This window comes from Amblyraja radiata, chromosome 9 (assembly GCF_010909765.2).
Source record: "Amblyraja radiata isolate CabotCenter1 chromosome 9, sAmbRad1.1.pri, whole genome shotgun sequence".
NCBI classification, from domain to species: domain Eukaryota; kingdom Metazoa; phylum Chordata; class Chondrichthyes; order Rajiformes; family Rajidae; genus Amblyraja; species Amblyraja radiata.
Window position 1 is genome coordinate 33,884,176 of NC_045964.1, and position 271,421 is coordinate 34,155,596.

The 271,421-nt window shown below is 41.6% G+C and overlaps 6 protein-coding genes across 25 annotated transcripts; 3 read left to right on the top strand and 3 right to left on the bottom strand.

Moving 5' to 3' along the window:
• Positions 1–3,000: 3,000 nt before the first annotated feature.
• Positions 3,001–56,229, top strand: ppp1r13b (protein phosphatase 1 regulatory subunit 13B). 2 transcript variants are annotated; one of them, XM_033027052.1, is made up of 17 exons: positions 3,001–3,547; positions 15,477–15,624; positions 21,134–21,253; positions 24,990–25,063; positions 36,617–36,718; positions 40,709–40,883; positions 43,837–44,033; positions 45,145–45,309; positions 46,660–46,861; positions 47,615–47,790; positions 48,137–48,659; positions 48,756–49,483; positions 49,898–50,035; positions 50,146–50,279; positions 52,772–52,938; positions 53,778–53,977; positions 55,261–56,229. In XM_033027052.1, the coding sequence occupies exons 1-17, from the start codon at positions 3,539–3,541 to the stop codon at positions 55,300–55,302; spliced, it is 3,300 nt and encodes a 1,099-aa protein (XP_032882943.1). In that variant the 5' UTR covers positions 3,001–3,538; the 3' UTR covers positions 55,303–56,229. The 2 variants fall into 2 exon arrangements, with proteins under 2 accessions (XP_032882943.1, XP_032882944.1); XM_033027053.1 differs by having other exon boundaries at positions 3,002–3,547; positions 46,663–46,861.
• Positions 45,356–78,874, bottom strand: zfyve21 (zinc finger FYVE-type containing 21). Of its 6 annotated transcripts, none has more exons than XM_033027060.1 (8): positions 78,443–78,841; positions 74,332–74,382; positions 71,630–71,798; positions 68,240–68,315; positions 65,162–65,253; positions 64,555–64,608; positions 61,408–61,550; positions 45,421–45,586 (listed from the first exon to the last, which is right to left on the bottom strand). In XM_033027060.1, exons 2-8 carry the CDS (start codon positions 74,368–74,370, stop codon positions 45,527–45,529), a joined length of 633 nt encoding a protein of 210 aa, XP_032882951.1. In that variant the 5' UTR covers positions 74,371–74,382; positions 78,443–78,841; the 3' UTR covers positions 45,421–45,526. The 6 variants fall into 6 exon arrangements, with proteins under 6 accessions (XP_032882947.1, XP_032882951.1, XP_032882945.1 ...); XM_033027054.1 differs by having other exon boundaries at positions 45,454–45,586; positions 78,709–78,874; XM_033027055.1 differs by lacking the exon at positions 45,421–45,586 and adding an exon at positions 56,233–58,162 and having other exon boundaries at positions 78,709–78,874.
• A 364-nt stretch (positions 78,875–79,238) lies between these two features.
• On the top strand, positions 79,239–107,885 carry xrcc3 (X-ray repair cross complementing 3). Of its 3 annotated transcripts, XM_033027067.1 has the most exons (8): positions 79,242–79,995; positions 88,052–88,189; positions 90,695–90,907; positions 93,099–93,253; positions 95,775–95,987; positions 98,482–98,528; positions 99,803–100,044; positions 107,202–107,885. In XM_033027067.1, the coding sequence occupies exons 1-8, from the start codon at positions 79,941–79,943 to the stop codon at positions 107,270–107,272; spliced, it is 1,134 nt and encodes a 377-aa protein (XP_032882958.1). In that variant the 5' UTR covers positions 79,242–79,940; the 3' UTR covers positions 107,273–107,885. The 3 variants fall into 3 exon arrangements, with proteins under 3 accessions (XP_032882961.1, XP_032882958.1, XP_032882959.1); XM_033027070.1 differs by lacking the exon at positions 90,695–90,907 and having other exon boundaries at positions 79,239–79,995; XM_033027068.1 differs by lacking the exons at positions 79,242–79,995; positions 88,052–88,189 and adding an exon at positions 90,106–90,165.
• klc1 (kinesin light chain 1) lies at positions 104,469–174,577 on the bottom strand. 6 transcript variants are annotated; one of them, XM_033027063.1, is made up of 16 exons: positions 174,197–174,577; positions 167,265–167,526; positions 161,645–161,875; positions 157,107–157,185; positions 155,979–156,204; positions 154,701–154,788; positions 154,142–154,243; positions 152,344–152,517; positions 148,007–148,106; positions 147,555–147,607; positions 138,887–138,954; positions 134,822–134,930; positions 132,540–132,674; positions 123,413–123,543; positions 114,125–114,191; positions 104,469–106,561 (listed from the first exon to the last, which is right to left on the bottom strand). In XM_033027063.1, exons 2-16 carry the CDS (start codon positions 167,523–167,525, stop codon positions 106,472–106,474), a joined length of 1,914 nt encoding a protein of 637 aa, XP_032882954.1. In that variant the 5' UTR covers position 167,526; positions 174,197–174,577; the 3' UTR covers positions 104,469–106,471. The 6 variants fall into 6 exon arrangements, with proteins under 6 accessions (XP_032882954.1, XP_032882952.1, XP_032882953.1 ...); XM_033027061.1 differs by having other exon boundaries at positions 132,513–132,674; XM_033027062.1 differs by having other exon boundaries at positions 132,513–132,674; positions 174,249–174,562.
• A 14,335-nt stretch (positions 174,578–188,912) lies between these two features.
• LOC116976952 (cytochrome c oxidase assembly factor 8) lies at positions 188,913–205,340 on the bottom strand. Of its 4 annotated transcripts, XR_004413078.1 has the most exons (7): positions 205,089–205,340; positions 202,555–202,752; positions 200,554–200,617; positions 196,432–196,522; positions 194,388–194,515; positions 194,237–194,300; positions 188,913–188,924 (listed from the first exon to the last, which is right to left on the bottom strand). XR_004413078.1 is itself a non-coding variant. In XM_033027076.1 (6 exons), the coding sequence occupies exons 1-5, from the start codon at positions 205,230–205,232 to the stop codon at positions 194,413–194,415; spliced, it is 600 nt and encodes a 199-aa protein (XP_032882967.1). In that variant the 5' UTR covers positions 205,233–205,340; the 3' UTR covers positions 194,164–194,300; positions 194,388–194,412. The 4 variants fall into 4 exon arrangements, 2 of the variants coding, with proteins under 2 accessions (XP_032882967.1, XP_032882966.1); XR_004413077.1 differs by having other exon boundaries at positions 194,237–194,515; XM_033027076.1 differs by lacking the exon at positions 188,913–188,924 and having other exon boundaries at positions 194,164–194,300.
• A 23-nt stretch (positions 205,341–205,363) lies between these two features.
• Positions 205,364–214,667, top strand: bag5 (BAG cochaperone 5). Of its 4 annotated transcripts, XM_033027071.1 has the most exons (3): positions 205,384–205,430; positions 211,085–211,208; positions 212,085–214,027. In XM_033027071.1, exons 2-3 carry the CDS (start codon positions 211,203–211,205, stop codon positions 213,462–213,464), a joined length of 1,386 nt encoding a protein of 461 aa, XP_032882962.1. In that variant the 5' UTR covers positions 205,384–205,430; positions 211,085–211,202; the 3' UTR covers positions 213,465–214,027. The 4 variants fall into 4 exon arrangements, with proteins under 4 accessions (XP_032882965.1, XP_032882962.1, XP_032882964.1 ...); XM_033027074.1 differs by lacking the exon at positions 211,085–211,208 and having other exon boundaries at positions 205,364–205,430; XM_033027073.1 differs by lacking the exon at positions 211,085–211,208 and having other exon boundaries at positions 205,389–205,421; positions 212,085–214,667.
• The last annotated feature ends 56,754 nt before the right edge of the window (positions 214,668–271,421 follow it).

The following is a 271,421-nucleotide window of genomic DNA, read 5'->3' on the forward strand; positions in this document are numbered from 1 at the left end:
CCCGCGTCAGGGCAATCGAAGCTCCTGCAGCTTGAAGTACCCCAAAATCGGGACCGGGAGCTCCACGATGTTAAAGTCCACAGGCACCCACGGTTGGAGCTCCGAGGTCGATCCCTGGCAATAGCGAGCTCCGTAGTGGTAAGTCCACAGGCTCCCGCAGTGGAGCTCCCGGTCGAACTCCAGTAAAGGCCGCCATCTCCTCGATATTAGGCCGCAATGTGGACGGAGATAAGATATGGAAATAAATTGCATCTATGTCGAGGTAAAAGATTAGTAAAAGATTCCCCCAACTTCCCCCACATAAAACAAGCTTAGGAACACTAAAAACATACATTTAACACATACTATTTAAACACAAAGAATACTTGTACGTTTCAGTAAGAGCTTTCCAATTCATGACAATTTTATCTTTGATTCTTAAAACAATTGTGTTAAATTTGTAATTTCAGATTACTTACAATCTGTTTTAATTACTGAAGGTGTCCCATCTTTATTCATTGTGAGATAAAGTGTAGTTGCATAGAATTGAGCAAAGAATTATGCCTTGGTTGCAAAGGCAACTGAAATCCATTTTCTTTACATTTATAATTTGTAATTGGGACAAGTGGAGTTTGTGTTTGTTCTGCATTTTAATGAACAAGAAAGAGCAAGATCACCAGCTACTGAAGAATTCTACAATCTTATTTTTATTGTCATTGGGTGCTATCCAGCCAAATCATACATAAATGAGTGCCATCGAGTTCAAGTTACATTTATTGTCACATGCACCAATTGGTACAGTGAGATTTGAGTTACCATACAGCCATATGAATAAAAAAGTACAAAATACACGAAAGTTTAACATAAACATCCCCCCACGGCGGAATCAATGTTCCCACTGAGGAAAGGCAATAAAGTTCAGTCAACTTCCTCTTTATTCACCTATGGTCGGGGTCTTTGAGCCCTCTGCAGTCGCCACTACAGGCGGCCCGATCTTCAGGCCCTCTCGCCGGGATGATCAGAGCACCGGCATCGGAACAGAAGAATACTCAGCGGCTTGGAGTTTCCGAATCAGCCACTTCTTACCGGAGACCGCAGCTCCCAAAGTCTGTGGGGGGGGGGGGGGCGCGGCGAAGATGCGACTCTGAGAAGACGCATCCTCGACCACGTAATGACTGCGAAACGGGTTTCCCTCTCCCCCTCCCCCACCCACATAAAAAAGAAACCTCCAAAAACATACTTTAAGACAGACTAAAAGTAACAAAAAGGGTGAAAGGACGGACAAGCTGCTGGCGAGGCTGCCACGCACGGGCGGCGCCACCCGATGATGTAGTATGAGTATTGTATGAGTACAACAGAAAAATACCAGAGTGCAGAATATAGTGTTACAGTATGAGAAAATGCAGATAAAAAGAATGCAAGGACTGCAATGAGTTAATATGTAGGAAGGAACTGCAGATGCTAGTTTATATCGAAGATAAGATACAAAATGTTGGAGTAACTTATTGGGCCAAGCAGCATCTCTGTAGAAAAAGAATAGGTGACGCATTCTGTGTCTATCTGCAATTAGTTAAGTTAGGTAGATCGGAATAACATCCTTGGGGTGCGAGAGGACTATTCAGTATTTTGATAATAGCAGGAAATAAACTTCCAGAATTTGGTGGGAGATGCTTTCAAGCTTTTATATCTCCTGCCTGATAGGAAAGGGGTGAAGAGGGAATGACTGGGGTGCAGGTAGTCCTTGATTATATTGGCTGCATTCCCAAGGTAGCATGGAGTGGGCTGGGGATGGTGTGGATTGTTTGATGGGCTAAGCTATATCCACAATTATGAGCAGTTCTTTAATTAGAAATACAGTGTGGAAACAATCCTTTCGGCTTATTGAGTCTGTGCCGACCAGTATTCGTCCTGCACATTAGCACTATCCTACATATTGGGGATAATTTACACAAGCCAATTAATCTTCAAACATGTAGGTAGTTGGAGTGGAAACCAGGGCACCCGGGGAAAACCCACGTGGTCACAGGGGGAATGTGCAAACACCGTACAAAGAGCACCCGTAATCAGGATCGAAAATGGGTCTCTGGTGATGTAAGGCAGTAACTCTACCGCTGCACCACTGTGCCGCACAAACCAAAGCTGTTGCCAAACCGAACCTAAAATTCCTCGAACATAAATAACATTCCAATAAAAGTGGTGTGAATGTTAACAAAACGTCACCTATGTCCTGGCCCAGAAACAGGCACTTCAGTCCAACTTGCCGCTGCCAAACAAGATGCCTCATCTACACGAATCCCCCAGGGCCGTGTTTGGCCCATATTCCCCGAAACCTTTTCTTGTACGTGTCCAAATGTATTTTAAATGTCGTTATAGTGCCTGCCTCAACGTCCTCCTCGTTCCATATCCACTACCCTTACCCTCCGTAGATGCTGTCTGACCCACTGAGTTACTCCATCTCATTGTGCTCGACATGAATAGGGTAGATTTAGAGGAGTATGGGCCAAACTGGGACGCGTGTCGATCGGGACATCTTGGTCAGCATGGGCAAGATGAGCTGAATAGCCTTTTGCGTGCTGTATGACCTAATAGGATCCTTGTGGCTCCAGACGGCAGATGGCGAGCTGCGTGTCAAGGAGTCGGCGACGACGAGATGCTGCATTGCAATTGTCCCTCAACATTGCACAGCCCTCCAAACCAAAGATACTAGCTCCTCTATAATCTTTGCTCCAAACCCTCAGGGAGACAATTGCTTCACATTCCAGACACACGGGTGCGCAACTCGTGGCGGCGTCTGGTCTTTAAAAAAAAAACCGAAACCATCGCCAGCAGGATCTTTGATCACCAGCGCACAGCAATTGGTTTCAGCGAAGAAGACGGGGTGCGGCAATTATCAGATTCCGAGCAAAGAGTCTGAAGAAGGGTCTCGATCCGAAATGGCATTTCTTTCTTTTCTCACGGGATGCTGCCTGACCCACTGAGTTACTCCAGCATTTTGTGTATAAATATCTTCGGTATCAACCAAGTACCTGCTGTTCCTTCCTACATTGAGCCGATAGCGCTTTGTGCTGGCTGGGTGACGGTGTGAAATCGGAGCGGCGAGCATCGCTCCCTCTCCCACTTGCACCCCGCCCACCCGCCCAATTAGCGATGACGCGACGAGCCGGGGAGGTCAGCTGACCGGGCTCGGGCCTGGCGCCGCCGAGTGTTGAGGGGCATCGCTCGCGAGTGTGGGCGCCTGCGCGCAACCCGGTGGCCGTCGACCGAGGGCGTGAAATCGGAGCCTGTGACTGAGAGGCGCTTCCCCTCGTCCGAACGACGGCTGCTAACCCACTTTCGTCGATTGGAGCACGTACCTTTCATTTTCCTTCTTTAAATCGCCGCCCCCTTCCCCTCCACTTGGAGTGAAGCCAGCAGCGGCCTGGAGTTGGACTCGTGTCCCAGGCAGATCAACCCCTCAACACCCAGCTACCTACCTGCTGGCGGCCGCTGAGGTCGACCAGGGAACACAACAAATTGTTTTTTTTATTTGTATCGTGGGATTTCACTGAGACCTCCAAAAATGATGCCGGTGAGTATTTGACGGCTTGGATTTACCAACGTGAGCAGACATGATTGCAGCTTCACAATCCTTTTCCAAAATATTCTCTCACCCACGGAGGTGAGATCAAAGACACGGTGTCTAACAAAAATACTAAGAGAAATAGTATAGATAACTAATTTTCACCCGATTGTTGTATGTTATTTGGATATCGTTAAATGACTGCCTACATTTTAATTTCAAAAACATTTAAAAGAAATTCACAATCGCCTGCCCTCAGTGAAACCATGATTAATGTACTTGTAATTTATTTTCTAAAATGTTTCTGCGTAACTTTGATTAATATTGAAGATTTTAAACGTTGGACAAAATACTGAGCAACTCAAATAAGAACTGTGAAATTGATATAAGGTTATTACAGATAGTTAAAACTTTAGGAGTGGAAAAGTAGAAATTATTGATTGCAAGGATTGTAAATTCGATTTATTCTGGATTTACAAAACATTTTGTGTTATGATGTTCTTGATATGCGAGCAAATAAAACTAAAATGACTGGTTCTGATTAAAAGTAGAATGGGAGGATTGTCAGCATTATATCATAATTTATCACCTGGTGAGACCGCACCTGGAGTATTGTTTGCAATTTTGGTCCTCTAATTTGAGGAAGGACATTATTACCATTGAGGGAGTGTAGCGTAGGTTCACCAGGTACTATTTCTATGGTACATTATATTACTATCAGAAATGTGGAAATACATGAACAGTATTGTAAGATTCATTAGTTATAATTCTCTTTGATGAGGCAAGTTGTATAAAATTGCATAATATATTTGTAGCCTATATTCATTAACGTTGTGAAATTCAGTAATTTCATTCCTGCATAGGGTCTTAAACCTGAAACGTTAACTCACTCTTTTCCCAGAAGCTGCCTCAGCTGCTAAGTGTTTTTTTAGCATTATCTGTTTTTATTTATACCTCCCTTCATCTATACTTTAAAAAAAATCATGGACTGTTTGTGGAGCAGATAGTAACTGATTATTTGGTAGTAACTGATTATATAGAGAGTAGCTTTTTATATACAGTTATTTTAATTTGTGCTTTTAGTAAGTGGCGCAAAAACAAGTAAACAAAATGCCTTTTTTGACGACCCTGTTTATTTAATTTCTTTCTCTTTTCTTCAATCTATTTAAAACTGCTATACCATCACTTCAACAGAAAATGTAGGCAGAGGACAAGCTGAACTATTCCATTATATTTGGGAAAAGTAGTGAAGAGATTCTATTATTTGTGTACTTTAATGTTGCTTCATTGTGTCCCTTTTTCTCATTGATTTTCTGTTTGTAGAAATATGTGGTTTATTGATACTATTATTTGGGACTGATAAGATACATAGTTTGCGTATTGCTGACGTTTTCTGTTCCTGAGAGCAAAAGATATATAAACTGTTAGTACAGACTTGATACAATGTTGTCATCTCAAAGATTGACTTCCATTGATGCTTGCCTCTCCTGCTGAGTTTCTCTAGAAGATTTTTTTTTAAATTACAGCACCTTGTCTGTGATCCAATCTGTCTTTCAAAGGTATCTATAAACAAAAATAGTTTGTCCAATTCTTCCAGAAATCTATAGTTTATGTGAAAAAAATGATAACCTATGAAAGCGCATTACAGATGTATCCTAGAAAGCAGGTTTATGTGGTTGCATCGTAGCTTGGTTTTTGGAACAGCTCTGACCAAGACTGAGAAATTGCATAGAGTTGTAGATGTAGCCCACCCAATCACACAGACCGGACTTCCCACCTTTGACTCCGCCTACGCCACTCTGCCTCGGAAAAGCAGCCACCTGGCAGAAACTTGTACACCACTAGACTTGGGAACAGCTTCTTCCCCTCTTGTATCCGGCTTCTGAACAGTCCTTCCATAAGCTAGGGTACAGTCCAATTTACCTCTACCACATTGTTGACATTGGACTTTGTCTATAGAGCTGATGTGCTACAATGCTGAGAATTATTTGGTGCTTTATATATTGTACCTGAGCTTGAATTGATTGTATTTTTGTTTAGTATATCTGATCTGTTTGGGTAGCAGGCTAAACAAAGCTTTTCACTGTATTTCAGTACATGCGACTACAATAAACCTATACCTAAAGTGAAGGGGATGGATAAGAGATGTGTAGTCTGAGAAAGATGGACGGTCTTTTATTTGTGATGGGGATTTTGTTGGCAGCTAGAATATTAGTAATACCCAATGTTCACTCGTGTTCTGACCAATTCTACAGACTAAATTATTTCTCCTCGCTGGTCAGTGATGAGGAATTTCTTGCCTATTTTTGTGAGTGATGTGGATATCAAAACAACAGGGTATACGTTCAAGGTGAGAGAAAAGAGGTTTAAAGGGGATTTGAGAAGATAAATTTTTACAGGCAGTGGTGGAGTCAGATCCTATCACTGCATATAACAGACATTTAGACAGACAATTTAATGGGCAGGGCGTCGAAGTGTAACATGCGCTACAATGCTAAGAAGTATATTCCAGACTTTCCCTTTGCTCCACCTATCCTACTTCAGTTTGACTTGATTGTATTTATGTATGGTATGTCTGATTTCTTTGGATAACATACAAAACAAAGCTTTCCTATGTATCCCAGTACACGTGACAAGTTTTCTAAGGTTTAAAATGTGGATCTCCTTCAACTCCAATTGAGCCATCGTCAAATGTATATATAAATCTAAGCCAAATTACTTGGTTATGAATATAATGCGTTTCTATTTCTGATATAGAGGTGATATAGATATAAAACCGGGAAAATTGTTTTGATATTTATTACTAGTTTTGAAGGACATGGTTTAATAATTGCATCAAGTTATGTCTTGCATGATTTAGCAAAGACGGATCAATGAGTGTGCTAAAAAATTATCTAATTCTTTGGGATGGAAGTTATAGGAAATGGGGGAAATTTGCCGGCTTTTACTCGCAAATCAGGAAGCTTGGGACTCTGGAACAGTGCAGAAATCCTATATAAGTAGTCTTGAGTTCCACTGGCAATTTTGCTGGCTATGCACCAACACATAGGAGTCCAGCGGCCTAGCATGGACTTGCATCGAGTTTTTTCTTCAGTTACACTGGGGAGCTTGTCCACTATACCATGCCAGATCTAACCTTAGTCTGCTGTGCGTCACTGGTTAAATATTTGGAATGCTATTAAGGAAGTAAGAGTTTTAGAAACTAGTAATACAATTTAAGCAAAGTTGCTTGTTTTTTTGGAAAAGGTTTGACCAATTTATTAGACCTTGGAAATGGATCTAGCCGGGTAGTCAAAGAAGAACCAGTGAGTGAACCGTATTTACATTTCTACAATTCATTCATTTGAGGTGCCATAAAAGGATATAGGTCGCCTCAAGGTTATGAACAAACTTATGTACATGTGAACAGGTGTTTTGGTGGGCTGGTGGAATGCCTGCGACTGCAAGGCTATGGGAATCCTCTGCCACGTGGAACTCTGCTTGCAGCTATCTTACTGACTTGCAAACTGTCCGGAATACGAAGAGGTCACGGGACAGAACCCTGCCATACCCTGGGGAAGATTTGGACTATAAACGATAGGGACTCATTCTAGTAAGGTAAAGTTATCTGTTACCTAACAGAAAAATAGCTATTACTGGGAAATGAAATATAAATCTGATCAAACAGAATCGTTGGAGAGAGAAATAATTAATGTTTCAGGTGGATGACCTTCCCTCAGACCTAACTCATTCAGCTACTAATTTGTCTCAGAAATTGTTTACAGATTTCAAAAATTTAATATTACATTATTGTGCCAAGGTAGAAAAATAAGATGCCGTTTCTCAAGTTTATGTTGATCTTTCATTGTAATGTCATAGGAAGCCAATGACAGTCAGCATGAATGTATGAAGGGAGAGGAAGGTTCACTTTGAAAATGGAATTAATAGAATTTTCAATTGAATGGATATAAATTAGCTAAGAGGGTAGAATAAATGGAACGAGTAAAGGCAGTAAAGTTATCAGGGTGGATAACCTGATTGTGGATATTGAGAAGAAGGAAGTGGCTAATGTTTAGTTGGTGGCGAGAACATGTTGGAGGAAAGGAGGTCAGTGGCCTGATGTTCAGTGGTGAGCCAATAGTCCAGAGAGATGTATGAGGTAGTGTCAGAGTTAATCAGTCTTTGCAAGATAGAAATCAGTTTAAGAACAACAACTATACTGTCTTTATCTGGCCACGTTGAGGCTGGTTTTCTGTGATGTTTGAGGGGGATAAGGTAAAGGTGAGTGATTAACTTGAGAATTGTCTATATCTTGCAGTAAACAATGAATGGTTGCAGAGAGAGTAAGAGACTAGAGGGAGGCATCAGGAAAATTGAGAATTTGGGGGATGGGAGAATGTTTCCACAGTCTGAAGTCAAAACTCCTGGCTAAGGAAGAAAAGGTGCCATTGTGTGGAGCTCAGAACTAATTGACATGAGGATTTGGGGAATGAAGCTCTGAGGACTGGTCATTTGGAATTGAAAGGACAATGACAACATAGCACAAGGCATTGTAACAAACAATCAGATGGAGGAACTCGTCTGAAGAATTCCTCAGTCTGAAGAAGGGTCTCGACCCGAAACTTCACCCATTCCTTCTCTCCAGAGATGCTGCCTGTCCTGCTGAGTTACTCCAGCATTTTGTGTCCAGATGGAGGAAATTAGCAGGACAAGCAGCATCGGTGGGGGAAGGAATTGTTGACATTTTTGGTTGAAATCCTGCTGTAGGGAGGACGATGAGACGGGGCAATAAATGAAGGATAATGTCAGATAGGGAGAGGTGTGTAGTTGAGAGAAACTGGCAAGTGGATGATAAATCGAGGCAAAAAAGAGCCGATGATGTTGGTGGAGATAGCGTGGAGGGGTGGGGTGGGGTGTAGTGGAAGTGATGAGCAGGACAACAAAGGCTATTGGTGCTGGAATCTGATAAGCAAGGAATGTGATAACATTAACTCCTCGGGGAGAGGTGAATGACGGGTGGAAGCAGAACCACATGGGAAAGGGGAGGGAGCCAGTGAGTAAAATGGAACATTTGTGCCTACATTTAAAAAAATAAGTCTGTTCACCATGCAATTCCATGTATTGGAATCTCAAGAGTGTTTTATTGTCATATGTACCAGATAGGACAATGAAATTCTTACTTGCTGCAGCACAAGAGAATATGTAAACGTAGTACATAACGGGGGAAAAAAAGTTCAGTGTGTATATATGCACACATACTCAATAAATAAAATATAGTATAATAATAGTCTGTTGTAGTTCAGAGCTTATTTGTTGTCGTGTTTAATAGCCTGATGGCTGTAGGGAAGAAGCTGTTCCTGAACCTGGACGTTACAGTTTTCAGGCTCCTGTACCTTCTTCCTGATGGCAACGGTGAAATTAGTGTGTGGCCAGGATGGTGTGGATCTTTGATGTTAGCTGCCTTCGATAGATCCCTTCGATGGTGGGGAGGTCAGAGCCTGTGATGGACTGGGCAGTGGTCACAATTTTTTGTAGACTTTTTCGCTCCTGGACGTTCAAGTTGCCGAACCAGGTCACGATGCAACCAGTTAGAATGCTCTCTACCGTGCACCTGGAGAAGTTTAGGAGAATCCTCTTCGACATGCCGATTTTTTTGCAATCTTTTCCGCTCCTGGATGTTCCTTTTTGTAGCATCTATCGGGAATCATTGTGAAAATCTTTACACCACAACCATTGGTTCTACTTTACGTACTCTTATAGACAAATCTTCAAAGGACTCTAATAAATTTAGGAAACTAAATTTCTACCCTGGATCATTTTATTAATCTTCTCAACATATATTTTACTTTGGAAGATTCCATGATGTTATCGACTTCTGATCCCAGGCTAACTGGTCAGTAGCTCTCTGTTTTTCTCTTCCTCTCAAATAGTGGGATTATATTTTCTACCCTCCAATCTGCAAATATGGTTAGAGAATCCATAGAATTTTGGAGGAAGAAAACCAAAGTATATAATATTTCTGTAGGTGCCTCTCAAAACAGATGTAGATCATCCAGTCTTTGGGATTCATCCCTTTTGAGGCTCATTACCCAGTTTATTTTGAGCCAATAATTTATTTTACTTCCTTTCTTTTATTAGATCATTTGTCCTTCTGAGAGATTTTTAGAAGACATCAAAAACTTTTCTTCAATTTCCTTATTCCCTATTGGGGGGTTGCATGTAAGGTCACTGGGTCATAGGGCTTAAAGCACAGAGCCGCTCAATCCATCTGGAGGACATCGCAGCTTCCGGTATATGTTGTTAATACACAAAACGCGCCCTTTCCTACCTGTTAAAACCCGCCAAAATGGTGAATCGCCCATGGTTCTGAAGTGGGTTTTTCCCAGCAAAAAGAAAACGCTTCTGAAACTAAATTTATCAGTAAAAAAATCTCCAGACTTACGAGTGGTGCGTGGAAAAGTAAGTCTTCCATCATTATGCTATTGAGATGTATAATTTGGCAAATAATTAAATGTCCTGACAGCTTAAACACCCACACCCTTTCAATAGGATATTGTAAATTTGCTGAGGTTGATTATGTCCAATTAACAGCTAACAATTATGCCATTCCTTGGCTTGCATCTGAGTAAAATGTAATTCAAAACCGACGTATAGTTTGCGTTTTTTATTTATTTTAATATTTTTAATGAAATATTTTGCTTCGGAGGCATTTTCTTTTTGTATGTAAAAACCCACTTGAGAACCATGGGCGATTTAAAAATTTTACAGCCAGATTTATCACTTCTGAAACTTTTTAGATGCCAAAGGAATCAAGAAAAAAACCGCAAATAATGCCTTAGTTGATGAAATGCAGTGAGCAAACGGCCAATGTTCACCAAGCACTTTGGCTGTTGTTGTCCCTTCAACTCTCGCTTCTACCATCATTTCTCCTCACTTTTGGAATTCTGAAGTAGGATAAATGTCTTTCACGCTTATCCCGATTTCCATAATTATTTACAGCACAAATTGACCATTTTGGCAGGTTTTAACGGGCCCGCTACGCTGGAAACAATGATCAGTGCTTACCTGCGGTTCATCGCGTGTACTCCAGTTGGCGTAGCGTAGCAGCAGTACGGGTTATGGGTCGTGACCCGACTGCCGTGCAACCTCCCTATAATAAATTATCTGTTGCTGTAAAGGACCACATTTTCCCCTGCTAGTCATTTCCTTTTACACCAGCTTTTAATAGCATTTATTTTTCTTATTAGTTTGCTCTCATTCTCTCATTGGATGGGAAGAGATTTGCATTTTAGAAATCCACACTTTCTGCAGGAAAAATAAGTCAAGCTTGTATTAAAATAATTCTCCACTACATTGACCCGACATGTCAGTTAAATTAGGAAAATAGGAAATTACTGTTGAAGTGCTCCTACTTCTCAAAGCCAAATGCAAAATGTATTGGGGGAAAGTAGGTTTCCTACAAGGCGAAATCAGAAGGCAGCTCAAATGTCAGCGAAGCATCACTCCCTGACGAGCTCAATGTGTTTTACGCACGCTTTGACAGGGAGAACACTGATGTGCCTTGTCGAGCCCCCATTCGCCGTGATGGTATTTCGGTCACAGTCACATCAGAAAATCCTTCATAGGTGTGAACCCGCGGAAAGCGCCTGGACCTGATGGTATACCCGGTCGTGTTATTAAAAACCTGTGTGGACCAACTGGCTGGAGTTTTTATGGACATTTTCAACCTCTCACTTCTGAGGTCTGAGGTTCCCACCTGCTTTAAAAGGGCATCAATAATACCGATGCCCCAAGAAGAGCAAGGTGATGTGCCTCAACGACTATCGACCAGTGGCACTAACGTCTGTGGTGATGAAGTGCTTTGAAAGGCTGATCATGGCGCAAATCAACTCGTATCTCGACAAAAACTTGGACCCACTGCAGTTCGCTTACCGCCACAACAGATCAACGGTGGATGCGATCTCGCTGGCTCTCCACTCCACTCTGGACCACTTGGCAACAAAAACGCATATGTCAGGCTGTAATTCATTGACTACAGCTCGGCATTTAATATAATCATCCCCTCCAAGCTGGTTACCAAACTCGCAGAACTGGGTCTCCGCGCATCCCTCTGCAATTGGATCCTCGACTTCCTCATTCACAGACCACAGTCTGTTCGTATTGGTGGAAATGTGTCAGCCTCGATAACAATCAGTACGGGAGCACCTCGAAGCTGCGTGCTCAGCCCCCTGCTGTACTCGCTCTATACTCATGACTGCGTAGCTGGTCATAGTGCGAACTCCATTATCAAGTTCGCCGACGACACCACTGTTGTGGGACATACCACTGATGGAGACGAGTCAGAATATAGAAGTGAGATCGACCGATTGACCAAATGGTGCCAGCACAATAACCTGGCTCTCAACATCAGCAAAACCAAGGAACTGATTGTGAACTTTGGAAGGGGTAGGATGGGGACCACAGTCCCGTTTATATCAACGGGTCAATGGTGGAAAGGGTCAAGAGCTTCAAATTCCTGGGCATGCATATCTCTGAAGATCTTTCCTGGTCCCAGAACACTGATGCAATTATAAAGAAAACACATCAGCGCCTCTACTTCCTGAGAAGATTACGGAGTCAGTATGTCAAGGAGGACTCTCTCGAACTTCTACAGGTCCACAGCAGAGAACATGCTGACCGGGTGCACTTTTTCTGCGCGTGTGTGTGCGTGAGCGCGTGTGTCTGTCTGTGTGTGTCTGTCTGTCTGTGTTCAATGGTATATGGACACACTGATCTGTTCTGTATTTATGCCTACAATATTCTGTTGTGCTGAAGCAAAGCAAGAATTTCATTTTTCCTATCTAGGACACATGACAATAAACTCTCTTGAATCTTCTCGTTTGTGCTGTAACTTGTATGTAATTTGTGTGCTGAGTTGAACAATAAACGGAGTCTTGCCAGTTGAACAATAAACTGCATTCATTTGAAGTTACTGATTACTACTGGCTGCAATATAGGATTCCAGCTTATGGAAATATTCCTTTTGTGAATAAGTCAAGGCAGATTTTACTTAAAGAATTTTATTTCATTACGTATACCTAGTGTATAAACAGATGATAATTTTTGCAACTGTTGTAATGCCACCAGAACACCACACATGGGGTGGGGGAGAAGCATTTTGCAAATAGTGCCTTTTTACCTGTCACGAACATGATGGTTTTGGAACGTTTTTAAAGTGTACAAAATTTCAAAAAAGGCAGTGTAACATTCCACATTCATGACTAGCCTCCCATCTTCAGCACTCTAATTTAAACATATCCCAATTCTGCCCATGTCCTATTCACTGTGCTTGCTACCTCTGTGTCTGCCAACATGAGTAACAGCTTGTTCTTGGTTATTGACCTGTTCATAGCTATAATTTCTTGAGGCTTACCAGGATATCTGGTCAGTTGTATTCATCGTATTTTAGTCGTACAACATGGCAAGCTGAGTCTGCGCTGACTATCAACCACTCATTTTTATTCTTTTTTTGCACGTCCGGCGTTAATCCAATTTTTTACATTTTCCTCTCATCACCAACAGCTCAAATGCCACAGTCAGCATTAGAGGTTGGGATTGAGCCAGAGGCTCTGGCTCATAGGCTGGCTGTACTAACGTGCTGCCCAGATTTTGTTAGTTATCAAATTAATTAATCTCGACAACAGAACACAATATTTTCTAAAACTCCTTTTCCCTTTAGCTCTTTAAAACCATTTTCTTTGACCAAATTTTATCATCTGCCCATATGCACCCTCATTTTATTTGATAGTATAATTTAGAAATGTTTTGGGATATTTAACTGCCTTCGGTGTTCTATAAATGCAGTTGACAAGCAAAACATTGCATTTTTTTTTCAACATGAAAGCCAAAGTAAAACTTCTATGGTAGGTCAAAATGCATCTCTTTTTTTAAATTTGTGTTTGGAATTCCCAGTCCTAATGTAAATTGTAGAATTGGAGCTTGGCACTCAATGTGGGACATGTTTATTTTCTTGGTATTTTGATTATATACCTCTGGGTTGGGAATGTAGGATCAACATCCGGCATTAGGTGTTCTGGAGTGCATGTTGCCAAACTAACAGTTTTTGGCTCGGCTATATTTTTTTCCCCACTTTCCAAAACGGCATTTTTGTTAAACCCCAACATGAGAGAACTTGCTACGAGTCAAAATGTGGGACTTTCTCTTTATATAAAAATAAAATTCCAAAATGGATGTCAGAATAGGGTGAACTTGATAAGCCTTTAGATTCAGGTCATCTTATCGGTACTGAATGCAAAAGCATGCTTGTTGATTCTTGTATGGCAAATATTTGATTGGCTGTTAAACTGATTAAATCTGAGTTTGGTAAAGAGGTATGAGCTTTATCCTTGGAACACGCCTCCAATCCACTTCTATCATTCCCCCCCTTTATAGTTTTTCCTTTTGAGTTGTTACTGCAAACCACATGACTTGTTTTGTTGCAATAGTTGAATTAAATAAGTTGAGATAGAAATTTTGGCTGAACAAGAAAATTGGACATAAATTCTTTCGAGAGTAAGGGAAATTTTAGCCATGGCAAGATAAAGTGTAAGTATTGAGTAATTCTTTGAGCAACTATAATTTTACCTAGAAGTTTATGAATGCTTGCTTTGTCTCGTTGAAATGCCTTCAAACAGAAGTTTACATTTTTTTTTAATCGCCATTGTCAACTATTGGCAGTCTTAGTGGTTTGGCATAGCACAGTTTTAAACAGTGTGTGGTCCTGTTATTGTTTGTCTAGTGAATCCTTCATTTTGTGAAGTCTTTGAAGTGTGTGGTGCATTTTAATAATGTCAGTACAATTTGGTTGAGTTTTCCCCTGATTAGTATGCCGTCTTAAGTTATGCTGGTATGTGCAGTACTTTTGTCCCCTCACACTTGAAAGCCAAAGTGTCGTAAATAATATATTTTTGTAAACATCAATTTTCAACATTACACCAGAAGTGGCAAAAGCATTTTTTTTCCAACTTTCTATTCCCCTACATTAGAGTTTGAAGGTTGCCAGCTTGCCACATAGGGGTAAAACTGACTTTAGGCTTCAGCTACCCATTATAGAAACAGTCCAACTTTAGTGTTAATTTCTATTGGCTTCTATTAACTCCTTTTTAATTTGGTTTATTACAAAGAGAAGGGGGAGAGGTGGAATTACAGTATAAGCATTTATTGAATCAAATTCATTCAAACTGATTTTTTTAACGTAGTTTGTATAAATTGAAAATTAAGATAATCCAAACTTACTGATACTGCTCTCTAATGTTACTGGGATCAGATGTTTGGATTTTAAGAAATATATTTTACAAACTACTCGACTAGAACCAGCCTATGCCAGTATTTTTATTTAAATTGATTTTTTGTTGATTGGTGTGTATAATAGAGAAGAGCATTGTTCTTGTAAGTCGCTGCTAATATTAACATTCCAGAGCACATAAAATAATGTGTAATTGTTAACGTTTTAGTTGCTTTGCTGATGTACGGAATCCTTTGGTGGACCTCGTTATATCCGTATAAACATTTTGTAAGCATTTATGGCAATTGCTGGTCTTGCTGAGCTGGCTATCCTACAGATTTTAATACCTATATATATTGGGAGACATTCCCATTATTCTGAAATGTCTTTTGCCGTACACTTTTAACATTATTCTTCCAGGTGCATCCAGTTGAAATTAGCACAGCTCTATTTGAGGGAATGCATTGTGTCAATATAAACTGGTTTGTCAACTTTTTTGACATGTATATGGGTGCACACTGAATGTATTTCTCTACATTTGATAGCGGTACGCCCTATTTATGTGATCAAATATATACATGTGTTTTGATATGTTCTGACTTTTTCAATGTGTGGTAGCTTGGTATTTTTCAGAAACGTTACCAGAAAAGGTAAATACTGATCTTATATTTAAAATTATCCTTTTTTGTTTTGCAGATGCTATTAACTGTTTACTTGAGCAACAATGAGCAGGGTTTCACGGAAGTTCCAATAACTCCGGAAACAACATGCCGTGATGTTGTTGAATTTTGCAAAGAACCAGGCGAGATTGGTTGCCACTTGGCTGAAGTGTGGCGAGGGAATGGTATGTTTTGCACTTGTATGCCATTATATCATCTGTATAACAATACCTTTTTATTGTATGTTTGCCCCTCTTCCTTCCCCATCCCCTCCTTTTCATTGGCGATTCACTGTAGATAAGTAAATTATCTTACAACTTGTAAAAAAACGTTAAAAAAAAAAAAAGCGCACAATCCTCCGACATTTTCGCCACCTCCAACGGATCCCACCACTAGCTACATCTTCCCATCCCCACCCCTTTCTGCTTTCCACAGTGACCGATCCCTCCGCAACTCCCTGGTCAACTTTCCCCAGCAACCGCAGGAGATGCAACACCTGTTCCTATACCTCCCCCATCGACTCAGTCCAAGGACCCCAACAGTCTTTTCAGGTGAGGCAGAGGTTCACTTGCACCTCCTCCAACCTCATCTACTGTATCCGCTGTTCTGAGTGTGGACTCCTGTATATCGGCGAGACCAAGCGCAGGCTCGGCAATCGTTTTGCTGAACACCACTGCTCAGTCCGCCTAAACTTACCTGATCTCCCAGTTGCTCAACACTTTACGCCCCCCTCCCTCCCATTTCCACACTGACCTTTCAGTCCTGGGCCTCCATTGTCAGAGCGAGGCCCGCGCAAATTGGAGGAACGGCACCTCATATTTCGCTTGGGTAGCTTACATCCCGGCGGTATGAACATTGACTTCTCTAACTTCAAGTAGCCCTTGCTTTCCCCCTCTCTCGCTCTCTCTCTCTCTCTCTCTCTCTCTCTCTCTGTCCCCTCCCCCTTCCTAGTTCTCCTACCAGTTTTACTGTCTCCTACTACATTTTATCTCTGTACTCCCCACTCCCCTGACATCAGTCTGAAGAAGGGTCTCGACCCGAAACTTCACCCATTCCTTCTCTCCAGAGATGCTGCCTGTCCCGCTGACTTACTCCAGCATTTTGCGTCTATCGTAAATTATCAGACCTCTGTCACCAACTGACAGACAGAGGCTTTAATCAATTCACATGTTCAATCCTTTTAGAACTGGAGTGATCAATAAGCTCCAGAGTGTCTTAAATCTTTGCACTGTAAACTTTCTGGAGCAGGAGACCAAAAGTTAACATGGAAAATAGTAGAACTCGGTGAACCATGTAATTACTGGCTGTTGGGTGGTACATTTGGGTAGCAATTAACCCTTGAAAGGAATATTTGCAATTATGGAAAGTTTTGGTTCGGTTGACGGATGATGTTTCTAGGTGGATGTTCCAAAGCTACGGTTGATTTTGGGGAATACCTTGGGTACATATTTACTCTGAGTTGTTAGAATGTGGATCTTGTTATTAGATGAATTAATTGGTCATTTATCCCACTTCCCATTAAATATTATTTGGCGAAAGAAGAACTAAGTGGTATCATACAGTTAGGCTTGGTTATTATTTAGCAAATGGTATTGTTCCTCCTTTCCCAAAAGACAGTCTGGATTGTCATGGAAATGGTACCATCTGACTGGATGAGTTAAATGAAAATGAATAATGCATTAGCCATGTGGCAATATGTACCAAAAAATTACTTTTATTCAGACAAGAGATGGAAAATATTAGTTTTAATAGGACTTATTTGCAGAATTCAGTAGGCGTACTAATTTATCATGAGTGGAAGTCGGCTTAAACTACATAATACTTTGTAAAAAAAATTCTGCTAATAATGGTAGCAACGTGTAGCGCTGACTGGGAACCAGCTGCTTCCTCAAAAGTAAGTCGTCATTATTCAGCAGGATCCAGACAGTGAAAAAATAGCACTTTACCCAGTTTGATTTTCCCCTCCATCACATCCAGGCTGGAAAAAGAACAGACTCTTGGAGCAGGCTGACTGTCTGAAATCTCTACATGCCCATCATGCTTCAAGTTCTCTGGCCACTAATTTGGGATTGTATGCGTTGCTTCACTCTGTATGTTAAACTTGTACAGCTTCCGTTCTCCTGCTCTGTTGTACTAAGACAACCATCTGATAAGAAGAGATACTTGGTCTGTGAAGCACTAAACAAGGTGGTATTCAACACTAATGGCCCAAACCATTAGTGGAGTAACATTTTTATATTGCAGTCTTCAAAAATGAACTTTTAAATGGGCTATAAAAAATATTAATAGTCCTATGTGATGTAAAAATCTATTGCAGTGCATTTGATGCAAGTATATTGAAGGGATAGAAACATAGAAATTAGGTGCAGGAGTAGGCCATTTGGCCCTTCGAGCCTGCACCGCCATTCAATATGATCATGGCTGATCATCCAACTCAGTATCCCGTACCTGCCTTCTCTCCATACCCTCTGATCCCCTTAGCCACAAGGGCCACATCTAACTCCCTCTTAAATATAGCCAATGAACTGGCCTCGACTACCCTCTGTGGCAGGGAGTTCCAGAGATTCACCACTCTCTGTGTGAAAAAAGTTCTTCTCATCTCGGTTTTAAAGGATTTCCCCCTTATCCTTAAGCTGTGACCCCTTGTCCTGGACTTCCCCAACATCGGGAGCAATCTTCCTGCACCTAGCCTGTCCAACCCCTTAAGAATTTTGTAAGTTTCTATAAGATCCCCTCTCAATCTCCTAAATTCTAGAGAGTATAAACCAAGTCTATCCAGTCTTTCTTCATAAGACAGTCCTGACATCCCAGGAATCAGTCTGGTGAACCTTCTCTGCACTTCCTCTATGGCAATAATGTCCTTCCTCAGATTTGGAGACCAAAACTGTACGCAATACTCCAGGTGTGGTCTCACCAAGACCCTGTACAACTGCAGTAGAACCTCCCTGCTCCTATACTCAAAATGTTGACTTTTGTTTATAAAATGCTAGTGTGCCTAAACACAACAGTTCCATTCCTAAGAATAATTGTCAGTGGGGGGAAAAGAGAATTAAGTACAAGAGAGCTTCAGGCTCGTAATAACAAAATCATTTTTCCCTGCAGGATTTTCAAAGTTGACGTTTTTTTTAATAGCTAATTTATTTGTTACTGCAACTTTAATGTAAATACATATCATTTAATAGAGTACCACTACACAAGATACAATAGAAACAATGGCGTGACAATTTCAGATAGCCTCGGGTGAAAGTAGCGACTGTGTTCTGAAGGGACAAGTGTCTGATCACTGCAGGGAAATCATGTGGAAACTCCTCCCCCCCCCCCCCCCCACCCACAACCACTGAATTTTATTTTATTGCTTGATGATTTCCTAAGTAACTTTGGTGGTTTTCTAGTTCCCAGTCAAAGCCGCCACGGCCAGATATAAAAACAGCTTATTTTCCACAAGCAGTAGCTCTACTCAACAACCAAAAGTCTGTAGCCTCCTTTTGCTCTGGTATTTTATTTCATTCTTCACATATTTAAATTATTATGTTTTATTCTTAATTGTTTACTGTATATTGTGTTATTACTTGCACCAAGGCAAATTCCTTGTATGTATACATACTTGGCTAATAAAATGTATTCAGTTCAATTCAATCACATTATAACTAGTTAGTCCTGTGTGATCCAAATGGTGTTCCTAATTCATCAATTGTGTTTCATCCTATTTGTATTATGGAAACTCGTTATAGGAGAACTACCTGTATCTGCTAGAATATCTAGAAACATAGAAACATAGAAATTAGGTGCAGGAGTAGGCCATTCGGCCCTTCGAGCCTGCACCGCCATTCAATATGATCATGGCTGATCATCCAACTCAGTATCCCGTACCTGCCTCATATATTTAAAACACTGCTTGAAAATGTAAGGGCTTAAAGGTTTGAGTGAGCAAGAGATTGTTTAAACTAGTTAGCTTCAAAATGACCTGTATGTTGCAGCATTTGTAATGATAATGAACCATGCTTGGGATATGATTCAGTGTGATTGGAGAGAGGTAATCATCCAGTACTTTAATCTGATTTGCCATTCTAATGAATAGCTTGCATTGGACAATCCAGTCCTTTTGCTTGGAGTTGTGTTAATTCTTCTTCTTCTTCGCGTCCGTTGCAATCTCAGATGTCGTTCTGCCAGTATCTGACGCAGGTCACAGCTGGTCGGGTCGGTTCAGCCAGGTCCTGGGGGCTGCACTGGGGGGCGTCGTCACACTCCAGTAGGTGGGACATTGTCTGTACTGCTCCACAGCTGCATGTGTCTTCTGCCTGGTAGTTCCATGCTTTCATAAGTGCTTTGCACCTCCCCTGCTCCACTCGTAATCTGTTGAGGGTCTTCCAGGTTGGCCATGGATGGTCGTGCCCGCTGGCGAGGCATTCAGTCGGAGTGATTCCTCTCTCCATCCAGTCGTGGGCTCGTGTGTTGAGCTGGTTCCATTCATCTTTCCAGATGTTGGTCCTTGCTGTTTCTTTGGTTGCCTGGAGAGGTGGGACTGTCTGCAAGAAACTGGCTCTGGATTTCAGTTGGGGTGGAGGTACTGTGTGTCCGTGCAGGGGGTGCCTGGTATCGATCTCCTGTGCTCTCCGCTCGTCTTGGGCGACGATGGATCGTCTGATATGGGGGGGGGGGGGGGGGCAATACCAGCTAGGGCATAGAGCCACGGGACTGGCGTTGTCTTTATGCATCCCGTGATAATGCGGCAGGTGTCGTTGAGGGCTGTGTCAACCAGTTTGGTGTGGTGGGAGCGGCTCCAGCTTGAGCACGCGTATTCAGCTGTGGAGAAGCACAGGGCTAGGGCAGTTGCACGGATGGTTGGTGGATCAGCGCCCCACTTTGAGTTTACCAGTTTGCGCAGGATGTTGCGAGTGTTGACCTTGGCTTTGGTGTTCTGAAGGTGGGTTTTGAAAGAGAGTGTCCTGTCGAGTGTGACTCTGAGGTACACGGGGTGGAAGTGGTTGGAGAGTTTGTGGCCATCCCATGAGACGCTCAGTTGTTTTCCTGCATCTCGATTTTTAAGATTGTTAATTGATTCCATACCAAAAGACATTTTGGTGGATCTCCTCATTGTTGCTGTTAAAATACTTTTCAGAACTAACTCTTTGGTGCTGGATGCTTTGAATAAATAGATTCTTGGTAGAAGTCTATTTGCATGTATCTACAGTATAATTTGAATTTAGAATACCTATAGTGAAAAGCTATTTTCCATAGCAGCACTAGCATCTGCAATATTTTGTTTACCAAGTTCAAAAACTAAATTGCCCGAATCTTGTTTTTTTTTTCCCATTGCATCCTTTCTTCTTCATTGAAGTGAAAAGGCTTGCTCTTCATGTGCCAGGTCTGTTCCAATATGTTCCCCAGCAAAATAAAAGTTAAACTTCAGCACGGGAGGAGTCCAGCAAACAAATAGTTGTGATGTTTGGCCAGCAAATTTTCAAATTCCTGCTTTGCAGATGCATCCCAAACTTCTGTTTGCAGGTTAAATGGTGGTGGTTCAGAAAATTTCAGGCAATTGATGCCATCAGAACCACTTGAATTATTGGGCTGTAATTTACTTCTCTTGTATTGTACCAGGGAAAGGGTAAGGATGCATTCTGTGGCCAAATACAATTCTCAAGTTTGTTTTTGCAGTACTTTGGGACTAATGCTCTCTTTTTCCTGTGACAGAGCGTGCTATTCCTTCTGATTATCTGATGTATGAACATCTGCAGAAATGGGGGCCTCGCAGAGAGGAAGTGAAATTCTTTCTACGACATGAGGATTCACCCAATGAGAGTAGTGAACAAAGTAAGTGAAAACTGAACACTTTTAAAACTGTGAATATGAGGTGAACAATGGGAGCTGAACCTTTTAAGTTTCAAGGCTCTGTTACAGAGAAGTTTAAAGATGCAAGTCACCTGTGAGAAGGTTTTGCTTTTATAGAAGCAGGCAAGAGATCATTTGGTCTATTGTGGAAGGGTCCTGACATGAAACATTACCGATCCTTGTTCTCCATAGATGCTACCTCACCTGCTGAGTTACCCCACAGCCTTCTGTCCTTTCATTTGGTCTATTGCTTACTCTGGTTTTTAATCTAAATCTCCAGCATTTTGTGTCTACATTCAGTTCATCTCCCTGGCTTTTCACAATAGTGTTTTAATCTGACTTTGGTTACTTTTTAGGATGTACATTTTGAATGAAGTGCCTGAGTATCATGGGATTTTGGTGATTGCAGCAAGAGAAACACTTTCTATTACAAGATCATTTGACCCATTGGTGTAAAATAGATCAAATATTAATGTGAAATGCCATGCCCGTTCATATTTTTCTTGAAGATGATTGAAGCGAAAACCTGATGGGATATAGAACAGACCTCAAATGCCTATTCCTTTTCTCCAGAAATGCTGCCTGACATCTATGTCATCCCATTGCTGTATCAGATATCAGAATAAAACAAAGTTGAAGGAAATAACTTAGACCTTTTACAGCCATTCTGAAAGCTTCATTTCCACTTTTGTTGGGATTTTTGCGTCTTTGTGTTTCTAACAATATCCAGATTGTTACCTCTTTATTTGGATGATCATAGTAATATAGCACAGAAATAGGCCCTTTGGCTAACTTGGTGATGCCCGCCAAGATTCCTATCTGAGCTCATCTCATTTGCCCCTACCCCTTTAAATCTTTTCTAAACTTTTATCTGTATAATTGTTTCAATTATTGATCATTTTGAGTTGGTACACTTGTATATTGCATCTCCTACATTCTGTAAACATAGATACAAAATGCGTTTCTGATCTGGAAGGGTTCTGACCCAAAACTATTTCTTTTTCTGCAGAGCTGCTGTCTGACCTGCTGAGTTACTCTAGCATTTTGCGTATCTTCACAGAATATAGGAGATGGAATATACTATTTTGGGTTTCATATTTGAACTTGTCTCATCACACTGCGACTTCAATTTAAATAAAACATAGATTTTTCATTTATTTTTTTATTTTTCCCAACTCATACTATTATGCAGTCACTTAATTATAGATCTGAAGAACTGGACCAGAGGATTGTTCCTCCAGCAATTTTGTTGGTGCTCCATTCCGCACTAAGGTGTTAACTCGGGTGGAGCCAACGCTGATACATATGTCTCGTGCTCAAGCCTACTTAAGGCAAAAGAGTAGATATATAGACCAAGAGTCACGATAGTAGAATGGGTGCTACAAGGATCGTTGCTTGGGGCTCCGGTATGTGGATTGATAAAGGAACCAATCATATTGAGTAGTTAATTCTGACAAAGATGAGGCATGGGGTGGGTGAAAGACTGAGGACAGTCTGTTAATAGTTAAGTGAGTGGATGGAAATTTCACAGATGGAGTATAAAGTTGGTTATGAAAATAGATATTTGAATGGATGGAGGCTCTTGAATGTTGCATTGCAAAAGCACTTGGGTATCCTCATTTGTGAATCACAAAGTTAGTATGGTGATTTTGCAAGACTAAAGCGACAATGGTATTACAAAAGTGATGAAGCATAAAAGTGAATTGCATTTCTGGCAAGATTCACTTTGGATCTCTGCTAGGATTGTCTTGACAGTGAAGATTGGGCCTATGTTTACCAGGAGCTTAGAATGAGGCAATCTCATCGGTATAGCAAAGATTCTGAGGAAATGTTCCCCTTTTGGAGAGAACATCTAGAACTATGGGCATGTTTCAGAATAATGGGTTGTCAATTTAAGAGCAGACAAGGTAGACCTTTTTTCCCCCCGTATGGTTTTTTAGCATTGAGCTATGGAGATCGCTTTATTGAATACTAGACCAAGTGCAGACCCGTTGGGTCTGTTTCCCCAACGGCGTTTGCGGGGGGGGTGGGGGGTTGAGGGGAGGGAGGGGAGAGGAGGAGGAGGAAACGGGATAGATTTGGGAGGGAAAGGAGAGCGGGGTAGGGGGTGAGAGATGGGGAGAGAGATTTCGGGGAGGGGGGATGGGGAAGATGGGGAGGAGGGAGAGGGGTGGGGGAGAGAGGGGAAAGAGTGGGGAGGGAGAGTGGAGGGGAAGGGGGAGAGAAGTGGAAGAGTGGGGAGGGAGGGAGCGGTAGGGGGAGTGATGTACCTGCCTTCTCTCCATAACCCCTGATCCGTTTAGCCAACGCAGCCGTTCCCTACCCGTAGCCCCCACTGGGGGGGGGTGGGGGGCGGCATCACACACACTAACCACCCCCACACACAGAGTTGGAAAAGTGTATAAAGACCGTTCCCTACCTGTAGCCCCCAGCGGAGACGTGGTCGTCGAAGTCGGGTTCCGGCCGTCTTAAAATAACGTATCTTGAAGTCGTCGAAGTCGGGTCCGTCTCGGCAACGCGGGGGGGGGGGGGGGGGGGGGGGGGTGGCGGGGCGGCATCACACACACGAAGCATCCCCACACACAGAGCCTTAAAAGTGTAATGCCCCAACGCAGCCGTTGCCTACCCGCAGCCCTCACGGGAGACGTGGTCTTCGAAGTAGAGCCGTTTCCGAAAGGCCGTTTTTAAATGGCGTTGCGTGAGGTTGTGCTGCGGGTGCCAGCAGCCGTTATGGTCGCTGGCCAGCAGGAGGCGACAAAATGAGTGAGGGGGGGGGGGGGAGGAGAAGGTTTTAATGAAAAAAATGGACATAAACATAACGAAATGTAATGAGGAGTGGATAGCTGGAAGGGAAAGTGAAATGTCTACCGAAATGGCTGCTTGTATGGGTGAGAAGCCAGTTTTTATTTGAAAAACTGGGGGGGGGGGAGGAGGCATTACACTTTTGCGTTGGGGCATTACACTTTTAAGTGGTGAAAGTTCTGACATAACAGGAATCAGCCTGGTGAACCTTCTCTGTAATCCCTCTCTATGGCAACGATGTCTTTGAGCATTGGGCATTGTGACATCACACGATGGAACGTTCACCATTGGCTGGGGCTCCTGCATAGGCATATGTAAATGCATCCATTCCGATTGGACTTATGTGAAGATTGGGCATTGTGACATCACACGATGGAACGTTCAGCAGGGGCTGGGGCTGAAGCTGAATCTATGAGTGAGAAGCCAGTTTATTTTTGAAATATTGGGGGGGGGGGTTAGGATTTGATTTAAAACGTACACTTAAACACGACGGAATGGAATGAGGAGCGGATACTTAGAAAGAAAAGTGAAATCTCTACCGAAATGGAAAAGATGTCGGCGATTCTGCGTCCGGTTTCGGAGTTGCAGGGAATCAATGGAAGAAATGTGGCCGGAAGCCAGGCCGGAAGCCGTACATGTAAATGGATCCGTTCCGATTGGACGTCGGCGAGCCTCGTGCATCGCGATTGGACGTCTGCGAGCATCGGGCATTGTGACATCGCACGGCGGGAACGAATCGAAAGGCAGGCAGGCAGCCAGACGGAGTTCCGTTTCGGAATCTGGGGCGAGAGTTTTATATAATAATAGATATTTAAGGTTGATTGGACAGCATTGAGATTTTTGGGGAGCAGGACACTTTGGTTTAGCATGTATATTCAAGTCGGCTTATTTTAAAGTTTATCTTTTGTCTTTGTAGGTGAGCGTCAATCTCAAGATCAGTTAAACCGATGGAATGGAATAAACCTATCTGCAGAGCGGTTAGAAAATGGGGTATGTAGTTCCTAGCCCTCGTCTTTTTGTTCAAAGATCTGTCAACAGGTCCTGAAACCCGAGGTAATGATGAGCAGCTTGAAAGCTGAACTTGGAGAGCAGGAGCCAGGATTTGGTTCTGGCCTCCACGATGGGTCGGCAGTAATAACTGTTTGATGGCAAAACAATCTATTAAGATTTTTTATTTACCCAATACAGATAATTTAGAAGCAGTAATTTATGGAATTGATTCCATGCCTATTTTAGTCAAGTGCAAGTGCAAAATATTAATTTTTGGATGGTGCCCATTGAGCTGCTGACTTCCGAACTGAGTATTGTCCAACATCAGTTGCTGTGTGGTGACTTGCTTTATTGGCTCTTCCAAATGTACACATGATGTGAATTTAGGGTTGGAAGCATATTGGTCTATTTCTGTTCTCCCCTAATCCCCAAGACCTGTTAAATATTGTTGACGAAATGTGTTTCTTTTTTCTGATCTCCAGCATTATTTTGTGTAACTTAATTGCCCAGGAAACAGGAAAAGTTCTGCTTTAAAACTCTAGTGCATGATTTAATTGTAGTGTAATAGCTTGATCATAATGTGGAGATGCTTATAGTCCATTTTAGTTTTGGAAATTTATAGTGGTAAATTTGTGTGGATGTTATCTTGTAATGATCTCTGAAGGCAGCCAATCTGTTTTTGGATCCTCTGTTCCCAGGGGAACATTCCCATTGGTACCAATCCTTTTCATTGTTTCAACATGCCCTAGTAACTTTTTCTCTCCTGCACATTTTATGTCCCCTTTTATTATTCCTGCCATTAATGTACCCAATAGTGTAATTTATAGTAGACAATTAACCCTACCAGTCAGCACAACATGAGAGTGTGGGAAGGAAACAGAGTTTGTGGAGGCAACCTACTACCACTGTCAGTACATGTCACGGTGCACAGACTGCACCTGAGGGACTGAATTCTGGTCCTTGTAGGTGTGAGGTAAAACCTTAATCGCCATTCCACTGCAGATATTCTCAAAGCTTTATTTCCAAAATCAAACTACATGATTTTACTTTGGCTCATTTGACAACATTCTTGCCTTTTTGAGTAAAGCAGGTGGTGTCTTGCCAGGCTCTCTTTGTACCATACATGAGGATTGTTGCATAATTGAATGCCCAAGCATAATATGCTGGACTTTACGTGGTGCAAATGGGGAATTAGTTTTCTATGATATCCTGAGATTTTCTCTGAAATTTAAATTGAATTTTCATGACAGAACCTTTTTCTCCTTCAAGTATTTAAAGGAGGCTTTTAAAAAGTACATCTTGGTTATGTGCAGAATCTGTCATGGTGGTACGGTATTCCTCAGTTGTTTGAGTAAAGGCACTTCTTGCAAATGAATTCTTCATTGAATTAATTGTGTGCCTTGACCCCTAGCTGTCAACTATCCCACGACTGTCTTACAAGTGGGAACAATATCTTCTATTTTGTATCCATTCCCATTGGTAACCTGTCAGCCTTGTCTGTTCTAGGAAAATGTCCCAGTCTGTTCTTTCTTGATGGTTCTGATAACATCTTTCTAAATCCGTTATGTGCTCAAGCAGTACTTCCATAATCCTAAAATGCATTCACATGGTGTATGGCTCGGATTCATTATTGTTCTCCTCCCCTCGCATAGCAGCATGGGTGAGCATTCTATCTGCTACCTATAAAGTTCCAGTTTTGCATAATCAGAATCTGTAAGCCTCAGCTTGTCTTGTATCTACATGATTTTAGCATTCCATTTACTGTCAGTCCATCAGTCGAAAATTTTTGCTCAATAAATTTTTGCAGGAATATTTCAATTTGAAGAACAACTGGTCTCACAGCAGGGGGACTAAGCTGTGCAGTTAAAACGTTGGTGTATGAGTTGATCAGATATAATTCTTGAATATTCTTGGTGCTCGGGTGACATTTGATGGCTTGCTTTTTTTGATTTTTTTCCTTTTGAACAATCATATCTAATTGATATATTTTTGGAACAGAATAAGGTAACTTATTTATTTGTAGATGAATGATTTAACAAAGCTTTGTTAATATGTAAACTATTATTTGCTGGGGGAGATATATAGAAGTCAAAGAAGGCTGTATGTTTGATGTAACCTGCATCACATTACATACAGCACGGGTTTTGACAAAGTAGTCAAAACTAAAATGCTATGGGATCAACGGGACAGTGGGAAATTGGATTCAATTGAAGGCAAGAAAAAAATACTTTTTTTGTAACTGGAATTCTGTTTCCACATGACTTGGTTCCTACACTCCTGTAATGTAATTTGATCGGTCATACTCACAGTGCCCTCCATAATGTTTGGGACAAAGACCCACCATTTATTTATTTGCCTCTGTACTCCACAATTTGAGATTTGTAATATGAAAAAATCGCATGTGGTTCAAGTACACACTGTCAGATTTTAATAAAGGCTATTTTTATACATTTTGGTTTCACCATGTAGAAATTACAGCAGTGTTTATACATAGTCCCTCCATTTCAGGGCACCATAATGTTTGGGACACAGCAATGTCATGTAAATGAAATGTCATGTTTAGTTTTTTGTTGCATATCCTTTGCATGCAATGACTGCTTGAAGTCTGTGATTCATGGACATCACCAGTTGCTGGGTGTCTTCTCTGGTTATGCTCTGCCAGGCCTGTATTGCAGCCATCTTTAGCTTATGCTTGTTTTGGGGGCTAGTCCCCTTCAGTTTTCTCGTCAGCATATAAAAGGCATGCTCAATTGGGTTCAGATCGGGTGATTGACTTGGCCACTCAAGAATTTACCCTTTTTTAGCTTTGAAAAACTCATTTGTTACTTTAGCAGTATGCTTGGGATCATTGTCTTGCTGTAGAATGAACCGCCGGCCAATGAGTTTTGAGGCATTTGTTTGAACTTGAGCAGATAGGATGTGTCTATACACTTCAGAATTCATTATGCTACTACCATCAACAGTTGTATCATCAATGAAGATAAGTGAGCCAGTATCTTTAGCAGCCATCCATGCCCAGGACATAACACCCCCTCCACCGTGTTTCACAGATGAGGTGGTATGCTTTGGATCTTGGGCAGTTCCTTCTCTCCTCCATACTTTGCTCTTGCCATCACTCTGATATGTTATTCTTCATCTCGTCTGTCCACAAGACTTTTTTTCCAGAACTGTGGTTGCTCTTTTAAGTATTTCTTGGCAAACTGTATCCTGGCAATCCTATTTTTGTGGCTAACTAGTGGATTGCATCTTGCAATGTAACCACTGTATTTCTGTTCATGAAGTTTTCTGCGGACAGTGGTCATTGACAAATCCACACCTGACTCCTGAAGAGTGTATTTGGTCTGTCGGACAGGTGTTTGGGGATTTTTCTTTATTATAGAGAGAATTCATCTGTCATCAGCTGTGGAGGTCTTCCTTGGCCTGCCAGTCCCTTTGCGATTCGAAAGCTGACCGGTATTCTCTTTCTTCTTAATGATGTTCCAAACAGTTGATTTTGGTAAGCCTAAGGTTTGGCTGATGTCTCTAACAGTTTTATTTTTGTTTCTCAGTCTCATAATGGCTTCTTTGATTTTCATTGGCACATCTTTGGTCCTTGTGTTGATGAACAGCAATAAATGTTTCCAAAGGTGATGGAAAAACTGGAAGAAAGACTTGGTGCTGAGAGCTCTCTTATACTTACATGAAGGAGGCCATTAAACACACCCAAGTAATTACAAACACCTGTGAAGCCATGTGTCCCAAACATTATGGGGGGACTATGTATAAACACAGCTGTAATTTCTACATGGTAAAACCAAAATGTATAAAAATCCCCTATAATAAAATCTGACAATGTGCTATTTAACCACATGTGATTTAAAAATAAAATAAAATTTCTATTACAAATCTCAAATTGTGGAGCACAGAGGTAAATAAATAAATAAACAGTCCTTGTCCCAAACATTATGGAGGGCACTGTAAATGTGGGGTGGTGGTTATGCAGTTGAAACAAATATTGGCCAATGGAAGTTGAAGCAATGCTTTAGACTATGGGAGATGTAGACGGTTTTGCCTGTTGCTCAGAAAATTGAATTTAATCCAAAAGGGATGCATTTGGGGAAAGATCCAATGAATGGGGAAAAAAATAAATGACGTGTATGCCCACATATGATTAAAGGTAACAGAGCAGGTCAATTAGAGAGTTAAAAATAAACATGGAATGTTTTCCTTGAATAGTGGAGGCATTGCAAATAAGCACAGGGGGGTATCCTAACAATAATCAGGATCACAGTCCGTGTACTGCAAGTGCAAACAACTCCATGCTTCAAGAAATATACAGAAACATCCATTTTTTAAACAAAGCCTTTAATTTATCGGTTAAGTAATTGACCAGATTCGTTATGATCAGAGTTTACATAAAAATAAACAAAATATCGGCATTCATTTAGGCTTTTTAAAACAAATGACTATTAAACACTTGCCAGTGTTCCTTACACATAAATGTTAGACTCCAAGGCATGAATCTTCAAGCCAAATCATTACTTACATGACTAAGTTATTTGAGTGCTGGTTGATAAATAATGGAAACCTTTTTAAAGAGATAGCATTAGGCTGGCGACGGAGGCAGCTCGGCACTGAAATACAACAATGCCTTGAATTTGCCGAATTTTCACACATAAATTAACATTAAACTTGGGTGACAGCTCAAAATTGTGTAATGAAATGTATGGGCAAATAAGATGTTAAAAAAAATCTAATTATTATCTAAATAGGAAGTTGAAAAATATTTAAGATTCTGTAAAACAATGTAGAACAGATAACACAGCTAAAATATTTAAATTATTTTACCAAATACCTGAGTATCTAACTCTTATGCTGTGGATGTATCATCTTCCATGTTCCAATTATATCACTGTTTTAAGTGTGGTAAGCTTTGCAAGTAAGAGCCACAAGACTAGTTCCTCGTGTTAGGGTACTGGGCTGTGAGGAAATTCCAGAGACTAGATAGAGGAATCTAAGAGATGCCACTCTGCATTAAAGCGACAAATAGCATTTACCTTCTGAATTGCATGTCATGTCTGCATATTAATATTGTTCAATGTACAAGGGTACACAAATTCCCCAGGCTGCTGGCATTTAATAATTGCTCAGAAGAATGTATTTTTAGTCAGTCATACAGTTATATAGCACCGACATTGGCCCTCAGCCCAACTCCTCCATGATGACCAAGTTGCCTAATCGAGCTTGTCCATCTTGTCTGGTTCATGGTCCTCCAAACATTTCCTATCCCTGAAGCAGTCCAAGTGTCTTTTAAATGTTGTAATTAACCCGGTTCTACCACTTCCTTTGGCAACTGGATCCGCCATCTGTCTGGGAAAAGTTGCCCCTAATTTCCCTTTCAAATCTTTCTCCTCGTGTCCCCACCATTCACATCCAAATCAGTAATATATATGACAAACAACAGTCAATCCAGCACCAATCCCTGTGGCATCCCACTTGTTACAGGTCTCTAATCTGGAGGTAAAATAACAATAATTTTGCCACCATTTTTTCTCCTACCTTCAAGCCAATTCTGTATCTAATTGACTAGTTTTCCCTGGATCCCATACAACCTACCATTCCACACCAGCCTACCATGTGGCAGCTTGCCAAAGGCTTTGCTGAAGTGCATGTTTTCAACGTCTCCTGCACTGCCCTCGTCGATCTTCAGAACATTAAATCAAACTCGTGAGACACTTTTTCCCATGCACAAAGCCATACTGACTATCCATAATCTGTCCTCGTCCTGCCAGCCTAGCTGATTGTCCCTAATTGGTCCTTGCTTTTCCATTGTTTTTATTATTCTCTACTGAAACACACATTTTTATTTCTAATTATTTCTGCTCTAATCTTTTTTTCCTGTCTTTCTTTTAGAATCGTATATACAATCTATGTATCATTTGTTTTTGTGTGTTCATCTGAGCCCATGTACCTACTACGCTGTTGCTTTTAAAAAAACAAGTTTCTATCAATTATCTTACCACTGTGGACTTTTTAACCCAGCGTCAGACAGTTTCATGTTTTCCACCTCCCTCCGTTATTGAATGTTCAGATGAGTGACAATTGCTGCATTGGCCATATGTCTGTCTTGCTCTCAGGAATGTAGCATCACTTCTTCCACATCTGCAATTCTGCCAGTGACCTTTGTTGCCATGTGGTCAGTTCAGTGTGAGATATTGCATTCAACAATCATATCCTTTAGGTCTGCTTAAGTCATCTTCTAAAATATCTGCTGACATGACCGCTCAGGAAACTGGGCTAATTGACTTCACAGCTGTCATAGGAAAGTTGTTAGCTATTATTAAAGACATTGTAGCAAGACACTTAAAGCTAAAAGTGATTAGCGAAGCTAACGGTTTTGGCATTCAGTTTATTGAGCTTGTCCACTGTACGTTACTTAATTGCGTGAAAATAAAAGTTCATAATGTAGGAGGCAACACATTGTATGGATAAAATGTTGGCTGGGTAACAAAATACATTAGACAAAAAAGGGTGTTTTTCTTGTTAAAAATGTAACGAGTAGATGGCTATGGGATTGATGCCTGCACTTTTTTTTTTACAATAAATAGGTACGGTTGCTAAATTTCCTGTTATCAAACATTTAGGAAAGTTGTGAAGGGGATATAAAGAGGCTAAAAAATAAACCATGAACTGGTTTTGTAAACCAGACAAATGCTGGTTTACGAAAAAAGACACAAAGTGCTCTAGTAACTCAGCAAGTCAGGCAGAATCTCTGCAGAACATGAATAGACTGATGGTAATAGGGGGAGGGGCAGTGAAAGCTGGAAGAGATGTGTTGACCAGTTACTAACCATTTTCACTCCCCTTTTCATACTGACTGTTTGCTAACTATTTTTATTAACCTTCCCATACCAACCTTTCTGTCATGGGGCCCAGTTGTTAATGCCCCTGTCCCACTTAGGAAACCTGAACGGAAACCTCTGGAGACCTTGCGCCCCACCCAAGGTTTCCGTGAGGGTCCCAGAGGTTTTTGTCACTCTCCCTAATGGTCGAAAGTGGTTTCCGCGTAGTCGAGGTTCTTCTATGTTCTGGCGATTATTTCAAAAAATTCAAAACCGGTCCGACTAAAAATAGCTTGCCGTTTGAAAAATCGGTAATTTTTTAGTCGAAGCCGGTTCCGATGCTAGTTGAAGGTGGTTACCGGAGGTCGCAGGTAGTGGAAGGTAACGCCTTTTTTTCACCCAGTTTTATTCCACCAGGGAGGTCTTAACTAGAATCGCAACAGGCTTTGACTAAAAAAATTACTGATTTTTAAAACACGACCTATTTTTATTCGAGGGCGGTTTTGAATTTTTTTTAAATAATCGCCGGAACATAGAAAAAGCTCGACTTTTGACCATTAGGGAGAGTGACAAAAACCTCCGGGAACCTCACGGAAACCTTGGGTGTAGCGCAAGGTCTCCAGAGCTTTCCGTCCAGTTTCCTAAATGGGACAAGGGCTTAACCATTTTCATTCGACTTTCCATTTGGATACTGATGATTTTTCTGTCCTTGGACTGGTTGCTAACCATTCCAACTTCCCCTTCCTATTTCCATACTGACCATTATGCTCTGGGCCTCCTCCATTACCATAGTGTGACCACATGCAAACTGGAGGAACAACACGTCATATTCCACTTGGGTAGAAACATAGAAAATAGGTGCAGGAGTAGGCCATTCGGCCCTTCGAGCCTGCACCACCATTCAATATGATCATGGCTGATCATCCCACTCAATATCCTGTACCTGCCTTCTCTCCATACCCCCTGATCCCTTTAGCCACAAGGGCCACATCTAACTCCCTCTTAAATATAGCTAATGAACTGGCCTCAACTACCTTCCGTGGCAGAGAATTCCAGAGATTCACCACTCTCTGTGTGAAAAAATGTTTTCCTCATCTCGGTCCTAAAAGATTTCCCCCTTAAACTGTGACCCCTTGTTCTGGACTTCCCCAACATCGGGAACAATCTTCCTGCATCTAGCCTGTCCAACCCCTTAAGAATTTTGTAAGTTTCTATAAGATCCCCCCTCAATCTTCTAAATTCTAGCGAGTACAAGCCGAGTCTATCCAGTCTTTCTTCATATGAAAGTCCTGACATCCCAGAAATCAGTCTGGTGAACCTTCTCTGTACTCTCTGTACTTGGAGAATTAGGATTGTAGTTGCTGTTTTCCACCAGGAGGCTCTTTTTGCAGTGTGTGCCCAAGGGGCTTTCTGGATTTCTGCTCCCTGGCCACTTTGCACAACGATGGCTAGGAAAATGGGTGTAAAAACTGATTTGCCTTGTCCAGTGTTACAAGAGAGCTATTAATATTTATAACAGAAATTAGATTTTAATTGTGTAGGAAGGAACTGCAGATGCTGGTTCACACTGAAGATAGACACAAAATGCTGGAGTAACTCAGCGGGTCAGGCAGCATCTCTGGAGAAGATGAATGGGTGATGTTTCGGGTCAAAGAGGGTCTTAACCCGAAATGTAACTTTTTTTCAGGGATGCTGCCTGACCTGCTGAGTTTATCCCACATTTTGTGTCCTATCTTAGATTTTAATTGTCGGGCTACTGAACAGCACAGAAATGTACTGTTAACTGGCTGACATTCGCTATCCATTTACAGGATGATAACACTGTGAGCCACGTCCTGGAATAACGTCATTGAATTTTGTTATTGCTAACTTTTGAATAGCTTGAAAGTAAATGTAGAACTATTTCCCTTGGACACTTTGTGTTATCAGCTGGTACATTCCTGGTGCTTTATCTCCTTCTATAGAATGTGAACAATGCTTGTTAAACTGGCATTGTGATTCCAGAACGTTCTGTCCTGACAAAACGTGAATCTCAAAAATGTTAAACAGTAATCCCTTCAATACTACATCATTTCAAGGACACCTTCAAACACTGGCAGCTGTATTTAATTGTACATTGTTTTTGGAATGACATACCATATTAAAATTCCCTTCTGATACACTTTTTTTTTTTTTTTAAAGCATTTTTTGTACAATTGAGTTCAATCTTATTTTTTTATAACTTCATGTCAGTCAATAACACTTGTCATTTATACTTTGATTTAGTTTCACTAAACCACCTCTCGTGTTTTCAAAGTCAAAGTCAAAGTATCCTTTATTGTCATTCAGACCTTTCGGTCTGAACGAAACTTTGTTGCCTTGCAGCCATACATATAATAAAATAACAAATCACACGATAAACACAAATTTAACATCCACCACAGTGAGTTCACCAGGCACCTCCTCACTGTGATGGAAGGCAAAAGTCTTAAAGTCTTTGTCTCTTCCCACCTTGTTCTCCCTCTGCGCTGAGGCGATCCAGGCCTCCAATGTTGTGACCCCACCGGGTGATGGTAAGTCGGGTCGCCGCCACCGGAGCACCGCCTCAGCTCCAAGTCGGGCCGCCGCCTCAGCTCCAAGTTGGAACGCCGCCTCAGCCCCGAGTCGGGCCGCCGCCGGAACAGCCCCGAAGTCGGCCAGCCTCGCGCTGGTAAGTCCTGGCTGGCTCTGCCTCCGGATCCTCGAGGTCGGTCCCAGTTGGAGGCCGCCAGCTCCGCCATTTGGCCTCAGCACAGACGGAAACGGGGGATACGACAAGAAGAGTCGCATCCCCCCGAAGGAAGAGACTAAAACAAGTTTCTCCCACCCCCCCCCCCCCCCCCCCCCCCCCCCCCCCTCCCACACACATACTTTTCTGACCTTTTTGTGTTGGTTCTGTTATAAATGTAAACTTAAGGGGTAAAGACAGCAACATAAAAGATTACTATTAATCTCTGGGACCTGTGCCTGCATAGAAATAGGAACGTTGAGTTAAAAAAAAAAAAAAGTGCAAGCACACGGACACTTCGGGAATATTCTAAGATGATTGAAATTTTTGCCAAAGAACCCCATTTTAATTTCTCCAAGAATTCCTCCCTTAATCAGTCCTTTACTCAAATATTTTTCTGCCGTAAGATAAAAACAGAGCTGGAGCAACTCAACAGGTCAGGCAGCATTTGTGGTAGGTAGGAAAGGATGGACAGTCAAAACGTTTTCTTCACGGTGTAAATGTCCAACGCTGGGGGGCATAACTATTGGTGAGAGGGTGAAAGTTTAATGGAGATGTGTGAGGAATTATTTTTTCCCACGGGATGGTGGGCCTGACACGCATTGCCAGGGGTGGTGGTGGTGGAGGCAGATACAATAGTGGCATTCATGAGGCTTTTGGATAGGCACATGGAAGTGCAGGAAATAGAGGAATGTGAATCATGTGCAGGCAGATGGAATCGGTTCAACCTACTAGGCATCACGTTTGGCATGAAAATCATGGGCTGAAGGGCCCATTCATATACTGTACTGTCCAATGTTCCATGAAATGGGCAGACGCCGTTTTGGTTTTCCAGGCTGATGTCCCTTTCCCTCGACCGAGTTCCTTCAGCAGTATGTTTTGCGCTCGGGATTCCTGCATCCGCGGTCTCTTGTGCCTCTATTCTAAGGCAGTGGTTAATTTTAACAGGTTCTATCATTTAACATCATACCTCTAACTATTACATTATGAATGTGAAAGTAAAGTTACCTGTGAAGAACAACATTCTTGATGCCAAACTTGTATTTGCATGACAATCATGTGCGCACACATCAGTAGACGTCATCTTTGCCATTTATAGATGCAGTGATGCTGGTCGATCCTTTTCTCTGTGCTTTTCTAAACAAGTATCTGATTATGGGATCACTCCCGTTTCTTCTTTTGAAACCAGACAATTCAACAAGACAAGTTAACGGCCCAAAGTTATCAATATGGGGAACTTTCCTTTAGATATACAATGCACAAAATTAGGTCATTAGTTAAGAGTTCAAAATTAACGAGTATCATCTTGCAGTAATGTTAATCTGAATAGCTTTTAATTAAGGTGCATATTTTTAGAGTTTAAAAAAAAAATTTGTTCTATCAGAGTCCAAGTATGGATTATTTAATTTTCTCTCATGTTGACAAATGGGAAGCCACATCAGAACAACTCACTGAAAGCTGAAAAGTTTCAACCTTTTGATGAACATATAATATTTGGAATTAAATATTGGGTAATTGAGTCGCAGTAAGTCATAATGCAAGGGCACAGGGTGGCAGAGTGATGCGGCTGGTGGAGCCGCTGCCTCACAGCACCAGAGACCCGGGTTCAATCCTGACCTCTGATACTGTCTGTGGAGTTTGCACATTCTCTGTAATCATGTGTGTTTCTTCCAGAGACTCTGGTTTCCTCCCACATCCCATAGACATGCGGGTTTATAGCTTAATCATCCCTATAAAATTGCCTCTAATGTGGAGGATGAGAAAGTGAAATAATATAGAACTAGAGTGAACAGGTAATCAATGGTTGGCGTGATCTCGGTGGGTTGACCTGTTTCCATGCTGTATCTCTGAAACCTAAAAAAAATCGAGCTGATCTTATACTACGGTCATACTTAAAATTATCTTTCGTAACCAGAGATAAATAACGCTATAGTTTTAAATTTCAGAATACCTGTAAGAGCTAACAATTTCCTTTTAACGCCCTAGAGTGGTAATCCACGGGTAGAGATGACCCTTTCAGAGCTGCAAGAAATGGCTTCAAGACAACAGCATCAGATTGAGGCGCAGCAGCAGATGTTGGTCGCCAAGGTAGAAATTCAAATCTAACTGAATATATCTCAAAGAAATAATCTTAATAGAAAATATTTGGAATTTATCGTAAATTATTCCGTTGATATTAAGTTATAAAATTATTTTCTCTGTGACATTTTAACAAAGAAACTGCATAAGATTATGAAAATATTATTTTATCATCTAAAAGTTCAAGTTTTACAAGAGTTAACTTTTCCCAAAGTTCCTTGGTGACAATCCAATTAGATTTGATGCCATAAATTATGATATTAAAATGGGGTGTACCCATTCTTGTGCTTCAGGTGCTGTTATAACTCCTTCAGTTCAATACTTTTTGACAATTCAGCAATTTGGTCGAAACATATTAGCCATTGTAGTCTTCGAATGGAGGATAGCTAATGTTATATCTTTAAGAAGGTCAGCAGGGATAAGACTGGTATCTCGAGGCTGGTGAGTTTTACATCAGTGGTAGAGAGATTATTGGAGAATATCCTAAGGGATAGGATTTATGTACATTTGGAAAGCCAGAGTCTGATCAGGGCTAGCCAGCCACAAACTTGCCTCTTAACTTCACATCCAAGTTACTAATATATCACCATAGTTGTCCCAGTTTTTATATCCCATACCCTCCCTGTAGTTGAACAAGCTTCTGTTGTCTCCTTCCCAGTTCAGAAAAAGGGTCTTTGACTTGAAACAATGGCTCTATTTCTCTTCTCGCGTTGGGCTTGACCCGCTGAGTATTTCCAGCATTTTCTGTTTTTATTGTAGGAATATGTGGCTGCAGAGAAGTTTCACCAGGATCTTGTTACAACATGAACTTGTTACACATGATCTTGGAGTTATGGGAAAAGATTAGACAGGCTGGGTTTCTCTTTCCCGGAATAAAGAAGGCTGAAGGTTGACCAGAGAGAGAGATATAAAATTATAAGAGGCACAAGGTACATAATCAGCATCTTTTTCCTCTGGGAGGAGTAATAAAAACAAGAGGACGTAAGTTTAAGATGAGAGGAAGGAGTTTTAAAGAGACTTTCAGAGGAAACTTCTTCAACACCGAGTAATTGATATCTGGAACTCGCTGTGGAGTCGGATGCAGTTGTTATGTTTAAGAGACGTTTTGACGAAATATAGGATGCTGACCTAATGTGGGCAAATGGGCCTGTACTCGCTGGAGTTTAGAAGAATGAGGTGGAACCTCATTTAAACGTACTGAATTGTGAAAGGCTTGGATAGAGTGGAGGTGGAGAGGATGTTTCCACTAGTGGGAGAGTATAGGACTAGAAGTCATAGCTTCAGAATTAAAGCACATTCTTTTAGGAAGGAGATGAGAAATTTCTTTAGTCGGAGGGCGGTGAATCTGGAATTCTTTGCCACAGATGGCTGTTGTGGCCAAATCAGTGGATATTTTTAAGGCAGAGATAGATTCTTTCTTAGTACAGGAGTCAGTGGTTATGGGGAGAAGGCAGGAGAATAGGGTTAGGAGGGAGAGAGAGATCAGCCAGGATTGAATGGCAGAGTAGACTTGATGGGCTGAATGGCCTAATTTTACTCCTGTTCCTTATGACCTTGCGGTATTACTGTAAATGGTTGGTTGAGATGGATGAGATTTTTGAGCAGTACAACTCTGGCACTGAGTTTAATTCACACTGTGCTGCTTTTAAGGAATTGCTAACTGGTGACCAGGTTGTTTCTCGTGAAAAGAATGTGGAAATCAGAGTTAATCCATGTCGAACTCCTTTCAGTGTCTAGTTTCATTAATTTTAACAATAATCAAGCAGCAGATTGCCTTTCTTCCAAGCTTTTATGTGGATGCCAAAGGAGTTTCTTATTGTACTAAAGTCAAATATGCCTAAATTATGTACATCCTCAATAATGATGAGAACAAAATGCTGGAGTAAATCAGTGGGACAGGCAGCATCTCTGGAGAGAAGGAATGGGTGACGTTTCGGGTCGAGACCCTTCTTCAGACCTGAAACGTTATCCATTCCGTCTCTCCAGAGATGCTGCCTGTCCCCTTTAGTTACTCCAGCTTTTTGTGTTTATCTTCGGTTTAAACCAGCGTCTGCAGTTCCTTCTCGCCCAAATGATGAGAACAAATCGGGTAATAGAATTGAATATTAGAATTCTGTGAACAGAATGTAACCTCCCGAAACTCAAGGTAGAGACATGCTAGACTGATACACCTCACCTCCTCCCCTTACCACAAAAAGGTCCAATTTGATGTTTGACCTGGTACTCATTCAGCTAAAATGTCATGAAGATTGATCTCTGCTAAATAGAAGGAAACTATGACTTGAAAATTCACACTTAAAAGAACAGCATTTTGATTTTCTTAAGCTTTGCAACAGACTACGGTGACTTTAAATTTTGGCCTTTCTTTGATGAGATAGTATTTAAAATGTTTAAGCAAATATTGAATAATTGAACATTATAATTTTTTTTAAACAGAGCCTTGGATAGCAGTTAATGTTCTGCATCATAAGCATATACACTATTAAATCTGTATTCCATGTTGGTTTAAAAGAAAAGTTCTCTTGTTGAGGAAAAAAAATTAGGGAAGTTGATAGTTTTTGGTATAGAATGCTGGTATAGAAATTCTTATCTGCAAAGCACAGATTTCCATACAGGATATGTGTATTGTGGGAAACTGATACATCTACGAGGAGACGTTTTAAAATGGTTTGGATATTCCAGGGGGGTTGCTGGTGAATTGAAAAATTATGTTAAAACTGTCTAAGGGCAATTGAATGTAAAATATAAATACAGGTATCTATTACCTGCAGTTAGTCATATTTTATGCAAATAGAAAAGGAAATTAATTTGGCCAAATTTAAATGAAACAACTTGTCATAAGATGATTGTAATTTAGATCCAATTGAATGCAATGATTAATGAAGTTGATTATCCATATCCTTTTTAAGTTACTAAATAAATGATAACAATGCTGTTTCTCTTGGTAACATTCAAGTTATTTCATTATTACCCTTTTTAAAATAATGTTTAACTGATATATTTTCCAATGCCCTTTGCTAAAACAATGCAATGACCTATTTGTGATTGTTTTACCCATAAGCATACCTAATCTAGACAAGCTGCTTATAATGGCTTAATGCATAAATGTTTAAACATTTAACTGACAAATGTCTCCGTCATATGAAGTTCACGATGACTGTAGATCGCAATTTGCTTTTCCTTTTTCCTTTTATCTCTCCCTCCCTCCTACCCTATTCTCCATCCCTTCCTCTAATCCCTTCCCACACACCACCACCATCCAAATTGCTATATACAGATTGGTCTACCTTTGATTCGCAGGGGCTTTGGGCATTGGGGACATGTGCTTTATGGTTTGGAGAATTAAGGAGCGCCAAAAGGAAAAAAACAATGAGATGAGAGGCATTTTGGTGATCGAAAAATGAAGTCTGAGATGGAGAGCTTTCTTCTTGATTGCCAATGATACATTGTCATAATCTGATGTATGGCACGATATAGTGGCTTATTTCGGGAATATATGACATGTGCCTTGTGGTTTGAATAATTATTTGTAATGTCAAATAAAACTAGACAACTGGAATTTTAGTTACCAGGGCAGCAAAGTGGCGCAGCGGTAGAGCTGCTACCTTACAACGCCAGAGACCCGGGTTCAATCATGTCCACAGGTGCTGTCGCGACAGAGTTTGTACATTCTGCCTGTGACCACGTGGGTTTTTCCTCTGGGTTCTCAGGTTTTCACCTACACTCCCAAGACTTACAGACTTAATTGGCTTTGATAAAATTGTAATTTTAGATGGTGTTAGTGTACAGGGTGATCGTTAGTCGGCGCGGGCTCAGTGGGCCGAAGGGCCTGTTTCTGCGCTGTATCTGTAAAGTCCTAAGAGTAAAGTTTGAACTTTCAACGTTCCATTTTGGATGCAAGTTCTCTGATGTTAAGCAACCAATTGATGTGATATCATAATTGTTACCTGGGTACTTTGAACAAAAATGAGTAATGATTTTATTACCTTCCCTCAACAGGAGCAACGCTTACGTTATCTCAAACAACAAGAACGGCGCCAGCAGCAGTCCATTTCAGAAAGTGACAAATTACAAAAGTTAAAAGAACGAATGGAGAGCCAGGAAGCAAAGCTGAAGAAAATACGAGCCATGCGAGGACAGGTGGACTACAGTAAAATTATAAACGGAAATCTTTGTGCGTATTAAAATTTTCAATTTTTTCCCCCAATAATGAATTAATTAGTGCATTAGTAGAAAGTGGCAATTTGTAATAGTTCAGGATCAGGATCCTGGGCTGATCTCGTTGGTGTCACATCAATCTAAAGTAGCTCCATATCCAAGTCCGTTCTCTACCCTCTTCAAATGACTTTTGTTTATGTTTTAATTTTTCCATATCCACATTTGCTTCTACATTGGGCCTTGTGCACCTTTTGTGGATGCCCACATTCACACTTGCCTTTTGCAGTCATGAACCTCCAAATGTAATGCTGGCATCGCTGCTGGCTCACAAGGTAGAGTGGTCCACAACCAATGACTAGGCCGTTAGCAGTAGACTGTCACTGATTAGAGACATTTTGAATCTCTTTGAAAACATGTTATTAATTTCCTTACGTTATTTAAAATAAAATTAAAATCTTATTCAACTTCTGTAAATTAAATTTAAATTTTTTTAAAGCTTCCTTATTTTATTCAAAGTTGGTGACTCCATTAGAGTAATTGAGGCCCTGTTCTGGATATGTTCATTGTGGTTAGACTACAAGACATAGAAGCAGAATTTGGCCCATCAAGTCCACTCTGCCATTTAATTATGGCTGATCTATTTTTCCCTCTCAACCCAATTCCCCTGCCTTTTCATTCCACGGCCTAGTCATTGGTTGTGGACGGTTTGGTGGGCGGCGCGACTCACGTCGCAGTGGCCTCTGCAGTCCGTCTGTCTTTTTGTTATTTTTTGTCCCGTTTTAATGTAGTTTTTTTTTTTTTTTTTGATGGGGTATGTGTGGGGGGGGACTTTTAAAATCTTTCCCCTGCACGGAGAACCCGACCTTTTCCCTGTCGGGTCTCCGTTGTCATTGGGGCTGCAACGTGGAGCGGCCTCCAGCAGGAACGACCTGGGGCTCCAGTCGCGGAGCCTGCGGACCTACTCACCATCATGGAGCTGGCCGAGTTCGGAGCGGGTGGAGCGGTGGTGGCGCGCTGCTGCGACCCGACCCCGGGGATTCGGAGGCTTACCGCAGGTCCGGTGGACAGTGACACCGGGAGCCCGCGGGTCCCTGCTGGGAGACCGCTTTTTGGGGCTTCCGCAACGGCGACTTCACCCGCCCGAGTCGCGGGGTCGAGGAGTGCCTGGAGCGGGGCCTTACATCACCGCCCGGCGCGGCTTCAACGGCTGCGGGACTTTGCTAGCGCCCGCCGGGGGCTCCAACAACAAGACCCGGAGCAGGGCCTTGCATCACCCGGCGCGGCGTTAATGGCCGCGGGACAATTGCCATCGCCCGCCGGGGGCTTTGACTCTGACATCAGGAGGGGAATGGGGAGTGCAGGGGAGAGATAAGTTTTTTTGCCTTCCATCACAGCGAGGAGGAGATGCGCTGTGATGGATGTCTGTAAATTGTGTTGTGTCTTGGGTCTTTTTTTCTTGTGTGTATGACTGCAGAAACAACATTTCATTTGAGCCTCTATGAGGTTCAAGTGACAAATAAATTGTATTGTGTGTATTGTATTGTTCTCCTCGTGAGTGTCAATCTATGCGGCTAGAAACGTTTGGGTGGAAGAATCACGAGAATTGGGAATTAATATTCATCTTTGAAGTTGATAGGATAATTTAATACCAATTAAAACTGTACTAGGCATATTTAATTTGTAAATGGAAATGATGAAAGCAAAGGTCAACTGAGTAATCCTTAACTTTCTGCCAATCTATTTGTTCTGGGCTGAAATATTTTGTGAATTTCTGGATAGGGTTTAAAGCTTTGGAGAAGGCACAAGTGGCTGAGGCTCTGTAAGGTGCTGGTCAGGCTGCATTTGAAGTATTGTGAGCAATTTTGGGCACCATATCTGAGGAAAGATGTGCTGGCCCTGGTGAGGGTCCAGAGGAGGTTTACAAGAATGATCCCAGGAATGAGCGGGTTAACTTATGATGAGCGTTTGACGGCACTGGGCCTGTACTCACTGGAGTTTACACGAATGAGGAGGGACCTCATTGAAACTTACCGAATAGTGAAATGCTTGGGTAGAGTGGATGTGGAGAGGATATTTCCACTAGCGGGAGAGTCTAGGACTGGAGGTCATAGCCTCAGAATTAAAGGACGTTCCTTTAGGAAGGAGATGAGAAGGAATATCTTTAGTCAGAGGATGGTGAATCTGTGGAGGTCAAGTCAATGGATATTTTTTAACGCAGATCGATTCTTGATTAGTACAGGTGTCGGGGGGGGGGGGGGGTTATGGGGAGAAGGCAGGAGAATGGGGTCAGGAGGGAGAGATAGATCAGCCTTGATTGAATGGTGGAGTAGACTTGATGGGCCGAATGGCCTAATTCTGCTCCTGTCCCTTATGACCTGGTTATGTGAATTGGATATCTGAGGTTGCTATTCAAAAGGAGACATTTAAGGGAATTTAGCAGTTTAAAACAAAAAAACATGTTCATAAATTAAGACAGATGGAACATGTCGAAAAATTGTTTCCTCCAGAAAGGGAGCCTGTAATCAGAGGGCAGGTATTAAATAATTGTCGAAGCAAGCTGAGAATTCATTCCATGCAGATGATTAACAGCATATCGATAACAGATTCCACTGAAACAAGAGAGGCTGTTTTACATTCGAATGAAGAGAACTAATTTACAGGATTATGGAAACGGCCTAAATGTAGGTCTAAATTAAACAGCTCTTTCAGAGAACTAACAAAAGCATGTTGGCAATGATGACCACCTATATTGTCGGATTCAGTTATGATTAGTCATCTGGTATCGCTTTCAATGCAAGGACACTTAAAATAACACAATCCACTGTCTACTTTCTTTCGCCTCTGCCTTGTATTAAAATATGTTACTTCCCGTACTGATAACTGTTGAAGTGAAATCAAAATAATTGCAGTAGATTTTAACAGCTGGCATATTCACACAGCTCAAGTATTTTTTTAAACTTTATTTTCAGCATCTGAGATTGAGCACATTAACACGATGTTTCATGAGAAGCAACGGGAGTTACAGTCGGCCGTGTTGAAAGTTGATCAACTGACAGAGCAACTCGATGACCTGAGGAAAGGGAAAACAAATGGGTTGCATTCTTACAATGGACAAGTGCCAGGTCCTGCTGCGTTTGAATTAAAGAAGCTATATCAGGAGCTGCAGGTGAATCAATATAGCTTCTTTATGATGCATAAAATGAACTAAAACTTCTAATGCTATATTTACAGTCAAAGCAAAAACTGTAATCTGTCTGCAAGAAAGTCAAGATTCTTAATTGAAATTGTTGGCAGTTACTCAGCAAGCAGGACAGCATCTGTGGCGAGAAACAGTTGGTGTTCATGTCATTAGACCCCCATCAGATTAAGGGTCATTGATCTGCAACATTAACTCTGTTTCTCTCTTCATGTGCTGAATGGCCTGCAGAGTACCCTGATATTTAAAGTTTCCAGCATTTGCAGCACTTTGTTTCAATCCATGAATCTTAGTTTTGATTTACCATCATGGCAAGGCTGTCTTAACTGGAAAAAAAACATCGATCTTGTCTCGAACTAAGATAAACACCTTCAGTCGGGCAGCACGAGGGGGGCGGAGGTAGAGTTACTGCCTTACAGCGCCAGAGACCCGGGTTCAATCCTGACTACATGTGCTGTCTATACTGAGTTTGTACGTACTCCCTGTGACCACGTCTGTTTTCTCTGGGTGCTTCGGTTTCCTCCCACACTCCAAAGACATACAGGTTTGTAGGTTTTTTGACTTTGGAAAAATTGTAAATTGTCCCGTGTGTGTTGGATAGTGCTAATGTACAGGGATTGCTGGTTGGCGTGGACTCTGTGGGCCGAAGGGCCTGTTTCTGTTCTGTATCACTAAACTAAACATGACAGGAGCTTCTTTATAGGAGTTTATTTTAGAATTTCTTAATGCTTCATATTACTTTTGTATATTTATGTTAGTGATTAAGAAGCCAGGCAAGAGAAATCGGACAACCAAACAACTGACTCACGAAAACCAGCCAATTTGAAAAATACGTTTTTTTAAATGTCAACCTGGCATCCTGCCTTACCAATCTGGCACCTACAGTTTGGAGTTGGTGCTGACTACACAAAAGAATCGTTGCTGGGTGCTTGCACTATTAGCTCATGTCTTGCATAACCGAAAAGCAGTAACTGAGAAGTTTTCTCTGTGCAACAAAACAAGGTCGAGTTGAAGTAAAGGTTTTTTAAAAGATTATGAACCCAGACATTTTAACATTTTATGGATTTGCTGGCCTCTCTAGATTCGTAATAAACTTAATCAAGAACAAAATACAAAACTTCACCATCAAAAGGAGCTGCTTAACAAACGCAACATGGAAGTGACGATGATGGACAAAAGGATTAATGAACTTCGTGAACGCTTGTGGAAGAAGAAGAGCGAAGCCCGTCAAAAGGAAAACATCCCTGTATGGCGTTAATTTTTATTTTACCTTTTTGATATTCTGAACAATGCAGTCTTTTCCTTGTTTGAAATTAAGCAAAACGTACTGTGCAATGATGAAAGTACATCAGTTTTAAAATGCAGTGTGATTTGTCACCAGAACCCTTTCCTAGCAGTTTTTTGCTAACATTTTTCAGAATATTAATTTTCAAAGCGGTGATTGTTTAACTAATTTTACTCCTTTACCACGTAAATGATAATACCATGCCAAGTTGTTGTACTTTAAATTTCTCCAAGATACTCTGCAAAAAAAAATGTGGCATTGGAACAAGTTTTCTGTGCTGAAAGGATTTGCATTTAACCAAACAACATCTAAGTCCATCCAAGGTTATTTTTACTCGCTATGTGAATAGGAAAAGTTATCAATCGACAACTGCTAATAATAATTTATTCACAATTATTCTTTAATTAAGTTGATCGACATTAAGCAATCAAACTAGCACCAAGAGAGCTGTATTAATATGCATAATCATAGTCATACAGTGTGGAAATAAGTCCAACTGGCCCACACTGACCGAAATGCCCCATCTACATTAGTCCCACCTGCCTGCGTTTGGCCCAGTTCCCTCTCAACCTATCCTATCCATGTCCTTAAATGTTTCTTAAATGTTGTGATAGTACCCACATTTAAAAAAATAATTGCAATCCTAAACAGATGGTTAAGATACAAATAGATGGGAGAAATTCCCATTTTAGTAGCGCAGACCATCCAAGTGCTAGTTTCTTGCATTTGTTGCCATTCTCGTCTAACTGCTCGAGCGTTTACCAGTCTTAAACTGCTTTTTGATCCAAGCCCTGTGATTTTTTTTTTGATTTTTTTAAAATTTCTAGTTTAACCAGATGTCCAACTTTTTCTGCTCTTTCCTTCCTTCAGCTTAGTTTATTGTCACGTACAGTGAAAAGCTTTTTTTACGTGCTAACCAGTCAGCGGAAAGTCAATACATGATTACAATCGAGCCATCCACAGTGTACAGATACATGATAAAGGGAATAATGTTTAGTGCAAGGTAAAGTCTGATTAAAGATAGTCCGAGGGTTTCCAATCAGGTAGATAGTAGCTCGGGACAGCACTCTAGTTATTGATGGGATGATTCAGTTGCCTGATGACAGCTGGGAAGAAACTGTTCCATCCCATCCCTCTACACTAGCACGGTGTCATCCATTGTAATCAGAGGATGAAAAACTGGCTATTGTAATAACCTTAATCAACAAAGTTGTCAATATAAGACCTATAATAATGTAAAGTTACTGTGTTAGAACAGTTGACCAGGATATTTAGCATTACTTGCCTAACAGATGTTTGTTTTCCTTCCAGCAGATGAGTCAGATTAATGGCACACAGTCATCCCAGACCCACTCTAATACCTCTGGGCGTGTCGCAGCTGTGGGACCCTACATCCAAATATCCACTGGAACTAGACCAGAATCTAATCAGTCATCGCCTGCAGAGATGTTGAAACCTCAGACTTTGACTGTAACTAGCAATGCTGGTCATACTCTGCCTAGAGGAAAATCTGGTAAGCTGTGAAATGACTACTTTAAAATAATTGTGCAAATTTTAAAGAATAACATGATTGAGCTGAAGTTTGAGGCAGGACTTAATCCATGTTTCAAATTGATGCATTAAATCAATCACTTAAGCAATTAAAAAATATATAAACATTTGTATTCCTGGACAAAATAATGTTGATGCCCAGTCAATACGAATTCATGGCAGCATTTATGCCAAATAACCCCACTCATCTCAGTTCTGTCATCCTATCATTTATTCTGGAATGTATCATAAAGATGATTTGTAGACAAGAAGTGTATTCCAAGGCTTCTGAATTCTGCCTTTGAACAGCAACTAGTGTAATATATAATATTTATTATCTTTCTACTGTTCTCCATTTTCAACTTTGTCTTGCCTTACTCCCTTCAAACAATGCTGAACCATCATAAAATGGTTGCTGTTTGATAAATGCTCATGGCTAATTGTTCTTTATTAAATTTAAACTAGCTGGGCCTGTGGTTGACTCAGTATTGTTTAGTAGTGACATTCTCAACTGCCTTCATGTGACACGTATGTGAGTGACATTGGGGAACTTTTTTGATGATCCCAAAATGGCTTCAGGTGATTGAACAATACTTGGTACATTTCCTTCCACTGACTATGGTAGAATGGGAAGGCTAGAGTATTTGCTAAAATGGGTTTGTAAATTAAATTAAATTAAAGTAACTTAAAATCATCTTTTAAATTAATGTATTGCAATTTTTCGTATCCTAATCAGCTAATGATGGAAACTGGCCAACACTCCCTGCGGGATCTGTTACCACAGGGAAACTACCTCCAACAGCAAAAAATGACTGGAAGGAATCCAACATGGATACAGTTTTGAAGCCAGGAACCGTGCAAAATCAGCCCTTGTCCACCACTATAGCAGTCCCAAGCAGTGATAAAATGATGGTAGGTTTTGCATGAACTTCACTGTCTTCTGATCCATTTACTTTTTTAACATTGACCTATATGCAAAAAAATCATTTCAAGTTTAACTATGGGTTGTAATATCCTGTTACTTCTCCAGGGCACAAAACTAAACTTGTTTCCTTTAAGAGTTCAGAGTTTTATTTGAACATTCGGCAGTGCCCATGTTGCTTGAATCATATGATCACACTAGTTATTTTTATGCTTTCGATTGACCACATATTTTCACGAATAGCCATTAATTATAAATTGGTTAAATTATGCATAGGTTTGTTTTGATTGTATAAGATGGTTACAAATAGTTTTAACCATATCTTCTTTAACTTAGGGTATTGAAACAGGAAGAGTACCTGCAACAGCACCGAATGCAATAAAGCAACTGCCTCAATCTTATGGACCTCACACAAAATCTTTCTTGGCTATTGGCTCTACAAATTCACTGGAAAGAATGAAAGAAAGCAGTCTGCCTCGGCCCAGTATGGGTTCTATTTCTAACACAACTGCAGAAACCTGGCAAAGACCTACCCAGCCCCCAACACCCGCAAACACATTTCAGGCTGGTGCCTCGCAACAAATTCAGCAGAGAATTACTGTACCTCCGAGTCCAACATACCAGCCTGTCGGTTCACCAATGTTCCCTTCTGGAGACAACAGATCTGATCAACCACTAGCAGTGGCTGTGAGACCATTCTTGGCTGATAGAGGCTCTAGACCTCAGTCCCCAAGAAAAGGGCCTCAAACTGTGAATTCTAGTTCAATTTATTCAATGTACCTTCAACAAGCTGCACCGCCAAAGAACTATCAGCAGGCTGCATATAATACTCTAAACAAATCACATACCATTAAAGCAAGTAAGTAATTAATTCGTTGTTTTGATCAAAACTATTAGCTATGATGCAGCTGCGAATTATAAGTGCATTTGGTTAACAATTTTTTTTTCTCTCTAGTGTATGGGAAGCCAGTATTGCCATCTGGTACTGGTTCTGCTTCACCATCTCCATTACCTTTCGCTCATCCCCAGCCTTTCCATGGTTCCCTTCATCAGGCCACTGATGAGATCCAAACAAATGGGAAAGAACCAGAACATGAGAGCTCGCCAAGTACCAACTCGAATGTTGAGAACATCCCACGTCCACTCAGCCCTACAAAGTTACTGCCCATTGTGCACTCACCACTACGTTATCAGAGCGATGCTGATCTGGAAGTCCTGAGGAAAAAACTGGCTCATGCGCCAAGACCTCTAAAGAAACGCAGTTCTATAACTGAGCCAGAAGGCCCCAGTGGACCAAATATTCAGAAGCTGTTGTATCAACGCTTTAATACACTAGCAGGGGGAATGGACAACACACCATTTTACCTCCCAAGTAACTCTCAAGACTTTGGAGGTGCTTTAGCAGATGTTGATAATGGTAACACCAGCCTAGCGGAGTCTTGTTCTGTCCAACCCGAACCAATTACTCAGCTTGAAAACCAACCATCATCAGATGCCAATGATAATCAGCTGCCTTCTCCACTACATTCAGAACTAATTCAGACAGATAACGACATCCCCTCTACAGTGGAGGACAACAACAATAATCCTGCTGTTGTTCAGACAGAGCAACTTCCAAGCCCTGAACCAGAGACCTTGTCACCAGATGTTCCTCCACCATCCCCCGTCCCACCACCCTCTCCTGTAAGTTTTGCTACACTATCAGTCTGAACATGTGGGTAATGTTTTTCAGGCTGCAATTCTGAGTGATTTCACAAATTAGAATATAGTCGTTTGAGCCTGCAAAATGAGGGATAGTGTCAGAACTGATGATGTAGGACAATGGAAGAAGTTCGGCTGAAAGCATACGGGATGCTAGGATCTACATTTAAAAAATAGAACCACAAATTTAGTAAACTGGATTACTATCCAAGTAGTTTCCAAATTGGCACAGCAGAAATAAGTTAGGAGAATTAAAAGCATGCTTGGAAGATTTTGGGGGGGGGGGATAGTTTTCAATTTGTAAGGCCTTGGAAGGAAGGTTTGCAGGCAGATGGTTATTAGAAATCGAGTTACCAACATCTTTCATGAATTGAATTTTCTTCTATCTTTCCTTAGATTAAACGTACAAATTTAAAAAAGCCTGAGTCTGAGAGAACAGGATGTGGAATGAGGGTAAAATTTGATCCCCTTGCTCTACTACTGGATGCTTCTCTCGAAGGAGAATTTGATCTTGTGCAACGCATCATTTATGAGGTAGTCTATCTCCATTCATTGCATTGTTAGTTGCATTTGGTGCGTGAATTTTCTACTTTAGAATGTAATGTCATTTGATATGATTAGCATTCAAACTTTCTTTTGGCAAGGTTAATGATCCCAGCAGACCCAATGATGAAGGGATTACACCATTACATAACGCAGTCTGTGCTGGGCACCATCACATTGTCAAATTCCTTGTTGATTTTGGTGTGAATACAAACGCAGCAGACAGTGATGGATGGTAAGATGCATGGAAATTGAAGTTTATTGTTTATTCTTTAGAGATTGTGTCATATTGGTTGAATACTTCTGTAATTTTGTGTTTCATTCACCAAGCTGATTGGCATTGTCCCAAAATTTGATTTTATAGCTATTCTTGTAATCTTTTTGGAAGACCCCCCCCCCCCCCCCCCCCCTGTTTGGAACATAAATAATGAGGTTGTCTTAATTATAATTTTATAAACCTTATCTTTCTGTGAATTTTCTGTTTCTAACCTGTTCCTTGTTTTGGGTGGATGACATCTTACACTGTTTCTTATTTCTTTCTCTATCACTGCCTTTCTCTCCTCCCTCCCTCTCATATGCATACTTCAAATAATCTCAGCCAAGTGTTGAAAAGTAACTGGCATCATTTTCGTCCATTTGTTTTTACCACTAATAAAGATATTTTCCTTTTGTAAAGACTTGAAGCATTTTGCTGTACGTCATCAAATGTTTCAATTTTATTTTGTAATCAATTACGAATGGGGTAAGATGATGTTCAACCATGCACATTTTGTTCTGAGCACATACAGAAGATATTTGGGGGATATATCTTGAGTTATTTTTTAAATATTGGAATTGATTGCAACAAGTTACACTTCTTATTGTAACTAAAATGTAGTTGTACTGGGAAACAGATGCTTAAAAAAAAAACAGGAGGCAGACAAATGCAGGAGATACTCAGCGGGTGAGGCAGCAACTATGGCGCGAAGGAAATGGGCAACGTTTCGGGTCGAAACCCTTCTTCAGACTTAAAAAAACCAGTCTGTGCGCCATATTTTGGGAGCAAACTTCTGAAATTGTGGTTGGCTGAGTCACTGAGCACTGTAAAGCAAATGAATGTTGAAATATGATTTTTAATAGATAATTTGCTGAAGTACACAAGCAGAATAATGATTAATGAAATAATGATCACACTCTACTTTTAGTCTGGCCAAAAACATCAGAGATTCAATTGCCAAAGTCAAAGAAGAAATGTGTGTCTATATCCAAAATGACACAAATGTAAATCTCTAGTGCCAAGCTTTCTAAACCATTACCTCCTGTTATACTGACAGATAGGGGCAAACTGGCATAATCAAGCACAGATTTTGTCAACTGTTAAGATGTATCTTGTATTTTGCCTCAGTTATTCTTCGGGCAAGGGATTTCTGATTTTTGGTCCTCCTGGTAGAGTTGTTCTCATCTTTAATTAAAAGGAGAAGGGCTTTAGAGATACAGCATAGAAACAGGCCCTTCGTTCCACCGAGTCCGCCCCGACCAGCGATCCCCAGCTAGCACTATCCTACAAACCAGGGACAATTTACCATTTTTACTGCTCAATTAACCCTCAAACCTGTTTCTTTGGATTGTGGGAGGAATGCAGAGTACCTGAAGAAAACCCACGCATTCACAGGGAGAATATGCAAACTCCTTACAGACAGCACCCGTACTTAGTCTCTGGCGCTGAAAGGCAACAACTATGTCACCCTGGGATTTGAAAATGATCAACATCAAGTCTGAATAAATATATACATACTGTAATAAGTGAATAAAAATTACAGTACTGCTCCTGAAATAAAGTTTTTTGTTGTTGTTTTTTTACCCCTTAAGTGATATTTCTGTATATCTATTTGCTAACAAATCAATTATGATAACAACTGAATTGATCCCTTGCGTCATTAACACAGAACATGTTGGGAAATCGTTTGTGGTGTCATTTCAACAATAGGGAAAGCTCTTGTGATTAAACAGTTATGGCTTCTGCATTAAAAAAAACATGATTTACACTATTCTAGGATAGTTTGTAAACTACAGGGGTGCCGAACGATTGGCAGCCCCGCCAACAGTCTGTTTTATCGTCTTTTTATTTTTAGTGTGTGTTAAAAGTCTGTGTACATGTTCTCCACTGTTTTATGTGGCGGTTGGGGGCAACTTTTTTCAGTTTCTTACCTTGCTGGAGATGCAATTATTTTCCGGGTCGCATCTCCGGCCGATTTGCGGCCTACCATTGATGGAGCTGGAGGCCTCCTCGGACGGGCCCCACATCGGACATAACATCGGAGCCGATCCTTTGTTTGGAATCGCTCCTACCGCGGCCTCGCAGTCTCGGGAGAGGCTAGTCGGGAGGCTCCAACGACGAAGAGGCTCGACCAGCCCCGACGCGGGGTCCGATTGCCAGCGCAGGGGAGCTGACATCCCCCCCCGATGCAGGAGCGGATTGCCCTGATGCGGAGGGCCCGCCATCAGCTATGGGAGTCAAGATCGTCCTGTCAACGGTCAATGTGGAGTCACTGTGGTGGATGTTTATGTTAATGTATTTTGTGTGTTCCGTTGCTTTTTTATTGTATGACTGACTTGGCAAATGAAATTCCTCGTATGTTGCATAATTACTTTGGCTAATAATGTATTATTGTGATTGATTAACTAGTTTGGATTACGAGTGGCGCCTATTTTGTAGATTTACTTCAAAACGGGATGCTTTCTTTCTAGGACACCACTGCACTGTGCTGCCTCTTGCAACAGTGTCCAACTCTGCAAACTGCTTGTGGAATCCGGTGCTGCTATTTTTGCCACTACAATCAGTGATGTTGAAACAGCAGCAGATAAATGTGAGGAAATGGAAGAAGGTTTTGTACAGTGTTCGCAGTTCCTTTATGGTAAGTGTCTGCTGTTGTCTCCCAAATGTGCATCACAGTCAACCTCTTTTTAAACTTTGACTAAATAATCTGTTGTATTTAATATTGCAATAGATTTCTCCCCCATTTGACTAATCTTCTTGCTCCACTGTGCACTGAGTCAAGGCAATCTCTTTAGATACAGAAAATGTTGGAAATGCTCAGCAGGTCAGGCAGTATTTATTTATGCATTGGTTACAATGACCGGTCAGACCTGTAAACGCATCTCCTTGACACCGATGCTGATTGCCCTTGGATATTTACAGTATTTTATACTACTGCTGTGCCTTGATAGATTCAATGATACTTTACTATTACATCATGTTCAGTCTCTGCTTTGATGATTCATGTTTGTGTTCAGAATTCATCATTTGGAATACAGCAGCTTCAGAGATTTTGTTCCAGGAACTAGTACTCCCAAGATATCTCTGCCATTTATTATTATTTTATATATGTATCGTTTGTGATAATGTAACTGAATTACTAAAGTAAATTGGTGTCATTTTTGGGGTGAAGGTCTCTTTTGATGCCACTATTGTTGCTTGAAATGACACTAATAAGTAATTCCTTTTTCTTGTATTCAAAGGATTGCCATTGGTCTTGGGCTACTATTTGGAAAGAAGCAGACTTGTTTCCATGCATTTCCTTTCTAGAGTAGCATATGCCCAGGGTTTTAAAAACATATATGTTTCTGAAAAAGGTGGGGGAGGGGAAATGTGCTTTGCTTCTAGGCAAATCCATATAACAGATGTTCTCTCCAATGACATGTGCAAGTTTGATAATATCTGGAATCATTGAGAATTATTTTCAACCCACACTAGGAGTGCAAGAAAAAATGGGTGTGATGAACAAAGGTGGTGTTTATACTTTGTGGGATTATGAAGCCAAGAACAATGATGAATTATCATTCCAAGAAGGAGAACCTCTGACAATTGTGAGGCACAAGGATGAAGTTGAAACAGACTGGTGGTGGGCTCGATTGAATGATAAAGAAGGCTATGTTCCTCGTAATCTGCTTGGGGTAAATATGAACTAACTTGTGACTTTAATTTTGTTTATGCTTTTTCAATAATGTATTGCCATTGTAACAAAAACTAACCAAATATTGCTCATTCATAAAACAGGTTGGTGCACCATTAAAATACAAAAATCCAACTATTTTCCCAGTGCACACGGTGTGTGCTAATTTCTTAGATGCTCTGTTCATAGGTTCTTTGAGCACATTACTTGGATTTTAGTAGTGTGAGGTTTAGTACAGAGTACAAATTCTATCTCTCTTTTGAAAATGATCAATGACCAAGCTTCCGAGGGAAAAGAACGTTAGATTCACCATCTTTTCATGTAGAAATGTTTCATCAGTTGTCCTAAATGGCCTATCCCTTGATTTAGGAGCCCTTGTTTTAGATTCTGTAGCTCGGGGAAAGAGTGCAGGGCTCTCTAAAAGTTGTTTTTTTTTTTTTTTTTAACTGTAAAGAGGCCTTGTCAATGTAATCAATTGATATGTTAAAATGTGGATGATGGTTGAATCAGAGGGTCCATCTGATGAAATTAGCATTTGTAATTTTCTGTATTTTAAACCAACAATTTTAATCATTTGTTTTTAGAATTAATTTGATGGACATAACAGAAATAGAAAAGATTCCTTATTATGTTGCAGTGAACTTTTCGATTTAGGAACCGTAAGATCAATTAGTTATTTATTATAACAATGAACAAATAGATCATCAACACCATTTAAGCACTAACTTTAGGATTATCCTATATCAAATTTAATTGAGGTCATCTTTCATATGCTGCAGGCCTAATCTGATGATTTAATATTTTTGACTGAGCAGATGAGGATGGAAGAAAATTAATTGGAAAATGTTTCTTCACCCATTCCATTGCTTTCCTGTTGGATTTGCATTTTCTGTCCTTCACAACTGTAGCATTCAAGACTTGTGCTTAGATTCTTAACCAAATCATGTCCGGCCCACACATTATGCTCTGTTATTCGATCTACAGTGGTGATCCGGCACCCCAATTTTAAAATTCTCATCCTTGTTTGAATTGATTTTAGTCTCACTCCACATGTGACACTCAATACTGCCCTAAATCGCTTTAAGAATACAATTCATTCAACTCCAGACATGATATTTCTCCTGATTACTGACTAACTGTCCATATCAAATTATTTCTAACTTTTCTTACTGTGGATTTTTTATCGTGCCATAATAATCTGATCCAGAGCAGCATCAGTATACACAAAGCAGCTTGAAGTGGTAAATGAAATAAGTAGTAAAAACATTTATTTTTGTTTTACAGTTGTATCCAAGAATAAAGCCTCGACAGAGAACTCTGGCTTAAGATTAGTATTAGCCCTACTCATCAAAATCTGGAGCCAACACAATACTCTTCACAATGGAAGTATCCTCCACCCAGAAGAGAAAGTAGATATTTATGTGCTGTGATTTGGATATGCAGTAGTTTCCTTTATGGTGCTTTTTCTTTGAACTAAGTCACATTGCTACTTCCAAAAAACCCACCTACATATACATGCTGGCGTGTGCATGTTTGCACCATACACAAGCTGGCATGTGCTTGCCCATGGTCCATGTGCTGACACTCATGGCCCCGCAGTGGTGAGGTGATCTCAGATGGAAAGAAATGGCGTCAAGGGAATTATTTCATACAAGTTTGGTTTCTGAGAAGTTAATTTATAGAATGGCTGTGGTTAGACTCAAATTTAATTTGTTTTTTTGGTGATAAGCAAGGAGTTTGGAATGTATGTATGAACATGAAGGAAAAATTAGTTAATACTACAATTGAGATGAGATACACTGCCAGAATTGTTGAGATAAAGGAAGTGTATGTGATTAATGGAACGATGGATGTGAGAAAAGCACGTGAATGTTGAAATCCTTTAACCTGAGTCGTCAATGGAAATGATGCAATAACTTTCCCGACATTTTGTTGCAGAACACTACAGCACTTCCTTGTAATAAGTATTCAAATATTTCTATATTAAAGAGCCTTATTTTTTCCCCAAATAATATTTCTTTTTTGAATTTTAGTTGCAATAAGCTTAACAATCTTTGGTTCACCAAGTTTCACATTTCATCATTTAAATTCTGTTAACTGAGCACTAGTATTGAATGTAAATATTGTGTTGTGTAAGATTTTAATTAAGTGGGCTCTAATGTATGTGACTAATTTTTTTCATAGTTGATAGTAATGCACTGCTTAACAAGTTATGTAAACTTGCACAATAAAATACAATCGCATGAAAGGTAATTATTCATTATAAGTTTTATTTGTAATCAGCTTGCTCTGACTATTTTAGATTTAACAATTGGCCAAAAATCAGGAATTAAAAGTATTTGAAATTGTGCGCTCTCCCGTCTACCGCAAAACTAATTAAACAGCTCTAATTCCTCTATCAGAAAAGCATACCATGCCAAATCTAGTTAAAATCATGAGAAATGCTCATTACCCATCACAGTACTTGGTAAATTGGATGGAACGGTTTTTATTTGTTCTGCGCTGAAAACAAATGACCAGGGCCTTAACTTTAATACAATCACTGATCAGGAATTTAGCCTGAGGACTTTTGTTTCACCATAATTATCTGCTTTCCTTGCAAATCATCAGATCTGTTTTGAAGGAAACCTTACAATGCAATCTTCTTTAGTCTGAAGAAGCGTCACGACCCAAAATGTCACCTATTCCTTCTCCCCATCGATGCTGCCTCACCTGCTGAGTTTCTCCAGCATTTTTGTCTACCTAATGCAACCTTGGATGTAGGTGTATAATCCTTGGGGGGTGGCATATGGCACTGCTGGTAGAGCTGCTGCTTCATAGTGCCAGTGCCCAGGTTTGAACCTGTGTTTGCACGATCACATGGTACTCTGGTTTCCTCCCACATTCCAAAGACATGCAGGTTTGTAGGTTAATTGGCCTCTGTAAATTGTCTCTGGTGTGTAGGGAATAGATGCAAAAGTGGGATAACATTAAACTAGTATGAATGGATGATCCATAGTCAGTGTGGACTCGATGGGACAAAGTGTGTTTCCATGCTCTCTCTAAACGAAACCCTTGAACCACACAATTGATCCTCACAGAAATTTGCAATCGCATTTTATTTCTTTTATACAGAAGGTGCTTGCAATTGATCCAAGATGTATATATCTAGTATGAATACATAAACTAAAAAATGCACTTTCACGATCAGTCCTCCATATAACCATAACTTCAGTAATATTCATTTGGTCCAGAAAACTGAGAAGTTGGTATGCATTTCCCTCTTCCTCCCCTTCCCCCACCCTGTGTGCATCAAATACATATTTCTAAATTCAAAGAGATTATTCTGGAATTTATAATTCAAAATAAAGTTGGGTTGATACACCAAGGGTCAGTTTTCAGACCATTTCTCTCAACAAGCTAGCATCTTAATAGCCCATCTGTATTAATCTCTGTACATGATCCACAGTTGTGTTTTATCATCCAGTTGGTTTCATGCACAGGCGCTGCAGACTTTTACACAACCACATATTTAACTGATTAAAACAGTTGTAATAGTTCCCCAATAACTTTCTTAGACTCTGTACATAATTGCAGGAAGAGGCAGGGTTCTGCAAAGCATCCACTATGGGAGTATTTCCTTTGGTTTAATCAGAATGAAATTTCTAGGGGGGGGAAACATCAATTTAAAATCCAAGCAAATTGATGGCACTTTGGACTAACATTTCCTGCTATTAAAAATTAAATGTAAACATTTTTAATTCAATCATTTAGGTCAAAAAACACATGAATGCACAACAGAAGTCTTAACAGACTATTTTCCACTTTTGCTATACAATTAGAACTTTTATACTTCAACAGTAAAATAAAAGCTGCAAAATTTTGCAGTGCAGTTTCCAGTTAGTAATTAAAAAATAGATTAATATTTAGCAAAAGTTTAATTTAAATGTGAAAGATTACATTTAAAACATTGTAAATTTTATATTGCACTATACTTAATATTTAAATGCACCAAAAAGTCCTGATATTTGTTGCATTTAAGTGTTTTCAGAAAATTCACTAATACAAAAGTACTAAAAACTGACTATATATCAGAGCAGAAAAACAAATGTTATTTCTTCCATTCCTCTTCCGGCTGACAACTGCATACGTTTCAGGAACTCTGAAATGGTTATTGGTCTCTTGATTCATATAAAAGCTTGGCTGCCTGTGGATTGGGATAGAGGGGATTGTGTTTGGTGGGATGGGGGGGAAAAGAATGGAAATGGGATAACAATTAGTACAATTTAATTCTCGCTCATGCAGTAGATAGTACACCAGCAATCTTCAGCAATGAAGATATAAAAATAAACTTTGTTCCATACCTTTGGTACTAGTACTGTACCTAAATCCAGTCAAAGCTGGTGCAATAGGTCTCATTCTGCCATGTAGAATATACTATGAAATAACTGGACAATGTCCATACATAAGCCGAGGCTGTCAACAAGTATTAACAATCAATTTCATACAACCTTGTCCATGTGTAACTTGAGTGAGATTATGGTGGTAATATTGACTGTTACAATACAAGTTCAACTGAATATCTGAAAAGGTATGTATGTAGGAAACAGGACCTTCAAGCTGTACTGATCTCATACACTAGTAACCCGACAATCATCTGGGAAAGTGGGCATGGAATGGCAGGTGGAAGTTAAACCCAGGACATAGTGAATGACTTGGCCCTGGGAAGTGTTGCACAACAGATAACTAGGGCTACAAGTACAACGTTTCCTGAAAGGAGATATTAAGTAGAAAAGGTGGTGAGGGAGGGTATCATACAAAGGGTAGGCAAGGTAGGTGATACCTACCCTGACTAAAATTATAAAAAGGTAACTTAAATATAAATAGTAAAAATTTACAATTAATTTACTAAATTCAGCATTTATTATTAATAATCGACCTTGGTACGCGTAACTGTTCAACTCGCGTGCCGTGGACGCTGCTTCAAGCTTTCACTTACAAAGGGCAATAAAGACAGCTGAAATCCTGCCTTTGCACCGTGGACTGCACGCAGGGTGCTGTGCATGCCCACAGGAGAGGAGACCAATCTGCGCATGCGCGTTTTAAAGATTCGACTGACTGCCTACATGACCGATCTGCGCATGCGCGTTTTTTTAATGATTTTAAGGTCGACTGACTGCCCAGTGCCTACCCTGAGTAATTACAGCACATACCTGGTGTCATAACACATTTGCCTTTACAAGACAGGGCACCGAGTACACACACGCATTAGAACGTCATGTTCCAGCTGTACAAGACTTTGAGACCACACCTGGAATAGTGTGCACAGTTCTGGTCACCACAGGAAGGATAATATTAAACAAGAGAAGGTGCAGAAAAGATTGAAATATGTTACTGTGACTGTTTTCCCTGCAGCAAAGCTGGTTCGGGGGTGACCCTATGGGTCTATACAGTATGTTAGTGTCAGTCTTTTTTCCTCTGGATAGAGGGAGTCTAAACTCGATAAGCAAGATGGCACCAAGCGACATTGCGTGCTGGTCCCAGAAGTGAATCTGCAATCACTCATTACAATCGCTCCACTCTTAAACCTCTACTCCAATAGCAGCATTTCTTACTCTATGCTATCATGTATCTGTACACTGTGGATGGTTTGATTGTAATCATATATAGTCTTTATGTTGACTGAATTGCATGCAACAAAAAGCTTTTCACTGTCCCTCAGTTCTGTGCTGCATCACTCTATAATAGCAGAAGCATTGCTGATTCAGACCAGATGTGTATCCCCAACAATTGAAATTTAAAATGTCAGCTTTTTCATTCTGACATACTATCAGATGAAAACCTCCCTCCAAATAAATATAGGAAAAACCAAAGCCAGTCTTCAGTCCTTGCACAAACCACAAGACAAATGTTCAAGACTAAATCTGACCCATTACAACTGTTGTTTCATATTTGACCCAAAGGGAACTTCCTGTCTACCCTTTTTGATGGCTGTAGTATGCATTTCTGACCTCTTGAACCATGCTAATGCTGTGCTGTCAGCCAAGATTCCAACTTCTGGTATCCCAAATATACTAAAAGGCTACTTCTGGCCAGGCTAAAGATTCCGTTCTGCTATTATGTGGCTTGTTTGCCAAGTCTTCGGTAGCTCTTTCCGACACTTAACCATGTCAAAATAATTAAATGTTCGTTTATCATTTTCACCCATTACCATTCTAAAATTGGCTAATCACACCTTTACTTTTCCACCTGCTATTCTGTTTTCTTCTCCAAGAATGTTAACTTCTTTTTTTTTAATTAAATATTTTTATTGTAAGAAAGATACAAAACAGCTGATGTAATGCATTACATTTCCCTCCATTTTGTTTTTTATATATAACAACAAAGTTACCCTCCCTGAACACCCCTTGGCAGCTGATGTGTTCACAATACAACATATCACAAATACAAATAAGCATACCTTTACTTTTCCACCTGCTATTCTGTTTTCATCTCCAAGAATGTTAAACTTTCTGATAACCATTGGACATTTTCACTCCAAAACTTTATTCCCCTTGCCTTATTAACTTTTCCCAATTCTTGAAACAAAGTTCTCAATCCTGTCATTACAATTGTAACATTATCTTAAGGTGCAGCATTTTGGGAAGTCTAACATGGGCAGGACCTACAGGGAAGCGTTGTAGAGCAAGGGATCTAGGAGTGCATGTGCATGGTTCATTGAAAGTCGAGTCGCAGGTAGATAAGGTGGTCAAAGGCTTTTGGTACATTGGCCTTCATCAGTCAGAGTATTGAATATAGAAGTTGGGAGGCCATGTTGCAGTTGTATCAGACACTGGAGAGACTGCATTTAGAGTATTGTGTTCAGTTCTGGACACCATATTATAGGAAAGATGTTGTCAAGCTGGAATGGGTAGAGAAGATTTACGAGGATGTTGGCAGGACTAGAGGGTCTGAGTTACAGGGAGAGGTTGAGTAGGCTGGGACTCTATTCCCTGGAGCACAGGAGGATGAGGGGTGATCTTGTAGAGGTGTATAAAATCATGAGAGGAATAGATCGGGTAGATGCACAGTCTCTTACCCAGAGCAGGTGAATCAAGGACCAGAGAACATAGGTTTAAGGTGAAGGGGAAAAGATTTAATAGGAATCTGAGGGGTAACATTTTCCACACAAAGGGTGGTGGGTGTTTGGAACAAGCTGCCAGAGGAGGTAGTTGAGGCAGGGACTATCCCAACGTTTAAGAAACTGTTAGACAGGTAAATGGATCGGGCAGGTTTGGAGGGATAGGGACAAAACGCAGGCAAGTGGGACATGTTGGACGGTGTGGGCAAGTTGGGCCGAAGTGCCTGTTTCCACACTGTATCACTATTATTCAACAAAACAAATCATTTGCTCCAAATTGAAGAGACTTTCAAATAGTAATAAAGAAAGTGAAAAACATTATTAGACTTCACCTTATGCATGGCAGCCAGCCAACCAACAGACATCTTCTTGTTACTGTTGAAGTCATCTGATACACTTAGCTTTAGCTGTTTTGGCTCCTGGGACCCCAACATTTTGTATTGGACCAGCATCCCTGTGGCACGTGTGTTGCCGCCTGAAATGTACAGAGGAGTTTGCATTAAAGTTCTGTTGAAAGCTGCTAAATAAGCTCGCTCAATCATGTTATGCAACATTCCAACTTCTCCAAAATACTCATTTCACTTGAGAACATTCCAACACCACTAAAACTTTCTTTGGTTGCATTAAAAAACAAAAAACTTGCATGAACATTTGCTTTGCTTGTTGTAGTAACCGCCCTGGTCAACATCCCCCAGAATACAATGACACAAAGACGAGAGGGGGAGAAACAACAATCGCAGACAGGAAACCCACACAACTGTTTCCTCAACATTGCGTCGAATGCTTCCTGTGATACAATTCGTATCCGTTTTACATACCCCTGCAAAAGTGATCCAATATGTTTTCAGAGACAAATCAGAAATTTGAATTTAATCCAACATAATCTAGCATAAAATGTGATTTAACTAGCAAATTAATACAAATAATTTGCTCAGATTAACTAAAACCATCTGTATCCAATCAATAAACTCTAATTTTACAGGATTAGGTACCAAAGAACAAGGTTGCAAAAATAGCCATTTCCACAGTTTTTGAGTAATTTTTCCAAATTAATAATGTTCAATATAAATAGCCACCTTTTAAAATTCAAAGAGGTGGGCAGTTGTGGAAATTAAGTAAATGGTCTTTGTGCTTCAACCTCTCATCTTGCCATCAGTGAAAGTTGGGAAGAAATTCACTGGTTGTAGGAACTGTGGCTTTTCCCACACCCCACCAAGTAATCTTTAATCCTCACCAGAAATTTGGCTGGTGTGGAGCTAGGCCAAAAAAGATCGTCAAGTCAAGGGAGTTTATTGTCATGTGACCCAGATAGGACAATGAAATTCTTGCTTGCTGCAGCACAACAGAATATTGTAGGCATAAATACAGAACAGTTCAGTTTGTCTATACACCGTCATATATGTACACACAATTAAACAGATAAAGTGCAATAGGCTGTTATAGTTCAGAGTTATTTTGAAGTTGAGGTTAATAGTCTGATGGCTGCGGGGAAGAAACTGTTCCTGAACCTGGATGTTGCAGATTTCAGGCTCCTGTACCTTCTACCTCATGGCAGCGGAGAGATGAGTGTGTGGCCAGGATGGTGTGGGTCCTCGATGATGTTGGCAGCCTTTTTGAGGCAGCGACTGCGATAGATCCCCTCGATGGTAGGGAGGTCAGAACCGGTGATGGCCTGGGCAGTGTTTACAACTTTTTGCAGCCGTTTCCGCTCCTGGATGCTCAAGTTGCTGAACCAAGCCACGATGCAACCGGTGGTCAGCATGCTCTCTACTGTGCACCTGTAGAGGTTCGAGAGAGTCCTCCTTGACAAACCGACTCTCTGTAATCTTCTCAGGAAGTAGAGGCGCTGATGTGCTTTCATTATAATTGCATCAGTGTGCTGGGACCAGGAGAGATCTTCGGAAATATGCACGCCCAGGAATTTGAAGTTCTTGACCCTTTCCACCATCGACCCGTTGATATAAACGGGATTGTGGGTCCCTATCCTACCCCTTCCAAAGTCCACAATCAGTTTCTTGGTTTTGCTGGTGTTGAGAGCCAGATTATTGTGCTGGCACCATTTGGTCAATTGGTCGATCTCACTTCTATATTCTGACTCGTCTCCATCAGTGATACATCCCACAACAGTGGTGTCGTCGGCGAACTTGATGATGGAGTTCGCACTATGTCCAGCTATGCAATCATGAGTATAGAGTGAGTAAAGCAGGGGGCTGAGCACGCAGCCTTGAGGTGCTCCCGTACTGATTGTTATCGAGGATGACACATTTCCACCAATATGAACAGACTGTGGTCTGTGGATGAGGAAGTCCAATTGCAGACGGATGCGCAGACCCAGATCTGAGAGCTTGGTGACCAGCTTGGAGGGGATGATTGTATTAAATGCCGAGCTGTAGTCAATGAATAACAGCCTGACATGAGTTTTTGTTGTCCAAGTGGTCCAGAGCGGAGTGGAGAGCCAGTGAGATCGCATCCACCGTTGATCTGTTGTGGCGGTAAGCGAACTGCAGTGGGTCCAGCTTCTTGTCGAGGTAGGAGTTGATATGCGTCATGATCAACCTCTCAAAGTACTTCATCACCACAGACGTTAGTGCCACTGATCGATAGTCATTGAGGCGCGTCACCTTGCTCTTCTTGGGCACCGGTATTATTGATGCTCTTTTAAAGCAGGTGGGAACCTCAGACCTCAGAAGTGAGAGGTTGAAAATGTCCGTAAAGACTCCAGCCAGTTGGTCCACACAGGTTTTTAAAAACAAGACCGGGTATACCATCAGTTCCAGATGCTTTCTGAGGGTTCACCTCTCTGAAGAAACTTCTGACGTCGGCCTCTGTGACTGTGACCGAAATACCATCACAGCGAATGGGGGCTCAGGAAGGCACATCAGTGTTCTCCCTATCAAAGCGTGCGTAAAACGCATTGAGCTCGTCAGGGAGTGATGCTTCGCTGACATTTGAGCTGCCTCCTGATTTTGCCTCGTAGGAGGTGATTGCATATATTTGAGCCTACACAATTTCAGCACCGCACTAACATGTGTGAAGCTAACATGAGGTATAAATCCAGAATCATTTCAGGTAGATAGGCCAAAATAACTGCAAAAATATCCATGTAATTGGCAACACTACTAAGGAATGATGAATGAGGTGGGAATGCATTTGATGAATACAAGTCACTAGCATAGTATTCTTGGAAACACAATGCTACTATTTCTGACTGCAACAAAGAGCTCATGCAAACTAAAAGCAAGCAAGGAGGGAAAAGGCACAATGCTTAGTTTGGGAGGAGTTTGCCTTGTAATTTACAAAGCATCACTAACTTCAGCACCAACAACTGATTTAGTTCAACTGAAGCTACATAGGTTATTCTTCACAGGAGAAGCATCACTCACAAAGCAACTAGCAAAAAATAAATTTAAGGTCAAGCTGTGGGAGACAGTTAGAAAAATGAGCACACTGTTGGTTAATTTGACAATCATACTTCTAACCTTCAGTAATGTACGGATTCTCCAGTAGGCTGGTGTAAGTGTGAATATCTTTCTCTTTTTCAAGACGATAGGCAGCAGCAGCAGGCATTGAAAAGAAGGATTAGTTTCAGGCCATTCTAAATCAGGTAAATATGTCCTCCATCTAATTCAATGCACAAAACCACTAACTACATGATCATTATTTTACAGCATCAAACCAAATTTAATTTTAAAAACTTCCAATTCCACTTGCACGTTTTAGAAAACAAAGCTAAGTTCCAAAGTTGTTAATATAATCTACAATTGACACATTGACAGCATATCAACTATTCTTTTGATATTTCAACTGGTCTTTATACCAAAACTCTGACCTATACATCTTAACAATGGAACTTGATCCAACAACAATTTCCATGGTGGACAGCACTCTGTTATTTATATGTAAGAATCAACCTGGCACTTAGTTTTCCTCATCAAGTCTGGACGAATCCCATTCTGTTCCAGCAGAGAAATCTATTAAACTTTATGAATCAATAACTTTAAAGCAGTAATTTTTCCGAAATTAGTTGTAAGGATGGTTAATGCCGAACTATGGTTACTTGTATAATTAGTAAGTACTTCAAATTACCTCCAGGAGTAAAGCCTTCAGTCAGCACCTGAACATTTATAATTCGAGCAACTTCAATTTCAAAGTGATTTTCTCCATCCAGATATAGATACCTAACAAAAATTAGAAATTAATATTTTAATGAAAAATATAAATTAACCATTTCTGAAGACTGCTGCTATAATTGATTCCATTGTATGAAGCATCTTAGACATTCAAAATGCATCCTGGTGAATATATGCATGCTGATCTTAAATAGTGCATGATACAAGCCAATATTTTCTTCAGATTTAAAGAAGTATTGATACCAACTTTAGCAGCCTAACCACTTGGCAGGTCAAAATGCTTGTTGGTAGTTAGGGCTCAAGAAGAAAAAGGGAAATAGAGAAAAAATATTTCACACTTCAAACCACAAATGAGATACCTGGGAAAACCAGTCAGTTTACACGCACCATATGATGTTACTGCTCATCTAATTGTTATGATTTTTCCTAGCAGTAACAACTAGAAAACTTAATAGACGAGAAAAAAAGCCGTCTGAATTATTAAAGCAGAAGCAAACACGGCTACTCATGGGTTTCTAAAAATTAGGTCTTCAGGTCTATATTGAATTTGTGGTTCCTGCTGAATTTCAAAGCTCACAATTGTATTTCAGCTAGTTTGTACCATCAGAAAATTGATCATATTCGCATTTACATTTGAACCAATAAGTTTTCAGTGGTTTGCTTTCTTCTAAAAAATAAAATGCAAAAAATGTTTGCAGCCAACCCTCACGAAAAGGTCCATATCGCCATTTTCCATAATGCAAACCTGTATTATTGCACACGAGTCGGGAAACACGAGTTGGAAAAAAAGAACAATTTGTTTTGATTTATTTGCTTTCTCTCCCCACATGCTCAGATTCAGTGGGTAGATTTTATTCCATATCACAAATAATTGTGAATTCTGTAAAGGGGAATCTCCGTAACTTGGTATTCACAGTTGAGAAGCAGCAATTCTGCCTCTATTTGGTGTATACTGGACCCCAAAATGCCAAAGGCACATATTAGTGAGGATACACACAATTTCAGTAAATATAATCCATGGCTGCTGTCAACATTGATACAGGTTTACCAACAAAATAACAGACTCATGCTTTTTCCAAAGTAAGGGTCTCGCCTCCCCATTCCCAAATTATTTTTCATTTCTGACAAACCTCATGAATGACAAAGGGACCATTTGCAATCTCAGTCCGAGTAACAGATGGTGTTGAAACGGACCTTTCAGCCTACAAAGTGTGTGCCGATCATAGAAACATAGAAAATAGGTGCAGGAGGAGGCCATTTGGCCCTTCGAGCCAGCACCGCCATTCATTGTGATCATGGCTGATCGTGCATTTCAAGCACCCATTTAACCAATCTTACACTAATCTTTTTCACATTCTCCTCACATTCCACCAACTTTCCCATTCATAGTGGCCAATTAAAAAAAAAAAAACAGGGCACCTGGAGAAAACCCAGTCACAGAAAGACATTTTAACTCTATATGTTGCCCAAGATTTCAACTGAATCGGCCTCTGTAGCCATCAGATAACAATTCTACTTGCATCATTGTGCCACCAAAGGATAAAATATGGACTCTGTGGCAGATGAGATAATAACAGTAGATTTTAAGGAGGGTTTTAAAATAAGAGGAAATATGCAGGAACAGGCATTTACAGTAACGGCAGAAATCTATGCACAGTTAAAACCTTCTTGGAAGAGCTCAAAGCATGGGAGGTATGGTCCTAATATAGGAAAATAGGATTAGCAGGGTTTGAAATTAACGGTTGCCCGGGTACCAATGGCCTGCCTGGCAACCTAAAAGTCGTGTAATTTTGCCCGGCTTGGCAAGCATCCTGGAAACCTGCCGTTCAACTCCGGGCGGGTCCCCTCTCTATCTCTCTCTCTCTCTCTCTCTCTCTCTCTCTGTCACTCTCCGTCTCCGCCCGCCATCCGTGTCCGGGCCGCCGGTTCTCCGCTCCTCATCCGCCGGCACCAGCACATCCTCCTCCTGCACATGCGCACAACCACGGCCAGCACATCATCGGCCGCCCTGCACATGCGCACTGCCACGGCAAATGGTCGGAGCCGGGCACTTTCTCTCTCACTTTGCATTGTAGGAGATTGCATTGCTGTCTGGTCGCCGCCTCGCCACGACCGCTGAAAACCAACGCAGAATCATTCCGTGGAGCTGGAGTAACTCTTGCTTCTTGGTTTCCTGGTCCTCCAAAAATATTCTAAATGGAATTTAAACTGGAGGTGGTGGAGAGTCCATCACCAAACTCTGAACAATAACAGTCTATTGCACTTTATCTGTTACATATTTTGTTGTGCTGCAGCAAGCAAGAATTTCATTGTCCTATCTGGGACACATGATAATAAAACTCTCTTGATAATAAAACTTAAGCAAAAACGGGTTCTTGGGGAAAAAAGAGCTACCTTATATTTAGTTGTGACTGGTTGGGTAACGATGGTAGGGTGAAGACTATTCCATGCTTTAATTGTGCGGGGGAACTCCATGGAGCAGCTAGCAACTCTGGATAGAAGAAATTGGGTGACATTTCGGTAAGACTCTTCTTTAGACTCCTCTGGTTTTAGTGTTTTTAGTTTAATTTAAAGGTACAGCGTGGAAACAGGCCCTTCGGCCCACCGAGTCCACGCCAACCACCAGTACACTAGTTCTACCCCACACATTAGTGATGTGGGTCAAGAGTGTTTTATTCTCTCACGTACCAGTTAGAACAATGAAATCCTTACTTGCAACAGCACAACAGAATATGTAAACGTAGTATTCTGTAAACAATGTTATAAACGAGAAAACAAAACGGTGTATATTTGTGTGTGTGTGTGTGTGTGTGTGTGTGTGTGAAGATAGACTGGTGCTGGAGTAATTCAGCGGGTCAGGCAGCATTTCTGGAGGAAAAGGATAGGTGACGTTTCAGGTCAGGACTCTTCTTCAGACTGAGAGTAAGGGATGGTGAGGGGAGGGGGGGGGGGCAATGAGCCTTCTAACATGCATGGTGCAAACCATTTTAATACATGATAACTTATTGCAGCATTCAAAATCAATTGTACTTACCTGTGGTTGTTTGACAGCCGGCTACTCACAGTCTCACCTTTTTCTGAGGAACTTGAAGTTACAAGGAATACAGCCCCTTGGCAACAAATAGTAAAGTGTGTCAATTGGGGTACATTACCAGAGACACCCAATAACCAGTCCTACAAATGTCAGAATGTGTAGGAAGGAACTGCAGATGCTGGTTTACATAGACACAAAAAGCTGGAGTAACTCAGTGGGTTGTTTGGCAGCATCTCTGGAGAAACGGAATAGGTGATGTTTTGGGTCAAGACCCTCCCTGGAGAAAAGGAATAGGAACGTTCCGAATAGGTCTCGATCCGAATAGGTTACTCCAGCTTTTTGTGCCTATCTCAAAAAGTCAGAGCTGATTTTTGACAGCATGATTGCTACCAAAGCAAGCTCTCCAAAAACTGAAAATTGAAGGTTTATTTTAGAAGCCCAAAGTCCCATTCCTTCAAATTCATTTTTTTAAATGTAGTTGGAAGATTTTTACAATTTGTTTCCCCCCAGAACGATCTGTTGGAATTGTTCAAAAGGGAACTGCAGATGCTGGAATATCGAAGGTACACAAAATTGCTGGGGAAACTCAGCGGGTGCAGCAGCATCTATGGAGCGAAGGAAATAGGCGACGTTTCGGGCCGAAACCCTTCTTCTGTTGGAATTGTTGCCTCAAGAAGGCAGCTAATATCACCAAAGACCCACATACTGGCCACACTTTCATCTCGCTGCTACCAACAACATGTTATAAATACATAAGGGGGAAATGGGTAACTAAAGAGAGAGTGGGACCTCTCAGGAATCCAAGCAGTCACCTCTGTGTGGAGCCACAGGAGATGGGCAAGGTCCTAAATGAGTATTTCTCCTCTGTATTTACCGAGGATAAAGACAGTAGGATGGAAGAAATTGGAACAGACACTGGAAGTGTCATGAGAGCAGTCAGGATTACCGTCGAAGAAGTACTGAAGGTACAGTCGTGTTTGAAGGTAGAGAAAACTCCAGGGCCTGATCAGATATATCCGAGGACAATGCGGGAAACTAGAGAGGAAATTGCGGGAGCCTGGTGGCAAATGTTGTGCCTCTTTTCAAAAAGGGCTGTAGGGAAAATATTGGGAACTATAGGCCAGTGAGCTGAACATCTGTAGTTGGTAAGTTACTGGAGAGTATTCTGAGGGATAGGTTGTACAGGCATTTGGATGGGCAAGGGCTGATTAAGGATATTCAGCATGGTTTTGTACGTGGGGTCGTGTCTCACAAATCCGATTGATTTTTTTGAAGACGTGACCAAAAAGGTTGACGAGGGCAGAGCTGAAGATGTTGTGTACATGGACTTCAGAAAGGCATTCGACAAGGTTCCACATTGTAGGCAGCTCTAGAAGGTTAGATCGCATGGGATCCAAGGACAGATAGCAGAATGGATAATAAATTGGCTCCAAGGAAGGAAGCAGAGGGTGATGATGGAAGGTTGCTTTTCGGACTGGAGGCCTGTGACTAGTGGTGTGCCTCAGGGTTCGGTGCTAGACCCGTTACAAATAATCTACATCAATTATTTGGATGAGAACATTCAGGGCAAGATTAGCAACTTTCCTGATGATACAAAAGTTAATGGTTTTGCAGAAAGTGGAGATGGTTGTGAAAGATTGCAGCAGGATCTGGATCGATTGGCCAGGTGGGCAGAGGAATGGTTGATGGAATTTAATACAGAAAAGTGTGAGGTGTTGGATTTTGGGATGTCAAACAAGGGCAGGACCTACACAGTAAATGGTAGGCCTCTGGGTAGGGTTGTAGAACAGAGGGAACTAGGAGTACAAGTGCATGGTTAGGTTTGAAGGTCGAGTCGCAGGTAAATAAGTTGGTCAAAAAGGCTTTTGGCACTTTGGTCTTCATCAGTCAGAGTATTGAGTATAGAAGTTGGGAGGTCATGTTGCAGTTGTATAAGACGTTGGTGAGAATATTGTGTTCAGTTCTGGGCACCATGTTGTAGGAAAGATATTGTCAAGCTTGAAAGGGTTCAGAAACAAGAATGTTGCCATATGACTTGGTATGACAAGGGTGTGAGCTATAGGGAGAGGTTGAGTAGGCTGGGTCTCTATTCCATGGAGTGCAGGAGGATGGGGGGAGATCTTATAGAGGTATACAAAATCATGAGAGGAATTGATCAGGTAGATGCACAGAGTCTTTTGCCCAGAATCGAGGACCAAAGGGCATAGGTTCAAGGTAAAGGGGAAACGATTTAATAGAAATCCGAGGGGTAACCTTTTCACACAATAGGTGGTGGGCTGGGACTATCCCATCGTTTAAGAAACAGTTAGACAGGTACATGGGGATAGGACAGGTTTGGAGGGATATGGACCAAGCTCCGGCAAGTGGCACTAGTGTAGCTGGGACATTGTTGGCTGGTGTGAGCTAGTTGGGCCGAAGGGCCCATTTTCCACACTGTATCACTCTATGACTAAATCTGAGGTTAAGGAACAGCTTCTTCATAAACAACCAGCATCTTGAACCACCCCTTGCACAATCCTAATCACGACACACCACAATAGACTACGAAGATTGCACTACATATTTTGGCTTGTACCATCATGATCTGACTTACCCAGAATATCTAATAGTTTGTTGTATGTTATAGGATGTGTTTAATGTGACTGTAAAGCTGAAGCAAGTTGAGTATTTCATTGTCCCATTACCAAGTCATATGACAATATTCTTGAATCTTAATTGGTGATAAATATTGAACACACCACAAAAATATTAATAGCATCCTTTTAGATACATTATTCAGGAATAGTTGCACCACTCATCGAGTCAATAGGTAAGCTTAACGCAGCTGCGGTAAAAAGTGCTCTTGTAATCCTGGGTTAAAAGTGAAACATTCCTTTCACTTCTGACGTCTATCAGTGACTTTTATACGCACATTGTGATATCAGGTTAGGGTATGTTGCACCTCAATAGTCCGAATTTCAGAGTAACAAAATGTCTCCATGGGGTACACAGAGACTGATTAGTGCTAGCCTAAAACATTACATGAAATACTCAAGAGGGAGCTGTCAAATTATTTGAAATATTTGAAAGCCGGGTCAAGTTTATTGTCACAAGCACGAGTACAGGTACAATGAAAACCTTGCTTGCTGCAGAATCACTGGCAGACTCAGGAAATACTAAGCAATTTTTTTTTCATTTAAAAATAAATTACACATTCTGCAAGACAGTAAAAAGAAAGAAAACAAAGGCAACAGATCATTAGGAAAAAAAGTTCATGGCAAAATCCAAAGGTCAGAGCTTATGAAGTCATATTAGTTCCATATATAAATGACAGAAGTACATAGAAAACATTTTAGTCACATTTTAGGTCATAAATAGTCTTCTAAACATATTTGAGGTAGCTGTACTTACCATTTACAAGCACCTTAATCTGTTTGTCAAAGAACTCCGATTCCTTCTGTGAGGTCAAAGCACATTCAGCACATTGCCTCACCGGGTCTATGAAGTACATCCGTGGAAGAGGTACTTTTTTACTGCAACATTTGTCACAAAAGCATTTGCCACATCTCCTGCAGTGATGCTGCCAATTTCAAGATAGGCCCACAAAAAAAAAAATCAAAGATGTTGTTAGAACTCACAAACACTGGCGATTTTAAAATAGAAATACATTCCTGCACACGATACACCAGTTTAAAGCAATACTTTTTAAACTCGAATTGGAATTGTCAGTGCTTTTATTCAACAGAATACAATAAGGGTTGCTGACTGAGTATTACAGTACTCAACACAATATCAGGGCCCGATGCATCCCAGGGTACTCAAGGAGGTGGCTCTAGAAATCGTGGACGCATTGGTGATCATTTTCCAATGTTCTATAGATTCAGGATCAGTTGCTGTGGATTCCTGTAGCTAATGTTATTCCACTTTTCAAGAAAGGAACGAGAGAGAAAACAGGGAATTATAGAGCAGTTAGCCTGACATCAGTGGTGGAGAAAATGCAATTATTAAAGAAGTAATAATGGTACATTAGGATAGCAGTAAAAGGATTGGTCCAAGTCAGCATGGATTTATGATGGGGAAATCCTACTTGACTAATTTGGAATTTTTTGAGGATGTGACAAGTAAAATGGATGAAGGAGAGCCAGTAGTTGTAGTGTATCTGGACTTTCAGAAAGCCTTTGATAAGGTCCCACACAGGAGATTGGTGGGCAAAATTAGAGCCCATGGTATTGGGGGTAGGGTATTAACATAGATAGAGAATTGGTTGGCAGACAGGAAACAAAGAGTAGGAATAAATGGGAACCGGTCAGAATGGCAGGCAGTGGCGAGTGGAGTGCCGCAAGGCTCGGTGCTGGGGCCGCAACTATTTACAATACATCTTAATGATTTAGATGGAATTAAAAGTAACACTAGCAAATTTGCAGATGACACAAAGCTGATTGGCAGTGTGAACTGGGAAGAGGATGCTAGGAGGTTGCAGGGTGACTTGGACAGGTAGAGTGAGTGGGCAGATGTATGGCAGATGCAATATAATGTAGATAAATGTGAGGTTATCCACTTTGGCGGCAAGAACAAGGAGGCAGATTATTATCTCAATGGTGTCAGATTCGGAAAAAGGGAAGTGCAACGAGACCTGGGGATCCTTGTACACCAGTCACTGTAAGTAAACTGGCAGGTACAACAGGCAGTGAAGAAATGAGAGGATTTGAGTATTGGAGTAACGAGGTCCTTCTGCTGTTGTACAGGGCCCTGGTGAGACCGCAACTGGAGTATTGTGTGCAGTTTGGTTTTATTACAGGAAGGACATCCTTGCTATTGAGGCAGTGCAGCATAGGTTCACAAGGTTAATCCCCAGGGTGGCGGGACTGTCATACGAGGAAAGATGGGAGAGACCGTCTAAGAATAAAGGCCATTTAAAACTGAGATGAGTAAAAACTTTTTCACCCAGAGAGTTGTTAATTTGTGGAATTCTCTGCCACAGAAGGCAGTAGAGGCCAATTCATTGGATGAATTTAAAAGAGTTGGATAGAGCTCTAGGGGCTAGCAGAATCAAGGGATATGGGGAGGTCATGCACGGGTTACTGATTGTGGATGATCAGCCATGATCACAATGAATGGCGGTGCTGGCACGAAGGGCCAAATGGCCTCCTCCCGCACCTATTTTCTATGTTTCTATGTTTCAATTAAAAATAGAAACACCAAGCTCGGTGTAAAAATACCATTAAAAAGATGATCTCTAGTCAGAATTCCACAGGATAATATCAGAATTTAAAGTACAGGTATGAATAGATTAATATTTGAATATGCTATTTTATCTTCCTGATATATTTTTTAACGGTCATCTATAGACATTGCCAAGTTTCAAACAATATTTAGGCGTTTATTTACAAATATGGAATCCTGTCAACATGCAAAAAATTAAGCCAGAAATTTGAGATTCATTTTGTAATTTCTTAATCTAAGATAATGTGGATTGTGAATATTGTGATTGGAGACCACACATTCTATTCCCTCCTTCTTAATTGTCCCCGTTATCTGGTTTCCTAACACCAGGTATGGCTGCGAGAACTAGATGGGCAAATAACATGTAGCAATTGTGATATTAATGAAGAAACAACGAGCAAAGTTGATACCAAAAATAGACACAAAGTAACTCAGTAAGTTAGGCAGCATCTTGGGAGAAAGAGGATGGGTGCCTCTTTGGGTCTAAGGTAGGGGCCTGACCCGAAACATCACCCATCATTTTTCTCCAGAGATGCTATCTGACCCACTGAGTTACTCCAGCACTTTGTGAAATTAATTAAGTCAGGTACAATTGAATAGACCAGTAATGATCATTTCATCCTTTATGTACCCCAAACAAATTGCTGGGTGTTGATTTTATATGTCCATTTGCATACCAGAATGCTGGCATGATACAAACATGTGGAAATGGTGTAAAAATATCACATTGCCAAGTACTAGAACCATATAAAACATATTGTGCCAACTGAATATTTATCCCATTGAAGCAAATTTACAGTTTTCTTAGATTCTTTCATTTTTTTTGCCAGTGGAAACCACAAAATAAGACCAAAAAAGGCAATAAACTGATAATAAATAAAATCTCTTACTTTCCTGGTAAGAAAGTCAAATTTTGCATCGCACTGCATACATCTGGGACACTATGAATAGAAATACAGATTATGTCAGAAACAAGACTTATGTCAATATTTTATTGCTTCAATCTCTTCTGCTCGATGGCAACAAATCCAGCCTTATCTAGTCCCTCCTTACAAGGTGACACACTCCAACCTGCTAATCCAGGCTAATTTCTGTGGCACCTCCCTACAATCATATTCTTCCTATACTCCAACAACCGAACTGTACACAGAACTTTAACCTTAACCTAATTAGAGTACCAAAATGTCTGCACCTATGTGCTATGCTATAGCCAATGAAGGCAAGAATCCCATATGCCTTCTTCATCACCTTATTTCCTGGTGCAGCCACCTTCAGGGGGGATGTGCACAGAGGTCCCCCGTCCCTGTTCTTTAATACTCAAAATGCCACCTTTCATTTTGTGCATCATTCACGCTCATCAAGATTAAACTCCATCTGCCCTTCCTCTGTTCATTTTACCAACTGATTCAAGTTTCTATCCCCCAACTCTCTTGCTATCTAGTAATCTATCATTCCGTTTTAAACAATCTCATGTCTCCTTTCTGAGGTAGAGAATTTCAAGAATTCAGCAACTTTTGAAGAGATTTCTAATTTCAGTCCCAAATCCTTATGTATCCCTAATCCAGACATTGTGGCCCCTCTCTAAACCAGGGGTGAGATCTACCATCTCTGGAACTCAGAGTTTCCATGAGATAACTTATTCTTTAAAACTCCGGTGTGGAGGTATAGTCAACTCAATCGCTCCCCAAATTAGAAATCTATAAATTCATAAGACATAGCAGAGTTGGGCCATTTGGCCCACGAAGTCTGCTCTGCCATTCCATCATAGCTGATCTATTTTTCCTTCTCAGCCCCATTCTCCTGCCTTCTCCCCATAACCTTTGACACCCTTACTAATCAAGAAAGTTATTAATCCAATATTACTGGAACAGTCTCAGAAAATCTTTTTACTGCATTCCCTTTATAACAAGTATAGCCTTTTTAATTAAAGAAAGGCATGAGGATCAAGCTATATGTAATTTTTTAGAAGTTCCATGGTTGCTGTTAGAAACTTTATTTCTGATCACAATCCATTTCACAAAAAGCCATCAACCATTTGCCCTCTCAACTGCTTATTTCATCCAAATGTCGATTTCTACCATTTGTGCACATGTACCTGTACCAAATTTTTCTTTCAATGTGAACGTTTTCCAATCTGTCACCATTCAAAAGATAGGTCTTTCACACAGCAATAAATAATTCTATTATTTTGGAAATTTGTTTTAATTAAAGGAATCCAACTCAGCAACATTCTCAGAAAGAACAAACACCATTACAATTTACCTATTTAAATCAACATACAAATCGCCACGCGTTTCAAATATCACTTTGCTAAAAACTAAAGTGCAGTAAAAGGCAAACAAGAAAATAGAACCGCTTAATTACTTACATGGGGTTAAAAAAAGTTTTTTTTAATTGCCAGTAACATTTTGGGGCACATTTGCGGCAGTTTTTTGTTATCAAGTGAGCCAAAAGACATGGTCTAATGCAAGAAAGTGGTACGGAGGCAAGAGGTTAACCATGATCTTATTAAATGACAGAGCAGACAAGTAACCAAATTAGCTTACTGTTGCTTCCGTTTCTGATATCCCATAGACAATTTGCCATCAAAATTGAAAACTGAGTTGCAGCATTGCAACTCAGCAGTGAATGGAAATGCATCCAAATAATCGTACCAAGTAATAATATGTATTTAATAGAAAAATAAGTCAGTTTTATTTTTTGTTTGGGATGGGTGTGTAAGGGGGTAGGGAAAAAGAGAGTTTACTGCAACACGTGAAGTGGGTTGTTTCTTGTATACTGTTATCACTCTCGCAATATTTTGGTATACTCTTCATTAGATTCCAACTGCATTCACCAGTTTAAAAAAAAAGGAAAGCCAAGTCTGGTATTTCCCTCTAGAACTCGAGTCAGCACCTCAAAATCATTGGACTGCTATGAAGACTCAGAAAAGACTTTGGAATTTGCCTCAAAGAAAATCTTTTGGATTTTCTGCCCAAGGAGCTCAATCAGGGAGCAAGCACAGGATAATCAATATATTTTGGGGTACTGAGAAAATTAATGGTAATTTTGAGAAAGTGTACCAATAAATAGGTGAGATGGCATGATGAGCTGAATGGCCTATTCTTGTTTCTATTCCATTTTTGTAAAACAAATTATTACGGGGGGGGGGGGGGGGAATAAACATGTTCCCGATGTTGGGGAGTCAAGAACCAGGGGCCACAGTTTTAGAATAAGGGGGTAAGCCATTTAGAACGGAGATGAGAAAACACTTTTTTACACAGAGTTGTAAGTCTATGGAATTCTCCCCCTCAGAGGGCGGTGGAGGCAGGTTCTCTGGATACTTTCAAGAGAGAGCTAGATAGGGCTCTTAAAGATAGTGGAGTCAGGAGACATGAGAAGAAGGCAGGAACGGGGTAATGATTGGGGATGATCTGCCATGATCACATTGAATGCCGGTAATGGCTTGAAGGGCTGAATGGCATTATACAGGAAAGTGTTTAAGAAGGAAATGCAGATACTGGAAAATCGAAGGTAGACAAAAATGCTGGAGAAACTCAGCGGGTGAGGCAGCATCTATGGAGCAAAGGAAATAGGCAACGTTTCGGGTCGAAACCCTTCTTCAGACTGATGTGAGGGTGGGGGCGGAAGGAAGAAAGGAAGAAGTGGAGCCAGTGGGTTGAGGGAGAGCTGAGAAGGGGAGGAGAAATGGAGGAGGCCCAGGACAGAAAAGTCAGATTCGGAATGGGAGGGGAAGTTGAAGACTCTTTCCAGGTGCGGCAGAGGATCACCTGCACCTCCTCCAACCTCATCTATTGCATCCGTTGCTCTAGATGTCAGTTGCTCTACATCGGTGAGACCAAGCGTAGGCTTGCCGATCGCTTCGCCGAACACCTCTGGTCGGTCCGCAATAACCAACCTGATCTACGTGTGGCCCAGCACTTCAACTCTCCCTCCCATTCTGAATCCGACCTTTCTGTCCTGGGCCTCCTCCATGGCCAGAGTGAGGACCACCGTAAATTGGAGGAGCAGCACCTCATATTTCGCTTGGGCAGTTTGCACCCCAGTGGTATGAACATTGACTTCTCTAATTTCGGGTAGTCCTTACTTTCTCCTCCCCTTCTCAGCTCTCCCTCAGCCCTCTGGCTCCACCTCTTCCTTTCTCCTTCCTCCCCCCCCCCCCCCCACCACCACCACATCAGTCTGAAGAAGGGTTTCGACCCGAAACGTTGCCCATTTCCTTCACTCCATAGATGGTGCCTAACCCGCTGAGTTTCTCCAGCATTTTTGTCTACATTATATAGTAAAGTATGTTTTTGTCATTTGTATTTCAACTCAAATTCAAAGCAAAGGGATGGAATGGAACTTCTATTCTGCAATTACACTAGGAACTGTTTGAATTATAGTTAAGGTTTTTAACCGATAAAACTGTAAAACAAATACATATATATTGACACTAAATTGGCATGACTCATCCAGAAGGATAGATAGAATGATATAGGAGGGGTGTTAATCTCGGATGAACGGGGCTAGGGCAACCTTCATGTGGTCCGCCCTGTTTCAACGAATGCAATGAACCTGGCGTGCACAATCAAATAGAACAAGTTGTCCTACAACTTCAGCCTGTACATGCCATACGCAAGAAGAAGGGGCACATTTTGAACTGTGAAAATCAATTGTAGTTTTCTGTACAACATCCAGTGTAAACACAAGTGTTTATTCGCCAGATCACAGTGCATTGGAATTTAAACAGAAAACATTGTAAACTAACCAGACCTAAGGTGCTTCCATTTATAAAAAAATCACCAGCTTCGACATCACAGTAAACGTTAACAGATCTCATTACATCTGTCGTTTTAACCCCCGGGGATTTACTTGCCATCCTGTATGATGAACACCGCACCCACCCGATTTCGGTTCGGTTAACAAACCCCCTAATATTTTTAGCTGTGTCAACACGACAGAATCGATGCAAAAACACAGTCAATCGTAAAAAAGACTGAAAATGCTCGAAGTACTCACGCCACGTCAAATCTTTTGCGACAGCAACAACGTTGACATCTCAGGTCGATGCCCTTTTACTGAGAACCCTATCACAAATTATGTTCCGTGGTGTTTCTGCATTCCACACATTCCACCTCAGTTCTCCTCACATCAATAAAACGTCGATTTGATGCGAGAGTCCAGGGTACTCCGAGTACTCAGCCGCTGCCCTGCCCCAGCAACAATAACCACTAATTAAAACATCCGTTCAGTCTCCAGCCCAAACACTCAGAAGCACAGTTTACCTCTTTGTCAGGAACCCACTGAGGCTCATCAAGTGAGAAAGGGCTGCAAAAAGCACCATTTTCTGGTACCATGCGAAGCCCACTGGGACTACGCACCAGTTTCTTCCCTTCGTTTGTAGCCGCCATGTTGTCTGAGTGAACCTCGCACGCTGGCCAGTGGCCAATCACCGGCCACCATTATTCCACTGCAGCCAATCAACTACCAGCATTCTGACAAGTGTTCGCCTCAGCCTATCAAATAACGATGCACAATATTAGCCTATCAGACGCGACCCACTTCCACAGCATGGTTTTATATCAGCCAATCATTTGCGAGAACTCGATATTAACCAATCACATATCAATATTCCTGCCTCTCGTAGCCAACGACGGGCAGGGAGAGCAGAGACTCAGACCAATCCCGTTTCACGTTACGTTTCACGGATATACTACTTCTGCCCAAAGTTCCGCTATAGGATCTTTGATTCTGCCATCCTTGTGTTATGAAACACTTCCTGCCACCACCCTTGTTTGCAGGCTGGCAAATAAACAATAAAGGGAAGGTGCGGAAGAAGGAAAGTGCTGGAGGAACTCACCGATTTGGGGCAGCAAATGTGGAGGGAAATTGACATTCTGAAAACACTGATATTTAGGCTGAATAGAATGCTTAAGGACACAAAGTGCCTGGGGAACTATGCGGTTCAGGCAACAAATGTAGTTTCAAAACAATAATATTTAGAATGCTTAAGACACAACGTGCTAAAGGCACTCAGTGGTTTAGGCAGCACATGTGGATGGAAATGGTGGACAATGTCTAAACAATTATATTTTGGATGGCTGTAATGCTTAAAGACACACTGTGCTGGAGGAGCTCGGCGGTTGAGGCAGAAAATGTGGAGGGAAACGAACAGTCCAAACATTGGTGTTTTAGGATGGCTGTAATGCTTACGAACCATGGAATGCAACCACACAAGTTTCGACCAGAGTATGCGGCTCTGCTATCAACACAATATCCTGTGATTTTAGACACAATGAAGTGCAGATGCTGGTTTGCAAGGAGAAAGATAGAGCGCGGCAGCAATCCCGTGGGTCGGGCAGCATCTGAGGGGAGGCGACCTTTCGGCCCGAGAGCCGGGACCCTTTGCTCGGCCCGGCCGCCACCCGCGGATTGGCGGAGAGCTCGCACGTGACTCGGCACGTGAGCCGGTGCGCGCTGCGGCCGTTAGCGACCTGCGCGGGAGGTCGGGCCCGGGATGGACTGGTGGCGGCTTGACCTCAACCCCAAAGTAGTGGCTGCTGTTAGAAAAGGTCAGTGCTGCTCTCTTTTGTATAAAAGATTGCTGGAAATCTGAGGAGAAAAGTAGACCGAGATAGTGGAGGTTGAATGGAGTGGAAATAGTTACAAGGCAGCAGCTAAAATGCTTAAGAAGGAACTGCAGATGCTGGAAAATCGAAGGTAGACAAACCATGGCTATCTGGACTACACACTTCTTCCCACCCTGCTCCCAATTCCTCTGTCTACACCGCATCTGCACCCAGGATGAGGTGTTCCACACCAGGGCATCGGAGATGTCCTCATTCTTCAGGGAACGGGGGTTCCCCATCTTCTACCATAGATGAGGCTCTCACCAGGGTCTCTTATACCACGTGACTCTGCTCTCACTCCCCGTCTCCCCCCACCCCCCCCCCCCAACTTGTAACAAGGGCAGAGTCCCCCTTGTCCTCACCTTCCACCCTACCAGCCGTCACGTACAACAAATAATCCTCCGACATTTTCGCCACCTCCAACGTGATCTCACCACATACCACATCTTCCCATCTCCTCCCCTGTCTTTCCGCAGAGACCGCTCCCTCCGTAACTCCCTGGTCAATTCTTCCCTTCCCACCCGAACCACCCCCTCCCCAGGCACTTTCCCTTGCAACCGCAAGGAATGCTACACTTGTCGCTTTACCTCCCCCGTTGACTCCATTCAAGGACCCAAGCAGTCCTTCCAGGTGCGGCAGAGGTTCACCTGCACCTCCCCCAACCTCATCTATTGCACCCGCTGCTCTGGATGTCAGTTGCTCTAGATCGGTGATACCAAGCGTAGGCTTGGCGATCGCTTCGCCGAACACCTACGCTTGGTTCGCAATAACCAACCTTATCTCCTGGTGGCTCAGCACTTAAACTCCCCCTCCCATTCCGAATCTGATCTTTCTGTCCTGAGCCTCCTCCATGGCCAGAGTGAGGACCACCGTAAATTGGATGAGCAGCACCTCATATTTCGCTTGGGCAGTTTGCACCCCAGCGGTATGAACGTTGACTTCTCTAATTTCAGGTAGTCCTTACTTTTTCCTTCCCTTCTTAGCTCTCCGTCAGCCCTCTGGCTCCACTTCTTCCTTTCTTCCTCCCGCCCCCACCCTCACATCATTCTGAAGAGGGTTTCGACCCGAAACATTGCCTATTTCCTTCACTCCATAGATGCTGCCTCACCCGCTGAGTTTCTCCAGCATTTTTGTCTAACATCTAAAATGCATCAGGTTTAGGTTTATTGGTGTCACACGTACCGAGTACTGTACCGTGTAGGAAGGAACTGCAGATGGATTTACACCGAAAATGGGCACAAAATGCTGGAGTAACTCAGCAGGACAGGCTGGATCTCTGGATATCTTCTTCAAGGGTCTTGACCCGAAACGTCACCCATTCCTTCTTATTCCACCCTCTGCCACCTCCATTGGAATATTTTGAAGAACTAAGAACCAAGAAGCAGAGATGCTGTCTGCCCCGCTGAGTTACTCCAGCCTTTTGTGTCTATCTTCGTACCTTGTATTGTCACAGGCTTTGGTTTATTATTGTCACTTGTAATTGTACCAAGTATTGTAGTGACACCAAACGTTGTGAATAAATGGTTTCTTTTTCAGGCGTTATAGGTCAGGTATACAAGCACGTTTGGTACTAACACAAAAGTCATTGTTGCTGCTGCGAGGCACGTCTGTTGACTCATGGGCTCAAGCTGAGCTTCTGCTGATGTGGCAGGACACTCATGCGAATGAAGGAAGGTTAACCCAGGGTTATATATACTAGGACACGCCCATCTTCCCGCTTCCACACCCCTGTATCTCTAAAACTATACCTCGTGACAACTCCTTCCCGCCATTACCCGGTCGCGTGACCCTATCCACGACTGCCGAGGGTTTTCGTATAGTAAGTGGCCTAACCACCGGGTAGCGTCACAGTATTGTACTTTGTATTATCAGAGGTTTACGTTTATTATTGTCATATGTACTGAATACTGGACCATGCATTGTCACAGGTTTAGGTTTTATTGTCTACAACCATCAGGCTGTTATACACTACAGCAGGGGTTGGCAACCTTGTTCTGCATAGGGGCTGGGACGCATGTCTGTGAGCAGATGGCGGGCCACATCTATCATGTGTACACGGGTCCCGCCCCAGATGACAGGCATTAAATCACGTGTTCACAGAAGGTAAACAAAAATGCTGAGGAAACTCAGCGGGTGAGACGGCCTCATGCAATCCTTTCATGTCTCACCCGCTGTGTTTCCCCAGTAGGTTGCCTACCCCTGCACTACAGCCTCCAAATAAGCTCCAAACTACATAGACTTGGGGACATTGTTTTTGTCTTTGCTCCATTTCGGGACACATGATAATAAAACACTCTTGCCTCTCGATTGTCCCTTGTACTGAGCATTGTACCTTGTATTGTCACTTGTGCCTAGTATTGCACCATGTATTTTCACAGGTTTAGAGTTATTATTGTCTTACTGAGGTACCGTGAAAGCATTGTATTGCATGCTATCCAAACCAAACAGATATGTCATATATAGACACAATCAGCTCAAACTCAAGAACAATAGATAGAACAAAAGGGTAGATACAGAGTGTAGAATATAGTTCTCAGTATTGTAGTGCATCAGTTTCATAGACAAAAGTCCAATGTTTACAATGAGGTCGTTCTGAATTGGACAGTACACTAACTTATGGAAGGACCATTCAGAAGCCTGATAACAGGGGAAGAAGCTGTTCCTGAGTCTGGTGGTGTGCACTTTCAGGTTTCTGCAGATGCTGGTTTCTGCACCTTCTGCTGAAGCTTAAATGGAGCAAATTAAAGTGCAAACCCAAACTAGCACTGATGTAGACCGTGTCTAATACCGAACGGTGTTTCAATCTGTAACATTGAGTAGATTGATATGATAAGGACGCACAATTAAACATTTTGTAAATCAAAGAAGATGCAGGAAATCTGAAATAAAAACAGAAAATATTGACAACACTCAATAGGTGCCATTGATAAGAGAAACAGGGTTAATGTTTTGAATTGAAGATTCTTCAAAGACTGAAGGATCTTCAATTTGAAACACTGTTTTGGATTTCACAGTTTTGCCTGACCCGCTGAGTATTTGAAGTTGGTATATATTAAGATTTTTGAAAGAAGGAAGATTGAAGGAGAAGTTTAGACAAGATATATAATGTTATGACGTCCATATGAATAGAACAGAAAAAAAGCATATTGCTGAGTAAATTAGGGTACAAGAATTTGAGGTAAAAAGAAAGGGAGAGGGCCTGGGCATCGGGCCACCCAGGGCGGCGACTGCGGGTGCTCGGAAGGCCCCGACCACGGATGAACATCTGGGAAGAACGGAGGGGAGGCTGGCTGGACTATGGTGCCTTCCTCACCTTGGTGCCATTTATGTTATGTTGTGTCGTGGACTTTCTGTGTTTGTGCTTTTTTTAAATTCAATTTTATTTTTAATATGTTTTATTATTTATTATTTATTTATTTTTATGATACTGCCTGTAAGGGAAATTCATTTTGTTGTCTCTAATTGAGACAATGACAATAAATTGAATACAATACAATACAATACAAAAAGAGTTGGGTTTTTTTCCCTTAATAAAATCTGGAATTTGCCCCACGAAAAGCACAATAAGAGGCATACACCACCATGGTACTTCGCTGTACATTAATCTCTAAGTGCAAATAACAGACCATTTGGCTCACCACATCGGTGCTGACCCACTTTGTCCATCCACACTAACCCTATTTGCTGACATTAAATCTATATTATTTCGGGTCTTAACCCAAAATGTCACCTATCCACCATCTCCAGAGATGCTGTCTGACCCACTGAGTTACTCCAGCACTTTGTGTCCTATTGTTTATTAACCAGTATCTGAAATTCTTTGTGTAGGAAGGAACTACAGATGCTGGTTTAAACCTAAGAAAGACACAAAAAGCTGGAGTAACTCAGCGGGTTAGACGGCATCTCTGGAGAAAAGGAATAGGGAAGATTGTTCCCGATGTTGGTGTAGTCCAGAACAAGGGGTCACAGTTCAAGGATAATGGGGAAGTCTTTTAGGACCGAGATGAGAAAAACATTTTTCACACAGAGAGTGGTGAATCTGTGGAATTCTCTGCCACAGAAGGTAGTTGAGGCCAGTTCATTGGCTATATTTAAGAGGGAGTTAGATGTGGCCCTTGTGGCTAAAGGGATCAGGGGGTATGGAGAGAAGGCAGGTACAGGATACTGAGTTGGATGATCAGCCATGATCATATTGAATGGCGGTGCAGGCTCGAAGGGCCGAATGGCCTACTCCTGCACCTATTTTCTATGTTTCTAATATGTGACGTTTCGGGTCGAGACCTTTCTTCAGACTGCTAGAAGGAACTGCAGGAAGTCTGATGAAGGATCTCGATGCGAAACGTCACCTATTCCTTTTCTCCAGAGATACTGTTTGACCCACTGAGTTACTCCAGATGTTTATGTCTATCTTCTGCAATTCTTTGTTTCTATATTCTTATGTGCCTGTATCTGCCGCCACCTCCTCTATTCAGATATCAACCACTCTGTCTATTTTTTGTTAAAGTTTTTTTTCCCCCAACTACTCAGCCTCTTTTGAACCAGTCTATCCAATCTCTCTCCAGAACTAAAGGCCTCCAATGCAGGCAACAGCCAGGCAAATCTCTTCTGCACCCACTCTCTAGCGCAACCGCCTCATTCCCAATGTTTACAGAACTGCACACAACTGTTTCAAGTGTGGTCTGTAAAGTTGCAACATAATTTCCAACTTTTGTGTTCTTTGCCGTGACCTATGAAGGCAAGCATGCCAAATGCCTTCACCATACTATCATCAATGTTGCCATCTTTACCGAATTATGGATTAAAACCTACACTCTCTTCATCAACGTTACTTATCACTCTACCATTAATGTAAATTATCAACCATGTATATGATCCATATCCTACTGTAGCCTTGTACAAACTTCCTCACCATCCACAACACGGACATCTTTTTTGTCATGAGAAACGTTCCATTAATAATTCTTGCATTCAAAGTTCATAACAATCATCACAAACACAAGGGATCCAGCACCATGTTCTGCAGTACACCACAGATCATAAACCTCCATCACAAAAACACTACCCTCAGCCTCCTATCACCAACCTGATTTTGGACCCTGTTACCCAGCTTGCATTGGATCCCATGTGCCTTTACTTTCTAGGCTAGCCAACATTTAGGATCTTGTCAAATGCCTAACTAAAGTCCATATAGATAATGTTTGCCACATTTTATCATTCTTTATTGTTACCTCCACAAAAAGAGTCATTCAAATTAGTAAGATAGGATTTCTTCAGTACAAAGCCATGCTAATTATCCCTTTACAAATATACACAAATCTTATCCTTCGGGATTTTCTCCAGTAATTTCCCTACCCCTGACAAGAGTCATTGGCCTGTAAATTACCTGTCTTATCTCTGCTGTTCTTCTCAAATAAAGAAACAACGTATGTTTTTTTTCTCCAGTCTCCTGTATCTCACCTGTGACTAAAGAAGATGAAAAGTCTCTGTCAGGGCCAAACTATTTCATCCTTGACAAATCAACACGTCATATGCTAAAACCCAGGGGCTACAGATCAGGAGCTGGGGAAATGATTAGTCTAAATAGTTATTTTATATCGCTGGGATTGGAAATGGCCTGCACTTACCTATTTGTTTAATGATGTGCCCAAAATTATCTTTAATATTAGGGTGCTGAATAATGCTCTTCAAAAGAACAGGCCATGTGCTGGATTCATGGATAAGAATTCATTTAGAAATTCAACATGCCTTTAAAGTTTTGAATTTATGAAAAGCACATCATCTCAGAATATACATTTTCAACAAACATGCATTTTTTAATATATAAGTGTATTTCCTTTGTAGCCTATTTGATTAATGATGTTATGCCCCTGTCCCACTTAGGAAACCTGAACGGAAACCTCTGGAGACTTTGCGCCCCACCCAAGGTTTCCGTGCGGTTCCCGGAGGTTGCAGGTGGTTGCCGGAGGTTGCAGGTAGTGGAAGCAAGTAGGGAGACTGACAAAAACCTCCGGGAAACCTACGGAATGAAAACTCCCTCTTGTGGAATTATAACCATATAACCATATAACAATTACAGCACGGAAACGGGCCATCTCGGCCCTTCTAGTCCGTGCCGAACACTTACTCTCACCTAGTCCCATCTACCTGCACTCAGACCATAACCCTCCATTCCTTTCCCGTCCATATACCTATCCAATCTATTTTTAAATGATAAAATCGAACCTGCCTCCACCACTTTTACTGGAAGCTCATTCCACACAGCTACCACTCTCTGAGTAAAGAAGTTCCCCCTCATGTTACCCCTAAACTTTTGTCCCTTAATTCTCAAATCATGTCCTCTTGTTTGAATCTTCCCTACTCTCAATGGAAAAAGCTTATCCATGTCAACTCTGTCTATCCCTCTCATAATATTAAAGACCTCTATCATGTCCCCCCTTAACCTTCTGCGCTCCAAAGAATAAAGACCTATCTTGTTCAACCTTTCTCTGTAACTTAGGTGCTGAAACCCAGGCAACATTCTAGTAAATCTCCTCTGTACTCTCTCTATTTTGTTGACATCTTTCCTATAATTTGGCGACCAAAATTGTACACCATACTCCAGAATTGGCCTCACCAATGCCTTGTACAATTTTAACATTAAATCCCAACTTCTATACTCAATGCTCTGATGATTTATAAAGGCCAGCACACCAAAAGCTTTCTTTACCACCCTATCTACATGAGATTCCACCTTCAGGGAACTATGCACAGTTATTCCTAGATCACTCTGTTCAACTGCATTTCTCAATTCACTACCATTTACCATGTACGTCCTATTTTGATTTGTCCTGCCAAGATGTAGCACCTCACACTTATCAGCATTAAACTCCATCTGCCATCTTTCAGCCCACTCTTAAAAATTGCCTAAATCTCTCTGTAGACTTTGAAAATCTACTTAATTATCCACAACACCACCTATCTTAGTATCATCTGCATATTTACTAATCCAATTTACCACACCATCATCCAGATCATTGATGTATATGACAAACAACAGTGGATCCAACACAGATCCCTGAGGCACCCCACTAGTCACCGGCCTCCAACCTGACAAACAGTTATCCACCATTACTCTCTGGTATCTCCCATTCAGCCACTGTTGAATCCATCTTGCTACTCCACTATTAATACCCAACAATTGAACCTTCTTAACCAAACTTCCATGTGGAACCTTGTCAAAGGCCTTACTGAAGTCCATGTAGACAACATCCACCGCTTTACCCTCATCAATTTCCCTAGTAACCTCTTCAAAAAATTCAAGACGATTAGTCAAACATGACCTTCCAGGCACAAATCCACGTTGACTGTTCCTAATCAGACCCTGTTTATCCAGATGATTACATATATTATCTCTAAGTATCCTTTCCATTAATTTGCCCACCACTGACGTCAAACCAACAGGTCTATAATTGCTAGGTTTACTCTTAGAACCCTTTTTAAACAATGGAACAACATGCGCAGTACGCCAATCCTCCGGCACCATTCCTGTTTCTAATGAAATTTGAAATATTTCTGTCATAGCCCCTGCTATTTCTACACTAATTTCCCTCAATGTCCTAGGGAATATCCTGTCAGGACCTGGAGACTTATCCACTTTTATATTTTTCAAAAGTGTCAGTACTTCCTCTTCTTTGATCCTCTTAGTTCTCATAGCTACCCTACTTGTTTCCCTTACCTCACATAATTCAATATCCTTCTCCTTGGTGAATACCGAAGAAAATAAATTGTTCAATATCTCCCCCATCTCTTTTGGCTGTAATGTAAAAGAAAGTAATTAAATAAACCAAACTACATAAGAAATTGTTATCAAGGGTTGGCATTACAGAAAATTATGGTAGGGATGACAAGGAACATGCCCCCTTCATGTGATGTACTGTAGATTACCTTTGCTTTTAAACCAGATAATTATAGTCATGTGACTTGCAATGCTTTTTGTAAAGACCTATCTTTTTTCCTACAGCAAACATCCAATCAATGAAAGAGATCTTGAGCTTATCGGGACCGGATCTGCAGCGACTTACTAAACTGTCCAATCGTGATGTGCAGTATTTGCATAAAACTGTTGCTGTGGCAACAAAGAGTGATCCAGTGGTGACAGGTGGGTGACAAAATAAATAGTAATACATCTTTGTAGGACTGAGATCAAATATCACTGACATTTTCAAGATGAACATATGATATGCATTTAAAATATCAACATTTTCAGTCATTATTTTTTTATCTTGAACCATGTAGCTTGTTTAAAACTGCTAAACAGCACTTTGTTTTAAAGTTCAGATAGCATTTCATAAATGTTCCCTTATACAAGGAATGGCAAGAGCTATTCTAGAGCTTGGTGTGAGGTGTTTATCTTTCTGTAATTTAAGGAGATTTAAGACTAAAGGTACTAGGTTTCAAAGGGCTTTTCACATGTACCAATTCAGGTACATTTATATGCAAATTACCATACAGCCATACGAAAAAAAAGCAACAACACGCAACTACATAAAAATTAACATAAACATCCAACACAGCACTCGCTGGTAAAAAAGTCCAAGCTTCTTCCTCTTTATTCTTCCGCGGTCGGGGCAGTCGAACCATCTGTCGGGGGCGATTGAAGCTCCCGCAGCTGGCGGTCGAAGCTCCCGCGTCAGGGCGATCGAAACTCCCTCTTCGTTGCGATCAAAACTTCCGCGGCTTGGAGTTCCCAAAGTCGGTCTCTGACCAGAGACCGCGGGCTCCGTGATGTTAAGTCTGCAAGCACCCATGGTTGGAGTTCCGAGGTCGATCCCTAGCAAAGGGATTGCGGGCTACGCGATGTTAAAGTCCTGTAGGCACCTGTGGTGGAGCTCTCAAAATCGGTCTCCAGTAAAGGCCGCCAGTTCCTCAATGTTAGGACGCAGTGCGGACGGAGATATGATACGGAAAAAATTTCATCTCCGTCGTGGTAAGAGATTAGAAAAAGTTTCCCCCAACCCCCACCTCCCCCACATAAAACAAGCTAAAGAACACTAAAAACATACATTGAACACATACTACTATTAAACACAAAGAAGGAAAGGACAGACAGACTGTTGGCGAGGCAGCCATTGCTGGCGCCACCCGGTGGTCACGAGACTTCAATAGTATTTGTAAATAGAAATAGATTGTTAAATGAAAAGTAAACAAGAAATGAGGGAAGGCTTGTCTCCAAAATACACTATTTAGGGTGTTATTCAACCGTATATAAAGTTTGAATCCAGTCTGCTAAGTAAGTCAGTAAGCAGTTGCATAAATTGAGAGCTATAAGGAATCCTGGTGCCCAAGCAAAATGTGATTTCATCAACTACTGTTTTATTTTGATTGTCTTCTATGAACCACCACATGGCTGTCAAGAAATAATTGGTTGGGCTCAACAATGTCTTCTCTTGTAATTTAGTAGACCTCTGCAATGTTCACTGGGAAATTATATTAATTTTAGATTTAACTGCATTCAGCCCATCCAGTTAATGCCAGCTCACAAAGCACCCTGCAGCCTATTCTACACACACCCCTCCCCGATTCTGCGGCCAATATAAACTAGAGTCAATTTACAGGGGCCAATAATCTACTGATTTATGTCTATAAAATGGAGAAGTAAATCAGGGAATTTGAAAACTCAACCATTTGCAAGGAAAACATGCAAATTACAATACATTGGAAGTTTCCACTTTCAAGGCTGAGATAGGAAAATGGAAAGAAATGATGGATGGAACAACCATGTTGAATAAAACATTAACATTTGTTTTGTAACAGTAGTAAATTTGTGAAAGATTCCCTGGATAAGGTACATTCAGTAACTTTTTCCAGTATTGAGGGTTAGCAAAGTAACAATAAATGTAAACTGGAATAATTAAGTACTCCATGATAGACCTTCTTAAACATTTTGTCTACTCCACTGCGAAATCTCCTCAAGGTATGCCTACTTTGAAGAACTCCTCCTCTCCTATTTCCTTTGCTCCATAGATGCTGCCTCACCCGCTGAGTTTCTCCAGCATTTTTGACTACCTCCGATTTTCCAGCATCTGTAGTTCTTTCTTAAACATTTTGTCTACTCCACTGCAAAATCTCCTCAAGGTATGCCTACTTTGAAGAAGTTCTCCTCCTCGCCTGTTTCCTTTGCTTCATAGATGCTGCCTCACCCGCTGAGTTTCTCCAGCATTTTTGTCTACCTTCGATTTTCCAGCATCTGCAGTTCCTTCTTAAACATTAACCATGATAGACTTTGGTAAGTGTCTCTGGACTAGGGAGAAGAACTTAACCCGTACTCCAGAAGTAGCAAACTGATGGAGGTATGCAATAGGTTCAGTAACCTGGATTACTTATCTAATACCAAAAGTTCATTGCATATTGAAACATTCATGCATGCGGTTTAGATGTGGATCTTCCACAAGCATTTATTTCTCTTGAGTTTGTTCATTCTTCTGTAAGTGGGGAATTGGCAGGCAGAAGGGAAGAAATCTTACCTAATGAGTTGATTCAGTCTTCCAAACTTAACCAATACACGGATTATTTGCTTTTCTGGATATTCTCATGGCTAGAAACTAAATGAAGGGAAATATAAATAACAAGGAAGTATGTAATAATACAGCTGTTCATTCTTCAGCCCTCCAGATGTACAATGGACAATGTCCTTTTCCAACCCAGAATCAAAGACTTAGCATGGGTTGCCCAATATTGGACTTGCTACTGGGAGGTGGAATTCCATTAATGGGAATTACAGAAATTGTTGGAGAGAGTTCAGCAGGGAAGACTCAAATCTGCATGCAGCTCTGTCTGTCTGTACAGTTCCCATGCAGATATGGTGGACAGGAATCAGGTAAACTTTATATCACATTCTGAAACAACGAGTTAAATATAGCAAAAGGAGATACATTTATTTTCACTGGAATGTAAAAGATTGAAAAGGAAAACGTGTGTCAGGATACAAGAAATTTGTTCCATATAATTGTTACAAAAGGAGTTTGAACTGAATGTTTCCAGGATTTAAAAAAAAAGTTGCTTAATACATCTGTTAATAATAGTGTAGATTTAATTCAAAGGCATTGTTGTAAAGAAAATGCATTATTATCGATGAGGGAAGATTTTGTGACCAGCAACAAATATTGTCTTCGCATTAAGAGTATCACATGAAAAAATAATGTTTTATATTTGTTTGCTAAATCAGGCCCCTAAACTTGCCAGAACAGTCAAGGCAAAAACACTTTTCAAAAACGTATTTAAAGTTGCAACACAAACATCAAACTTAATCATAAATACCTAAAATGTTTCCAGATACATTAAAAGGAAAAACGTAAATTAACAAGCTAATTAAAAACAAATCATGTCTTCCATGCAAAGTGAGGAAGAGATGGTCTTTCCAGCTCCTTGAACTTGGTGCAGAATTTTTCAATGAATGCACTCAAAGTAAAGTGTAAGACACCTTGGATTCATAGAATTAACGCGTATGGAAACAGAATCTTCCACCCAACTCAATCAAGCAAACCAACATGTCTACCTGAGCTAGTCAATTTTCCTTCATTTTGCCCTTATCCCTCTAGACCTTTTCTATCATCCTGTCCAAATGTCTTTTAAACCACTATGCTGTATTTCCGCTCTCGCTCCCCTTCCTCCGGCCAAAACAAGGCTAGAGTTCCCCTGACCCGCACCTTTCACCCCATTAGCCTCCGCATCCAGCGCATCTACTCCTAACATATCTGCCACGTTCAATGTGATCCCACCACCAGTCACATCTGTTCCTCACCCTTTTCCACTTTCCAGAGAGACCATTCCCAACGGAAATCCTTGGTTTGCTCATCCTTTCCCACTCAACCCACACCCTCCCTAGGCACTTTCCTCTGCAACCACAGGAGACGCAACACCTGTCCCTACATCTCTCTCACTTCCATCACTGTGTGAAAAAGTTGCCCCTCAGATCCCCTTAAGTCTTTTTTCTCTCGCCTTAAATCTATGTCCTCTAGTTCTAGACCCTCAAGCCCCAGATAGACTGTGACTATCCACCTTATCTACACCCCTCGTGATTTTATAAACTTCTATGTCATCCCTCAGCCTCCAATGTTGAATGGAAAAAAATGTACACCCTATCCAGCTTCTCACCCTCCACTACTGGTAACATCCTCGTGAATCTTTTTTGCATGCATTCCTGCTTAATGACAATCTTTCTGTAGCTGGGTGATCAAAACTGGTAATGCCTGTGTGGTCACATGAACGACAGTTGTAAAATGATATCCTAACTCCAATACTCAATGACTGATGAAGGGAAGCATGCCAAATGCTTTCTTTACCACACTGTCTACGTGCGTCACCACTTTCTGGGAACTATTGCCAGTAACTCCCTGGCTTGTAACCCTTCTTAAATAAAGGCTCAAAAAAGCTACTTTCTTGACTTTCTGGTACATCATCTGTGAAGCAAATATCTCTTCCAGTTCCACTGCAAATTTTTCCCTAGCCTCCCGTGGATTGACTTTATCAAGCCCTTGGAATTTAACACTGCCAACATGGGCCATCTCTTTTGTGATGTAGATATGTTCCAATACATTATTGTTCATTTCCCTTATTTCCCTTAGTTGCTTAATTCCTATGAACTTCTCTACGGTAAATTTCTGTTAAGAAATATTAATGTTACAATCTTACCCATTTCCTGTAGCTCCGCATATACAGTAGATGACTACAACAAGCCTTAAGGGGACTTATTCTTTCCCTATTAGTTACCCTCTTGACATAACTCTCATGACATACTTATGGAATCTTGTAGAACTCTGAAGGGTTCAGCATTAGAGTGCAGAATACATTTAAACAATTACAAGTACAAAGGTTTTGAGAGCGTTATAGAGTTCAGGTATGCAAAATGAATGTGTTACTGCACTTTTTTAAATCGATTGATATCATTAAACATTATATATTCTGCATTCCCATGTCTAAATATAAAGCTAAATGTTTGTTTTGTCAGTATTTGCATTTCATTACATTTCCCCACAAACACTTGTGAATTTTTGAATCTCTTATCCTAGGAGCTGTGTATATTTGTACAGAGGATGCTTTTCCAAATAAACGTTTGCAGCAATTGATTGCCTTTCAGCCCATGTTAAGAGCTGATGTACCTGCTGACGTTGTAAACAATATTAAGTTTGGTAACAACATCTTTATTGAACATGTTGCTGATGTGGTAAGTCTGAAGAAGGGCCTCGACCCGAAACGTCGCCCATTCCTTCTCTCCAGAGATGCTGCCTCACCCTCTGAGTTACTCCAGCATTTTGTTTCCACCGATTTAAACGAGTATCTGCAGTTCTTTCTTACACAATAGATTTTACTGTTATATTTTCCATACAAAAATAATTTTCCATACATAGAGATAACATGATACAAATAAAGATTTGAAGATACCTAATTTTATAGCAATATATGGACAAGTATAAATGTGCCAGTACTTGGTACTAAAGAAATTAAAAGGTGTCTGATTAACATTTTGTACTGGGAAAGAGTACATACATTGAAAAATTACGTCATAAAATAAATATTTAGACTTTTAATTTGTGTGAGAAAGTAAGTCCACAATAATTGATACATGTTGACTTTTAAAGTGAATTTGTGTGAGAAAGATAAAAAGCAAGTTCACAAAGGTTTATTCACTATAAACTTTAAGAAACTTTCACTTAATTTAAACCCACCTATATTGGTCTTCAAGATGATTCAACTGAAATATTTGAGCTGTTCTTCTGCTAATTCTTGTAGAGAGATGTGATTCAATGTTGCTTAACCATAACTCTTGGTGTGTATAGGCATGTGAATAATCCAGCTCCTGCTACAATCCTGGGTTTTCCCTTAACAAGTGCTATCACTGCTAGAACGAGTACATATGCTTTATCTAGTGTGATTGCGGATTTACCTAGTAGATTATTTTAAGTATGTGTGTCTATTAAAATCAATGATATTAAATTGCTTGCCAGAAGTGCTGGTAAGTCTGCATAAATACAGTAACAGCAAGTTCAGGATATCTGTACATTCATGAAGTCCTGAACCCCTTGGCATCCACATTCTGATATATCTGACTATGCTGGGTGCTTCATTAGAGGTTTGACAACTTTGACAGGGATGAACCAGGTTATGTGGCTTGTTTTTTTTACTCTCATTACCCAAGGACGGTCTTATTCTCAACAAAAACTCATATGTCAGGCTGTTATTCATTGATTACAGCTCGGCATTTAATACTATCATCCCCTCCAAGCTGGTTACCAAACTCGCAGAACTGGGTCTCTGCGCATCCCTCTGCAATTGGATCCTCGACTTCCTCATCCACAGACCACAGTCTGTTCGTATTGGTGGAAATGTGTCAAACTCGATAACAATCAGCACGGGAGCACCTCAAGGCTGCGTGCTCAGCCCCCTGCTGTACTCCCTCTATACTCATGACTGCGTAGCCGGTCATAGTGCGAACTCCATCATCAAGTTCGCTGACGACACCACTGTCGTGGGACGTATCACTGATGGGGATGAGTCCGAGTATAAAAGAGAGATTGAGCAACTGTCCATATGGTGCCAGCACAATAACCTGGCCCTCAACACCAGCAAAACCAAGGAACTGATTGTGGACTTTGGAAGGAGTAGGATGGGGACCCACAGTCCCGTTTATATCAACGGGTCAATGGTTGAAAGGGTCAAGAGCTTCAAATTCCTGGGCGTGCACATCTCTGGAGATCTTTCCTGGTCCGAGAACACTGTTGCAATGATCAAGAAAGCACATCAGCGCCTCTACTTCCTGAGAAGATTACGGAGAGTCGGTTTGTCAAGGAGGACTCTCTCTAACTTCTACAGGTGCACAGTAGAGAGCATGCTGACCGGTTGCATCGTGGCTTGGTTCGGCAACTTGAGTGCCCTGGAGAGGAATAGACTACAAAAAGTAGTAAACACTGCCCAGTCCATCATTGGTTCTGACCTTCCTTCCATCGAGGGGATTTATCGAAGTCGCTGCCTCAAAAAGGCTGGCAGTATCATCAAAGACCCACACCATCCTGGCTACACACTCATCTCCCTGCTACCTTCAGGTAGAAGGTACAGGAGCCTGAAGACTGCAACGACCAGGTTCAGGAATAGCTACTTCCCCACAGCCATCAGGCTATTAAACCTGGCTCGGACAAAACTCTGAACATTAATAACCCATTATCTGTCATTTTGCACTTTATCAGTTTATTTATTCATGTGTTTTGTAGTCAATGCCTATTATGTTCTGTGTGCTGAAGCAAAGCAAGAGTTTCATTGTCCTATCAGGGACACATGACAATAAACTTGAACTTGAACTATTCTTATATGTATTACATAGAATGGTTGTATGTTGTGGGAGACCCTATCTTTACTCAGCTTGTAAGTTAGAGATAAACGCAGGGTGTTGACCACTGGCTAGAACAGTTTGGCCCTTAGATTATAACTGAAGTCTCGGAATCTTTTTTTATCATTAGATAACATTTATTTATCAAAATGTTGATTAGTTTGTATTAGAGCAGTCAAGGTTGATGGTAGTGAAGAGTGTAAAGAACTGGTACCTTGTAGGGAGTCTCTTGATTAAAAATAAGTACTATTTTATCTGCTAAAAGATTACATTTTTATGTACATTAAATATTAATACTCTCATTTAAACATTGATTTGGAAATAATTAAATGACTGCATCTGTTTTGTCAATTTGATTTGATAGGAATCCTTCAATCACTGTCTTAGTAAAAGAATACCAATATTACTATCACGTGGCTTGATACGTCTGGTAGTGATAGATTCGATTGCAGCTTTAGTCAGATGCGAATTTGGGGCCGCTGATTCTATTGTGAAAGCCAAATGTCTTCAGAAGTTTGGAACTATGCTCCACCACCTCAGCCATAGGTTTTGTAGCCCCATCATCTGTGTCAATCAGGTATGGCTTTCCAATTAACAGTGTATTGTTCTTATTTAGCATTTAGCAATACATGATCATTTTTACTTGCATCTTAAGTCTTCAACCGAGGACAAAAGCAATGTATACCTGGGTTTACCATCGCTTCTACATTCTCGTCCAAAGCATACACTATTCTGACTTGTTTATTGCTGTTTGAAAATGTCACCTCTCATCTTAAACCTATGCCCTCAAGTTCTTGATTTCCTTTACTCTGGAAGAAAAAATATTTCCTATTCACCCTGTCTAATTCCCCTCATAATTTTATGCACCTCTACAAGATCACCCATATTAATTAAACTACACTTGCCAACTGACCACAATCCCACTGTAATTCTTAATGACCATTTTCACTATCTATATCTATTTTAATGCCTACCTCTGATTGGACTAAATGGCCTGCTTCTCTGCTGGTTCCCTTATGTAACTTTATTTTGTTGTTTATTCTGTTGGGAATTGAATACAAAAGTAGGTAGTTTTGTTTCATTTATTGCACTGGTGAGACCATTTCTGGAGCATTTTGATAATCACCTTATTAAGGTAAGATATTAATGAAATGAAAGCAGCTCAGAGAAGGCCTGCTAGACTAATACATGGAATAGCGACACAATATTGAGTACTTCTGCATCTCAGTTCCAGAGACCTGCATGCAATCCTGACCTACGATAGGATCTGGGCAGAGATTGTACGTTCTGTTCTGGACCATGTGGGTTTCTTTCCATAGATTTAGGATTATTATTGTCACATGTACCAAGGTACAGTGAAAAGCTTTGTTTTGTAAGCTATCCAACCAGATCAGATACTACCATACATAAATACAATCAAATCAAACTCAAGTGCAATAGATGGGACTGAGGGGAAGGATACAGAGTGCAGATTATAGTTAATATCAAAACATTTAGAAATTGTGCTATACTTGCAGGTAGAAAAGAGATTTAAAAGAAGTAGAATAGTTGTATTGGATGATAACACTATCTCTGGGAAGAGCATGCCAGAGTCACCACACTCTGGCACCATCATCTAGCTCATCCCACAGATGTGCAGATAACTTAAATGCCTATCGTAAATTATTCCTTGATGTCAGTTAATGGCAAAATAAATCTAAGGGGAGTCACTGAATACATGTAAGAGTCTAATTTGTAGAAATGTGAGGAAATAGAAAGAAAATGTTCCTCTGGAGTGATGTGGATCCTATGGGCCAAATAGTGGCCTTCTGAATCGTGATAAATCTTATGAGGAAAGGTTGGACAGCCAAAACGTGTATCTGATGGAGTTGAAGGGTGTATGACGATTGAAACATGCAGGATTCCGAAGGGTCTCGACTAAGTTGAGGGAGTGTGTGGGAGGGGATTGTGGAAAGACTATTTCTTCGAGGAGAACCTAAAACCTGAATTCATTGTTCTAAAATAACACTAGACTAAGTGTTACATGGGAATGCTGGTCCCCCAACACAATATTCCACCTCTCCACCAATTCCAAGATTGCTGGCCATTGTGGGGGGCTTTCTGGAGTGCTAGCATGGGTGTTGTGGGCCGAAGGGACAGCTTTCCAGAGGGCTAGTATGGACATTGTGGGCCGAATTGATTCTTGGGCTGGCAGCTCAGCCACTCAGGCCTGGCAGTTCAGCAACTCAAGCCTGGCAGGCTGGCAGCTTGGAAACTGCCAGAAATTCTGCTAAAAACAGGTGAGAGACTATGGGGAGAGGGTGGACAATCAATTTTAGACATTTTCATCTTTTTTCACGGTTGCAAAATGCACACGGTTGCAAAAGGCACACATTTTAATAGCCACAGTTGCAAAAGGCAGTTTAAAAAGACATAAAGGGCACTCACAGGTCAATATTCTCAGTGTTCTGTAGATTTCCAGCTCAGACTGAGAATCGTGACCCTCACCCTCCCCCATCTTGCAGAGACTAAGCCCCCCCACACTTCCGGGTTTTATAGCTCCTCCCCTCCCACCAGGCGTGATTGACAGGAGAGAGAATCTCAACATTTTAAAAAACATTAATAAGTCTTTTAGTTTTCATCGATGGGAAAAATCCTCTTGTCCTGTGCAGCGGAGGGGGACTCTGAGTCAAAGATGGCCAAAAATCACAGCCGTAAGTGGTAGCATTTTTTCTAAAATCAATATGCAGTGCAAACAGGAAGTGGTCAAGATGAGACTTTTATTTATATAGATGTTATCCATTTAAGATGGAAGTGATTTTGTTTTCCTGAGTGAGGGAGCAGAGTCTTTAAATATTTGTAAAGCAGAGGTGAATGGATATTTGATTAGCAAGGTGCTGAAAAGGTGAAACCATAGATAGACAGTAGTGCAAAAGTTACAATTAGGTCAGCTATTAAATAGTGGAGCAGGATTGAAGAGTCAAGTGGTCTCTCACTTCTCATTTCTATGTTCAAACCTCTAATATACAGAACATCAATATATAAACCAAAGTATTAGTTTTTTGAGAAAGTGTTTTTCTGCTCTTTTGCAGGTAACAGGTGCAGTCAGTGATTCTCATTTGGCTCATAGTGAACTTGGGCAAGTAGAATTTGTTTTGCCTACTCCTTTGTATATTAAATAATGAATTATTTTGTGCCATAAAAAACTAAACTGTAAAGGTTCAAATCGAGTAGAAATGAAAAGTAAGTACAGATTTACAAATAATTGAAAAGTACCAGTACAAAGTAACAAAATAGTGGAATAACAACAGAAAATGCTGGAAACCTTCTGAAGGGCAGGCAGCATCTGTGGAAAGTAAACAGACATTTAAATGAGACACTTCATCACATTCCATTTCAAATCAAATTCAAAATGGGAGAACGGGTTAAATTTCCATAAAGTCAGTTATACTAAGGTTATGATGAATCATAGAATCATCGTGTTGTACAGGACGTCACAGGCCCTTTGGCCTGCCTTGTCTATGCCAACCAAGTTGGCATACTGGGCAGTCCCCATTTGCCTCTATTGGCCCATCACCCTCTAAACCCTTTCTACCCTTGTCTGTCTAAAAGTCCTACAAAATGATAAGCATTGGATAAAGTGCAAATTATATGTTTACAATTATATGAGAAGGAATAGGAAACAACTGTTAAGTAGGTCAAACATAGAAGTTTCTTTGAAAGAAAAGTCCCAATGGTGATCCAACAGTTTTATAAATTTGATAAAATGGAAAAAACTAATTGTAGAGCAGAGGGAATACAAAACCAAAGATCATAGGTCTGTGTTGCTAATAAATCCATTATGCAAACATCCAAACAGTAATAAGAATGTGGAACTTATTGTCATATGGAGATGATTAAATTATTGACATGTATTTAGAGGCAAATTTTAAAAAGTGTAAGAGGAAGGATTAGGGAACATGTAGGCAATGGGATGAGGTTAGCTGTAATTAACTATAATTCTTTACAAAGGACATCAAATTGCATTCATTTGGCAACCTGACTAAACATTGTAGTGTGCCACATGAAAGTACCATGAAACAAAATTAATCTTCGAGATGCTAGGTCAGATGGCCAGATGCTTACTCAGCTACATTTTATACAACATATTAAAGGAGAATAGAGCTATAGAGAGGCTTGGGGAGGAAATTCAGAGCTGAAAGCCAGTGATGCAATGATGAAATTAGCAGTGTGTTGGAGGACAGAACTAGAGGAGAACAAAGATTTTGGCATGTGTTATCACTGCTAGCATAAAAAAACATGCAATTGTTACATCAAATTGTTTGAATGAGCAATGTTTTTAATGTGCTGGTATTTCATTTTTGTGGTCTCAGATGTTCCACAGTTATCTAACATTCTGTTGTTGTTTTCCAGCTTGTTGGACAGAAGAGTATTGCCAGCCCTAGGATTAACCTGGTCAAATCAACTCTTGATGAGGCTGATGGTTTGTCGGACACATATATGCATAGAAGGAAAGTTTCCTGAAGGCGAAGTGTGTGCCTCAACTACTGGGACAGTTATACGAAGAATGGAAATTATTTTTGCCCCTCATCTTCCCCAATCATTCTGCAACTATATAATCAACAAACAAGGTGTAAGGGGAATGAAAGAAACAGGTATAAATAGGGCTGAAACTACTCTTTTTTCTCCCTGTGATAACGTCCTCTAATTAAATTCCCGATAGAGTTAACTCTAACCCCCAACCCCATTCCAAATCATTGGTTGAATATTCCATAATTTTGTGATCATTTGTAGTGACCTATAATGCTTTCTTACCCACAGAGTACCTTTTTATTTTTCAAAATCAGTGTTCAGAATACTGGCTGGACCAGCTTTCCCCCAAAAAATCACTTATCTGGCTGGCTGTGCACAGAGTAATTAACAGCTTTGAACAATTTAAATTAATTTGGCAGCCAATGGCAGTCAGAACTTATAACTTTCGTACATCAGTTTTATCTTACTGCAATTGAATCTTTTACAACAAGCAAAATAATGAGCACATTTTAAAGGATTTTTGAATGTTTATCAAAATATCAAAAAAATTATTGGGTTTACAAAGTTTCTATGCATCAATGATCTCTACTTTATTGTTCAGATTAAGTGATCCTAATACTTAAAATTGTAACTGTTTTGTAATTTACAAGTCTCTGATTCACTCAAAACAAATTTCTACTGTGTAGATTGTGACTTTATAATAAAATATGTCTTACAAATAATTTTGATAGGCAGATGATAATTTTAAGTTGTTCTTGGATGACGGAGAATGTTTGATTAACAAATACAATTAAGTGAAAGAGGAATGATCAAGGAACAGTGAAGTGGCTATTATACCATATTAAGAACCCCCAGAATTCCAAAGAGAATCAAAAGAACAAGTATGTGTGCAAGTTTAAGGCAGGACAACAGTAGGTTGGTGGGTGGTACAAGGAACTGTAGATACTGGTTCACCATAAAATAGATTATGCTGAGGTAACTCAGTGGCAGGCAGATTCTCTGGAGAACATGGACAGGTAACGTTTGGGTCGGAGCCCTTCAGATTGTGGTGGTGGTGGGGGGGGGAGAAAGCTGAAAGAGAGGAGGGGCAGGACAAAGCCTGGCATGTGATAGGTGGTCCCAGATGATGGGGTTTTTTAGATAGGCAGATGATTTGACACAGGATGTAGGAGACGTGATTCTTGAAAAAAGAACATCTCTTTTACCCTGGTGCCCTAACACACACCCTTTTTCCCACCTTAACCCAAGCCCCCATCCTCTTTTGTTTATTTTCCCTTCTTTCCCACACTTTTCCTCCCACTAGAACACCCCCGCTCCCCCAATACCCATTCCTCCCTTCCCTGTTTTTCCCCCATCTTCCACCACCACTCATTCAGTTCATATTTTTACCTTCCTTTCATCAGATTTCTGAATCTACCTGATCCCAGCCTCCGTTGCCATCTCCACCCTTCCTTTGCCCACTGTATGGTTATCTGCCAATCAATCCTGCCTCGCCTCTCTCTCCCCCCACCTCTTTATTCTGACTACTTCCCTTTAATCTTTTAGTTGAGATGAAGGGTCTCAAACCAAAACCTCAACTGCCGATTTCCCTCCACAGATGTTGGCTGATTTGCTGAGTTCTTCCAGCTGTTCTTTATTTTTGTTACATATTCTAGTATCTGGAGGCTCTTGCCTTCTTTTATGCTAGGTTTGATTCTAACTACTACCAGTGGAGTTTTCTTCATTTCCCATTATCCAATTTCACTGAGATTCCTTCTAGCCACGTGATCAAATACTGCCATGCTATCAAAGATGGTCACTTTTACTCTTACCTGTGGAGTTTGGATCCATTGTTCTTGCTGGTCCAAGGCCATTGGAGATTTGAAAATATATACTAAGGCAGAAAACAATACCTTGTTCACCGATTTTTGCTAAATGCTACTTGATGCTAATGTTAAAACACCTTCCTTCACTTTGCTAATGATTGAGACTAAAATGGCAGCAATTGGCTGGATTTAATGTTGTATTTTCTGTGGGCTGGTCATACTTGGGCACTTTTCCAATATATCAGATGGATGAACATGCTGTGGGCAAATTGGATCCGTTGTGTGCTTCTGCACCCAAGTCTTAAGTAACACCTGAAAGTTGCCAGGAACCATAGCCTTTGCTGGATCCAGTTTGAAGACACTTCTTGGTACCATGTATGGTACTCGGACGTGGCGTCGAAGGACGAGAAGCCGAAGCGAAGAAGTAGAAGCCAAATAATTGAACGGAAATGATGCCGAAAAGCCAAATAACCGGGGTGGGGCACACACAAATTCTCTGGCTGGGCCAATGACAAGTGTGCATGACAACGAACAATGTTATCTCCTCCAGTATCAAGAAGCACATTTTTTAATTGTTTAAACACAGTCTGGTTTCCTGTGTAACGCACACAACAAGCACCCACGCACAAAACACCAGATAATCTGTATTTTTTGTTTATTTGCAGTTCATTTGTTTTTTAACTTTGCGCATTTAACAGTGCCATTTTCGCAGCGGTGTCGAGTAAATCGTACTTCTTTTCCCCTCCGCAGACAATCCATTACTGTCAAATCACATACCTTACCTCTATTATCCCTCTACATAAAAACAAAATGTCAATGCCTCTTCAAGGTCTACTATTCCACCCATAGCTTCAGTTGCAGGTACAGCTGAAGGGATTTGGCGCTCGGAACAATGACCGCATTAGATCATCTGAGCATCTTGAAATCAATTTCATGAGCACGAGTGAAAGATAGCCGAGCGACGCAGTATCGATCAGCCAGAGTGGAAAAGAATGAAATGGAAATTGCAAATTATTCAACTGCAACTTTCCCCCTTCCCCGACACAAAGGCAGCAATAACATATTTGCCACATATTTGCCTTCAGACTCAGTCTTCAGGTCTGAAGAATGGTCTCGACCCGAAACCATCGGGGTCCGGGGGTCGGGTGAATCACCCTGGTGTGGGGGTCGGGATACGGTGGCGGTGCATCGCGGTCAGTGACTGGGTGGGCGGAGGGACCAGACTGTCCCCAACTCTGCTCCACCCGGCCTCGTGTGTGTGTGTGTGCTGCCGACCCACAGCCCGTCAGTGCGGCCGCATGGGAGAGACGAGGCGGAGGGCAGCCGTGGCCGGACAGCGCTGACCCCAGGGGGGGGGGGGAAAGAGTGGGGGCTGTCCCGAGGGATGCGTTCCTTCGGCCACTTACACCTTGGTGCTCGGGTTCAGAGCGCCCAGTCACCCTCCAGCCCCGGGCGGTCTTGTGTGGGGAAAATGACCCCCACCCTCCCGTCTCCCCCGGCCAGTGATGTGATGGACGCGGGGGGGGGGTCTGGACCAATCGCTGACAAGTCCCGCCCCCTGGCGACGTCATGTCTGCTATTTGGCTCTTCAGCGTCGCGTTCGTTCGGTGAGTTGGCTTTTCGGCATTGCGCCCTTTCAGTTAGTTGGCTTTTAGGCATCCCGCCCTTTCGGTTATTTGGCCTTTCGGCATTGCGTCCGTTCGGTTATTTGGCTTTTCGGCATTGTTTCCGTTCAGTTATCTGGCTTCCACTTCTTCGCTTCGGCTTCTCGTCCCTCGACGACACATCCGCACACGATCACGTGTATTGATTTAACCTAGCTGGCCTCTAGATTTCAAGAGGCTAAAATGGATTATGCATATAGCAGTTTCTGCTGAACACGATTGCAAATACATGAGCTTTCCACCATATCCGTGGTGGGCTCTATCAATGAATATAGGAAAATTCACAGATCAGCATCTTGGTTGTTATGGTCCACCAGCATTCATTAACTGAGGCAGCATTATACAGCTGAGTTCTGCCAAAACATGCATGTGTGCATTCTGGAATTGTAGCTTCATCCAGTTGGTGCCCCATGCTGCTCCTTATATGCCCTTTTATACCCTCATTCAACAAAGCTTGGTACCCCTCCCCTCCTTTCCCTCCCGTCTTCCTCCTCCCCTTTCCCTTCCCACCCACCCCCCTTCCCTCCACCGACCCCTTTCCCTCCCCACCCACCCCTTCCCCCATCCCCACCCACCCCTTTCCCTCCCATCTCTCCGCTCCCCAAAACCCTATTTCCCCTCTAACCCCCCCAGACCCCACGCTCTCTCCCCCACATCCCTTTCTCTCTCCCCACCATCTTTCTCTATCCCCCCAACTCTTTCTCTCTATCCCTCCCACCCAACATTATCCCTCCCCAACCCACACCTCCTTTCTCTCCCTCCCCCTCCCCACTTCCCTCACCCCTCCACCCACCCCTTTCCCTTCCCCTCCACCCACCCCTTTCCCTCCACCCACCCCTTTCCCTTCCCCTCCACCCACCACTCTTTCCCTCTCCCCCCATCTCCCTTTCTCTCTCCACCCCCCCCCCCCCCCCACCCAGCCTTCTTTCTCTCCTCTCCTCCCCCACCCCTCTTTCCCTTAGTTATATGGAAAGTTATAACACCTCTCACCTAATTTTTCTTTACATTTTATAACATTTGGCACAATGGAAAATTCAAATAAACTGCTATCAACTTAAAACTGCTTTCTTACAGTGGTAATTTGTACTTGCATTTTATTTAAAGGACTCTTTAAAATTGAATTCATTTATTTCTCACCAAGAATATTTCATATTTTGATCATAAATATTGTAACATATTCAACATATCAATGTACATATCTCAAAAGCCATGACACCAACACAGTATATTCTTAACTGAATAATCTCACCCACTGATATGTAGCACATTAAACTACTACAATTGCAGGTGAAATGTATTAAAACATTAAATGCAACATCATGGCAACACAGACTTGCCCCAATGAAAGTGCAATATACAACTAAAAATCTCTATTGTATGCAAACTCTTCAACAAAGCTTGTTCAAAATTACCCTTATACTAAATCTTACTACACAGTATCACAGCATTTTTGCATGGATAACAAATGTATTACGTACATCACTTTCTTCAATTAAAGACTAAAAGTTGGAATACAAGGGTAAATGGTATTTTCATGCAGCTACAGCCAGTTGTAATTTTAGTAGCCTTGTTCAATGTTTCTTCCATTTTTTCTGCTATAATGCTCAGAATATGGTAACCAAAACAGTGAGGATTTTATAGCGATGTTTTTAATAGCTGATGCAGTCAGTCAATCATTGTAATATGAAAAAACTCAAGTGCTTGTAGAACCACATGTAAACCTTTTGATGGAATTAAGAATCTACATACCTTTTGACCATTCTATTTGTTTGTAAACTAACATTTCAATTCTCACTTGTAATTCTATTTTGTCATTTTTTGAATGTGCAAACAATTTCTTTTAATGTACAAATATAAAATACAAGAATGATAATAACACTATAAAAGCAAACAAGAAGTACTCCAGGTACTGCCTAAATATAACAAAATCATTTACAAAGGAATTGTGGTAAATATACGTACAAGTGCAAGATAATGACTCAATGAAAGATGGTTAACCATAAAGGGCCTAATTTCAAAATATATATTCATAAAATCTTAACAGCTCTTGCGGTTTCACTGGTCACTAATTTTTTTGCATACCCAGTATCTGTAGTTTCAAATATATATCATGTTTTTTCTTTTAATAGAACATTTAAAATGAAGAGTACACAGAACAAGTTCTGTACTATTTACTTTTAATTTAATCAATGTAGCATTCAGAGCTAATTTGCAATTCAAATTTCACTTCACAGCCAGGCACAAAAGGGTAGAAATTAGTCCTCCATGCACTGAAAAAAATATAGTTTGCACATGTACTTCGTTTTGAGATCTAATTTAAATGGGACCAATTTAAGAAACATAGTACAGCCAAACTCCTTACTGTATCACGTACTCATTTAAGGCAACGGATAGATTTTTATGCCACCATTTGGTATATTTTGTTATTTATTTTGTAAAGTTCCCATGTCAAATTGCTGAGAGGTATTATAAAAACTTTATAATGAAAGTGACCTCCGCACACATTAGCAGCATCTTTTTTTCCCAATTTGAAAGAAATATAGTGCAAGTTAGTAGTATAGTCAGAGTACTGAGGATTGTACAAGTACCTCAACATATTTATATTGTCAATATTTATGGTTTATTATTGATCTGTCAATCATTAGTCAGCCTGATACACCAGGTTATTCACTAAATGAAGATAAATATTAGGCATCAGGCATGAATAAGCCACATCTAATGTTAAAATTTATTGGGGTGGTCTTTACCAGAAGTTGCTAGTAAAAGTGGTTTACAGGCGATCCTACTTAGAAAGATAAATTTAACTGTACAAATCTAACAAAAGTAATTTCTACCCACATTATCCAAAACCAGCTCAGTTGTGGCATTTATTTCGTTCTTTAAAACAAATTCTCTTTGATATTATCGGCATTGTAATAATTCACATATTGTATCAAATATTGAAAACCCATTGTTGTAACATACACTTTATGCTTGGAAACAATATCTGAAGTATTTATACAGCATAATAAACCAAGGTTTTAATATCAAAAAGCTATAATTGTAGAAATAGTGATTTCTTGTTCTTTTACCCGAAGAGTCTAGTTTGTGCCAATTTGTGATTCACAATGTAACAGGTCATCATGGCTGACACTCAAAGTTCTGGATTCTGTTAGACGATAATTTCGCTGCTGCAGTTTAAAAGCAAGAAAAAAAAGTCACCAATTTGTAGATATAGACCATAATAATATCAATAAATGTAATGCCCAGTAATTTCTTGATTATGTCAATATTCTTAAAGGATTAGTGCTTGGAACATAAAAAGATATTTGCATTAGTGATTTTATCATGAAAAGCATCAATGCTAAAAGCATCAAGGATTTTCTTAAATATTATTCAAACCTGCATATATCAAATGATTGTAAATCACATGGAATTTCTTAGCATTTCAACTTTGACTGCAAAAAATTGTTCAAGCGTGAAAATATTACTTATATATAGAATTGTCAATGATTAATATCAATTGTAACCATAATTTTGAATATTGTTTATGCAGAATATAGTGAAAATGATTCTCTGAACACCAGTAAATACCTGTGCAACAATGGTCAAGACGAGGCACAAATGTTTAAAAGTTATAGCAATATTGTGAAACGTTTAATTAAAAGGGCACCAAAAAATGATAAAAGGATGCATATTTTTGTTAATCAAATAATAATCCAGAAATACTAATTGCTTAGTCACCTGTGGAATAACATTTTATATTGTAAAACAAATGCTTCAAAACATTGTGATCAACTTTAATATTGTTCATTTCTTCTTTTTAATGAGGTGTCAATGGAACGAGAGAAGTTGGTATGAACAAACTAACCATCAAGACCATCCTCAAAGTTTCAATTTAGGTAGTGTCTGCAAAATAAGCCAGTTCGGTATTCCGAAAAACACAAGGAATCATGGGATTTGGCAAAGGTCATTCGAGAATTTAAAAAAGCGAACAGGGTGCCTTGTAGCGGGGGAGAGCAAGGTGTTACAGCGAGAGAGAGAGGGGAGGCAGATGCGAGTGGGAGACGGTGAAAGGTGGGGGAGAGAGGTTTCAGGTAGACAGACAACCACTGGTAAAGCCATGGCTCATTGCTTCTAGGAGTCGAGAAACTGTCCTCAATCGAGAGAATGCGACTTCAGAACCCCCTCGTCTCGACCGTGCTGGAGATTTCCGCGGGCGCCAGGAACAAATGACCTAAAGTTTGCGTTGAGTGAACTGAGTGTTCTTACCGTCCTCGTCGTACACCGGCATTTAAAAAAAAAATTTTAATAATATTTTTTATTAGAAGCATATGCATATCATGATCAAAACTAATACAGACTTTGTTTAACGATTACATATTATTAGTATCTGGGGTCCCAGGGTCCCAGCTATCAAAATTTCTGGGGTCCTCATTTATCAATTACGTATTAACACTGCTTCTAATTGTTTATTTTTATTTATAGATAAGAAAAGAAGAGAAAATTATTTTTTTTTAAAAAGAGTAAATTATCAATAATATAGCTTAGGAGATAGGTCCGTAAGTTATAAAACGTAACTATTCATCTAATCCTGGATTCAAGTTTCAGTCAGGCTCGCGCTGGACCAGTCTACCCCTTAAAATAATCTATAAATGGAGACCATATTCTAGCAAATACTTCTGGTTTGTCAATTAAGACAAGTCTAATTTTTTCCAAATGTAAGGTCTCCGACATCTCCATGATCCACATGTTAATTGTGGGGGTTATTGGGTTTTTCCAAAATTTTAATATTAATTTTTTCCCAATTATTATACTATAATCAAGGAAATTTCTTTGGCTTGTGGTAAGTTTTAGGCATTGTTCTGATATTCCTAGTATTATTAGTTTAGGGTTGGGATTCAGTTGGATATTAACAACTTCGGAAATAATTTAAAAAATATCCTTCCAGAAATTTTTTATTTTTATGCAATTTACAAAAGTATGGGTTAAATTAGCCGCTGAATATTGACATTTGTCACAGACGGGAGATATTTGGAAAAATTCTATTTAATATTGTTTTAGAATAATGCAATCTATGTAGTACTTTAAATTGTATTAAAGAATGTCTGTCATTTAACGATCATTGATGTACAGTATGTGTTGTAGACTTTCATCCCAAATATCTTTCGTTATAGGTTGAGCTAATTCATTTTCCTGTGCTTGTCTATATAATTTCGTCGACGGGATCTCACTATCTAAAAGAGTATTATAAATGTGAGATATTAATTTATCTGTATTAGGATGTTTATTCAAACATTCATCAAGAGTCTCTGGCTCTCTAGTTCTGTATTCTTGTGTATGTGATTTAACATAATCTCTAAGTTGTAAATATCTAAATAAATTATTTGAATGTAGTCCATAATTCTGTTGTAACTCCTGAAATGAAAGAAAAATACCTTTTCTATAAAGATGTCCCGCCTTTTTAATTACATAATTTTTCCATTGTACAAAGCCTTTATCCAACACAGGTTTAAATGAAGGATTATTTACAACGGGGAGAGTGATAAATTATCCAATTTTAATGTCTTTTTTAGTTGTTTCCAAATTTGTAAACCACAGTATATTATAGGATTTTCACTATAGGTTTTTTTAATTCAGTTTTGTGGGAGCTAACAGAATCGAGGCAATTTCAAAAGGCAAACAATCTTCCTTTTCCATCTTTAACCAGTCTGGTTGCTGATCCATATCTTCCAACCAAAAGTTCTTATTTTTAATATTAACTGCCCAAAAGTAAAATAAAAAATTTGGTAAAACTAATCCTCCATTCGTCTTGGATTTACATAAATGTTTTTTACTTATACTATGGTTCTTATAATCCCAAATAAAGCTTGTGACAATAGAATCAACTTAAAAAAAAAAATGTTGGGAGATGTATTGAAAAAGGTATAATGTTGGGAGATGGTTGAAAAAGGTATAATAATTGCGGAAGAAAAATCATTTTTACGGCATTAATTCTACCGAGCATTGAGATGGGAAGTGTTTTCCAATATTCAATATTCTTATGCAGTTTATTAAATAAAGGCGGAAAATTTAGTTTAAATAAAGAAGTATATTTCTTGGTCACATAAATTCCTAGATATTTAAATTTTTCATTGACTATTTTAAAGGGAGATTGTTGCTATATGTTAAGTTCCGTTATTGGCATAATTTCACTTTTATTCCAATTAATTCTATATCCCGAAAATGAGCCAAATTGAGTTATAAAATTTAACAAGTTTGGAATACTGGTTTCTGGATTTGTAATATATAGTAACACATCATCTGCATATAAAGAAATTTTATTAACTGTATTTTTAGTATTATACCCATATATTTCTGAGTGGGCTCTAACACTTTCTGCCAATGGTTCAATAGGCGTTTTGTGAGTGTTTGGATCCCCGGGATTGAGGAGTCAGCGCCCGACAGGTGAGCGGCCCGCAGTAGCTGGTGCCTCTCTGCTGGAAGAACTGCTCCCCGGATCGGGTGCTGCTTCCTCGACCCCGTTACTCGGCGGCGGCCGAATAGTATTCCAGAGCATCGCCGATGCCTCACATCAGCTCCTGATCCCCTGCCGGGTGTCTGGGTAGTGTGACCGACGTTGGCTGAGCTGAAGGGGGGATCCAACCACTCTCACAAAACGGCAGTGTATGGAAAGGACGTTAAGAACACTCAGTTCACTCAACGCAAACTTTAGGTCATTTGTTCCTTGCGCCCGTGGAAATCCCCGCTCCCATCCATCCCAACCACGGCGTAAAAGTCTAATGTGTGGGAAGTCTGAAGGAGGGTCTTCTATCCAGAGGTCGGCCCAGGCCCGCAGCCAACGAGGAGGGGAGGCGCCGGTCCCAGTTCGACTCTGCCTGACCCGCCGGCGGGATGGGCGGGGTTGAGCTGGAGTTGTTGCTTCTTTTCCGCACCACCTGCAGGACAGGCAGAGCCGAGCTGGAGCAGGCGCTCCGCTCCTGTCCGGCTCCCGGCGGCCCGAGGCCGGCGACGGCCCAGAGGCAGCTGGTTAGGGGACGAGACGCAGGTCTGCACCCATGCAGCGGCACGGCCACCAAAAGTGTTTATCCCGAGCGATCCATGACCTGTGCATGCGCAGTCGGAATACTGAACTGGCTTATTCTATTTTGTTCCAACCTTAGAGCTATGGAAACAGTACTGATGCATTAATTTCACAGGAAGAGTAAAAAAATGTGGTTATTGAAATATTTATGTTGTTATTTGTATACTAAATATCCATCACTTGAGAGCTTTTAGGCAAAGAGAAAATAAAATCAGGATCATAATTCAGGAACTGAATTACCACATTCAATTGTACAAATGAATTCAACACATTGATACCACCATTCAACATTCTTTCCAGAATACTACTCGAAGAAATCCATCTCAAAATAAGCACCTAATTTAGTAGAGGGCATCATTATAAAACGTGCATCTTTTCGAATAGGCCTTTTGACAGTAATCTTTTCCCAGCGACAACTATACTGGTCTTTTCCCAGCGACAACTTTTGGTCTTTTATCATTTCTATACTTTTGATGATATACAGCTAGAATAGACAATTCTTTTCAAAGAATTCAAGGCGACAGAAGGTTGTGGAGGCCAAGTCGATGGATATTTTTTAAGGCAGAGATAGATAAGATTCTTGATTAGTACGGGTGTCAGGGGTTATGGGGAGATGGCAGGAGAATGGGGTTAGGGAGGAGAGATAGATCAGCTATGATTGAATGGTGGAGTAGACTTGATGGGCCAAATGGCCTAGTTTTGCTCCTATCACATGAACGTATGACAAACGTCTGGAGTGCCAGAGATCCAGGTTCGATCCTGACTAAGGGAGCTTTTTGTACGGAGTTTGCATGTTCTCCCCGTGAGCGTGCAGGTTTTCTCTGGGTGCTCCGGTTTCCTCCCACATTTCAAAGACAAGTGGGTTTGTAAGTTAATTGGCCTCTGTAAACTGCCCCTAGTGTGTAGAATGAGAAAATGAGATAACTTAGAACTAATGTGAAAGGGTGATTGATGCTTGCTCTAAAGTAAAAGCTAATGTCAGAGTCTCAATAGCCTACAACTAATGTGTGACAAAAGGAATATTAAGAATTTAAAGTCATAAAATGTGCTCCGACCCACCATGACAGACATTACTATTTTTTACAGTAGAAAGTTGCAGTGCCTACTTCTGTATAAAACAGTATATCTTTTTAATGTACATTGAAATCAGATTCCCTATGCATTTGAAATTCTTACTTCATGTTAACACAAATCAGTCACATTTCCTAAGACTGGGGAATCCAAGCAGAGATGGAAGCAGGCAGCTGCAGAAAACGAATGGTTCTGTGTGGCTTGTGAGCCTGGAAAGTGTCCCCACTACTACAAAATCCTCAGGTGATCTTTCCTTCCTTTCCAAATACTGATGTAATTATCCCAATCTCCACAATCCTAATAGTAGATCTGATAACACCACCTCAACCTGTGAAGCTTCCCTCCTAATTAAATGGTAAGACTTTTCTTGTGATTTCCAGAATGTCCTGCAAACATGCTCCACTCATCCCTCCTTATAGGTACTGGAACCCCAGCATCCACATATTATGAATGTCACATATACCCAGCTGAGGTATCTTACTTCAAAAACATCAGGTCTATAGTAGACGTGGGTTGGGCGAAACCATGCTCCCAAAGATGTTTGCCGGGTATACAACTTGTTACGTCCAACTAGAGTATAAATCATTTAATCCTACTTACTGTATCCAATCTCTCCACCAATTACAAAACTATGCCAAAATGTTACACCCACATCCATCTGCTCTTATTTTTAATAATCTGGAAGGCCATTGACCTACATCCTGTGACTGACCATTTCAAAAATGGCAATCTGAATGTGGGTTATGACCACAATTTGCGAGATTTCTTTTAAAATACTGATAGCCAATTCTGCTTTTCTTTGCAAACTTTTAGCCTGCTACCAGTGTCGTGCCTGCTACTAAACTAGAGAGTTGAATTGTTGCCCAAAGCTACTACAGTGAAAAATAACAACACCCTAAGGTGGCCAATGTAAAATATGGCAACATATTTTGAACAATTTTTTTTAAAGCCAAAAGGTCTTCAAAATCAAGGCCTGGCTTTCAGCTAATTTGCTTATATATCACTTAAAAAGCTAGGATTCTTGAAAAGTTCCATTGCGGTTGGGGCGATGGGTAACTCGGAGAAGTCTAACTATAATCTTATTGTTCAATTCCCAATATCTATTTTAGACACAAAGTAACTCAGCGGGTCAGGCAGCATCTCTGGAGAAAAAGGATGGGTGGGTTTTCTGGCCGGGACCCTTCTTCAGACTGAAGAATCTTCTTCAGAGTCTGAGGTAGGGTCCCAACCCAAAATGTCGCCCATTGTTTTTCTCCAAAGATGCTACCTGATCCACTGAGTTTCTCCAGCACTTTGTGTCTATCTGTTATAAACCAGCATCTGCAGTTTTTTGTTTTTACATCTAATCTTTTTTTTTGGACTAGCACGAACTAGCCAATGTATTGATTAGATCCTTTGTTTCTCCACAATGATCCATTTTCTTTTAAAATGGGCTACTTCCAGGATACTTAACTTTGTTGACAAAACTGTGCATATAATTTGTGTTTCTCAACTAACAACAGCCAAACATCCCTTAGCAATTATTACATGATACAGTGCTTTTTTTTGCCTTGAGTTGTGTAAGCTTTTTAAGTAATGCCGGTGAGATGCAATAGACCCCTAAAGCAAGTAGTAGTTAGTAGGAAGCTGGAAATTGCTCTGCTATGCATGCCCATTATAATGCATATGTTAATACACAAAGATTAGAGAGGACCAGTATGCATCCGTGCAGTAAACCACAAGCAAAGGTAAAATATTCTGGCTAATAAAAGCTCTTACTTTTTTTAATTATCCCACAGGTAAACTAGCAATTAGTAAAATGTATAAATTTTAACACTTAATCAAGGCTACTTTATCAGTTGTTAGTTTAAAAAGTTGTATAATGCAGAATGCTGAAGTTGGTATAGACCGAGAGCATTCAGGCTTAAATCCATGCCATGCTGTTAAATTTAGTGGTCGCAAAAGTTTGAAACATTTCTTCATTGGAGAGAATTACAGGTATGTTAATACTAATGCACCATTAGTATACATGGTGCTCTATATCACTTCAGCATTCTATAGAACATGTAATAGAGTTATGCCCCTGTCCCACTTAGGAAACCTGAACGGAAACCTCTGGAGACTTTGCGCCCCACCCAAGGTTTCCGTGCGGTTCCCGGAGGTTTTTGTCAGTCTCCGTAATGGTCGAAAATGGTTTCCGCTTCTTCCATAGAACATAGAAGAAGCGGAAACCACTTTCGACCATTAGGGAGACTGACAAAAACCTCCGGGAACCGCACGGAAACCTTGTGTGGGGCGCAAAGTCTCCAGAGGTTTCCGTTCAGGTTTCCTAAGTGGGACAGGGGCATTAAGATACTAAACAAGTGGAAAACTTTGGTGGGAGTAGCAGTGTCTTATATTATGCCAGCAGAAATTAAATGCGACATAAAGACAATTTAATTCTCGTGTAAAAAAATTATTTCCATAAAAATGGTGAAAAACAAAAATTCTCCCAAAAGCATACATACAAATGCAATTAGTTGGCATCAATAAAAGACTAGTTAAAAAAAGAGAAACATCTTATAAAATTCTTTAGCTCAGTCTCTGCCACTTAAGTGGTGAAAAAACACATAAGGCTTACTTGGAAAAGATCTTCAGTAGCCTTGCCCCCTGTGTTAAGTACATTCAAAGAGTTGGCACGCTTCATGCTGCAACCATGATAGTGACATGCAAGGATAAACCAATCAGAATTACTGCAAACTACAGCTCAAAGAGAAAGCACACATATATTAAAGCATAGTATCATATTCTATCCCCAATTAATAAAATGCTTCTCCCGGCAGAATTAGAAGTCTCAGACATTTTCTTCCCATAAGGAACAAGTCACTTTTAAACTTTATTCCAAAATGATTTGGTTTTGCATCATATTTTTAGAATCATCTTGTTTAAAGATTATTTGCTTGAAATTATATAGTCGAGCAGTTTATATTGATCTTACTTTAGTCAAATCATTTACCGTTGTCTCTTAACTATAATCTAAATATATTTTGCAGCCAATATCAATAAAAGAAATTGCAAAAGCAAAAGCTCAAGCTCATAAGTGTTAGAAAGACGTGCTCAAGCAGCGCTGTGGCAATCAAGCACAAATAAAATGCTGAAAACTTTATCCAAACATTTCACAGAAGACGAGCGTTCAAAATTAATGTTATTTTTAGTACCCTCAATACATTTGAAGAATTCTGCATATTCTTCCTCTGTACGTCATAGTACTATTGAAAATACTGATTTGAAATTATGTGATCTCTCTTAGCATCAAAACTTATTATGCCAAGCCTTGATCAGGCATGTGTACATACCTCAGCAATATTTCTTCGCTTCAAAATATTTCAAGATTTCCCTGAGACAGCATTAGAGTCAGGGCCAAAGACCATTACACATTCCATGATCTAGAAGACTGGAAAGGTTCTTCAAACAAAATAATTATTATTTTTCCTCCTTGCATCCCAGTAAACACCTTTGTTCTACTTAATGCACCGAGCCATCTGACAACTTAACAGGCTCATCCAACTAAGACAAACCACTTTGGTTGGAAGACTACTATGGGCTTGAAGCTTGCGAAAGTCAACCACAGGACACACAAACATTGTTAACGCTTCAGGTAAGTTATCACAAATGCCAAATGGAAATTTGATGAACACGGGTAGTCAAATGTTTTTATGCTGGACTCTAACAATTTAAATTCAAAAATTAAACCATGTTAGAAGTATGTGTGTGCGCGACAAATGATTAATTCAATTTCACTTGTTATACATTAGTCCAGTTTCATTTTTAATACTGCATACACTTGCCCAGAATGTTCTTAATTCAAATTGTTCCTTCTTCAATAATTCAATACCTTGGGTATTCAAAGCAGCTATTTACTTAAAGGAACAGTAATCCTTCAGTAAATGTTAGCAAAATTACATAATTTAGAGTTAATTTACACGTTTTACCTCAATAACAGAAAGCATTTGGACACGACGTAAGATGCCAGAAACAGTCTCCCTTGCTCATTGTAACAATATACAATTTTTCTGCCATCAATCAAGAAATGATAAGTCTTAGATTTAAACACTTGGGTGGAGGGGAAGGGACGAAACAGTACAAAATGCTCATTGGTCAAACAATGACTGACACATGTAGAGGAAGAATTTTTGCCATAAATGTTCAAAGTGGACAAGTACCTGGAGAAGTCTAATATCACTGTATAAATAGATTGGTAGGATATGGGTTGAATGTATCAGAGGATCATAGCTAAACTATAGAACTCATTCTTAATTGGAACTAAGTAGGTCATGGTATTTCCAATTATTTTCCTTTCCCCCCAAATTTGTTTAAAATTTCTCTTTGATCTGTATTCCCCCCTCCCCCCCATATCGCCCTCAGAAATTACACGACTGCTGGCATGTAGAGTGTTTTAGGGGTCACTTTCCGTCACAGAAATACAAAAACAAATTCTGGTCCCATTCAACCAACTTGTAATCTTTTTTGTATGACTTTTTGAATGCTATTGTAATGTTATTCAATGTAATACCATTCACTGTAATATCAGTACTCAAAAAACTACAAAATAGGTAGATACTTCAATGGTTGTAAAAAAATAGAATCTGTACTAAACTTGAGTTTAATAATGAAAAACTGAAGCATTGATGTTCACAATTAGCTAACCAGTATTTAATAGTTAAAAACTAAAATGTAGTGAACAATTTAGTGACACAACAACTCTCTAAAACAAAGGCACCTCCATAAAATATATAAATGTTGCATTACGGCTTAACCATTTCAGAGTGAACATCCCACACAACTTAATACATCAATTTGATGAAAGACATTTTCCATGTCAACAACATTTTAAGTAGATTGCTCTTATTCAAACAGTTGCAGTCAGCCTTTCACTAAATATATGGGCACCATGTAATGTGGGTCAAATATGTTTTAAAAACGCACAACATCAAAATAAGTACATTTTTCAGAGGGAAAATTAAAATATAAATTGCCCCTGCAGCTGCCCCTCTGAATATCTTGGGAAGATTATACAGAAATTGCACTCTGCTGTTACATAATGAACACTGACAAGTTTTCTATTTTTCTTCCTATTAATTCGTCTTAACTGTGGAGGAAGAGGAAAAATAGAGTTGGACTTGATTTTATTCTGATAGCTTCCCAATGACTGATTACGTATGCATTGGTTTCCATACATAAGCACTCTACATATTCAAAATGAGGTAAAGCAATGGAGAATTAGTCGAGCGTGTGTAATTGCATACAGCACAAAATATCGTCCTTTGCTAAGAGAACTGGCACCTGGTTATGAGTATTCCTAAAGGCAAGAAAAGGTATTCTATATTTATTAAATCTTTCTCATAGGGGGAAGACTACTTAAAGCATTGAAGTTGTTTATTGGATCAATCATTTAAAATAAACAGGACACTGACATTTCACCAACAATCCAATTCTGATAATTAATCCAATGCTCCACGGTGAAAGTGGAAATGACCATGTCTTTTTCACATGCACATTAAACAGAGATTGTGAGAGGGGGGGGGGGGGGGGGGGAATTAGATCAGATCGGATGAGATTCGCAGCACAAGAAAGATATCAAACTACAATCTGTGGTTCTGCCTAATTTAATGAAAGACTAATATAAAGTGTTTTATACATCTCATTGGTATTTTAAATAATATATACTCTACAAAAACTTATCAATTCAACAAGGTTTGGGGCACAAATTTAATTGTTCATGTCTTTAGCGAGTTCCTTGATATTACTCCTATGCTATATCTAAGCACTGCTACATTTTGAGTAAAATGCTAAAATCCAATTCCTTTGTTGGTCCTGCAGCTCCATCACAAGAATTATTAAGAGAATATTACAGTGGGGGAATAAAACCGTGTGGAATATGAAGGAAGATTTTTATATTATGGCTGTTTAGATGTGTAATTAAATACTGAAGTGATTATTTATTCACTAGGTGTAACTGTTGATCGGTGAAAAAGGTTTGACAAAACGTCCTCTATTGCTTTCACACCGTCATAAGTCTGCTTAGTGTGTTATTACTCTGACCACTTTCAAATGACTCGCTTCATTTACACTGGAGATTGTTTCACAATATCACAAATTTCAGTGATGCAAACAGGCACTATTTTGCTTCTTTACTAATAATAAAACAGAAGCTGTGGGAAACACTTAGCACATCAGGCAGGGTCTGTGGGGAAAAAAAAGTTGTGCAAATGGAATGGAAAAAAATCTAGCCAGTTTTAAGTTGTGGAAAGGGTAAGAGAGGGATGCATAGGACAAAAGGATAGGGCGAGGCAAGGTATGCCATGGGGATAAGCTATCAACAAGAGCATTCAGTTGAGTTATTGGGAGCAGTTAAAGAGTGCAGAAGAGATTCTTGATTTCTGTTATGGGGAGAGACTGGATAGCCTTAGAACAGAGACGTCTGACGGGGGACCTAATAAAGGTACGCAAAATCAATAGGTGCATAAAATAGGGCAGCGGGTAGGAAATCTTTCCCTACAACTGTGGTATCAAAAAGGTACCTGGAGGGCACAGTTTTACGGTAAGAGCTTTGGAGGGGATCAGAGAAATAATATATTCCACCCAGACGTTGCGGATTGGAATCTGAAATAAACTGCCTGAGGTGGTGCAGGCACATACAAAGATTTACACATGATGTTTGTGAGGTATCCAAATGTACACTAGATCAAGTGCTGATAAATGGGATTAACATAGAATTGATGGTTGGCAAGGACATGGTGGGCTGAAGAGCCTGTTTCTGTGCAACCGGACTAGGAACAAAATCTGAAAATCAGGGCAGTTAGACAGAGAACACAAAGGAAAAGAAAAATTGGGAAATGCGGAACTGTAGAACACGAGTCAGACTGTGCTAACGGGAGGAGCTGAGATCATCTTGTACATGGATGGGGAGCAGCAGAACTGACCATACTGATTGAGAAAATATGTTAGCTGAGGTTGTAGAATGAAGAGGGTCTGGAAGGCTGCAATTTGTTCAGGCGGGTGCTGTTAAGATAGTGCACCTCTTTCAGAACTCACAACACGGAAAGGATTGACAGATTGATAGCTCTTTCTCGATCTAGAGCTGCTTCTTGTTGCCTACTTTTATTCTCTCTCTCACTCTGACCTTTCTGTTTGTGACCTCCTGCAGTGCTCCAACAAGGCCCTACACATACTAGAGGAAAAGCACCTCATCTTTGCTCAGGGCACACTGCGGCCTTCTGAACTTAAGGTTATTCTCTTTCTCTGCCAGATTTTGAAACTATGAATTCTGCTGTGCGGTGTCCATCTGTGATCCTGGCTCTGTTTTCCCTGTTGCATTAACACAGTTGACTCTGCACTTCCAAACTTTGGCATCTGTGATCTCATTCTCTAACTGCCTTTGTTTCATTGCTTTTGTTTGTATTCTCACTTTCTAACTGGCTCCATTAATCCACTCTGGATGACCTCATCTAGAACCTCTCCTCATGTCAATCCTGCTCCCATTCTTTCAGAAATATTCCCTTTCCTCTCCCTCTCCCACACTTTCTGCATCTTAAAGCTAATTCTGACGCAGGGTCTTTAACCTGAAATGTTAACTCTGATTCTCTTATCGCAGATATTATCTTACTTTTCAGTATCTTCAGTTATTATTTCAGATTTCCTCCAGTTTTTTTATGCTTTTCATTTTGGTTCCTTACTGTCCAATTCCTTAATATTTTTCAACTAATATACTTTAATTGGTGTAAATAACACAAACTAATTCTGTAACTTAGAATTGCTACTAATAATCTCATACAATTAATGTGTAAAGCCAGACTGGACATAAAAAAGTACAAGCCCTTTTTACTAAAAATCTAGAACAAATACAACAAATAATGTTAAATAACAGATTATAAAGAGATGAAGATACCAGATTATTTTTCTGGGTCCAGTATGCAATTATCTTTAAAACAGGGAGAAGCAGGCAGGCTAAATGCAGCATTGTTCAGTTCAGTGGCAGTATGTATCCATCTAGCTGTGCACAAGGAACTTCACCTTAAGGCTCTTTTCTGAATGCATAAGGGAAATGGATAGCTGACGGTACTCTACAACAGAATGAAGTTTTGTTGTAGGAATACCTATGTAAATACATCTAAAATATAAAAATCTAATTTACAAAACGTTGCTGAAAATGATAAAAGTGGCTCAGCTAAAAAAAAGGCTTAGATCGCAAATAAAGGACAAAGTATAAATACAAGCACAAGCAAGAACATAATTAAACGCTTTTCTTTTTTAATTATTGTATTGACTTATTGCAAAAATTCTGGTTAAACTGATAGGCTCAATGGAATAGTCATAATATTTCCATTTTTCTCCACAATTTGGTAAAATAAATCAAAGACCATATACTGATAGTAACATTCATGCTCTTTTTTTTTTACTTAAGAAACCTCCAATATGCACATATTGAAACTACCACACCAGGAGTGCAAACCTTCTAAATCGCTGAAACATAGATGAATTCAGTTAACAATACACAAGCTCCAGGATAACAAATTTAAGTCAGGTCCCTTTGGATTTTACTTGTAGTTCTTTTCATTGTAGTTCTATTCATTGAAATTTACTTTTAACATTGTTTGGCACATATTCATTTCTACACGACAAAAAAATTAAACGGTAATTAAGCAAAAAAGGACAGAATCAAACAAGAATTCTGTGACTTTTGTCAGTGTTGGGAAAGTGGAGGGACAAATTCAAAGAATTAACTCCTTGTCACTTTGCAGGAACTTTTCCTCATAGGTTTGTGTATGGATATCAGACAAGGACAGTATTGGTCTCAGTCTTGTGACCTTTAACTGCTGAATATTCTGCATTATTACTAACATTATTAGGCTACGTGGGTAAAGCAAGGGCAGGCCAGCTAAAAATGTGAACCATTCTCCTCCAGTCATCAATTTCAGCAGTGGAAGGGAAGAAAATATTGTTTAAAGGACTGATGATCTGAAAATTTTACCCTTGGTGCATCTGGATAATATTGATGAAAAGTGTTGAAAGTAAAGAGCGACTTAAAAATCTCCAGGTTTTCACAACGCTGCCGGCCAGAGATGTGAGCGCGCTCTTCCGAAAATCGGAGCATCATCAGTGTGTGTGTGTGTGTGTGTGTGTGTGTGTGTGGTGTGTGGTGTGTGGTGTGTGGTGTGTGTATGTGTGTATGTGTGTATGTGTGTATGTGTGTATGTGTGTATGTGTGTATGTGTGTGTGTGTGTATGTGTGTGTATGTGTGTGTGTATGTGTGTGTGTATGTGTGTGTGTATGTGTGTGTGTGTGTGTGTGTGTGTGATTTCACCTATGATTCACATCTCCTCACAAACTCAACGACGAAACGGTGACATTCCGGTTGAGATTTACCTCATGATTTCAAAAATCCCCATCATCTGTACATTTGGTTAATTATTTCCCGACTTTTTCACTAAAGTCATTCACAATTCTGACTTTTTTTTTCACATCTAACCGCTGGCCAGCTGATGACGTCACAATGCCTTTGCTCGTGGCCCACCTGGCTCATGGCACTGGCACTATCCTACACACTAGCGACAATTTACACAAGCCAATTAACGTACAGATCTGCACGTCTTTCGTGTGTGGGAGGAAACAGGAGCACCCAAAGAAAACCAGCGTGCTCACAGGGAGAACGTACAAATTCCGTACAGACAGCACCTGTAGTCAGGATCTAACCCGGCTCTCTGCGCTGCAAGGCAGCAACTCTATCGCTGTGCCACCCATTTTGAACTAACAGCAGTCAGTTTACGAAACTCAATATATTCATACCTGCTGACACGGACGTTGCTGTTGCAGTTTGACGAACTGACCTATACCTTACAGAAGCCAAATGCCAGCTCTCACACACTAACACCCTCCAGTGAACCACAACACTATATTCAACGCTAATCTCTCTGCCTTGTATCACTTTTTTCTATCCATGTTAATCAGATAAAATTAAACTTTCAGGGGGTTATGCCCATGTGTGCATCAAGCAAGCTTTACAGAAATTAGATAATATCTTGTAACAGTCCAAGAGAATTTTTTAGATTATAAGAGTGGAGTGTCGCAAGGCTCGGTGTTGGGGCCGCAACTGTTTACCATATATATTAATGATTTGGAAGAGGGAATTAGGAGCAACACTAGCAAGTTTGCGGATGACACAAAGCTGGGTGGCAGTGTGAACTGTGAAGAGGATGTTAGGAGGTTGCAGGGTGACCTGGACAGGTTGAGTGAGTGGGCAGATGGGTGGCAGATGCAGTATAATATAGATAAATGTGAGGCTATCCATTTTGGCGGTAAAAACAAGGGGGCAGATTATTATCTCAACGGGGTTAGGTTAGGTAAGGGGGAGGTAAAGCGAGACCTGGGTGTCCTTGTACACCGGTCACTGAAAGTTGGTGTGCAGGTACAGCAGGCAGTGAAGAAAGCTAATGGAATGTTGGCCTTCATAACAAGAGGATTTCAGTATAGGAGTAGAGAGGTTCTTCTGCAGTTGTATAGGGCTCTGGTGAGACCACATCTGGAGTATTGTGTACAGTTTTGGTCTCCTAATTTGAGGAAGGACATCCTTGTGATTGAGGCAGTGCAGCGTAGGTTCACGAGATTGATCCCTGGGATGGCGGGGCATTCGATCCAATTTGTGATTCCAGCTACCAAGACAGATGTGTACAGTAATTCGTTCTTCCCCCACACAATTAAAGCATGGAATAATCTCCACCCTACTATAGTTACCCAACCAGATGCAACTAAATTTAAGGTAGCTCTTTCTTCCCAATAACCCTTTCTGGCTTAAATCCTCCCTCCACCACCTCCAGTTTAAATTCCATTTGGAATATTTTGGAGGACCAAGAAACCAAGAAGACTGTCATATGAGGAAAGATTGAAAAGACTAGGCTTGTATTCACTGGAGTTTAGAAGGATGAGGGGGTGATCTTATAGAAACATATAAAATTATAAAAGGACTGGACAAGCTAGATGCAGGAAAAATGTTCCCAACTTTGGGCGCGTCCAGAACTAGGGGCCACAGTCTTAGAATAAAGGGGAGGTCATTTAAGACTGAGGTGAGAAAAAACTTTTTCACCCAGAGAGTTGTGAATTTATGGAATTCCCTGCCACAAAGGGCAGTGAAGGCCAAATCACTGGGTGGATTTAAGAGAGAGTTAGATAGAGCTCTAGGGGCTAGTGGAGTCAAGGGATATGGGGAGAAGGCAGGCACGGGTTATTGATAGGGGACGATCAGCCATGATCAGAATGAATGGCGGTGCAGGCTCAAAGGGCTGAATGGCCTCCTCCTGCACCTATTTTCTAAGTTTCTAAGAAATTAACTAACATCTCTTATCGACGACATTTTTAGCTGAATCCAACTGTTCACTTATTTAGGACTATCTAATCAGCCACAAATTCTCAGACCATGTTTTTCTACCTTACCTGATGAATACATTTTCAAAAAAAATATTTAATAGATAAATAGTTGTGCTTTGGGAAATAGGAGGTCTCGAAACAAAGGCACCACATAAATGCAAATCTTCCAGCATCTTGGCCTCAACAGGTAGTTGAGGCCAGTTCATTGGCTATATTTAAGAGGGAGTTAGATGTGGCCCTTGTGGCTAAAGGGATCAGGGGGTATGGAGAGAAGGCAGGGATGGGATACTGAGTAGGACTGATCAGCCATGATCCTATTGAATGGCGGTGCAGGCTCGAAGGGCCGAATGGCCTACTCCTGCACCTATTTTCTATGTTTCTATGTCTTCAATGACAGACAAGTTGTGCGTGCAATCGTTACTAAATAAAATATTTCATAATAACCTATTCACATTGTGTAAAATTTAAACTTCAAATTAAAGCAGAAATCAGGAAATTAATAATTACCCAGAATTCTTGGGCTCATTTTCTCGCGGACTGCCACCTTTCAGTTTCCTAACTAGCTTTTCACTACTGCGTCTAATAGAAGCACGAAGCTTGCTGAAGGAACCACTACGTTTCAGAGATCCAGTTCCATCCTGTAAGCCAAATAATAGAGGATGTAAATGCCAAGTCTACCTTAACAGGATCAATGTAACTTTAAGTGTGAACATTAACAGATCCTGTGCAAGAAACTGTTAAGAGAAACAGTACAACATATCTTTCCATAACATTACCGATGTGTTTTAGATGAATCGGTGCCAACATTACAAGTGCTGATGTTAATTATTTGCATGAATATACAAGTTATTATATGCAAATGCTTATTTGTAACTTCATTATTCTGTTTTATAAGAAACACATCAATTATGCATTTAAATAACATTTGTCTATAGAAGATGCCAAATTTGAAAAACGACTGCTGACAACAGCTGTTAGAAATCTGGTCTCTATATTGGATTACACATTGTGTACACAGTTCTGGTCTTTTTCAACAAGATCAGCAGTTCTACGTTACTAAGTTGTAATGGTCAATATATATTGCATTATTCATGCACTTTCTCCCATGAAATGCTAAAAAAAAAAAAGCATTTTATCAGCATGTTTATATTCTGAATAGAAATTCTGACATTTATCATTCCACATATAAATAAAATGGTGCCGCATTTAGATCAAATAGCTTTGCATTGATTTGAAAAAACTATAAACAAAAAAAATCAAATTCACATGTTGCATTTTCTTACAGAAATAATTTACCTTCTTAATATAGTTCTGTTTAGAACACATTTATGCTTGGGAGTACACATTATAAATTCTAGTTGAAATGAATGAGCCAACACCCAGAACAATAACACAACCTTACAACCTTTTACATAAAATAAACCTGATTCCAACTGAGATTGGCTTTAGCTGAAGCACAAATTAGTGTTTCTCCTGAACACGTTTCATTTAATTGGCTCTCAATGGCTGAATCAATTGTAAAGAGCCTATTGGAGTGCAATGGCTGAGGTAGAAATATTATTGCAGTTCAAGAATTAAGCACAATCGGTATATTTTCCAGTTGAATGTAGGAATGCTCAGAGACACAACTAGATGTTAAACAGGTGTTAAATGTTTAAAAATAAATCATATTGGTCACCTTGTTGATAAAATGCACAAACTTTATGCACCTGATCTTCATGGTAAAAACTACAGAATTTGGTTGTTTTAAAAAAAATACATGATCATGTGCAATAATGCACATTTATTAACATATCAAGGTTTCTTGAACAATATTGTCGAAGTTTTATTTGGCTCTGCCAAATTACTTTCATCATAAGGTTATTTTGAATGCCATGTACATTTCTGGTCTCCAAAGTATGGAAACTTTCTGGAAAGCTCAAAAATCATCTGCATGAACAGGAAGAACACAAGGTTTGATCAATAAATGCACAAGGTTCCATCAGAAAATAATGACTAAGGCCCTTTTCCTGGAGAAAAGGGATTCAAAAGGATAGTTGCAAATAAATTTCCACTTGAGTGTATTAAATTACAGGTCATGAGCTATAAAACAACAGTATGAATTCATAAGAAATCTTTTCATCTGGTGAGCAACTGGAATGTGGAACTTCTTTCACAGAGTAATTTAGGTGAATAACGTATGAATTTTAAAACAGAATAAAATGCAGGAAAATATTGACAGTTAAGACGTGGGAAGAAGCTTGTGTGGAGCAAAAATGCTAAATATCCTTTTCGATACTGCAGATGTTATGTAATATTTGCCAATACTGTTTGCAAGAAGACATACAACTTTCCATGAGGGATTAAATCCTCCCTTTCCAATTTAAAAATCATGATAAATTTTCAACATTTTAGATAAGCTATATATTACATGAAATTAAATATAATATCGAAGGCATTCTTTCCTCCAGGGATACATCAAAACTACAAGGTGCATAATTAAAGAGCTTCATTAAAATGCATAATCTATGGGCCAGAACAAATCAATGTTGATCGTTAGTAATTGCACTAACATGTCCTTAATTCTGACGACTATGTTACAGTCTACATTATAGAGAAGAAGCATATCTTACAATTACGTATAGAAACATAGAAAATAGGTGCAGGAGTAGGCCATTCGGCCCTTCGAGACTGCACCGCCATTCAATATGATCATGGCTGATCATCCAACTTAGTATCCCGTACCTGCCTTCTCTCCATATCCCGATCCCCTTAGCCAAAAGGGCCACATCTAATAGAGCGGAACTGCAGATGCTGGTTTATACCGAAGATAGACACAAAGTTCTTGAGTAACCCAGTAGGACTGGCAGCATCTCTGGAGAAAAAGGATGGATGATGTTTCAGGTCAGGACCCTTCTTTAGACATATTTATGTCTGAAGAAGGGTCCCGACCCAAAACGTCACCCATCCTTTTTCTTCAGATATGCTGCCTAACCTGCAGGTTTACTCCTGCACTTTGTGTCTACAGTAATTTACAATTATGTCACTGCAAATGTACATATAGCAAGCCTTGGTGTTCTCGAATTTCATTTTAGAGAGTGCAGGAGAAAGGGAAGCATTACAAAGCAGATCACAGAGACAAAAGACAAATTAGTTAGATACTGAGCTAGTTTATTGAGAGTTAGAAAGGAGACATTTACACACACCTCCAGACAATTAAGAATCCATTAGAAAGTAGTTAAATTCTCCAAAGAGAATACACAGTTCACCCAGAATAAAAAAAGCACTTATCAACAATAATAGTTTCATAGAGTAGACCACAAGAGTTTAAATGAGTACATAAAGAACATGCCTAGATTTTAGGGAAATTCTAGCTGTACACAATCATGCATTTTAATATTTTTCTCATTCTAAAGCAGTAATTTTACAAGGCAAATCAATAAATCTGTCTTGTAGTTACATGAGTTACCAAATGGAGACTCAATTGAATGCAACACAAGCCTGATAACCAATAAACAGTTGACTGTGCAGTTAATTAACTTAGTATTAGACATGTATTCTCATGGTAGAGTTTATGTCCTCTATGATAGGTAGACTGCTGACATTGGTATAAATGGTTGATTCAGTCAATTGTGGTAATGAATTGAATTTCAGAGGGGAAGAAGTAACAAAAATACAATAAGCTACTCTGCAGAATTACAACAACCTTGGAAATGTTCTCTGTAGACAAAGTGCAGCTAAGACAATGTTACATATTGCAGTAAGCAGAGAGTTGTTAAAAGCCTGAAGATGGTGTATGCCATTCAAGTCGGAAACAGAATTAGTATCACAAAAGGTATCTATGCCTGTCAGACAAAAATGGAGGGAAAAAAAGTCAAAACTGTGGCAGAATCTTCAACAGTTTCAATTGTTTAAGGTAAATACATGAACAGTATTTCCAGGTCACACTTTCTGCTCACCACTTAGAAAATCCAGCATCTTTGCTTAAATTACAAAACATACCTATTGCTTATATATGCAGCATTGAAAGAGCAAAGCAAACAGGGAAAGAAAAAGGATAGTACTTGGGAAGAGGGGTGGGATGCAATCAGGAGCCAACATGGGGTGGGTGGGAAAGAGAGAGGGAGTGCGAGAGACAGAGAAAGACGCCGAAATGTAATGCTGAGGCTCTATGAGGTGTTGGTCAGGCCACATTTGGAGTACCGTGAGCAAATTTGGGCCCAATATCTGAGGAAGTATGTGCTGGCTCTGAAGAGGGTCCAGAAGAGGTCTACAAGAATGATTCCTTCCAGGAATGAGTGGGTTAGCATATGATGAGTGTTTGAAAGCACTGGGCCTCTACTCGCTGGGGTTTAGAAGGTTGAGGGGGGACCTCATCGAAACTTACAGAATAATGAAAGGCATAGATAGAGCAGATGTGGATGTATGACCAGAGGTCATAAACTCAAAATTAAAGGGCGCTCTTTTAGAAAGGAAGTGAGGAGGAAATCCTTTAGTCAGATGGTAGTCAATCTGTGGAACTCATTGCCACAGAGACCTGTGGAGAGAAAGTCGGAGGATATTTTTAAGGCAGAGATAGACAAATTCTTGATTAGAACGGGTGTCAAGGGTTATGGGGAGAAGGCAGGAAAATGGGATTGGGGGCAGAGATCAGCCCTGATTGAATGGCAGAGTAGATTCGATGGGCCAAATGACCTAATTCCACTCCTATAACTTGTGAATGTGACACAGAGAAAGAGGGGGAAAAGAGCATGGTAATTGGGGGGTGTTGGCAGATGGTGGGAGAAATGGGAGTACTAGGGAGGGGGAGTATTACTTGAAGTTGTAGAATTCAACATTCATACCTTTGAACTGTAAGCTACCCAAGCTCCTCTCGATTTAAACTTTCCTCTGCGTGGCAGAACTTGTCCTCACCCTTCACAACTTCTCTTTTGACTCAACTCACTTTCTGTGGTACAGTGGTTTAGCTATGGGCACTCGGATGGGCCCCAGCTATGCCTGTCTTTATATTAGGTATGTCGAACAATATGTTCCAAACATACCAGGGCACTGTTCCCCAACTCGTTACATCGACGACTGCTTTAGGGCTGCCTCCAGCACCCATGTCAATTGTGGTCATGAAATGAGTTTCAGGTGGGAAATAGTAACAATAATACAATAAGCTACTCTGCAAAATTACAACAGCCTTGGAAAAATTCTTTGTAAACAAGGTGTAATTTAGACAGTATTATATTTTGCAGTAGTGCAGGGAGTTGTTAAAAGTCCAAATGCCTCCAGATTCAGGGTCGGTTTCTTCCCAGCTGTTATCAGGCAACTGATCGGTCCTCTCATCAGCTAGGGTATGACCCTGACCTCCTATCTATCTCATTGGAGACCTGTGCACTAAATCAGTCTTTATTCAGACTGTCTTGCACTAAATGTTATACTCTTTATCCTTTTACTGTGTATTAGACGGCTTGACTGGATAGCACGCAAACAAAAGCTTTTCACTGTATCTCAGTACACGTGACAATAATAAACTATAAACTAAAATAAACTAAACTAAGCCATTCAAGCTGGGGACCAAATTAATATCACAAATAGCATCTATGCTTATCAGACAAAAAGGAGGGAAGCACCATGAATCTTGTGCATATTAATCTACTGGATCATACTACCATGATGGTCCTTACTAAAGCCATTACAGATATCATCCATTGCCTGGGGTGGAAGATTGCAACCTTCACGTGGTCCGCCCTGTTTCGACAAATGCAATCAACCCGACGTGCACAATCAAATAAGATCAAATAGAACAAGTTGTCCTACAACTTTAGGCTGTGCACGCCATAAGCAAGAAGAAGAAGAAGATCCATTGCCTACCCTCATCAATCATCTTCATCACCGCTTCAAAAAACACAATCAAATTTACAGACATAACCTACCCTAATTAGGCCATTCTCTTTCAAATAGTAAATCCTATTCTCCAGACTTTGTCTAGGTGACTGAGAGGATAGTTAGATCTTTATTAAGCCCCCAGCAATCTTCTTTCTTGCCTCTTTCAATAACCTGCCACAAATTAAATCAGACCCCGAGGACTTGTCTACCTCAGAAGAATCCAACACCACCTCGTCCTTGATCTAGAAATCCCCCGGCAAATGTTTATACCCCACACTGATCTCACTACCCCACCGATTTACCTCCCCCTTGACTCCATCCAAGGACCCAAGCAGTCTTTCCAGGTGTGGCAGAGGTTCACCTGCACCTCCTCCAACCTCATCTATTGCATTCGCCGCTCTAGGTGTCAGCTGCTCTACATCGGTGAGACCAAGTGAAGGCTTGGCGATCGCTTCGCCCAACACCTCTGCTCGGTTCGCAATAAACAACCTGATCTCCCAGTGGTTCAGCACTCCCATTCTGTCCTGGGCCTCCTCCATGGCCAGAGTGAGGCCCACCGTAAATTGGAGGAGCAGTACCTCATATTTCACTTGGGCAGTTTACATCCCAGCGGTATGAACATTGACCTCCAATTTTAGGTAGTCCCTGCTTTCTCCTTTCCCCTCCCCAGCTCTCCCACAGCCCACTGTCTCCGCCTCTTCCTTTCTTCTTCCCCCCCCCCCCACCCCCACATCAATCTGAAGAAGGGTCTTGACCCAAAAAGTCGCCTATTTCCTTCGCTCCATAGATGCTGCCTCACCCGCTGAGTTTCTCCAGCATTTTTGTCTACCTTCACTACCCTGCAGGTACTTCTCCTTGGTGAATATGATGCAAAGTTCTTGTTTAGTACCTTGCCTTGGGGTACATTCTCCGACTCAAGCATCAGGTCCTTCCTTTATCCTTGAGTGGTTCTACCCTCTCCATAGTCACCCCCTTATTTTTAATGATTTTCTTGAATCTGACCTGCAATGCCATTTCATGGCCCCCTCTGGTCCTCCTAATTCCTTGCTTGAATTCTTTCCTGCTTTCTTTATATTCCTCAGAGGCATTATCTGATTTCATCCTCAAGCTTACATATGCTTCCTTTTTCTTTTTGACCAAATTTATAATCTCCCTCATATCCAAGAATCCCTTACCTTGCCACCCTTGTTCCTCCTGCTTACTAGAACATCCAGTCCTGAACTCTGGTCAGCTGGTCTTTAAATGACTCCCAGATGTGGGATGTGGACTTAGCCAATAACAGTTGCCCCCAACTCCCTAGTTCCTGCCTATTGTTCTAATTTGCCTTACTCCAAGTTAGTACATTCTTTTGATTTGTGCTCTGTAAAATGCCGGACAATAAAAAACAATTTTTTTTATTACCCTACTTTATTTCTGGGCGAGAATCCTTCAGCATGAAATTGGCTGCTGACTCATCTTGTCAATACCATTGTTTCTGGGTGTTAGGACACCAGACAGCAAGCAAGAGTAAACTTCATGCCAGAACTTAGTACATAATTGTTTTAAAAATAAAGTATCAAGTATGATTGCTGCTGACTATAACATTTCACTAAAAGTATTTTTGATATAAATCCCTTAGTTTGTGGTGGCATATGCAAGAAATCATAGAATCATAGAATTAAAATAATAATTTTCATTAATTCTTAAGGTGAAGCTAACAAATAAATTAGCTATAATGTGTATAAATATAAAAAATAACCTTTGCACTAATAACAATTTTGACTGATTAGATTATTTTTTGAAAAAAGTTATCATAATAACTATTAAAATGAAAATCTGTAGTTGATAAATTGGTCCAGTTACGCTTCAGACAATTTTTTTAATTTTCTTACATTCAAGACATGCAAACTTAACAGATGGTTAAGAAAAGCACAGACCTTAAGGGAAAATAACTTAAATAGCCAGTATTATGAGCAGCAATGGTCAATTAGAAATTTCATAGTTCATTTGTTTGTAATTTGAAAGGCATTTCTAACAACCGAAACGGCAGTGAAAGGAAGAAATGACCCAGAAATAGTGTTAACTATAATGTATACTTGAAAATACAAAAATCCACATGGAAAAAAATACTTAAAAACTCATATTTACATAAAATTTACAGCAAGGTGAATATATACTGAAAAAGTGAGCAAGCCAAATACAAGATAAATAAAGAATTGTACAGTACACAGTACCAACAAAAATACAAATTTACAAAAGATAAACCTCTAGTCTCTGGATTTCTTCTGGAAATTCAAAAGGAAAAAGACAAGTTAGTCAAAAGATGTTCTGGCCATTTCACATGCTACTTAGATATCCGTTTCTTTGTCAACACAAGGCTAAGATATATTAACTATCAGACATTAATTAACAAACAGAAGTGATAAATGTTATGCACAAAAGAATACACTTATTTTCTGCATCAACAACTTAAATACTTCAAATTGATTTACTCCTTCCTCTAATACAAAATTACATTCACCAATTTTGTTAGGCAAGGTTCTTTTTATAATCTGTTTTATAGAAAGAAATATGATAAATCAAGTAGTTTCCCAAGCAAAATATGTGCAGGTATCAACTACATTTATTTGGGTGTACACTACCTTAGCTTAGTATTTAATTTAATTTTCTTGCAAGTAACTTATCCTGCTTACAAAATTTTACATATAATTGTGAACACAGTTATTCATCAAAATATTGTTAGAGAAATCCAAAGCACAATATTTAGTAATATACTGTATGTGGTTCTGCAATTACGAGTGCTTATTTATATAGAATATTGTCCTTTTTTTAAACTTTAAAATTAGTTTGAAAGCATTTGCAAATGATTCAACAAGCCAAAGAGTGATGATTAATGGTTAGATACTAGGAAGTATTGATGAAGATTGTTGGAGTAGAAAAGGTGATTGAGGCAGTATAATAAATACTTGCCTTTATTGGACGAGCCAAAACTACAAAAACACGGAGGTCCTGTTAGAACATTAAAAGTGGCAACGCAAATAGAGTGGTTAATGGTATGCTGGCCTTAAGAGGTCAGGGCATTGAGCTAAGTCAAAAATTCATGTTGCAGCTTTATAGGACTTTGGTTAGGCCTAATTTACAGCTATAGTTTCTGCCATGTCCTAAACCCTATGTGAAATAAATTTATATGCATATACAGGTTCACAATCTCTTATCCGAAAACCTTGGGCTCAGACTCTTTTCGGATTTCGGAATTTTTCGGTTTTCGGAATGGAAGATTTTTAGTGTAGATTTTTAGCGGGGACCGGGTGGCTCAGTGGTAGAGTGCTCGGCTCGTGGCCGCAAGGTCGCGAGTTTGCGCCTCGATCCCGGCAGTTAAAAATGTTCGGTTTTCGGAGCTTTTCGGTTTTCGGATAAAAGATTGTGAACCTGCATTGGCAACACAGTTTTTTCTGCTATGTTATTCAAATCAAACGCTGGAGATCAGGCTATTATAACCAATTCTATGTTCCCATCTACCTCCAGTAACCTTTCAACTCCTTGCTTAATGAGGACTTTTCAAGGAACCAGTAGACAAGCGTTCCGACTCATGCTTCCATTATCCACTAAGGAAGCGAATTCCAAAGACTCAAAACTCACACAAAATATGAATGCAATCATGGATATTGCCAATTTAATGCCCTAAAATCCGATGGTGTTAAAGACATTTATTAACACCTTTTACTAATGTTGCAATATTCTCTGTCTGTATTTGTGGACTGTGTACTGTACTTACCCCATTCCACTCCACGCCCATACTCACTTCCTCGCCACCATCAGGACCACTCTCATATTTTACCACATCCACATTCAAACTTTCACGGCTTCTTCTTTTCTCTATACTTTCAGGATCATTAAGTACTTCAGCTACTTTTTGTTTGTGGATATTATCAAGACCCTGGTGAACAAAGGTATGAATTTTATTTGAATTGTTTCTATAACAAAATTATGTTAAATTGCAAATAACTAACATTTTTTTAAGAAACCAGCATCCATATGAATAAAGCTTTATGTAAATTGACTACAGAATTACACAGAATTTAATGCTGTGTAGCTATAAAAAAAAAGAAACCTTTGCATTTATATTACGTCTGCAATTGAAACCCAAAATGCTTTGTGAGCAAAGTACCAGTCCATGCATAAATATGGAAACAAGATCTGCAGATGCAGGTTTATACCAAAAGGTAGACAAAGTGCTGGAGTAACTCAGCAGGTCAGACAGCATCTCTGCAGGAAAAGGATAGATCCTTTACTGCCTGACACACTGAGTTACTCCAGCACTTTGTGTCTTTCATGCATACAGAAGGGGGCGCCGTCCTGTGCACGGCTGCCCTGCCAGCAGTTGTCTGTCTTTTCAACATTTTATTTTTATTTTTAGTTAGTTAAAGTGTTTTGTTTGGAGGTCTAGACTTTTTTGTGTGGGGGGGGGAAGGGGGAAACTGCCTTTCAGGGTCTCCACCTGGTCGGAGAGGCAGCTTTTCTCCGGGCTGCAGCTTCGACCCGTCCTCGCGGCCTACCAGCGGGCCTGGAGCGGCGTTTCCTGTCGGGGACCGCCCAGAACCTTGGCTTCGGCGGCGGCACAGCGCTGGAGCGCTATCGTGGAGCGGGCGATGCCTTGCCTGGGTCGCCGCGCTGGAGCTCCGGTGAGCTGAGACCGCCGGGTAAAACATCGCGGAGCTGCGGGACTGTGGAGCGACCAGCTGCGGGCGGCGGCGCCGAACTTTACACGGGAGCCTGGGATCTCGCGACGAGATCGCCAGTTGTGGAGCTCCAACCGGCGCGGCCTTGTCGGCTTCGGAAGCCGCGGCCTCCAGTACAGAGGTGGTCGTTCCAGGGTTCCCATGCCGCTGTGAGGACTCTCCCGACGCCGGAGCACCACCACCCGGCGAGAACGGCCAGGAACATCGGGCCTCCGTAGAGGCCTCAATAGGCCCGACTGTGGGTGAACTGGGGTTGGGGACTGGACTTTGTGCCTTCCCTCATGGTGGGAGCCATTGTGGGGGGATGTTCTTTGTGTTTAAGACTCTCATTGGTGTTATGTCTGTATTCATTTTTTGTGTGCTGCAAAATGGCAAAAAGCATTTCACTTCATTACACCTCGGTGTATGTGAATGTGACCAATAAAATACCTTTGATACCTTTGATATATACGGTCTGAGGAAACTCAGGTGACACCAGTCTGACAATGTCTATGTAATCAGTTTTAGTGATGGAGACGATAAAACATCCACAGTTCAGGTGAAAATTCCCTGCAATTGTTCAAAATAGTTCCACATGTCTTTACAAGCACCTAATTAAGGACTATTTGAAATCAGTCATTTTAAAGATGGACCTATGAATAAGCCTACATTTGGCACAACATGTCTTGAATTCATAGCATTTTGTTTGAGAAGTGTCAACTCTATCATCGAGTGTTGTGTTCTTTATTTTATTGTATGGCTGTATGGTGATCACAGTTCACTGTGCCAACTGGCACATGTGACAAATAAATGTGTCTTGTATCTTGAGAACCCAGCTGATTAAGGCACAGCTGGAGTCTGTATGTGTCTTTGGGAAGAACATGATTGCACCGGAGAGAATGGTGAGGAGATTCTCCAGGATATTGTCTGGATGGAGCGTTTCAGTTTTGAGGAGAAACCGGATGGGCTGAATTTGTTTTCCTTGGAGCAGAGGAGGCTGAAAGGGGTATACAAAATTATGAATGCATAATGTGATTGTTAGAAGAATTTGCTTGAGTGTGGTGGAAGCAGTACATTCACTGAATCACACAGCACAAAAATAGGTCCTTCGGCTCATGTTTTACGATATTTATGTATCTGGACGAGCATTTAAATTGCCAAGACATTGAAAGAAGGCAACTGATGTGATGGGCTGAAGGGATTTTTTCCATGACTCGTTGATTCAAATAACATTGTTCCTCTTAAAATGATGCACAAACATGTAATTCACGTGTGAAATTCCCCACATATTGATCCAGTTCTGCAATGAAAGCAAATAGCAAGAAATACACTCTCTACATGGTTGAATAGGTGGTTAAAACCGTACTTGTTTACGAGATCTTAAAGCTGCTTCTTCCAGTGTTTCTGCTGCTTCAAACTTGCCCTGACGTTTATAAAGAGCCCCAAGATTCTTCAATGTTGTTGTCACTGTTGGGCTGTTTGGAAAAAGAGAAATAACACATTAAGGTTTTGAAACAAACACATTAAGGTTTTGAAACAAACACATTAAGGTTTTGAAAAACACATTAAGATTTTGAAATAAACATATTAATGTTTTGTAACAAACAGAGTAATACAGTGTGGAAACAGGCCCTTCGGCCTAACTCACCCACACCAGCCAACAATATCCTGGCTACCCTAGCCCCACTTGCCTGCGCTTGGTCCATAACCCTCCAAACCTGTCCTAGCTATGTACCTGTCCAACTGTTTCTTAAACAATGGGATAGTCCCAGCCTCAACTACCTCCTCTGGCAGCTTGTTCCATACACCCACCACCCTGAAGTTATTCCTCAGATTCCGATTAAATCTTTTCCCCTTCACCTTGAACCTATGTCCTCTGGTCCTCGATTCCCCTATTCTGGGTAAAATACTCTGTTAATCTACCAGATCTATTCCTCTCATGATTTTGTATACCTCTATAGGATCTCCCTGTATCCTTCTATGCTCCATGGAATAGAAACCCAGCCTACTCAACCTCTCTCTATAGCTCACACCCTCTAGTCCTGACAACATCCTCGTAAATCTTTTCTGAACCCTTTCAAGCTTGACAATATCTTTCCAATAACATGGTGCTCAGAACTGAACACAATATTTTAAATATCAATGTCTTATACAACTGCAACATGACCTCCCAACTTCTGTACTCAATACTCTGACTGATGAAGGCCAGTGCCAAAACCCTTTTTGACCACCTTATCTCCCTGCATGGATCCTTCTGCTCTCTTCGACATCCCAAAATGCAACACCTCACACTTCTCTGCATTAAATTCCATCAACCATTCCTCCGCCCACCTGGCCAATCGATCCAGATCCTGCTGCAATCGTTCACAACCATCTTCACTTTCTGCAAAACCACTAACTTTTGTATCATCAGCAAACTTGCTAATCTTGCCCTGTATGTTCTCATCCAAATCATTGATGTAGATGACAAAAAGTAACGGGCCCAGCACCATACCCTGTGGCACACCACTAGTCACAGGCCTCCATTCTGAGAAGCAACCTTCCACCATCCCCCTCTGCTTCATGGAGTTAATTTGCTATCCATTCAGCTATCTCTCCTTGGATCCCATGAGATCTAACCGTCCAGAGTAACCTACCATGCAGCACCTTGTTGAACACCTTACTAAAGTCCATGTACACACCATCTACAGCTCTGCCTTCATCAACCTTTTTGCTCACATCTTCAAAAAAAATCAATCAGATTTGTGAGACACGACCTCCCACGTACAAAACCATTCTGACTGTCCCTAATCAGCCCTTGCCCATCCAAATGCCTGTATATCCTTTCCCTCAGAATACTTTCCAGTAACTTACCAACTACAGATGTTAAGCTCGCCGGCCTATAGTTCCCAGTATTTTCCCTGCAGCCTTTCTTGAAAAGAGGCACAACATTTGCAACCCTCCAATCCTCTGGCACCTCTCCTGCATTTAAGGACGACTCATAAATTTCAACCAGGGCTCCTCGGATATATCTGATCAGGCCCCGGAGATTTGTCTACCTACAAACAGGACAGTACCTTCAGTACTTCCTCGCCTGTAACCCTGACAGCTCTCACAACACTTCCAGTGACTGCTCCAATTTCCTCCGTCCTACTGTCTTTCTCCTCGGTAAATACAGAGGAGAAATACTCATTTGAGGACCTTGCCCATCTCCTGTGGCTCCACACAGAGTTGATTGCTTTTATTCATGAGAGGTCCCACTCTCTCTCTCTAGTCACCTTTTTCCCCCCTAATGTATTTATAAAATCTTTTGGTATTGTCTTTTATGCTACCGCCAGAGCTATCTCCTGGCCCCTTTTTGTCCTTCTGATCTCCTTTTTTAAATTTGCTCCTTAGTTCCCGAAACACCTCCAGAGATGCACTTGATTCCAGCTGCCTATACCTGTCCCATGCATTCTTCTTGTTTTTGACTAAAACAATTTCCATCGTCAGCCAAGCTTCCTTACGTTTGCCTGCTTTGCCTTTCACTCGAACGGGGACGTACACATCCTGAGCTCTCTTCAGTAAAAAACATATTAAGCTTTTGAAACAAAACTCCTTTAATTTGGGAGTACCGCAAAGATCTACACCCGTTACCTCCAGATATTATGGCCTGGGGATTCTCAATACGACTATGAATACTTTTCCACTTTGATGGACATGGGCTAGAGGTTTAGACTTTAGACATACAGTGCAGACACAGGCTCTTCGCCTCATCGAGTTTGCGCCGACCAGTGGTCACTTCGTACACTAGCAGTATCCTACACACTAGGGACAATTTACACTTTTACCAATAACCTACAAACCCGTACCTCTTTGGAGTGTGGGAGGAAACCGGAGCACCAGTAGAAAGCCCACATTGTCACAGGGAGAATGTACAAACTCCATACATAAAGCACCCAGATTGAACCAGGGTCTCTAGTGTTGCAAGGCAGCAACTCTACCATTGCGCCACCGTAGGTTCCCATAGGTTTGGAGCACATCCTTGAATCTTTCCCTGTGTGCCACAATCTGCTTGCACAACTGAGCATGGAATGGAGTGTTTCAGAAATCTGGTGTTAGGCCAACCCAATCTAACCAACCAACCAAGAGCCTCAGCGTGGGACTCATTGGCATAGAAGGGGACTTGGACATTGGTTTGCTTATCCTTCCAGTGAATTCAGAAATTTCTGCAAAATGTCAGCACTGGAGGCATTGATAGGTTACTGAATAGCGTCCCTGTGCATTTAGGTAACAGGAGGATCACGGTTAGTTGATGGATACATGAGAGAGAATGGATTAAGGGTAAATAAGCATACAAATGAGACTGGTGGGAATTGGCCGAATTGATTGACCGAATAGCCTCCTTCTTGATCATAAAGACAGAGTACGGATCCATGCTGGATTACAACTAAAATCACTGCAAAATTATTTGGCGGGTGTGCATAAGTTTAAATCTTAAAAGTGCATATCAATAGTGTATCTGTATCATTTGCTGTCAAAACCCTCTTAGCACATTACACAAGTCATCTTTATCATGTCATGGTAGATACTGTCAAACTACATATTAATTGTAGGTTAACTATAGTAGCTAATTTACATAATGTTTTGATTTTTTTAACATTTTCCGAAAATGGGCTACCTGTGTTATCTTGGAATAGAAGTGTATAGTTCACACTGCAGACGTATTAATTCCTCCAAATCAATGCGTTAAAATGTTGTCCCTTTTTGACAGAATATCAGCCGCCAAAATATCATGCTACTAATATGCACTGAATAATGAAAGGCTTAGATGGAGTGGAAGTGGAGAGGATATTTCCTGTAGTGGGAGAGTCCAGAACAAGAGGGCACAGCCCCAGAATATAAAGGTGCACCTTTACAATGGAGACAAGGAGGAATTTATTTAGCCAGAGGGTGGTGAATCTGTGGAATTCATTGTCACAGACAGCTGTAGAGGTCGTTATTGAGTATTTTTAAAGCAGAGACTGATTCTTGATTAGTAAGGGCATCACAGGTTACAGGGAGAAGGCAGGTGAATGGGGTTGAGAGGCAAAAACAGATCTGCCATGATCGAATGGCGGAGCACACTTAATGGGCCAAGTATGTTCCTATGTCTTAAGGTCCAAGTACAAATGAGTACATTTTGTTTACACAGAACTTAAAGCTATTGCTGTTCTTTATTTATTTTAAATATTCGGAACTCCAGACTAAGCAGGAGAGTATACAGCCTCACGGTTGTAAAGAAATTGCACTATTCTGTTGCAAATAGCTACTTGATACTTGAATACGGGTATCAGACGTTATGGGGATAAGGCAGGAGAATGGGGTTAGGAGGGAGAGATAGATCAGCTATGATTGAATGGCGGAGTAGACTTGATGGGCCGAATGACCCAATTCTACTCCTATTCCTTATGATAAAAATGTGAAAATATACCTGTCGACTTTGCATGCCTTGTACCAGCCTCCATACTCGCCAAATGTGGTGCCATCTTTGGATTTCCCCTAAACAGAATACAATAGTTTAGTCCGTGCAAAACACGTGGCTCTCATACACAAAATGATCACAAAAAAACAAAGTAGAGAAAATTAAGTCTCAACAGTAGCAATTTAAAACAAGACAAATTATGAGAGATGGCACGAATGACATTTCTCAAACTTATGTTCTGGTGCTTTAAATACCTGAGCTTTGACAGAAGCTTAATCTCTGACCTCTGTCAAAAATGTTCTTGATTCTTGAGCAGCCTTGGCGAGGGAAATGCCTTGTGAGAAAAGTGCGAGCCTTTGGCTCAAGAGTCTTCGGCGAGGAGGCTGAAGAAAGGAGACTACGCCAAAAGTTGGAGAGGATGGGACACGGTGAAGAGGGAGTTAGATGTGGCCCTTGTGGCTAAGGGGATCAGAGGGTATGGAGAGAAGGCAGGTACGGGATACTGAGTTGGATGATCAGCCATGATCATATTGAATGGCGGTGCAGGCTCGAAGGGCCGAATGGCCTACTCCTGCACCTAATTTCTATGTTTCTATGTCTAAGATATGACGGGTAAGCTGATTCAGTGTGAGGCTTGCAGGATGTGGGAGGTAGGAGGTCAGGGACACTGATGGTGCCTCTGGCTGCTACAACTGTGGAAAGTGTGTCCAGGTTCAGTTCCTGAATGACCGTGTTGGAGCACGGGAGAAGCAACTTGATGATCTCAGGATCATCTGGGAAAACAAGAGTTTCTTGGACAGGACCAACAGTAAGATCGTTTATCCGAAGAGAGAAGGTGGGTGACGATGGGGAAGGGAAGGAAGCTTGGAGTACAGGAGACCCCGGGGGATGTATCCCTTGAAAACAGGTTCACCCTCTTGGAAGCTGTTGAGACAGAAGACACTGCCATTATAAACAGGGGACAAGTCTGCGAATCAAAAGGTGACGCTGAGGCAAAACCGAAGAGACAGACGTCAGGCAGAGCCGTGGTAGTCTGGGACTCCATCGTGAGAGGTGCAGACAGAGGTTTCTGCGGCAAAGGGCGGGAGTCAAGGATGGTGGGTTTGCCTCCCTGGTGCCAGTATCCAGGACGTCAGGGACCGGTTGCAGAGCATCCTCAAGGGTGAAGGGGAGCAGCTGGAAGTGGTAGTTCATGTCGGCACAAATGACGTTGGGAGGAAGAGGAAAGACATTCTGCAGCGTGACTTCAGAGAACTCGGAAAGTGGCTGAAAAGCAGGACCTCCAGGGTGGTTATCTCCAGTTTGTTTCCAGTTCATCGTGCTGGTTTGAGGGCAGGAAAGGGAAGATAGGGAATCTGAATATGTGGCTGAGGAGCTGATGTGGGAGACAGGGGTTTAGATTCTTAGACCACTGGGATCTGTTTTGGGGGAAGGGTAACTTGTACAAAAAGGATGGGTTGCACCTTAACAGGAGGGGGATCAGCATTCTGGCAAGCAGGTTTGCCACTGCTACATGGGTGTGTTTAAACTAAATAGTGTGGGGGGGGAGGAGACAAATTGGAGATGTAAGGATGGAGTTAAAGGGAAAGAGAATATAAGAAAAGTAAGAAAGACACCAGAATGAACAGGGCAGAAAGCTCAGGAAGGGATAGGAGACTATGGCCAAGTGAAATAGGAATTGATGTGAAGGGTGAGGGGAGTAATGGATTAAAAGTATTATATATGAATGCACGAAATATAAGAAATAAAGTGGATGAGGCTCGGATAGAAATTGACAAGTATGATGTTGTGGGAATTACAGAAACATGGCTGCAAGAGGACCAGAGCTGGGAACCGAATATTCAAGGGTATATGTCCTATCGAAAAGGCAGACAAGAGGGCAGAGGTGGTGGGGTAGCTTTGTTGGTGAGGAATGTACTTCAGTCCCTTGCAATGGGTGACAGAGAATCAGGAGATGTAGAGTCAGTATGGATAGAACTGAGAAATTGTACGGGTAAAAAGACCCTAATGGGTGTTATCTACATGCCCCCAAACAGTAGCCTGGATATAGGGTGCAAGTTGAATCAAGAGTTAAAATTGGCATGTCACAAAGGTAATGCTATGGTTGTTATGGGAGATTTCAACATGCAGGTAGACTGGGAAAATCAGGTTGGTGTTGGACCCCAAAAAGGGATTTTTTGGAGTACCTCCGTGATAGATTCTTAGAGCAGCTTGTACTGGAACCAACCAGGGAGAAGGCAATTCTAGATTTAGTGTTGTGTAATTAACCTACACGAGGCAACTCGAGGTAAAGGAGCCATGAGACGGTTGTGATAATATGATAAGTTTTAATCTACAATTTGAGAGGTAGAGGGGAAAATCGGAAGTGTCAATATTACAGTTGAACAAAGGAGACTATGGAGCCATGAGGGAGGAGCTGGCCAAAGTTGACTGGAAAGATACGCTAACAGGGATGACAGTAGAACAACAATGGCAGGTATTTCTGGGAATAATACAGAAGGTGTAGGATCAGTTCATTCCAAAGAGGAAGAAAGATTCCAAGGGGAGTAAGGGGTGACCATGGCTGACAAAAGAAGTGAAGGACTGTATAAAAATAAAATAAAAGTATAACATGGCAAAGATGAGTGGGAAGCCAGAGGATTGGGTAACTTTTAAAGAGCAACAAAAGATAACTAAAAAGGCAATACGGGGAGAAAAGATGAGGTACGAAGGTAAGCTAGCCAAGAATATAAAGGAGGATAGTAAAAGCTTCTTTAGGTAAGTGAAGAGGATAAAATTAGTTAAGACCAAAGTTGATGGAGGAACTGAAGGAAATTCACATTAGGCAGGAAATAGTGTTGGGTAGACTGATGATGGGACTGAAGGCTGATAAATCCCCAGGGCCTGATGGTCTGCATCCCAGGGTACTTAAGGAAGTTGCTCTAGAAATCGTGGGCGCATTGGTGTTTATTTTCCAGTGATCTATAGATTCAGGATCAGTTCCTGTGGATTTGAGGGTAGCTAATGTTATCCCACTTTTTAAGAAAGGCAGGAGAGAGAAAACAGAGAATTATAGACCAATTAGCCTGACATCGGTGGTGGGGAAGATGCTGCAGTCAATTATAAAAGATGAAATAGCGGCACAAGTGGAATGCAGTAACAGGATTAGTCCGAGTCAGCATGGATTTACAAAGGGAAATCATGCTTGACCAATCTTCTGGATTTTTTTGAGGATGTAACCAGGGAAATGGACAAGGGAGAGCCAGTGGATGTAGTGTACCTGGACTTTCAGAAAGCATTTGATAAGGTCCCACTTAGGAGATTAGTGGGCAAAATTTGAGCACATGGTATTGTGGGTAGGCTATTGACATGGATAGAAAATTGGTTGGCAGACAGGAAACAAAGAGTAGGGATTAACAGGTCCCTTTCAGAATGGCAGGAAGTGACCAGTAGGGTACCGCAAGGCTCGGTGCTGAGACCGCAGCTATTTACAATATACATCAATGATTTAGTTGAAGAGATTCAAAGTAACATCAGCAAATTTGCAGATGACACAAAGCTAGGAGGCAGTGTGAACTGTGAGGAGGATGCTATGAGGTTGGGTGAGTGGGCGGATGCATGGCACATGCAGTTTAATGTGGATAAATGTGAGGTTATCCACTTTGGTGGCAAAAACAGGAAGGCAGATTATTATCTGAATGGTGTCAAGTTTGGAAAAGAGGAAGTGCAAAGAGATCTGGGGGTCCTTGTTCATCACTCACTGAAAGTAAGCACACAGGTACAGCAGGCAGTGAAGAAATCTAATGGCATGTTGGCCTTCATTACAAGGAGTTGAGGAAAGGAGCAAAGAGGTCCTTCTGTAGTTGTACAGGGCCCTAGTGAGACCACACCTGGAGTACTGTGTGCAGTTTTGGTCTCCAAATTTGAGGAAGGACATTCTTGCTATTGAGGGAGTGCAGCGTAGGTTCACGAGGTTAATTCCCGGGATGGCGGGACAATTATATGTTGATAGAATGGAGCGGCTGGGCTTGTATACTCTGGAATTTAGAAGGATTAGAATGGATCTTATTGAAACATATAAGATTATTAAAGGATTGGACACACTAGAGTCAGGAAACATCTTCCCGATGTTGTGGGAGTCCAGAACCAGAGGTCACAGTTTAAGAATAAGAGGTAGGCCATTTAGATCGGAGATGAAGAAAAACTTTATTACCCAGCTAGTTGTGAATCTGTGGAATTCTCTGCCTCAGAAGGCAGCGGAGGCCAATTCTCTGATGCTTTCAATAGAGAGTCAGGGGATATGGTGAGAAGGCAGGAACAGGGTCCTGAATGTTCCTTTCAATTTTCCACACATAGACTGGGAAACACATTATGTAAATGGGCTGGATGGTTTGGAGTTTGTAAAATGTGTGCAGGATAGTTTTTTGCAGCAATACATAGAGGTGCCTACTAGAGAAGAGGCGGTGCTGGACCTCCTGTTAGGAAATGAGACAGGTCAGGTGGCAGAGGTATGTGTTGGGGAACAGTTCGGGTCCAGTGATCACAATACCATTAGTTTCAATATAATTATGGAGAGGGTCAGAACTGGACCTAGGGTTGAGATTTTTGATTGGAGAAAGGCTAACTTTGAGAAGATGCGAAAGGATTTAAAAGGAGTGAATTGGGACATTTTGTTTTATGGGAAAGATGTGGAAGAGAAATGGAGGACATTTAAAGGTGAAATTTTAAGAGTACAGAATCTTTATGTCCCTGTTCGGTTGAAAGGAAATAGTAAAAATTGGAAAGAGCCATGGTTTTCAAGGGAAATTGGACACTTGGTTCGGAAAAAGAGAGGCAGCTTGGAGAAATGAGGTGCTTGAGGAGTATAAAGAATGTAAAAACAATCTTAAGAAAGAAATTAGAAAAGCTAAAAGAAGATATGAGGTTGCTTTGGCAAGTAAGGTGAAAGTAAATCCAAAGGGTTTCTACAGCTATATTAATAGCAAAAGGATAACGAGGGATAAAATTGGTCCATTAGAGAGTCAGAGTGGACAGCTATCTGCAGAGCCAAAAGAGATGGGGGAGATATTGAACAATTTCTTTTCTTCGGTATTCACCAAGGAGAAGGATATTGAATTATGTGAGGTAAGGGAAACAAGTAGAGTAGATATAGAAACTATGAGATTCAAAGAAGAGGAAGTACTGACACTTTTGAGAAATATAAAAGTGGATAAGTCTCCAGGTCCGGACAAGATATTCCCTAGGACATTGAGGGAAGTTAGTGTAGAAATAGCAGGGGCTATGACAGAAATATTTCAAATATCATTAGAAACGGGAATAGTGCCGGAGGATTGGCGTACTGCGCATGTTGTTCCATTGTTTAAAAAGGGTTCTAAGAGTAAACCTAGCAATTATAGACCTGTTAGTTTGACGTCAGTGGTGGGCAAATTAATGGAAAGGATACTTAGAGATAATATATATAAGCATCTGGATAAACAGGGTCTGATTAGGAACAGTCAACATGGATTTGTGCCTGGAAGGTCATGTTTGACTAATCTTCTTGAATTTTTTGAAGAGGTTACTCGGGAAATTGATGAGGGTAAAGCAGTGGATGTTGTTTATATGGACTTCAGTAAGGCCTTTCACAAGGTTCCTCATGGAAGGTTGGTTAAGAAGGTTCAATTGTTGGGTATTAATGGTGGTAGCAAGATGGATTCAACAGTGGCTGAATGGGAGATGCCAGAGAGTAATGGTGGATGGCTGTTTGTCAGGTTGGAGGCCAGTGACTAGTGGGGTGCCACAGGGATCTGTGTTGGGTCCACTGTTGTTTGTCATGTACATCAATGATCTGGATGATGGTGTGGTAAATTGGATTAGTAAGTATGCAGATTATACTAAAATAGGTGGTGTTGTGGATAATGAAGTAGATTTTCAGTCTACAGAGAGATTTAGGTCAGTTGGAAGAGTGGGCTGAAAGATGGCAGATGGAGTTTAATGATGATAAGTGTGAGGTGCTACATCTTGGCAGGACAAATCAAAATAGGACGTACATGGTAAATGGTAGGGAATTGAGGAATGCAGTTGAACAGAGGGATCTAGGAATAACTGTGCACAGTTCCCTGAAGGTGGAATCTCATGTAGATAGGGTGGTAAAGAAAGCTTTTGGTGTGCTGGCCTTTATAAATCATCAGAGCATTGAGTATAGAAGTTGGGATGTAATGTTAAAATTGTACAAGGCATTTGTGAGGCCAATTCTGGAGTATGGTGTACAATTTTGGTTGCCTAATTATAGGAAGGATGTCAACAAAATAGAGAGAGTACAGAGGAGATTTACTAGAATGTTGCCTGGGTTTCAGCAACTAAGTTACAGAGAAAGGTTGAACAAGTCAGGTCTTTATTCTTTGGAGCGCAGAAGGTTAACGGGGGACTTGATAGAGGTCTTTAAAATGATGAGAGGGATAGACAGAGTTGACATGGATAAGCTTTTCCCACTGAGAGTAGGGAAGATTCAAACAAGAGGACATGACTTGAGAATTAAGGGACAGAAGTTTAGGGGTAACATGAGGGGGAACTTCTTTACTCAGAGAGTGGTAGCTGTGTGGAATGAGCTTCCAGTGGAGGTGGTGGAGGCAGGTTCGATTTTATCATTTAAAAATAAATTGGATAGTTATATGGACGGGAAAGGAATGGAGGGTTATGGTCTGAGTGCAGGTAGATGGGACTAGGGGAGAATACGTGTTCGGCATGGACTAGAAGAGCCGGGATGGCCTGTTTCCGTGCTGTAATTGTTATATGGTTATATGGTTATATATGGTAATGTGGATGATCAGCGATGATCACAGTGAATGGCAGTGCTGGCTCAAAGGGCCGAATGGCCTACTCCTGCACCTATTATCTTTTGTTCCAGATAATAGCAGTCAGCACTTCACTACCTGAGGCATGGTCACTGCCCAACTTGCGTAGAAACTCAGTAAGATAGAACCCCTATAACTGGACTAGTACAGGGCAATGCATAGTTAATCTGAATGACAGCGAGATCTTACCTAATACACATTGGTTGATTTAGATTACATTAACTACTTTAGAGCAGACTACGAAAGAATAAAACTTGGAGAGTCATAGAGCATGGATACAGGCCCTTCATCCCAACTCGTCAATGCCAACCAAGATGCCCTATTTAAGCTAGTCCCATTTGCCCACATTTGGCCCATATCCCTTTAAATCTTTCCTATCTATATACCTGTCCAAGTACCTTTTGAATATTGTTATTATACCTGCCACAACGACCTAATCTGGCCGCTCTTTCCACATACCTACCACACTCTGTGAAAAGGTTGTTCCTCATGTTCCTATTAAATCTTACCCCTCTCACCTTAAACCTATGACCTCTGGATCTTGATAAAAGGCACTGTGCATTTACTAATTAATTACCCGAATGATCTAATATACTTCTATAAGATATACTCTCAGCATCCTGCGCTCCAAGGAATAAATTCCTAGCTTGTCCAATCTCTCCCTATAGCTCAGGCCCTCGAATCCTGGCAGCATTCTCGTAAATCTTCTCTGCATTTTTCCCAGCTTAATAACATCTTTTCAGAGCAGGATGACCAAAACTGAATACAATGCTCCAAATTTGGCCACACCAAGGACTTGTACAACTGTAACATAACAACTTCTATACTCAATACCCTGACTAATGAAGGCCAATGTACTGAAAGCCTTCTTGGCCACCCTATCTACCTGACACCACTTTCAAGGAACTATGTACCTGTACGCCTCAATCCCCCTGCTCTACAAAACTCCTGAGAGCCCTACCATACACTGAAGGTCTGGCCTTGGTTTGACTTTCCAAAATGCAGCACCTCACACATCTCCATTAATCTCCATTAACCGTTCCTCAACCCACTTGCCCAATTGTTCAAGATCCTGCTGTAATTTTTGAAAACCATCTTCACTGTCTACAATACCATCTACTTCAGTGTTATCAACAAACTTACCAAACATGCCTTGTACATTCTCATCTTAATCGTTGATATAAACCACAAACAGCAATCGACCCTGTATCATCTCTGAGGCACACCATTAGTCACAGGCTTCCAGTCTGAAAAACAATCTTCCACCATCACCCTCTGTTTCCTTCCATGAAGCTAGCTCTCCCTGGATGCCATACGAACTAACCGTCCCGAGCAGCCTATCATATGGAACCCAATCAAAGGCTTTGTTGAAGTCCTCGTAGACGACATCTACAGCCTTGCCCTTGTCAACCCAGTCCAATAAGTACTTTGCAAATCCATTTTCTAAATTACAGATTTTGTTCCTGACAGGAAAATATTTAAAATTATTTATCAATATGGAAATGTTAGTCACACACATCTTTCATATAGAATACAGCACAAGAATACATCACTGCCTACTTAAACTAAACCCCTACTATCTGCATGTGCTTCATATTCCTCCATTACCTGCATATCCATGTGCCTATCTAAAAGCCTCTTGAACACTACCATTCTATCTGCTTCCACCACCATCTCTAGTAGCACATTTCAGACACCCACAACTCTGTGTAAAAAGATTTGCCCTACACATCTCCTTTAAACTATGCCCTCTAGTATTTGTCCAACGCATATCCAAGATAATTTTTAATACATTTTATTAATTTGAATCAGATTTAAATATTTCATACAAACCCCAAAAAACAATGACAATGTTTTACCATTACCTTGCACTGTTCCTCTCTTTCCTCGGCATGCATCCATATAGGTTTATTTTCATCTTGGAAGAGAAATTTGTTTTGTTTTTAGAGATAAAAGCATCACAAATTGTGGTTTTTGACATTTGAATAATTTAACCTTTCACAATCCTTAGAAATATTTCAAAAGTAAAATATTAATTTGATTTGAGACAGCACGAAAAGGGTGTGCAATACAATGTAAAAAGAGTAACAATTCAGACAGCAGAAGGCAATATCCATTTTATAGCATATTGCTTGTTCATTATTGCCCATGAGCCTCAAAAGCCTGCTTATTAGTTTTGTCACTGGCACAAAACAATGGAAAATAAACAAGCAACATTTATACATAGGTTTTGCTGACCATTCCAAGTGAAAATTAGTAACATTCTGCTCATTGAAATTAACTGGGGGAAAAAAAATCACCATAACCATCCACTCACCATCCACACAACCAAATTCCCTCTCGTGAGCACGAGTGAGAATCTCCTTGTACAATGTTTCTGCTTGCTTGAACTTTCCTTGCTTTAGGTAGCAAGATGCCTAGAAGAGCAGAAACCTATTATTAGCTCGGAATGTAGGATTTAAAGTTGCAATACATCACGTCAATAAATTCCCATCAAATGTATACCTTTATTAAACTGTGTGCATCTTTTCAATCATTTGTGAATTTGTTCCTTTTTACTGCTACAGCATTTGAACTTTTACCTTTTAACACATACCCCTGTAACAATTGTTTCTCCTGTCAAAATGCATCACTTTCTGCTAATCTATTAAAATTTACCATTCACGAAATTAATCCATGGTCCAAATCAAGCTGGCGTGGATGGCTACTCGTAAAAACACTTTTTCACACATAGAGTTGTGAGTCTGTGAGGCAGAGAATTCCACACTTACAACTCTATGTGTGAAAAAGTTGTGAGAAGGAAATGAGCAGAGCAAAAAGAATGCATGGTATTGCTTTGGCCCCTTGAGGACCAATGTGGTGGTCTATGTGTAGAACCAAATGAGATGGGCACGGTGTTACATTAATATTTATCATCTGCATTTACCATGAAGGTGGTCCATTTACTAGTCAAGAGTTAAGAGTGCTTTATTGTCATATGTCCAAGACGGGACAATGACATTCTTACTTGCTGCAGCAGAACAGAATATCTGAATATGTGAACATTGTATATAATGGGGGGAAAAAAAGAAAAAGTTCAATAAATATCAAATATAGTGCAAATAACAAATAATAATAGTATTTTGCAGTTCAGAGCTCATAGCTTATTCGTTGTGTTTAATAGCCTGATGGCTGTGGGGAAGTTGCTGTTCCTGAACCTGGATGTTAGTCTTCAGGCTCCTGTACCTTCTTCCTGCAGTGGTGAGATAAGTGTATGGCCAGGATGGTATGGGTCCTTGATGATTTTGTGATTCGTCCAACCACAGTGGTGTCATCGACGAACTTGATGATGGAGTTCGCACTATGACCGGCTACGCAGTCATGGTATAGAGTGAGTAAAGCACACAACCTTGAGGTGCTCCCGTACTAATTGTTACTGAGGATGAAGTGGTTCCTCCAATTCAAACAGACTGTGGTCTGTGGATGAGGAAGTCGAGGATCCAATTGCAGAAGGATGCACAGAGGGTACTATAAAGGTGGTCATGGAAAAGGGATTAAAATAAATGAATAATGATGTATTGGAATAACATTACATAACAGGTGATGGAGGTCATAAGGCATATAAAGGTGTATACCTGGCCAGAGCCTGATCAAGTGTGTTCTAGGACACTGTGGGTACCCAGGGGAGAAATTGCAGGGCACATACATCATCATTACCATTGGTGAAGCAACGGAAGACTGAACGCAGCTAACATTGTGCTTTAAGAAAGCTGCAAAGTTGAAACTCGGTGGTGTGAAAGTTATCGACGAGGAATCTGAGGGGCAAGATTCACCAACAATTGGAAAGGCAAGGACTGATTGGGAATAGGCAACATGACTTTGTGTGTAGGAAATTGTGTCTCACAGATTTGATTATGTTTTTTGAAGGGGTGACCAAGAGAATTAATGGGCACAGTGGTAACATGGCCTATGTGGGCTTTAGCATGTGGATGATGTCCAGCATGGTAGGCTAGTTTGAAAGGTTAGATCACAGCAAAGAAAACAAAGAGTAGTGATGGAGGAGCATCATTTTGGCTGGAGGTGTATGATCAGTGATGGCCCGCAGGCATCAGTGCTGAGACCTATTATTTGTAATATGTATGATGTGGATAAAAATGTTGATGGATTTGCCAGTAAATTTGCAGATGACAATAAAATTGGTGGAATTGCAAACAGTGAGGAAGTTTGTCAAAGGACACAGCAGGATATAGGTCAGGTACTGATATGGATGAGGAAATGGCAGATGGAGTTTAATCCGAGCAAAAGTGAGGTGTTGTATTTTGGGAGATCAAATGCATGGGGAAAGTATGCAGTTAACGGCAGGACCCTTAACAGTGGCAATGTACCAATAGATCTTGGGATTCACGTCCGTAGCTTACTGAAAACAGCAACACAAGTAAATAGAACAGTAAAGAAGGAGTATGGTACGCTCATCTTCATTGGTCAGGTCACCAAGATTAAAAGTCAACAGGTCAAACTGCTAGTTTATAACATTTTCACTCGGCTGCATTTTCTTCTTATGATTGTGTGAGGTTCCTATGGGAGCTCCACTTTCTTTCCACATCACAAACGGGCTGGTCAGCATGTTAAATTAGTCCCGATGCAATTGGATAACAGAAAAACCAAGAGGAAGTGATCGGGAATAATGAGAAAATTAACACTTGTGCTCACCACGTGGGAACCTATTGAAGGAGTTTTGGAAGCCTATAATGTATTGAATCCATTGCATTTTGTTTGTCCATTTCTTCCCCCATTAAATAATTCAATTATGGCTGGATAAGCATACCCTTCTGTTTGTAATGCAGTTTGATTATTTTCAGTATACGTTTGCCTTTTAGATGTTTCCACTACAGCTTCATGCTCCCTTGGAAAGCAGCCAACATAATCTAAAGATTTTGACTAAAGATCCCTGTCCTATCACAGTCATCAAATTAACTTTTCCATAGTTATAAAATCTGCTTCCATCTCCCTTTTTGGATGGGAAAGTAAAATTAGCATGCAACTTGCAGACAGTGCAAATATTTAAATTCCCCATACTTGCTGACGATTCACAGTGGGGAATAAGTCACTATGTTCCAAATGGCATTCTAGTGGAGCACAAACTTTCTGAAAATCCCCAGCATTTACCTTGGGTAGTCTGTTAAGAGATCCTCATTTGAATTAAGATTACATGCCTACGCAGATGGCAAGAATAAGCAATCTTTGTTTAATTATTCGTGTTTGCTCAAATGTCTTCATCTTTTTAGGTGTGATTTTAGATCAAATAATTTTATTCATCTACATTTTGTAATAATTTAATTAAAATAGTATTTTTGAGTATTGAAATCCTTTTTAAAAATAACCAGACATTCACAAACTTTAAAAATAAAAAAATGACTATACTGACAATATAACTATTTAGTTTATACATGTGCCCAATCTTAACAAATAGCAATTCACCACAACCCATGCAGATATACACATACTACCCTTTCAAAAGATGTGAACTTAGCTTCGACCAATTTTGTTCAGGTGGGTCAAACCAGAGTCTTTCAATGTCTATATTAAAAATTATTCTACCTTCTCCATTTTATCATTGATGATAATAAGAATTATCAATTCAGGAGGAATTAATTATCATAATTATCAATTATCATATAATTAATAATTATCAATTGAGGATGAATTTCTTTAACCAGAGGGAGGCGAATCTGTGGAATTAATTGTCACAGAGCACTGTAGAGAGATTGTTAGGCTCTTGATTAGTAAGGGCATCAAAGGTTATGGGGAAAAGGCAGCATAATGAGGTTGAGAGGGAAATAGATAAACCATGATCGAATGGCGGAGCAAACTAATTCTGCTCCAATATCTTATGGTCAAATTCAGCAAATGATGAAAGTGTTTTTCATCAGTTTATCTCAAAAGATTCTTCATTGCAATGAATGTTTTTGTTAAGATTTCCCCACATTCTTTGCTCTAGTTAGTTCAGTTTCTCCTCTCAAGACTCGTGATTACTGCTGTTAATAGCATCCTCTCTCTAACCTCCCAGTTGTCGACCTTGGTGCCATTTTTTTTGTTCACAAATAAGTCAGTCCGATGGTCACATATTCAAATACAAAGCAATAGAGCCTGAAGCACAACCTCAGTGTAGTACTGAAAATGCTGCATTGTTGAAGATGGCATTTTTCAGATGAGATGTGAAAACCATCTGTGTACCAGAGCCACAGGAAAAGTCTCATGGAAAAACCTTTTCAGCCATTCTGGCTAACCACTTGCCCTTCAGCTCACATTATGACAACAGTTTATTTGACTATTTATCGTAGTATACTTGGTAGATTCTGTATATTACAGTATCTATGTCAGGACCACAACCGTTAATTTCTGAAACATAAGATTGTGAAAATCATCATTTAAATGCTAGCTGTTGAGAGGTTGAGAGATGTAGTGGGGGAGAATTGGGTTTGTTTGTGTATGGAGCTCAAGAGGAAGACAGAAACAAGAACAATAACAAGCAGCTGAGATGGGATGTTACAAAAACAGGAGTTGAAAAGATTGTTGACCAATGTCCCAGAAATTATGTCAGTTCAGTTGATCAACAATCACATAAAAACATGGTGACATGTTGTCATTACAACTCATCTCCACTTTCAGTCTTACCAAATTATTTTTTGTCTTTGCCACATTGGGATCGTCAGGCCCAAGTTTGGATTGGTAAATCTCCAATGCTCGCTCATAGTAATACTCTACTTCTTCATACTTCCCTTGGTTCTGGCACAATAGTGCTAAATTATTTAGTTGTTTGGCCACATCAGGATGATCTCTGCCCAGCACCTGAAGAAACAGAAATGGCATTGATAAACCTACACCATTTCTGTAACATTCACCAATATTATTTCCCAATGAAAAGGGTTACTCAGCAGATGCTCAGGTAACCACAATTACATTCACAGGTTAGCAAATACTCCATGAAAGTACAAAACTAAAAAATGTAATAATAAACGTGAACAACCAGACAGATTTAAATTCCATAGGAGCTGAATACCCACATTCAAATTGAGCAACCATCAATGTCAATTAAAGGAGGGAGGGAACCTGAGGAGGACTTACCGTATTTCCCGGCAATGAAGACGCACCCCCATTTTGAGTCGCAAAATTTTGAAGGCTGGCGGGACATAGAATGTCTCGCGTTCAAATAAATAAATAAATAAATAAGAAGATAGTGACAGTTCAATTTGCCCAAGGCTTCCAGATCTCCTCCATTCTGAATGACTGAATGGATGGGGGGTGGAGGGGGACGGCAGGCGGAGAGATGGTGGGAAAATTCCGACTGCCGCCGGGAGCAGGACATGGCCTCACTTGCTGCGCCGGGTGACATTGCATGGCATTCACTGCCCGATCTGTGTCTTTCAAGAGCAAAGGTCAGAGCGGAGCTGGTCAGCGGGCGATGGATAACAGGACAGCGGGCGGTGGAGCTTATTCCTGTGTCAGCGCAATCAAGGGACCAATTGCGGTTACTCGCGCTGACACAGTAGTAAGCTCCACCGCCCGCTGTCCTGTTATCCATCGCCCACTGACCCGCTCCGCTCTATGATCTTTGCTCTTGAAAGAACAGGACATGCAATGTCACTCAGCGCAGCAAATAAGGCCATGTCTTGCTCCCGGCGACAGTCGGAATTAAGGATTTGCGGGAAGCGGCTGACATGAGCGAGGCTGGAGAGCGGCAGGAGAGAGGTGTTCAGACGGAGAGCACTGCCAGAGGTGAGCGGGCTGGCAGAAGGCGCTGAGGTGGCGGCGGGTTCCGCTGTCCAGTATCGGTGGCCGCTCGCAGCCACCCGAGCTACTTCCCTCACCCGGCCACAATGCAGTGGGTCCGCGCCAGGAGTGTCATGGCAGCGGTGAGCGAGTTGCTGGCATGATCCCCGACCCCCCCCCCCCTCCCTTCTCAACGCTCCTGCCCGTGCTGGCCCGTGCTGATCCGGGCCAGATTCCCCACACGCTGTGAAAGGAACTCTCCACCCCCAGCAGTGCTGTCCTTTTACAGCCGCTTCCCATCAGCTGCCAGCAATGAGGGATAGATTTGGCTATCCCTCAGTACAGCAACATCGTTACTGCCTTATTTCTGAGTTAAAAATAGTGTCTTCATCGCTGGGAAATACGATTATTAGAATATTTCACATATCCAAAGAGATGGACATAGCTGAGAGCCATATAGATTCTCTGGAGCAAAGGAAGGAGAAAAGAGTCCACAAATTGTCCTGGTGTGGATGAAGGTATAGAGGGATTGGATATCCATGGTAAAAAAAAGATAGCTCGGAGCATCAAAACAAAAAAATCCCACGTTGATAATTTCAACTGATATATTACTAAAAGGATCATCACCTCCACCATAACTTAAGATATTTCCTACAAAAAGTTGATAGGCTGAATCTAAAGCAGCATCACTTTACTTACTAACCTTCTCACGGATCTCCAATGCCCTTTTACACATGGGCTCAGCCTCTCTGTATTTTCCTCTTTTTCCATGAAGTACTGCAAGATTGTTTAATGTGGCTGCAACCTGCAAAGAGTCCGATTAGAATATTACAAGGATAATTCTTACATTGAGGCAGCCATATTTGAAATGTACAATGCAATCAAAAAATCAATGTTAGAAATATCAAACAAGATTTTTAAAAGTGTATATCATATCTGTATTTTGTAAAGCAGCTTCATTATTTGTCAGACATATTGCCGTAGAAAAAATAAAATCATGTAAGGTCTTTGGATAATTCTATTTGTAGGCAAATATGGTTTTTAGTTTAATCAGGGGATCAAGGGTGTGCACATAATGATTTTTTATAACTGATCCATGAGAGGCATTCACAATTTAACCTCCCTACCTGGTCATCATTAAGGAATGGTAGATGTTAATCTCACCCTGTTGGTTTAACATCAAGAAATATTTAAACATTATTCTCGTTTCCATGCAAATAACATACATAACCACAAAGTTAATCTGAAATAATAATACGAACCGCTGGATGGTCTTTACCCAAAGTCTTCTCCCGAATAGCCAAAGCATCATGCAACAGGTTTGCAGCCTCTTTGTATTTATTCTGGTCCCTAAGCAAGAGTTAAAAAACAAAAATCAATGGTACACTACAACATTTTACTGAGCTCAAGAATGCAAAGGCTTTCAGTTGCAGATTTATAGACATACAGCACAGAAAGAGGCCCTTTGGTCCACCATACCCATGCCCACCTTCAAGTGCTCGTCTATACTGATCATATGAAGCAATACCTGACGACAATTCAAGAGCTTGCCAAAATGTTTCTTAAATGTATTATGACTTATGTCCATAATGTTCTCGGGCAGCATGTTCCAGATTTCAACCACCCCAAAGTGAACAATTTTGTTCCAGATCCCTACTAAACATCTTAATCCATAAACCTATGCCCTCCCATCTCAGACACCTTTGGGGAAATGTTTCTTGGCAACATCCTGGTAAATCCCTTCTGCTTCTTTCCCCAGTGCAATTACATCCTCCTTATAGATTGTTTGCTCTTAGACATCCTAAATATGTGCCACTAAGTCATTTGCTGTACCAACATTAAATACCAGACCCTATAATGATGTGTTCAGATACCCAAACATAGTGGCTTTCATAATAAAATGGGTTACAATTGTAGTTATCAAAAATAATTTACAATTGGCAGCACAGGTAGAGCTGCTGCATCACAGTGCCAGAGACCCGGGTTCGATTCAAACTACAGGTGCTGTCTGTGTGGGAGTCTGTACATTCTCCCTGCTATGTTTACATATCTGTTGTGCTGCTGCAAGTAAAAATGTCATTGTTCCGTTTCGGGACATATGACAATAAAACACTCTTGACGACTCTTATGCACAAGCATTCCAAATTCCATAGTCTGTTTTGCATTTCCCTACATCCTAAATCGGATAATTTCCATTTGCAAACTTTATTTTATTGTCTCGAGTGACCTCCATACCCGCCATATGCCTGATTCTCCCAATAATCATTTTGTAATCTCTTCAAAAGAGGTTTTTAAAGAACAAATTCATTACATAAGGATTTCTAAACTGCAGTGAGAGATTTTCCATCTGAGACATACTTAATTCTTGTTCCCTCGGTGTCACAAATTAAATATGTCTACTTTTGCCACATCTATCTGCTTATGAATTTATTCTCTGTTAGCATAATCAAAAAAACTTAAATATCAATGTCTAGGTACAAAGCCATTTTAAAATATTTCTACTTTTCTACAAATTTATATATTTTTTAAACCACACTAACCTGTACACCAAAGCAAGAATATTTAGCATCGTAGCAACATCAGGATGGTCGTGCCCCGATGTTTTCTCCAAATCTTCAAGGGCCTGTTTACAAAGAGGTACAGCGACTTCATACCTGCCTTGTGAAGCATACTGTATGACTAAGTTATGTAGAGTCCTTAGTCTGGCTGGAATTTCATAACCACCTTGCTGTGCTGCAGCAGCTGCACTGCTATGTTGTTGTTGAACTGTAAATTAATAGAACATTATCAGCATATAACAATATGCATACAACAATCCTAGAAATATTAATCATACCCTAGAAATTGCATAAGACATTTTTTTCCCCCTGAAACCTGTTTAATTTTTAATATTTAATTATCATCTTTATCCCTCTAACTAGCATAAACCAAAGAGACTAGCTATCATCCCCCGCCGCACCCTCTCCCCTATTATGACCAGAATGCATTTAACTAATCAAGTACTTCAGCTGTATCTTTCAATTCAATTTAACTCAGTAGATCAAGCAGCAAAAAGTGTATGTTAACATTTTAGGAGAAGACTCTGCAGAAAACATGATGCAAGGTCTCAACCTGAAGCTATAATACACCTCGAATCTCCACAGATGCTGCTTGACTAACCAAATTCTTCCAGCATTCTGTTTTGTTGCCTATTATTCAACACTTGGACTCTTATGGCTAATCATGCATATTGTATATTCAACCAACAAAACAATAATGCAAGTCAATATAGGTTTCAAGATATTGGAAAAAAAAAATCCAATATTGTCAAGCTAATTCCAATACGGGCTTTATGACTGCGATATGTTCCACAGATAACATTGGAATAATTCAAAATAATCTATAATTTTCCTAATACATCCACCATGGAAGCTTCCCCTCCAACAGAGTATATTCCCAAACATTTATAGACAAAAAACAGAAAATTATTGAAAAATTATTTCTGTTAATTTTTTTGCCCGCTACAAATAAAATATACCTATTCTAACAAAATGGATGTAGCATTATTCAATTACTATAATGTAACTGCAAGGAGTTAAATCTGCAACTTAATAAAAAAACATCCAATATCATGGCAAAAATATTCATATTCATTATTAATAAAATGCTAGATCATTCTGAACACTTACTTCCCTGCCCAGGTTCATCATCTTCATTTGGGAAAAGATCATCAAGGGGTTCTTTGGATGAATCTGTGTCCTTGTCCTCCTGCACAATAAATACATATTAGCTACAGATTACGAATGTCTTCTGTAAGTATTCGCAATAGCATGCAAGTATTTAGTTGTATTTGGCAATTCTGCAAATATTCGATTGAGCCCAAGTACTGATTAAAAACATAATATCAGCAGGTCTTGAGCCTCTTCGACCCCGCTCTGCATCAGTAAATTGGAGCCTAATCCCAAAGCACGGGTCCACCAGATTTCCTCCAGAAATCCATCAATCATAGACTGGAATGTACTCCCCAAAATACTGTGCATCTACAGTTCGCTGGGTACAGAAAAGTTATAGAACACTTATAATAATAATTTTTTAATAATAATAATAATAAATACTTTATTGATCCCATCAGGGAAATTCAGATGTCCAGAAGCCCCCAACCAACAATCCCACACATTCAAAACGAACGCAGACAGAAAATATATAAAATACAATGTGGACACTACCTGAGAGCAATACCAACTTAATACCAACATATTTCTTCATCTAATTTTTAAATGGCAAACCCTTTCTCGAGTCCACACTGGATCTGCGCAATGAAGAAACATACTTTCACTCTTCTCAGAACCTTGCACCACTGGAAATATCTCCACGTCTACCCTGGCATGCCCCCCAGGATCTTACACACTTCAATACAATCATTTTTTAATTCTTCCAAACTTCAAAAAAATACAAACCCAAACTGTTCAACTTTTCTTGCTCGGAATTAGTGTGGTGACTGCCTCCAACTGCCGTAACAGAAACCATTTGTCCCCAATTAGGTCAAAGCAGTAAGCGAGTTTGGTATTCCGACTGCGCATGCCCAGGTCACTCGCGATAAACACTCTCGGCAACCATGCCGCCGCGTGCACACAGGCCTGCACCTCATCCGCAGCCAGGATCGAACCCGGGTCTCCGGCGCCGCAAGAGCTGCCGAACCGCCACTGGACCATCCACAACCCTTCCCGAGTGCCCCACCCACATCCGGGGGCAGCCGGAGACTTCCGGGGCGACCCCGCACCGACAGGAGCAGCGGCCCAGACCCACAGCCAGCGCGGAGAAGCGCCAACCCCGGCTGAACTCTGCCTATCCCACCGGGTTAACCGACAGCCCTAGACTGACGGGAGTGGCGGCCCAGGCTTTATAGCCAGCGCGGAGAAGAAGGGCTAACTCCAGCTCAACTCTGCATGTCCCGCCGGGTTATCCTACAGCCCTGGACTGACGGGAGTCAGACAGGAGTGGCGGCCCAAGCTTACAGCCAACACGGAGAAGAAGCGCTAACTCCAAACTCTGCCTGTCCCGCCGGGTTAAACCAACAGCCCTGGACTGACGGGACACCAGCCCGGAGCAGTGGAGTTAACGCTTCTTCTCCGCGCTGGCTGTAAGCCTGGGTCGCTACTCCCATCTGACTCCCGTCAGTCCAGGGCTGTAGGTTAACCCAACGGGATAGGCAGAGTTGAGCTGGGGTTGGCGCTTCTTCTCCGCGCTGGCGGTGGGCCTGGGCCGCCGCTCCCGTCGGTCTGGGATCGTCCTGGACGTATCCGGCCGCCCCCGGACAGGGGTGGGACACTCGGGAGGGGACGGTCCTGTGGTGGTTCGGCAGTGCTTGCGGCGCCGGAGACCCAGGTTCGATCCTGGCTGCGGATGAGGCGCAGGTCTGTATGCATGCGGTGGCATGGTTGCCGAGAATGTTTATCGCGAGTGACCTTTGACAAATCCCATGATTCCGTGCGTTTTTGGGAATACCGAACTCGCTTATTAATTACTATCTTTAAGTGCTTTGGAGTATGTATAAGAATATACTCATTACATATTACTCCTCACTTCAAATATGATTCAAAAGTCATTTATATATATTGTTAAAAATCGTTTTCTCAGAAAGTGCCCTTTATGATCTGAAATGATTGGTAAGCCAATGCATCATAGTATTGACGACAATATAGCAGTGCTTTATCTCTTCAGAATCTCAATGATAAATATAAGAAACAAGACCAGGAGTAAGCCAGTCAGGCCCTCATGCCTGCTCTGCCATTTATTAAGATCACAGTTGATTATCTTCATCAGTCACTAATTTGCACTAACTCCTTGATTTTCTTAACCTCTAAAATCAAACTGTTTTGAGTATACTCCAGTGCCTGAGCCACCACAACCTCTTGAGCAATGAATTCCACTCTGTGTGAAAATGTTTCTTCTCATATCCAGACTCCTTATCCTGAGACTGTAGCTCAGGGCATTCCAGGGCATTCCAGACAAAAGAAACATCAATCCTACATCCTCCGTCATGTCTTGTAGGAATTCTGTAAATTTCAATGATATCGCTTCTCATTTTTCTTTCCAGCCTTAAGAGTCCCTTTTGACTTTATCTTTCTTCAAAGTCATCATTTCAGGACTCAACCTGGTCAATCTTTGCTGCATTCCCTCTATCGATATTTTAGAGACAGCAAATGCATTACTGGAAAAAGCTGGTTAACAAATATAATTGATAGTGCATGTGTTGAATTGTGGTTCCAACCTGAACTATTTATAAAATTCACCATCAACAGAACCAAGCTGGAAGTTAGACTGTGGCAACAGAAAGCGAGTTAAACTGCGAGTGGGAATTTAGGGATTGGAGCCGAGGTGGAGGAAAGAAGAGAGAGTTTAGAGATACAGCGCCGAAACAGGCCCTTCGGACCACTAGGTCTGTGCCGACCAGCGTTCCTCCATCTTTATGAACATCATCACTGGAATGTCTGTGGACAGGTCATTGTGCCTCCCCCCCCCATGTAAATAACATCAGCATTGTACAGCATTCGGCACCAAGAATATCCGCGAAACTCCTTCAATTGTTTGGCCAGGTCAGCAAGAGTTCATCAAATGGCATGAACTGTAATTATTTCTGGAAAGAAAACAAGTGGCAAGCAACACATCAGCACATCCAGTCCAAAGTTCACAACTGGGCCCAATTTAATAAAATGGCAGTAAAAATAATGGAGTCAAAAACCCATTATTAGTAAAAATCAAATCTAATGCCTGTCCTAATTTAAAAATAGTTCTTCCTTATCCAAGGGATGACAAAGTTCAACTTTAGAAATCAGGGCATAAAGACTTCATTTGATACAACTATAACACAGCCTTCCTTGGATGGATACTGGAAACTCAAGTTCTTTATTGTGTCACCTTGCCATTTCAATTTTATGTTATAAATTAGAAATAACCTTAGATCAATATGTTTTCCATGAATTGGTAGGATGGCGATTCTCCAAGATTATTCTGTTTCAGCAATGCCAGACACATGTTCCCTCAGTCGAGATAATGTATTAATGGTAACACACACACACACTGGGTTCTCACAAGGGAGTACATTGCACCTTCAAACAGAAGTGATAGTGTTTGGCCCCAATGGCTCCCGTGAACCTCCCCCTGTTGACTTGGGTCCCTTGGCACTGTATGTGAAGCCAATAGTTTTAAACTTGGGTTTTAAGATGGACAGTGATTTTAAATTAGATCGTCAAATAGGCGCGGTAGTTAAGTCCAGCTTCTTTCATTTAAGGCAGCTGGCAAAGGTGAAGCCCATTCTTGAACGACAGCATTTTGAAACAGTAATCCATGCCTTCATCACGTCTCGGCTGGATTACTGTAACGCACTTTATTTTGGAGTTAGCCAATCTTCCCTTGCACGTCTCCAGTTGGTTCAGAATGCTGCTGCTCGCCTTTTAACTGGAACACGTAAAAGGGAACACATAACGCCTATTCTGGCCTCCCTCCACTGGCTGCCTGTGTACTTTAGAGTTCATTTTAAGATTATTTTATTTGTTTTTAAATCTTTAAATGGTCTCGCCCCACCTTACCTCTCTGAGCTGCTTCATCCCTACGCTCCTGCTCGTTGCCTCAGGTCAGCTGATCAGCTGCTCCTGGAGGTACCGAGGTCTAAGCGGAAGCTCAGAGGGGATAGAGCCTTCTCTGTTGCTGCTCCGACATTATGGAACACTCTACCTTTGCACATTAGACAGGCCCCCTCCCTGTCCATTTTCAAAACTAGTCTTAAAACCCTTTTCTATTCCTTGGCTTTTGCCCCTGCATGAGACTTTGCTCTTGTTTTAGTGTTTCTATTATTGTTTTTTATTGTTTTTACTGTCTTTTAATGTTTTTATTGTTTTGTTTTATGTTTATGATTAGTCATGTACAACACTTTGTTGCAACAGTGGTTGTTTTTAAAGTGCTCTATAAATAAAGTTCAGTTCAGTTCAAGTTGCAAGAGTCGTACAGTACAATCATAGGCCCTTCAGCCATATCCACACCAACTACAATCTCGGCCTGTATGTAGTGAGATCCAATATATTTAGAACAAAAAAAATACTACTCTGTGTTACATCTGCATAGTTGCATTATAATTTTACAGCATTCATTTCTGAAAAGGCATTTAAATGAGTCAATTATGGAGATGTGTGCAATTATCTTATGTATACAACATCTGTTACTGACTCACCAGTGGTGAAAGATCTTCATCAAATTTTTTTAGTTGATTCATAAATTCTAAATGTTTCTTTTCCTCTTCCAGTTGAGCTACACTCTGTTCACTTTTCTGCAATTTCTGTTGTGTGTTTGCCAGCTCATCTCGTAGCCACTGGTTCTCCTGGCATAACCGACGCACCTGAGCCCGCAGTTTCTGTTTTTCCGATTCCACTGCACTTAAGTGATTAGATAATGCCATCATAACCTTAATACAAATCAAAATTACCGTCAAAATCAAATCTTAAGTACCATAAAATGATAAAAATCCTGCAAAATATAGGTTTTACATATTACATAATTTAATTCAATTTTAAAACAAAGCCCGTCAGAATTAAATAATATTTTTGTCAGGCAGGCAAAAACAATAACATTGCAATTCAGTTTCACACACCAATTTTGTTAAAAAAAAAATTCATTTTAAGTGCGTCTTTCAAGTTTCAGTGATTTTATAATAGGAACCAATAAAATGTTTTTTTACAAAAACACAGGTACTTTACAATTTTCTCCAGCTTTGACTAAATATGCACTACAATTTTCTTTTTAAATAGCATAAATGTGAAGAATTAAATGCATAAAAAGAATGACGATTAAATCAATTATACTGCTATTACCATGCCTTAAGCAGGCTCCAAAATGCAGCAATGACCCACCACTAATGTGCTATTAGACTCAGATTATCTATCTATCTATCTATCTATCTATCTATCTATCTATCTATCTATCTATCTATCGATCGATAGAAATATATAACATCAATCGGAATAAAACGTTTCATTTACATCACAGGACAATGGTGAGTAAGGTAGGTCAAAAATTGTAGCGCTATCGTGCACCGTTTTTGCTCAAATATAGGTACAATTTACAAAGGTGCCTGTACAAACAAACAGATCTATCTATCTATCTGTCTGTCTGTCTGTCTGTCTGTCTGTCTGTCTGTCTATCTATCTATCTATCTATCTATCTATCTATCTGTTTGTTTGTACAGGCACCTTTGTAAATTGTACCTATATTTGAGCAAAAACGGTGCACGATAGCGCTACAATTTTTGACCTACCTTACTCACCATTGTCCTGTGATGTAAATGAAACGTTTTATTCCGATTGATGTTATATTTTTCAAGTTATTGACATTTAAAACTTAAATTAACTTGAAGCAGCGCCCCCACTTGCCGGCAGCGTCTGCGCAGTTGGGGGCGGCACGTCAGCACCGCGTGTGCGCAGTGGGCCCATTATCCACGCTGCGGTGTGTCCGGGAGAAGCCACGCCTCCGACCTGGGGTCTGGGTGCTGGGGCTGGGGCCGGCGGCGCTGCTGCTCCGGGCCCGCAGGGAGGGAGAGGAGCGGGACCTGGCCTGGGCGCTGGGGCTGGCGGCGCTGCTGCTCCAGGCCCATAGGGAGGGAGAGGAAGGGGACCCGGGGCAAGGACTAGGCCGCAGCCTCGGCCTCTCGCTCCCCCTCCCTCCCCAGGCCGGTCGGCCCATTCCCCCACCACCCCCCAACTCAAGTACAACTTCATTACCGACGTGGTGGAGAAAACGGGGCCGGCGATGGTTTACATCGAGATCCCGGGGAGGTGAGGATGGAAGTGGGACAGGTGAAGAGAGTGGGGGAGGAGGGGGGGGGTTGAGGAGAGGAGGGGGGGGGTGGAGAGTGGGGAAGGTAGGGCGTGGGGGATAGAGGGAGAGAAGGGCAGTGGGGGAGGTGTAGAGGGAATGTGGGCGGGGGGGGCTGGGATAGGGGTGAGGTGAAGAGTGGGGGGTGAGGGAGGGATGGAGTGACTGAGGGTAGGGGAAAGGAGAGGGAGGGAGGGAGGGAGTGGGGGAGGGGAGGAGGAGAGAGAAAAGAAGAGGGAGGGTGAAGAGGGGGGGAGGGAGTGCTGGCGATGAGGGGGAACGGAGGATAGGTGTAGGGAGAGGGATGAAGGAGGGGAGGGGAAGAGAGAGGAGGGGAGGGAGGGGAGGAAGCAGACGAGGGTTGGTGGAGGGTGGGGAGAGGGAGGATAATGGAAGAGGGGAATAGGGGACTGAAGAGGGAGAGTTAGATGCATTCACATTGATCTTATGTTTTACAAGTTATTGCCATTTTTATAAACTTTAAAAATGTCAGCCGCGCCTGCGCAGTTGAGGGCTATGGGTGAGTGGTGGAATATTGCGGTGGGGGAACGGGGCCCAACGTGTCCCACTTGTTTTGTATAAAATTTCATGACATTGATTTACTCATTTTTGCAGGTTCTATTTTGTGCTATATCATAATACATTGCATGCAACACAAAGCCAATTAGTATGTCTATTTCAAAATAAGTAGGTTACCACACTGAATGAGAGAGGAAGAGAAACAAAATCCATATCCACCATTTCACTTACAACATCAACCTGCTGATAAACTATCTGGAAGGTCATAGATAGTCATAGAGTTCATACAACATGGAAACAGGCCCATTGGTCCAACTTGTCCATGACAATCTACACTAAATTCCACCTGCCGGCATTTGGCCCATCTCCCTCTAAACCAAGGGTTCCCAACCCAGGGTAAATTTATACCCAGGGGGTAAATTTCACCTACCCGGGGGTAAATTTGTTGATTCTGGATTTGTACATATTGTTTTTCATTGACTGACTGTGTTCAATAGTTATTCATAAATAAGTGAAATAACATTGTTAAATGCTATTAAAGTTGCCAGGGGTAAACAGGACGAAAAAGGTTGGGAACCCCTGTTCTAAACACCCAATTTACCTGCCAAATGTCTTAAATGCTATGGTACCTGCAAAAATACTATTTTTCCATTAATAATATTTCTCAATTTCTTCTCTTGTATGACACGACTGACAAGTTCCCTGGATCACGAAGAGATAATCTAATTTTGCAACCAGTCATTTGTGATCTGCATCAATCAGAACAATGATCATCATTGCATTTGTCCAATAAGCTGAGAGCAGCAGCTTTCACAGTCTTAATAAGGTGCTTTGGTCACTGAAAAAAGCGGCGAGAGGAGAGGGGGGGGGGGGGAAGAGTGGGTGGGGGAGGCGGCATGCAGCGTCACACACACTAACTATCCCCCCCCCCCCCCGCACTCACGCTAATTACCCCCCTTGATACTATATTAATATTATTAATTTGCTCCTTTTACCCCATAACCACCCAGCTACTGACGCATAGCCCCCAACTTGCAGTCACATCTAAAGAGGGGGGGGGGGGGGGGGGGGGGTAGAGAGTGAGGGCAGAGAGAGAAGGGGCAGAGACACAGTGAGAGGGGAAGAGGGAGAGGGGGTGGCGAGGAGGAGAAGAGGGAGGGTGGGTGAGAGGGGAAAGGTGGGGGTGGAGGGGAGGAGAGAGGAGGGTGAGAGTGAGGGGGAGAGAGGGGGGGAGAGAGGGGGGGAGAGAGGTGAGGGGAGGGGGGAGAGGTGGAGGGGGAGAGGGGAGGGGAGGGGGGAGAGGGGAGAGGGGAGGGGAGGGGGAGAGGTGGGAGCAGGGAGGGTGGAGGGTAGGGGTGTGTGGAGGGGAGGGGGGTTTAGGGGAGGGACGGGGGGGGAGGGGGAGGGAGGGGAGAGGAGGGGGGGGGAGAGGAGAGGGGGGGGAGAGAGGAGGGGGGGGGGGAGAGGAGGGGGGAGAGAGGAGGGGGGGAGAGGAGGAGGGGGGGAGAGGAGGGGGGGGGGAGGGGGGAGGGGGGGGGGGAGGGGAGAGGGGGGGGGAGGGGAGGGGGGGGGGAGGAGGAGGGGGAGAGGAGGAGGGGGGGAGAGGAGGGGGGAGAGGAGGGAGGGGGGGGAGAGGAGAGGGGAGAGGAGAGGGGGAGGGGAGGAGGAGGGAGAGGAGAGGAGGAGAGGGGGGGAGGGGAGGAGAGGGAGGGGAGAGGAGAGGGGGGAGGAGAGGAGGAGGGGGGGAGAGGAGAGGGGGGAGAGGGGAGCGGGGGAGAGGGGGCGGGGGGGGGGGGAGGGGGGGGGGGGAGGAGGGTGGGGAGGGGAGGGGAGGAGGAGGGGAGAGGGGAGGGGGGGAGAAGAGGAGAGGGAGGGAGGGGGAGGGGGGAGAGGGAGAAGAGGGGGGAGAGGAGAGGGGGGGGGGAGGAGGAGAGGGGGGGGAGGGGGGGGGGGGGAGGAGGGGGGGGGGAGGGGAGGGGGGGAGGGAGGGGGGGGGGGGGGGGGGAGAGGGGGGGGGGGGGGGGGGGGGAGGGAAGAGGGGGGGGAGAGAGAGAGGGGGGGGAGAGGAGAGGGGGAGGAGAGAGGAGAGGGGGGGAGAGAGGGAGAGTTGGAGGGGGGACGAGAGGAGAGGGTGGGAGAGAGGAGAGGGGGGGAGAGGACGAGGGGGGGGAGAGGAGGAGGGGGGAGAGAGAGAGGAGAGGGGGGAGGAGAGGAGACAAGAGGGGGGAGAAGAGGAGAGGGGGGGAAGAGAGAGAGGGGGGAGAGAGGAGGAGGGGGGAGGAGAGGAGAGGGGGGGAGAGGAGAGGGAGGGGGAGAGGAGGTAGAGGAGAGGGGGGGAGAGAGGAGAGGGGGGGAGAGGAGAGGGGGGAGAGAGGAGGGGGGGGGAGAGGGGGAGGGGGGGGGGGGAGGGGGGGGGGGGGGGGGGAGGGGGGAGGGGGGGGGGGGGGAGAAGGGGAGGGGGAGAGGAGAGGGGGGAGAGGAGAGGGGGGAGAGAGGAGAGGGGGGAGAGAGGAGAGGGGGGGAGAGAGGAGAGTGGAGGGGGGGAGAGAGGAGAGGGGGGAGAGAGGAGAGGGGGGGGAGAGGAGAGGGGGGGGAGAGGAGAGGGGGGAGAGGAGAGGGGGGGGAGAGAGGAGAGGGGGGAGAGAGGAGAGGGGGGGTGAGTGGAGAGGGGGGGAGGAGAGGAGGTGGGGGGGGAGAGGAGGTGGGGGAGAGGAGGAGGGGGGGAGGAGGAGGAGGGGGGAGAGGAGAGGGGGTGAGAGGAGAGGGGGGGAGAGGATATGGGGGGAGAGGAGGAGGGGTGAGAGGAGGAGGGGGGGAGAGGAGAGGTGGGGAGAGGGGAGAGGGGAGAGGGGGGAGGGGAGGGGAGAGGAGAGGGGGGGGAGAGGAGGGGGGGGGGGGGAAGCGGAGGGGGGGGGGGAGGGGGGGGAGGAGAGGGAGGGGGGGGAGGAGAGAGAGTGCCTTTTTATTTCAACCCAAACCCCCAAACAACCATTTACAGGCAGTGCTTTTTTACTTTAACCATATTTTCATTTTCAAACCACATGAAGGGTACTTACTCAGTTGTGTGGACATGTGTTCAGTGTTATTCACAGCTCAGAGAAACGTGACCCTCTGCCTTCCTCCAGTTTGCAGACTAATTGAGGCACACCACTTCCTGGTTTTATAGTCCATCCCCCCTGCCGCCAGCGGGGGCAGCAGAGAGAATGGGGAATTTTGTAAAATCATTAATATCACTGTCATTTTTCATCGACTGGAAAAATCCTCGGCACACATGCGGCGGAGGGGGGCTCTGAGCGAGGTGGCCAAAAATGACGGCCGTAGGTGGCGGCGTTCTCTCGGAGATCGCAGCACAGATCGCCAAAACCGGTCAAGAACAGACTTTTAGTTAGATAGATAGATAGATAGATAGATAGATAGATAGATAGATAGATATAAAAATCTTGAACAAGTAAGAGAATTTTTACCTGTGCCTCACTGAGACCAAGTTCCAACATTTCGAGGGACTTTCGAATCATGTTGGATTTTTCTTCAACCAAATTCATCTCATCGTCTTTTTTCAGGCACTTCAGGGTTTCCAGCAGGCTATGCAAAATGGAGTTGTGTTCATTTTTTAATGCCTCAATCCCTTGAATCACCTGCTTTGTTTTTCCAATTATCTCCTCCTGGGAGAGTTTTTCAAATTTATCTTCCTTTAAATACACCATTGTAGACATGGTGTCATACATCCTGAAAAAAAGGATTAACAAATTGTAAAAAATATAAACTGAGCAGCAGCTTTCAAGAATGACCTCACTTGTTGGTACCATAAATTATCAATCAGTAAGCACTGTGTTAGTTATGAGCTTGCCATTTTATTTTCCATCTGCAGGTCTGTAAGTGCTGGTTACATCATTTTGTTGTGTCAGAAAAGAGTATGCATTGAGTCAAAAGACAGCATCACATGTAAATCTTGACAATTGTTTCATTCACAATAGGCATGAAGTCCTTTAAAAATTACATGATGTGATATAAATGGCTCAATAATGTTAAGAGTGTTAAAGGGTTTGGCTTCAATACAATTGTAACCTTATGAGCAAAATTAGAAGTTGGTTTATTTCACCTTTTTGGAAAGTACTATTGCCCATGTTCATTTATAGAGCCTTATAAGTTTCATCATGATTGAATTTAAGATTTCCAATTGATTTTGTGTAAGAATGTAAACAAATTATGTTGCATAGATTTCAAGCACTGTATCCTATTATAACATCGTGAACATTCAGATCTGAGGCATATGGTGCCCCAAGTTGTTTTGAAAAATTGGCCAAAATAGCCAATTTAATTTAATAAAAATTTATAGGTCAAAATATTAAAATAAATACAGTTCAGAGTATTTTACACTTCAAAATCATGTTATTTAATATGAAGAACACCAACATAAAAATGAACTGCAGATCCACTACTCAACTCAGTTTCATTTTCCTTGATAAGAAAACTGAAACCACCAATAATTTAATTTCGCCAACTCAATGTTTTCACCAGGTCTTGTAAACATCAATGGATGCTTGAAAACTAAGTTGAGAAAGCAAAAGCAGGGCCAAATAGGAATATGTGTACAACTTCTAGTTACAAAATGTTTAAGAATCAACCTCTAGTTTTAAGCATTTGTGCCTTTCCCACATAAAAAAGCAAAATTAACTATTCTGTAGTTACTACCCCATGGACGATTGCTACACTGATGGACTGATTTTATTTTCCCAATTCCTTGCAACGGTATATTTCAGATTACACTGTACTAAAGCACCATGATTTTGCACTGCAGCAACAGGCAATAACAATCGCGTTATTACCATATTAATAATATCGTGAAAGGCCTGGATAGTGGTTATGGAGAGGATGTTTTCACTAGTTGGAGAGTCTAGGATCAGAGGCCGTAGCCTCAGAATAAAAGAATGTACCTTTCGGAAGGAGATGAGGAAGAATTTATTTAGTCAGAGGGTGGTAAATCTGTGGAATTCATTTCCAATGCAGGCTGTGGAAACCACTTGGTCAACAAAAACTCATATGTCAGGCTGTTATTCATTGATTACAGCTTGGCATTTAACACAATCATCCCCTCCAAGCTGGTTACCAAACTCGCAGAACTGGGTCTCTGCGCATCCCTCTGCAATTGGATCCTCGACTTCCTCATTCACAGACCAGTCTGTTCGGATTGGTGGAAATGTGTCAGCCTCGATAACAATCAGCACGGGAGCACCTCAAGGCTGCGTGCTCAGCCCCCTGCTGTACTCACTCTATACTCATGACTGCGTAGCCGGTCACAGTGCGAACTCCATCATCAAGTTCGCTGACGACACCACTGTTGTGGGACGTATCACTGATGGGGATGAGTCAGAGTATAGAAGAGAGATCGAGCAACTGTCCATATGGTGCCAGCACAATAACCTGGCCCTCAACACCAGCAAAACGAAGGAACTGATTGTGGACTTTGGAAGGAGTAGGATGGGAACCCACAGTCCTGTTTATATCAATGATGGTTGAAAGAGTCAAGAGCTTCAAATTCCTGGGCATGCACATCTCTGAAGATCTTTCCTGGTCCGAGAACACTAATGCAATTATCAAGAAAGCACATCAGCGCCTCTACTTCCTGAGAAGATTACGGAGAGTCGGTTTGTCAAGGAGGACTCTCTCTAACTTCTACAGGTGCACAGTAGAGAGCATGCTGACCGGTTGCATCGTGGCTTGGTTCGGCAACTTGAGCGCCCTGGAGAGGAAAAGACTACAAAAAGTAGTAAACACTGCCCAGTCCATCATCGACTCTGACCTTCCTTCCATCGAAGGGATTTATCGCAGTCGCTGCCTCAAAAAGGCTGGCAGTATGATCAAAGACCCACACCATCCTGGCCACACACTCATCTCCCTGCTACCTTCAGGTAGAAGGTACAGGAGCTTGAAGACTGCAACGACCAGGTTCAGGAATAGCTACTTCCCCACAGCCATCAGGCTATTAAACCTGGCTCAGACAAAACTCTGATCATTAATAACCAATTATCTGTTATTTGCACTTTATCAGTTTATTTATTCATGTGTGTATATATTTATATAATGGTATATGGACACACTGATCTGTTTTGTAGTAAATGCCTACTATGTTCTGTGTGCTGAAGCAAAGCAAGAACTTCATTGTCCTATCAGGGACACATGACAATAAACTCACTTGAACTTGAAGTCAATGGATTTAAAAAAAAAAATCATAGATTGATAGATTCTTAATTGGTACAGGTGTCAGGGGTTATGGGGAGAAGGCAGGAGAGTGGGGTTGAGAAGGAAAGATAGATGAGACAAGATTGAATGGGGGAGTCGACTTAAAGAGCCAAATGGCCTAATTCTGCTATCATTTATGAACATAAACTTTTGAAAGATTAGCAATCAAGGATTGAGTTAACCAACTGCATAGGTTCTGATCAATCATCAAGTTATAATATATGGGAGTCTAGAGGGCACATCCTCAGAACAAAATAAAGTACTTTTAGAATGGAGATGAAGATGGGGTTTTTTAGCAAAGGGTGATGAATCTGTCTAATTCATGGCCACAGACTGCTGTGATGGTCAAGACATTGGATATTTTTAAAGTGGAGATTGATAGGTTCTTAATTAGTACGGGCATCAAAGGTTATGGGGAGAAGGCAGGAGAATGGGGTTGGGAGGTAAAAATAGATCAGCCATGATCGAAGTGTGTTTTAAGGGCTGTCTAAAAGTGAGCAACCATTTAGAGATGATATTTCAGGACCTAGCATATTACAAATAACTATTAGAATTTGTTCCAAACACCTAAGTACAAATTAAAACAGTTGTGGGTAATGTGAATATTTACATGGGATTAAATTCTGAATTTTGTTCAGATATACCTGCACAATCTGCATTTGTAATTATTGGACACAGTAAATGTTTAAAATGCAACAGCTCTGCATAGGTTAATGCCAAACATGTGTTGTATTGGTACAAACTTGCAGATTACATATTCATTGCTGTAAACATTGAAATTTAGTGTTGTGTTTCATGTAACCAAGGCAGCCAGATTCTTTTCTCATGCTAAAAGTACATAAATACACAGCACAGTGGTAGAGTTGCTGCCTCAGAGTGCCAGAGACCGGGTTCAATCCTGCCTATGAGTGCGTCTGTATGGAGTTTCTACATTTTCTCAGCGACCTCATGGGTTTTCTCCGGAGTTGTCCCTAGTTTAAAGGATAGTGCTAGTGTACGGGATGATCGCCGGTTGGCGCGGGCTCGGTGGGCCGAAGGACCTGTTTCCATGCTGTATCTCTAATGTCTAAAGACTAAGTATACAGGCTTACAATTATCTTCTCTATTTACTAAAATCTTTATTTGTATCATTTATGGCTATCATAAAGTACAGGTTCTATAACATTTTGTTTAAGAAGGAACTACAGATGCTGGAAAATCGTAGGTAGACAAAAATGCTGGAGAAACTCAGCGGGTGAGGCAATATCTATGGAGCGAAGGAAATAGGCAACGTTTCGGGTCGAGACCCTTCTTCTATAACATTGACCACTTTGCATAAAATTATTACCACTCAACTTTCCCATGGCTTCTTAGTGCAGTCCATAAAAGCAGCTTCATTTTTACAGATCTCCTACTTTTATTCCAAACTGGGAATTAAAAGTTATTTTTTAAATTTGTAAATGGTGAAATATAGCTCCTATGATTTTGGTGAAACAAAGTCAATCCCTCCAGCCCCAACTACTATCACCATGTCATAATTAAATAAGATTCTAGGAAAACAAAGAATAAAACACAAAAACATATCAAATACAGATTCTCGATCCAATGGAGTTAATAATCACCGTTCATTACATTAGGTTAATTACATATTGAATAAAGAAATTCCATCATTATTCAAGGCAAGTTTCCCCTGTCAATTAATGTAATTTACTGTTGATTACCAGTTTTTGTTGGGTTTTAATTTGGGGTTGGGATTTCTAATCTGTAGTATTCCCCATATTTAGGCAAAACAGTCCACTGCGAAAGGCTAATTATATTTATATCTCAAACATTCTTAGGACAAACCAATGGGCCCCTTGTAACAGGATCGATCATTTAAGTACAGTTACTGATACTTTACTAGCAACAGAGCAGCCATTATGTTATAACTAATGCTAAACAACTCTAAAAAGAAATATATATATTTAGCAGCTGTTGCTAGCAAAGATTGACCAATGTTCTGTCAATGGCTTGCAGTGCACCAATATTCTTGCAGTGAGATTTCCTCCCTGGCAGGGGATGGAACCAGAAGAAGAGGTCGACAGATGATGGGATTGTAATGATAGGGGTTAAATGAAGCAACTCATATAACTCCAGCACTTTGTGTTTATCTACAGAATAAGCATGTGCAGGTTAATGATCATGGAATCGCAGCTAAACAGTGCAGAAATAGATCCATATCTGTAATTGGCATTGCTCTCTAATCCATTCCTCTCCATATCTGTCCAAATATCTTTTGAAAATCGTAACTGTATCTACTTCTGTAGCTTTCCTCTGGCAGTTCACCCGATATAGACTAACCTCCAGGTGCAACAAGTAGTGCAAAAGAAAATAGAAACAGGGTGCAAAATATCGTGTCACAGCTGATGAGAAAGTCTGGATAAAAACGTGCAAGAGGCAAAACGAGGTAGATTGGGAGCGGGAATTCATCCTCATCAGCTTACAGGCTCCATCTATTTTTTTTTATGGATTCATCCTTAGTGGTATAGGCTTCTGTAGTACCAACCTTCACAGGAAGAAAAAATAGCTTGTACGTTTTTTCTCGGCTCATCCCTTCCCTCAGTTTCAATATGAACTGTTGCTAAAATAAAGACATTATGCTGATACATGTGCACACGCAAGAGGAGCACACTAGCCTGCAATCAAAGCTCTTGAGACATTCTACATTGTCACTATATGAAGCTGGAAATGTGATTGATTTGTGTACCAAATCTTACGGCTCTAAAAATTTAATGTGATAAGGTGTGGCCCCTAATAACCAAGATTTTTGAAAACGTTTAATATTCAAATATTTTGGAATTCAGAAATATTTGAAAGTCGGATAAATGAATGGTATATTTGTATCCTCGTGTCTCATTTTTTAAATTGCAAATAATTACGGCTAACGTCCACAATACATCCAATGTAAAGCTGATTATAAATATTGCCCGTTTCTTGTTCCATAGATACTGCTACTTGTAGCAATCAAACTTGAACCTGTCTTGTCAAATATTCAGAGCTGTTTACTTTCTATTATAGTCAATCATACAGCATGGAAACAGGTGCTTTGGCCCAACTTACTCACGCCAACCAACATGCCTCATCTATGCTAGTCCCACCTACCTGCATTTGGCCCATATTCCTCTAAACCTATCCTACCCATGTACCTGTCAATTGTTGTATAAACATCGTAATAGTACCTACCTGAACCACTTCCTCCGGCAGCTCGATCCATATACCCACCACCCTTTCTGTAAAAAAGGTTGCCTCTCGGATTTCTATTAAATCTTTCCCCCGCGCCTTAAACCTATGTCCTCTGGTTGTTGATTACCCTACTCTGAGTTAAAGACTCTGTGCAATTACTTTATTCCCATCATAATTTTGTACACCTCTGTAAGATTATCCCTCGTCTTCCTGTGCTCCAAGGAGTAAAGTCCTAGCCTGCTCAACCTCCCCCTAGAGCTCAGGCTCTCGAGACTTGAAAACATCTTCGTAAGTCCTCACTGCACGCTTTCCAGCATAACAACATCCTTTCTGTAGCATTCATCCTATCTATTCCTCTCATTCTGCTCTATTCCGCCGTAATTTAAACATATCAAGCAAGAACTAATCAAGACAATTTCAAACCATATCTGCTAGCCATCTGTTGGATTGACACAAAATGCTGGGGTAACTCATCGGGTCAGGCAGCATCTCTGGGAGATTTGCTGAACACGCCGCATGCTACACAGGCAAGGCCGCCACTCTGCAAAGCAAATGTCACTGGTCGATATAACAACATTGAAGTGTTCTCATTTTACAAGGAAATGAGTCACAGCTACATAACCGCCAACCCCTCAGCCAGGCCACAAAATATAGTGACAAGCTCAACCCTACCATTTAAAGCATAGCGCTACCAACGTGAATTAACTCGGAGAGAAGATTCAAAGCACAAATATGATTAATAGTGATCTGTCAAACGATGGAACATCTAGGGGCGTTTCTAGAAGCGGCCGCAGCCTCAAGCAAACCTGCAGCTGCGCATGTTGCTCATCAAATCACTGAACAAGGAAAGCAACGAATGCAAAACCTCGGCGTGGGCTTTGCAGAGATTTGTTACGATTTGTTTAGACAGCGACCGGCAGCCGTTTGACTCGGGATTAGCACCCCGTCCCCTCACCTCCGTCCGCCCGTCAGATTGTAAAACCGGCCACCGTTTGCTTCACACTCACGGTCCTTTCCTGTCAACTGGAGGCGACAAGAGCAGTGATGCCGCCTTGATTTTCCGCACAACAGCAAATCCTGTCACTAACGGGCCGGAGCCGGTTACAGCACAGGCAATCGGTGCCGGGAGAGCAGCCAAGTTGGCGACACTCTGGGTCGGGGATGTGCCGTTGTTTTCGCAGGCGTGCAAAAATATAAAACTGTACAAGCCAATGTTCCAGATTGTTCCGGCGATGCCCGAATGCCCGCCCGCCCGCCTCCACAAGCGCCGACTCCTGCGGCTTCAATCACACGGCATAAGATGGCGCCTCCTCCCTTCCCACAGTGCTCAGCCCGACGGCGCTGACATCACCCGCCCCATCCATCAGTCCCGCCCACAACAGCGCTGCCCCTCCGGCTCAGCCCCACCCGCCAGAGCACTGGCTGGCCGGCCGGCCCAGTCCCGGCAGCTCACACCCACCCGAGCCCGGCCCAGTATCTCTCAAGCCCTGCCCTCTAGCAGCATCAGCCCCACCTCTGCCCCGCCCCCATCAGCACAGCCCCGCCCCACCCAAGCCACACCCTCACTTGCTCAGCCCCCCCACCTGAAGCCAGCCTAGTCCCTCTCCCAGCTTACCTGTCTGAAGAAGGGTCCTGGCCCAAAACATCACCTATCCATGTTCTCCAGAGATGCTGCGCGACCCAGAGTTACTCCAGCACTTTGTGTCTTTTCCATTTCACCTCAACCCACCTCAGCCTCATTAATCTCACCTCAGCCCAGCCCCACTCACCCAGCAGGCACAGACCTTTAACAGGTCAAGGCACGGAATGCAGTCTTGTTTTCCTGGCATAGCATATATGGAATCAGCATACTTCAACTTTGCTCAACCCAAACATACCACACCTCTTAGACCTTGGTTTAGTTTAGTTTATTGTCACATGTACCAAGGTACAGTGAAAAGCTTTTTTGTCAGCAGAAAGTACATGATTCCAATCAAGCTGTCCGCAGCGTACAGATACAGGATAGTAAGAAATACAGCTGTTGGAGTAGAGGTTTAAAAGAGTGGCGCGATGGTAATGAATGATTGCAGATCCACTGCTGGGACCAGCACACAGAGAGTCACTTGACTTGGGGACAGCCTGTACTTGGTGTGCAATTAAATCATACTTTCAAATCAAGAACAAAAGTGTTTAAGCAACTCATATTCACCATCAGCTCATGCCTGAACTTGCTGAAGATGGATCCTGACCCAAAACGTCACCTATCCATCTTCTCCAGAGATGCTGCCTGACCTGCAGTTTTACTCCTGCACCTTTTGTCTTTTTTTGTAAACCAACACTCCACAGCTCCTTGGATTGGTGACGTTTGGGGTTGAGAAGCTTCAGAGTCCAATCTCAACCAGGGGGCGCGGAGTGGTTTTGAAAGTGGGGCGGCTGAGCAATCACAGATCATTGGCCTTGGGGGTACCCAGCGAGGGAGTGGAGCGACCGAGTGGGGGGAGGGTGTGGGAGGGAGGTGTCCCCCTCCCATGGTAGGGATTTTTTGTAAATTTGATGTATTAAAATCATGTTTTAGTGCATTGTAGAAGTATGATTTCAATGTTTTTTGTTTGAAGTATTTTTAAGATAATGTAGGGCCTACATGAGAGATAGGAGCAGGTGATTATTATTTTTGTTATTGCTCGACCTCCAAAAACAGGATAATAATACAGGCCATCCTCCACCTCAAAAAGTGGGGGAATATACCCCCCATCTAGGTACTGCCAAATCGACGGCAGTACCTTGCATGGTACAGAAAATTTGACAAAAAAACTTTTAAATGTGTTATAATTTCAAGTGTATTTTTTTTTTGGTTTGTAGTTGGAAAAGGGACAAGAAATAATCATAACATTTCCTGATTTTGCAAAGTCATACAAATTATGTTTTGCTAGGGGGAAAAAACCTGACTATTTTGAAAGTATGCGTTCTCCTTTTGACGTATATTTCATTTTGATTTGAATTTAGAATCATCAAACCATGACATTAATAAAGGGGGTATATGTTTGTGGAAACGTTACTTTTTTTTTAAAGTAAGACTTTCTAGAAATCTAAAATGCATTAAAAATATACATTTCAATACACTGAATCTCTTGCCAAGAGTAGGTGAATCGAGAACCAGAGGATAGATTTAAGGTGAAAGGGAAAAGATTTCATAGGAATCTGAGGGGTAACCTTTTCCACACAAAGGGTGGTGGGTATATGGAACAAGCTGCCAGAGGACGTAGTTGAGGCAGGGACTATCCCAACATTTAAGAAACAGTTAGACTGATACATGGATAGGACAGGTTTGGAGGGATATGGACCAAAAGCAGGTAGTGTAACTGGGACATGTTGGCGGGTGTGGGTAAGTTGGGCAGAAGGGCCTGTCCTCACACTGTATCACTCTATGACTACATTATACCTCCACCATGCATGAATGCTTCAAAATAGAGGTCGAGTTTTATTGCCATATACTCAAGCATGGAAACATAGAAAATAGGTGCAGGAATAGGCCAATCGGCCCTTCGAGCCAGCACTGCCATTCAATTTGATCCTGGCTGTTCATCTAAAATCGGTACCCCTTTCCTGTTTTTCCCCATATCCCTTGATTTTGCTAGCCCCAAGAGCTAAATGTAACTCTCTCTTGAAAACATCCAGTGAATTGGCCTCCACTGCCTTCTGTGGCAGAGAATACCACATATTCACAATTCTCTGGGTGAAGAAAGTTTGTCCCCATCTCAGTCCGAAATAGCCTACCCCATATTCTTAAACTGTGACACCTGGTTCTGGACTCCCCCAACATCGCGAACATTTTTCCTGCAGTTACAGAAAGTGAAAATCTAGCAGGCAAGCAGGATACTTTCTCCAACCACCCCCATTTGAAGGCCACTATCTTCCATCCGTTCTACCAGTGCTTGGTACCTATTTCCTGCAGCCACTGGTTGTCCTCCAGGATGCACCGAGCCACAGCCTGGTCCATGCCGTTCACCAGGGCGAATTTGGCGCAGAGACTCTCACGGCAGCGGCGCAATGCTTCCCATGCCTCCGACGGCCCAGGACTTGCACTGAGGTTGCTCCATGGCCGGAGCTGCAGCGAGCGACTCGCCAGCCCGGCTAAAACTCGCCGGCCCCGGATGACCGTCCGCATCTGCCTCCGCCGCTGCCTCTGATTCAATCCCTCCCTCCGCCCCGGCAATCCAACACCCACGACCAGGTTGCTCAGAACACAGCAGCGCCTCATCCAAAGCCGGAGACATTGAAACATGTCTAGCCAAAAAAAGTTCTGCGATCCATGTCCACCAGTCCAAGTCAGTCTTCAGTCTTTATCTGAAATGTCACCTATAGTGGAATTCCCTGCCACAGAAGGCAGTGGAGGCTAATTCACTGGATGTTTCCAAGAGAATTAGATTTAGCTCTTAGGGCTAAAGGATTTAAGGGATATGGGGAAAAAGCAGGAACTGGGTACTGATTTTAGCTGATCAGCCATGATCATACTGAGTCCGGGCGCCGCACGGATTACCATCATGGAGGCTGCGATCCTTTGCCGAGGATCGCCTGCGAAAGAACTCCAACCACGGGGCCTGTGGGTTTTAACACTCGGGAGCTCCATGTTCCAATCCGTCCCGACACTGTAGTTTCGATCATCCCGATGCGAGGGCTTCGGACATCGGACATCGGACCATCGGCAGCGGCGACTGCGGAGGGTTCAACAGGCCCGACCACAGGTGAACAAACGAGGATGATTGAACTTTATTACCTTCCATCACAGTGAGGAATGTGGATTCTGCTGTGATGGATGTTTATGTTAAATTTTATTTTATGTGGCTGTGTGTATTGTTGCTTTTCACTTAGTATGGCTGTATGGTAACTCAAATATCCTTGTACCTTAATTGGTGCATGTGACAATAAATTTGAACGAACGTGAATAGCGATGCTGGCTCGAAGGGCCGAATGGCCTACTCCTGCACCTATCTATCTACGTTCTCCAAAGATGCTACCTGACTCACTGAGTTATTCCAGCACTTTGTGTCCTTTTATGTATTAATCAGCATCTGCAATTCTTCAGGGAATGGGGGTTCCCCTCCCCTACTATAGATGAGGCTCTCACCAGGGTCTCTTCCATATCCCGTAACACTGCTCTCTCTACCCATCCCCCCACTCGTAACAAGGGCACTGCTCTCTCTACCCATCCCACCTTTCACCCCACCAGCCGTAACAGACAACAAATAGTCCTCCGTCATTTTTGCCACCTCCAAGGTGACCCCACCACTCGCCACATCTTCCCATCTCCCCCCGTCTGCTTTCCGCAAAGACCGCTCCCTCCGTAACTCCCTGGTCAATTCTTCCCTTCCGCACCACCCCCTCCCTGGGCACTTTCCCTTGCAACCGCAAGAGATGCTACACTTGTCGCTTTACCTCCCCCCTCGACTCCATTCAAGGACCCAAGCAGTCGTTCCAGGTGCGACAGAGGTTCACCTGCATCTCCTCCAACCTCATCTATTGCATCCGCTGCTCTAGATGTCAGCTGATCTACATCGTTGAGACCAAGCGTAGGCTTGGCAATCGTTTCGCCGAACACCTCCGCTCGGTCCGCATTAACCAACCTGATCTCCCAGTGGCTCAGCACTTCAACTCCCCCTCCCATTCCGAATCCAACCTCTCTGTCCTGGGCCTCCTCCATGGCCAGAGTGAGCACCACTGGAAATTGGAGGAGCAGCACCTCATATTCCGCTTGGGCAGTCTGCACCCTAGCAGCATAAACATCAAATTTCTGGTAGTCCTTGCTGTCTCCTCCCCTTCTCAGCTCTCCCTCAGCCCTCGGGCTCCTCCTCTTCCTTTTTCCTTTCTTCTCCCCGCTCCCCACCCTACATCAGTCTGAAGAAGGGTTTCGGCCCGAAACATTGCCTATTTCCTTTGCTCCATAGATGCTGCTGCACCCGCTGAGTTTCTCCAGCACTTTTGTCTATCTGCAATTCTTTGTTTCTGTAGTTTCTTGTTCTTCCATACTTTCAAATTTATCGAGCACAGGAGTATGGACTTGGCAGGTTTCACAAATGAACAAGTCTTCAGCCTAAACTTTTGAATCCTCTTTGTCAATGGCAATGATATCAAGAAATGTGCTAACACTGTATCATCGTTTAAAATAGTAGCAGGGATAAAGCAAATTATTACAGGTCAATTACTTTAACTTAGACGGCAGACATTTGAGTGAAATTCATTGTCATGGAAAGTGTAAACCTTCATAGAATCATATAATGACTACATGATGACACTGTGAGCTGGCTTAGAACCAGATGCGCACTCTCCACCCTTTCTCTGTAGTCTATTTATATAATTCTCTTTTAAATGCCACAACATAACCTATCTCCACCACACCCTCAAGTCGTGCATTCTTGACAAGCCAGCACTACATAAAAAGATTTTCTTCATGTTGTTCATTATTTTCTTGCTCTTTATATCTATGACCTCTGGTCCTCAACGTCACCACTAATGGTAAGAGCCTCCCGCTAATCACATGTCCACACTTTCAAAGTGCTCTATGATAACGAGAAAGAAAAAAAGAGAGAGATAAAGATAAAGCGAGAGATGAAAAAGACCCTTTGGCCCACCATCCACTTTCATCAGCGATCACCAGTATACTATTTCTATCCTACACCAAGCCTGCACCAACCAAGTATGAAGAAAGGTTCCAACCTGAAACAACGCCTGTCCCTTTCCTCCAGAAATGCTGCCTGACCCGTTAGTTCCTCCAGAACTTTATGTTTTGCTCAAGATTCCAGCGCCTGCAGTTCCTTGTGTTTCGATCGTTGGAGCACTTTCCTTGTTGTACTTTTGTGCTTCTAAATAATGTATATTGGTTGTAAATGATATTTTATACTATAACTATATATAGTTGTACTAATAAAACAAGATGTGAAAAATGCAATGGTTCTTAATGTAAAACTTGGAGACATGCAGTTTCATCAAATAGATGTCATGGATTCAGTACCAACATCAATAATCATGTTTGGCCTGTCTTGTCTTTCAATTTGGCTAAGACTGCTCAAAGGGAATAATGTCCAGTCAAGTGACGAAACAGAAAAATCAATTTAAATTCTAGATTATTGGAAGATCTCCTAACCCAAATGTAAAGGAGACAAAAGGGTGTCAGATAAGGAAACAACAGGAGCTGTGAAATGTAAAGCTGGAGGGAGGGTTATGGATGGAGTGGGACAGGGAGGGGATAAGGGAAATAAGAATTTGATAGTGGGAGTTGTGCAAACAGAAGAGGGGAAAGAAGCAGGGTGATTAGGTGATAGGTTAAATATGTGATTGGGTATTACTTGAAATTGGAGAGTCAATGTTTATATCATTGGGTTGTGAGTAGCTTCTATTGAATTCAAATAATTTTCAAATAATACACCCCAATCCCTCCATTACCTCTCTTTCCACTGCCCTCACCCCAACCTTGGTTCTCCCACCATCTTACACCACCCTAATCTCCCTGTTCTTTTTCCCTCCTCCATATGCTCAACTCCCAGTGGCCTTGAACCTGACAGTTCACCTACCGCCACAACATGCCCACGGACTATGCCATCACCTTATCCCTACACTCATCCCTGGAACTCCTGCTAAGAGAGACACCTGCGTCAGACCAATTCATAGACCACAGCTCTGCCTTTAATACCATTATTCAGCTTATCACTAAACTCGCGGGACTTGGTGTCTCATCTATGCAATTGGATCTTAACTTTCTGACCAACAGAAAATAGGGGATCCTCCATGATAATTCTCAACACTGTTGCTCTGCAAGAATGCGTTCTCAGCCCCTTTCTTTACTCCTTGTACACCGACAACTGTGCAGCATGTACAAATCTAATTCAATTTTCAAATTTGCAGACGACACCTCCATTGTGGGCCAGATATCAAATAACGATGTGAAGGAGTACATGAAGGAGATCCAGAACCTCGCGTCCTGGTGTAGAGACAACAACCATTCTCTCAATGTCAGTAAGACAAAGGAGATGGTGATCGACTTCAGGAAGTGAAGCGGTACATATAACCCAGTTTGCCTTGACAGTGCCGAAGTGGAGATAGTTGAAAACAGCAAATTTCTAGGAGTCAATATCAACAACAACTCCTGGGCCACCCATATTGAAGCAACAACTAACAAACGCCTTTACTTTCTTAGAAGGCTTAGGAAGTTCGGCATGACCCATACAACTCTCACCAAGTACAGATGCACCACAGAAAGCATTTTATCAGGATGTATCTCAACTTGGTTTACGAACAGCTCCATCTAAGACCGCAAGAAATTGCTGTGAATTGTGGACGCAGTCTTGACCATCGCACAATCTAACCTTCCTTCTATTGACTCCATTTATACCTCACGCTGCCTCGGCAAGGCCAGCAGCATAATCAAGGACGAGTCGCACTCTGGCCACTCCCTCTTCTCCCCTTTCCCATCAGGCAAAAGATACAGAAGTGTGAAAACGCACACCTCCAGATTCAGGGACAGTTTCTTCCCAGCTGTTATCAAGCAACTGGATAATCCTACCACAACCAGAGAGCAGTGCTTAACTATTATCTACCTCTTTGGTGACCCTTGATCAGACTTTGCTGCTCTTACCTTGCACTAAACATTATTCCCCTAACATGTATCTTTACACTGTAAATGGCTCGATTGTAATTATGTATTGTTTTTCTGCTGACAATTCAGCACTCAACAAAAGCTTTTTACGGTACCTCGGTACACGTGACAATAAACTAAACTGAACTGAAATCCAAGTCTTGTAATTCCTTTTTAGCTCCTCGTCCTCCTTCCCATGTCCCATTCCACCCATATGCCTCCCTCCAGCTTTGCATTTCACACTTCCTCCTCTTCATTCCTTATCGTGCACCCTTTTATCTCCTTTCACCTCCACCAATAACCACACGCTCCCCACCAATCTATATTCATCTATCACTTGCACAAAACACAAAGTGCTGGAGAGGGTCTGGGGGAAACTGTTGAGGGAATTAACAGGCGACATTTCAGGTTTGGGAGCCTTTATTCAGGCTCAACCCGAGTTTGACTTATCACTTGCTAGGTTTTGCCCCATAGCCAACTCTCCTTTTGAGCTTTCTCATCCCTATTCCATCAATCGTGACCCAAAATGTTATCCGTCCATTCCCTCGACAGATTCTGCCTGACCTGCCAAGTTCGTTGAGTAGTTTGTCTTTTGCTGAAGATTCCAACATCTGCAGTTTCTTGTTACAGATTTTAATGATCTGTATGAAAAAAAAGAATTTCACTGTACCTTGGCACATGCAATAATAAAAATACATTGAACCATTTTGTTGGTTTACATGATTTGTCCATGTTTAAACATTTAGTCTCCTTTAAAACTTATGTAATAATCAGTTCAACTCTAAACAAACCAAGTATAGGTTCATCTCTATACATAAAACTCTGATCTTGGATGTGTGTGTATGTGTGTGTGATGTTCGTGTGCGTTTCACATTTCCTTGTAAACACGACGCGCTAACGGTGAAATATTTACATATTCCGATAGAGATTTACGCCATGATGTCAAAAATCGCCTTATCTAAAAATGTCATGCATTATTTCTCGAGTTATTTATGAAATAAGGGGTAGGCCATTTAGGGCTGAGATGAGGGGGAAACTTTTCACCCAGTTGTGAATCTGTGGAATTCTCTGCCACAGAAGGCAGTGGAGGCCAATGCTTTCAAGAGAGAGTTAAATTTAGCTCTTAGGGCTAAAAGAATCAAGGGATATGGGGGAAAAAGCAGGAACAGGGTACTGATTTTGGATGATCAGCCATGACCATATTGAAGGCAGTACTGGCTCGAAGGGCCGAATGGCCTATCCTGCACCTATTTTTCTATGTTTTCTATATTTTCTATGTTTTTCTTTCCTATTTCATCATTAGCAAGGGAAGTATTCTATCTGGCAAGCCAAGATCAAGATTACAGCATCTGCAAAGAAAACAAAGTGCTGGAGTAATGCAGCAGGTCAGGCAACATCCCGGGAAAACATGGATAGCTGACGTTTCAGGTCGGGACTATTTTTCTTCAGCATCTGCAGTTCCTTGTGTCTCCAAGAGACAATTTAGTTTAGAGATACAGCGTGGAAATAGGCCCTTCAGCCCATTGAGTCTGTGCCGACCAGCGATCACTCATTGCTTTATCCTACAAACTAGGGACAATTTACAGAAGCAAATTAACCTACAAATCTGCTTGTCTTTGGAATGTGGGAGGACACTGGAGCATACGGAGGAAACCCTCACGGTTACTGAAAGAACGTACAAACTCTGTACAGACAGTACCCGAGGTCATGATGGAACTCAGAACTCCGGCGCTGAGGCAACTCTACCGCTGCCCCACTGTGCCCGGCCCAACTGTTCAGTCTTAATATGTACACGAGGAACTATATGAAGTAATGAGTCCTAAGTAACTGGTAAAGACATCAGTAATTAATTTTCTAAACACTTCATCACCAGTGTAGCTTTATATCGCAAGCATTTTCACACAGCAATTTTCACTTGATTTTAATTTTTAAAAGATCAATCTTAGCTGATGAGGTTTCCTTTTGGGGCTAAATATGTATTTTGAATTTAACAATTAAGTCATCTAATAATGTTATTGATCCCAACCCCACCCCCCCGCAATTGGGATTGAAGTCAAGATTTCCAACCACTGAAATGTGAATCAATATACCAGTGTGGCGCACCTAAGACGGTGTGACCACTTCGATTTAATTTATTTGATGGTGCATTGGCAGTTTATAATGTGCAGCAGTGAGGCGGAACGTCTGTGTCACTCCAGTTGCTGCGGGGACTGGAAACAGCAAGGCACTTCCCCCATCTCGGCAGAAGCAAGCTGGGGATGAATTAAGACGCACCGTGTCCTCATTTGCTATCTCACACCTGCTTTTATACAGGTTATCTATCTGCCTTACGGTGCCCATTCCTGGGACCCGTAACAGATCGTGGGGGCTCGTCCGGGATCGGCGCCACTTCCTGGTTGGAGCTGGAGCTGATCAACAAATGACACCTGAGACCGAGACAGGGCTGATTCGAGCTGAGTGCCGAGAGCGGTGAGTCGGAGCAGAGACTGTGCCATTGCTGAACTGTGATCCATCGGAAAAGATGGTGAAAAGCTGCTGCCATGTCAGAGAGTGGGAGGAAGAGCCTAGTGTGGGACATTAGGAAGTCACTGCTCACCTTGTCAGCTGCAGAGCTCTTTCACATCGCCAAAGAGGTGGGTTCAACGTCAGATTGGGACCTGTCTGAACTCCATGAAGGAGACCATGAAGGCTGCTTCGACAAAATCAGTTCATTCATGTACAGTAAGCATTTGTTAGAGTCAGAAGACAGTGGAATGTCTGAATTGTTGGGTTTGAAAGATGCTATTGATGATATTGTAAGGACCCAAAATGTATTGTGTCTGCCAGAGCTAGAAATACAACCCATAGGTGCTCATGGAGATACTACTAACCAAATGTTCCAAGTCAGTTCTACTTTGCCAAACAGTGATGCTTTCACAACTGACCCAGTACTACCTACTGCTGTATCTGACTCCACAAACGCAGAGTTACTGGCAATGCTCACTAGCTATGAGGAGCTTGGTAAAATGCTGAAACAAAGTATTATGGTACTGACAACTCAGTCACCAGAAGACTCTTCGCCAATAGCAGCACAGGCTAATAAGTCTCGAAGTGACTCATCATACCACAACCAGACAGTTGTCCGACCCATTCGAGAGGGGATGATAAGAGATCTCTCCTACCTCCAGAGAAGGGAGTTTAAGGTACAAGGGGGCCAGGTTGGTGATCATTCGTCAGACATCAGTTATAACAATGTCTGTAAGCAAATAGAGGAAGGGATCAAAGAAGGCTTCCATGATGCAGAGATAGTTCGTGGTGTGCTCCGGATAATAAAACCTGGAATTTTTAAAGAGATGCTAATGAACAAGGATGACTTGACTGTGATGGAACTCAAGGGATTTCTCCAGGCTCACCCAAGAGAAAAAAAGCAGTACAGAGTTATTCCAAGAGTTAATATGTGCCAAGCAGGAGGAGAACGAGACACCACAACAATTCCTCTATCGTGTCATAGGTTTGAAGCAACGTGTCCTATTCACATCAAAACTGTCAGACGCAGGAATAAAATACAGTGCAGCTACTGTTCAAGATGGCTTCCTACATACAGTTTACTAGGGATTAGGCTACAAACACAGTGACCTACGCAGAGAAATAAAACCTCTCTTGTCCAGTGGTGAAGTAAGTGATGAGACAATACTGCGCCAGGTAATGAGAATAACCAGTGAAGAAAGTGAGAGACAAAAGAGGATAGGTCCTTTTCGTCGGCAGGCTGCAGTACATGCACATGGTGCACAGTTTGAGCCGAATACAGCAAAAGAACAGTGCAGCAAGCAAGAGAGCGCGGCGCCAAAAGTAAAGACAGACCCAATTAAAGAGCTTACAGCCAAAGTAGATGAGCTCACAAGTATGATTGAGGCCATGAAACGACAAATTAAGCCACAACCAACAGATGTGAGGAACCAATATTCTCAAAATAAAATGCGACCCAGGAGAGATAAACCATACGGTTGTCCAAAATGTGTTGAACAAAACCGCCCAGACTGTAACCATTGTTTCTCATGTGGGGAGGAAGGCCACAGAGCTGTTGGTGGCTGCTTAAAGAAACAGGAGTCAGGGAAACTTGAACCGGTCGCTGCAGGGGGGCACCCAGTGATCGGATCTGAGAAACGTCCCCAAACTCAAACTGATTGTGATGACAACAATACAGATCTTCCTTTGTCCACTACTTCAGAAGTAGCGAGCACACAGTACAATGACAAACAAAGCAAATCATCTTCTCAGTTCTCTTTTGAACCACAATGTACCAAACGTAAAGCTGTCGCCAACATGATAGCCAACAGAAGGCTCTGATACAATGTAATCTAAGTGGTTTGGCGGTAACTGCATTGCTTGACTCAGGCGCACAAGTTAGTATTATCAGCCGTGCCTGGAAAGATCTACACCTGCCTGATCTAAACATTCGACCAATGTCTGAGATCATTGAGGAACTGGATGAGCTAAAGGTTTATGCAGTCAACGGAGAGCTCATTCCTTTTGATGGATGGGTTCCTATAATGACCAACCTACCTGGGAATGAGGACCCAAGTCTTGCCATCAGTGTCCCATTCTTAGTCAGCAGCTTGACCATGGAGAGACCGTTGATTGGTTTTAATGTTCTGGAGCAGCTTGTTGAAGGACAGCCAGAAAGGTTAGTACCTACAGTTGTTTCAGAATGCCATTGGTGTTTCAAGTGAGAAAGCAGAAGCAGTGGTGAGTTTTATTCAGACAGTGGAGCCAAGCATGCCACAAGGACGCCTAAGAACTGGTGCAAAGGACGTGGTCGTTCCAGCTGGACAAGTCAGCTGGGTGAGATGCCGGGTTCCCCCAACCATGAACTCCTATGGCCGTCTGGTGTTGTTCGAATCAGATGAAGGCAGTCAGCCTTTGGATCAGCTAGATCTAGGAGCAGGTTTGGTGGAAATGCAGAATCCTTTAAAACCATATGTCACCATTGCTGTTGGCAACAACACCAGCCATGACATCATCTTGCCACGTAAGACAGCTCTGGGCACCTTACAGCATATTGAAAGGGTTGTGGAAGCTGACCCTCCAAGAAAAGTGGCATCCATGACAACAGTCAACGAGGTCACCTCTCAACTTCCTCAACCAACTCCATCACTGTGGCATCCGCTCGTGAACCTTGATCACCTGGAGGAAAATCAGCAAGAGGTTGTCAGGAAAATGTTATTTGAGGAGTCTAAAGCCTTTGCCAGAGATGAAAATGATATTGGATGCAACCCAAGCTTGCAAATGGTGATAAATCTGAAAGATGACATTCCTGTGCAGAGAGCGTACACATCCATACCAAAACCGCTGTTGAGAGAGGTAAAGGAATATGTTCAAGACCTCCTTGTCAAGGGATGGATAGTGAAATCTAGGTCCTCCTACGCCGCTCCAGTTGTGTGTGTGCGGAAGAAAGACAGCACACTGCGCCTCTGCATAGATTATCGTCTATTGAATCAGAAAACGGTGCCGGATAGACACCCACTGCCTCGAATACGAGACTTGCTGGACACCTTGGGTGGTTACTCGTGGTTTAGCATCCTTGACCAGGGTAAGGCCAACCACCAGGGTTTCGTGGCTGAAAGTTCACGTCATCTCACTGCTTTCATCACCCCCTGGGGGTTTTATGAGTGGGTAAGGATCCCGTTTGGCTTATCAAACGCGCCAGCAGCATTCCAGAGAAGTATGGAGGAGATGTTGAGTTCTCTGAGGGATGAGTGCTGTATACCCTACCTCGATGACATCCTCTGCTACTCGCGGTCGTTTGAAGATCACGTGGAAGTGGTCCGCAAGGTTCTCCAAGCTTTGCAACATCAAGGGGTAAAGCTCCGATCTGAAAAGTGTGAGTTCAAGCAAGAAGTTCGCTATGTTGGCCGCCTTGTCTCTGCTGACGGTATTCGAGTTGATCCCAAGGACCTGAATGCTGTGCTGGCTTTGAAAGACAAAACACCACAGACCGTAGGTGATTTGAGAAGGGTTCTCGGCTTTCTCAGTTACTACAGGTCGTACATTCAAAACTTCTCAAAGATAGCAAAGCCATTGTATGAGATGCTCCAAGGGAAATCCTCAATTCAAGTCCAGTCTCGACAAGGTAAAGCCAAGGGACCTCAACTGTCATCCAGGGCACCCATATAGTGCACTGCTGAACATCAAAGTGTACTCGAGAGACTGATTGACATGTTGACACATCCACCGGTTTTGGCATACCCAAACTTCGACAGGCCTTTCGTCTTGCATACCGATGCATCAGAGCAAGGTCTAGGAGCTGTTCTCTACCAGCAACAGGAGAGAAAGCTGAGAGTCATTGGGTATGGGTCACGGACGTTGACAGCTGCAGAGAGGAACTACCATATGCATAGTAGCAAGTTGGAGTTCTTTGCACTTAAGTGGGCAGTGTGCGAGAAATTTAGGGACTACCTCCATTATGCTCCACACTTTACCATCTTCACTGACAACAACCCACTTACTTACATCATGAGCACTGCCAAACTCAATGCGGTTGGTCTCCGGTGGGTGGGAGAACTGTCAGACTTCCATTTTGACATCAGGTACAGACCAGGAAGAGTCAACACGGACGCAGATACTCTGTCCCGAGTCCCTCTTGATATTGACCAGTACATGTCAACGTGCACAGAGGAGTTGTCGCAGGATGTAGTGAATGCAGCTTGGGAAGGAAGTCAAGCAGCCCAGAGGAAAGATGTGGCATGGATAGCCGCTCTTGCTGTCTCCTCTCAAGATGTTGTCCTACAGCCCCGCGCCCCTCTACACAGCATTAGTCATGACGACTTGGTCCAAGCTCAAAGAGAGGATCCCGAGATAGGAGAGATCTTAAAGCTCAAAGAGATGAACAGCAAATTGACAAGACGACATCAGAAGGACTGTGAAAGGAACCGCATGCAAGCTTCTGCATGAGTGGAGCAGGTTGCACATCGAGGATGGATTGCTGTACCGAAGAACAACAAGTAGGAAACAATTAGTACTACCTCTGAAATACCAACCCGTGGTATTAAAGCACCTCCACGACAACATGGGACATGTGGGCATGGAGAGAGTTCTTCACCTCGCCAGGGTGAGGTTTTACTGGCCCTACATGAAAAGGTGTGTCGAGGACTATGTAACAAAGAAGTGCAGTTGCATCAAACAGAAGAAGCCTACAGTCCATGTGCGTGCACCCATGAGCGGTCTGAAGTCTAACTCACCCCTGGAAATGGTTTGTATCAACTTCTTACACCTGGAAAAGAGCAAAGGGGGTTATGAGTACATCCTAGTAGTAATTGACCATTTTACAAGGTTTGCTCAGGCCTACCCTACAAAAAACAAGTCTGGCCGGACGGCAGCAGAACGGATTTACAATGACTTTGTACCACGTTTCGGATTCCCAAACGAGCTCTATCATGACCAAGGACGTGAATTTGAGAATGAACTGTTTCGAACCCTTGGCCAGCTCTCTGGAGTAGGCCATTCCCAAACATCCCCATATCACCCGCAAAGTAATCCAGCAGAGCGATTCAATCGAACCTTGCTGCAGATGCTGCGAACTCTGACAGACAAAGAGGAGACATGGAAAGAACATCTCCCACAGGTTGTACATGCGTATAACTGCACCCGCCATGAGTCCACTGGCTATTCCCCTCACTATCTTCTCTATGGTCGACACCCTCGCCTTCCTGTGGATCTCTTGTTTGGGTTGGCTGAAGAAATAGATCCAGTGACGCACAAAGGTTATGCTGAGAAGTGGCAAAAAAGGATGGCGGAAGCATACCGCATTGCTAACAACAACAGTCAGTCTTCAAGTGCAAAAGGAAAGTCCTACTATGATCAGAAGGTGAGAGGAGTGGTCCTGAAGCCTGGACATAGAGTGTTGGTTAGAAATCTGGGAGAGCGAGGCGGGCCTGGTAAACTACGTTCCTACTGGGAGAAGAGGATATATGTAGTGAAGGAACAAGTCTCAGACAACCCAGTGTATGTTATTCATCCAGAAAACGATGGCAAAGGGAGACTGAGGACGCTGCATAGAAACCTGCTTTTACTGGTCAATGATTTACCAGTGGAATTTCCATCGCAGCAGACCAAACCAACTTCTAAGCCACAGACGCAAAGGAAACCTCAGTTGAGAAGGAGTGACATAAGAGGCAGAACCGAGAATGCAGAGACATCTGGTCTCGGATGAGTCAGGAGGAGGTTACTGGTTGAGGATACCCCTAAGTCGGGCTGAGCCAAGGACAGCAGCTACGCCTGAGAGAATGCCAGCTCAGACTCCTAGTAAACCTGCCAGAATCCAACATAAGCAAGCACAAAGAACACCCACTCGGGTGACCCAACACAGGGATGAAGATTCATTCATATCAGTCGGAAAACATGGAAGAAGTCAAGAACGGATGGAGGTCCAAATATCACCTGAAATGGACTTGAGGCCACCCGAAGCTGAAATACAGACAAAGGATCAATGGAAAAGACACTTAACAGATGAGGGCGAACTACAACATGAGGATGATCAGGACATTCCCCATGACACTGAACAAGCTGAGAAGATTGTGCAGGCGGACCCCGATGTACCTCAGATGGAGGACGAGCAAGAGTTGCCTCCGGATGCAGACCTCGAGGAGCACTCTCTCTCACACTCTGAACCTGGATCCCCTGTTACACTGAGACGGTCCACAAGGGAAAGACGGCCAGTCCAAAGGCTCACCTACTCATCTCTTGGTCATCCGACCTATCAACCATTTCCTGCTGTGAACACTATTGGCATGTACCTCATGCCCTATACTCACCCACTGTACAGGCCATCATTCCAGTGTGCACCCATGGTCCAATATTCATACTTGCCGTGTACTGTACAGGGTTATTGCGAATGCACAGTGGTGATGTAATCAAACTAGAGTCATATATTTTTTATAGTTGAAGATTTTGAATATTGTAAACATTTTTGAGTCTGTGAAAGATTGTTGATTATTTTCAATGGAATCTTGTGATTTAAAAGTGTCAGGAGCCACTTTTGTTGTTGGGGAGCATGTGGCGCACCTAAGACGGTGTGACCACCTCGATTTAATTTATTTGATGGTGCATTGGCAGTTTATAATGTGCAGCAGTGAGGCGGAACGCCTGTGTCACTCCAGTTGCTGCGGGGACTGGAAACAGCAAGGCACTTCCCCCATCTCGGCAGAAGCAAGCTCGGGATGAATTAAGACGCACCGTGTCTAAAAATAAAAAATTATGGGATTGGGGGTAATATATTAGCATGGGTAGAGGATTGGCTAACAAACAGGAAGCAGAGAGTGGGGATAAATGGTTCATACTCGGGATGGCAACCGGTAACTAGCGGGGTTCCGCAAGGGTCGGTGCTGGGACCCCAGTTGTTCACAATTTATATAAATGATTTGGAGGAGGGAACCAAGTGTAATATATCAAAATTTGCGGACGATACAAAAATGGGAGGAAAAGTAGGGGATGAGGAGGATAGGAAGAGTCTGCAAAAGGATATAGATAAGCTAGGTGAGTGGGCAACAACTTGGCAGATGAAATTTAATACTAATAAATGTGAAGTCATTCACTTTGGGAAAAAAAATGATAGGGCAAGTTATTTTCTAAATGAGGAGGAGCTGCGTTGTAATGCAACGCAAAGGGATCTAGGGGTATTAGTACATGAATCACTAAAAGTTAGTATGCAGGTGCAGCAAGCAATCAGGAAGGCCAATGGAGTTTTGGCCTTTATTGCTAGGGGGATTGAGTATAAAAACACGGAGGTCTTGCTGCAGCTGTACACAGTATTAGTGAGACCACATTTGGAATACTGTGTACAGTTCTGGGGTCCATACTTAAGAAAGGATGTACTAGCCCTGGAGGCAGTGCAGCGAAGGTTTACAAGATTAATTCCTGCAATGAGGGGATTGACATATGAGGAAAGGTTAAGTAGGCTGGAACTCTACTCTTTGGAGTTTAGAAGAATGAGAGGCGATCTCATTGAAACATATAAGATCGTGAGGGGCCTTGATCGGGTGGATGCACCGAGGATGTTCCCAATGATCGGGGAAACTAGAACTAGGGGACATAGTTGCAGAATAAGGGGGGGCTCTTTTAAAACTGAGATGAGGAAGAACTTCTTCACCCAGAGGGTGGTTAATTTATGGAATTCACTGCCCCAGGGAGCAGTGGAAGCAGAAACTTTAAATATATTTAAGACTAAAATAGATGGTTTTTTAGCTGCCAAGGGGATAAGGGGCTACGGGGAGAGGGCAGGGATATGGACCTAGGTATGGTTAGTATAGTAAGACCTGAGTGATCTCCTGGACAAGTGTCGATCGCCTGGATTGGGGTCGGAGAGGAATTTCCCGGATTTTTTTCCCGAATTGGACCTGGGTTTTTATCCGGTTTTTTGCCTCCCCCAGGAGATCGCGAGGTTCTTGGGGTGGAGAGGGGTGATAGCGGTATAAAGGGGAGGGTAGTGTCTTGTGTTCTGTGTCTTGTGTCTACTGTTTGTGGGTAAGTGTGTCTGTTTAGTGTTCAGCCATGAGCGAATGGCGGTGCGGGCTCGACGGACCTGGTGGTCTACTCTCGCACCTACTTTCTATGTTTCTATGTTTCTATGTGTCCTCATTTGCTATCTCACACCTGCTTTTATACAGGTTATCTATCTGCCTTACGGTGCCCATTCCTGGGACCCGTAACACCAGCAGTAGGAAGAATGAATCTACAATTTTTGATATTGATGTTGGTTGCGATTTTTCATTAAAAGGTAACTAATCGTTTTGATATGCAATTCAAATACATTGGGTGAGATTGTTATAATGAAAATATAGACTGATGCATGTTGTAGCTTATATATAAAAATGGTTGGTTTGTAAAACCAACCATTTTTTTTTAATATGTTGTGAGTTGCAAGATATATCAATTAATTATTTTTTACCAGGCATTGTAAGAGAGGTAACCTCCAGCTTCCAACAGGCTCTACATTGGGACAGAATTGAAATTATACTATTTTATCAAACCTCTGTTACACGTACCTCCATTACATCGGGCGGCGCTACAGTGGCCAAGTGAGCAGATTGGACATGGCCTGCAGCGACACGGAGTGGCGGTGGAGGACATCGACACAGCGCCTGGCCAGGCCGGCCCCTGTAAGTACTGCCGCAGGACAACAGGCCTTCATGCCCAAATTAAGACTCTAACATTATTACTTAAATTTCAAGGGTACAGAATAGTGCCTAAAACGTGACGACTCTTGTATACTGTCTTACACATTTACACTTAGTATGTCGGATTGTCACAGAACTGTATGCAAAGACAAATTCACTGTACTTGGTGCACGTGACAATTATTGTACTATTGAAATTCTGTATCATTTATTGAATTGAAACATGGAAGTTCTCATGGCATTCATGTCACCATTCATACTTCAAACGGCAAAAACACTAAAGCCCCTGTCCCACAGGCGATTTTTTCGGCGACTACAGACGACTAGGCTGTTTTCACATGGTCGCAGGGGTGACGCCTGTATGACGCCTGTGAGTAGTCTCCTCAAGTCGCCTAAAGAGTCGTAACGTTTTTCTGGTCGCGGCTGGATTTTGAAATGTTCAAAACTTTTCGGCGACTGTGAGCTTGACGTGTTTTGGGTCATGCAGAAATGTGAGAAAGACTACATAAATGCAATATAATCTTTGATTAATGATAGATTTTGTGAATGCCCTTTCCTTCTTCTTGATTTTACTGAGATCTTACTTGATCTTAGTGCTCCGATCGCTGGCCTGTGGACTATGACATCCTGAAGCCGCGATCTGCGGAGCTTCTAGCCGCTGGCGCAGCGTGGACTTTCCATCGCAGAGCGGGCGAGCCCTTGCAGGGGGTCGTTTGAAGAAGTGCTCCGACCGCCGGCCAGCGGCCTATAATATACTGAAGCCGCGGTCTGCGGAGCTTCTAGCCGCGGGCGCGGTGTGGACTTTAAGAGCTCTGACCGCCAGCCTGCGGCCTATAACATCGTGAAGCCCCGGTCTCCGGTAGGAAGCGGCTGATTCGGGACCTCCAAGCTGCGGAGTGTCACTCCGTCCGCTGTATGGCTGCTTGGTAAGTCAAATTCCACTGTACCTTAATTGGTGCATGTGGCAAAAAATAGGAACTTGAAGTTAAATTTTCAAAAACCCAAGGGATTTCTGCAACTTCATTTGCTGGTTGTAGGTTGTGGTAGATTTGCTCAATTTTTCATTAGAGTAATTTCTAATTGCTGTTTAATTAGTTTAAAAGTTTTCAGTTTCTGCGTCTATGCAATCAGCTATTGTATGGTGGTAAAATACAAGAAAACACGTAAATTGCACTCTGAACAAAGCATTGTGTTTATCTAATGCAAGTTACATAACATTTTGATCACAACAGCATATTCACAAAGTGACAGAGTATCACCAATACTCAAATACTTTCACAGCACTATTAAATTCCAATTCTAAAACTGATCGAGCAACGTTTTTTCGTTTCCTCTGTGTATGCGAGTACTCAGTGAAAATGATATTAAAGAAATACTGAATACTGAATAAAAAGATTAAACTTCCAGGATGAGATCTTCATTGTTTGATTTCCTTCCTCTGTCTCAGTCTTCTCCAAGCATATTGCAATACTGTACGACCCATTAACCACGTAATAGTAAAATTACGTCTGTACCATTCCCTAATTGAAGGAAGACGGAAAAAAAGTGACTTTTTCACCCGCTTAGTTTCTCCAGCATTTTTGTCTACCTTCTTTTAAATTCAACATTCTTCACCATATTTCAAAGTTAAATTACACATAATTTAAGATGCATACTTTGGAGCAAAATAACATTACAGTTGTTGATTAATTTACTTGTTTTTCAATTTCTAAATATTTTTACTCATAGTCAAGAATCAAGAGTGTTTTATTTTCATATGTACCAAAACAGAACAATGACATTCTTACTTGCAGCAGTACAACTAGTTTGTAAACACTGTATTCAACAGACAAAAAAGGAAGTTCAATAGATTAAAAACCCAATAGAGTGCTAAACAAAACAAAGCCGGAGGTCCATCGTGCACCCAATGCCGTTCATAGTGAGAAGTTTAGTTGGAGTTCGTAGTGTTCAATAGCCTGAAGGAAGTTGGGAATTAGCCGTTCCTGAATCTGGATGTTACCGTTTCAGGGGTTCAAGTGAAGAATTTAGAATATGTTCTAATTTTAAGTCTACTTTCCTTAATCTGTATTAATTTTTAAATGCTTATTGTTCACCTATTTGGAATTTAGGTGGGGCCCCTGCACAGAAGGACAAGCGTGTTATTACATTCCTTGATTGTTTAACTCTGTGCAGACCAACTGCTGGAGTATTCAAGGACATCTTCAACCTCTCGCTACTTTTGTCTGAGGTTCCTACCTGCTTCAAAAGGACAACTATCGTACTAGTCTGAAGAAGGGTCTCGACCCGAAACGTCACCTATTCCTTCGCTCCATAGATGCTGCCTCACCCGCTGAATTTCTCCAGCATTTTTGTCTATCTTCGATTTTTCCAGCATCTGCAGTTCTTTCTTAAACTATCCTACTGGTGACCTGCCTCAATGACTACTGTCCGATAGTACTTACATTCACCGTAATAAAGTATTTTGAGAGGTTGGTTATGGCACAAATTAATTCCCGCCTCAGAAGTGACCTAGGTCTGCTTCAACTTGTCTATGGCAACAACAGGTTAACAATAGATGCTCTCTGCCTGATGAAGGCTCTTGACCCGAAATGTCACCCATTCCTTCTCTCCAAGAGATGCTGCCTGTGCCACTCAGTTACTCCAGCATTATGTGTCTACCTTCACTTTAAACCAGCATCTGCAGTTCTTTCCTACACAATAGATGCTCTCTACTCTGCTCTGAACGTCTGGATAACAGGAACACACACATCAGACTGCTGTTCATTGATTCCAAAATCCTCACCATTTCGGCCGTGCCAATTTCTCGCTGCTGCCCTCAAACAGGAAATGCAGAAGCCTGCAGTCCCACACCATTAGGTTCTTGAACCAACCTGCATAACACTAATCCATCCTCAGCAACGGAACTACCACTTGCGGGCCACCACTTGCTTGTAATTGTGTTTTTGCATCAATATATTTTTGTTTTGCACAGCCTTTTTCATTTCAGTCTTGTAGAATTTGTGTAATTTATGCGTAAGCTCTGTTTTTGGGCATTGTCTGGGCCTAGGGGCTAGTGATGCTGCTACATGCAAGATTTTCATTGTAACTGTGCCAAAGACAATAAACGCAACTTGGCTTGACCCGATCTTTACTTGGGGAAATATCACAATATTACAGAAACATGCCATCCAAACAATTTACTGAAGACTGGCAAAATTAAGGAAGGTCTCAACAATAGACTGCCTGAGATGCAGTGAAGAAGGAAAAATACAAGTAATCTTTTATTTACTTCCTTTGAAATGCACAATTATAATGACTGAAGAATTACTGTGACCTTGTTCATTATGTCCTGAAATAAATTTGACCTCATTAGTTATCGTTAATTTATCTTCATTACTTTCAAAATTTCTTAGACATTGTTTGTACAAATTAATAATTGAAAAATTGATTTACTTACTTGTTGTAGTTCACATGGTTTTTATAATTTGTATTAAGAAACTTCTTATAAAATTCAGCCATTTCTTCTGCTGTCAAAATGTTTTTCCTCCCTGAAAATGTAATGTGATAAAATTAATTAGAGTACAGGAGTAGAGTTTTACACGCGTTCGATTTATGTGTTTTGAAATAATGCGCTATTCCTTTAATACCCGAGCTTGATTAAACACTCGATTTTTCAGAATAACGCACTCAAATTTACTGCTGACAGCACAGTCGCGTATATGTTTAAATTACGTGTTTTTGAATTACGCGCCGCTTTTCAAGCACATAAGTCCCGCGTAAACGCAAGGTGCTTGTACTGTGTAAGAAACCAAATTTGAATTTCAGATATTAAGTAACATTGCCTCGACAAAAGATCACCCAGTAAATTTTAAAACCATAACTAACTTCCTTTCAGAATTTTGGTCCAAGCAAACTTTTTTTGTAAGCACATTATCAAGATTCAAGATTCAATTTAATTATCACATGTACCAATTAAAGTACAGTGAAATTTGAGTTACCATACAGCCATACTAAGCAAAAAAGCAAAAATACACACAGCACATAAAATAAAGTTTAACATAAACATCCACCACAGTGGAATCAACATTCCTCACTGTGATAGAAGGCAATAAAGTTCAGTCATCTTCCTCCTATGTTCACCCGTGGTCGGGGCCTTTGAACGGGGCCGTTGCCGACGGTCCGCTCGTCGGGATGATCGAAACTCCGTCGTCGGGACGGATCGGAGCATGGAGCTCCCGAGTCGGCCGCTTCTTACTGGAGGCCGCTGCTTCACGGTGTTAAAGTCCAGGCCTGGCGATCCTCGGCAAAAGACCCCAGGCTCCGCGATGGTAAGTCCGCGCCGCACGCGCGGCTTGAAGCTCCGGACCGGTCTCCAGGAAAGGCTGCACCACTCAACGTTGTAGGCTGCAGGGGAGGACGGAGATGCGACACGGAAAAAAATCGCATCTCCGTCGAGGTAAGTGACCGGAAAAAAGTCCCCCAATCCCCTCCCCCCCCACCAAGAGGCATTAAAACAAACATTCAAGACATATTTAAAATAATAAAATCAAGCAAGGGACAAGACAGACTGCCGGCGAGGCGGCCATTGCGAGCGCCACCTGGTGGTATCAAAATGTACAATTTTTTTTAAATGCATTCAATTAGCACTGGTAAGATTTTAGGTATTAGGACAGTGAAATACCTCAAAAAGACAAAATATCACTGGTTTTCTAAGGAATTAATTCATTAAAAAGCATACCATTAACTGGAATACAAATCAGAATGCTTTAGAGCCCATTTTTTTCACATTGCTATTATTGAGATTTTACTAAAGTAACAGTATTCTATAATATGCTTGCATCTCATTATAGCACAAAGGGGTTTTAGTTATATTTAGATTCTTGTAAAATATAATTTATAGAGTTCGTAGAAATTGTTTTCAAATTTCTCAACATTTTAGATGTCTTATTTCAAATTAGATGTGATGTGGCTTGGCTAACTCTTTTCAGTTTAATTTTCTCTCTTGGGAAAAAGTAGTATAATTCCTCAAAAATGCATCAAGATCACATCTATTAGAAAACTGTGAACATATTATAGAACTGGGATTGTCGATGAAAAGTAAACACAAAAAATTAAAAAGGAATGATTTCTGCAAAGATTGTTAGAATAAACTTAAATCATTTTATGAAGAATACATAGATATGTGGAGAATTGGGATCATGTTGCACCATTTGCACTAATTGCCAACTGCCTTAGATGTGATGGACCAGATAATGTTCTTGTGTTGAAATATGCAACCATGTTTTTCTTGCTCCGGGTAGCAAAGTGCTCTTAAGTGCTGAACAAAGATAATGGTTTATATCAAAGATAGACACAGAGCTGGAGTAACTCAGCGGGTCAGGGAGAATCTCTGGAGAAAAAGGATAGGTGATGTTTTGGGTGGGGACTTAAGAACCATCTCAACTCAAAAAGTCAACCATTCTTTTTCTCCAGAGATGCTGCCTCACCCTCTGAGTTATTCCAGAACTTGTGTCTATCTATACTCTGAAGGTAAATTAGATTTGAATATGAATTTTCCATATTATTATTGAAAATTCAAACGGTAGTCTCAACAGTAAAGTCTTAAACCACACCAGAAAAAGAATGGCATGTTAAAATTTAAAAGTGATAAATCACGGAGTTATAAGATTTGGACGTTCAAGTTAAATCCTACGTTTATTTACTCTCCGTGTAAATCTCTTGTGAAGAGGAAATTGAATTGTACAGTGGAAGTCAAACATAAACGTAACATTGGTGATAAAATACACAATGGCGTCCAAAACTCTAAATGATATGCTAACATTCCAAACGCGAAGTGGAGGAATGGAAGGACTGTTCAGAAGCTTGAAAAATGAGGGGAATAAGCTTTTCCCGAGTCTGGTGGTGGTGCACGTTTCCAATCTTCTGTACCTTTTGCCCGACAGGAGCAAAGAGAAGAAATGAATGTGGTTTGACAAGTCTTTGATTATGTTGGCTACTTTTGCAAGTTAGTGTGAAGCGTAGATGGAGTCAATGGTGGGGAGTCTGGACTGTGTGATGGACTGGGCTACATCTACAACTCTGCAATTTATTGCTGTCTTGGGCAGAGGCACACTTTCCATAGTGCCTCTGTAGAAGTCTGCATGTTTTCCCAAGTTATCAATTATCAAAAATATCCATGAAATTCCAAAGAGATATTTACACAGCCTTGTTAATCTATAAAATGTATTTTACAATTAGGTCTTTTATTTATTTTTATTTATTTTATTTTATTATTTATTTCGAACAGAATAAAAGAATAAAAAGCAAGTGTGAAACAGCATACAAAAAAAAATATATATATTTATAAAGTGTCATAAACAATATCTATAAATAAATGAAATCATATGTGTCTGAAAAGGAGCAGGAAGAAGCCAAAGCTTATTAATGGATGAGGGAATTGAAGGCAATATCTGCAAGTTTGCGGATGACACTAAGCTGGGGGGCAGTGTTAGCTGTGAGGAGGATGCTAGGAGACTGCAAGGTGACTTGGATAGGCTGGGTGAGTGGGCAAATGTTTGGCAGATGCAGTATAATGTGGATAAATGTGAGGTTATCCATTTTGGTGGCAAAAACAGGAAAGCAGACTATTATCTAAATGGTGGCCGACTAGGAAAAGGGGAGATGCAGCGAGACCTGGGTGTCATGGTACACCAGTCATTGAAAGTGGGCATGCAGGTGCAGCAGGCAGTGAAGAAAGCGAATGGTATGTTAGCTTTCATAGCAAAAGGATTTGAGTATAGGAGCAGGGAGGTTCTACTGCAGTTGTACAGGGTCTTGGTGAGACCACACCTGGAGTATTGCGTACAGTTTTGGTCTCCAAATCTGAGGAAGGACATTATTGCCATAGAGGGAGTGCAGAGAAGGTTCACCAGACTGATTCCTGGGATGTCAGGACTGTCTTATGAAGAAAGACTGGATAGACTTGGTTTATACTCTCTAGAATTTAGAAGATTGAGAGGGGATCTTATAGAAACTTACAAAATTCTTAAGGGGTTGGACAGGCTAGATGCAGGAAGATTGCTCCCGATGTTGGGGAAGTCCAGGACAAGGGGTCACAGCTTAAGGATAAGGGGGAAATCCTTTAAAACCGAGATGAGAAGAACTTTTTTCACACAGAGAGTGGTGAATCTCTGGAACTCTCTGCCACAGAGGGTAGTCGAGGCCAGTTCATTGGCTATATTTAAGAGGGAGTTAGATGTGGCCCTTGTGGCTAAGGGGATCAGAGGGTATGGCGAGAAGGCAGGTACGGGATACTGAGTTGGATGATCAGCCATGATCATATTGAATGGCGGTGCAGGCTCGAAGGGCCGAATGGCCTACTCCTGCACCTAATTTCTATGTTTCTATGTCTATGTTTATTCACTGCTTGTAATTATCTTATACAAATTTAGCAGCTATATGTACACCATATGTACACCAGCCACTATATGTACACCAAATTATTTACATTTGAACATTAATCAAATATTTACAAAGCCATACAAAAAAGAAAATAAGAAAAAGAATTGAAATCAAAATTCAATGAAAATAATTTGCTCACCTTCTTCATCTCTTAACCCCAATCCCTTTGCTTTCAAACACAAGTGTATAAACTCTTCTTTTTCCTTAAAATTAATACATTATATTTTACGTAAGAAGCCAGAGACACATTCAGTATTATGCTCTTACAATTTCATCCTTTGTAGCTTCAGGTTCTTCGGAGTAAACATCACCAGAAATTTGTGCTGGAACAGTCATATCGAAGCAATAGTCAAGAAAGCTCACCAATGCCTCTACATCCTTAGAAGCCCTAGGAAGTTCGGCATATCCCAAACAACTCTCACCAATTTCTACAGATACGCCGTAGAAAGCATTTTATTGGGATGCATCACAGCATGGTTTGGAAACAGCTCCATCCAAGGCTGCAAGAAATTGCAGAGAATTATGGACTCTGCCCAGATAATCTACTTCATTGGAGACTCTCAGACTATCTTTATTCAGACGCTTGCAACTAAACATTATTCCCTTTATCCTGAGTCTGTACACTGTGGACAGCTTGATTGTAAACATGTGAAGGCATTCCGCTGACTGGTTAACATGCAACAAAAAATCTATTCACTGTATCTGAGAGATCTGTATCTGTATCATGTGAGAATAAACTAAACTAAACTAGAAAAATTTTTAGACCATGAAATTTCTATCAGTGGGATTTTTTTTTAAATTGCTTCTGGAGTTTAATCATAAAGCCCATTTGTACTCTCTCAAGTTTTTCTTTTTAACGGAATTAAATATACTTCAAAGGTCTCTAATGAAGTAGATGGGAGGTCAGGATCGCACACTATAGCTGGTGAGAGGACGGTTCAGTAGCCTGTTTTATAGTTTTTCAGGAAGCTTTACAGGGATGATTACAGGGAGCTGGGTGTCCTTGTATATTAACATTCTGATATAGCAAGATGACCTTTATTTGAAAATAACTTAAGAGTAGAGATATCCTGGTCCAATTATATAGGATGCTCTTGATTTTATATATAAACATTGTTTGTAGGTCTGGTCTCCGGCCAAAACGTTGGATATGTACAATAGAGCAATAGAGGAAGTGTAGCAAAAGTTACTTATGGAGTGGTGGGTTTGTTGAGTAGGAAAGGTTAAGCAAACTGTGTTATGCATCGATTAGTGTTGTGCAGTGTTCAAGAACTGATGGTTGTTGGGAAGAAGCTATTCTTGAACCTAGTGGTTTTCAGATCCATATATTCTTCCCGATGGCAGGAGTGAAATGAGAGCGTGACCAGTGTGGTGTGGTCTTTGATGATGCTGGCTGCCTTCTTGCCTATAGATCTCTTCTATGCTGGGGAGGTCAGTACCCATGAAGGACCAGATGGTGTCCACCACTTTTTGTAATCTCCTTCATTCCTGGGCTTTCGAGTTAACTGAGCCAGGTCATGATGCAACCTACAGTATATGCTCCAGCATATACTGTAGAAATTCAAGAGAGTAGCCGTGGACACAGCTGACTCTAATCAAGAAGTAGAGTCATTGATGGGCTTTCTTTATATTTGCATCATAACTGCATGATTTCCTCCAAATGCTACAAGTTCCTCTTACCGTCGCCCCAAACACAAACTGATAGGTTAATGGGCCAATGTTCGTAGACGGGCATTTTGATTGTTCCCTCTGGGAGCTGGCAGAGACCCAGTCGCCAAATATCTGCCTTCAGTGACAGATCCCAGTAACTCAGCAGTGAAGTTAATGCTGGTACTAACCTGACACAAGATTCCCAAATGTTGTGAATCAGACCAATCATTTATTATTTCCTAGGTCAGAGATTGTCAAATAGATTAAGAATTATATGAAATCTATTTAAAAAGTTACAAAAGTAATACTTTAATCCTGCGCGGTATAAAATTTAAAGCGAAAGGCCATTCCCACATTACTTCTGACACATTTGCAACTAACAGTGCGCAGCACATATTTTGTAGATTCAAAGAAAAGAAATGATGCAAATTTTGAGTATTAAGCTCATACAGAATTTCAAATGAAAGAATAAACAACTTCCAATACTCGCCTTATTGAAAATTATGTTCTGATTTGACCAAAATTTCTGGTTCCAATTCTGTGTGTCTATTCTTAATTTTCTCAGCTGCTGTTCCAGCTTGGATTCATTCTTTGGAATATAAAACTTTACGCACCTTAGGTTTGAAAACCTATCCGGAGGGCCAACCCAGTCAAAATGCGAGTCCACTGGAGGCCGAAAGTCTGAAATCTAAAAAATACTTCAGTCAGATACAATTTATTATCATTACTCCTAAAACCCGAGAGAGATTGAAACATCCCAGGCTGCTGCCCCACCTACACTAGTCCCGCCTGCCCACATTTGGTTCATATACCTCTAAACCTTTCCTATCTTTCTACCTTTCTTATTTGGTTCATATACCTCTAAACCTTTCCTAGACTCTCTGTATACTCTCATGATTTTATACACCTCTTTCAGATCATCCCTCATCCTCCTGTGCTCCAAGGAATATATTCCCCCCCCCGAGCTCAGGCCCTCAAATACTGGCAACATCCTTGTAAATCTTCTCGGCACTTTTTCCAACTTAACAACATCCTTCTGATAATAAGCCTTTCGAAAATAATCAAAAAGGATTAAGTTCAATGAAACGGATTAAGCAATTTTATAAACGGACAATGCGCAATGTATACATAATGAAGAAATCAAGAACTGCAGATGTTAGTTTACATGGAAAGATGCTAAGTGCTGGTGTAACTCAGCAGGTCAGACAGCATTTCAGGAGAACATGTTTCAACTCATGGACCCTTCTTCAGACTGAATATTGTGTGCTAGTCCGAACTCCTTCAGACTGGCTGCAGGGGTCTGTGTGGGTGGGGGGAGCTGGAAAAGCTAGAAAAATAATTGTTAATGTTCCTGTATTCATTGCATTTTAAATGATTTTTCAGGTGCAATTGCAATGTTTTAGCAGCATTTAGACAGGTACATGGATAGGAAAAGTTTAGAGGGATATAGGCCAAAAGCAGGTAGAGTGTAGATTGGGGATGTTGGTCGGCATGGGCAAGTTGGACCGAAGGGCCTGTTTCCACACTGTATGACTATGATCCTGTATCAGATCCAAAGGCATTTGTTGTAACACCATAAAAATACAAAATGGTTAAACACAAAACTACAAGCCTATAACAGACACAAACACTGGAGGAACTCAGCGAGTCATGCAGCATCTCTGGAGCAAGGAATTGATGCCGTTTCGGGACGAGGCCCTTCAGACTGCAAGTCATGGGAGAGGGAAACTAGAGGTATGAAAAGGTACAATGAACAAATGAATGAAAGGTATGCAAAAGGACATTCGAAGCAAACCTATAACAACCCCCTACATGGTGCACTTCCCTGTGTGATGCACCTTCAGTAATTATAGAAATATAGAAAATAGGTGCAGGAGGAGGTCATTCGGCCCTTCGAGCCAGCATTGTGATCATGGCTGATCATCCCCTATCAATAACCCGTGCCTGCCTTCTCCCCATATCCCCCGACTCCACTAGCCCCTAGAGCTCTATCTAACTCTCTCTTAAATCCATCCAGTGACTTGGCCTCCACTGCCCTCTGTGGCAGGGAATTCCATAAATTCTCAACTCTCTGGGTGAAAAAGTTTTTTCTCACCTCAGTCTTAAATGACCTCCCCTTTATTCTAAGACTGTGGCCCCTGGTTCTGGACTCACCCAACATTGGGATCATTTTTCCTGCATCTAGCTTGTCCAGTCCTTTTATAATGTTATATGTTTCTATAAGAGCCCCCTCATCCTTCTAAACTCCAGTGAATACAAGCCTAGTCTTTTTAATCTTTCCTCATATGACAGTCCCGCCATCCCAGGGATCAATCTCGTGAACCTATGCTGCACTGCCTCAATCACAAGGATGTCCTTCCTCAAATTAGGAGACCAAAATTGTACGCAATACTCTAGATGTGGTCTTACCAGAGCCCTATACAACTGCGGAAGAACCTCTTTACTCCTATACTGAAATCCTCTTGTTATGAAGGCCAACATTCCATTAGCTTTCTTCACTGCCTGCTGTACCTGCACGGCAACTTTCAGTGACTGGTGTACAAGGACACCCAGGTCTCGCTGCACCTCCCCCTTACCTAACCTAACCCCATTGAGATAATAATCTGCCCCTTTGTTTTTGCCGCCGAAGTGGATAACCTCACATTTATCTATATTATACTGCATCTGCCACGCATCTGCCCACTCACTCAACCAGTCCAGGTCACCCTGCAACCTCCATTTCACAGTTCACACTGCCACCCAGCTTTGTATCATCCGCAAACTTGCTAGTGTTGCTCCTAATTCCCTCTTCCAAATCATTAATATATATGGTAAACAACAGTTGCGACCCCAACACCGAGCCTTGCAGCACTCCACTCGCCACTGCCTGCCTGCCATTCTGAAATGGAATTATGTACATTATGGACCACCCTCTGGAAAAAATAGGCAAATCTTCGTCAACGTCGCCTAGGGAGAGGGAGCTACAATCGGGACACCTTTCCGCGACCGAGTTGCTGTGAATGATGAGAACTGGAAACACTTTACCTCTGCACTGGGCTCTCTCTGATCAGGGCCACGGGTTGAAGCTCTTGCCCGGCCATAATTCGGCGCTTCGGTTCCCCTCAGGGAAACACTGCGAAATATTAATCTCCGGACGAGGTCTCCCAAAGCACCGAACCCGCGGCGCATCACTTTTCCACAGAAAAGTCAACTAAACCTCCCTCCCCCTTAGTATCTTCGCGTCCCACTTGTTTAACAGACGGCCAGCTGCGGTTTACGGCGGTGAGGCAACCAACTGAACGAACGAAAAGCCACACTTCCTGTCGTAAAAGGAGACACTGCCGTAGACTGGAGCGGCGGTCCTGTCGTTCGCTTCAGGTACATCAGGTGAGCGCGTCTGCCGGCCCGGCCTGGCCTGGCCTGTCCTGCCGGCCCCGAGGGGCGCTCCCGGGGAGGGGGAGGTTGTGGAGTCGGGGCAAAGCTCGGTGAATCTGGGGGCCGGGCTCTTACCGCCAGGCGGGGGCATGCGGTGTCACATGTGGGTCATGGTCACGGTCCCGGCCCGGTCGCGGGCTCTCGCACACAAACACATCTATATAAACACGCAAAGCCAAACATCCGCATATAGACAGACACAAACGCACATTGGAGGAACAGCATCTCATATTTCGCTCGGGCAGCTTACAGCCCAAGTGGTATGAATATTGATTTCTCTCACAAGGTAGCCCCGGCATCCCCTCTCTCATTATCCCTCCCCTACCCAAGTCGCACCAGCTTCTCGTTTTCACCCCACAAACAGCTACAATGGCCTTTCCTTTATCATCGTTACTTTTTTGCATAGCTTTTATTAATTGTTCTTTATCTCCACATCGTCGTATATATCTCTCGTTTCCCTTATCCCTAACCAGTCTGAAGAAGGGTCTCAACTCGAAACATCACCCATTCCTTCTCTCCAGAGATGCTGCCTGTCCCGCTGAGTTACTCCAGCTTTTTGTGTCTATCTTCGGTTTAAACCAGCATCTGCAGTTCCTTCCTACAGACAAATTATATATATATATAGATATATATATATATATATATATATATATATATATATATATATATATATACACATACACATACACACACACAAATATATACATATACTCATACATATATTTATGGAAGATAGATACAAAAAGCTGGATGCCATCAGCGGGTCAGACGGTATCTCCAGAGACCCACTGAGATACTCCAGTTTTTTGTGTCCATGGTTTAAACCACCATCTGCAGTTCCTTCCTACATGGTGGGGCATTCCTTGTGTCTCAATTCCATGGAAATGTGCTGCTGTAGAGGGGCAAAATAACTAATTGAAGGAAAGTAGTTTGGCAGCTTCATCCATATGCTAGCCCAAACCACAATTACCTGCCATATTGTGTAGACACAAGGAACTGCAACCTACATAACTGGTTTACAAAAAAGGACACAAAGTGTTGGAGTAACTCATTCGGTCAGGCACCATCTCTGGAGAACATGGATAGATGATGTTTTGTGTTGTAATTCTTCTTCAGACTGAATCTTATGTGCTAGTCTTAACTCCTTGACTGAGGATGTACCAGTGAAGAGGGAATGCATTGGATTTTCTATACTTTCTCTTAAGTATGGTTGGCGATTTAGCCAATGATTTACTATTCTTTGGGTGAAGAAATTCCTTGTCATCTTTGTTCTGAAGGGCTGATCTCTTATTGAAGACTGACTCCTGCTTCTGGACCTCTTAATTTAGAGGAAATAACACTGGATGTGGATTTATTCCTGGGATGTGGGAGCTTGCACTATAGGGAGAGATTAAAAAGTGTGCGTGAGAGGGGTTGCAATTTGGAGGGGGTTGAATATAACTCCAAATGAGAATATAGTTGGTAACAAAGAATATTAAGAATATAGGTGTTCAGATGTGCTAAATAATAGAATAATAATTTGATGGTGTGAGACTCATATGGGTTGAATTTCCATGCCTGATGAAAATGGGACAATGAAGTCAAAAATAGTAAGTATTGACCTGCTAATGTTGTAGTGCCAGGGATATTTCGCCACTTCTGCTGCTAAACCCCAATCCTGTCTATGAGTCAAACAATAAACACGTTTGAACATTAATAGTGACTTTGTGAAACATAGGATTCCAATTGCTTTCTGACCAATGGTCAATGTAGATCCCAAAAGTGAAGCGAGGATTAGAACTGTCCATTCAGTCTCCAGAACCCATTATTGGATTTTGTTCCAATCATAAACTGAGCTCCTACTTCACAAGCCTGCAAATCCAGCTAACTATCCAGTGAATCTTTTCTGCTCCTTTTCCAACAATGACATACCTCCTATAGCTGGGCAAACAGAACTGCACACAGTACCCCAACTGTGGTTTCAGCATTGACTTGTACAGCTACATCATGATGAGCCAACTTCCCCTTCCCACTAAAGGCAGGCATGCCATATGCCTTCTTCACCACACTGTCCACCTGACTGGCCACATTCAAGGCACCATGCACCTTGACTCCCAAATGTCTATGTTCTACAGTACTTTCCAGGGTTCTACCATTTACTGTCCTATCCTGGTTTAATGTACCAAAGTGCAACTACCTTACATGTGTCAGGGTTAAGTTCATTTACCATTCTTAGAATCATTGAGTCCAGCAGCATGGAAACAGGTCTTTCAGCCAAAGTCGCCCATGCTGACCTAAATGCTTCATGTAAGCTTTTGCCTGTTTGGGCCATAACCCTCTGAAACTTTCTCACTCTCCAGTACAGCGCCAAAAGCCTGTTTTATTGCCAAATATCTAATGATCTCAGATAGAGGAAAATACATTTTGGAAAGCCATATCATTGAACAAGCACAAAAATGAATTGTTGTTTGTCTGACATTTTACTTTTTTCCCAGAAGCAGGAAAGTCCATCTTGCTCAGTTTAGTCCCAACTTTTCCCATAAAACTCCCAGTAGTCAAACATTAATCAGAAACTAAATTAATTTTTCATCTGGTGAGTTTGTTTTTGGCTGAACTTTGGAATAATAGTACTCAGAGATTCACGTTTCCTCGTAAAAGTGAAAGAGATTGAAATTTCTCATAATTAAGTTTCCCTTATGCCATTCTGTACACTGATATTGCAATAATAGATACTTTTAGATTCTAATGAAAGCAAAATCATAATTAGGAAAGAGAAATTTAAAAAAGTATTAAAACAATAGCACAATTTTTAACTTGCCATTCTCCTTGCTTTTATTATGATTTCATCAGTGAAACAATGGGTCTTCTGTGATCTAAATTGCTTAGCAACATGGAATTACCTACTATGGCTACATTCATGTGCACAGGGTACATCCATTTTTCTTAGAATCAATGCATCTTCACCCTAGAATAAATCTTTTTACAAGGGCTTGCCTAAAGTTGCCCCCAAGCAGACATATCAAATCTGTAAGTCTGTGCATTCTTATATTGACTTTCCTCCATCTATTTTTTAAATGTGTGCTGTCGGTGTTGTAAATTCTGTACCGAATGAATTAAATGTGTCATTGGAAGTTCATCACTCAGTGCTTTGCCTAGAGTGATGGCAATACAAGACAAGATAGTCCCAGATTTTTTCTCCCTCATGGTTACTTGCTGATTGATCTCACCCTGCAACACGATCGCGGGCATACTGATCACGTTGTTTAACTGAACTAGTAAGATAGCTGTCATGGTTCCATTTTGGTGGTGTTTGGTGGAAAATGAGTGAGAGAAGGATTATATTTTTTAAAAAAAAGGTTTTTCTAAGTAGGTCGACATTGTTCAAAGCTAATGGACTTTTCTAGGGGCGCCGCATGATGGCAGCCTCTGCCTACAGTCTGTTTTTCCATCTTTTTTTAATTTTTGGTCTGTTTAAAAGTATGTGTTGGAGTATTTCTTAATATTTTTATGTGGGGGTGGTGGGTAGGGTAAGGGGGAAATTGTTTCCCAGTCCCTGGCGAGGATGCGACTATTCTCCGAGTCACGTCCTCGCCCCCCCCCCCCCCCCCCCCACGGCCTACCAACTGGATTGGCGCAGCCTTTCTTGCCGGAAACCGGACCAGAGCTTCAGTGGCGGCGCAGCACTGGATTCACCGCAGAGTGCCTTACCTGGATCGCCGTTTGAAGCTCCAGAGTGTTGGACCTGCTGCTTCAACATCGTGGAGCTGTGGTTGCGGAGCTCCAAGCCACGGGCGGCGCTGACTTTAACATCGCGGAGTCCTGGGATCCCTTTGCCGATGACCGCCAGCGTGAATCTCCGCCCAGCTCGGCCTATGGACTTCAGGAGCCGTGGTCTCCGGTAAGACGTGGCTGATTCGGTACTCCAAGCCGCTGAGGGTGTTCTTCCGTTCCGACGTCAGAGTTCCATCATCCCGGCAAGAGGGCCTGAACATCGGACCGCCCGTAGCAGAGGTCCCGACCACGGGTGAACAACAAAGAACATCGTAGAGGAGGATGACTGAACTTTGGTGCCTTCCCTCACAGTGGGAAACTTTGATTCCGCTGTGTGTGGATGTTTATGTTATAGGCTATCGTGTTCGGTGTTCTTTTTTTTATTCGTAAGGCTGTATGGTGACCCCAAATTTCACTGTACCAATTGGTGCATGTGACAATAAATGTCTCTTGAATCTCAAATTAACATTCAGCTAATGACATAGTGGAAGCAGAATAAAGACAATCTACAACATATATGAATAAAAAACTTTAATGTTTATTAAGCCATGCTTGCGTTGCTGTGAAATCTTTCAACCTGATCTTTCAAAATTAAAAACTTACAAATAATTCAGTACTAATATTATTATGTAAAATGCTTAAAAACAAAAACAATGAAAAGATAAAATGGAAACAATTAAAAAAATGTGCAAGGTGATATTTAATCCCTCATAGCCATTCCCTTCCATTGAAATCAATGAAGAAGCTTTCCCTGCGTCAGACCAAACCTGGCACAGGTTGCCTGCACATAAACCACACAGTAAATGGTTGGAAATAAAACACCAAAGTTGCACTCAGTTATTGAAGCAAATATTTCTGATTAGGTCAGAAACTGCTGACATATCTGTGCAAAATGTCCAATGTCAAATCAATAAGAACATAAGTAGAAGCAGGATTAGGGCATTACTATGAGGAATCAAGGAGATCAATAGAAATATGTTTGAAAAGAAAGATACAAACTGCTGGATGAACTTAGCAGGTCAGGGAGCATCTCTGGAGAACATGGATAGGTGACATTTCAAGTTGGGACCCTAATTTAGATGTTTGCTCATAGAAATGGAAGCAGGAGCAACAAGGTATGAGGGCATGGAAGCAGAGCTATATAAATAGGCCAACAGATCGGTCAGTTGATTTGCAGTAGCAGATATTTCAGGTAGTCTTTCAGAAACTAAGACTAAATCCAAGTGGAGGACTCAACAGCCATGCTTAACTAAACTGCATAAAGACTGGAGGCAGAAGATTGGACAAAATATAAAAAACAGCAATGGCTGCACACCACTCGATAACATCTTGCCAACCAGAAAAATCATACCCGCTCTCAATTTCCTGTTCACAGCTAGTCTTCTACCTATGCCAATATGTTATCACCACATTCAAGATCTTTAATCTCTGCAGTAACCTTTGATGTAGCAACTCATCAAACACCTATAAGAAATCAAAGGTACTTCCATTGCTTTCCCAATCCATAGAACATACTATTTCTTAAAATAACTAAAATAAATTGGTCAGCAATGATTTCTCACCACCCAGTCTACCTGCGTCGCCAATTATTGATTGGTATAAACAAGATTACGAAGTTGGTTATCATTAGACCAGCCATAAATTTATTGAATGGTGAAAGAGGCATAAGAGTTATCTTCTAGTGTTCCAAATTCCAATCTAGCTAGCCCCTCTGCTGGCTCTGACATTCAGTAAGATTGTGGCTAGCCTTTCACTTAAGTTCAACTATCCTGCACTAACCCACATCCCTTGATTTAGTTAATATCCAAGATTCTATCGTTCTCTGTCCTGAATATATTCTGCATATATTCTCTTAGGTAGAGAATTCATTACCCTCTCGTTAAAGAAGTTTCTTCGCATCCCAGTTCTGAGTAGCTGACATCCGGTACTAAATGTGGCAGCCTGGGTAAACATCATCCCTGCATCCTCTGTTCAATGCAGGTAAGAATTTTGGGATGCTTTCTTGGCTGCTGAGGGAAACCATGACATGAGGCTTTTGATGCTCCTTGTCTGTGGGAGTAGTACTGAGAATTGTAAATGTTGTACCTCCTTAAAATGTAGAAAAGAACAAACCTAGCACTTTCAGACCAATCAACCTTGTGTTTTTGTGTCGGGTAAACAATTAGAGACTATTATCAGACACAAAATTAATTTTCTTATTGAGAATTGTTTAAAAAAAGGATATCGAATGCCTTTCTTTATCACATATCTTTGTTGACGCCATATATGTGGCGACTCTTTGCGTACTTTGTGTATTTTAAGCAAAAACATAGAATTTCATTATATTCAGGTATATTGAATGGGACCAATGTGACAATAAAGTTTCATTTATTCATTCATTCGTAAAGATATTTGAAAGGCAAAAACCCAATTTTGCTGGAATTAGCAACACAAACATTTCCCACATTTCCACAGTCTTCCTCATTCCCATTTAAACATTCCAACATTTCTTCCTCGAGGATTTATGCAAGTTCACCTGAAGTATAATTATGAAATTTACATCATACATGGTTCTTGATTCTCCTACTCTGGGCAAGAGTGTGTTCACCAGATCTATTCCTCTCATGATTTTGTCCACCTCTATAAGATCACCCCTCATTCTCCTGCGCTCCAAGGAATAGAGTCAAGCCTGCTCAACCTCTCCCTGTAGCTCAGGCCCTTGAATCTTGGCAACATTCTCGTAAGTCTTCACTGCACCCTTTCCAGATTGGAAATGTAACTGCCGTCTAACTATATTTATTATTGTCTCTAGAATTAAAGTTTAGATCTGAAGCCAAGAAGTGACTCCATGACCAGCATTTTTTCATTCAATTTCAGACACACGATGATTCATTAGGGGGAAAAGAAAACATGGACATGGGTCAACAACATCCTTCTTTGATTAAGGTTCAGGAAATTCAGAAGGAAATACTGGAAACCAAACGACTTGTACTTTTGTTCAGTGGTACTAAATCTGACAGAGAATATAAGCAACTGGAGAGCTCTTTGATTAAGTTGCTGTTTGAGTTGGATGCAGTAGATACAGACGGCAAGACGGCAGTTCAGAATGGCCGCAAAGTTGCAGCAAAGGACGTGGAGGATCTTCTGAAGGAGCTGGAGCAAACCGCAACTCACCCGTCACGCCTGAAGGTGGAACAGATCTTCGGTGATGCACAGCAGCTGGTTACCAATGAGCTATCATCTGCTGAGGGCTTGATAACCGAGGAGTTTGCTGATCGCATCCAAGAAATCATTTTTCAGCTGGCGCAGGTTAAGACAGGAGGGAAAATTAGCTTGAGGAAAGCCAGATATCGAGCACTGACAAGAATTTGTGCTGTGCAGGACATCATTGACAACTGCATTGGGCGACAAGCACTCAGTTTGCCCCTCTCCACAAATACACATCCTTCTGTTTCTAGAATCAATTCTGTTTTATGTGAAGTTAGCAAAGGAAGATGGGATGTGATTGGCCTGCTGATGAGCCTAAACTCCCTGGACAATTGTGCCCATCTGTCCCGTGTCCTCACTGGATTGTTAATGCAATTGGATGCTATAGATGTGTCTGGACACTTGGAGGTGAGAAACTACAGGAAACGAGTGGTGCACGAAATCAATTGCTTACTGGGACATTTGGAGATGGAATCAGAGGGAGAGTCTGCGGGACGTTATGATTTAGCACAGAATCAGTCCATCAAACGGATAGAGGACATACGTCAGAAGACGACGCAATTAAAATATCAGCTGCTGCAACTGGAAAATGCCTCTGATCTGCACTTCAAACCACATGCTGAATTGCAAAGTCTTCTCAGCGAGTTGGATCAAGTTGACATTGACAAGAATCCATGTATTCGTGAAGCTAGAAGAAGGTCAGTGGTTGATGTGCAGGCTGTGATTGCTTATTTTGACTTGAAGGAGGCTCTTGAAAAGAGAGAGAACATGAAGGAGGAACTAACAGATGAGCACCCTTCACAGAAAGCCATATGGGAGGTCCTACGTCACTTATCAGAATTTCAAAAGCAAGCGCTGTCATTTGATGGTGCTAGAACTGACAAGAATTATGTGATACTGGAAGAAATGCTTACAAAACAACTTTTAGCACTCGACGCTGTGGAAACTCAAGGAAATGATGGTGCTAAGATTGCCAGAAAACAAGCAGTGAAGTTTGCCCAGAATATTTTAAATTACCTAGACATGAAAACAGATGAATGGGAATACTAATTCATGAATTAGTATTTTTAAGCTTAAGCTTTTTGAACAGAAGGGAATTGTTCAGACTACTGCATTTATCAATGTCATGCAGATTAAACCCCATCTCATAAGTTATCATCATTTATAAAAGAAGACTTTACAAAAAAGATGAACCAAGTTTTAGTACAAATGAATGCTATGGCAATGTTTTGCATATTTTATTTTAATGTCATTAAGGTTAAAGTAAATTGGTATTTGGAAATATTCTAGTTAAAATATTGGAAGAATTTAAGCCCTATCACATGCTGCTTTTCAACATTTTTAAAAATGTCATGTTCAGGACATCAGCTGAGAAGTGTGGATCTTCAGCTACATATATTTTCACGGGCAGTATGGAGTGCTAGATGCACGCCAGTTATTTTTGTTTTCTTTCTTTGTGGGCTATATGTTTTTTCTATTTACATTGGATTAGAATAATTCATAATCATAGCTCATAGTTATTTTGTAGTTCATGTACAGCATGCCACTGCACTCTCCCATGGACTGTATTGTTTTCTTTTCAGACTTAATATTAAAATCATTTTAAAATGACAGATTATTTCAAGAATGAACGACGTTGGCAAAGATTTTACTTTCAAATATTAGTGTGTTAGCGATATTGAGTGCCTATACTTGGAGAATATTTTTTCAAAAATTGTTACACTGCACTTGAGAATCCTTTGACAAAGGTGTGCGTAAACACATCACGCTTTTGTGGGATTCCAAATAAATAACCGCACATGACAAAAGTGCAGTTTGAATGTTATTTAATAATATTAAATAAAACTGGATTTCAATGAAATTGAATTATAAAGTGTCTGTTTTTAACAAAGTATTAGAAATTGATGGAATACCTAAACTGGATAAGCATCTGAGAAGCAAGCCCTACCATCACGCTGTGCTCCTCCGTTGTTGACCATAAGGAATGTTGCAAAGCTTCGGGGAAATTACTCTGGATACTTTCTGATGATTACTACAATATTTTGTAACAATGATTGCAAAAATTATCAAGTATCAAGCAAATATATCAAATATGTATCAAATATATGAAATGCATCAAATCTAAACATAAAAAATAAAAACATCAAATATATCAAAAACATCAAACAAAAATAAAACAATGCATCTCTCACTATTAAATCTGATGCCTTAAGAATGAGCCATGATGAGGGGGAATTAGACAGTTTATTTAATTTTTTAAAAGTATATTATTTCTTATCAAATTATTTAATTTGCATTTTAAACTACAATAGTGTAATATTATATATCCTTATTGTCCCTATTCCACAAAAGCAAGCTGGCTAATTAAACCTATTGTATCTTTCCCTGGCATACTTTTGTCCATATTTCTAGTGTCTCAAAATAGAAGAAACACCACATGCACAATATTCAAAAGTATTTTGAACGTAGATTAAAACTATACGGGATGGGTAAGGGCAGTGTGAATTCGGCAGTATTCATTTGCATTTGAATCAATATTGTAGCAAATCTTCTCAATAAAATGTCAATTTTCAAAACTAAGGAACTTTATTATGTTCTTTACGTCTTTGATGAGAAAGGATGTCTATAACACACACTCTGTTCAACAATTCAATTGTGTTCAATTCCACTTGAATATATTAAATATATATTAATATATAATAAAAGCAATCCATGTGAATTTGAAGTTCTGCTTTTCGCCTCCATTTCTACAACATATTCAGTATGATTACAAGCTTTTGATAATCTTGCCAGAGAGCTATCATTAATTTTTCACCATTAGAACATAGAACTGTACAGCAAAATGCCCACAATGTCTGGGCATTTTGTGAAATAAAGGAAAATATAGGATACAGTCCTATCACATTTCAAAATTATCGTCCGGATGCAGATGCCAAAGCTATGCAACAATAATTCTACCAGTTTCCCCATCATTTCCCTGTAGTTCAAATATCTCCAATATTACACCGGTTGCTCAACACTTTAACTCCCCCTCCCATTCCCACACTGGCCTGGGCCTCCTCCATTGTCAGAGTGAGGCCCAGTGCAAATTGGAGGAACAGCACCTCATATTTCGCTTGGGTAGCTTACACCCCAGCGGTATGAACATTGATTTCTCTAACTTCAAGTAGCCCATGCGTTCCCTCTCTCTCCACCCCCTCCCCCTTCCCAGTCTCCTACCAGTCTTAGTGTCTCCGACTACATTTTATCTCTGTACCACCCATCAGTCTGAAGAAGGGTCTCGACCCAAAACATCACCCATTCCTTCTCTCGTGAAATGCTGCCTGTTCCGCTGAGTTACTCCAGCATTTTGTGTCTATCTTTGATTTAAACCAGCATCTGCAGTTCTTTCCTACACATCTCTAATATTACTGTGGCATTCAGTGCCATTAGCAGTGGATACAAGAAATTGCAATTTACAAAAAAAGATACAAAGTGCTGGAGTAATTCGGCAGGTCAGACAGCATCCCTAGAGAACATGGGTAGGTGGCGTTTCAGGTTCGGACCCATCTGCAGACTAATTGTAGGGGAGAAGGAGAAGGAAGCTGGAAGAGAAGAGGAGCAGGACAAAGACAGACAGGTTTTGCATTTAGCAGTGTCGTCCCGAAACAATGACATTTAAAAAAATGTCGATTTTCTTTAATTAATTAATTCATTAATGCTTTAATTAGTTAAGAAAAGTGGCATCTTAAATCTTTCATTTTGGTCAGCTACGACACTTCGAATTTTGACATGGGTTGTATTTACGGTTCTTCAGATAAATCTGTGGAAGTGTTAATGGTACTGTATCTGCAGTGGATGCATGTTTTGTTTTTGTTTTGTTTAATACCCAACCTTTCTGAAGAAAATCGTGTCGAGAGGGTTGAGAGCCCATGTGTAGGAAGGAACTGCATATGCTGGTTTAAACCGAAGATAGACACAAAGCTGGAGTAACTCAGCGGTTCAAACAGCATCTATGGAGAAAAGGAGTAGGTGGCGTTTCGGGTCGAGACCCTTCTTCAGAGTCTGAAGAAGAGACTCGACCTGAAACATCACCTTATCCTTTTCTCCAGAGATGCTGTCTGATCCGCTGAGTTACTCCAGCTTTTTGTGTGTGTCTTCGGGTTGAGAACCCACTTGCGTATTACAGTAAGTAATAGTGCCCATTTTTCTTCAAATAGGTAAGCTATTATTAGCTTTCCATCCTCACTGATCATCTCCCACCATTGGTGTTGATGCATTAGCATCAAATCACACTTTGATTTCCTGATTTAGTTTAGTTTATTTTAGAGATACAGCGTGGAAACAGGCCCTTCAACCCATCGAGTCTGCGCCGGCCAACACTGGTTCACACTGGTTCTATCCTTCACACCAAGGACAATTTACAAAAGCCAATTAACCTACAAATTGGCACGTCCTTTGGAGTGTGGTAAGAAATTGGAGCAGCCTGAGAAAACCCACGCGGTCACAGGGAGAACATACAAACTCCATACAGACCGCATCCATAGTCAGGATCAAACCCGAATAGCATGTTGGCCTTCATAACAAGAGGAGTTGAGTATAGGAGCAAAGAGGTCCTTCTGCAGTTGTACAGGGGCCTAATGAGACCACACCTGGAGTATCGTGTGCAGTTTCGGTCTCCAAATTTGAGGAAGGACATTCTTGCTATTGAGGGAGTGCAGGGAAGGTTCACAAGGTTAATTGCTGGGATGGCGTGACTGTCATATGTTGATAGAATGGAGCGGATGGGCTTGTATACTCTGGAATTTAGAACAATGAGGGGATCTTAACATAGAAACATAGAAAATAGATGCAGGAGGAGGCCATTCAGCCCTTTGAGCCAGCACCACCATTGTGATCATGGCTGATCTTCCCCTATCAATAACCCGTGCCCGCCTTCTCCCCATATCCCTCGACTCCACTAGCCCCTAGAGCTCTATCTAACTCTCTCTTAAATCCATCCAGTGACTTGGCCTCCACTGCCCTCTGTGGCAGGGAATTCCATAAATTCACAACTCTGGGTGAAAAAGTTTTTTCTCACCTCAGTCTTAAATGACCTCCCCTTTATTCTAAGACTGTGGCCCCTGGTTCTGGACTCGTCCAACATTGGGAACATTTTTCCTGCATCTAGCTTGTCCAGTCCTTTTATAATGTTATATGTTTCTATAAGAGCCCCCTCATCCTTCTAAACTCCTAGGCTAGTGAATACAAGCCTAGTCTTTTTAATCTTTCCTCATATGACAGTCCCGCCATCCCAGGGATCAATCTCGTGAACCTACGCTGCACTGCTTCAATCACAAGGAAGTCCTTCCTCAAATTAGGAGACCAAAACTGTACACAATACTCCAGATGTGGTCTCACCAGAGTACCTATACAACTGCAGAAGAACCTCTTTACTCCTATACTGAAATCCTCTTGTTATGAAGGCCAACATTCCATTAGCTTTCTTCACTGCCTGCTGTACCTGCACACCAACTTTCAGTGACCGGTGTACAAGGGCGCCCAGTTCGCGCTGCACCTCCCCCTCACCTACCCTAACCCCATTGAGATAATAATCTGCCCCCTTGTTTTTGCCGCCAAAGTGGATAACCTCACATTTATCTATATTATACTGCATCTGCCACGCATCTGCCCACTCACTCAACCTGTCCAGGTCACCCTGCAACCTCCTAACATCCTCTTCACAGCTCACAATGCCACCCAGCTTTGTGTCATCTGCAAACTTGCTAGTGTTGCTCCTAATTCCCTCATCCAAATCATTAATATATATGGTAAACAGTTGTGGTCCCAACACCGAGCCTTGCGGCACTCCACTCGCCACTGCCTGCCATTCTGAAAAGGACCCGTTCACTCCTACTCTTTGCTTCCGGTCTGCCAACCAATTTTCTATCCATGTCAACACCCTACCCGCAATACCATGTGCTCTAATTTTAGTCACCACTCTCCCGTGCGGGACCTTATCAAAGGCTTTCTGAAAGTCTAGATACACTACATCCACTGGCACCCCATCATCCATTTTACTTGTCACATCCTCAAAAAATTCCAGAAGATTAGTCAAGCATGATTTCCCTTTCATAAATCCATGTTGACTTGGACTAATCCTTTTACAAAGTGCTGGCAGAACTCAGCTTGTCAGGCAGCCTCTACGGAGGGAATGAATCATAAAATGCTGCCCGATGTTGAGATATTGCCTGACTCACTGATTTGTTCCAGCACCTTGCCTTATGGAAGGATATTATTTTTAGATATTATTTTAATTTGCACATGTATTCTGATAATATTACTCATGCTAAATCCATTTAGATGTTAAATATTTCCATATGTATGGAAAACATTTTGGAAACCACATTTTATATTGTAACTTACAATTTATTAAAATTAAACCGGTAATGCAGTGACTGGAAATGCATGTTAATTTTGTATATAGTTCTAATATTAACAGATCTACAAGTTACATTTATTTTACATTGTTAAAGTTGATAGGGCATGTATTCAAAATACTAATCATGTAGATATTTATTGAATTCAATTATTTTGTCCAAAACATGGGTTTTTATTTGTTAATAGGTAGTACCTGTTGAAATGCGTAAAATTATATTGCAATTTATTGATGAACTCTTAATATAAATGCAGCTGCTGCAATATTTATCAGATCATTTAAAATGTTATTATCCAGGGGCTAACAAGGAGCTTGTGGTAGTCAATGATATACTGAGGTGCTGGTCATTATTTAATATAATGATATGAGAGCCGGAAGTTCAAATCTTGTGCTTTGTTAAATCTCTGTATACAGAGAAATCATCACTCTCTCTCGCTAGCAGTATATTATGGTTGTATTGTACGCAAGGGGAGCCTTACAGCAACACAACCTAATCCTGCAAAGGACAATTCAACTGGGAAGATGGGAACATCATCACGTCCAAGTGCTATGTGTTTTAACTTGAATCTGCAACGCCGCCAATGTAAAATTGCTACAGCATTGCCAAACCGACAGCATGGGTCTTAAGTGACAGATAGCTATCATAAATTACTAACCTTGACAACACTGCTGACATTGTATACAAGTACTTAAAAACTGAAATGATTAGTTACTGAACTTTATACCAACTAGACTTAAGAATGAATTACTTTGTTAGCTAGTTAGTTGATTATTATTGTCACATGTACTGAGGTACAGTGAAAAGCTTTCCGATGCGTGCTATCCAGTAATGTGGAAAGACAATACAGTAGTCCAATCAAGCTGTCCACAGTGTACAGATACAGGATAAAGTGTTTAATATTTAGTGCAAGATAAAGTCCCGTAAAGTCCAATTAAAGATAGTCCAAGGATCTCCAATGAGGTAGATGGTAGCTCAGGGCCACTCTCTAGTTGTTGATAGCGTGGTTCAGTTGTATGATAACAGCAAAACTAAAACCCGTTATATCAAGAATAAGTCAGTGATTTTTGTGCAGGTCATTTTTTGGGGCTACATATGAAATATGGTGCTTTAATCGTGTTATCAACTATATGACAACAGTGCAAAAGTTCAAAGATGACAAATCTGTAAATTAGAAATAAACACTAACCAGACTTAAATACTTCGAAATCCAGAATCAAATTACAGGGACATAGAGGATGTCATAGCCTCCAGAACTTGCAGATTTACTATCTCTGCTATGACACTAATTAGATAATTTACAATGGAATTATCTATATTTCCAGAGTTTAGTTTTGGTTTTTGTACTCAAAAGCTCTGGGACACGACTTATCTTCATATCAAAGTATTGTGAAAAGTCATAAAAGTGACAAATGGAGGAAATTTAGTTTAGTGATACATTGCGGAAACGGGCCCTTCGGCCCACCGAGTCATCCCCACACATTAACACAACCCAACACATACCAGCGACAATCTTACATTTACACCAAGCCAATTAACCTACAAACCTGTACATTTTTGGAGTGTGGGAGGAAACCAAAGTTCGCGGAGAAAACGCACGCAGGTCACGGGGTGAACGTACAAACTCCGTGAGCACCCAGTCAGACAGCACCCATAGTCAGGATCGAACCCAGATCTCTGGCGCTGGAAGGCAGCAGTTCTACTGCTACACCACCGTGCCTCTCCGGTTTCCTAAACAACAACAGAAAATGCTAGAATCACTCAATGGGTCAGACAGCACCCGTGGAGGGACAAACGGAGTTCATGCTTCAAGTCCAAGAACCTTCATCAAAACTGCTCTAACAAAGGATCTTGGACCTGAATCATTAACTCGATCTCTCTCTACAAATACTGCTTGATGCACTACCAGAAAAGATGGTGGAATCACACACAATCACTGCGTTTAAGAAGTATTTAGAGAGACACTTAAACAGGCAAGACATGCAAGGAGATGAAAAAAAGAGTGAGTGGATCAGGCAGCATCCCTGAAGAACATGGATAGGTGACATTTCGGGTCAAGATCCTTCATCAGCCCACTTGGACAGTCATCGAGTCCCTATCTGTACAAGTCCCACTGTCCAGCAATTTGCTTCGAGCTTTCTGTGCAATAGTCTTTCAAATGCTCATGTAAAAACTTCTTCAGAGTGAAACCAGCATCTGCAGTTCCTTATTTTTACATGGAAGGATATGGTCTTGATTAGGGAAAATGGGAGGGATGAATGTAGAAGGGCAAAATATTGTGAGCCAAAGTGTGCCTTTCAGTGCTGTTTTATGACTGAGTGATGGAATTCACAAGGTGCATTTAAAAGGACAGCCACTGGAGGGCACCCACTTACAGGACACTGCCTGAATCCTAAATAGACAGAATCCTAAATAGATCTTAACCTGGTTCTCCCAGTTGCTAACATTTTAACTCCTCTTCCCATTCCTATACTGCCCTTTCTGTCCTGGGCCTCCTGCATTGCTAGATTGAGGCCACACGCAAACTGAAGGAACAGCACCTCATATCCCGCTTGGGTAGCTTACAACCCAGCGGTATGAACATTGAATTCTCCAATTTTAGGTAACTATAACCCCTCCCCCCCCCTCTTTTTCCCTCCCAGTCCTGTTCTTTTACCTCCCCCCCCCCCCCCCCCCCCTGTGCTCCGTCTGGATTTGTACATTTCTCCTCTCCCTTTCCATCTACATTCCTTGCTTCACAACTACTGTCTTTTCATCCCCGGCCTTTGGCCTACCATCTACCTATCAATCTCCCAGCTCCACCTGTATCAACCTATGACCTTCCAGCTTTCTCTTCTCCCTCCTCCCCCCCACCACAATCAGTCTGAATATGCACATATGAATATGCTGTACAAGTGCAGGGGCCGTGGAGCATTTTTGAAAGTGGGGGGGCTGAGCGATCACTGATCACTGGCCTTGGGGGTACCCGGTGAGGGAGTGGAGCGACTGAGTAGGGTGTGGGAGGGGTGTGTCCCCCCCTCCCACGGTAGGGACTTTGTGAAATTTGACGTATTAAAATCATATTTTTGTGCATTGTAGAAGTATGATTTCAATGCTTTTTGTTTGAAGTATTTTTAAGATAATGTAACCATATAACAAACCATATAACAATTTACAACACGGAAACAGGCCATCTCGACCCTTCTAGTCCGTGCCAAACACGTATTCTCCCCTAGTCCCATATACCTGTGCTCAGACCATAACCCTCCATTCCTTTCCCGTCCATATAACTATCCAATTTATTTTTAAATTATAAAAACGAACCTGCCTCCACCACCTTCACTGGAAGCTCATTCCACACAGCCACCACTCTCTGAGTAAAGAAGTTCCCCCTCATGTTACCCCTAAACTTCAGTCCCTTAATTCTCAAGTCATGTCCCCTTGTTTGAATCTTCCCTACTCTCAGTGGGAAAAGCTTATCCACGTCAACTCTGTCTATCCCTCTCATCATTTTAAAGACCTCTATCAAGTCCCCCCTTAACCTTCTGCGCTCCAAAGAATAAAGCCCTAACTTGTTCAACCTTTCTCTGTAACTTAGTTGCTGAAACCCAGGCAACATTCTAGTAAATCTCCTCTGTACTCTCTCTATTTTGTTGACATCCTTCCTATAATTAGGCGACCAAAATTGTACACCATACTCCAGAATTGGCCTCACCAATGCCTTGTACAATTTTAACATTACATCCCAACTTCTATACTCAATGCTCTGATTTATAAAGGCCAGCACACCAAAAGCTTTCTTTACCACCCTATCTACATGAGATTCTACTTTCAGGGAACTGTGCACAGTTATTCCCAGATCCCTCTGTTCACCTGCATTCTTCAATTCCCTACCATTTACCATGTACGTCCTATTTTGATTTGTCCTGCCAAGATGTAGCACCTCACACTTATCAGCATTAAACTCCATCTGCCATCTTTCAGCCCACTCTTCCAACTGGCATAAATCTCTCTGTAGACTTTGAAAATCTACTTCATTATCCACAACCCCACCTATCTTAGTATCATCTGCATACTTACTAATCCAATTTACCACACCATCATCCAGATCATTGATGTACATGACAAACAACAGTGGACCCAACACAGATCCCTGTGGCACCCCACTAGTCACTGGCCTCCAACCTGACAAACAACCATCCACCATTACTCTCTGGCATCTCCTATTCAGCCACTGTTGAATCCATCTTGCTACTCCACCATTAATACCCAACCATTGAACCTTCTTAACCAACCTTCCATGAGGAACCTTGTCAAAGGCCTTACTGAAGTCCATATATACAACATCCACTGCTTTACCCTCATCAATTTCCCGAGTAACCTCTTCAAAAAATTCAAGAAGATTAGTCAAACATGACCTTCCAGGCACAAATCCATGTTGACTGTTCCTAATCAGACCCTGTTTATCCAGATGCTTATATATATTATCTCTAAGTATCCTTTCCATTAATTTGCCCACCACTGACGTCAAACTAACAGGTCTATAATTGCTAAGTTTACTCTTAGACCCCTTTTTAAACAATGGAACAACATGCGCAGTACGCCAATCCTCCGGTACTATTCCCGTTTCTAATGACATTTGAAATATTTCTGTCATAGCCCCTGCTATTTCTACACTAACTTCCCTCAATGTCATAGGGAATATCCTGTCCGGACCTGGAGACTTATCCACTTTTATATTTCTCAAAAATGTCAGTACTTCCTCTTCTTTGAATCTCATAGTTTCTCACATAATTCAATATCCTTCTCCTTGGTGAATACCGAAGAAAATAAATTGTTCAATATCTCCCCCATCTCTTTTGGCTCTGCAGATAGCTGTCCACTCTGACTCTCTAATGGACCAATTTTATCCCTCGTTATCCTTTTGCTATTAATATAGCTGTAGAAACCCTTTGGATTTACTTTCACCTTACTTGCCAAAGCAACCTCATATCTTCCTTTAGCTTTTCTAATTTCTTTCTTAAGATTCTTTTTACATTCTTTATACTCCTCAGGCACCTCATTTACTCCATGCTGCCTATAATTATTGTAGATCTCTTTCTTTTTCCGAACCGTGTCCAATTTCCCTTGAAAACCATGGCTCTTTCCAATTTTTACTATTTCCTTTCAACCGAACAGGGACATAAAGATTCTGTACTCTTAAAATTTCACCTTTAAATGTACTCCATTTCTCTTCCACATCTTTCCCATAAAACAAACTGTCCCAATTTACTCCTTTTAAATCCTTTCGCATCTCATCAAAGTTAGCCTTTCTCCAATCAAAAATCTCAACCCTAGGTCCAGTTCTGACCCTCTCCATAATTATATTGAAACTAATGGTATTGTGATCACTGGTCCCGAACTGTTCCCCAACGCATACCTCTGCCACCTGACCCGTCTCATTTCCTAACAGGAGGTCCAGCACCGCCCCTTCTCTAGTAGGTACTTCTATGTATTGCTGCAAAAAACTATCCTGCACACATTTTACAAACTCCAACCCATCCAGCCCATTTACAGAATGTGTTTTCCAGTCTATGTGTGGAAAATTGAAATCTCCCACAATCACTACCTTGTGCTTACTACTAATATCTGCAATCTCCTTACATATTTGCTCTTCCAATTCTCGCTCCCCATTTGGCGGTCTATAATACACCCCTATAAGTGTTGCTACCTCTTTCCCATTTCTCAGTTCCACCCAAATAGCCTCCCTAGACGAGCCCTCTAATCTATCCTGCCAAAGCACTGCTGTAATATCTTCCCTGATAAGCAATGCAATACCTCCACCTCTTGCCCCTCCAATTCTATCACACCTGAAGCAATGAAATCCTGGAATATTTAGTTTCCAATCACAGCCCTCCTGCAACCATGTTTCACTGATCGCCACAACATCATACTTCCAGGTGTCAATCCAGGCTCTAAGTTCATCCACCTTTCTTACAATGTTCCTAGCATTAAAATATACACATTTAAGAAACCCACCCTCTCTTATTCTCTGTTTATTGTCTTTTTCTTCTCTCTCCCCTACATTTTGGGTCAGAGTGCTACCATTCTCTGCCTCCTGCCTCACACACTGACTGCTAGCTTTCCAAATTTGAGTCCCTCCCCCCAACCATACTAGTTTATAAATAATGTAGGGCCTACATGAGAGATAGGAGCAGGTGATTATTATTTTTGGTATTGCATGACTGGGGGATAATAATACAGGCCATCCTCCACCTCAAAAAGTGGGGGGATATATCCCCCATCCCCCGCCCCAGATCAACACCAGTGCCTTCCACGGTACAGAAAATTTGACAAAAAAACTTTTATATGTCTTATAATTTCAAGTGCTATTTTTTTTGTTTGTAGTTGGAAATAATCATAACATTTCCTGATTTTGCAAAGTCATACAAATTATGTTTAGCTCAGGGAAAAAAAATCTGAGTATTTTGAAAGTATTCATTCTCCTTTTGACATATTTCATTTTGATTTGAATTTAGAATCATCAAACCATGACATTAATAAAGGGGGTATATGTTTGTGGAAACTTTTTTTAAAGTAAGACTTTCTAGAAATCTAAAATGCATTAGAAATATACATTTCAATACACTCTTGCCCAGAGTAGGTGAATCGAGGACCAGAGGACAGATTTAAGGTGAAGGGGAAAAGATTTCATAGGAATCTGAGGGGTACCTTTTTCCACACAAAGGGTGGTGGGTGCATGGAACAAGCTGCCAGAGAAGGTAGTTGTGGCAGGGAATATCCCAACATTTAAGAAACAGTTAGACGGATACGTGGATAGGACAGGTTTGGAGGGATATGGACCAAAAGCAGGTAGTGTAGCTGGGACATGTTGGCGGATGTGGGCAAGTTGGGCCGAAGGGCCTGTTTTCACACTGTATCACTATGACAACATTATACCTCCACCATGCATGAATGCTTCAAAATCAAGTGGCCGAGTTTTATTGCCATATACTCAAGCATAGAAACATAGAAAATAGGTACAGGAATAGGCCATTCGGTCATTCGAACCAGCACTGCCATTCAATATGATCATTGCTGTTCATCTGAAATCAGTACCCCTTCCCTGTTTTTTCCCCATATCCCTTGATTTCGCTAGCCCCAAGAGCTAAATGTAACTCTCTGTTGAAAACATCCAGTAAATTGGCCTCCACTACCTTCTGTGGCAGAGAATTCTACAGATTCATAACTCTCTGGGTAAAGAACGTTTGTCCTCATCTCAGTTCTAAATGGCCTACCCATATTCTTAAACTGTGACACCTGGTTCTGGACTCCCCCAACATCGCAAATATTTTTCCTGCATTTACAGTAAGTGAAAATCTAGCAGGCAAGCAGGATGCTTTCTCCAACCACCCCCATTTGAAGGCCACTAACTTCCACCCAGTGCTTGGTACCTACTTCCAGCAGCCACTGGTTGTCTTCCAGGATGCAACGAGCCGCAGCCTGGTCCATGCCGGTCAGCAGGGCGAATTTGGCACAGAGACTCTCACGGCAAAGGCGCAACGCTTCCGATGCCTCTGACGGCCCGGGACTCTTGCACTGAGGCTGCTCCATGGCCGGAGATGCAGCGAGGGACTCGCCAGCCCGGCAAACACTTGCCAGCCCCGGATCCCCGTCCGCATCTGCCCCCGCCGCTGCTACTGCTTCCATCCCTCCCTCCGCCCCGGCACTCCAACACCATAACCAGGTTGCTCAGAGCACAGCAGCGCCTCGTCCTAAGCCGGAGACATTGAACCATGTCTAGCCAAACAAGTGGGGTGGGGGCCTGCAGACCCCCCAGCCCCCCCCCCCCCCCCCCCCGGTTCCGCGGCCCATGATGTTTAAACTTTTCCTAAATAAAGTAAGGCATGCGGAGTTTGTACGTTCTCTCTGTGACTGCGTTTTCTCCAGGTGCTCTGGTATCCTCCCACATTCCAAAGATGTACAGGTTTGTAAGTTAATTGGATTCGGTATGAGGTAGCTGTGCTGTGCTGTGAAATATTGGCAAAGAATCATATCTGTTGTTTGTCTTAAGATTAGTTTATTATTTAATTCATGCTATTCGTGCTAGGGTGGCACAGTTGTTGCCTTACAGCATCAGAGTCCTAGGTTCGATCCTGACCACGGGTGCTTTCTGTACGGAGTTTGCACGTTCTCCCTGTGACTGTATGGGTCTTCTTCGAGTACTCCAGTTTCCTACCATACTCCAAAGACGTACAGGTTTGTAAGTTAATAGGCTTCTGTAAAAATTGCTCATAGAGTGTAGGATAGAACTTGTGTACGGGTGATCGATGGGCAGTGTGTACTCGGTGGTCTGAAGGGCTTGTTTCCGCATTGTATCTAAAACTGTAGCTAAAACAGGTAAGAAATGAACTTTTACCTCTTGTGGGTATTTTTATCTGTTCTCAGGTTGTAGGCGATGCATAACGTGAGGTCATGGCTCCTACAATGAAGAACGATTTTGATCCAGCAATCAGTAAAAGTGCATATCGAAGCACAAATCAAACGTGAAGGAAGCAGAATTGATAATACGCAGAAACTTCCAGTGATCCCACAATGATGCTGCTCCTTTCCTTCCGAGTGATGGAGGTCACAGGAAGGAAGTGTTGTTGTACTTGGTGATTTGCTGCATTGCAGTTTGGACCATCGGAAAGCTGCTCCTTTCAGCAAAACGTGAGTGTTGAGACATGTCCCTAAGATTGGATTTGCACATTATGCCAGATCATTACAGTATTTTTCAATCTTACCTACTGACTAATATACATAGAAAATAGGTGCAGGAGTAGGCCATTCGGTCCTTCGAGCCAGTACCGCCATTCAATATGATCATGGCTGATCATCCAAAATCAGTACCCCGTTCCGGATTTTTCCCCATATCCCTTGATTCCTAACTCTCTCTTGAAAACATCCAGTGAATTAGCCTTCACTGCCTTCTGTGGCAGAGAATTCCACAGATTCACAACTCTCTGGGTGAAAAGGTTTTTCCTTATCTCAGACCTAAATGTCTTACCCATTATTCTTAAACTGTGACCCCTGGTTATGGACTCCCGCAACAATGGGAACATTTTTCCTGCATCCACCCTGTCTAATCCTGTAAGAATTTTATATGTTTCTATAAGATTCCCTCTCATCCTTTTACATTCTCGCCATTCCGGGAATTAACCTGGTGAATTTACGCTGCACTCCCTCAATAGCAATAATGTCCTTCCTCAAATTAGAAGACCAAAATTGCACACAATACTTCAGGTGCAGTCTCACCAGGGCTCTGTACAACTGCAGAAGGACCTCCTTGCTCCTAAACTCAAATCCTCTCGCAATGAAGGCCAACATGCCATTAGCTTTCTTCACTGCCTGCTGTAACTGCATGCTTACTTTCAGTGACTGATGTACACGCATACCCAGGTCTCATTGTACCTCCCCTTCTCTTAATCTGACACCATTCAGATAATAATCTGCCTTCCTGTTCTTGCCACCAAATTGGAAAACCTCACATTTATCCACATTATACTGCATCTGCCATGCTTCTGCCCACTCACTCAACCTATCCAAGTCACCCTGCAGCCTCATGGCATCCTCCTCGCAACTCACCCAGCTTTGTGCCATCCGCAAACAGAGATGTTACATTTAATTCCCTTGTTTAAATTGTTAATATATATTGTAAACAACTGGGGTCCCAGCACCGAGCCTTGTGGCACCTCACTGGTCACTTGCTGCCATTCTGAAAAGGACCCGTTAATCCCAAATCTTTGCTTCCTGACTGCCAACCAGTTCTCTATCCATGTCAATACCCAACCCCCAATACCATGTGCTCTCATTTTGCACACTAACCTCTTGCGTGCGACCTTGTCAAAGGATTTTTGAAAGTCCAGTTACACCTCATCCACTGGCTCTCCCTTATCCATGCTACTTGTTACATCCTCAAAAAATTCCAAAAGATTAGTCATGCATGATTTCCCCTTCATAAATCCATGCTGACTTTGACTGATCCCATTACTGCTTTCCAAATGCGCTGTTATAACATCTTTAAGAATCGACTCAAGCATCTTCCCCACTACCGATGTAAGGCTAACATCTATAATTTCCCGTTTTCTCTCTCCCTCCTTTCTTAAATAGTGGAGTTCCATTGGCTATCCTCCAGTCCCCAGGAACTAATCCAGAGTCGAGAGAAAATGATCACCAAAGCATCCACGATTTCTAGCCCCACTTCCTTGAGTACTGGGATACAGACCATCAGGCCCTGGGGATTTATCTGCCTTCAGTCCCAACAGTTTACCTAACACCATTTTCTGACTAATGTGGATTCCCTTCAGTTCCTCCCTCCCACTAGATCCTCAGTCCCCTAGTATGTCCAGGAGATTGTTTGTGTCTTCCTTAGTGAAGACAGAACCAAAGTACTTGTTTAACTGTTCCGCCATTTCCTTGTTTCTTATTATAAATTCACTTGTCTCTGACTGTAAAAAAACTACATTCGTCATCACTAATCTTTTCCTTTCTACATACCTAAAGAAACTTTTAGTCAGTTTTTATATTCCCTGCAAGCTTTCTTTCATGCTCTTTTGATCCCCACTTACTTATCCCCTGTAATTATCCCCTTTGTCCTCCTCTGTTGAGTTTTAAATTTCTCCCAGTCCTCTGGTTTGCTGCTTCTTCTGGCCAATTTATATGCCTCTTCCTTGGATTTACACTAACCTTGACTTCCCTCGTCAGCCACGGTTGAGCCTCCTTCCCAGTTTTACTTTTCCGCCAGACAGGGATGAACAATTTCTGGAGTTCATCCATGCGGTCTTTTAATCTTTTCCATTTGCATCTCCACTGTCAACCCTTTAAGTATACTTTGCCAGTCTATCCTCGCCAATTCCCATCTCATACCTTCAAAGTCTTCTTTATTCAAGTTCAGGACCCTAGTCTCGGAATTAACCGTGTCACTCTCCATCCTAATGCAGAATTCCACCATATTATGGTCATTGTTGCCCAAGTGGCCTTGCACAACAAGATTGCCATCTAATCCTTCCTCATTACACAATACCCAGTCTAGGATGACCTGCCCTCTAGTCGGTTCCTCTACATATTGGTTTAAAAACCCATCCCGTATACATTCCAGGAAATTCTCCTACTGTTACCAATTTGGTTGGCCCAATCAATATGTAGATTAAAGTCACCCATGATAACCGCTGTACCGTTGTTACACGCATCCCTAATTTCCTGCTTGATGCTATCCCCAACCTCCCTTCTGCTGTTTGATGGTCTGTCTACAAGTACAACAGGCGTTTTATGGCATCAAAGACAAATAATGTATAATAGTAAGATTAAACGAGAACTTACCAGTTTGAAGTTTGATCTGTATTTTATGAGGAGTTACGATGAGGGATTACGTGAAGAACCCGTCCAGCACGCATGCACGACATACTTCAAAGCAGCGGTGTGGAATCACAGAAAGACACAATAATTGAAATAAATATAGTAAAGAAAAGGAGAGCTTAGATACCAGTTTGATCTCTATTATTGAGGGTGGGAGCGGAGGGCACGTAATCCCTCATCGTAACTCCTCATAAAATACAGATCAAACTTCAAACTGGTAAGTTCTCGTTTAATCTTACTATTTTACTTCGGAGTCACGTGAGTGACTACGTGAAGATTTTAAAGCTCTGTGATTTCAAACCGTGCAACAGTTCACACTTCACTCACTGCCGAAGTCATTTGAGGGAGGAAGTATGTTATCGTAATCAACCATGAATCTGTTTGTAAAAACAATAATGGTGTTTATTAACAATAACAAAAAACAAATTGCTCCCACGGGCTAAATTATATATTTGCAGATTCTAATATTTTCTCTGCAAATGATGCAGGTTCTGCCAACGGCTTATTATAAAAAGTTTGAAACGTTCTTTCCCCAGACCACCCCGCTGTAGCCAGGATGTGTCTATTGGTACGTCCATTCTCTTAGCTGCCGACGTGGATGCTGCCCTGGTGGAGTGAGATTTATACATGTTAGTATTTATACCAGCGGCTTTCAGCACCTGCTTGAGCCATCTTGAAATGGTTTGGCTCGTTACCCGACCATAAGATTTCTTGTGGCTGACCCATAAGGCTTTTTCTCTCCCTCAAGGGATTTTAGTTGTGTCAATATAGTTCAGTAGGTGGGTCATGGCACATAACCGTGGTTCTGATGGGTAGGCCCGGAATTCCATGACTGGATTTGATGTTCCTGGCCTGCTCTATTTGACCAGCCCCTGGATAGTAAATGAGACATGGTCTGGAGTTACGATCATGTTGTCCAGTCGTAATAGGTGAAGTGACTGGACTCTTTGTGCTGACACAAGTGCCATCAGCATGACTATCTTCAGAGTTAATTGTTCCAGGGTGAGGGACCTAGCTGGTGACCATCCCCTAAGGTATGTCAGGACCACACTGACATCCCAGATATGGGTGTACGTTGGTCTGGGGGGATTGGAGTTAAATATCCCCCTCATGAGCTTGATCACCAGCAGGTGGCATCCCATGGCCTGTTGTCCTGGTGCCTGAATTAAATAGGCAGACAGAGCACTTCTGGCTGTATTAATGGCGCTGTAGCTGAGTCCTTCATTATGGTGAAGGCCTGCCAGGAACTCCAGTACATTGGTTACAGTAGTAGTTGAGTAAGTGGTTCCTGTTCCCGAACAGTATTTTTCCCACTTCTTGATACTTGACAGGTATTGTTTCCTTGTGGATACACGGTGGGATGCTGTCATGGTGTTGATGGTGTTTTCTGACAATCCCAGGCCCAGCAGAGGCCTTTTCAAAATCTGCAACCCAGGAGTTTAATTATATCGTGGCTTGGGTGGCTTATGCCAGATACTGGGTGAGTTAGCAATTCTGGGCTACTGGGAAAAGTCATTGGGGTCTCGACGATCATGTCGAGGAGCACTGGGAACCATGGCTGTGGAGGCCAGTCGTGTACTATCAAAATACCTGAAGCAGAGTCCATTTGTATTTTGCGTAGTACCCGACTGATGAGACAGAAGGGAGGAAATGCATAAAAGAAGAAATTTCCCCAGTCCAGCGCTAACGCTCTACCGCTGCTGCCTCAGGGTCTGGTTCCCAAGCGACATACAAGGAACCTGGTGATTTAGTCTGGATGCAAATAGATCGATATCTGGCGTGCCATATTGCTTGGTAATTTTAGCAAATACTTTGGGATTTAACATCCATTCGGTGTTATCATTGAATTTGCGTGACCTGGTGTCTACCACTGTATTTAGCTTACCTGGCAGGTAAGTTGCTGATAGCCAAATATGTCTGTCGACACACCATTGCCAGATTGTGTTGACCAATTTGTCACATGATATCGATTTTATGCCGCCCATATGGTTAATATAGGCCACCACCGTGGTATTGTCTATTTGTAACCGAACATGCAAGTGATGCATATTTGTTGAATATGCTTTTAATCCATAAAATGCACCCAACATTTCTAGATAATTTATGCCCAGTGTAAGTAGTAACGATGACTCTAGGTTAGTCCATCTACCACCTGTGCTGGATATGGAATTAGTTGCTCCCCAGCTTTGAGCACTGGCATCTGTTTGAATAATTAACGTAGGGTTAACGATGATGATAGGGCTGGAACTATGCCAAATGTTCTCTACCCACCACTGTAACTCTGATATTGCTTCAGTGGGTAATTTCATGACTCGGTCAAAGTGACCTGCATGTCGTTTTAGTGCCTGCACTTTCGCTCTTTGTAAGTTTTGATAGTGCAGAGGTCCAAATTGTGTAGCTGGGAATGCTGCTACCATCTTTCCAATTACTCTTGCCACTTGTCGAATGGTTGGTCGATCGTTGACCATTAAATTGTTACATGTTTGTGCCAATTCTGCTGTTTTGTCTTTTGGCAAAGTTACAGACATGTGGACTGAGTTAATTGTGAAGCCCGGATAGTCCATGGTTGTGGATGGCGTCAACTTAGATTTATCTGGATGTAAGACAAATCCCAAGGTTTCAAACAATTGTTTGGTGGCTGACACAGCTGATATAGCCAATTCCATGGTTTTGCCTACTATTAAGATATCATCAAGATATGCCATGACAATATGTTTTTGTTTTCTTAATATTGCCAAGGCTGGTTTTAGTATCTTGGTGAATAATCTTGGGGCTGATGTTATAACGTTAGGCAACGCTTTAAACTGCCATTGTTGCCCCATCCAGGTAAATTTCAGGTATCTGCAATGATCCTTATGAATGGGAACTGAATAGTAAGCATCTTTAAGGTCGATGCTTGCCATGAAGTATCCTTTGGAAATCAGTTGTTTGGCAGTTACAAACGTTTCCATTTTGAAATGTATATACTTAACAAACATATTTAGTGAAGTTAAGTCAATGATGATGCGACATCCACCATCCTTTTTGGTTTTAGTGAATATATTAGAGACAAATTCCAAGGGTCCATGTTTGTTTTTTTCAATGATACCCTTTGTAATTAGCCTCACCAGTTCAGCTTGTCCCTCTCGTTTTTCTTTAACTGAGAGGGAAAAGACCCTTTGGGGTGAATGCTGAACTGGTGGCAAGTTTTCTAGAGTAAACTCTATTTTGTATCCATGAATGCTGTTGAGTATATATTTGTCATTCGTGATAGACCTCCATGCTTGCACAAACAGGTGTGATCTCCCCCGTTAGTATAGAACCCCCACTTTTTACATGCTGGTAGGAACCAGACCCACCTACCTCCATGGTTACGGGTGTTTCTTCTGTTTCTTTGTCGGACGATGAGTTTTCTGATGTGTTGTCTGATGTGTTGCTGCTGGTTGGGGGTGGCGCATTTTCCATAGGATGGGGTCCGCTCTGGGCCTTGGCCTAAAAAGGCTTCCGGTGGTGATGTGCGGACCCCGAGCTTTCACCAGTCCCATAGGGTTGACGTCGACTGGTGGACGCGGTGGGGTACTGCCGCTTGGGTTTTGTGAGTTTGCTCGTCCCGGGGCCTGCCCACATGAGGCCAAATGTTTTGGACTCCTCCTCCATGTCCTTTACTTTTTTGGAGAGGTCCTTGCCGAAGAGCAGGATTTCTGGCTCTGTGGTTGGCGTTTTGCACAAACCCGTGAATTTCGGGTTGAGGGCAGGTCTTATAATCTCCTTACGGAGGTTGTTAATTTCGAATTGGGTATTGCACAGCAGTGCGAGTATATCCTGCCAATTCGTGGTCATTTCCACCCCATCCACGGAACGAGCATATGAAGTGATGGCTGACGTCAGGAGCCTGAGGATCCGCTGTAGTTTGAGCTCTTGATTGCGGATGTTTGGCCCAACGTGCCCCCAGATTTGGCTATTGACGGCCGGCACGTTGAGCGAGGCGCAATTCTCTGGGGCTGAATACAGCTCTAGGGCCTCATTAACTACCTGCTCTTGTAGGGGCTTGAAGGACAGGTAGTTAATGCTGGCCGCCAGTTTTGGCTCTAATGGCCGTCCTGCTCGTGGAGCTGCCATGTAGCGGTCTACCACACCCAGCAGCTCTTCCTGGTCCTGTACCCCAAGCGTACTCCCGACATCTTCGGCCAGTGACCCCTCTTCTTGACCAGCCCAGCCCTGGTCGCCAAAGCTGCCCTCGGATGAGGGGGAAGCGATGGCCAGTGCGTTGTGAGGCACTGTGGTGGGAGTGCCTGAACTCCCTTTACAAGACTGCTCCATCTCCCGAAGCAAGTCTCGCTGGAGCATTTCCTCCACGAGCCGCTCCATGCGGCTCAGGCGGCTGTCTCTGCCCCACGCGGGTGGTGAGACGTCCCCGTCCGAAGAATCGGATACCACCGGCCGGTTGGTCTTCCGTGCTGCTTTACATCCAGCCCGCTGCTCAGGCTGCGCTAGCGGGACTGGGCTCGGCACGGTGTCGGGGATGGCGGACCGCTGGGTTTGCGGACTTCTTGGCTTGTCTTGTTTTGCTCATATAACCATATAACAATTACAGCACGGAAACAGGCCATCTCGACCCCTCTAGTCCGTGCCGAACACATAATCTCCCCTAGTCCCATATACCTGCGCTCAGACCATAACCCTCCATTCCTTTCCCATCCATATAACTATCCAATTTATTTTTAAATGATAAAAAACGAACCTGCCTCCACCACCTTCACTGGAAGCTCATTCCACACAGCTACCACTCTCTGAGTAAAGAAGTTCCCCCTCATGTTACCCCTAAACTTCAGTCCCTTAATTCTCAAGTCATGTCCCCTTGTTTGAATCTTCCCAACTCTCAGTGGGAAAAGCTTTTCCACGTCAACTCTGTCTATCCCTCTCATCATTTTAAAAACCTCTATCAAGTCCCCCCTTAACCTTCTGCGCTCCAAAGAATAAAGCCCTAACTTCAGTCCCTTAATTCTCAAGTCATGTCCCCTTGTTTGAATCTTCCCAACTCTCAGTGGGAAAAGCTTTTCCACGTCAACTCTGTCTATCCCTCTCATCATTTTAAAAACCTCTATCAAGTCCCCCCTTAACCTTCTGCGCTCCAAAGAATAAAGCCCTAACTTGTTCAACCTTTCTCTGTAACTTAGTTGCTGAAACCCAGGCAACATTCTAGTAAATCTCCTCTGTACTCTCTCTATTTTGTTGACATCCTTCCTATAATTAGGCGACCAAAATTGTACACCATACTCCAGAATTGGCCTCACCAATGCCTTGTACAATTTTAACATTACATCCCAACTTCTATACTCAATGCTCTGATTTATAAAGGCCAGCACACCAAAAGCTTTCTTTACCACCCTATCTACATGAGATTCCACTTTCATGGAACTGTGCACAGTTATTCCCAGATCCCTCTGTTCACCTACATTCTTCAATTCCCTACCATTTACCATGTACGTCCTATTTTGATTTGTCCTGCCAAGATGTAGCACCTCACACTTATCAGCATTAAACTCCATCTGCCATATTCCATATTCCTGGTGAGACAAAACAAAACACTTCTTTTTGGAAAAAACGACCTCAGAATAAACTTACCTATCTTTTTTAAGCTGTAGCGGGAGCGCCTGTACTCCCGCTCGTCGCTGTTGCACTGCGTGAACGCTCATGTCCCGCATGCGTGCTGGACGGGTTCTTCACGTAGTCACTCACGTGACTCCGAAGTAAAATCTGCTGTGAGACCTACACCACGACTGTTCCATTTTGATTATCTCTCCGCATATTAGCAAAATTAATTCTCCAATATCAATATTAAATGAACACATCTATAAAATAATTAAATTGTCCTCCAGAGGGCATTTGAAGTCCACATGTGCACTTTGCATTTAAGTATTAAGGCTCACACAAACTCAAAGTCAGTGAGCAAAACTACAGTCCTCTGGGATTTTAAATGAACATTTTCATAAAATGAGAGTGACTACAATCATTATTGTGGTAAATAATGGCATTGTCAGAAAATAAATTATGAAATTTAACATTCCTGAAAATGGTTATTGTTTGCAGGAAATTCATTATTACAGCTTCTACATCATTCAAAAATGTAAAAATATGTAAAAATTGTCCAATTATGAACCAAATAAAAGGATCTTTCCCAAATAAGTTTTAATCATTTCTTGAATTATATACTGAGAATGCATTCCAAAGATCACATTTATAAATAGAGTCACAACAGGCTCTTCATCTCAACACACAAAGCTGACCAAAATGCCCCTTACAGCCAGTCCTGCTTGCCTGTGTTTGGCCCATGATTTATTGACTTCATACGTCTTAGGATGTCCAGCACCTCCCCGACTGTAATACATCCCTCTCAACACATCTCCATCAACTTTCCCAGGTTCCCGAGTCATTGTCTTTCGCACCAAAAACAAAGGAGAAATATTTATTGAGGACCTCATCTTAATCAGTAAAGCAACTACCCCTCTACTATCACATGTACTCTGGAACGCTAAGCTGGCAGTCCTATAATGTGTAGGAAGAAAATGCAGTTGCTGGTTTTTACCGACTATAGTGTCTTTCTTCTCAATTGCTTGTCAGGGTAATTCCCACAATCCCAGGAATCCCAACCCTTCACAAAAGTCCCCCTTCCTCAGGTCAGGAAGCAGACTTCATATGTAGGATTATCCAGCTCTATCAGACTATATCTTTATCTTTTAAAACCAAGATGTCTTGAAGTAAAATCAACCAATACACCACTAACTGAACCATCTTACCACAACTAGAGAGCAATCCTGAACTACTATCTACCTCATTGGAGATCCTCGGACTATCTTTGATCAGACTTTACTGGACTTTATCTTGCACTAAATGTTATTCACGTTATTCCCTTCATCATGTATTTGTACACTGGGGGTGGCATGACTGTAATCATATATTGTCTTTCCGCTGACTGATTCGCACAACAAAAGCTTTTACAGTACCTCGGTACACGTGACAATAAATTAAACTAAACCAACATCTGGCTGTTTTACTCTTTAGCTTTCAGTAAATAGTGTACAGTTATCCTAAAATCACTGAATATCAACATCCGAGTCTCTCAGGCTTTCAAAGATATTCTGCCTTCCCACTGCTCCTTACAAAGTGGATAACCACATTATTTCCTGCTTGCCATGTGTCGCCCACTCACACAACCAGCCTTTCAAAGCCTCTTTGTGATCTTTGCCTACCCTGTATTTAGTGACCCACCAGCAAACCTGAAAGAAGTTCTTGGCGCTGAAACTATCATTTTGTAAGCAGGTTATTAATTAGAGAAAAACAGACACACTTTTATTTCAGAAGTTCTTTTTTTCCTTACTCCTTGTTGGTCTCATAAGTTATAGGAGCAGAATGAGGCCATCAAGTCTACTCCACCATTCAATCATACACCATTCTATCTTTCCCTCTCAACCCCATTCTCCTGCCTACTCCCCATAACTCCTGACATCCTTACTAATCAAGAATCTATCAATCTCCGTCTTAAAAATATCAATTGACTTGGTTTCCACAGCCGTCTGTGACAATGAATTCCACAGATTCAACACCCTCTGACTCAAGAAATTCCTCCTCATCTTTCTAAAGGTACGTCCTATTATTCTGAGGATATAGCTCTGGTCCAAAACTCTCCCACTAGTGGAAAAGGTCTTACCTCAATCACTCTACCCAGGCCTCCTGTGCTGTATGTTAATCCTTGCCAAAGGTGATGGAGAAGGCAGTATCCTATAATGTTCTTTTGGAGATGATGGAGAAGGCAGCTTGTCTCCACCTACCAGTTTCTTACTTTAGACTTTAGACATACAGTGTGGAAATAGGCCCTTCGGCACTGACCAGCGATCACCCCCTACACACTTGGGCCAATTTACAATCTTTACTGAAGCCAATTAACCTACAAACCTGTATGTCTTTGGGATGTGGGAGGAAACCAGAGCATCCAGAGAAAACCCACGCGGTCACGGGGAGAATGTGCAAACTCCGTACAGACAGTACACCAAACCTGGGTCCCTGGTGTGGTAAGCCAGCAACTTTACCGCTGCACCACTGTGCCACCCTAGCTTGAATAAAATAATAAACTCCAAGATGTACAGGTTTGTATGTAAATTGACTTGTTATAAGTGCAAAATTGTCCCTATTGTGTGTAGGATTATGTTATTGTGTGGGGAACGCTGGTCAGTGCGGACTTGGTGGGCCGAAGGCCCTGTTTCTGTGCTGCATCTCTAAACTAAAAAAAATGAAGACAAACAACATTGCCAATACTTCACAGCACAGTTACCTCATACTGAAGAAGGGTCCCAACCCAACCCAAAACATCACCTGTCCATGTTCTCCAGAGCTGCTGCTTGACCCACTGAGTTGCTCCAGCAATTTGTGTCCTTTTGTACTTTAAACTGAGTATTATTTCAAATCATTAACTGAATTGCATTGCCATACGCAAACATATCTAATAATTGTGTTATAGTACAGAGCAGAGAAACCAATATTATCACAGAGTTTTAAAAATAATTTCCTCTATATATGGTTTCAGAGACCTGGTTTCGATCCTGACCTCGGGTGCTGTCTGCGTGGAATTTTCATGTTCGCCCTGTGACCGCGTGGGTTTCCTCCAGATTCTCCAGATTCTCAGGTTTCCTCCCACATCGCAAAGGTTTGTGGGTTAATTGGCGTCTGTGAATTGCCCCTCATATGTACGGAATGGATGAGATAGTGCCTGGGTTCCCTCACCGGGGACAGCCAGAGAAGAGCTCCGACCACCGCCTACAACATCGTGAAGCCGCGGCCCCCGGTAGGAAAGCGCCAATTCAGGACCTCCAAGCCGTGGACTGTGTTTGACCGTCCCAACGTCGGAGTTTCAACCATCCTGACGAGAGGGCCTGTACAACGGGCCCTCCGTAGCGGCGACTACGGAGGTTTATGGCCCCGACCACGGGTGAACAATGGAGGAGGATTGACTGTACTTTGTGCCTTCCACCACAGTGAAGAATGCTGTGGTGGATGTTTGTGTTTCATTTTATTGTGTATTGTGTGTTCTTTTTTGATTGTACCGCTGCTGGCAAATTCATTTCACTGCACTTTATTGTGTATGTGAGGAATAAAACTGATTGATTGATTGATAACATAGAACTCTTGTGAACGGGTGATCAATGGTCAGCATGGTTTAGTTGGACTGAAGGGCCTGTTTCCTGCACTGCATATCTAAACTAAACACAAAATTTGTTTCAATATTGTCCTTCATTCTTACATGACAGTGATAACATCCTTTTTTTAATCATAGGCTGGCACTTCATAGAAATTGTGGAAAAAATTAATAATTCCCAGAATTAACCTGTACATCCCATCGATCTTCTTTTGGCAAAATATTCAAGGTAGCTGAAATAGTCCTCAAATAAATGGGAACAGCAGTCCGATAAACCGGATTATCCTTAGTCCTCTGTTCCATGAAGGTTTTCTGTTTTGGGATCAGGAGGGCAAAAGAAGGGGGTGGGTGGAGTGAAGAAAAGAAAAGGCAGAAAAACAAAAGAACGAGAAGAGATGATGGAGGTAGAAAGAAAAGAATGAAAGGAGACGTGGATAAAAGGGTTGAGAAGGGCAAGGCAAAAACACAGATGGGGGGGGGGGGGGAGACAGAGAGAGGACAGGGATGTGACAAATATTGAGTGAAGAGAGAAAGAGAGGGACAAATGAGGAAACAAAAAAGGAAAGGAATAGGGAATGAAAGGAAAAAAATAAGCCCAGGAAAAAAATTAATAGTTTAATATCTAAGAGAGGAGGAAAAAGGATAAAAGAGAAACCCATCAGATAAAATTTGTTCAGAAGCAATCTGGAAGAAAGGGCAAAAGGTAAAAGGGAAGGTGTCAGGATAGGAGAGAATACAGAATGAGATAAAAGTGACCGAAGAGAGACACAAACAAGAATCTGAAAGAGTGAGGCTGACAAAAAAAGTGAGAGAAGCAGGATGGAAGGAAAGTGAAATGCACAAAAGATAAGGAAGGGCCAAAGCCCTTTCACACATACCAAAAATATTTTTTTTAAAACAGAAGTTTGGAGCCAGTCATAAAATGTTTTGAAAAGTATTTGAATTTTTTTTTACGTGTATATTTATCAAGGAAAACGTTAAATGAATGAAATGCCAGGAATATTATGAATAGCAAACACAGAAATGAAAAGAGCGCCTGTTGCACACATTTTTTACAGAACCACAATATACCCGTTTAGATAATGTGTTGCTTCATGAACACATTATCTAAACATTCATCCATATTATCTATAATAATGTTTGATATACAAATAAAGTTTTAAAGTAAATATATTGACATTAACAACTGATCCACTTATTTTAGAATTACATTTATCATAGCAGTGCAAGATTTTATATTGATATAAGCTTCATTTATCATTGAATTTCACTGCTATTCTATTCAAAAATTGTAGCTAAGATCAACGTTTCTAAAATGTATCCTGAAATCCCATATGTGGAGGAATGCCTATTTGCTACCCGGCAGGGACTTCATTTAGTGTCTTTTATCCAAGCACATTCTTGTGGTCTCACAGCAACAGCAGCAAGACTTCAATTTACTGAAAACTGTGCAGCTTTCTATAGCTATTCTTCTCACGAACCTCGCTGGGCGGAAGCTCCATGGTAACCGTCACACGTGGCTTCTGTCCCACTTAGCGTAGTCTCCATTTAGCAAAGCGACAGGACGATCAATGCCCCCTTGAAATCTTTGCAATTGGTGGTAAGTTATGAAAAACAAGAAAGTCATTATATTATGCCTGGGGCTGTGTAACTGAACATTGTGGGAAACCTGCCTGACAAACACAAAGGGCTGCAGTAACCATTAATGGAGAGAGAGCCTTCCAACAACAATTCAGAATATTTTTGTATGTACATATCAAAATATTTCAACTGACTTTTAAAGATGCATATTTTGAAAACTTTTCAAAATTATTAAGAAAATCCAAGCAAAGAATTTATGCAAATACATTTTTTTTCCTCTGTGGACTAAGCATTAACCTTTAATTGTAAGACTTCCTTGTATTACCAACACGGCTCAACCTTCTAATTTAAACTTTACTTGACGACCTTTACATAAACAAATTCTTGTTGACTCCAAACTGATTCTAAATCCTATTTGAGTTGTTCATTGTTACATAGCCAACAGCATGTCTGTGTTAACTAAACCAGCTTCTGACAAGAAACTTGAAATCTAAACCGTGCTTTCATCTTTGGGCCAAAGGGCATGAACATTCCATCTCCTAGTCTGGCTGATCTTGGGTCTGGTGTAGTTGGGATTCAGAATGGGCAGCCAGGGGACAAGGAGGAAAGGCATTCAAAAAAAATAAAATCACCAAAGAATCTTTCAAGGTTTATTTCTGTGACAAGATGATTTTTAAAATAACTCTTGAATAACAATCTCTCTTGTAAGTATCTGTTGGTACTTATAAGTGATTTAATCATATAACACGTTATTTAAAGAGCACTTTCTCCAGATGTGCGATTCAACAATACAAAGTCACCAGGGTGCTTATAGGGTAATGTGCAAGTTTAAATAACATCTGCAGGTTAATCTAACAGCTGTGTTAACAAGGGCTGGTCAAGATAGTGATGTAGGGAGCCTGAGATAGCAGTACTTATTTTAGAACATAGACTGAGGCTAAGTAAACTTTTATAGTTAGCCTTTTACAGTCTTACATGGGAAAAGATAGGCACAGTGGCTCAGCGCCAGAGACACGGGTTCGATCCTGACCATGGGTGCTGTTGATACAGAGTTTGCATGCTCACCCTGTGACCATGTGGGTTTTATCCGGGTGCTCCAGTTTCCTCCCACACTCCAAAGATGTGCAGTTTTGTAGATAAATTGGCTTCTGTAGGATAGTGCTAGTGTACGGGGTGATAACCGATCAGCATGGACTCGGTGGGCTGAAGGGCCTGTCTCTGCTCTGTATCTCTGAACTAAACTAAACTAAAGTTGAGACGTCGACTGAGATATCTCCTGAGGGTTGGGTGATGGAAACAAACTTAAATAGTATTTTTCCAACTTTAATGTAGTCTAAATGTAGCTCTTTCTGATTGACGGTTCTATTCCCTAGTTTGAAATAATCCATTGTGTTTCAATATGGATATAGATTCCAGTCTGTTTGGGTTACTTTGTAGTTGACGGTTTGCTGAAAGAAAAGGCAAGGCAGTCATTAAAAGTTTTTCCCAGTGGCAGAGGGCACAGTGTCATTCAAACACTGGCATTACATCACCATTCCACAGCTTATCTCACACTGCTATTGGTGAAACATGTGCTAAGCATCACCATAGCAACACGGAAAATTCAACCAGGGAAAAGAAAGGTGACTGCAGAAGCCGATATATTAATTGCTTTACAACTTCAAAAATTAAAGCTGACGTATTATTATATTTCATTATATTTAACAATTATGTAGGTATGAGAATTAAATACAGCAATTAACAGAGAATTTCCAAAACATTTTGTCTTTGACTGACCGGAGAATAAAATGATGATTTATATTGATAAATTTTAAAATGTCTTACACATGCCATGAAAACCCAACTCATTCAACCAAACTTTACTGATGAGGGCTGATTTATAACGACTCCACTCCCACGCTATGTGGTTGACCCCGTTGCCCTCCAAAGTTGCTTACGATGCTATGGTCGCAAAAGAAAACTATCACTGACCTTTTTGTCATTGGGAATAATAAACGCAGCCTTGCTCATGCAGAATGCATTTTTTTTAAATCGACATAAGATTTTATATCAACCTTCAAATAAAGATTTATTCTACAAAATAAAATGACTATTTTTACTCCACAATGGTATGTATCACCTCTACTGAATATCTGAAAACTCATGTTGAGTAAATAAAAAAATCAGTGAACTGCAGAATTTGTGCTTGTACAACATTAAAGTCTGAGTGCAAAAATACTTTTCTGCAATTAGAAGATATTGTTATTCCTAAATTACTAATGCTTGCAAGTAGCATGAATGCGCAAATCGGACAGCAGCGATTGACAACCAATTACCCTCGATTTTGATTTTCTTTACATTTACCACTAATCCACCATAACTTGAATTTTACCACCAACCCTCCCTCGCCCCATCCATATCCAATGGTAATCTAAACTGCACAATAAATGACCAGAACTTTGCCTCCATGTTTATAATCATCATAATCATAATCATAATTACTTTATCAGTCAAGTATGTTTTAAAACATACGAGGAATTTGATTTGGCGTACAGTCATACCAATAAATAGCAATGTTACAAAATTTTGAGATTTTAAAAATCAAGTCTTTAATTTATCTCATCAGATAAAGCGTAAAAAGAAGTTTAATTTGACACCTAATTCATTTTCATATCTTCAGTATTAAAAATGATATGGCCATTTTCATACTCGGAAATTGGCATCTTGTTCTCTATTGCTTTTTCATTGACTTAACACAAAAGCTGTGATCGAGAACATTTAAAAACCGATAACTTTCTTAAAATTTAAGAGAACTGAAATAAATTTTCAGTTATTATAGATTGAAGCATTCTGAAACAAATATGAAACAATCTTACTTAGATGACTTGAAATTAAAGCATATAATTAGTTAGTTACCTAATTGTAGCTAATTACAAAATTCAATTACTAGATCTAAACATCTATCCATTTCTTAAAAATAGATTAACATTTTTAAATAGCCTAAGTGTCCAAATAACATTCACACAAGAATTCAGAATATAACATAATTTTTAAATCTCATTGTCATGGGTTTATAGGCCAAATGGAAGGAATTTAATGTTTAATAGCTGTAAATTAATGGCCATTTAAATCAGCTTGCGAGTGGGATTTTCTGGAACGGGGCCATTTGGAACGTTCAGGTTGCGGTGAATCTAGTCCCCCATATCGGCAGCAAATACACTGCCGGTTCTTCGGGGGGAAAAATCACCGTTTCGCAACTTAAAATGTGAATTAAATACATCTTAAGAAACACTTTTATACATAAAAATAAACTACTTTCTTTTACCTGGTCCTCCATAAAATCCGTCCCCGTTGTCGGCATTGACGGCTTCAGAAGCTGATTTTAAAATCATTCCAGCGATTAACTTGTCGGGTGATTTTTTTTAAAAAACACACAGAACGGCCGTAGGAACGATTCTTTAGCAAAATCTTGCACTCCAACAAAATATAATTCAGGACCAGGTCGGGAAAAAAACCCGTTTTAACCCCGCCCCCCCCCCTCAAACGCGCCAAAATCACACACACGGCCAGTGGCAGAATTGCAGCGCCGCTGAAGGTAAGTATTGTAACATACCTACAATAAAAAGGACCAAAACACACAAAATACATTTTAACAAAAACATCCACCACAGTGACTCCTCCACATTCCTAACTGATGGAAGGCGAAAAAAAGTTATATCTCTTCCCTTCTTTGTTCTCCCGCGGTCAGGGGCCTTGAGCCTTCCGTTGGCGGGGCGATCTTGACTCCCGTAGCGGGCGGTGGGCCCTCCGTGTCGGGGGCGATCAAGCTCCTGCATCGGGGGGGGGGGAAATCTCAGCTCTCCCGCGCCGGGTGATCTACCCCGGGTGGGAGCTGGTCGAAACCTTCTCCGACTGGAGCTTCCCAATATCGGTCTCTACCCGAGACTGCGTGCTCCTTGATGGTGAAATCTACAGGCCGCGGTTAGAGCGTCGATCCCAGGCAAGGGATCGCAGGCTCTAATGGTAAGTCTACGGCCCCTCGAGCAAGGTCGCCAACTCCATGATGTTAGGCTGCAGAGCGACCGGAGATACGATCCGGAAAACAATTGCATCTCCGGCCAGGTAAGGGATTGAAAAAACGTTTGTCCCGATGCCCCCCCCCCCCCCCCCAACATAAAACAAACCAGAGAACATTAACACATACTTTTAAAACACACGGAAAATAACAAAAAATACGGAAAGATAACAGCCGTTGGCGAGGCTGCCATTGCTGACGGCGCCACCCGGGCCCGCCGCTCGCTACGGGAATCAAGATCGTCCCAGGGAAAGATGTTATAGCTCTGGTAAAATTACACCCAAAAGATTACCCTATAATTTCATAGATACATAGATACATAGAAAATAGGAGCAGGAGTAGGCCATTCGGCCCTACGAGCCAGCAACACCATTCAATGTGATCATGGCTGATCATCCACCATCAGTACCCTGTTCCTGCCTTCTCCCCATGTCCCTTGATTCTGCTAGCCCTAAGAGCTCGATCTAACTCTCTTTTGAATGCATCCACTGCCTTCTGAGGCAGAGAATTCCACAAATTCACAACTCTCTGGGTGAAAACGTTTTTCCTCATCTCAGTTCTAAATGGCCTACCCCTTATTCTTAAACTGTGGCCCCTGGTTCTAGAATTGCCCAACATCGGGAACATGTTTCCTTCATCTAGCGTGTCCAATCCCTTAATAATTTTATATATTTCTTTTTTTAATATATTTTTTTATTAAAGGTAATCAATTACAGTGCTTCAAACAACTTTATATCAAATTAATTCAATTTGCATTAAGTAAAACACTAATAATACTTATCTACTATTTTTTTTTAGAAATAATGATAGAAAAAGAATAGAACAGTTATAAATCATTAAGAGAGTGATTAAATAATAATTTGATTATATATAAGAAAGAAAAGAGAAACGAAAAAACAAAAGAAAAAAAAAAAAAAAAAATGAAAAACCACAATATGTATTGTTAATAACACTACTACAAGTGATAGTATCAATAAAGACATATATGTTAATTCCAATATAAAAATGAATTATTCTCACCAAATCCCGCAGGGTGCACGCCGAGCTGTGTTGCCAAGAACAGCTACTTCTCTAAATACTGTATATATGGAGACCATATCTGTTCAAAAGAATTATACTTGTCCAATAGGACAAATCTAATTCTTTCCAGATGTAACGTCTCCATCATCTCTGCTGCCCACATTTTGGTTGTGGGGGATAATGTTCCCTTCCAAAATTTCAATATGATTTTTTTCCCAATTATCAAACAGTAATCAAAGAAATTTCTTTGATTTACTGTAAGTGATAGATGTAAATCCGGAATTCCAAATATTATTAGCTTTGGGTTAGGGTCCAATTTAACTTTGATGACTTCAGAAATAACTTTAAAAATTTCTGTCCAGTAATAATTCAATTTAGGACATGTAACGAAACTATGTATTAAATTTGCCTCTGCTTTCTTGCACTTATCACAAATAGCGGAGAGATTCGGAAAAATACTATTTAATTTAGTTTTCGAATAATGTAACCTATATAATACTTTAAATTGTATCAATATATGTCTGGCGTTTAATGAACACCGATGTATTCGTTGTAGACTTTCTTCCCAGTTTTCTTTTGTTATAGCCAATCTTATAGAAATTTTATATATTTCTATAAGATCCCCTCTCATCCTTCTAAATTCCAGTGTATACAAGCCCAGTCGCTCCATTCTTTCATCATGACAGTCCCGCCATCCATGGAATTAACCTCGTGAACCAATGCTGCACTCCCTCAAAAGCAAGAATATCCTTCCTTAAATTAGGAGACCAAAACTGCACACAATACTCCAGTTGTGGTCTCACCAGGGCCCTGTACAACTGCAGAAGGACCTCTTAGCTCCTATGCTCAACTCCTCTCATTATGAAGGCCAACATGCCATTAGCTTTCTTCACTGCCTGCTGTACCTGCATGCTTACTTTCAGTGACTGATGAACAAGGACACCCAAGTCTCGTTGCACTTCATTGCAATTCATTTCACTGCACTTTATTGTGTATGTGATGAATAAATCTGATTGATTGATTGACCCCCCTTTCCTAATTAGACATCAATCAGATAATAATCTGCCTTCTTGTTCTTGCCACCAAAGTGGAAAACCTGATATTTATCCACATTATACTGCATCTGCCATGCATCTGCCCACTCACCCAACCTATCCAAGTCACCCTGCATCCTCATAGCATCTTCATAGTTCACACAGCCACCCAGCTTTGTGTCATCAGCAAATTTACTAATGTTACTTTTAATTCCTTCATCTAAATGATTAATTTCTATTGTGAATAGCTGGGGTCCCAGCACCGTGCTTTGCGGCACCCCACAAGTCACTACCTGCCATTCTGAAAGGGAACCGTTAATTCCTACTCTTTGTTTCCTGTCTGCCAACCAATTTTCTATCCATGTCAATACCCTACCGCCATGTGCTCTAATCGTGGAGGGGGGGGGGGGGGGTGGGGGGGGGGGGGGGTGTGGGGGAGGAGGGGAGCAGGGGAGTGTGGGGTGTGTGTCTGTGGGATGGGGAGGGTGTATGTGTGAGGGGGCGGGGGTGTGGGGGAGGAGGGGTGTAGGGGAGGGGGGGTGGGGGAGGGGGTGGTGTGTGTGAGAGAGGGTGGGGGAGGGGGTGGTGTGTGTGAGAGAGGGGGGGGGTGTGGGGGGGGGGGGGTGTGGGTGGCAGAGGGTGGTGTGGGGGTGGGTGGTGTGGGGGTGTGGGTTGGTGTGGGGGGGAGTGGGGGGAGGATGGGGTGGGGTGGGAGGATGGGGTGGTGTGGATGGTGTGGTATGTGGTGTGGGGGAATCGGGTGGTGTGGGGGGAGGAATGGGGGCGGGGTAAAGGGGGGATGTGGGTGTGTGGGGGAGGGTGAGGGGGGGATGTGTGGGGAGGAGGGGGTGGGGGGTTGAGTGGAAGGGGTTTTGTGGGGGGGAATGGGGGGGGTGTGGAGGGGGGAGGGACTCCACTCAGCGGCCACCAGCTGCGGCACCACACAAGACCTCCCGGCTCCACTCAGCGGTTTCCCCGACTCCACTCTTGCGAACTCAGTCAGCATGGCTTGTGGACTCAATCAGCGCAACTCACGGACTCAGCTCCGCCTCCGGGATTTTGTTCTCCTCGCCCCGGTGATTGACAGCAGGTGCCGGAAGGGGCGTTACCTTCATGGTGACCGACAGGTGAGAAGACCAATCTGCTGATCTCACGATTTTTTAAAGCTTCATAACTTTTGTAATATTCCACCGATCGGAACAAAACTTGGTGCGCTTGGAGCAGAGGAGAACGGTGAGCAAGGTGGCAAGAATCCTAGTGATATAGGGTACCATTTCTGCACAAATTTAAACTGGAAGAGGACAAGATGAGAGTTTTAGTAATAATATAGATAGATATAGAGATAGATGGATGGATGAAGAAGATAGATTATTTTTAAAGTTTTATGTTTGCTGGCAATGACAACAGATGCTGGTGCTTCTAAAGTGTGATGAGATGCAAAAGCTATACAAGCAGTATGTATAATGCTCAATAAATGGCAAAAGGTCATTGGATTGAAGAGAAGCAGATCATTATTACTTTTTTTTTAAAGGATGCTGGAGTAACTCAGCAGGTTAGGCAGCATCTCTGCAGAATGTGGATAGGTGACGTTTCGGGTCGGGACCTCTCTTCAGATGGTTTCATTGTTTCTTTTCCTTTTACTGTCTTTAAATTGAATAGCTATAATACTGATTAATTGATTCTCATTGAAACTTTACAATGCAAAATGTGATCCATTTAGTACGGTGCATTGTGATAGAAGACCAGAAATAATGTTTCCTGCAGTCCACTACAAAGTACTTTCCAGAGGAAGTGTAGCAAGAATATCACTAAAGGTGTGTGAGATGTTGTAATGCATGGGGTTACACAGACTGTCAGCTAAAATAGATTTGTCAGCTAAAGTAGCAGCACCACATTTCAAACAGCCTGAGGAAGGGTTTTGGCCCGAAACATTGCCTATTTCCTTCGCTCCATAGATGCTGCCTCACCCGCTGAGTTTCACTAGCACTTTTGCCTACCTTAAGAAACAAGTAGATGTTTTCAAAGAATGCTTAGGCTAACTTGATGGGTCCACTACATCATGAGGCCACATGTGAGGTCACTAAGGTAAGCTTTACTTTCCTGGAGACATCCAAGATGAGTTATTTGCTTTAACAACTAGTTATTTGTGCTCTTCAGGATGTGCTTTCTCCATTCATTGATCCAAATTCTTGAATCCTGCATATATTTTGTTACAGATGGGTTCCTATCAACTAGCCCCTAAGCAAGCAAATCCCTTCTTCTTGACATTAATGTCTTCTGAAATTGTAATTTAAAAGCCTTCTTTCAGTAAAATGGGCAAAATGATTTCCCGCAGTAACATTCATTCCCTCCAAAGGACACAAAATGCTGGAGTATCTCCTATGAATGGGTGGGTTTTCTGTAATTTGAAGTTGCATGCTGAGATTTTCTAAACTAACCAGGTGGCAACACAGTGACCTGCGGCAGAGATGCTGCCTCACAGCACCAGAGACCCGGGTTCAATCCTGACTACAGGTGTTAAATGTACAGAGTTTGTACGTTCTCCTATGAATGGGTGGGTTTTCTGTAGGAGCTCCTGCTTCCTCCCACACTGCAAAGACGTACAGGTTTGTTGATTAATTGGCTTTGATTAAAAAATTGTAAATTGCCCCTAGTGTGTAGGATAGTGTTAGTGTATGGGGTGATCACAGGTCGGCGCGGAGTCGGTAGGCCGAAGGGCCTGTTCCTGCATTGTATCTCTAAAGTCCAAAACCAGTTTGCTGCTTGATGAAATCAAATTCTTCCTTGAAGAAGGCCTCACTGAATTTTGCTGGTTTCTTTTAACTTAATTGATATCTACTGTAAAAATGTTGAATTACATATACACAGGAGATAAAAGTAAATTACAATCTCAAGAAATTTGTTAAAAAATCATTGTACATGAATAAAGGTTTAGTTTTAACTAAAGCTAAGGAGACAATCCCACTTTTTTATTTTCTGGAGAAGAGGTAAAAGAGTGCCTAACAAATGGAATAAACCTAACTGCTTATAAATTGATGAATAAAGTATTTAAAAAATAAAAGGATTTTAAATAAACATGCCGAGCATGATTTAAATAGACAGTTGATTGTTAGTTGAGGCCTCCATCTGTTTAGAAATCTTAAATAGAATTGTTAATGAGTCCTAATTGTTTCCATCATGCAGAAATCCTCGTTTTTGTCAGCTCTCATCCCATAACGCCAAGGACCTGTCACCCGCAGATTGCATAAACTATAACTTTAAAAAGTATGATTTGATTGTAGTTGGAAAGAAACAAGGTCACAGCTATCAGTTTGAATCAAAATCAACTCATGCCTGAACTCATAGCATGAACAATAGATGTGAATTATCAATCCGCATAAAGGAGAAGGAAAACAAAGAGCACCATGACCCTCAACAAGAACCCAGTCGATGAAGAAATACATTTGTTTGCCTTTTATCAAAAACTTAAGTAGAAAAAAATGTTTTCTAATTCCATCAATATTTTATAATTGTAAAACATAATTAAAATATAATTATATATTTTATACTACACCATTAATTCTAAAATATAATAATATATTTTATAATACTTCTTTAATATAATTTACAATCCATTTTAATATTTTATAATACTTCTAAACATCAAATTTTCTTCATAAAATCTTCATTTATTGTTATAGTCCTTAATGCTGGAGGCATATCCAATTTTCTAAAATGTTAGATCCGATTATTGCTTTTATTTTCTTGGAATTGATTATAAGATGAAGTAAAGGCATCAATGCACTAAGACTCCTGGAATGGTGATTGCACCTTCTGGTTTAAAGGCTATGATCCGGCATTATTACAGACACTATACTTCCAAACAACTTAATTAGTTGCAAAGCTCTTTGGGATGAGTGGAAGAACACGAAAGGCACTGGAGAATTGCAAATCTTTTTCTCCCTTTTGGACAATCCTTGCAAAATAGAAAATCAGCATTTCAAAAATTCACAAATCACCACCCAAAAAACTGAGATAGAGAATGTGAAAAAAGTAAATAAATGGAAACAATTTTTTGTACTTGTCTTTTTTTGAGGATGCAGCTTCACATTTCTGAATCTGTTATCTCGGAGCACAACCCCTTCTGTGATGTGTGGGGTAGGGAGGGGAGTCACTGGTATTACTTATTTCAAAGTATCAGATTTCTCAGATCTTTCATTGATTGATATATACACAATATAACTGCACAATGCATTTGAAATATTTCTACTTGATGTGCTCAGATAGAAATGTTTGAATTTTATAAAGTGTCTTAAAAATAATAGTACCGCATATGATTCACTAAATCTTTCGCACCAGAAAATAGCCTATATGTTAGTACAGTTTTAGATCACTGCCAAAGATTCCCATGGCATTGAGCTTCAGTTGACAACCAATCTACGTACTTAACAGGCATCCTGTGGAGAAATGGGACTTCCCAGTGCAAGGGGCAAACTTCAGAGGCAAGTCAATCCGCACCACGCTAATAAATAATTGCTTTACGTTGAACAAAAAAAGCTTTAGAGGGCTGTGGCTAGTTGCTTTTCCATTCACACACTGAGAACCCAAAGTCTAAGTATGAAGGGTTTAAAAGGGAAGAGAAATGAATCTGAGAATAGAATGGAGGAGGTTAGTGTTAGGTGACCTCTTGTATTTGGTTTCACCGTGGCTCCTTTATACCAATTTTTGATCTTTCAGTGGGAGCAAACCGTGAAAAACAAGAGTGGCAAAAGAAAGAAAAATAAATTTGCATTAGAACTGGGCTTTCCTCAAGGTTCAGCAAGTTTATCCATTGATTGGTAAAGCTGTGCAGAATAGAAAGGTTATAGCTTTAACCACCGATTTAGAGAGTTATGTGATAGCAACACAGCGACTGGCTTGTTGGTGCCTCTGTTACCTCACTGGCAAGGGAACAACGGCTTTTTGCTGCCTATAACCATTATCTGGAAGCCTCGGCTGGAAGTGTGTCTGTGGGAAGGTTGAGCGAGGACAAGCCGGGATCACTGTGTTGCTTCCTGCCAAAAGCCATTATTGGAAGTCATGCATGGATAATGGTAAGGCAACAGAAGGTGGGCAGTGTCCATGGAAACATTCTTCAGCACAGCATCCATGCCTTCAGGTCAGCAAGAGACTGAAGAAAACTGACAGGAAAAAGCTCGGGAGCACTATTTGAAAATATAAAATAAGACCATTATTCACCCTACCCTTTATCACTAATTATATTAAAGGATATTTCAGGACACTTTATAGTACTTCATTCCTAATACAATAAAAGGTGGTTAAAAGCCAGAATGAAATTCCAAACTAATATAACTATCTCCCAAAACAAAGGACATGTGGATTAAGATAACCATGAAAGAATTTTAAATCACAAGATCACAAGACATGGTTTAGTTTAGAGATACAGTGTGGAAACTAGCCCTTCGGCCCACCGAATCCATGCCGACCAACGATCACCCGTGCACTCGTTCTATTTTATCCCACTTTCTCATCCACTTCCAACACACTAGGGGCAATTTACAGAAGCCAATTAGCCAACAAACCTGCATGTCTTTGGAATATGGGAGTAAACTGGAGCACCCGAAGAAAACACAGTCAGTCACAGAGAGTGCGTACAAACTCCGTACAGACGGCATCCTTAGTCAGGATCGAACCAGAGTCTCTGATGCTGTGAGGCAGCAATGCTACTATTATGCCACACATAGGAGCAGAATTAGGCCATTCAGCCCATGGAATCTGTTCCTCCATTTGATGATAGCTGATTCAATTTGCCCTCCAAAGCCCTAGATGCAAATTTCACTTGTCTTCTCCACACAAATGATCAGCAAAAGCAGTTTACCTTAATCTCTTAATAAATGTATTTAAAAATGTGAACCTCTATCAATGTTAATAAGCTAATCTATGGATGCAGAAATCTCTCACTGGTATTAGATTGACTGCTGCATTAAAAGTGTATCAGAGTATGATTATATATTTCAAAGTAAACAAGTCTGACACATGATTGTGTGTTGTGGATTAAGAAAGACTTTATGACTTGTAAAAAGTCAAGTATCAGTACTTTAGCAGAGGCTTGTGACATTCCAATTCCCAGTATAGGTCACTATAATCATAGTAAATTTCATAGTAGAGTTCTTCAAGGCTCTGTCAGTTTAAATCTGGCTTCCTCTTCTTCTGATAAACTTTGTTTCAACATATTTTTTTAGGTAGACTGTGCTCTTGTAAACATTTCTAGCAAGACATGCATTTAAGGTTTATTCCTGAATGTTGTTAAAAATATAAATAACAGTTAGCATCAACCACACTGGAGACATATCTAGGTCAGAGTCAGAAAGATATTGACTTCTTCCCTTGAACCAAGTGGGTTTTTATAACATCCAAGCTTTGCAGCTATAATTGCATACTGTGATCGAACTGAGACAAGATCTTTTAAAACAAAATTGTATTGTTGGAGTATCTTATGTTTAAATCCATTGTCGCTTCAAAATGAAAGGCTTTTTACTTCATCAAAGAGTCCCAACCCAAAACGTAACCCATCCACGTTCTCCAGATATACTGCCTGACCCGCTGAGTTACTCCAACATTTTGTGTCCATCCAGTTTGATACTTGGGCGACATAGCGTGCAGCAGGTAATGCTGCTGCCTTACAGTTCTAGCAAACCCAGTTTGATCTGAACCCAGTGCAGGTTTCTCCTCCATACAACTCCCTCTGTGTTTCAGTTTTGTCCCACAATCCTGGGATATACTGATTTGCAACATTAGTTTGCGACAATAAATCATCCCTTGAATAAGAGGGTTTTAGGAAATAAATAATGTGCTTTTGTGGTCATCTTTTACGGTTGCATAGTGGCGCAGCAAGTAGAACTACTGCGTCACAGTGCCAGAGGTCCAGGTTCGATCCTGGCCTCGGGTACTGTCTGTGTGAAGTTTGCACGATCTCCTTGGGACCACGCATTTCCTCCGGGAACTCCGATTTCCACCACATCCCAAAGACGTGCGGGTTTGTGAACCTGCGAATTAGTCTCTATAAATTGCCCCTAGTGTGTAGGGAATGGATGGGAAAGTGGGATGACATAGAACTAGTGTGTGATCGATGGTAGGCGTGGACTCGGTGGGCTGAAGGGCCTGTTTCCATACTGAATCTCTAAACGAAATGTTGATGGGCATGTGACATTACATTTTTTCTAGAGATCAGTAAATGTTCCTTTTAGACTTTAGTGGCTGATACATTCTGATAAACAATACTTTTTTGATGAACTTATTTAAAAATATTGGCCGCTGCACTGCACAGTAGCATTACGATAAAGCTACTGCCTTACAGCGCCAGAGACCAGGGTTCGATCCTGACTACGGGTGCTGTCTGTACATTCTCCCTATGACCGGGTTTTCTGCGAGTGCTTTGGTTTTATCATAAGGTCATGTGATAGGAGCAGAATTAGCCTATTTGGCCCATCAAGTTTACTCCACCATTCAACCATGGCTGATCTATCTCTCCCTCCTAACCCCATTCTCCTGCCTTCTCCCCAAAACCCCTGACACTCGTACTAATCAAGAATCTATCTATCTCTCCCACGTCCCAAAGACGTGCAAGTTTGTAGCTTAAATGGCTTCGGTAAAATAATTGTTAATTGTCCCTAGTGTGTAGAATAGTGCTAGTGTATGTGGTGATTGCTGGTCGGCATGGACCTGCTGGGCCAAAAGGCCCATTTCTGCGCTGTATTTCTAAAGTCTAATATTTCTCCATTTTGCTTCTTCTAAAATGTATTTATAGTCATTTAATTGCTTGCACAGGTCAGCATTGGTTTCTCAGGTTAGACACATTTTGTACAGTCCTTGCCATGTCCTAGCTTGCAGCACTTGTCATGTTCAAAGATAAACATAGATTAACGCACAATGTAATTTATGAAATCCAAGTCTTCCTTGTACAAAGTAACATAACCCCAACGCAGGCTTTGTGTGCGTGATGGATTTTTAACCACCTGGCTGCAAATACGGAACTTGTTCTTCGCTTGGGTTAGTCCCCTTGTTACCATAGTAACCTGAGTCACCAGTGCAGTTTACAAATGCGTAAATACACAACTCAGCTGATGTAAACTCATCTGTGAAGGTGCCCTGCATTAACCATTAAGCATGGTTCGTCTACTAAATTTGTAATTTGTTGGTGATAGATTTAAGTGCAGAACTGGGTCAAAGCAAATGAGATACAGATTAAATACCTGCACAATCATATGCCTGCACAATGCGTAACATGGCTTTCAAATGCATTATTTATCTTCTTAGTACATCAGAATACACCAAGGTCACACAGGAATATTAAGCAGCAAGCCCATTACAAAGAATATATTTACAAAAATGTCAGGACACATTTGTCAAGGGTATTTGCAATCAATCCCTCAAGGTTTATCATTAGTTTAAGATAGGGTTATAGAGTTATAGAGTCATAGAGTGATACAGTGTGGAAACAGGCCGTTCGGCCCAACTCGCCCACACTGGCCAACAATGTCCCAGCTACCCTAGTCCCACTTGCCTGCGCTTGGTCCATAACCCTCTGTACCTGTGCAACTGTTTCTTAAACGTCGGGATAGTCCCAGCCTCAACTACCTCCTCTGTTCCATACACCCACCACCTGTGTGAAAAACTTACCCCTCGGGTTCCTATTAAATCTTTTCCCCTTCACCTTGAACCTATGTCCTCTGGTCCTCGATTCCTCAACTCTAGGTAAATGACTCTGTGCATCTACCCAAACTATTCCTCTCATGATTTTGTATATACCTCTATAAGATCTCCCCTCATCTCCTACGCTCCATGGAATAGAGACCCAGCCTACTCAACCTCTCCCTATAGCTCACACTCTCTAGTCCTGGAAACATCCACGTAAATATTTGGGTCCTATCCCCAAATGTCATCTCATAAATTCATAAGTCATAGGAGCAGAAGTAGTCCATGCGGCCCATCGAGTCGACTCTGCCATACAATCATGGTTGATCTATCTTTCCCTCTCAACCCCATTCTCCTGTCTCCATCCCATAACCCTTGACACCCTTATTAATCAAGTGCCTGATTAATTTTTTTTTAGTTAAACTATTTAAAAATACCCCCCCAGCCGTCTGTAGCAATGAATTCCACAGATTCACCACCCTTTGACTAAAGAAATCCCCCCTCATCTCCTTTCTAAAGCTACATCCTTTTTATTCTATTTCCATTTTTAGTACACTTTTTAATGCACAGTCATCTATCCTTTTGCCTCCACAGATGTTGCCTTACTTGCTGAGTTCCTCCAGCAATCTGATTTCTGCTCAACATTCCAGCATCTGCAGCCTCCAAGGTTCTCAAATACTTGGTTTGATCGGCATTGGCAGAATTATGAAGGACTTGGATGTTGTTTTTAACACTTGCACATGAAATGGGCAAAGCAACTCATGATTGTAAAATACAATTCACATATCACTGCTTAACATATCCACAGAGTGCACATAACACAGGCAATATCAAAATACATTTCATTCACTGAACGTATTGACGCAATTAGTCAGTAAGTGCACTAAAAATAACACAAACACTGAAAATGGAAATAGTTTAGATTTTACATATGGTGCAATCCACTATTCATTGGAAACAGTGATAAAAGAACCCGAGATGACAGTTGAGCTGCACCTTGCTAGACTTTGACCTTGCTGAGTATGCTTACGTGTTAACTTACACAATCTGATGTTAGTGTAATATTTTATTTCATCTGGTTGCAGCAACTCTCTAGTGAGCCACTTAGATTGATGGATGGACATTTATTGGAAATGTATAATTGAGTCATAGAGTCATACATTGTGGAAGCAGGTCCTTCGGCCCAATTTCCCATGCCGACCAACATGCCCCATCTACATTAGTCCCACCTCCTTGCTTTTGGCCCATATCCCTCTAAACCTACCCTATCCCATGTATCTATCTAAATGTTTCTTAAACGTAACTACCTCCTCTGGCAGCTTGTTCCATATAACCACCAAACTTTGTGTAAAAAACTTACCCCTCACGTTCCCCTAAAATCTCCCCTCCCCCCTCACCTTAAACCCATGTCATTTGGTTTGCGATTATCCTACTCTGGGCAAAAGACTGTGCGTTTACCTGATCTATTCCTCGCATGACTTTATACACCTCTGTAAGATCACCCCTCACCCTCCTGCGCTCCTGAGGCCTGCTCAACCTCTCCCTATAGTCTAGTCCAAGTCCTGGCAACATCCTGGTAAATCTTCTTTGATCCCTTTCAAACTTGACAACATCTTTCCCATTAGAATGATAATATCTCAGGAAAAGTAACAGTATTCCTCGCTTTGTAAATAATTATAGCAATTAAACAGCCAGAACCTTTTTCCTAAGGTGGAAATGTCCAATACTACAGGGCATAGCTATAAGATAAGAGGGGGAATGTTTAATGGAGAAGTGCGGGGAACTTTCTGTTTACACAAAGACTTGTGGAGGCCTGGAACACGTTGCCAAGGGTGGTGGTGGAGGTGGGGGTGGAGGTCGATACAATAGTGGCATTTAAGAGGCTTTAAGACAGGCATATGGGAGTGCAAGGAATAGAGGGATATAGATCAAGTATAGGCAGTACAAGTATAGATCAGTTTAACTTGGTATTATGTTCGGCATATAAATCCCCAGGGCCTGATGGTCAGCATCCCAGAGTACTCAAGGAGGTGGCCCTAGAAATCGTGGATGCATTGGTGATCATTTTCCAACGATCTCTCAAATCTGGATCAGTTCCTGTGGACTGGAGGGTAGCCAATTTTTTTAAGAAAGGAGGGAGAGATAAAACGGGGAATTATAGACCAGTTAGCCTTACATCGGTAGTGGGGAAGATGCTGGAGTCGATTATTAAAGATGTCATAGCAGCGCATTTGGAAATCAGTGACAGGATCGGTCAAAGTCAGCATGAATTTATGTTGGGGAAACCATGCTTGACTAATCTTCTGGAATTTTTTGAAGATGTAACAAGTAGAATGGATAAGGGAGAGGCAGTGGATATGGTGAATCTGGACTTTCAAAAAGCCTTTGACAAGGTCCCACACAAGAGATTAGTGTGCAAAACTAGAGCACATGATATTGGGGGGTAGGGTATTGACATGGATAGAGGACTGGTTGGCAGACAGGAAGCAAAGAGTAGAAATTAACGGGTCCTTTTCAGAATGGCAGGCAGTGACTAGTGAGGTGCTGCAAGGCTCGGTGCTGGGACCCCAGTTATTTACAATATATATATATTAACGATTAAACGAGGGAATTAATTGTAACATCTCCAAGTTAGCGGATGACAAAAAGCTGGGTGGCATTGTGAGCTGCGAGGAAGATGCTATGAGGCTGCAGGGTGACTTGGATAGGTTGGCTGAGTGGGCAGATGCATGGCAGATGCATTATAATGTGGTTAATGTGAAGTTATCCACTGGTGGCAAGAACAGGAAGGCAGATTATTATCTGAATGGTGTCAGACTAGGAAAAAGGGGGGGGGGGGGGGGTGCAACGAGACCTGGGTGTGATGGTACATCAGTCACTGAAAGTAAGCATGCAGGTAGAGCAGGCAGTGAAGAAAGCTAATGGCATGTTGGCCTTTATTGCAAGAGGATTTGAGTTTAGGAGCAAGGAGGTCCTACTGCAGATGTACAGCGCCCTGGTGAGACCGCACCTGGATTATTGTGTGCAAATCTGGTCTCGTAATTTGAGGAAGGACATTATAGCTATTGTGCGTAAGTTCACCAGGTTAATTCCCGGGATGGCGGGATTGACATATGATGAACGAATGGATTGACTGGGCTTGTATTCACTGGAATTTAGAAGGATGAGAGGTGATTTTATAGAAACGTATACAATTCTTAAAGGATTGGACATGCTAGATGCAGGAAAAATGGTCCCGATGTTAGGGGAGAACAGAACCAGGGGGTCACAGTTTAAGAATAAGGGGTCGGCCATTTATGACTGAGATGAGGGAAAACTTTTTCACCCAGAGAGTTGTGAATCTGTCACAGAAGCCAGTGGAGGCCAATTCACTGGATGTTTTCAAGAGAGAGTTAGATTTAACTCTTAGGGCTAAAGGAATCAACGGATATGGGGGAAAAAGCCAGAACGGCTATGTCAGGAATCCTGTCTGCCAGGAACCCTGTTGTGGCTCAAAGGGACGACTCCTGCACCTAATTTTCTTTGTTTCTATGGCACAAACATTGTGGGCCAAAGGACCCTATCCTGTGCTGTATTGTTCTATAATTTATGTTAAGGAATAGAAAATATTTTTGTGTCTCATTGCTGATCATTTTTGGTAGCCAATATGATCTTAAGCCCTTCCATTCAAGTTGAATCAGAACTTATTGTTTCTTGGGAACAGCTCCATTAAGAAATTGCAGAGAAATGTGGACAAAGCCCCCAAACCAACCTCCCTTCCACTGACTCCATTTACATCTCATGATGCCTCGGCAAGGCTAACAGCATAATCAAGGATGAGTCGCACCCTGGGCACTCCCTCTTCCCCTCCTCTCCCATTGGGCAAAAAATATAGAAGTGTGAAAACGCACACTTCCAGATTCAGGGACAGTTTCGTCCCAGCCGTTATCAGGCAACTGAACCTTCCTATCAGCAAATGGTGAGCAGTCCTGAGCTACTATCTACCTCATTGGAGATGATCAGACTACAGGACTTTATCTTGCATTAAATGTTATTCACGTTTTTCCCTTTATCATGTATATGTACACTGTGGATAGCTCGATTATAATCATGTATTGTCTTTTCGGTGACTGGTTAGCATGCAACAAAAGCTTTTCACTGTACCTCTGTTCATGGGTTCATACAACAATAAACTAAACTCAATAAACTAAACTTCATAGGAAGAAAATGTGAAATAGACGGGTTTTCCCTCTGATCATTGGAGAAAGGAAATCCTGGAATGAGTTGGGCTGGAGAAGATACATCTTAAGAAGGTGTTCAAGAAGAAAGCTGACAATTCATATTTTAGAAATCCTGTACTTCTAATGAACTAATTACCAATATAATATTTTTTAGAATAGGATAGATTAGAGATACAGTGTGGAAATAGGCCCTTCGGCCCACCGAGTCCATGCTATCCAACAATCCTTGTACACAATACCCTAGGGATAATTTACAGAAGCCAATTAACCTACAAACCTGCACGATTTTGGAATGTGGGAGGAAACTGGAGCACCTGGAGAAAACCCACGCAGTCACAGGGAGAATGTGCAAACTCTGTACAGACAGCACATGTAGTCAGCGTTGAACCTGGCTCTCTGGCACACAGTAACTTTAAGACAGTAACTTGTAAGACACTGCACCACTGTGTTAGGCTAAGGATTCAGCATTCCCAATACAAATGATTTGATTTTTACTGCTGTTGAGAAGGTAAATTCTTTGGGCTGCTCTTTTTTTTAAAAAAAGGAAGTGTGTTTATTTTTTGTTTTTTTTGTTTCAATGCACCATTCTGGGAACACTTTCCTTAAATACCTTTAGAAGTCTTTGGCTAGCTGCATTGTAATTATATTCTAGTCAGGCAGCTCATTTCCTGAGCTTCAATTTACAATGCAAATGAGGACTGCAATCGACAATGCATTTCGATAGATAATTAATCTGTTGAGGTTTTTCTTGGGAACAAAAAACCTGCCCAAGTACAATACTTCCGTTTACCACTCATGACTTTTATTTGACCTTGAAAAACCGAGGAATAAATAGCAAGGAAAATTGTTATTCACCATGGAGCATGACAATTCTGTTTGTTATCAAGGTAATTATACATATTGTATGACAATATAAAAAACCGTTAAATCTCTTCAAAGCAAGGTATATTTAAAACACAGCCTGTCATTATCAACAAACCCTCTTTTACAGATTATAATAAAAATAAAAATAAAAATGGCCTGTTGCTAAATATTGTACATACCTAATACTTAAAAATACACACAATTATAGTTGCAAAAATAGGCTTCTAAAACTTAAGTTATGAAGCAGTTCCAGCTGGGTGGAACCAAATATAAATATCAGTTTAACAGCAATTCTGGGAAGAGTGCCTGTTTGACTGTAGTGCTAAATAATGCAGCTCTACATTTCTGATTCCATCTAGTTTATTTCCTCACTCTTTCAGGAAAATATATAATTGTATTACCATCTCCAATCTTATCTAATGCATTGGATGTTCCTGATGTGGCCTCCTGTACATCGAAGAGACCGAGCGTAGACTCGGTGACTGTCTTGCTGATCGCTTGTGCTCGCTCGGACAAGGCCTGCTGGATCTCACGGTTGCCAACCATTTAAACTCCCCATTCCCATGCTGACCTTTCTGTCCTGGCCTCCTCCACTGCCAAAGTGAGGCCACACACAAATTGGAGGAACAACACTTCATAGAGTCATACAGCGGGGAAACAGACCCTTCGGCCCAACTTGCCAAAACGGGACAACATGTCCCAGCTACACTTGTCCCACCTGCCCGGATTTGGTCCTTATCCCACCAAACCGGTCCTATCAATGTACCTGTCTACCTGTTTGTTAAACTGGAATAGTCCCAGCCTCAGCTACCTCCTCTGGCAGCTTGTTCCATACACCCACTACCATTGTAGTCCATGTGCATATTTCACTTGGCAGCTTAAAACCCTAACGGTTTGTACATTGAATTCTCAAATTTTAAATAACTACATAACCCTCCCTCTCTTCCCCTATATAATCACCTCCCTTCATTTCCTCCCTTCTCCTGTTCCCCACCTTGATTCGCACCCATTTTCCCTCCCCCTCCATTTCTTCCTCCAGCTTCATAATACACCAACTTCTGCCCTTTCATCTCTGGCCTTTGTCCAAACAACTGCCTATCAAAAAGCACTCCTCACTTCCACCAACCTATTACTTTGTCCTGCCTCCTCTCTACAATCAGTCTGACGAAGGGTCCCGACCCGAAAAGTCACCTGTTCATGTTTTTAGTTTTTTTTGTTTTAGAGATACAGCCCGCAAACAGGCCCTTCAGCCCACCGGGTCCTCGCCGACCCTGCACATTAACACTATCCTACACACACTAGGGACAATTTTTACATTTACCAAGCCAATTAACCTACAAACCTGTACGTCTTTGGAGTAAACCGAAGGTCACGGGGAGAACGTACAAACCACGTACAGACAGCACCCGTAGTCAGGATCGAACCCGGGTCTCCGGCGCTGCTTTCGCTGTAAGGCAGCAACTCTACCGCTGTGCCTTGATGACTGCCCTGACGACGATGCTGACTGACCCGTTGAGCTACTCCAGCGTTTAGTGTCTATCTTTGGTATAAACTAGCATCTCCAGTTCCTTTTTATTTAACACTTAGGTAAACATTTTTATTAAACTGAATCAAGTTGCTCATGTCCATACAAAACTTAGATGGCCCCATAAAGTGATTGAAGAGTCACTGTAAAATCAAGCTCTCATCACCAAGCTGAAATCCCAGTGTAACAGCCTGTCTCAGCCTTTCCTCTTTGGATTACAATGCAATTTTTACCAAATATCAAGCATTTTATTTTCACAGCACTGCAAGAGGATACTGTTGCAAAACAATAAAATCTATAGAGTTCATCTCTAAAGCATTTTATCAAGGTTAATTCTGGTTGGATGAAAACCATTATAAATTATGAAACCCATAATTATTTTCCATGCTTCCATAATTAAAGCTATAAAGTTAGTGCTGGGCGAGGGAGACATGAGAGCATTGGCAGTGTGTAATCCTTCTTTCCAGAATAGTTTGCATCCTGTACGATTCTCAAAATACACTTGCTACTTAATTTCTGAATCTATGCAAAACTTAACACAAAATGCTGGAGTAACTCAGCAGGTCAGGCAGCATCTGTGCAGAAGATGTATAGGTCCCGATCTGAAACGTCACCTATCCTTGTTCTCCAGAGATGCTGTCTGACCCGGAGTTATTCCAGCATTTTGTGTCTATCTTCGGTCTATCTTTGAAACATCACCCTTTCCTTTCCTCCAAATATGCTTCCTGCCCTGCTGAGTTAATTCAGCATTTAGTGTCTATTTACTGGACTTTATCTTGCATTAAGTGTTATTCTCTTTATCTTGTAAGTGTACAGGGTGGACGATTTGATTGCAATAGCACGCAACAAATAAAGCTTTTCACTGTACCTTGGTGACAATAAACTAAACTAAAGTAAACTAAACTGAGGCTGTTATCCAGCAGTTAGTGACTCATCTGAATCCCCAAAGTCATTCCACTATCTACAGACACATATCAGGAGCAGAATGGAATAAATGAATGAGAGCATATCCAATTAGAGGCTCAACATCTAGGATGAATGAGACCACCTAATTGTGATCCCATCCATTAAATGTGTTCTTTCCACCACCGTTAGAACATGCAAGTGTGTGGCACCTACTTGCCAAGGCTGCTCAAAAGTACCACCCATAAAGAACATAAATCATTACAGCACAAGAAAAGGCCCTTCGACCCACAATGTCTGTGCTGTACACGACACTAAGACATCACTTATTTGCCTGCATATAACCCACATCCATCCAAACCCAAATCTGTTATTGCTGTCATCACTGAACAAACATGGGATCATCACATCAAAGCCCATACATTCCACTTTGGAAATCAATCAACGTTTCTTTATAATCACTTTCTCTAAATCCAGGAACCTCTCTACTCACGCGAAGAACTGCAGAGGTTTAAGATGTCTTTATTTACCATCTTCAAGAACAATTAGGGATGGGTAAGAAATGTTGGTCATGGCAGACACCTGTAAATGGATAAAACATGGTTGGCCATATGTACAAATCCAACAATTATTTTAGTCAGTAGAAATAAAGAACAACAGATGCTAGTTTATCCCAAAGACAGACATTGAGTTCTAGAGTAACTCAGCGTGGGTCTGGCAGCATCTCCGGGAAAAAGGATAAGTGACGTTACAGGTCGGGACCCTTCTTCAGACATTTTAATCATCCATATGTGACTTATCCCTCATTTCTGCTATGTATAATATCCACTCCATGCTGGTTTATCCCATAGACAGACACTAAGTTCTAGAGTAACTCAGTGGGGATCTGGCAGCATCTCTGAAAGAAAAGGATAGGTGACATTTCATGTTGGGACCCTTCTTCAGCATGGAGACTGTAGATGAGTCCCAACCCGAAACCTCACCCATTCTTTTTCTCCAGTGCTGCTGTCTGACCTGCTGAGTTACTCCAGCACTTTGTGTCTACCTTTGGTAGGTCGCGGCGTTTTTTTCAATATGTCAAAAAATGCCCGCGAGTAAAAAAAGGTCGCCATGGAAAAAAAATATCGATACTTTTATTACTCGTAGGTTTAGTCGTAGTAGATCGTAGTAGGTCTTCGTAGGTCGTAGTAGGTCGGCATGTTAGTCGTAGGTAGTCGAAGGTGATCGTAGATAGTCTTCATCATAGTCGAAGGGAGGTCGTCTTCACTCTCCACTATTCGGTGTCCAGTTTTCCAGAAGTTAGTCGCAGTTAGTCGCAGCTTGTCGAAGCTAGTCTTCAACATAGTCGAAAGAGGTCGAAGGAGGTCTTCAACATGACAACTCTACTGCTGCCCCACTCTGGCCACCCTGATATACTAAAGGGTTTATTTTGAGACATACTGAAGTTTGATTTGAATTGTTCATAGATTACTGATGACCCACCTACCGTTTCTGAGTTTAGTTATGTACCAAAACATGGTGCTTAAAAAGTCAGAACCATACAGCATGGAAATATGGTCTTCAGCCCAGATGTAGAAACAAGGAACTGTGGACGCTGGTTTAGCAAGAAAAGACACAAAGTGTTGGAGTCCATGTTCTCCAGAGATGCTACCTGACCTTGCTGAGTTACTATAGCACTAACCAGCATCTACAATTCCTTGTTTTCGCAAGCTTTAGATCCAGCTGGAGTGGACGATTGAAACACATTTCCGTGTGATTTAGAGGTGAGCGTGCAACTGGTGGTGTCACATGTGCCTGGAAGCTTTTGCTCTCTTGCTGATAGTGGTTATGGGTTTGACAAGTGCTGTCAGAGACATGAAGCAGATAACTGTTGTGCATGTTGCAGATGACACACACTGCAACCAGGTGGAGGGAATGAATGAAACAAGTGAACTGTAGATGCTGGTTAATACACAAAATGCTGGAGTAACTCAGCGGGTCAGGCAGCATCCCTGGAGAACATGGATAGGTGACGTTTGAGGTCGAGACCCTTCTTCAGACCTCTTGGGCAGTCATCTTGTACCATCAAGGTCCCACATAGGAGATTAGATTAGAGCACATGGTATTGAGGGTAGGGTACTGACATGGATAGAAAATTGGTTGGCAGACAGGAAACAAAGAGTAGGGATTAACGGGTCATTTTCAGAATGGCAAGGCTCGGTGCTGGGACCACAGCTATTTACAATATACATTAATGATTTACATGAAGGGATTAAAAGTAACGTTAGCAAATTTGCAGATGACACAAAGCTGGGTGGCAGTGTGAAGTGAGGAGGATGCTATGAGGATGCAGGGTGACTTGGACAGATTGGGTGAGTGGGCAGATGCATGGCAAATGCAGTTTAATGTGGATAAATATGAAGTTATCCACTTTGGTGGCAAAAACAGGAAGACAGATTATTATCTGAATGGTGTCAAGTTGGGAAAAGGGGAAGTACAACGAGATCTGGGGGTCCTTGTTCATCAGTCACTGAAAGTAAGCATGCAGGTACAGCAGGCAGTGAAGAAAGCTAATGGCATGTTGGCCTTCATAACAAGAGGAGTTGAGTATAGGAGCAAAGAGGTTCTACTGCAGTTGTACAGGGACCTAATGAGACCACACCTGGAGTATTGTGTGCAGCTTTGGTCTCCAGATTTGAGGTAGAACATTCTTGCTATAGTGGGAGTGCAGCGTAGGTTCACGAGGTTTATTCCCAGGATGCGGGACTGTCATATGTTGATAGAATGGAGCGGCTGGGCTTGTATACTGGAATTTAGAAGGATGAGAGGATATCTTATTGAAACATATAAGATTATTAAGGGATTGGACACACTAGAGGCAGGAAATGTTCCCGATGTTGCGGGAATCCAGAACCAGGGGCCACAGTTTAAGAACTAGGGGTAGGCCATTTAGTACAGAGATGGGGAAAAATGTTTTCACCCAGAGTTGTGAATCTGTGGAATTCTCCGTCTCAGAAGGCAGTGGAGGCCAATTCTCTGGATGCTTTCAAGAGAGAGTTAGATGGAGCTCTTAAAGATAGCGGAGTCAGGGAAAAGGGCGGGAAGGCAAGAACGGGGTACTGAATGTGGATGATCAGCCATGATCATATTGAATGGCGGTGCTGGCTCGAAGGGCCGAATGGCCTACTCCTGCACCTATTGTCTATTGTCTATCTGTACTAATCCTCTTGTCCAGCACTCTGCTTGGTCAGTGCCTTCTGTGCAACATTCTTTCAAAGGCTCTTGTAAATACTTATTACAGTTTGAAAGATGATATAGCTCCACAACCCATTCAGATAGTATTCTAGATTTCAACTATCCCCTGGTTGAAAGGATATATCTCTGATCTCACAATCTACCTCACTACAACATTCATACTTATTTTTTTATCTGCACTTTCATTGTAGCTGCAACACTATATTTTCCCTCCGTTTATTTTCCCATCTGCACTATATGTTGCACTCATGTATGGTATGATCGACCCAAATAACATACAGGGCAATATCTTTCCACTCTTTCTTGGTACATGTGACAATAATAAACCAATCTTGCTCAACCCCCCGGATCTTAAATCTATGCTCTCTGATTAGAGATACATCTGCAAAAGTAGAATTTTTTTTCCCACTATCTATGCCCAGCATAATTGTGTATCCTCAATCAAGTGTTCTCCCACACCCAAAAAAACCCCACGTTGATCAAGGAAATATGCTTTTTGCATATATTTCATTCATGTTCTATTTACCATCTATATCTCTCGTTCCCCTTTCCCCTGACTCTCAGTCTGAAGAAGGGACATGACCCGAAACGTCACCTATTCCTTTTCTCCAGAGATGCTGCCTGACCCGGTGAGTTACTCCAGCTTTTTGTGTCTATCTTTGGTGTAAACCAGCATCTGGAGTTTCTTCCTACACATTTTGTCTTCTTACATTTGTTAGGTTTAAATTCCATTTGCTATTGGTTTACCTATTTTACCAAATCAATCTCATTCTGAAGCTGAAAATGACTGTCCTCGCCACAACGCCATCACCAGTATTCATGTCCTCTGCAAACTTGCATAATGTCAACCTCCTACATTCAGATCCAGCAAAGCACTAAGCATCAACCCCTGAGGTACAAGCTACCAATTGCAAAAACAACTCCTGACAATCATTTCCCGTCTCCTATCACTTAGGCAATTTCAGATCCAATTTACCTCATTGCCCTGGATCCTATGGGCATTACCTTTTGGCTTGCTTTCGCTTTATTTATTGTCATCCTTTCCACATCCACTCCATCTAGGCCTTTCATTAGCAACTTGTTATCCATAGTAACCAATTGTTTGCAAAAAGAAACAAACAGATGGAGAAAATATGAATCAGTCACTAACATAACACAAACTGTGGCAAATACATAATAATACTTCTGATACAGGATGCAGATTCTATCAGAGCTGACACCATCCTGGTTTAATAATAAATGCTATTGTTTCTATATATAGTTTACTGTTGTATTATTTTCGATCTCCTCCAGGAAGGACTTATTTGCTGGTTATTGTCATAAATAAAATCATCCAGATGAGATATGCATCTCAAGTTGGATGTCGTAGTGACTATTCACCATTTGAACTTCGGCATATTAAGAGAAAACAATCTGCATTCAGATATCAGTAGAGTTATTAAAGATGATATATGAGGTTTCCATAATTTAGGTGCAGAGTACAAGATTAATTTAACTTGGATGGCTTTAGTTCATCAGATATTGCCATAAACTGCCAGATTGGACTATGATGAATATATATTACCGCTGGAAATGCTGGCTGTAATTCCAAAAGGCCTAGATAGAGTGGATGTGGAGAAGATGCTTCCACTAGTGGGCGAGTCTAAGACCAAAAGGCACAGCCTCAGAATAAATCAATGTACCTTTGGATTGAAGATGAGGAGGAATTTATTTAGTCAGAGGGTGGTGCATCTGTGGAATTCATTGTCACATCCGACAGTCATTAGGTATTTTTAAAGCGGAAATTGATAGATTTTTAATTAGACTTTAGAGAAACAGCATTAAAACAGGCCCTTCGACCCACCGAGTGCAACAATCATCTCATACATTAGCACTATGCTACACACTAGAGACTTTAGACTTCAGAGATACAGCACTGAAACAGGCCCTTCAGCCGACCGAGTCCGCTCCGAATAACGATCACCGCTCACATAGCACTATCCTACACACTAGGGATAATTTACAATATTACAGAAGCCAATTAACCTATAAATCTGTCCATTTGTTTCCATCTTTGTGGAAAGAAACCAGAGCACCCAGAGAAAACTCACCGATCACAGGGTGAATGTAAAAAATCTATACAGGCAGCACCCATAGTCTGGATGGAACCCGGGTCTCTGGCGCTGTCAGGCAGCAACTCTATCACTGCACCACTGTGCTGCCTATTGCGCCATCCATGAGGAAGGATGCCAAAGGTTACAGAGAGAAGGCAGAAGAAAGGGATTGAGAATGAAAAATAGACCAGCCATGATCAAATTGAGGACCAGATTAGAAGGGCCAAATGGCCTGTTTCTGTTCCTACATCTTATGAACTTAAAAGGATTAAACTATTCCAATATATTTGGTTCTTCACTCTGATTTGAGAGAAATTAGTGTTTTGGAAATACCATCGATTTCTGACATCAGTTAGCGCATATATTTGCTGAATTACTCCATTTTGAGAGGAATTCAGCAAATCCTGTATGTTCTCCAGGGATGCTGCCTGACCTGACCAGCACCTGCCCAATTAATACATCAAATTGAATGGAATTTTAGTCGTTGAGTTTATTGTCAAAATGTAAAAACAAAGAACTACAGATGCTGGTTTCCAAAAAGGTGCATATTTATGACTAGACTATTGAGAAACAGTGTGGAAACAGGCCCTTTGGCCCACGATCACCCCAGGCACACTAGGGACAATTTACAATTTTATGGAAGCCAATTATCCTACACACCTGTACATCTTTAGTGTGGGAGGAAACCGGAGCACCTGTAGAAAACCCACACAGGCACAGCGGTAGAGTAGCTGCTTTATAGCACTAAAGACCCGGGTTCGATCCTGACCATGAGTGGTGTCTATTGTCTGCATGGAGTTTGTACATTCTCCCTGTGACCTCCGGTTTACTCCCACACTCCAAAGACATACAGGTTTGTAGGTTAATTGGCTTGGTGTAATTGTAAATTGTTTCTAGTGTGTGTAGAACTAGCATTAGTGTGTGGGGAACGTTGGTCGGCGTGGACTCGGTGGGCCAAAGGGCCCGGTTCAGCCCTGTATCTCTAAACTAAATTAAACGTACAAACCCCATGCAGACAGCACCCAGTCAGGATCAAACGCTGGAAGGCAGTAACTCCACCGCTGCACCACTGTGCTGCCCAAAATCAATGTGTAGGGCCAGGACAGGTCAGCCGAGGTGTTAATGCTCAGGAATTTGAAGCTGCCATCTCTCTCCACCAACTAGTGAAATCTGTCATGTTGATTCCTTGGTTCTGTTATGTTGTTGTGGCACCAGTCACCTAGGTGTTCCACCTCTCCCCAATACGCTGACTCATGACCACCTGCGATTCAACCAACAACGGTGGTGTCACCGGCAAATTTATAGATGTCATTGGAGCCGTGCTTAGCCACATAGTTCACGTGTGTAAAGGTTGGAACAGGCAGCTAAGCACGCAGCCTTGTGATGCATCTGTGCTGATGGTCAGTGAGGAGGAAAATGCTGTTACTAATCTGCATCGAGGTCTGCCAATGAGGAAGTCAAGTATCCAGTTGCAAAGGGAGGTATAGAGCCAAGTCTTGGAGCTTAGTCATACCCTTGGAGGGGACGTTAGTACTGAAAGTCGAGCTGTTGTTGAACAGCAGCCTGACCAGAATATGTATTACTTAAGGGCCTGTCCCACTGTACGAGGTAATTCAAGAGTTCTCCCGAGTTTTCCCTGATTCGAACTCGGAGAATTACGGAAATAGCCGTTCGTAGGTACTCGGGGCTCTCGTGGACATTTTTCAGTGCTGAAAAAACGTCACGATTTACCGCGTTTCCCGAGTACCAGTCGTTAACATTACGAGCCGCTACGAGACATCCACGTGCTCCAATGTAGCCGCTACGTACATTCTCCGTACTTACCACGAGTTTGATTTTCTTTTAAACTCGTGAGAGCTCTTGAATTACCTCATACAGTGGGGCAGGCCCTTTAAGCTGAATTAAGCTAAAACAAAAATGAGGCAAGATCCTTAAATTACTGAACACTTATAAGTAATTCAGTAATATTTAAAGTCATAGCGAGAGTCATAGTCATACAGCAAAGAAACAGGTCCTTCGGCCTAACTTAACCAAGCTGACCAAGCTGCCCCATCTACACTAGTCCTGCCTGGCAGTGTTTATAAAGTCATATTTGCCTGGAGTGTTTTTTAAGTTGCGATGGAGCTTATGCTATCCATCCTCAATGGTTCTTTATTGTCTGCTGTCACCATTCATCAAAGTCCACAAGAAATGTGGACTTTAAAATATAAATTGCCGCCATGGGTCAAATTTAGTTTTCTTCAACATTTTCCCCTTGTTTTGGTTTAATCTTATCATGATGGGATATTAGGTGGTCAGATTGCAGGTGGTTGCTGTAATAGGGGAAATTCCATTGAAAACCTGTGTGGTGAAAATAAAACAACTGAGACATACTAAAAAAGACACAAAGTGCTAGAGTAACTCAGCTGGTCAGGTACCATCTCTGGAGAACATGAATAGGTTCCGGGTCAGGACCCTTCTCCAGATTGGGACTCTGTTTTATTTTATATACAAACCTGTTCAGGGGCAACACTGTGGTACAGCTGGCACAGCTGTTGCCTTGCAGTGCCAAAGACATGCGTTCGAATCTTGACCGTGGGTGTTGTTTGCATGGAGAGTGCACATTCTCCCTGAGACCATGCAGGTTTCCTCTGGGTGCATCCGTTTCCTCCGCATCTCAAAGGCATTCAGCTTGGTAGATTACGGTCTGTGTAAATCTCACCTGGTATGTAAGATTAGAATCCGAGTTGGTTGGGGAGTGAGAAATGTGTGCAGAATAAAATGTAGGATTTGTACAAATGGGTGGTTGATACTGACAGCGGGTCAAAAGGCCTGTTTCCAGACTGCGCATCTCTATGACTCTGTTGCAACTCCACTTCTCTTTTGTAGAACTGGGACTAGAATTTTT

What these genes read in the sequence shown, in the direction of transcription:
- LOC116976952 (XM_033027076.1), bottom strand. Translation starts at nt 205,232, where the DNA reads ATGCGCCGCGGGTTCGGTGCTTTGGGAGACCTCGTCCGGAGATTAATA. An exon ending in GGGGTTAAGAGATGAAGAAG is followed by an intron (nt 196,523 to 200,553) that starts GTGAGCAAATTA and finishes TTACATTTTCAG; the next exon opens with GGAGGAAAAACATTTTGACA. An exon ending in AACCATGTGAACTACAACAA is followed by an intron (nt 194,516 to 196,431) that starts GTAAGTAAATCA and finishes TCCTTCAATTAG; the next exon opens with GGAATGGTACAGACGTAATT.
- ppp1r13b (XM_033027052.1), top strand. An exon ending in CAATGAGAGTAGTGAACAAA is followed by an intron (nt 21,254 to 24,989) that starts GTAAGTGAAAAC and finishes TTGTCTTTGTAG; the next exon opens with GTGAGCGTCAATCTCAAGAT. An exon ending in AGCTATATCAGGAGCTGCAG is followed by an intron (nt 44,034 to 45,144) that starts GTGAATCAATAT and finishes TGGCCTCTCTAG; the next exon opens with ATTCGTAATAAACTTAATCA.
- zfyve21 (XM_033027054.1), bottom strand. Translation starts at nt 78,834, where the DNA reads ATGGCGGCTACAAACGAAGGGAAGAAACTGGTGCGTAGTCCCAGTGGG. An exon ending in AGTGGGTTCCTGACAAAGAG is followed by an intron (nt 74,383 to 78,708) that starts GTAAACTGTGCT and finishes TTCTATTCATAG; the next exon opens with TGTCCCAGATGTATGCAGTG. An exon ending in CGGCTGTCAAACAACCACAG is followed by an intron (nt 65,254 to 68,239) that starts GTAAGTACAATT and finishes AATTTTTGTTAG; the next exon opens with GTATCTATATCTGGATGGAG.
- klc1 (XM_033027061.1), bottom strand. Translation starts at nt 167,525, where the DNA reads ATGTATGACACCATGTCTACAATGGTGTATTTAAAGGAAGATAAATTT. An exon ending in TTGGTCTCAGTGAGGCACAG is followed by an intron (nt 161,876 to 167,264) that starts GTAAAAATTCTC and finishes ATTTGTATTAAG; the next exon opens with GTTATGATGGCATTATCTAA. An exon ending in CAAAGACAAAAAATAATTTG is followed by an intron (nt 148,107 to 152,343) that starts GTAAGACTGAAA and finishes CTGCTCTTCTAG; the next exon opens with GCATCTTGCTACCTAAAGCA.
- xrcc3 (XM_033027067.1), top strand. Translation starts at nt 79,941, where the DNA reads ATGGACTGGTGGCGGCTTGACCTCAACCCCAAAGTAGTGGCTGCTGTT. An exon ending in AGTGGCTGCTGTTAGAAAAG is followed by an intron (nt 79,996 to 88,051) that starts GTCAGTGCTGCT and finishes TTTTTCCTACAG; the next exon opens with CAAACATCCAATCAATGAAA. An exon ending in CCATCATCTGTGTCAATCAG is followed by an intron (nt 95,988 to 98,481) that starts GTATGGCTTTCC and finishes GCTCTTTTGCAG; the next exon opens with GTAACAGGTGCAGTCAGTGA.